Source organism: Coregonus clupeaformis, chromosome 33 (genome assembly GCF_020615455.1).
Source record: "Coregonus clupeaformis isolate EN_2021a chromosome 33, ASM2061545v1, whole genome shotgun sequence".
NCBI lineage: Eukaryota > Metazoa > Chordata > Actinopteri > Salmoniformes > Salmonidae > Coregonus > Coregonus clupeaformis.
In genome coordinates this window covers 31,950,947-32,239,304 of record NC_059224.1, presented here as the reverse complement: position 1 = coordinate 32,239,304, position 288,358 = coordinate 31,950,947, and the positions used below count along the sequence as shown (strand labels likewise).

Below are 288,358 nucleotides of genomic sequence, written 5' to 3'. Positions count from 1 at the left end.
TCCACCATTTTTGGAGGGGTGTCCACATACTTTTGTAAATGAGATATTTCTGTATTTAATTTTCAATACATTTTCAAAATTCACTTTCACTTTGTCATTACGGGTATTGTGTGTAAATGGGTGAGTTTTGAATTCAGGCTGTAACACAAGAAAATGTGGAATAAGTCAAGAGGTAAGAATAATTACTGTAGTCCACTATACCCTGTTCAAAAGTAGTTCACTATAAATGAAATAGGGTGCCATTTGGGACTCGCCCCCTGTCTCTGACCATTGGTTATTCCCTCTGATTTGTTGTTCAGGAGGAACCTCCCGGGGGACCGTCAGAAGGCCCTGGACATTATGCTGCCCCTGGTGGAGTCTGACGACCAGGTGGCCTCAGACATCTACTGCCTGGTGGGACGCATCTACAAGGACATGTTCCTGGAGTCCCACTTCACTGATACCAAGAGCAGGGACAGTGGCACGGCCTGGTGAGAGCCACACACACACACACACACACACACACACACACACACTGGTGAGAGCCTGGCTGCTGATGAGGGTAATTACAAACCTCTCACTCACTCCTCCCCAGCTAGAGAAGTAGAGAAAGAGAAGTCCTCCACCTCTCAACTACAGCTAACGGCCAGCAGTGTCATCTGACTCAGAGCAAAGAGCCTGCAGGTTATTCTGAAAGTAGCTGATTTGAAACAGCAGCACCAGTGATATTCTAAAGATACCTGCAGTCTTCCTGGAATGGTTATGTCTCTCATCAGGCCAATTTTATGGCATCTCGTTAGAATAACTCCCCATTGGGCTGTCCATGTCCTCTGTTCCAACCCAGATGACATCTTTGGAGAGCCTTTTCATGTTATTCACACTCATTCCCTCAGTGGAACAGATTGCTCATTAAGTAAATGAGGTTTTTGTCTGTGAGAGTCAAGCTTTGTGCAATAAATGGTTCCTCTGTGCACCGTGCTCAATAATGCTGTAGTTATTTTGGATGCTTTTTACAAAAGTAGGGAGGAAGTGACAAGACTCTAAAGTTCTCACCAAGGACACATCAGAAATTACTGTAGGAGCATAAAGTTAGATTTAAAAATGAAGCATTGTGTGTGATATTGGTGATTCTAAGTCAGCTTCTCTGTCCTTCCTCTCAGGTTTAAGAAGGGGTTTGAGTCTGAGCCGACACTACACTCTGGCATCAACTACGCTGTTCTACTCCTGGCAGCGGGACACCAGTTTGACGCCTCCTTCGAGCTCCGCAAAGTCGGTAAGTATTGACTAACACTTTATTCTCCTTGATATCTGTTTTGCCTTGAGCTGCCTGATGGTGCATTGGACTTGGCTTGCTATTCTGTTTTTCATTAGAGCTGCTGATGACTAATAATAATGAAGTTACTGATCTGCATTCTCCCTGCACTGCAGTTACCCTCATGTCATAAAGTGTGAGATCAGTATCTACTCATGTGACAGATACTGCTCATTCAAACGAACAGCCTGCTTATGATGAGACAGTCCCATAAAAGGTAGTCTGGGTGTGAACAGAGAGTCTGCTACTCTACTGCGGGGGTTAATATGAAACATCCGATTTTACATAACAATGACGTTTCCATTTATTTATTTTTTGCAAGGGAGTTTTGTGCTGTTTGGCTCCCAATCCTCTGTGTTTGCTGTGAAATCTGAGGCTCAGAAAGTAACTCAGGAATGTGAGAAACAGGACAGACAGGCCTGGGAATCAGCCGTGGGCCCCCTCCCAGTCCCTGCCCCCTTTCCTACCCTCCTCTACTCTGCGCTGCCCCGGGCTACATGAGTAGAACATGTAGTGGCAGCTTCCCTCAGCGAGGCCGAAAACAACCATGTTCCATTATCACTCTGCAATGTAGTAGCAACATGGCAACCAACTACATTGAATGTTAAGACTTATCCACAGAGGGCATTGAGATCCTCCAAGCTACATTTCAGGTGAAATGCCTGACATGAGGGTAGGCTACTAGGCTATACAGTGCCCAGCCCATTCCCAAACCCTTGAAATAACACACGGTATAAAAAAGAACACAAGATATGGCAAATTATGTACCTTGACAAAGACCTTGCACAATAAAACTCTGGGAGCATTCAACAGTGTTCAGTATCTTCCTTTTATATTATTACATTCTGTCCCTGACCTGACCTTGTTCTCCTTTTCCAGGAGTGAAGCTGAGCAGCCTGCTGGGGAAGAAGGGAAGCCTGGACAAGCTGCAGAGCTACTGGGATGTGGGCTTCTTCCTGGGGGCTAGCATCCTGGCCTGTGACAACACCAGGGTCATACAGGCCTCTGAGAAACTCTTCAAACTCAAGGCCCCCGTCTGGTGAGGGAGGGTGCTGTTTTCGTATATATTTTTTTTACATGTAAAGATCAACATATACACTGAGTGTACAAAACATGCTCTTTCCATGACATAGACTGACCAGGTGAATCCAGGTGAAGGCTATGATCCCTTATTGATGTCACTTCTAAATCCATTTCAATCAGCGTAGATAAAGGGGAGGAGACAGGTTAAAGAAGGATTTTTAAGCCTTGAGACAATTGAGACATGGATTGTGTATATGTGCCATTCAGAGGGTGAGTGGGCAAGACAAAAGATTTAAGTGCCTTTAAACGGGGTATGGTAGTAGGTGCCAGGCGCACCGGTTTGTGTCAAGAACTGCAACACTGTTGGGTTTTTCATGCTCAACAGTTTCCCGTGTGTATCAAGAATGGTCCACCACCCAAAGGAGATCCAGCCAACTTGGCACAACTGTGGGTAGCATTGGAGTCAACATGGGCTAGCATCCCTGTGGAACGCTTTCAACATCTTGTAGAGGGGGGGGTGTTTTTAATGTTTTGTACACTCAGTGTAGACAACTTATTTTAACCTATTTTGCACAATTTAAATGTCCTTTCTTTTCTTGTAGTCACAGGAGTTAAAGTTATCCGTCACTGCAATGGATTTCCGTCATATGAATTCTTTTTTGTTGTTGATATTTTAGATTTTTAGATGTATTTCCAATTTTGAAAATGACTGGAATTGATCAAACTCAAAGTTGAATACATTTACAAAATGATCCTCTTTCCCATAAAAGCATGGTCATGACTTTGCCCCGCTGACAATCAATCTGAGATCCTTATGTTTTAGTCATGGGATTGTTTTTTTTGGCTTTAACCCTGTAGTCAGTCAGTGGCCTATTTTCTTTTATGCTCAAGATTTTGACAACATATTCAAACAGATTTTGCTCCGTTTAAGTGCCTTTTCTGTTTCTGCAGTCAATGGCCTTTAAAATGTATTTCAAGCTAATGTTTGTGTTGACTGCACCCCAGGTATCTGAGCTCTCTCGTGGAGACCATCCTGATTTACCAGCACTTCAAAAAGCCCTCTGTGGAGCAGCCGCAGCCCAAGCAGGAACTGGTGGACTTCTGGATGGACTTCCTGGTGGAGGCCACAAAGAAAGATGTCTCATCTGTCCGCTTCCCAGTATGTGTCCCTGGTGTGACTGCCACTGAGCCCCATGCTCACTCTGCCTTCCTTCCTGGCATTCTTCACTGTTCAGACTTGACCTTGACAGTTAGACATATACTGTACATACAGAAACCATAACAATGGCACCAACTGACGCAGTGTTCCTAGACTGTTTATTTCTCTGCTTTATTGTGAAATGTCTCGGTTCGATTGGTTGTCCTCTTTTCCAGGTGTTGATATTGGAACCCACTAAAGTCTATCAACCTTCTTACTTGTCCATAAACAATGATGTGGAGGAGAACACTGTCTCCATCTGGCATGTTGCCCCTGATGACAAGGTCAGTTACTGATCACAGGAAGAGTGTCTGACAACTGCCTTGTGCCTTTTGCTTTGTGATTTTTCTTCCACTGGAAAGTGTCTCAGAAAAGAAGTCTGTCTATGTCTGTCTCTCTCTCTGCACTGACACATTTTGCTAAGTCATCAGAGTTACATTTTGAGGTGTCAGTCATCATTATATTTTCTGAGGTTCATGTTTTTCTGATCTCTAACAGCACAGGGGGGTCCATGAGTGGAACTTCAGCGCTATGTCAGTACGGGGTGTCAGGTTAGTGATCTCACAGCTGTCCTGATCTACACATTCATTGTAATATATGGGCAGTAAGGTCACTGCTCTCGACTCTCCTTCTCTTTCCCTTATGCCAACAACATAACCGATGATAATGTGGCCTCATGGTTCTCAAGGCAATATTAGTCAGAGACGGTCCCCCATGCCTCTCCCTCCTTCATCCTCCCTGCCTCCCCCTCCACAAAATAATTCAATGGCAGACAGACAGGCCGACTGATCTTCCACTCTAGAGGGCCTCTGTGAGATGTTGCTAGGGAACGTATCTTACTTGGTGCCCACTCACCCTCCAGTGCACTAGGAGACAATGGCAGTTCCCTCTGCTGCAGCAGTGTGCCATGGTGGGCTGAATACAACCACTCATTCTCTGCTCTGCTCCACTCTGCTCAGCCCTCGCCTCGGTTAGCTGGCTTAGAATCCCTGTTCGCTCAGCTGAACACTGGTGGAGACTCAACAGTGTGAATGGGTGTGTGGGAAGGAATGCTCTGAGTTATGCTCATTCTGTCCGAGTTACTGTAACTTGTTGTATGTGTTTGAATGAAGAAGAGTGTTTGGTGGTTAGAGACTATTTTGCAGCTCTGGTGAAAATGAAAAGCTTCTGCAGTTACCTACTACTGGAATGATTTCTCAGAGGATGATGGCTACACCCAGACATCCAGTCTATGCCAGTGTCCTATGTCATGTGAATTCCCCCATCTCGTCTCTAACTGTCAACTCCTCTTCCTCAGTATTTCCAAGTTTGACGAGCGCAGTGCCTTCCTGTACGTGCTAAACAACTCAGAGGACTTCCAGATCTATTTCTGCACAGAGATGCACTGCAAAAGGTCTGTCACTCTTCTATCTGTGCCGTGACCACTCCGTCTCACCAGCATGTGAGCCTCTCTCCAAGGAAGTGACTGTACTGTAGAGATTTACACAGAGCATAACCAAAGCACAGCCAGCCAGTCTTGTTAGCTCCACAGTGTGATTCAGTGAGTCAGTGCTGGTGTGATTGGTCTTTCTCTCATTGAGCTTTCACACTGTGAGTGTATGAAAGGGTGCCTGGGCTTAGTGTTCTTTCACAACTGCTCCTGTGACGTATTTGTAAGTGTGGTAAAAGTTATCTGGGGTGCTCTGTGTGTTGCAGGTTCTGTGATCTGGTCAACAGCATCGCAGAAGAAACATGGAAAGGCCCAGATGAGGGGGAATGTGACACTGATGCCCTAGAGGTGAGGGAGAAGAGAGGAATACTCATTTTCTACACAGATTATTTTATTTATATTGTCTCCAACAGGGTTAACCTGATGTACATAATATGTATGAAAGGTGTAGGGTGTAGTCAGCAGCGATTGTCTCTCCGATTGTTTTCCAATTCTATATAAAACCAGATAGAGGCAATGTACAGTGGGAAGATGCTGTTCATTGTATGTTTTGCAATGGAGACCATCAGAGTGTAGAGCAGGAAAAGCACCTGCTCCTCTAGTCACCTGTTCTCCCAGTGGTGCGATGAAAAAAAAAAATTGCCTGTGAATAATTACCCAAAACAATGTCACACCCTCTTCTAGTCAAACACAAGCATGGCCCAGATCAGATACCCCAACTGGTTTTTGAACCCTGTTTGATCTGTGCCACACCTTGTAAAACTCACATTACTCTTTGCTTAGTTAATACCATGCAACAACTCTCACTCTATGGCTCACCTGTTCTAAGATGTACTGTACCCTGTTATAACTCTGCATTGTTATGGCCCTTGAAGTTAACATGCAACAAAATGTCATCTTTAACATTATTTCCTCCTCAGTACGACTATGAGTATGATGAGCACGGGGAGAGGGTGGTTCTGGGAAAAGGCACGTTTGGAGTGGTGTATGCAGGCCGGGACCTTAGCAACCAGGTGCGGCTGGCCATCAAGGAGATACCGGAGAGAGACAGCAGGTAGGTGAACATGTTAAGTGGACTTTCTCCAAAAAGACCCTACCACAAATCCTCAGCTCCTACCATTCTCCCTTACAAGTATTGTCAGATCAGATACACATGAAGTCATTACACAGGCTACTGTAGTTGACATAATAAGCATCCATGACACTTTTACGGTCTTTTACGAGGCCCTTTGCTAATGGAAGGTTGAATAGCAACAGGTCCCTGTGTCGTTATTTAAAGTGAGTGAGTGGTTATTCAGAGCACAACAACCAAAGGGGTTTCCTGAGAGTGATCATTTGATTGGCAGATCGAAGGTGCGCCAAAATGCTTGTTGAAGTCGTGCTCTGTGTTAGCTCTGCGTTCCTGTGGTGTCCTTTCCCTGGCACACCAAAGTGTTATATATACCGTACACCTGATTGAGTGACTGGGCAATGAAAATAATTGTGGGGAAGAGTGTCGCCTAGCAACTAGTGTACCAAGCACTTGCGCTGCCTTCCACAACCATTACTGGTCTGCTCATTTTTCCACCTATTCCGGTCTTATTATGGGACCCCTTCAGAGCACAATCAGCCCAGATGATTCCTCTGTCATACATTGTTCCACTCATCACATCACAAGGCATTAGAGGGCTCTCATGGGATGACTCAAAGGTGTCAAGAATGATTCTGAATCACTTAGAAGCAACTCTGGAGTATCCTCTCGGGGGGGAAAAACATTGAAAAAGTGTCTCACTAGAATAGCCAACCGTGTGATTGAGGGAGAATGTATTTAGTCTTATTTATGGTGTTCAGTTTGAACATTTCTCTCTAGAAGAAGATTGCAGTAGAGTGACATTTCATATGTAGCCAGCTGGTCTGTGTCCTTGTGGTCCTTGTCCTCTGACCATGGTGTACTGGACTGAGACTGAGTCACTCTGACATCTCTCTCTGTGATAGGTTACTGCAAGATACTAAGTGCAACAGTGCAATTTCCTGTCTCATAGTGCCCTGGTCTTTTTTTTTAGAGCGAGAGAGAGGGGAGAGAGACGAGAGAGAGAGGAGACATCATCCTGTCCTTTTTCCTTATTAGATGTATCAGTGGATGTTTAATCTGTTCTGTCCTAGGTACTCTCAGCCCCTCCACGAGGAGATTGCTCTTCACAAACACCTGAAGCACAAGAACATTGTGCAGTACTTGGGCTCCATCAGCGAGAATGGTTTTATCAAGATCTTCATGGAGCAGGTTCCCGGAGGTAAGAGGGCAAATACAAACACATACACTCACCGGACAGTTTATTAGGTACACCCATTTGGTACTGGGTCTGACCCCCTTTGCCTCCAGAACAGCCTGAATTCTTCGGGGCATGGATTTTACAAGTAGGAAACGTTCCACAGGGATGTTGGTCCCTGCAGATTGGACGGCGGTACACTACCGCCACCAGCCTGTACAGTTGACACTAGGCAGGATGGGTCCATGGACTCATGCTGCTAACGCCAAATCCTGACTCTGCCATCAGCATGACGCAACAGGAATCGGGATTCGTCGGACCATGCGGTATTTTTCCATTCCTCAATTGTCCAGTGTTGGTGATCGCGTGCCCACTGGAGCCAGCTCTTCTTGTTTTTAGCTGATAGGAGTAGAAACCAGTGTGGTCGTCTGCTGCAGTAGCCCATCCGTTACAAGGATCGACGAGTTGTGCGTTCCGAGATGCCGTTCTGCACACCACTGTTGTACTGCGTCGTTATTTGTCTCTTTGTGGCCCGCCTGTTAGCTTGCACGATTCTTGCCATTCTCCTTCGACCTCTCTCATCAACGAGCTGTTTTCGCCCACAGGACTGCCGCTGACTGGATGTTTTTTGTTTGTCGCACCATTCTCGGGAAACCCTAGACACTGTCGTGCATGAAAAGCCCAGGAAGGCGGACGTTCTGAGATACTGGATCCGCCGTGCCTGGTACCGTCGATCATACCACGCTCAAAGTCACTTAGGTCAATCGATTTGCCCATTCTAATGTTCAATCGAACAGTAACTGAATGCCTTGATGCCCGTCTGGCTGCTTTATATAGCAAGCCACGGCCACGTGACTCACTGTCTGTAGGCGCTAACCATTTTTGTGAATGGGGTGGTGTACCTAATAAACTGTCAGGTGAGTGTTTATTATCCGAGTTATGTAATGGACTGAATCCACTACTGTCCTGCTGCTAGTGAAGCAGAATGTATTGATATGTATTGTACTTTGGTCTGTGGTTTGTATCCAGGAAGCCTGTCTGCTTTGCTGAGGTCTAAATGGGGCCCTCTGAAGAACAACGAACCCACCATCGGCTTCTACACCAGACAGATCCTGGAGGGGCTCAAATATCTCCATGACAACCAGATCGCTCACAGAGACATCAAGGTGAGCCTTGGCTTTTTCCTCTACCGCTGCTCGATTTCAAAGCCTTTGATTGGCCATTGTACAGTATGCGCCTGGCCAATAGGGAGGCCACATTCATGTCAGGGGTACAGAAATGATTTGATTTGTAAGTGGCGCCTGGCTCTGGTAAAAATACTTCCCCTTATCATCCTACAGGAAGGTTAATGTGACATAACTCAGTCTCAGTCATAATAAAACACACTGAGCACACTCCCATCCCATAATATAAAAAATTGTTTAGGTTAGCATACTCTTCATCCTACACCCAGGACAAGATAGGCCTCTAAATTCTGCCTCATTTAACAATAGTGTCTAATAAAATGACCTCAACGGCCATTCACATCAATGTTAATAATCTTGTTTTGGATTGGAGGTTGTGAATATAGCCCACTGTAACAACTGTTGCTGATTGCCTTCTAGGAAATACGTTAGATTACCAGGCTGTTATCATAGTCATTTGGGTTAAGGTTAAGGAATGGAGATTACTTGGAATGGAGCTCTTTTCTCATCCCATCTGTTCTCTTTACATCCACAGGGTGATAATGTGCTTATAAACACATATAGTGGAGTTCTGAAGATATCTGACTTTGGTACCTCTAAACGACTGGCTGGGATCAACCCCTGCACTGAGACTTTCACTGGTATGTTCTGGTCTGCCTGACTGGGTTTAGAACTACCAACCTTCCCCTCCCTACAATGTAAACATGCCTTGATGGAACAGGATGTTTGAAAATGTGCTGGACCATCAACCCACATAGTGATCTCACTCACTGTTTACAATAACTTTAGTTTTGTCCCAAAGAAACTAGTTGTGTTGTGTGCTTGAGAATTGTTTTTGTAAAAACACCAGCAAATCAGCTCCAAGTGATTTTCATTTGGGAAATCTGTTTCAAAGTATTCGCACGCATAATAGAGAGATATATGTAGCCGTATACAAACATAAGCAAGGTTTGAGATTATTATGTTTTAATCAAATATTATATCTGTTTGGGCTTCTTTGGGTCAATTTGTGGTCTACAAATGATTTATAAATATGTTCCAGCCCCCTGAACATCCGCTCAAGAAAAAATCGGCCCGCGGCTGAATCTAGTTGATGATCCCTGCTGTAAATTATATATCTCAAAATAGCCTGACGTTTCTATTCAGAGTGCTGTTTGGTGAGAGTTTATGGTCAGGGTTCCAGGGTTATGGCAGTGTTGACATTGTGGGAGCCAATGGTAGCACAGCTTGACCTCTTTTGTTAAGATCAGCTGATTGGAGCATAGAGATACGCCTTTTCATCTTCAAACCATTCCAGTACAGTCAGTTTCTCCTGTTTAAATTGTACTCCAATGTGTCTCTCCCAGTTTCACCATAGCACTTAGCTTACCTTTTAAAAGCTCTATAAAAGCTCCTCTGACAGTAGGCTATAATTAGACTCATCCAGGTTACTATAGAGCCAAAGTTCACCCTCCCTAAAACCTGATTTGCTTGTATCAGACCTGATATGCAAATTCTACAAATGCAACTTGTAACTAGCAGCTATGATTTGTATAATTTCCTGTCTGTTTGGTGTGTTGTTGTTTTGCAGGGACACTACAGTACATGGCCCCTGAGATCATAGATAAAGGCCCTCGAGGATACGGCAAGCCTGCTGACATCTGGTCTCTTGGGTGCACCATCATTGAGATGGCCACTGGGAAACCACCCTTCTACGAGCTGGGGGAACCACAGGCCGCCATGTTCAAGGTCAGAGTTCAGAGGTCAACTAATGTTCAGTTTATTGACCTCAGTTCACTTTCCACCGGATGAATGGTGTTTTTCTCTGGCTGGCTAAAATTGTATTAGTAGCACTATCGAAATGATTAGGCTTTGAATGATGAGTCTAACCTCATTCTGTTGTTCTTTGTGATTTATGGTTTTGCTGACCTATTTCTATCAGTAGTGGAGTCAGATACGGAAATAGATAGCTATCTTTACATGCCTCTAGGCACATTTGTACCAACAAGTTGTCAAGTGATTGAATTACAGGTTAGACATAGTACCTAGAAATAGAATTTGTGTGCAGTACCGTCTATCCTTTGTGTGTTTTAAGTGTCCATTCCACTAATGAGCCCTTCTCAAGCTTTTTCCACATGTATTCATCTAAAGTGGAAATTTTAAGTGTTACCCTCATCAGCAATAGCACAAAGGCTATGTCTGGGCATATGTAGTCTATTAAAAACTGAAGCTAATGATCCAACTGGGTGGTCTGTGGAGCGTGATGGAGATCATGTTGAATGCAGGCCAGAAGCATGGACATTTCCATGCATTTTAATTGAATTACAGTAGTAAATTGCTGTGCATTCACACGTCGTAATGTGCATTTTCCAGTGTTTATAAACCACTTTTCCGTACCAGATTGTATAGATCTGTAATGTAACACATGTAACCACCTATTAAACGACATTCAGCAGCTATTCTGTCTGTCTCATCCTGTGTGACTTAAAGTGCAATCTCATCATTGCTCAATGCTTTTACTAACACTGTCATCTTTCTACGCAATGGCTTACATGAGAAACGACCATTTAGAGTAATTTCTCATCTATACTGTTGTACAGATGAGAACATTTGGCAACAATCCTCAAATAAACATTATTTTGGAATGTCTCCACTGGGAGGGGCATTACATTCCTAATCTCAAGCCGACATTCCGGATCAATGTTGGGAATTTCTAGAGTGCCTATTATCAGAAGTGCTACCGCATTCGTCCTTCACTGTTGCATTGACTTCCTGTACTGTGATGGCATGAGCACGCCTGCATAGTGTTACAGTGCCACAGAGCTATGGGTTACAAGAGATCAGTTTACCCACCATTAACTAAAGTCACCTCAATCAACCCAACTCTCCTCTTACTGACTTTCTTCTAAGTGACTGCCCTCTCTGAGGTCCCCTTGGTCCTGTATGCTCTTATCTTTAGCATGACTTGGCTGGGTGATTTGGTTAGGTCACTCAACTTAGCTCTGTGTTTTGAATTCAGGTTAGGCCCTTAGATCTAACATGACTGGGTTTTATCTTGGCTGTAGCTGCAGGTTAGGCCCTTAGATCTAACATGACTGGGTTTTATCTTGCAAGTTTATCTGCAAGTTAGGCCCTTAGATCTAGAATGACTTGGCTAGGTCACTTGACTTAGTGCTGTATCGTGACTTTGCTGCAGCTGCAGGTTCTTACCTCAAGCATGACTGTGCTGTTTTATCTTGGCGACAGGTCGGCATGTTCAAGATCCACCCTGAGATCCCAGATTCCATGTCCATGGAGGCCAAGGCCTTCATCCTGCGCTGCTTTGAGCCCGACCCCGACCAGAGGGCCACCGCCCTGCACCTGCTCACCGATGAGTTCCTCACCGTCACCAGCCGCAAGAAAAGGGGCAAGAGCAGCTTCACAGGTAGCTAGGACAATGCTTCACTGGTCAATCAGTGCAGTAGTTAGTAGAATATAGAGATATCTGAATAGATAGACAATTGCTTCTAGATCCTTTGTTTTAGATACTTTTTATCTCTGTTTTATGTTTCTGCACAATCCATACTTATCATTGAATAAAAAATCTCTGTTTTTCTCCTCAGCTCTGACACCTGCAGTTTCAGGTGAGTCCATTTGAGCATCTGTCCGTGCTTCCTCCTCTTTAGAGTACACTGAGTCTGAGCCCAACGACATTAGGCTAACCATGTTGACTACCCTACCCTGAGATGATACCCTCACAGAAGTAGGACTGTAATGTCATTTCCATCTAGTGTCCCTAACAAGTAGTTTGCTCTGCTTTTCTTTGTGTAACAGTGTTGTAACTGTGCCTGTACCCGTCTCTGTGCCCTCCAGAGTACCTGCGCAGCATCTCCCTGCCAGTGCCTGTGGTGGTGGAGGACACCAGCAGCAGCAGTGAGTACGGCTCCGTCTCCCCTGAGAACGACCTCAACACCAACCCCTTCATCTTTAAGCCCAGCACCAAGTGTTACAGTGATCGGGAGGTCAAAGGAACCCGCTCCCTGTTCCTTAGGTAACACAACATACAGTCAGCACCATATGTATTTGGACAGTGAAGCTAACATTTTAAATGTGGCTCTTTACTCCAGAATTTTGGATTTGAGATCACAAAAACACACTAACACTGCACCTCTACCATCTCAATTAATCTGACAACAAACAGTTCTGGAAAAACACAAATCTGGAGGAAACTTATGGTAAGAGACAAAGACAGACGCTCTGTATATTATCTGGGCATAATGGACAACGTTGGTATGTTGTATACCCGTGGAGTACATTAGTTCCAGATTAAATCATGTTTATACCACGGTTGCCAAAGAATATCCTGTAATATTTGTGAACATTATTATTGTCCAATACAAATATGTTGTCAAAACATTTTCACTGAGGTCTCTCTAATCTAATCTGTGTTCAACCTGTGTTTTCTCTCCGCACCTTAGCACACTCACGCATACACCCACACACCCACACAGATATACACTCATCCACACACACATTCATGCTAAACACACATCACAACTGCTGCTACCAGACTCTTGTTATTATTGCTAAATGCTGGACCATTTTAAATAATAATAATAATAATAATATGCCATTTAGCAGACGCTTTTATCCAAAGCGACTTACAGTCATGTGTGCATACATTTTTTGTGTATGGGTAACACTTGCCCCCCAATCCCCCCTTCCCCAAAACACATGTAAATATTTGACTATAAATTGTGCCTTCCTGCAAGTAAGCATTTCGTTGGACAGTGTATACCAACTTGAACTTTATTATTCTCTTATACAAATATGTTCTAAAACAAATGTCACTGAGGTCTCTAATCTAACCTGTGTTCCCCACCAGTATCCCAGTGGAGAACTTTGAGGACCACAGTGCTCCTCCGTCTCCTGATGAGAAGGACACTGGGTTCTTCATGCTGAGGAAGGACAGCGAGAGGAGGGCCACTCTGCACCGCATCCTCACTGAGGACAGAGACAAGGTGGTGGCCAACCTCGTGGAGGCTCTCAAACAGGTCAGTTAGCATCTAGTCTGGTAGTGGACAGGGAAAGGGTTGGCCTTGGTCCAGTTCTGTTTTGCCCTTGTGTGTCACTTGTCATGACAATGACAGTAGGAGTTGGCAAGACAGCACAAACAGATCTGGGAACAGGTTAGAAGAGGGACTGTCTCAGAGTAAAACAAACCTCTTATCAGCTGCACTCCTCTCTTCTCCTTCACCCTCCTCTCATCGCCCCTTCTCTCCATCCTCCTCTCCTGTGTGTGTGCAGGGTTCTGAGACATCCGACACCAAGTTGAGACATCAGCATATCTCCACCCTGGTGGTCAGTCTGGGGGACTTTGTGCGCATGACGGACAGGAAGATCATAGCCAACACCCTCTCCCAACTCAAACTGGAGCTAGACTTTGACAGCACAGCCATCAGCCAACTACAGGTGGTGCTATTCGGGTTCCAGGACGCAGTAAGTGCTCTTTCTTCACCTATTAGTAGGTCTCTCTATAAGCATTATAAATGGCCTATGATGATTAAAATATCCCATTGTCTATTTATCCACTGTGTATGGCTTGGAATTAAAATAGTCCTTGTATAGACCAAAGGCTCTGGAGACATTGAAGTGTGATTCAAGGGGGATTCTGTGAACTGTTCACAGCTGAATTATGTCGCCATGCTGCCATAGTTTGAACAAACACATCAGACAATTGACTGTGAAACACTTTTGACCTTTAAGAAAAGGTAATAAAAGGGAAATCTGTCCGCTTAATTGCACATCATGTAAAGGGGCTGATTCTGCCCTCTGCCTCACAAATACAATTATGCAAATGGAACTGTTGCCTGTAGCAGCCTGTCAGATTTGCAAGAAGTATTACGTAACGCTCTCTGTCAATAATGAGCTCTGATGCCCCCTAGTGGATACATATGAAACCAGCTCTGGTCTATAGATTTAAAAAAAAAAAAATGTTTTAGTCATTTAGCAGACGCTCTTATCCAGAGCGACTTACATGAGCAATTAGGGTTAAGTGCCTTGCTCAAGGGCACATCGACAGATTTTTCACCTAGTCTGCTCGGAGATTAGAACCAGCGACCTTTCGGTTACTGGCACAACGCTCTTAACCACTAAGCTGTCTGCAACAGATTATTATCAATGCACGAAGCACACTTGTTTTTCACAGTTGGATTTTCCAGAATGCATGGCTTTTTATAAATGTCAGTCTCTCTTTTTTTCTGGGAAATGCTTGTTCCATAGGCTAAATATAGGGGGATATAATCATCTTACAAGGCAGCCACCACACGCAATGTAAGCCTGTTGTCCTTTCCACTAATGTACCATGTAGAGGATGCATAGGTGCAGTATGTGTGTGTGGATCAGCTGTTTATTAATTGTGTGTGTGTATGTGTGTGTGTGTGTGTGTGTGTGTGTGTGTGTGTGTGTGTGTGTGTGTGTGTGTGGCCACTGCGTCTCCAGGTAAACAAAGTACTACGAAACCACAACATCAAGCCCCACTGGATGTTCGCCCTAGACAATATCATCCGTAAAGCGGTGCAGACTGCCATCACCATCCTGGTGCCAGGTAATAGCAGTGACTCCAGCCGCAGAGTTTTAAATGAGTTATTATGCCCCCTAGGGCCCAGGACACTGTTTGTTAATTAAAGATAGGAACTTGACTTTGAACAGAGCCCCAATTTAATCGTAACTTAAGGTTACTTTTGTAACTCTGGTTCTCTGAAAATATGAGTGAGATGTATCACTATGGGGATTCGCCAGGATCACCAACTCTCGGAAGGACCTATCAAAAGCATCTGTTGGAGACAGACAGGTAGTGGCAAATGAGGTGAGCCCCTCACTTCCTTATAAGGAGCCACTCTCCCACCCTCTGGTCATTCTCAAGCATGCTTCTCTTCCTCTGTTTAATGAGATATGTCCCAAAAACAGTGCCCAAAAGGTAACCTCTGTAAGAGAGGGCCCTATGAGCGAAGAGCATAACACCCTTGCCTGAGCTCTCGTTCAATACAAGTAGACGTGCAAACTGGACAACGAAGGGGGCCAATGCCACAGGAAAGACGACAGGCAAGGTGCAACAATTAGAAAATGTCGACCTGGGTCAAAGTATGGCGTTAGGTACATTAACCTGAAAAAACCCTGGGCAGACTGTGGGCGCAAACAGTGGCTGGTAGTGTTGGGGAAGCTACTCTGAAAATATAGTTTACCATTGACTTCACACTGGAAGAAGTTAAGCTGCACTAAAGCTACCCTTAAGAAAAATATAGTTTACTTAACTAAAGTTACTTTTAAAAAGTAGTTCACTACATCCAAACTACTTCGTGAAAAATTATCATATGTAAATCGGAAATGTCATATACTACAATCTACACGAATAGATCACTTTAGGGTCATATGTTAACAGAATGTGTATTTTAGCCTAATAAACACAAAAACTATGTTTCAAGTGAGAATTAGCCAGATCTGATGTTGAAAAAGAAAGGAAATGATTGCCTACAGTGTGGTTCCAGTTAGTTACACCACTACATGGCAAAACAATAATTAACTACTGAATACTACACTCTGGGGGGGAAAAAGGGTTCCAAAAAGGGTTCTTCGGCTGTCCCCATAAGAAAACCCTTTTTGGTTCCAGGTAAAACCCTTTTTGGTTCCATGTAAAAGGTTCCATGAAGAACTATTTTGGGTTCCATGTAGAACCCTCTGTGAAAATGATACCACATGGAACCCAAAAGGGTTCTACCAGGAACCAAAAAAGGTTATTCAAATGGTTCTCCTATGAGGACAGCCGAAGAACCCTTAAAAGTTCAAGATAGCACCTTTTCTTTCAAAGAGTGTAGCTAGATTTGAATTCAGTTCAACTACCACCAAGCTACTGCAAAATGTAGTTAAATTACTAGTTGAACTACATGTAGTTCACTACTTCCCAACACTGCGCTTAGGGATGCCAAGGGCAGTAGTAAAGTGAAAGATGGAGCAATATTACATCTCCACGCTTCTCAGTGGCTAGTAGCTGCTGTGAAAGTATCTTAAGCACAATAGACATGTCCCAGGACTAGCTAAAGGCTTAGAGACGTGCCCCCCCCCCCTAGAAACTACATAACAGTTATGGATTACTGTTGGGGCCTTGGCACACTGATAAAGCGGCTAGAGGACCTTAACAATGACACAAGCACAGGACCATGGAAAGTGTAGGAAGGAACAATCTGTTAAGTCATACCACTTCTCCAAGAAAAACACAACAACCTTAAAAAGAGAGAGTGCATAAGGGGGCTGGCACTCTCTTCCAAGAGTAGGCTATAAACCCTGCATTACGATAGCTGCCAGGACTGGTCGTGAGCCGGGTGTAACTGCTGATGGAAAGTCACAGGTCATCAAGGGGCCCGAAGATGAGGTAGAGGCCCAATTCCCTTGCTCTGTGTTGATGGAAAAGGGAAGGTAGGCAGCATAGTAGGAAAAGCATACGGCATCACCCTATTTTCTAGGGCTGTGACGATACCAGTATCACAATATTTTTTCCATGGCAAAAATGTAAACACGAAGCAGACCAAACTCTTTGGCTCTTTAAAACCCTGCTGTATGTCAAATATTGTTGGGGCGAGATGCAGGAACCAGCAGGCTGCCACAGGGCCCGGGTCTGCGGGGCAGGCAGAAGTTGAAGGCTTCTGCCGCATGAACAACTCATTGGGTGTCACTGGGGCATCCAGGAGGTCCACCTTTACTTTGTCTGTTAAGCTGGATAAGCTCAGCCAAAGTGCCCTTTCTCTCACCACTGCTAGGCTCATGGTACGACCACAGGCTTGAATGGCACTATGGGAGGCACTGAGATTTAGGTCTGTAATCCTACAGATCTCCCAAGCATCTGGCCTTGGGTGTCCTGCTCCAGTTGCTTCCCCACCTCATCCAGTAGCTCAGCCTGATAAACCAACAATAAAGGTCACATTGAGAGCTTCGATTGCTTGGGCCGAGGCCTTGTACGTTTTCTGAAAAATGGAGGCAGTAAAGCGCTCCGTCTTTCTAGGGAGTGAGGTGCTGATGTTGTTAGTAACATGGCGTGAGGGGCTGAGGTGGTAAGCCAGTGACGGCTCCACCGTGGGAGGGTTGCCAAACCCAGATTCCTCCATATTTTGCATGTTGAGCATGTCCAGGCTCGGAGTGCCCCTAGCATAAAATCTTGCTAGTGAGGGTTTTGTCCCACGAGCTCTTAGCTTTCCTGAGGCAAGCTGGGACCGCGGGTAGCAGTTGTTTTACCGGGGCTGTATGAGATGGGAGTCGCTTCCCGTCGTATAGGTCCCTTAACGGTCCCGAGCCGCTACGGGAGACAACCATTTGGGAGACGGCCACCAAACTCCAATGGAGTAGGGGGCGGCTTCACTGCTCTCATGGCCGTCAGACCTGCGGGCCTGAGAGGGCAGGCGAACCGGGTCGTTAGCCCCCATCTCCTTAGCTATCTCAAGGATAGATGTGAGATTAATCTCATTGTCATCCTCGTCACCCCCTAGCTCACTTTCCCTGACACTACATCGTCAGACAGTGAGTGGAGGGAGTCGAGTCTATCCATGATAGCCCCAACTGGGCTCGGTTATGGGGAGCTGAGCCTCAGCTTTCGCTGTTGGCTCTGAAACGAGGGGCTATTGAGATAGATGCTCATTTAAGCCTCCTCCTCTGACCTGCCCTAGTCAGCAGTTTGCAGTGCTCACAGCACTCAGGTTCGTCAAACGCCTCTTGGGTATGTTCCTTTCCCAATCAATTGATGCATTGAGGGTGGGAATCCTTCTTCGCAATCATGGAACCGCAAGCACAAAAACCTGGGGGTTCAAGTGCTAGGCTCTTCCTGGGATGGGATAGCAGTGGCCATTGTGAGGAACAAGGCTTGCTAGGAGGAAAAAGCAACGCCTGTTGAAAGAACAACGAGCAGACGGCTTGGGCTAGTTAGAAGCCTTGCGGCTGGTGGCTAGCAAAAGGTATCTTGTGTAAATGGTGTTAAAAGCTAGCTAGTTAGAAGCCTTGCGGCTAATAACTAGCGATAATGAGCACAGTAGAACGCTATAGCCGTGAAGCTAGTGGGGCCATAGCTAGCTAGCAGCTACCTTGTGGTGAAGGTGTGCCATAGCTAGCTCAGTGCTGGCTGAAGGAAACCATGTGGGGGTAGAGTTAGCCTTCGGGTAGTGTGGTCCCGCGACCGAAGGAGCCGTGAGGCTGAGACGGTCGGTCTAGTTAACACAAATGGGTGAACGTAGGTTAAGCTAGACATCCAGAAGGGAGCTAGCAATGTTACCATGTTGCAGGTAGGGAATGCTAGTGAGGTTAGCTTGCCTCTCAGCGAGCTAGCCAAGTTAGCCTTACAGTGTGGGCTAACTGAGTCTCAACAGAGACTGAGAAGTATAAAAGGAATTTCTACTCAAGCAAAAACCTTTCGGTCCGTACTCAACATCTCAAAAGGGTCTGAAGGCCTATGCTCGGTTTGCTTGTAAGCAGTTAAGCAGGAAAACAGGGATCCAGTCGTGCTGAGGAGAGCTAGAAAGCAATGCTCTTCGCAAGGAAGAGAAGCGAGAATGACCAGTGGGCGGGAAAGTGGCTCCTTATAAGGAAGTGAGAGGCTCACCTTATTTGCCACTCTAGCTGTCTGTCTCCAACAGATGCTTTTGATAGGTCCTTCCAAGACTTGGTGTTCCGGCGAATCCCCATGGTGATACATCAAAACGAGAACAAAGATTTGCATTTAACAAGAATATTGAATGACTGTATCTACTAGTCAGATGCCATTATAACAATTGCATTTGAAATATTATTGTAGTCATAGACTGATCTTTTGAGGCTTGTGATGTTGCTGTCTTTGTTTCATGTTACCCTTTTTCAAAGTGCAGTTTAGCTGTTGCATATGAACTAGTTTTCATGCTATTGCTAGTATTGCTGTAACAGTGTAATGATGTATCATGTGTCCTTACCCAGAGCTGAGGCCCCACTTCAGCCTGGCCTCGGAGAGTGACCCAGCCGACCAGGATAACGTTGACGATGACGTGGAGCCTGAGGATACCTCCGCCCACCAGAGCAGAGCCCCTCCAAACACTGCCCCTGACGACACTGTCGCCACTTCCGGCGTGAGCACACTCAGTTCCACCGTTTCACACGAATCCAATAATGCCCAGCGCTCTGTCACCATGGAACTAGGCAAGATGAAGCTGGAAACCAACAGGTGGGTTGCTGTGCGGTCATAACCATGACAACGACTGTCAGACACAAAAGCAGAGATTTATTCCAAGAAGTCATGAACAACCTTTGCTATTACCACCACATCTGTGATGAATTAGTAACAGATATTGCCTGTAGCTTCACATTGTTTCCTCACCAATGTGAATTCTGTTATGTAGAAAGACCCCAACACAGAGGAGAAAATGTGTTTACTTTCATCATAGCTATCGTTGTGCCTGCAGTAGCCATGTCTAGTAGTATTGTGCTACCTCATTGAATGACCCGATGTCTCCCCCCCCTCCTCTCTCCCTGCTGTGTCGCCCCAGGCTGATGGAGCAGTTGCTGGAGAGGGAGAGAGAGTACCAGGCCATCCTCCAGCAGGTCCTGGACGAGAGGGAAGATGGGATCAAACTACTGAGGATCTGCTCAGAGCACATCTGTGAGCACATCTCAACATACACTACACACCTCCCAACAAACACTACACACCTCCCAACAAACACTACACACCTCCCAACATACACTACACACCTCCCAACATACACTACACACCTCCCAACATACACTACACACCTCCCAACAAACACTACACACCTCCCAACAAACACTACACACCTCCCAACAAACACTACACACCTCCCAACAAACACTACACACCTCCCAACAAACACTACACACCTCCCAACAAACACTACACAAATCCCAACAAACACTACACACCTCCCAACATACACTACGGACAAGAGCATTAAAAAGACTGCTTTTTAAAGAACTAATGGAAATATTTGTACAACAGATGCATCAGGAAATAGACAATGCATATTCTTTGCTATGTCTAATATGATTGGTTATATGGATGATACATGGTTGATGTTAAAGGGGCTATCCGCAGTAGAAACAATAACAAATTGAACTTCCCGCCACTGTTTTGGTTAAAAGGCTGGAGAAATGTATCCACTCTCAAATTCATAGACAGAGCTATGGATGCAAGGACTGACCATCCATGATATAAAAATTATAGTTTAACCATGTTTTGAGGCTATACAGTGTTTGTTTACATTCAATTTGTTTACAAACATTGGAGTAAAACAAGCTTTTATTTTGGGTTATGATGTAGTACGACAGTTGAACTAAGCTTATGAGGCATTTATAAGTTAAGATTAAATGGGTACATATCATAAATATTACATTTGAAATGTATGTAGCAACTGCAGATTGCCCCTTTAATAGTTGGACATGTACTTTTGTGTGTGACAGATATGCCTACATTATCAGTGAGCCAAAGGAGCAAGTCCACTATGAACCATGGGGACCCAGAGCTTATCAAGTGGCTGAAACTCCATGGAGCTGACGATGACGCCATGGATAGGGTAGGTCCTGAGGCAGTTCCCCTCCCCCGGCCACATCTGTTTTAAATGGGTACATTATGTAAACAAACTCACTCCCACGTAATCCTCTCGCACTATACTACAGTGTGCGTTGTTGTAAAGCTGTTAAAACTAATGGCTTGATTTATATTTGATTGATTATTGCATAGTAGGCTATATGCATACTGTATGTGTAAAGCCTTTATAACAGATACACAGTTGAGCACCATCTATTGGCCACGAGCTTAATCTATTTCATGTACCAATGATTTTACCCATGATCCATCTTCCATTTTGTAGATTTTGACCGAGGATTACACGTTGGATGACCTTCTCCACTATGTGACGAGAGATGACCTGAAGAGTTTGAGATTAAGGTATATAACATACAGTATTCTCTCCTACACTGTCAAATACCCAGCCATGTCAATGACCTGATTGAAACCCTGTAATATCGTACGTTGTGATAGTAGTCTGTCTTTATCTTTCTCATGTTTTCCTCCTCAGAGGTGGAATCCTGTGTAAGCTATGGAAGGCCATCACAGACTACAGAGAGAAGCCAGCGTGAGGAGCCTTTGTGTGGCGTTAGCCACTGCTACAGTACAGGAACTTTACCACAACAACAACAACTGAGTATTCTCCTCAACTCTTACCACTGCACTTTAATCTCAGTATTTATTAGACCAAGACTCCAGTGTAGTTGATCATGTATGACACGAGTTGTAGAACTCTCTCTGTGAGTGTGAGAGAGACCTTGTTGGGTTATGGAAATGTTTTTTGGGAATTACTATTTTCAAATGGGTTTACTTTTCCATGTAAAAGTATACTGAACAAAAATATAAACAATTTCAAAGATTTTACTGAGTTACAGTTCATATGAAGAAATAAGTCAATTGAAATAAATTAATTAGGCCCTAATCTATCGCGCTATTTTTGTGCATTCAAATTGCCAATCGATAAAATGCTATTGTGTTTGTTATCCGGAGTTTATGCCTGCCCATACCATAATGCCACCATGGGGCACTCTGTTCACAATGTTGACATCAGCAAACCGCTCGCCCACACGACCGTCATACACATGGTCTGCGGTTGTCAGGCTGCTTGGACGTCCTGCCAAATTATCTAAAACGACGTTGGAGGCGGCTTATGGTAGATAAATGAACATTAAATTATCTGCCAACAGCTCTGGTGGACATTCCTACAGTCAGCATGCCAATTGCACGCTCCCTCAACTTGAGACATCTGTGGCATTGTGTTGTGTGACAAAACTGCACATTTTAGAGAGGCCTTTTATTGTCCCCAGCACAAGGTGCATTTGGGTAATGATCATGCTGTTTAATCAGCTTCCTATTATGCCACAGCTGTCAGGAAAATGGATTATCTTGTCTTGTCAAATTTGTGCACAAAATTTGAGAGAAATAAGCTTTGAGTGCATATTGAAAATTCGGGGATCTTTTATTTCAGCTCTTGAAACATGGGACCCAATACTTTACATGTTGCATTTGTACTTTTGTTCATTGTAAATAAGCACCACTGGTTTTATATTGTTCAACAGTTATGACATGTTTTAAGCTGGTGCTCCAAGATTCACAGGGCAAACAGTGGAACATTACCTATACATATCTGAGAATGTGTTTAATCTTTTAAATGTTATTTGGTTGTAGAATTTTCTCCGTACTATCATTTGTTAACAACACATGCGACTGACCATTTTCTAAACCAAGCCTGAGAGATAAAATACAATGTTAACTGATGTGTTTGAGCTGCTGTACATTATGTTGATAAACAACATTGTTATTGTCAGTGGCTTCTTATCACTACTTTATCTAAATGTGTTTTTATGCATATTGCCTACTCTTAAGGTCGTCACTGCATGCCTGCCCTTTTGTACCGTTTTCTTTAACTGTCTGTGAAGCCTTTGAATCATCAAAACTCTTGACTTCATTTGTTCAAGTAATTATTTAACATAATTTACGTAATTGTAAGATTTTTTGTGTGTGATTTTGGGGGAAATTATGTAAATATACTTAATTACTATTTTTAGTTAAACAATTTACAAAAACATAGATGTCCTATCTAATGTGTAACACAAAGTTGCGTTGGGTAATTTTATAGATATTATGGAACAAAATTATCTAACCTACGCATTATACTTCCACATGTCCGATTTTGTATGATATTTGAAAGGAAAAAACAGATGACCCAATTGATATTTTACTCTATGAAAGATGTATTTTTGTTGTACATTTGCAGAATTATAGAGTTTCAGCCTGCCTTCATTTGTATATTATATGATCTTTAAAGCAGCAATCAGCAGTTGAAACAATAACAAAGTGGTCTCCCTGCCCCTGGCATTTATAAGTTATATTCTTAAAGAATCAATGGATACAGTGGCTTGCGAAAGTATTCACCCCCCTTGACATTTTTCCTATTTTGTTGCCTTACAACCTGGAATTAAAATTGATTTTGGGGGGGTTTGTATCATTTGATTTACACAACATGCCTACCACTTTGAAGATGCAAAATATTTTTTGTGAAACAAACAAGAAATAAGACAAAAAACTGAACTTGAGCGTGCATAACTATCAAATCAAATCTCTGGAAGACTGAAACAGGTTTCCCTCAAGAATTTCCCTGTATTTAGCGCCATCCTTCAATTCTGACCAGTTTCCCAGTCCCTGCCGATGATAAACATCCCACAGCATGATGCTGCCGCAACCATGCTTCACTGTGGGGATGGTGTTCTCGGGGTGATGAGAGGTGTTGGGTTTGACCAGACATAGCGTTTCCTTGATGGCCAAAAAGCTCAATTTCAGTCTCATTTGACCAGAGTACCTTCTTCCATATGTTTGGGGAGTCTCCCACATGCCTTTTGGCGAACACCAAACGTGTTTGCTTATTTTTTCTTTAAGCAATGGCTATTTTCTGGCCACTCTTCTGTAAAGCCCAGCTCTGTGGAGTGTACGGCTTAAAGTGGTCCTATGGACAGATACTCCAATCTCCGCTGTGGAGTTTTGCAGCTCCTTCAGGGTTATCTTTGGTCTCTTTGTTGCCTCTCTGATTAATACCCTCCTGCCTGGTCTGTGAGTTTTGGTGGGCGGCCCTCTCTTGGCAGGTTTGTTGTGGTCCCATATTCTTTCAATTTTTTAATAATGGATTTAGTGGTGCTCCGTGGGATGTTCAAAGTTTCTGATATTTTTTTATAACCCAAACCTGATCTGTACTTCTCCACAACTTTGTCCCTGACCTGCCGTTGCTTGGTGGTGCCCCTTGCTTAGTGGTGTTGCAGACTCTGGGGCCTTTCAGAACAGGTGTGTATATATATACTGAGATCATGTGACCGATCATGTGACACTTAGATTGCACACAGGTGGACTTTATTTTACTAATTACAGTGGGGAAAAAAAGTATTTAGTCAGCCACCAATTGTGCAAGTTCTCCCACTTAAAAAGATGAGAGAGGCCTGTAATTTTCATCATAGGTACACGTCAACTATGACAGACAAATTGAGAAAAGAAAATCCAGAAAATCACATTGTAGGATTTTTTATGAATTTATTTGCAAATTATGGTGGAAAATAAGTATTTGGTCACCTACAAACAAGCAAGAGTTCTGGCTCTCACAGACCTGTAACTTCTTCTTTAAGAGGCTCCTCTGTCCTCCACTCGTTACCTGTATTAATGGCACCTGTTTGAACTTGTTATCAGTATAAAAGACACCTGTCCACAACCTCAAACAGTCACACTCCAAACTCCACTATGGCCAAGACCAAAGAGCTGTCAAAGGACACCAGAAACAAAATTGTAGACCTGCACCAGGCTGGGAAGACTGAATCTGCAATAGGTAAGCAGCTTGGTTTGAAGAAATCAACTGTGGGAGCAATTATTAGGAAATGGAAGACATACAAGACCACTGATAATCTCCCTCGATCTGGGGCTCCACGCAAGATCTCACCCCGTGGGGTCAAAATGATCACAAGAACGGTGAGCAAAAATCCCAGAACCACACGGGGGGGACCTAGTGAATGACCTGCAGAGAGCTGGGACCAAAGTAACAAAGCCTACCATCAGTAACACACTACGCCACCAGGGACTCAAATCCTGCAGTGCTAGACGTGTCCCCCTGCTTAAGCCAGTACATGTCCAGGCCCGTCTGAAGTTTGCTAGAGTGCATCCAGAAGAGGACTGGGAGAATGTCATATGGTCAGATGAAACCAAAATATAACTTTTGGTAAAAACTCAACTCGTCGTGTTTGGAGGACAAAGAATGCTGAGTTGCATCCAAAGAACACCATACCTACTGTGAAGCATGGGAGTGAAAACATCATACTTTGGGGCTGTTTTTTCTGCAAAGGGACCAGGACGGCTGATCCGTGTAAAGGAAAGAATGAATGGGGCCATGTATCGTGAGATTTTGAGTGAAAACCTCCTTCCATCAGCAAGGGCATTGAAGATGAAACGTGGCTGGGTCTTTCAGCATGACAATGATCCCAAACACACCGCCCGGGCAACGAAGGAGTGGCTTCGTAAGAAGCATTTCAAGGTCCTGGAGTCTCCAGATCTCAACCCCATAGAAAATCTTTGGAGGGAGTTGAAAGTCCGTGTTGCCCAGCGACAGCCCCAAAACATCACTGCTCTAGAGGAGATCTGCATGGAGGAATGGGCCAAAATACCAGCAACAGTGTGTGAAAACCTTGTGAAGACTTACAGAAAACGTTTGACCTGTGTCATTGCCAACAAAGGGTATATAACAAAGTATTGAGAAACTTTTGTTATTGACCAAATACTTATTTTCCACCATAATTTGCAAATAAATTAATTAAAAATCCTACAATGTGATTTTCTGGATTTTTTTTCCTCATTTTGTCTGTCATAGTTGACGTGTACCTATGATGAAAATTACAGGCCTCTCTCATCTTTTTAAGTGGGAGAACTTGCACAATTGGTGGCTGACTAAATACTTTTTTTCCCCACTGTATGTGACTTCTGAAGGTAATTGGTTGCACCAGATCTTATTTAGCTGCTTCATAGCAAAGGGGGTGAATAGATATGCATGCACCACTTTTCCGTTATTTATTTTTTAGAATTCTTTTAAACAAGTAGTTTTTTTCATTTCACTTCACCAATTTGGACTATTTTGTGTATGTCCATTACATGAAATCCAAACAGAAATCCATTTAAATTACAGGTTGTAATGCAACAAAATAGGAAAAACGCCAAGAGGGATGAATACTTTTGCAAGGCACTGTACATATCATTCATTCACAACTCCAAAAATGTATATAGCAACTGCAGATTGCCCCTTTAAAAATGCTAATTCTCTAAATAAAAGATATATGTTTGAATGAAAATCGGAACTGAAAACAATATGATCATATTGTTATACCACCAACCTCTTTTATTTAAAATATTTATGTCAGAAATACATAAATGAAGTTTTGCTCAAATATGCCCGTTTTGTTTAATATTCATGATAGATTGATTACATTATTTGTGCAATAACATATTGTTGTGTAACAAAAAATCGTCTTCATCTTAACTGTGAAATAAAGTGTAAACTGAAATAATGTTTATTATGGACATTATATTCACACAACTGAACACAAATAATGTGCCATAGGACTATGATTTCGAAATGCAGGTCTAGTACCCTAATAATATTCAGTAAATCTACAGTTCTTAATCTTGCAGACATACAGTATATCTCTATCAGGGAGTTGCATAAAACCGAAACAGACAGGCGCGCTGCAGAAACGGTCAGTGCTATACGGGATACGTTGGACGTCCATACCCTAAACTCGAACCCTAACTTTATACCCTACCCTAACCATAACCCTTAACTAACCTTAACCATTTTACATTTCAACTTCATTGGGGTAGGGACGTCCCAAGGATTCCGGATAGCACAGATGCTGAAGAGACTGAATATGAAACATCATCCGTGACGTCAATGATTTCAGTGCGCCTCCAATCACTGGCTGGATGTTGATGTCCTGCGATACCTACAGAAGGCCTTTAGCATTGCAAAAAGAAGCAAGCAAAAGTGCTCTCCAGCGACTCGAGATTATTGGATATGAGACAATATTTTTGTTTTTCTTTTGCGTTATAGGTTTCTGGTGTGGAAATAAAGCAGGGCCTCCTCATGCGTCAGAAAATATCCGAGAAGGATGCCGTCTAACTGCGTAAACATAAGGGCTTTGGCTCAGCATCGATGTATTGTGTGTATGCTGCTGTTCTGTGTGATGACTAGCATTCACACCCGGTCCTCTCAAATATCGGATTTAAAATCTAAAATATCGGGGGTGGAGGAGCTCTTAGGAGAATTCCGCAAGCAGCTCCAACAGGACCAGACGTATACCAGGGAGGAGGAGGAGGTGGTTGATGTCTGCCTGGGTTACTTCAACGCCGTAGAGGAACACATCATCCGAGCGAGGGCCTCAATAGAGCAGGGGGCCACCTTTCTCTCGGCTCCTGACCAGGTGTACAGTTGGAAAGACTGTCTCAATGCCTGCTGCGCAGACCCCCACTGCACCGTGGCGGTGGTCCAGGAAGACCTGAGACAGTCGGACGACGGACTCAGCTGCTATTTGGTCAACTGCAGTTATAGAAATAAAAACGTCTGTTCATTCGCAGCACAGGCAGGGTTCAGCACCTACAGCCGGGCACACAATACAACAGGACACCTCACCTCTTCCAGTGGCACTGGAGGTGGGAACAAAATGAGGAGACCTGAGGAAAATCCTAGTGTTGAAGATGGCACGCCAGGTGAGGTTCTGCATCTGCTTTTATTTCTATGGGATTATAAATTATAACATACAATATACATACATGCAAGTGTTTGTGTCTAAACCACAAAAGTATATAATATGTTGCTATTGCTTATGATAAAGCATGCATACATAATAACTGGTTGCTGGTAATTCTGTTCCACAACCTCTAACAATTATCAGACTGGTGTTTAGCTTAGGTTAATCATTTGTTATTTGCCCCCTGCTTCTAAAATTAGATGTAATCTAAGTTAGTGAGTCCAGGTGCGTTTGACAAGTTTCTCACTGAATTTGCAAAAAGTAATCAATGTAAAGGCATTTCATATTTTTTCACCCAACTTTTATACTAAATCCAATGACATGGTGAAATGTTTTGTTGATTTCATGCTGAATACAGGTTAGCTGACAACTCAACTAAATGTAAATGTAAATCAAAACTAGACATTGAACTGACGTCTGTGTCCAGTGGCTTAGCTCTGCTCTGGGTTGTTTTCAGACATGGACGAGCCGCCCCGCAGTGATGCCGGCCAGGATGTGGTCATCCAGCTGCCCACTGACTGGGCCGTAGTGGACGGCCGGGACAGTGTGGACGACCATGGAGTCACTCGTTACGAATGGGCCCTGGTGAAGGGCGACCAAGACATCAACATGAAGGTAACACTGAAACAGGTGTCATTCTTCCGCATTTAAACTTTGTTTTTGCTTTGGTTATTTATTCTGTGAGTAATCTTGAATGTCATAACACTGTAGAAAGGCATTTGGTATAGTAGATCTGGGACTCACAGTTGTCTAGTTGCTATAATGCCATACATAGAATGTGGTATATACTTCAGTTAGAATGGATCCTGTGTTTGCCATAGACAACAGGTCGAATTTCGAGTGCAGACACAGTAAGCATCTTGCCTGATGCATTTGTGTGTAGTGAGTTAAGTCAACATGGTGGTTTGCATGGTGTGGCCAGAGCTCCATAATGCCCTGCTGCACAGACACAGATAAAAGGCTATTATCACCCAACCTGCCCCAAGGACAAGAGCCCTATTGTAGGCTACCCTGTCTCTCCCTGTGACGCCGCTGAGCAGTTGATGTGATATACCAGTAGTGAGTTTTTACAAGAAATCCCTCTTGACTCTTTTAATGAACGTGGCTTTGTTCATGGCATAAAATCTTCAGTACAGTTTTCTTCTGTACTATTTTCTCTCTAAAATGTTATTTGCGCCTGTCTGCAGGTGACCCATCCAGGGTTACTGAAGATCAGTGGTCTACAGGAGGGTGTCTATACCTTCCAGATGACTGTCACCGACACCGCGGGACAGAAGAGCACCGACAATGTCACTGTGACTGTGCTGGCTCCAGAACGCCAAGCTGAAGGTGAAAAACACTTCAATCTCCTCTATCACTGAGAGTTACCAGCCTGATGTTCATCTATCATTCATTAGTGGATCTTGCCTAATTTCTCGCTATTCTGTGACTAACATTAATAGCAATATTGTGTTGTTGTGGTAACATTTCTTTGTGCTTCTCTGTGGTCCTGTTCCTCATATAAGACCATTTCCACTCTAGACAAATGTCTTACATGAATCCATGCTTCCAAGGTTTGAATCCATCGCTTAATGAAACAGAGCCTGGTATTTAGTGCTCTAATCAATTAAGCAGTACTGCCATAGTCAAATGGCTGGCTGCCTGATAGCCATTCAGATGATCAGGCATTTTAATATATTCACTGCATAGAGGGGCCATGGATGAGATATGCCTTAAATCATCCTAGTCTAGCCCCCATCTAGAGTAATAAACAGAGGAAGAGGGTGGGGATTGTTTATGTACCTGGAATATGAAGGTACTTTTCTAAACCTGTAAGTGATGAATATCCTCAAAGACAGATATTACAGCAACATAATGGGTACAATGTACTACTACTATACATTTCTCCTGTCCAATCCTGAATTCCAACAAACATAAAATGAGTGACCAATTACACAGAACAGCAGTTTAACATCCATAGAAAGGCTGTCAAGTATACCTGGGGACTGTCATTGGGTGCTGTGGTGGTGGTGGCCAATAGTAGCACTTCATCACCCATTTGTGAGTGTGTAGATATGGCACTGAACTACATTGTCACCAGAGAGTAAAACAGAGGTGTTTGTGTCTCCTCTTCCCCAGTGTGCACAGGTAGCTGCTCACGCTACCAGTTCATGTGTGACGATGGCTGCTGTATTGACATCACCTACGCCTGCGATGGGAAGCAGCAGTGTCCAGACCGTTCGGACGAGGATTTCTGCCAGAGCTGTAAGTCACTTAGTCTGTCCTCCTCACACTGTCAGCCACGTGGAGGCAGTAGCTCCTGGAAATGGTTGACTTCCCTGTCAAATTAAAGGTGAAATAATTAAAATGTTGATCATATTGTAATATAATAACCTAGAGGGCTGTAGGTTTCCTGTGTGGACTTTATTGTACCAGGATGGTGTGTAGTTTTAGACTTTATTGTACCAGGATGATGTGTAGTTTTAGACTTTATTGTACCAGGATGGTGTGTAGTTTTAGACTTTATTGTACCAGGATGATGTGTAGTTTTAGACTTTATTGTACCAGGATGATGTGTAGTTTTAGACTTTATTGTACCAGGATGGTGTGTAGTTTTAGACTTTATTGTACCAGGATGGTGTGTAGTTTTAGACTTTATTGTACCAGAATGGTGTGTAGTTTTAGACTTTATTGTACAAGGATGGAGTGTAGTTTTAGACTTGATGGTACTATCCAAGGCTTTCGACTCTGTCAATCACCACATTCTTATTGGCAGACTAAATAGCCTTGGTTTCTCAAATGACTGCCTCGCCTGGTTCACCAACTACTTCTCAGATAGAGTTCAATGTGTCAAATCGGAGGGCCTGTTGTCTGGACCTCTGGCAGTCTCTATGGGGGTGCCACAGGGTTCAATTCTCGGGCCGACTCTATTCCCTGTGTATATCAATGATGTCGCTCTTGCTGCTGGTGACTCTCAGATCCACCTCTACGCAGACGACACCATTTTGTATACATCTGGCCCTTCATTGGACACTGTGTTAACAAACCTCCAAACGAGCTTCAATGCCATACAACACTCCTTCCGTAGCCTCCGACTGCTCTTAAACGCTAGTAAAACTAAATGCATGCTCTTCAATCGAATGCTGCTTGCACCCGCCTGCCCGACTAGAATCACTACTCTCGGCGGGTCTGACTTAGAATATCTGGACAACTACAAATACCTAGGTGTCTGGTTAGACTGTAAAGTCTCCTTCCAGACTCACATTAAGCATCTCCAATCCAAAGTTAAATGTAGAATCGGCTTCCTATTTTGCAACAAAGTCTCCTTCACTCATGCTGCCAAACATGCCCTCGTAAAACTGACTATCCTACCGATCCTTGACTTCAGCGATGTCATTAACAAAATAGCCTCCAACACTCTACTCAGCAAATTGGATGTAGTCGATCACAGTGCCATCCGTTTTGTCACCAAAGCCCCATATACTACCACCATTGTGACCTGTACGCGCTCGTTGACTGGCCCTCAATACATATTTGTCGCCAAACCCACTGGCTCCAGGTCATCTATAAATCACTGCTAGGCAAATCCCCGCCTTATCTTAGCTCACTGGTCACCATAGCAACACCCACCCGTAGTCTGCGCTCCAGCAGGTATATCTCACTGGTCATCCCCAAAGCCAACACCTCCTTTGGCCGCCATTCCTTCCAGTTCTCTGCTGCTAAGGACTGGAACAAACTGCATTTATTTTGCTCATTTGCACCCCAGTATCTGTATTTGCACATCTTCTTCTGCACATCTATCACTCCAGTGTTAATACTCAATTGTAATTATTTTGCACTATGGCCTATTTATTGCCTTACCTCCATAACTTACTACATTTGCACACACTGTATATATATTTTCTATTGTGTTATTGACTGTATGTTTTGTTTTATCCCATGTGTAACTCTGTGTTGTTGTTGTTTTTATCTTGGCCAGGTCGCAGTTGTAAATGAGAACTTGTTCTCAACTGGCTTACCTGGTTAAATAAAGGTTAAATAAAAAATAAAAAAATAACTAGGATGGAGTGCAGTTTTATACTTGAGTGTACTAGGATGGAGTTGTATGCATGCAATTCAGTCTGGAATATCAGAGCAAGGAGGGCTGCAGTAAATGAATGATGAGCAGGTGAATGTCTGTTTGCACTGTGTCCGAGAGCCCAGGATGACCCTGCCCTGTCCTCTATGTCCTTTCTACAGTTGATGGGAACAGGAAGTCGGTGACCCACCCTGCAGGTGCCAGCCCACACAGGCATGTGGCCCAGCCAGAGGAGACTGAGGACCACTCCATGGCACAGGGTAGGCCACAGAAGACCATGGAGGAGGCCAGACCCCCACCACCACATGCTCCACAAGCCCCACAGACCCCACTGTCCAATGACAGGAGCAAGGCAGTGCCCCCAGTCCTGCCACAGCCAAGTCACAGTGAACAGGAGAGCCCTGTCAGTCAAGGTACTGTCATTGTGTAACTATTACCTAGCTATGTTAATACCTAGCAATAAACCAGTAGGCAATTTTAATGCACATGAATCAAAACACCATATTAACAGCTTTGGACAAAAACCTGTAATAGTTAAACTATAGATTAAAGGTTTTGGTCAGCTATGAAGGAATTCAATCCATTTGGTATGGCTGCAAATTTTTTCTGGTTGGCCAGAGTTTTGTCTGTGCTAGCAGAGAGCGGAAGGCTTTTGTGTGTTAGCTAGTAAGAGCAGACAGAGACAGATTGAACCCCTGCAGGCAGCCATTGAGCCATAGAGCTGATCTGGAAACTGTGGAGCGAGGCAGAATACAGCCCACAGGGGCACTCTGTGAGACGAGCAGGGCTGGGATTGGAGTGCAGTCCTGGGACGGGAGGGATCCTCACAGGGGCCATTTATACCCATGTCCCCCCTCAGCGCTGGAACAAAGCACTCCTCTGTTCCCTGCCACCTGATCCCTGAGTTAGACTAGCCTGAGATGGATGAGGCAGGGTACTTCCCATGTTACCTTATCACAGACTGAGACCACCTGACCAAATCTCTCCTTCCTTCTCTCTGTCGCACCTGACCAAATCTCTCCCTCGCTCTCTCTCTCTCTCTCTCTGTTGCACCTGACCAAATGTATCCCTCCCTCTCTCTGTTCTCTTTCTGTCCCACCTGACCAAATCTCTCTCTCTCACTCTCTGCTTTCTCTCTGTTCCACCTGACCTAATCTCTCCCTCTCTGTTCTCTCTTTGTCCCAGCAGAGCCCTGTGCAGCGCCGCCTGCTGTGGGGCCATGTAAGGGCATCTTCCCACGCTGGTTCTATGACCCTGTGGCTGAAGAGTGCAAGCACTTCCTCTACGGAGGCTGCAAGGGCAACCATAACAACTTCCTGCAGCAGACAGACTGTGTCAATGAATGTATAGAAATAACAGGTAGGATTTCTCTAGGAGATTACATTTTCTTTGTTTTTCAGAATTATTATCTGGATCCTGATGTGCATTCTCATTACATATTGAATGAGGTGTACATAATGTAGTAATACAATTATGCAAATGAATAATGGGAACAAATAATTCAGGTCCTGCTATCAAGCAAATGACCATGGCACCTCCCCCCACCACCAAACACACAGAGACGGGTAAATTAAATTATTTTAGGATTATTACTCCTGAACATGATCATTAATGAGCTGAGTACAATCTCTCACCTGTTTCAGTCTTAACCAGTGTATTTACATTTACAGCAGAGACCCCTAAAGTGACCATGAAGTGGCCAGAGACCAAACCACTATCAGAGAGTGACATGTTCCCAATATCCAAACCACATTCAGTAGTGGGAGGACACCCAGGGCCTGAGTCAGGTCTGTTCAACATCCTTACCAACTTAGCTACAATAACGCTGTACTATTAGGTTATACATGGAGAATTGAAGATAGTATATGACAGTGCCTGTGACAATGCCTTTACCTCTCTCGTCTCCCCTGCAGGTGCAATCCTGCCATTGGTTCTGGGCCTGATCATCACGGCTCTGTTGCTGCTTATGATTGGCTGTCGTCTGCGGTTGGTCCGTCACAAGCTGAAGAAGGCCCGCCCCCTCACCACAGAGGAGTCTGATTATCTCATCAATGGCATGTACCTGTAGCAGAATAGCAGGCATGTGCACAGATAGGGCTCTACCTGTGCAGAGCACATGCCCTTTGCCCTTCCAGTCTCTAAAGTGCCCTTTTGTAAACAAAACAAACAAAAAGTTTTTGTTTTTTTTCCATACAGTTTTTGTCGCTGTTGTTCTGAATCCACTGCCCGCATGTCATCTTTACATTTACATTAAATATGTGTCATTTAATTAGCCATTAAGATGTGGCCATCTATTGCTTCTATGTAACTAAATCATTAAAGTCATAATTTCTCAATGAGTCTGTGACCGCAGTTGCAGAATCTTCTTTTTTTGGGTGCCCTTTTTTAGTTTGAGCACCTGCCTCCCAAAAGGTCTGTGCATGGCACTTCTATTTCTATTGGATGCATCCTCTGCACTAAAAGACCCTCATGCATAAACACCAAAACTGTCAGTCAACTGTTAGCCAGGAGGAGTCTTCATGATAACAGCCTATCAAATGTTCTATATCATGACAGTGTACACCTTCTTTAGGTGCACTTGATTTATCTAACTCGCCATGCTAGGTAGGCAGAGATCACTCTTTGGAATTGTCCCATTGGATTGGTCCCAAAAGTGCAAGCTCTACCCACCCAGCACAGGGTCATGTTTGAGCTAAATCAAACCCACCTTTTAACAGGGAATACATGTTTTTGCCACTTTTGTATACTCGCTTGATGTGAAAACTGATGCTTGTCTGCTCTTTCATTATTTCTCTTTCACCCTCAAAGTTATTTTTTTATAGTACAACATTTAAATTTAATGGATTATGGATGTATATTTTCGTTGGAGATATATAGTACTTTATCCCTTACGTAATACTTCTGCCACTGAGTGGCACTGTTGTGCTATTTGTGCCATGATGCTGTATATCTGTTAGGCTTGGGCTAGAGTTTTATTTTGTACCAGACTCGTTTGAAATATGGGGATAGCAAACTATGTAACTTATTGTAAATTCCAAAACTACAATCATTACTGAAAATTATTATTTTGTTATAACAGCAAGTAATTCCAGAAACACCCATATCAAGCATTCTAGGCTATCTGATATTGCAATGTGGTATGTTGGTTTTCTGTATCGTCTAGCTATGTAGTTTCAAAATGTTGATGTATAGATGTATCTCAAACGTCTGTATGCATACAGTTTGTGTGAAATAGTCAAGTTAACTCTTGATCAATATATATTTTGTGATTCTGTGCTTAAGTGTTCAGAGTATTTTGAGTGGGAATGCAATCAGAATATACAGTGTGGATTCTTCCTGCTCTTCCAGAGGTTTTTAGAGTGGTAAGGACAAATGGGAGTAGGTGCTGTCTTCAGCAGCATATACAGCTTTTAGGAATAAACGCTCCACAGCACAAAGGGAGACAAAAACATAAGCATCTCTTTATTTTCATTTTTGCCATTCCAGAAATTGTGAAAGCCATGGATCATCCAAAATAAATGTGCTTTTCGACTCCATGTGTAAAAAACAACAGACATTCATTTGCTTTACATTGAGGTTTATTTTGGCAAAGCACCGGTTATTTAATTTAGTGTTGGTCATCAGTAAAGCCTGCACATGATGTTGTCATGGAAACCATGTGTTCACATGTGTATGTGTTCCACTCTTGTTGTAGAGTGTATGAGTAAATCTAGTGTCATGTGCTGCATATCAAACAACTGGATGTGGGATAGAGCGGCCATTTGTGCAGCCTACATGTGCATATGTTTAAATACTGTGGGGGGGGGGTGGCTGATATATGTTAGCAGAGCAGTAAAGATATCTACAGTCAGATCTTCAGGTGCAATCTACAGCAAGTGGGTGAATAATCTCATCAACTCCGGCTTTCCTTATCAGAACAGTCTGGCAACCTCTTTACACTCAGCTTTGATGGAGCTGAAATGCATTATTGTTGAAATAGTTGATTGCAACTCACAGGTGTAACCAAAATTAAAACTAGCTCAAAATCCTGCAGAAAATCAAAAGGAAAATTCACAACCCAAAACAATGCAGACCTGGAAAAAATAATAACCCCAACACTTTCTTCTGTTAAATCTCTAACAGTCTTATTCCCAACATCAGGGGTTATTCCTCAGCATGATAAAGAAAACCAATCACCATGGTTTGTTATGTTTTGAAAAAATTCCAATGGCTGTTGTTGGAAGCCAAAGTAGTCTCCTCCAGCCTCACACTGACATGTGGAATATGGACAGTCTGTCGCTTCAGAGTTCATCCCTGTGAGAAATCATAGGCAAGAGATTATTAGATGGACATTAAGATTAAATATACTATGTCAAATCATATCAACACCCTCTTGTCATGCAACTGAAGGTCAGTTAGACACTCCCATGCACAATCTGCTATAGAAAGCCCCACACCATGTGCAAAATCCAAATATCCCTATGGTTATTGGATTTCTCCATCTCTTCAGATTTAACCAATGAAGAAATAGGATATTATGCAGCCAAATTGATAAGATCAAATTGATAAGATCTCATGCCAGAAGTATCACAGCCAAATGCCAACCATCAAACACTTTAAACATTATTGACATGACATTTCAACTCCAAAGAAAACCATTTATAATACCAAACAGAATCCACACTTGATTGTTTGCTTCACTGCACACTTGCTTAGCTGAACAGCTCTAAAATAGCATACTAGTTTACGGGATTAAAAGTAAGAAAACGTGCAGCCAGTTGACATGGTATGGATGAAGCAATTAATGATGACAAGCAGCAAACACAGCCCCTTGGGATCCATTATCTGCTCCAGGCTACACCATTTCACCTTTGCCCATTGTGTGAAGGAGAGAGGGGGGGAGAGGGAGTAAGAAGTCACTTCCACCTGGACCACTGCTTCTCTTTGTCTGTTAAAGGCACGTAAATCACCCCCATCAGGGGCTTCATCTTGGTGCTGCCGTCCTCCAGCTTGTCGTACTGTTCCAGCATCTGGTTCCCTCCGGCCGGCCCCACGGGCAGAATCAGCCTGCCGCCTGGCTTCAGCTGGTCCAGGAGCTGAGGGAGGAGAGGACAGAAGGAGAGGAGACTCACTGGGTCAGAACCAGATAAACCCCCGGTCCAAACATTCCCAGTTCTCCACCCCATCAGACTAGACTAGTCTTCTAAGACAAGCTGTTCACATTAACAATGCAATGGCTAGCCTAGCAGCAAAATATGCTACAGTGTAGTTACACCTGAATAGACCAGGGTACACAGAGTTAATGTCAGTGCTGGTTTTGATCTCTACTCTGACCACAGCATTCCTAAGAATGATGGTGGATTGAGGCGATGTGACTCCTATTAACTGGGACCCTTTGATGCCTTCATTTGTGTTTTTCTGTGGTTTGGGAACTTACTGCTTGTGGCACGTTGGGTGCTGCCGCGCCCACGTGAATGGCATCGTAAGGCGCCTCCTCTGGATGGCCCATCCGCCCGTCTCCCACTGTAACGTAACAAACAGGCAGCAGCTGTCACTCACACGCTGCCAGCCGCCACGCAGTGCCAGCCTTATACCCGTCAAGCAGGCCACACTGAGGCAGAGTGCCAGGGCACACATCAGAGCTGTGCGATGCCACCTCGACCTCGTCTCTGGCCTCTGACACTGATGTTGGTTGACTGCAGTACAGGCAAAAGAAGGCACTCTCCTTTCAATAATTCAGCAGACAGTGCTGCACCCACGTCAACTGAGCTGCTTTGTGTTCCTATCCCAAGGAGTGACTTTGAGTCAACACATCCATTAGACTACTTTGAAACATTCCTTACTTGACAGTCAGCAACCCTATTTTAAGCTTATATTTTATATTTGAACTGTATATTTTGTACAAGACATTTTCATAACCCAATAATACAAGTCACCAAATTGAACTTTTTTTAAAAATCCATCTTGCTTTGCTGCTTTTCAGACTTACCTATTAGTTTGATTCTACCCAATGTTATCAAGCTGGGGTCATCTTTCTTTACATTGGTTATAGAATCGTCTACCAGTTCCTTGATGTGATCAATTCCTATCACCTTCCCTTTGGGACCTACCTGTTAAAGACAATAAATTAGGAAGGTATACAAGTCTGTGCCATCGAACATTACACAGAACCCAAAATATCCCCAAAACCTGAAATGGAAAATGTACCCCAATCCTACCACCAAAATACAGTACCTATATTATGTGTTTACCCTTCATCATAATATAGCTCACCATTCGTGCAAAGCACGCAGAGAGGATTCCACTGCCAGACCCCACATCCAGAGCTTTGGCCCCATCATACAGCTGATCGTACAGAAGCTCCAATGCATAGGCGTGCTGGGGGAGAGGGCAACATACAACTGCATCACCACCTGTCAGCATTGTACTTGCAAACCTCTGGTATTAGCTCAGTTGGTATACATTATAGGAGCAAGGTGATCAATGTTTGATAGTTATAATAATTGATAAGATATGCAACAATTTAAACAAATATTAAAAGTCCTAGTTAAGCCTACCATGTGTGGCGCACTGATGGTTGCTTGATAGCCTTTGGGGTCAAAGAAAGTGATAGTTAGTTTCTAACATTCATCAATGGCTGGTGTATTGAATTTGCATTACAATACTTTATTGTACTACAATAAATAAGCACACCTATTGCCTGTGGGGAGTCCATGTAGGGGTTGCTTCTGGAGAAATGGCCTCGGTCTGTGGCCAACATGACTTCATAGACCTTGTCTGACTTGATGATCCCATTTTCTGAGGAAGATAGGAGGTGTTTAACGGTACAGTGGATTTGTGGAGAGTAACACACTCACAAACACTGCAGTGTCTTCAGAGTAAAGTAATCCCTCCACAGGAGGCTCCACTGACAGGTGCTGCCAACAGTAGGAAGTGCCAGCGACAGCCAGTTGTTACTCCTCTTATTTCTCCACGAGACCCCAGGCCCCAACAACTATATTGCTGAGTGGTCGCCAGTCTACATTACACCTGCATTCCCAATAGCTTCAAATGGAAAAGTTCAAATGCAGCTATATGCACACAATAGGCTAGTAGGCTATATTTAATGTTTGAAAGACATTGCACTTGAAAGACCAACTCTTAAAGATGCACTATGTAGAAATCGCTCCACCATTTCCTGGTTGCAAAAATTCTAAAAGTTTGCCTAATTTCAGTTTATGTGACAAAACAAGCAAGTATAGTGTAGAGAATCATTGTACCATCTAAACTGCTGTGAAATATATTTTCCATAACCGAAAATATTGTATTGTCAGCTGTTTGAAGCTGGTGTACAAAACCGAAACTTAAGGGAAACCTAGAAATAGCACACATAGAACAGATTTACCACTTGTTAGACTTGCTTTCAATGAGAATGACAGATCTATAACACACATTTCTATGTGAATTTGGTCGGGTTGTCCACAAGTTATATAACTTGATGTTCTGAACCCAGGGTGTGTGATAATAACCTTATAGATCACAGAGAAAGGCCTAAGGAGCATACAAAAAAAAAATTGAAATTCTGGAATTAGCATGCATCCTGAGTTTGACCCGTTTAAATCTGGTTTAGGCTAATTTATGGTTTGCAGTTGGTGAGTAGGCCTAAATGGGTCAGAAAGCACATGACAACGGGGGAGGATGGATGTTGCTAAAATTGACCCAGAACTCAACTTTGGTGGATGAAATATTAATCCACTTCAGCATCACGTTTTACCCCATGTTTTTGTATCCCTGGATGCAGTGTTGTCCCTGCCTGCGCATATTAAAAGCTGGCCATAATCTCGCAGAAGATGTTCTCAACATAAAATAGGCCTATGTCCTTGTAGTGTAGAGTATCACAATGAATAAAGCTATGCGATTTACATTTTAACGTGAACAAGGCACAATCAAGCCCAAAGGGCTTTTGGCAAAACGCTCAGACCCGCCCTAGTACCAAAGTGTCTGCTGCAGTGCTTTGCTGGACACTGACCGTGTAAATATAGCCAACTAGGCCTGCTGGCCAACTCATGTTGGACACTGACATAGGCAAGCCAAAAAGCTGCTCTCTGCCGTCTGCACCAAGTCTTCAGGAGATCTTTCTAGTTTCGTTACAAAAATACACTATATATACACACAGAAGTATGTGGATACCCCTTCAAATTAGAGGATTCGGCTATTTCAGCCACACCAGTTGCTGACAAGTGTATAAAATCGAGCACAGACCCATGCAATCTCCATAGACAAACTTTGGCAGTAGAATGGCCTTACTGAAGAGCTCTGTGACGTTCAATGTAGCACCATCATAGGATGCCACCTTTCCAACAAGTCAGTTTGTCAAATTTCTGCCCTGCTAGAGCTGCCCCGGTCAACTGTAAGTGCTGTTATTGTGAAGTGGAAACGTCTAGGAGCAACAACAGCTCACCCGCGAAGTGTTAGGCCACACAAGCTCACAGAACGGGACAGCCGAGTGCTGAAGCGCGTAACAATCGTCTATCCTTGGTTACAACACTCACTACGAGTTCCAAACTGCCTCTGGAAGCAATGTCAGCAAGCACAAGAACTGTTCGTCGGGAGCTTCCTGAAATGGGTTTCCATGGCCGAGCAGCCGCACACAAGCCTAAGATCACCATGCGCAATGCCAAGCATCGGCTAAAGTGGTGTAAAGCTCACCGCCATTGGACTCAGGAGCAGTGGAAACACGTTCTCTGGAGTGATGAATCACGCTTCACCATCTGGCAGTCCGACGGACTAATCTGGATTTGGCGGATGCCAGAACTCTACCTGCCCGAATGCATAGTGTCAACTGTAACGTTTGGTGGAGGAGGAATAATGGTCTGGGGAGGTTTTTCATGGTTCAGGCTCCTTAGTTCAAGTGAAGGGAAATCTTAACGCTACAGCATACAATGACATTCTAGGCGATTCTGTGCTTCCAACTTTGTGGCAACAGTTTGAGAAAGGCGCTTTCCTGTTTCAGCATGACAATGCCCCCGTGCACAAAGCGAGGTCAATACAAAAATGGTTTGTCAAGATCGGTGTGGAAGAACTTGAATTACCTGCACAAAGCCCTGACCTCAACCCCATTGAAGACCTTTGGGATGAATTGGAACACTGACTGCGAGCCAGGCCTCATCGCCCAACATCAGTGCCTGACCTCACTAATGCTCTTGAATTACCTGCACAGAGCCCTGACCTCAACCCCATTGAAGACCTTTGGGATGAATTGGAACACTGACTGCGAGCCAGGCCTCATCGCCCAACATCAGTGCCTGACCTCACTAATGCTCTTGTGGCTGAATGGAAGCAAGTCCCCGCAGCAATGTTTCAACATCTTCCCAGAAGAGTGGAGGCTTTTATAGCAGCAAGTTTATTAGATTTTCAATGAGCAGGTGTCCACATACTTTTGGTCATGTAGTGTATCTGCCTAGTAAATTGGTGAATTTAAGAGATCTCATCTATTAGATACATCTAAATCATCTAATTCTGGAAGGGAAATGGAGCGAGAAGCTGCCATCTTTCTTTCATCATCTCTCTCATGTCACCTCCCACTTCCTTACTGTATGGCGCCCACACAAAAACAGACACACACACACTGCAAAAACAAATCTTAGCTGTTTCACAGCAAGGTTAACTACCACAGTGGTGTGTCAGGTGTGACTGCAAATTTGATTAAATATTGCTCTACCTATGAGTGTGTGACCAGTAGTAGCCTGTTATAATAACAACAACAAGGTTGGATCATGCCTCTCTCCAAAAGATGGCATTCCCTATCCTACAGTAACGTAGGTACAGTCAGTACAGTGGATCAACATGCAAGGCATGGATACCTCGCCCACAGGTTAGCTTTTTAGCTAACCACATGAGATGGGTGCAATTGCGGCCAGCAATTATTGGCGTTCCTGCATGTGGGCATTCCTGCATCTGCAGGAACCCCTCTTTATACTTTTATACGTTCATGCAGGTGTTATGATACAGATGACGCCATAGACATTGTAGCTAGGCCTAACCTTTTTTCTAACCTTAACCTCAGTCTCCTAAATTCTCCTAACCTGCCACGTTAAATTCCCCTAACCTGCCAATTTAATTAACCTAACCTGCTATATAAACAAACCATCTGAGCCGACAAATCATCTATCACCACACAGGAATACCCCGAATTGACATTACTATCATATAAACTGGCTAGCTAGCAAATTAACTAGCCATGTTTCTTTTGGTTCAACAACATAGCTATGGCTGGTAGCTAGTTAGCTACTGTAGCTAAACGAGGTTGGGGAAAAGCACAATATGACGCACATAAAATATGTAAGGATCCATAAATACGACTGCCTTTGCACTAAATGAAGCCACTACTGCTTCCATGCTATTGTTAACTAGCAAGTTAGCAGTCTATCTGTGCTAGCAGGTGCAGATTTGCAAGCATCAGCCAGATATTAGCGGACGACAGAGGATCACAGCAGTTTGCAATGTCCCAACGGCTAGCTTTAATAGCCTAGCCTGACTGTGGTCACCATGCTTTGGAGAAAGCAGCATTTCTCTATTACGCATTAGATATCTAAACCAAAACGCTTAATTATCCACTTTATATAATGAGTAAACTTACTGCGGAGGTTGTTTACAAGCTCTGCGTGGTTGGCTCCTCCAGATTTCCAGGCCATTATTAAACACACTCTGCGGAGCAGGTAGAGAGCAGCTGTTAGTGCTGCGCCTGCGCCAACTCCTTTGCCTATGAAACTGACAACCTCCAAAACAGATGGAGGGGATACGTCACGCGACATACCTTTACTTCGCAGCTTGCAGCTTTTTCCATACGTTCAGTCTCTGAATAAATTATGGTTGCATATTAGTTAGCTAATCGGAGATTTCATCTTTAATTTGGATTTTTGACCACTCAGATTTGATTGCCAGAGCAAGTATCTATCTTCCGCGTTCACCCACTGGGAGGGGCGCGAGAGTTTAACGCGCTAGTGAATTTGTGACGTTATCACATGGCGTTTGACGTTTAGTTTTGTTGAGTTTGTCCTCATTGGGCCACCGTACGAGAGCTGGTGGGATTCGAGGAAATGCATGTAGAGAGGACCTATTTGTAACTGTACAAATAAATCAAAAGTAAAATGAGTTACCTTTAAGATTAATTTGATAGAGGAAATCAGTGCAAAGTACGTGTCAAAGAAAATCAGCAAAACGAGATGGAGACCGGTCTCATCTTCGTCTTTACAGCAACCAGACATCTTTGCTACTGGGTCTTGAGACAACGAGGTGGGTCTGCTAGTTAGTTAGCTAATTACAGTACCAGTTAAAAGTTTGGACACACCTACTCATATTCGTCGCCAAACCCACTTCCAGGTCATCTATAAATCACTGCTAGGCAAATCCCCGTCTTATCTTAGCTCACTGGTCACCATAGCAACAGCCACCCGTAGTCTGCGCTCCAGCAGGTATATCTCACTGGTCATCCCCAAAGCCAACACCTCCTTTGGCCGCCATTCCTTCCAGTTCTCTGCTGCCAATGACTGGAACGAACTGCAAAAATCTCTGAAGCTGGAGACTCTTATCTCCCTCATTAACTTTAAGCATCAGTTGTCAGAGCAGCTTACCGATCACTGCACCTGTACACAGCCTTTCTGAAATTAGCCCACCCAACTACCTCATCCCCATATTGTTATTTATTTTGCTAATTTGCACCCCAGTATCTCTATTTAAAAATACAATATGATGATATTTGCACATCATCATATTTGCACAAGATGATATTTGCACATCATCTTTTGCACATCTATCATTCCAGTATTATACGAAATTGTAACTATTTTGCACTATGGCCTATTTATTGCCTTACCTCCATAACTTACTACATTCGCACAGACTGTATATATATTTTCTGTTGTATTTTTGACTTTATGTTTTGTTTACCCCATATGTAACTCTGTGTTGTTGTTTTTATCGCACTGCTTTGCTTTATCTTGGCCAGGTCGCAGTTGTAAATGAGAACTTGTTCTCAACTGGCTTACCTGGTTAAATAAAGGTGAGAAAAAAAAGGGGTTTTCTTAATTTGTACTATTTTCTACATTGTAAAATAGTAGTGAAGACAAACTATGAAATAACACATGAAATCATGTAGTAACCAAAACAGTGTTAAACAAATCAAAATATATTTTATATTTGAGATTCTTCAAAATAGCCACCCTTTGCCTTGACAGCTTTGCATTCTCTGAAACCAGCTTCACCTGGAATGCTTTTCCAACAGTCTTGAAGGAGTTCCCACATATGCTGAGCACTTGTTGGCTGCTTTTCCTTCACTCTGGGGTCCAACTCATCCCAAACCATCTCAATTGGGTTGAGGTCGGGTGATTGTGGAGGCCAGGTCATCTGATGCAGCACTCCATCACTTTCCTTCTTGGTCAAATAGCCTTTACACAGCCTGGAGGTGTGTTGGGTCCTTGTCCTGTTGAAAAACAAATGATAGTCCCACTAAGCCCAAACCAGATGGGATGGCGTATCGCTGCAGAATGCTGTGGTAGCCATGCTGGTTAAGTGTGCCTTGAATTCTAAATAAATCACAGACAGTGTCACCAGCAAAGCACCATCACGCCTCCTCCTCCATGCTTCACGGTGGGAACCACACATGCAGAGATCATCCGTTCACCTACTCTGCGTCTCACAAAGACACGGTGGTTGTAACCAAAAGTCTCAAATTTGGACTAATCAGACCAAAATACATATTTCCACCTGTCTAATGTCCATTGCTCATGTTTCTTGGCCCAAGCAAGTCTCTTCTTCTTATTGGTGTCCTTTAGAAGTGGTTTCTTTGCAGCAAATCGACCATGAAGGCCTGATTCACGCAGTCTCCTCGGAACAGTTGATGTTGAGATGTGTCTGTTACTTGAACTCTGTGAAGCATTTATTTGGGCTGCAATCTGAGGTGCAGTTAACTCTAATGAATTTATCCTCTGCAGCAGAGGTAACTCTGGGTCATTCTTTCCTGTGACAGTCCTCATGAGAGCCAGTTTCATCATAGTGCTTGATGGTTTTTGCAACTGCACTTGAAGAAACATTCAAAGTTTGATGGACTGTTGTTTCTTTTTGCTTATTTGAGTTGTTCTTGCCATAATATGGACTTGGTCTTTTACCAAATAGGGCTATCTTCTATATACCACCCCTACCTTGTCACAACACAACTGATTGGCTCAAATGCATTAAGAAGGAAAGAAATTCCACAAATTAACTTTTAACAAGGCACACCTGTTAATTGAAATGCATTCCAGGTGACTACCTCATGAAGGTAGAGAATGCCAAGAGTGTGCAAAGCTGTCATCAAGGCAAAGGGTGGCTATTTGAAGAATCTCAAATATAGAATATAATTTGATTTGTTTAACACTGTTTTGGTTACTACATTATTCCATATGTGTTATTTCATAGTTTTGATGTCTTCACTATTATTCTACAATGTAGAAAATAGAAAAATAAAGAAAAACCATTGAATGAGTTGTTGTGTCCAAACTTTTGACTGGTACTGTACCTAGCTCAAATCAAATCAAATCAAATTTTATTGGCCAAATGCGCTGAATACAACAGGTGCAGACATTACAGTGAAATGCTTACTTACAGCCCTTAACCAACAGTGCATTTATTTTTAATAAAAAAGTAAAATAAAACAACAACAAAAAAGTGTTGAGAAAAAAAGAGCCGAAGTAAAATAAAATAACAGTAGGGAGGCTATATATACAGGGGGGTACCGGTGCAGAGTCAATGTGCGGGGGCACCAGCTAGTTGAGGTAGTTGAAGTAATATGTACATGTGGGTAGAGTTAAAGTGACTATGCATAAATAATTAACAGAGTAGCAGCAGCGTAAAAAGATGGGGTTGGGGGGCAGTGCAAATAGTCTGGGTAGCCATGATTAGCTGTTCAGGAGTCTTATGGCTTGGGGGTAGAAGCTGTTGAGAAGTCTTTTGGACCTAGACTTGGCACTCCGGTACCGCTTGCCATGCGGTAGCAGAGAAAAACAGTCTATGACTAGGGTGGCTGGAGTCTTTGACAATTTTGAGGGCCTTCCTCTGACACCGCCTGGTATAGAGGTCCTGGATGGCAGGAAGCTTGGCCCCAGTGATGTACTGGGCCGTACGCACTACCCTCTGTAGTGCCTTGCGGTCGGAGGCCAAGCAGTTGCCATACCAGGTGGTGATGCAACCAGTCAGGATGCTCTGGATGGTGCAGCTGTAGAATCTTTTGAGGATCTGAGGACCCATGCCAAATCTTTTCAGTCTCCTGAGGGGGAATAGGCTTTGTCGTGGCCTCTTCACGACTGTCTTGGTGTGTTTGGACCATGATAGTTTGTTGGTGATGTGGACACCAAGGAACTTGAAGCTCTCAACCTGTTCCACTACAGCCCCGTCGATGAGTGGGGGCGTGCTCAGTCCTCTTTTTTTTTCCTGTAGTCCACAATCATCTCCTTTGTCTTGGTCACGTTGAGGGAGAGGTTGTTATCCTGGCACCACACGGTCAGGTCTCTGACCTCCTCCCTATAGGCTGTCTCATCGTTGTCGGTGATCAGGCCTACCACTGTTGTGTCGTCGGCAAACTTAATGATGGTGTTGGAGTCGTGCCTGGCCATGCAGTCATGGGTGAACAGGGAGTACAGGAGGGGACTGAGCACGCACCCCCTGAGGGGCCCCCCGTGTTGAGGATCAGTGTGGCAGATGTGTTGTTACCTACCCTTACCACCTGGGGGCGGCCCGTCAGGAAGTCCAGGATCCAGTTGCAGAGGGAGGTGTTTAGTCCCAGGATCCTTAGCTTAGTGATTAGCTTTGAGGGCACTATGGTGTTGAATGCTGAGCTGTAGTCAATGACTAGCATTCTCACGTAGGTGTTCCTCTTGTCCAGGTGGGAAAGGGTAGTGTGGAGTGCAATAGAGATTGCATCATCTGTGGATCTGTTGGGGCGGTATGCAAATTGGAGTGGGTCTAGGGTTTCTGGGATAATGGTGTTGATGTGAGCCATGACCAGCCTTTCAAAGCACTTCATGGCTACAGACGTCAGTGCTACGGGTCAGTAGTCATTTAGGCAGGTTATCTTAGTGTCCTTGGGCACAGGACTATGGTGGTCTGCTTGAAACATGTTGGTATTACAGACTCAGTCAGGGACATGTTGAAAATGTCAGTGAAGACACTTGCCAGTTGGTCAGCACATGCTCGGAGTACACGTCCTGGTAATCCGTCTGGCCCTGCGGCCTTGTGAATGTTGACCTGCTTAAAAGTCTTACTCACATCGGCTACGGAGAGCGTGATCACATAGTCATCCGGAACAGCTGGTGCTCTCGTGCATGCTTCAGTGTTGCTTGCCTCGAAGTGAGCATAGAAGTGGTTTAGCTCGTCTGGTAGGCTTGTGTCACTGGGAAGCTCGCGGCTGTGCTTCCCTTTGTAGTCTGTAATAGTTTTCAAGCCCTGCCACATCCGACGAGCGTCAGAGCCGGTGTAGTACGATTCAATCTTAGTCCTGTATTGACTCTTTGCCTGTTTGATGGTTCGTCGGAGGGCATAGCGGTATTTCTTATAAGTGTCCGGATTAGAGTCTCGCTCCTTGAAAGCGGCAGCTCTACCCTTTAGCTCAGTGCGGATGTTTCCTGTAATCCATGGTTTCTGGTTGGGGTTTGTATGTACGGTTACTGTGGGGACGACATCATCGATGCACTTATTGATGAAGCCAGTGACTGATGTGGTGTACTCCTCAATGCTATCTGAAGAATCCCGGAACATGTTCCAGTCTGTGCAAGCAAAACAGTCCTGTAGCTTAGCATCTGCGTCATCTGACCACTTTTTTATTAACCGAGTCACTGGTGCTTCCTGCTTTAGTTTTTGCTTATAAGCAGGAATCAGGAGGATAGAGTTATGGTCAGATTTGCCAAATGGAGGGCGAGGGAGAGCTTTGTATGCGTCTCTGTGTGTGGAGTAAAGGTGGTCTAGAGTTTTTTTTCCTCTGGTTGCACATAGCTATTGAGTTTGGTGTGTCCAAACTTTTGACTGGTACTGTACCTAGCTATTTACTGTCTGTACTGTCAACGCATAACGTTACTTTGCTTTATTTTCTGCCAATAATAAGAAACCTGTCACTTAACCTAAATTACTGAAGTCCAGTATACTGCCGGCAGGGCAGCTTATGCATAGCCAGCTAGTTTAGTTAACTAACGTTACTAGCTAGCAGTGCTTCATTTGTAAATCGGGAGGTCCCGGAACACATAGTCCATTTAACTCCTGAGAGTCAACTCTTTGCTCAAAGCCATGAGCGGGCACCATGCGCGGGCATGTGGCTGTGATGTTTAGCCTCCTTCTAAGGCTGTTCTGAAAACTCTGGCTGTAGTGTCTATTTCTATTTTATTTTTAGTGTTAACCCGGGTGTCCTCTTTATCCTTGTCTACAAGGCTTGCTGCCACCAAATGTGCCTTGGTTCAGGCATGTTAAAAAAGACTTTTATCAGAGGGCTCTTTGTTTTTTTTATTTTATGTCTGATGCATAGGATGTTAATTTACTTTATATTCCACACACTCTTTTGCTAGTTTAATCCCTCAAGTCATTTCTAGACCCAAGCTCCCTACCCTTTTGCATGTTGTACAGCCCAACTTTGAATTCTGCATGACAAGCCAGGGGTTATACGTTGGCTTGTTCTTGAACTGCAAATTGCACCTGCTCCGAGCACTTCGTAGGTGGATGCACTGCCCCCCTCCCCCCCAGCTCCCCTTTTCTTATCAATTTTCTATTTGGCTTTCCCACGATTCAAATTCAGTAGGGAGACGTCTAGGCTATGTGACATGATTACGTAGGGACCTCTTCACTAGCTGACCACCACTACCAAGACCTGTGTCAAGATCAGTTACTTACCCCACTGGCCCTCCCCATAACCTCTATGTACAAATAAGAGAGCAGGTCTGGAATCAGTGTGACAGGATAGGATGATTACATAGAAGAATCGCCGCGCTTTTACATGATGGTCTTTCATCAAATAGGTGCCGGAACAAATAAAGTCAAATCTAAGAGGTGCTGGATCCTGTTCCGGCAGGATCCGGCACAAATTAAGCACTGCAAGGTAGTGTAATTTACCATCACTCAGCTGTTGAACATTTCTGTCTGATTGCATACCTCTAGCGAAATCTCTTTTTCAGGACAACAACATTTCCATTTGGTCCATCGGAGAGAATGGGGTCTCCAGTATGGACGATGAATTTGAGGGAGACCCTCAATTAGTATGTTTATACAAACATAATGGGGATGTTCTGGACCTTCAAGTAAGTTAATATACTACTAGGTGTAAGATACTATCCTGACGTTAGACAATATTGTACTTGGTCCTGATTTTGTCATAATTGAATGTCAATCTTACACTCCTTTAGTTTCTGGATCTAGACAGAATAGTAACAGCATCATCAACTGGAGCGGTGAATATCTTTCGGCATCACCACAACAGCCAGGTATGGATGTTATTTCACAAGACATAATCATAATGAAGATATACCAACAATCATGGCTACATCAATTACAAATGTCAAGTTAGCTCTTCTCTACAAACATTGTCTGTTTGTCAACTGTGGGAAAGAGCACATCATTATCCCTGCGACAACGCTCCATGTACTGGAGTTGTATGTAACAGCCCTGAGATTGTAGCGGTCGGGGAAGATAGAAGGATCATGCTCTTCAGAGCGGACCAGGAAGGAGTGCTGCACACCATTGGTCTGAGAAGGAAACAATAGGTCCTTATGTGTTAATAAGAGTGTATATAATTGTATGCTCTCCTGGCAATGCTCATTATTTTCTTCAAGGTTGGATTTTGAACTTGCAATGACATAGCCTTCATACCCATTTCCAAAAATCAGCTGGAACTTCAAGTGAAATCCCACCCTTTAGCCAAGATGATACTGACATACTATTTTTCATTCCTGTCAGAAAAGGCTGATAGTAGCACAATCCATGCTGTGACTTTCCTGAGGACTACAGAGATCCTTACCGTCAATTATATTGGCCAGCTCAAACTATGGGACTTTAGGCAACAGGGCAATGAACCATCGCAGATTCTTTCACTGTGGCTAGCAGCCATTATGGAATGGAACATTGCGTTGAACAACAAAGGAGCTGATTGGCTAACACTGCCATTCCAAAATGGCTGCGGTGGCTACTGCTACCTAGCATGAGGACGAAAAGGGCAGTTTCCCGCGAAAACAAGCAGCATTTCAATCTTCTCGATGGAGCAGTGTGGATAAAGGTAAAATTTTTAGTACAGTGGCATGTCCCATCCCTGCATTGAGGTACGTTTTCCGACCCATGTCTCGCGCTGGCTCCACGGTGTCTTAATGTAACCATGATTGCGTTCCGACCTCAGTGCGTAACGGTAGGGTCGTTATCTTCTGGCAATTATTTACCTAAACTGATTGTTGAAATCTTTTCCCAGTATAAGGTCCTGCTCTTGAGGATTAGATAACCTTCATCAGGTGAAAGTATTTTGTAAATTGTATGATTGTGTTTGATAGTCCTGAAGGAGGTTGAAGAAATTGAAAGCATACAGAGATCTTGTATTACCACTGAAATAAAGTTTACACTCTTAATGATGAGTACCGGTTGTACAGGAACTTGTGCTCAAAACCAATCACAGATAAAGCACTTGATTTTTGGGGTAGTCATATTGGTTGTATTCATGTCATTTAACTCCTGTGTTTTGAAATAAAATGTATTTACATAAATATGATATCACTTATTCAATTATGCATAACTTTTCATAACAGACGATATACTCAGTGCATGAAAGAACCATGATATGGACCACATTTAGGTCTAATGAGAATATAGAATATAAACTTTTGACATCCATTTGTTTTCATTTTGTTTGTATATATTGTATTTGTTTTATGTTTATGAGTAAGAATACCTTGAATCACTTGTGAAAGGCCTTTGTTTGGGGTAAAGGTGCTATCGCAGGGGATGATGGGAAAAACACATCCGGGAAAGTTGTCTCTGTCAGACAGGAATATTCAAGCGACAGGTAGGACACGGAGTAGCAGTAAAGTTCGTCACTTTCAAACTTCGACTGTCAGTCGATTAACTCAGTTGATTGCACTTTCTAGTTGATTTGAAGTCTGGAGATTTGATTAGAAGAATAATGCTGCTGATGGTAAATTCATTGACAACAACCTGTTAGCTAGCATGCTAACTTGGCTGGTGGTTGCTTTGCGACGCGGACAGGCCGTGGACAATCCGCAGCAGCGGGCTTTGCTAGGTAGCTAGCTGGTTAGCTATTGAACTGAAGTTGAGCTGCTTGGTAACTAAATACGTAGAATTGTATTCTTCACTACCCTTTAGCTTTGCAGCTGGCCGGATTACATATCTGCTTATTACATAACATCCTACAGTCGGTACTTTTAACCACCATATTTGGTACCTAGCTGACTTAGCTACAAGCACCATTTGTTTTCATGGTCACGTTTGCTAACCAACCTTAAGTTGTATGTTATAGATACTAAACTATTACAGTTATCTAACATAATGAATTGTCTGAATATATTAATTGACAGAAAATCTGTATTTACGTTATTTAGCAGACGCTCTTATCCAGAGCGACTTACAGTTAGTGAGTGTATACATTTTCATACTGGCCCCCCGTGGGAAACGAACCCACAACCCTGGCGTTGCAAGCGCCATGTTCTACCAACTGAGCTACACGGGGCTGTAGGATCATTTCACTGCTCATATCTGAGAGATTGCATTCATTTCTATTTGCTGCACGATGTTCATATGTTCTGTGTTTCATCATCCCCAGGTACTCAGCAGGATGCAGATGTGAAGTAATTAGAGACTTGAAGCTCCTCTTGGCCCCTGATACCCTCACAGTGACGCACTGCTGTGTGCTACCCTGTTGTCCCCTTTGGCTGTCAACCTACATGTTCTTACATGAAGAGAGGGGAGAAACCCGAAGGATATCGACAGATGCGACCAAAGACTTTCCCTGCTAGCAACTACAGTGTTAACAGCCACCAGATGCTGCAGGAAATTCGGGAGAGTCTCCGGAACCTGTCCCGGCCTTCTGACCCCCCTAAGGTGGACATGGGGTGTGCTGGTATAGTGGTGCCTGAAGACCCCAGGCAGCAAGGGCGCTGCAGCAACCCCAGAAACCCCTACCACAAAGCCTTGCAGGAGATTCGCAAGTCCCTGATGCCTTTTGCCAATGAGCCCAGCTCTTCTGGACGGACTGCAGAGGTTAACAAACAGATGTTGCTGGAGCTGCTATCTGCTGGCTTTGAGGAGGTAAGGAGGAATAATGTAAAAGTGGAAACAGTACTTCAGCTAGGGATCTAGCAGGGGTGTGGACTTGAGTCACATGACTTTGACTCTACATTTACACACACTACATTGTCACACCCACACAAAACCCACTCAGATACACTACATTCTCCCACACACACATACCGATACACACTTTTACACTCATCATTTGCTGCTGCTACTCTGTTCTTTATTTTACTCTTATCTATCCTGATGCCTAGTCACTGCCTTCATGTACAGTGCATTCGGAAAGTATTCAGACCCCTCAACTTTTTCTACATTTTGTTACGTGACAACCTTATTCTAAAATGTATTAAATAGTTTTTGTCCCCTCATCAATCTACACACAATACCCCATAATGACAAAGAGAAAACAGGTTTTTAGAAATGTTTACATAAGTATTCAGACCCTTTGCTATTACATTTTAGTCATTTAGCAGACGCTCTTATCCAGAGCGACTTACAGTTAGTGAGTGCATACAATTTCATACTGGCCCCCTGTGGGAATCGAACCCACAACCCTGGCGTTGCAAGCGCCATGCTCTACCAACTGAGCTACACGGGGCCACGTTTTAGACTCGAAATTGAGCTCCGGTGCATCCTGTTTCCATTGATCATCCTTGATGTTTCTACAACTTGATTGGAGTCAATCTGTGGTAAATTCAAGTGATTGAACATGATTTGGAAAGGTGCACACCTGTCTATATAAAGTCCCACAGTTGACAGTGCATGTCAGAGCAAAAACCAAGCCATGAGATTGAAGGAATTGTCCGTAGAGATCCGAGACAGGATTGTCGAGGCACAGATCTGGGGAACGGTACCAAAACATTTCTGCAGCATTGAAGGTCCTCAAGAACAGTGGCCTCTATCATTCTTAAATGGAAGAAGTTTGGAACCACCAAGACACTTCCTAGAGCTGACCGCCTGGCCAAACAGAGCAATCTGGGGAGATGGTCAGGGAGGTGACCAAGAACCCTATGGTCACTCTGACAGAGTTCCTCTGTGGAGATGGGAGAACCATCCAGAAGGACAACCATCTCTGCAGCACTCCACCAATCAGGCCTTTATGGTAGTGGCCAGACATAACAAAATGTGGAAAAAGTCAAAGGTTCTGAACATTTTCCGAATGCACTGTATATATTGAAAAATACAATCGATTGGTTGAAAGAACAGACGACTTTCGGTCTACCAAGATTTTTTTCCATCGGGGACAGCCCTCATTTGTTTTACTTACATTTACATTTAAGTCATTTAGCAGACGCTCTTATCCAGAGCATACATTATTTTTTACATACAGGCCCCCCGTGGGAATCGAACCCACAACCCTGGCGTTGCAAACGCCATGCTCTACCAACTGAGCTACATCCCTGCCGGCCATTCCCTCCCCTACCCTGGACAACGCTGGGCCAATTGTGCGCTGCCCCATGGGTCTCCCGGTCGTGGCCGGCTACAACAGAGCCTGGATTCGAACCAGGATCTCTAGTGGCACAGCCTTAGACCACTGCGCCACTCAGGAGATACTCACTTGAGACTTGAAAAAACTTGGCTTGACTTGCTCTTAGAATGCACAACTTGGACTAGACTCGAGACTCAACCCATTCTACTTGGGACTCGACTCGACACTCAGACCTTGAGACTTGCTTGTGACTCGAATAATAGTGGCTTGGTCCCACCTCTGTTAGCTAGTAGTACTATTGCAGAATGTTTTCCCTTTGTTGGTGGTTGACAGGAGGCTAATGTGAAATATGAAAGCTATGCAATGTGGAATTACCAGCTTTAATGGCGGCATGCTCAGGGTGTCATTTTCTCATGGGCATTTCCATGTAAAAAGTCATAGTTCATAGGAGCGCACAACATTTTGTGTCAAATGAAAGCTAAGCGTCTATATTTTTGAGAAGTTAAGGCATGTACCGGTATACAATTTTCCATCCTAAAAATTAGGAATAAGCAAAGGCTTTGATTTCTGGTCAAACAGATTGAAAAGGGGTCTTAGAAAACATCTAGCAGAAAATAAGTGTTAAACGGTATTAGAAATACATCAAAACACAATGTTGAAGTAAAGACCCTGCCAATGAATGTCAACACTTATATTTAGTTTTTCAGAAATGAATTGCCTTCTGTAAGTTTAATAAATATTGCCTAGTGTCTTGTCATTCTGTTGCCAAAAACCCACATCTTTAAGATATTTTTTTATTTTTTCTCCCTCATCATGAGGGAGGGGAAGGAAAGTTCATAGAAGTAACAAGTAAAGGTAGACCTACCAATTAGTGTTTTTACTGATAGCAATTTGGTTTGAGGTATTAAGTGATTTAAAACGCATCATTCTGTTACCAAATCAGTAACAGAATGACTGCAACTGAATTGGCTACAATGGGAATTCATAGTAGTCACAAACCACAGTTGGGTCACCTGCTACTGGCCTCCCTTCCGCTGGCATATTGTTATGTTCAACTCTTAATAACTGTTTTCTTTCTGTTGCGTGGTGGTCAAAGCAAGATTGTGAACACAGTCTGGACAACCATTTTCTCTCTTTCTCTCTCCAGTTAATGTCACCTCTCCCGGCTCTTACTGACACCTACCCATGAGCCCCCTCCCTTTCCACTTACTGTAACCAGTAGGGATGTGCATCTTTCCCTTTCAAGGCGATTCGATATATATCTAGGTACATGTGCTCCAATACGTTTTAGTTTGAAAAGATTTGGTTTGATTAGACCACATACATTTTCCATTCTAAATTATAATCTACTGCTGATGGAGCTCATGAGCATGGGCCTCTTTGAGCTGGATCTGTCCGAGCTGGGGTGTGTGTGGTTGTTTATGCTATGTAGGCACTTGAGCTGAGCCACAAGGGAGACTAAGCATCTACCACCCCACTAACACTATCAGATTAGGGGGGTGCAATGTAGGATAGACCTATGTTTTTTGTCCCCCCACTTTGGATCTGAAATCACCATCACCCACTAATTAACTTGTGTTTGAGCTAGTAATGTATCAATATTTATCATTATCAAATTAGCTATGACATAGCCAATTAATATATAGCACAACTTCGGATTTCACCCCCATCTCAAAATCAAATGGTTTGGAAGTTTTTAGGGAGTGAACTTCTCTTCTCTTGCTTCAGCCATGCAGTGCATTCGGAAAGTATTCAGACCCCTTGACTTTTTCCACATTTTATGTTACAGCCTTATTCTAAAATTGATTAAATTGATTTTTTTTTCTCATCAAACTACACACAATACCCCATAAAGAGAAAGCAAAATCTGTTATTTTTTGAATTTTTACAAATGTATTAAAAATAAAAAACGGAAATATAACATTTACATAAGTATTCAGACCCTTTGTTGAAGCACCTTAGGCAGCAATTACAACCTCGAGTCTTCTTGGGTATGATGCTACAAGCATGGTACACCTGTATTTGGGGAGTTTCTCCCATTCTTCTATGCAGATCCTCAAGCTCTGTCAGGTTGAATGGGGAATGTTTTAGCACAGCAATTTTCAGGTCTCTCCAGAGATGTTAGATCGGGTTCAAGTCTGGGCTCTGGCTGGGCCACTCAAGGACATTCAGAGACTTGTCCCGAAGCCACTCCTGCATTGTCTTGGCTGTGTGCTTAGGGTCATTGTAATGTTGGAAGGTGAACTTTCACCCCAGTCTGAGGTCCTGAGCGCTCTGGAGCAGGTTTTCATCAAGGATCTCTGTACTTTGCTCCGTTCATCTTTGCCTTCATCCTGACTAGTCTCCCAGTCCCTGCCGCTGAAAAACATCCCCACAGCATGATGCTGCCACCACCATGCTTCACCGTAGGGATGGTGCCAGGTTTCCTCCAGACATGACACATGGCATTCAGGCCAAAGAGTTCAATCTTGGTTTCATCAGACCAGAGAACCTTGTTTCTCATGGTCTGAAAGACTTTAGGTGCCCTTTGGCAAACTCCAAACGGGCTGTCATGTGCTTTTAACTGAGGAGTGGTTTCCGTCTGGCCACTCTGCCATTAAGGCCTGATTGGTGGAGTGCTGCAGAGATGGTTGTCCTTCTGGAAGGTTCTCCCATCTCCACAGAGGAACTCTAAAGCTCTGTCAGTGACCATCGGGTTCTTGGTCACCTCCCTGACCAAGTTCCTTCTCCCCAGATTGCTCAGTTTGGCCGGGCGGCCAGCTCTAGGAAGAGTCTTGGTGGTTCCAAACTACTGTGTTCTTGGGGACCTTCATTGCTGCAGAAATGTTTTGGTACCCTTCCCCAGATCTGTTGCCTCTACACAATCCTTTCTCGCGCTCTACGGACAATTCCTTCGACCTCATGGCTTGGTCTTTGCTCTGACATGCACTGTCAACTGTGGGACGTTATATAGACAGGTGTGTGCCTTTCCAAATCATGTCCAATCAATTGAATTTACCACAGGTGGACTCCAATCAAGTTGTAGAAACATCTCAAGGAAGATCAATGGAAACAGGATGCACCTGAGCTCAATTTCGAGTCTCATAGCAAAGGGTCTGAATACTTGTGTAAATAAAAACCTGTTTTCTCTTTGTCATCATGGGTTATTGTGTGTAGATTGCTGAGGATTTTTATTGAATCCATTTTAGAATAAGGCTGTAACGTAACAAAGTGGAAAAGGTCAAGGGGTCAGGAATACTTTCCGAAGGCACTGTATAAACTGATTGTTTAAAGCAAAACTACTTACTTTTGTTCCGGTAAAGCACAATCTTCAACAGTGCATAGATAACAATAATTTAGCAAATTACATAGGTTGTCACTCAACTAATTAAGCCTAATATCACGCAAGCAATTTTAGCATTTGAATGCTGAATGTGCCGCACAGATGTGCAAGTTCAGGAACAGGCAGCCTACCTCGCGAAGCTGGGCACAGTGTGCAGTTTGACTAGGCTACTGATATTGCCTGGGGAGGTTAGGCATGCAAAATGTATTGTAGATCAATGACTGTCAACACAGTAGCATGCAGTTCGACATTGAAGGAGAGGTACCATCAGATGTCACAAAAGATTAGGTGTTTTCGGAAGGTAGAAAGATTGTAATATGAGCCCCAAAGGATTGCGAACCGGCGATTCGTAACGTCTGAATCTATTTTCTGACCGATGCATGCTACATTTGGATCGGTTTGGGGTCCGCGGACCGATGCGCTTGTAAACATTTGAATCGGGACCTACAGTGCCCTCCACTATTATTGGCACCCCTGTTTAAGATGTGGTCGAGGACTTCCAAAAATTCTCATTTTTTTTAAACAACATAGAACCCAAATGCAAAAAAATAGAAAAATCCAACCTTTTAAGTACATTACTTTGGTGGTTAAAAAAAAAATCGCACATTTAGAAGAAAAAAAAAACTTGAAATCATGTGTCCCACAATTATTGGCACCCCTAACAATTCCGCTGAAAATTTTAATTGATTTTTTTTAAATATATTTTTCTGTAGTTGCTAAAGTTGGTCAGGGTATCTAGGAACTTTTAATTAGTAATTCATGACTTCCTGTTTCCCTGGGGTATAAATATGACGTGACACAGAGGCCTAATTCTCTTACCCATTTGTCAACATGGCAAAGACAAGAGAACACACCATTCAAGTAAGGCAGATTTGTGTCGACCTTCATAAGTCAGGCAATGGCTACAAGAAAATAGCCACTCGCCTTAACTTGCCCGTATCTACAGTCAGAGGAATCATTAAGAAGTTTAAAACAACTGGAACAGTGACAAACAAGGCTGGAAGAGGTCCCAAGTTTATCTTGCCACAACGCACAGTGAGGAGGATGGTAAGAGAAGTAAAAAAAAGTCCTAAGCTCACTGTCACAGAATTGCATCAAAGAGTGGCATCTTGGGGTCACAAAGTCTCCAAAACAACCATCAGACGCTCTCTACATGCCAACAAGCTGTTTGGGAGGCATGCAAGGAAAAAGCCTTTTCTCACTAACACTCACAAACGTAAACGTCTGGAGTTTGCTAAGCGGCACTGGGACTTCAACTGGGATCGTGTGCTTTGGTCAGATGAGACTAAGATTGAGCTTTTTGGCAACAAACACTCTAAATGGGTCTGGCGTAAAACAAAAGATGAGTATGCCGAAAAGCACCTCATGCCCACCGTGATGTATGGTGGAGGATCTGTGATGCTGTGGGCCTGTTTCTCTTCCAAAGGCCCTGGGAAACTTGTTAGGGTGCATGGCATTATGAACGCTTTGAACTACCAGGACATTTTAAATAAAAACCTGATGGCCTCTGCCAGAAAGCTGAAGATGGGTCGTCATTGGGTCTTTCAGCAGGATAATGATCCAAAACATGTGGCAAAATCTACACAAAAATGGTTCAGCAGTCACAAACTCAAGGTCCTCCCATGGCCATCTCAGTCCCCAGACCTCAACCCAATCAAAAACCTGTGGGGCGAGCTAAAGAGGAGAGTGCATAAGAGAGGACCCAGGACACTGGATGATCTAGAAAGATTGTGCAAAGAAGAATGGTCAAAGATCCCTCTCTCTGTGTTCTCCAATCTTGTGAAATGTTATAGGAGGAGATTAAGTGCTGTCTTGTTGGCAAAAGGGGGTTGTACAAAGTATTAACATCAGGGGTGCCAATAATTGTGGGACACATGATTTCAAGTTTTTTTTTTCTAAATGTGTGATTTTTTTTTTTTTTACACCAAAGTAATGTACTTAAATAAAAGGTTGGATTTTTCTCTTTTTTTGCATTTGGGTTCTATGTTGTTTAAAAAAAAAAGGAGCATTTTTGGAAGTCCGTGACCACATTTTAAACAGGGGTGCCAATAATTGTGGAGGGCACTGTATGCTTATCTGTGAATCATTAAATCCCTAGTAACCAGCCATCACCCACTGAGCACCGACCATCACCGGACGTCCATAGATGTTGAAAAGTCAGTCCAAATCAAAACCAATCATAGACGTCTGGTGATGGTATAACGTTAGTACAGTAGTCTATAGGTCAGTACAATACTGTACTGTAGAATTTAGTACAGTATAGTAGAGCACACTAGAGTAGAGTACAGTGTAATTTACTGTACTGTGCGGCGCTCATTAGAATAATTGCCAGTGTAGAATAATACCCAAGCATTCAAAGGAGGAAATTAAATGTTCCTATGTTTGTGTACCTATTCAGCATACATCACCATGAAAAGAATGGCATTCATAGTTAAGCATTTCTGTATAGTTTAAAGTAGTTGTGTGGTTTGTTTAACTTTGCAATCAATGTTTTTTGAGTCTCAGTGATTCTGTTATTGTGGAATTACCCTAATGCTAAAGAGGTTTTCAACTAGTCAGTCACATGACTCCTGTATTCAGCACTGAAGCGGAGTATAAAATATTTTCTATGAAACCATATGTCATTTAAAAAGCTACTGGAATATCTGGCTCTTTAAAAAAAAAAATATATATATATATAATAAACATGTATGAATTACATTGTATTTGACAGTTGTTGAGTAGTTCCTGTTAACTTGATCTGACGTTCGTCTAACAGCACCTCGGACAAACCTTTATTTATTTCAGGTATTAATAGCTAGTAAATGTATTGTGTGCAGGAAATGGTGATCTGTGCTCTGAAGCAGACCAACAGTCGCAGCGTGGAGGCAGCCATAGAGTACATTAGTAAGATGAGCTACCAGGATCCTGTGAGGGAGCAGATGGTGGCTGCCGCCGCCCGCCCCGTTAATGCAGGCATGAAAGCCCCCGGTAGGTGTCTGTCCTCTGGGACCAAACCTCTCCTTTTTCCAGGGTTGTTCACGGGACCCTGGCTACCATTGTTGCAGGATCTAGGGCTATACTATTTGTCGCTGGAGATACAATAGATTGTCGTTGAGGGAACAAGATTCTATTGAACAACTGCTTTGGGGGAAGGGAGTGTGTTTGAATTGAGAATGCTGTACAATGCAAGGGTTTGCTTTCTTTGATATTGCATTAACATCTATTGCAAACATAATGATTGATCTCTATATGGTGCTTTTTAACTGTAGTTTTTCTTCCCATCGTTACAGGTTCATCTAACATCCAGCAGCCTGTGCTGAGGAGGCAGAGCTGGAAGGGTTCCAAGGAGTCCCTTGTTCAGAGACATGGCCACTTGATGGTGGAGGGGATGATGTACCGTTCAGACAGCCCTGGACCCCAGGGTGACCTGGCGGGACGAGGCCCTCCCCCAGCCTTCCCACAGGGCCACCCTGGCAACAACCCACGGGTCAACCCTCCCCTACCCCCTCAAGTGCGCAGTGTCACCCCTCCCCCAAATAGGGGTGGAACCCCGCCTCCACCCTCCTGGGACAGTAACCCCTCCACCAAGCGCTTCTCTGGCAACATGGATTACCTGGTGCCCCGTATTTCTCCTGTTCCTCAAGGAGCCTGGCCCGATGGCTACTCAGCCCCAGCCCCCCATAACCAGAGGGGCATCAGCCCAGTGCCCATGGGCCGTCAGCCCATCATCATGCAGAGCTCTGGGGGGAACAAGTTCAGCTTCCCCTCCGGCTGGTCTCAGAACAGCTCCCCTCAACCAGACTACATGGGACACCAGAGTGGCGGTAGCAGACAACTCCCTCCCCCTTACCCAGTGAACCAGAGCAGTAGACAAAGCCCCACCGCTCAGCAGATGCAGGCCGGAGGTCCTGCCTCCTCCCCATCCTACGTCAACAGTGGTAACCTCCCCCAGTCCATGATGGTGCCTAACCGGAACAGTCACAACCTTGACATGTACAACATGGGCGTGCCGCAGTCCTGGTCCCAAGCACCCCCCGGCCAGCCCCAGTCCTCCCCAGGTAGCAGCAACCAGGACATGTCCCCCTCATGGCAGCCGCACAGCATCCCTGTCCGATCCAGCTCCTTCAACAGCCACCAGATGAGCAACAGGCAGGGCCACCCAGCCAGCTCCCAGCCCTCTGCCACTACAGTGACCGCCATCACCCAGGCCCCCATCCTGCAGCCCGTTAAGAGCATTCGTGTGCAGAAGCCTGAGCTACACACTGCTGTGGCCCCCACACACCCACCCTGGATGCACCAGCCCCCACCCTCTCCATCTCCCACTACCTACCAGGAGCCACTACCAGCTGCACCCATGCCCCACATACCCATTACAGTAGCAGAGGTGCCCAGTTACCAAGGTCCTCCACCCCCATACCCCAAACACCTCCTCCAGCAGCCTGCTGCACTCTGCCCTGCCTATGACCCAGGGCCCAAGCCCAGTTCTGGGAGAGAGGAGGCTGCAGAGGAAGAGGAGTGTAGCAGCAGCTCTAGTGACAGGCCAGAAGGCCCAGACTCTGCTGCTGTGGGAACAGAGAAGGAGAATAAACAGATCACCACGTCTCCGGTGCCTATGCGCCGGAACAATAAAGATGAGGAGCGGCGAGGAGACCCCAGGGTGCCACTCTACTCTCCCCAGGCCTTCAAGTTCTTCATGGAGCAGCACGTTGAGAACGTCTTGAAGAACCACCAGATGAGGATCCATAGGAAGAAGCAGCTGGAGAGTGAGATGCAGAGGGTGAGAGGACACAGTTACAGCTTATAATGTCCCTATGAGTTACATTTGGTCTAAACAATGGTAGAATCTGAATTTGGTCTAATCAATTCAATTCACTGGAATACAGGGTCATTATTTATCAACTGAAAAGCCAACATTTACACCGTAATGGATTTGGCCGATGACAGTCGAATATGTCCTCACGCAGACTTACTTAGTTTTCGGTCTTTGTCTCTTTCTTACTATTTATTTCCTGTTCAAGCTGTATTTTCATTGCTTTTGAATGTTCTATTCTTTCCGTCTGCTTAGCTGTCTCTCTCTCTCTTTCTCTCCTGTTCTCTCCTTGCTGTCACTAACAGCTGATGTAGAAGGTAAAAGTATCTCCTATCAATGCTGTGACCTGAATAGCCCACACAGATCAGTGACCAAGTAAGCCACTGTTGAAAGATGGAACATTTTAATTGAACAGCATGAAGCCCTCTGCTGACTGACAGCATCACACCAACTCCTTAGGGAGAGGCATGCCTTTCCATCCACTTTCCATTTTAGTGCTCCGCTCCAGCATATATTATTAACACCTTCATGCTTGCCAAGAAAACCAGCCTTATTGAGAACGTCTGCTGTACACTATATATACAAAAGTATGTGGTCACCACTTCAAATTAGTGGATTCGGCTATTTCAGCCACACCTGTTGCTGACAGGTGTATAAAATTGAGCACACAGCCATGCAATCTCCATTGACAAACATTGGCAGTAGAATGGCCTTACTGAAGAGCTCAGTGGCTTTCAACGTGATACCGTCATAGGATACCACCTTTCCAACAAGTCAGTTCGTCAAATTTCTGCCCTGCTAGAGCTGCCCTGGTCAACTGTAAGTGCAGTTATTTTGAAATGGAAACGTCTAGGAGCAACAACGGCTCAGCCGGAAGTGGTAGGCCACAAAAGCTCACAGAACGGGACCCCTGAGTGCTGAAGCGCGTAAAAATCATCTGTCCTTGGTTGCAACACTCATTACCTGCCCGAATGCATAGTGCCAACTGTAAAGTTTGGTGGAGGAGGAATAATGGTCTGGGGCTGGTTTTCATGGTTCGGGCTAGGCCCCTTAGTTCCTGGAAGGGAAATCTTAACGCTACAGCGTACAATGACATTCTAGACGATTCCGTGCTTCCAACTGTGGCAGCAGTTTGGGGAAGGCCCTTTTCTGTTTCCGCATTACAATGCCCCCATGCACAAAGCGAGGTCCATACAGAAATGTTTTGTCGAGATCGGTGTGGAAGAACTTGACTGGCCTTGCCAGAGCCCTGACCTCAACCCCATCAAACATCTTTGGGATGAATTGGAACGCCGACTGCGAGCCAGGCCTAATTGCCCAACATCAGTGCCCGACCTCACTAATGCTCTTGTGGCTGAATGGAAGCATGTCCCCGCAGCAATGTTCAAACATCTAATGGAAAGCCTTCCCAGAAGAGTGGAGGCTGTTATAGAAGCAAAGGGGGGACCAACTCTATATCATTGCCCATGATTTTGGAATGAGATGTTCGAGCAGGTGTCCACATACTTTTGGTCATGTAACATATCTCGGTTAGTTTTTTAACCTGCATTTTCCAATGTGTTTTAATGGTTACTATGTTGTTACCTTACCTGTGCCTGCATCCTACCAGGTTGAATGCATTGCTTTGCTAATGGTTGTCTTATTTTATGTGCCTAATGAATGTTCTGTGGTGCTCTCTTAAATAAACAGTTTTTTGGGAGATCTCCGCGACGGGCCTGAATGTAAATTGTCTTCTTTTGCTATTTAGGTTGGGTTGTCAGGGGATGCCCAGGAGCAGATGCGCATGATGCTGTCTCAGAAAGAGTCCAACTACATCCGACTGAAGCGGGCCAAGATGGACAAGTCCATGTTCAAGAGGATCAAGACCCTGGGCATCGGAGCCTTTGGAGAGGTGTGTCTAGCCCGGAAGGAGGACACAGGAGCCCTGTACGCCATGAAGACGCTGCGCAAGAAGGACGTTCTCCTCAGGAACCAGGTGGCCCACGTCAAGGCAGAGAGAGACATCCTGGCTGAGGCTGATAATGAGTGGGTGGTGCGGCTCTACTACTCCTTCCAGGACAAGGACAACCTGTACTTTGTGATGGACTACATCCCCGGAGGAGACATGATGAGTCTGCTGATCAGGCTGGGCATCTTCAAAGAGGACTTGGCTCAGTTCTATATCGCTGAGCTCACCTGCGCCGTGGAGAGTGTGCACAAGATGGGCTTCATCCACCGCGACATCAAGCCAGACAACATCCTTATAGACCGGGACGGACACATCAAGCTCACCGACTTTGGCCTCTGCACCGGCTTCCGTTGGACGCACGACTCTAAGTACTACCAGAGTGGTTAGTATGATCCATGTCTTATGATGCTTGTTGCTGCTTCAATCCAAGAGGATGTTTTGGCCTTTGGGCTAACACTGTTCTCCCCCTTTTCATTGTCTGTAAAGCCAAGCTAATCTTTGTGCCGTTTCTCTCTGTAGGAGACCATGTTCGGCAGGACAGCATGGACTTCAGTAAGGAATGGGAGCAGGACCCAGCTAACTGTCGCTGTGCAGACCGGCTCAAGCCCCTGGAGAGGAGGAAGGCGAGGCAACACCAGCGCTGTCTGGCCCACTCCCTGGTGGGGACACCCAACTACATCGCTCCAGAGGTGCTGCTCAGAACAGGTAAGCCTGTGTAAGAGAAAGTTGAATCTGCAGTGAAGTTGGAAATATAATTGGTGATGTTTGAATTACCAATGCAGGAGTGACATTTTGTGTGTAATGTATGAAAGGTTATTATTTTGCTCTTGTGCACCATGTTATTATCTCTAACATGTGACTGTTACACCACTCTGTTCAAGGATACACCCAACTGTGTGATTGGTGGAGTGTTGGTGTCATTCTGTATGAAATGGTGGTTGGGCAGCCTCCTTTCTTAACAACTACACCCCTGGAAACCCAGCTCAAGGTAAATTAACCAGTTCAAAACTGAGCATATCTCATGTTGGCCTGGTTTGTCAGGTGTTGTTTTCCTCCTCTCTATATTAAACGCTCCGGTTCTGTCTTGTACGCAGGTGATAAACTGGCAGACCACCCTGCACATCCCCCCTCAAGCCAAGCTGAGCCGAGAGGCATCGGACCTCATCATTAAACTATGCCGCGGCCCTGAGGACCGCCTCGGCAAGAACGGTGCCGACGAGATCAAAGTGCAGCCCTTCTTCAAGACCATCGACTTCTCTAATGACCTGCGGCAGATGCAGCCGGCCCCCTACATCCCCACCATCGCTCACTGCACAGACACCTCCAACTTTGACCCAGTGGACCCAGATAAGCTGTGGAGCAGCGACAACGAAGCAGAGGGCAAACACAATGACACCCTCAATGGGTGGTTCAGGAACGGCAAGCACCCCGAGCACGCCTTCTACGAGTTCACCTTCCGCCGCTTCTTTGACGACAACGGCCACCCCTACAGCTGTCCCAAGCCCATTGGCATAGAGTATGAGGAGGGATCTGATGGGGACGAGGCAGACTCTGATGCCCCTGCACAGGAGGAGGGAGACCAGGAAGAGAGCAGCAGGAGGGCACAGGGCCGTGATTTGGTGTATGTGTAGTATCTTCTATGAACATCTTTGTTCTGCTGGACTGTTGGTACATAATAGGTCTGGGAAACAGGTTGCTGGTTTGTCAGAGAGCTGGTCAGGAGTTGGGTATATGACATGCGTGTGTATTCAGCTGCTGCTTCTGTGGGGCGGAACAATTAGGACCAGATATAATTGTACCATACAGAGCAGATACGCAGTACATATAACTACACTACAGTATAGTCTCTCTACACGACAGTCTGCAGGAGGAGAGTTTAGTCTTTCACACTATAGGTGTATTCATGGGGTTGTACAGGGTACGCTTTATAGGCTGTCTGACTGAACAGACAAAAAGGAATTGAAAGCAAGAATATCAGGGTGCTTTTCGAAGACTTACAAACCCTGTTTTAAGCCTTAAATACATTAAGATATTACAAACTGGTGATGCTAGTTGATACTCATAGGTATGGGATTTTTTTTTTTTTTACAACTATTGGCAATTGTCTTAATTTATATTTGAGTAGGTCTATTGCAATGGGGATATATTAGTGATATCACTGGTAGAATTTGCAGGGATAAGTAAATCTTGAATTGTTCATTGCTGTGCCTTTGATCTTCTGCTCTCTTTCACCAAATACTGTATGGGAGGGAATAATCGGTCTGGCATTTTAAACTAGACTTAGTTGATTGAACTAGGGTTTTGTGTATTTTTTAAATGTATACATAAAATCTATTTATAAATTGTTGTACACATTTGTAAATATTTTTTGCTCTATCTATTCGGTTGGTTAGTTGATATTCATTAGGGCAGGCCCTCATTATTCCCCTAATTTCTTTCCTCTGTAATAATTGAGAGCGATCATTCCACTGTCTATTTTGTTTCCTGGTTGCTGAAAGAGGCCAATCTGAAAGGTACCTTTTGCAATAATACTATAAAAAAACAAAAAACAGATGGAATGACTGGGGCCGACAGGCTCCGTTATGCTGTTTACAGTACATTTTCTTCTCTCATTCACTTCCACGGTAGCATCTGCCTTCATCACTTCTGACATTGTATCTCAACCAAAGCACTATGCTGTGTATGTATGAGCCCACTGACATGGCAAACCTGTTCATGAAGGACTGATACTGTACTGAAAAATAGAATGATAAACTGGCACTCTTTAGTAGCCCACAGCTCATAGTGGATAGATGGGTCGCCTCCCCTATCCCATACTTTGCCTTTTATTAGTGACTTGGAAAGATTTGAATGTAGTTATGGAATATGCACTGTTCTTGTTGAGATCATGTAAAGATGACTTAATGTGATTTATGGTGTAAATGTTTTTTCAGGGGTTGGGTGCAGGGAGAAGGGCTGATGAATAAAGAATGTAAAGCACTTCCCCGAATTCCATTTTATTGTCCATTTTGTTGTCCTTTTACACCTGACGCCTTGAACTATCCAACACAGGCTGCTCTATAGTACTCTCCAGGGGTATTCAACTCTTACCCTATGAGGTCCGGAGCCTGCTGGTTTTATGTTCGATCTGATAATTAATTGCCCACACCTGGTGTCCCAGGTCTAAATCTGTCTCTGAACAGTGGTGGAAAAAGTAGCCAATTGTCATACTTGAGTAAAAGTAAAGATACCTTAATAGAAAATGAAAGTGAAAGTCACCCAGTAAAATACTACTTGAGTAAAAGTCAAAGTATTTGGTTTTAAAAACACTTAAATATCAAAAGTAAATGTAATTGCTAAAATATACTTAAGTATCAAAGTAAAATTATAAATCATTTCAAATTCCTTATATTAAGCAAACCAGATGGCACAATTTTCTTGTTTTTTAAATAACATAGCCTTGGCACACTCCAACACTCAGACATAATTTACAAACCAAGCATTTGTGTTTAGTGAGTCCACCAGATCAGATGCAGTAGGGATGACCAGGGATTTTCTCTTGATAAGTGTGTGAATTGGACAATTTTTCTGTCCTGCTAAACATTCAAAATGTAACAAGTATTTTTGTGTGTCAGGGAAAATGTATGGAGTAAAGAGTACATTATTTTATTTTAGGAATGTAGTGAAGTAAAAGTAAAATATGTCAAAAATATTAATAGTAAAGTGCAGATACCCTAAAAATCTAACTAAGTAGTACTTCAAATATTTTTACTTAAGTACTTTACACCACTGTCCCTGATTAGTTGGGAACAATGAAAAAACGCAGTGGAACTGGCTTCGTGGTCCAGAGTTGAGTTTGAGGGTACTATTCAAATCAAATGAGCCAGCATCTGTTCACCCAAATGTGTAGTCTGTTGAAGACGGTCAAAGCCACAGGCCCATGAAGTACAAATTACAGCCATATTAGTATTTTAACGTGTTAAAATAATGCTGCTGTTACTACTGCCGTTCTATTATGAATTCAGTTCAGGATATGACGCCTGAGTTGACGGCTTCAAACATTAATAGGCGGGTGTGTTGTGTATTATCGAACTTTGGTGTGGTTTTAGCTATCTTGACAGACGTGGCTACCGATGTAATTGTATATTTTTGTCATTTTTTAAACGCTTGTATCGATTTTGTTTTAGTTCCTGGGTGCGGTTCTACACTTTATGTACCGTCAATGCAACAGGTGGGTGTAGCTAGCAAACTAGCATGCTAAAGAAGTTGGGAGTTAGTTTGCAGTTGCTAATTTTACATGAAATGTTTTATGTGAAATGTTTTATGTGCTAGTAACGTTATGTAACAAATGCTTTTGCTAGTTTTATTGCTGGTATTTTCTAAATTGTGGTGTTTGCTCATTCATCTGAAACGTGTTAGTTAACTCACTAGCTGAGTTAGTTAGCAAGCTAGCCAAGTTATGCTAAGCTAACAGTCAGATATCATACAACTCCCTGTCAGCTGGCATCTTCATGTCCATCTTGTGCCCTTGATGCTTTGTTTTACAGGATCTCTGTTGTCATGCCTTCTGGAGGGAACTGCATTTTAACATCACAAAAAAACATCACTATAACCTCAAACTTTATCTAATCAAATGTTAATCTCTCTAGAATGAGTCTGCATGAGATCAATGAAAACGTGAAACTTGCTCGAGAGTACGCCTTGCTTGGGAACTACAGTTCTGCTATTGTTTGCTATCGGGGAGTACTTGAACAAATCAAGAAATACATTTTCACAGTACGGGACAGTAGCTTCCAACAAAGATGGCAACAGGTAAAATCTATGACATTTGTCATTTTAAAACCTAAGTTTGTTTGATTGGAACCATTGGAACAGAGTTTTGGTCAGCAAATGTCACTTCCTAATGTTGCTCTTGACATCTCTTTACAGGTATGGCAGGAGATAAACGAAGAAAACAATCAGGTTCAAGAAATAATGACAACTCTAGAAAGTTTTCAACTGGAGACCACCCCATCCAAACCACCAAGTAATCAAGAAGGCATTCATGACATATGGCCCGTACAAGTAGAGCGCAGGTACAGCATGGACTACTTTCACACAATGTTCTATTCTAGTGTATATATTTAGAGGCCCCGTCATTAATTTACTGGGGAAATATATTCGAGTTGTTTTCATGTCATTGCATTAGTATCTGATGGAGTGTGCACTTTGGTTAGTAAGAGGGGAGAATAAGCCGTTTGTCTGAAGAAAATAACTTAATGATGCAGTCATATGAGTGAGATTAGTGCTCAGAGTGCCTGGTAGTGGCCTGCTCTTTCTTTCAGCACTCACAAAGGTATAGACCCACTTGAGGTCCAAATGTGATATTTTAAGATCCAAAATAGCTGAACCTAAAAGTATTATTTGGAGTGCTTAAGCTGATTGATGTACTATTCCCTTCTTTCCTTAAAGATCCTCTCCTCTTCCGGTTAGGAGGCCCCCGGTTCCCTACAAAGACAGTAAACCACACAACAACCGCCTGAGTGTGGCTGGTGTGCGGGCTCAGCATCGCCAGTCACCACGTGGGGCCAATGGGGACCGAGCCAAACCTTTGAAGGGCAAGGAAAAGAAAGAGGCCCCAGCCAAATCAAAAGACGACAAGGTAAACGACAACGTACCATCATGTGCTCAAATATGGACTGAAAGGTTATTTGTTACACCCTTACATAATACACACATAATCCTGCTTGCTGTAGAAGTGCTCTGTCTTTTCATTGTAAGCTCACGAAAATATTAAGGTTAACTTTATAAATTATATCACTGTCCCAGGATCTGGCACAGGGTAAAAAAGCTTAATGCTTTGCCTGGCATTACCCAACCTTAACTTAAACTATTTGCACTGTTGACCAAACATTGTTCACTCTGTGTGTTTACCTGAAATCATCACCACCTTGTCAGTGTGGTTCCTGGCTTAGAGAGAACCTCTGCCACACAATATCATTGAGCCCCCTCAGGGCTGACAAATAATCCTCCTGAATGTTTGCCTTGCAGAACAAAGCTGAAGTCTCAGAGAAAGAGGTGAAGAGGTTTGACGGGCAAGGATATGACAAAGACCTTATTGAGGCCCTGGAGAGAGACATCATATCACAGAACCCCAATGTCAAATGGTGTGTTTGACTGGCTATCAATTAACCTCCCTAAATGGCTATCATTAACCTCCTGAACAGGATTATCCTAAATATATAACATATGTTTCTCGTTGTAAGGGTTGTCTAACAGGAAATACTTCTTTTTTTCCAATGCCTATAGGGATGATATTGCAGACTTGGAAGAAGCAAAAAAGCTTTTGAAAGAAGCTGTTGTGCTACCCATGTGGATGCCAGAGTTTTTCAAAGGAATACGAAGACCATGGAAGGTATACATCGAAGCCCAAGGCCCTCTTGATTAATAGATTATTTTGATTGGAAGAGCTGATATACCTTGCTAACATGGGGTGTATCCATGTGCAATATTTTCTTAGGGTGTGCTTATGGTGGGTCCTCCAGGCACAGGAAAGACTCTTCTGGCCAAAGCCGTCGCCACAGAGTGCAGAACCACATTCTTTAACGTCTCGTCCTCTACTCTCACTTCCAAGTACAGAGGAGAGTCTGAAAAACTGGTCCGCCTTCTATTTGAAATGGTAAGATTCTCCCTCATCAGCGCCTCTGCCCGTGCAGAAAATTAGTCTTCCTGAAAGAAAAAACTGGCAGCATCATATTACATGAGATGTGAAAATTATGATGTTTTTGAGGTGTTGTGGCTCTAGTTGGTGTTTCTTTTCTCCTCTGGACAGGCCCGGTTCTATGCCCCCACCACCATATTCATTGATGAGATTGACTCCATGTGCAGCCGCAGAGGAACGTCAGAGGAACATGAGGCTAGCCGGCGGGTGAAGGCAGAGCTGCTGGTCCAGATGGATGGTACAGTAACAGCAGCCACTCTGCTTAATTGGAAGGCCCAATTAATTACATGCGCGATTCATATCTCTACACCAATGTTTCTTGCCCAATAAATTATTGTTACCTAAATACATAGCAGTGATAATATCGATGTGATTGTTAATGAGATGTTATGCTGTTTAGGTGTGGGAGGGGCATCAGATAATGAGGATCCCTCTAAGATGGTGATGGTGCTGGCAGCCACTAACTTCCCCTGGGACATCGATGAGGCTCTGAGGCGACGTCTGGAGAAGAGAATCTACATCCCTCTGCCTTCAGGTCAACAATCACTGGAACACTGTTTTCCTGAAATATATACAGTTCAAAACCTAAAATATATTTGTATTCACAATGGTGTGTGTGATTATGGCTTGTTTTCTCTGCAGCTAAGGGCAGAGTGGAGCTGCTGAGGATCAACCTAAAGGAGCTGGAGCTGGCCAATGATGTGGACATGGCAAAGATAGCAGAGCAGATGGAGGGCTACTCAGGAGCAGACATCACCAATGTGTGCAGGTAAGGCCTTTATTTTTCAGGTTTATGTTCATTTTATTATAATAATATTTATTTTCTAAGCCCTTTTTCTCCCCAATTTCGTGATTACGATCTTGTTTCATCACTGCAACTCCCCAACGGGCTCCGGAGAGGCGAAGGTCAAGTCATGCGTCCTCCGAAACATGACCCGCCAAGCCGCACTTCTTAACACCCACTCGCTTAACACGGAAGCCAGCTGCACCAATGTGTCGGAGGAAACACCGTTCAACTGTTGACCAAAGTCAGTCTGCAGGCGCCTGGCCCGCCACAAGGAGTCGCTAGAGTGCGATGAGCCAAGTAAAGCCCCACCGGCCAAACCCTCCCCTAACCTGGGCGACGCTGGGCCAATTGTGCGCTGCCCTATGGAACTACCGGTTACGGCCAGTTATGACACAGTCTGGGATCGAATCCCAGTCTGTAGTGACGCTGTAACACTGCGATGCAGTGCCTTAGAACGCTGGGCCACTCGGGAGGCCGCTAGTTATTTTTATTTTAAACAAACAAAAACCAATCGCAAGTAAACACTGAATAGATTAGTCAAGTGTATTTGTTCCAATACAGTTATTCAGCTGAGACTATCACTGATTTGAAAACGAGATGCCACTTCAATGAAGAAAAAATGGTGGAAAGAACCACTTAACCTTTTGTGATATGAGTAATGTTGTGTTCCACTGCTTTTAGTGAACCCTGTCTCCATTACGTCTGTAGGGACGCCTCTCTAATGGCCATGCGGCGAAGGATCGAGGGGCTGACGCCAGAGGAGATCCGTAACATCTCCAGAGCAGAGATGCACATGCCCACCACCATGGAGGATTTTGAGTCTTCTTTGAAGAAAGTGTCCAAGTCTGTATCAGCTTCCGATCTAGAGAAGTATGAGAAGTGGATCGAAGAGTTTGGCTCCTGCTGAGAGTTAATCAGGAAGCATGCAGCGCCTCAAATCTGCAGGGGAATTTGTGGGAGGCTCAGTTGATATTCTGGGAACAATAATTTACCACTGTCATGGCTTCCCTTTCTTTGTAAATTATTTATATTTTAGGCTCGGTGATGCGACATGCCTTTAAAGTAGGGTAACCATATGCACCTAAGTAATCTGTTCTATAATGGCCCAGGAGTGATGAAACCAAATTATTCTCTGATTCGTGTGTTATTATAGCTCTATTTACACTAGTAGATTGGCTGTTTAGATAGTTCATTCGTTTGCACTACCAGGTCTCATGACAGCAAATCCTATGGTCCTTTCTATTTGCCTTGAACACCTTTGCTACCAAAGTATCCACTGTCTTTGGGTTTTATCTGATGATGTGCTATTGGTATCAGTTAATTGAAGTTACACTACCTGAAAACATTTGTTTTATGCACTTGATTTATTTTCTAAATGTGTATTTAGGGACCAACTGGTTCTACCCACATTCTGTGGATGTGAATTTATATACCAATCAGAACACTAACAATGTCTTAATAAAGCTATAAAAGTAAAATATGACTTGCATTGACAAGGCTTCCATGTGCTTTCTTTACATGGAACCTGGCTGTATTGTGTAGCGTGAATGTCAAGAACATTACAGAAACACTTATTTATTGAGCAAGATTTGGGAATTCAATGTACTGTTTGATTTGAATGAAAGTACATTATGCACACAAGTCATGCTCCAGTACAACACACAAGACTGAACTGGAATTGAGGCACCATAGAAGCAACAAAAAGGAAGGTAAAATAACTTAAGTTCTTCACCCACTCACTGAAGTTCAAATCAGCATGCAGTTTCAAACTATGAAGCTGTTTCTGTGACAGCCAACTGCATTCACTACTAGGGCTTCTCCTGCAAGTTCTGCTGAGGCAGAAAGTCAATGTGCCAAGGCCCCATTCAATGCCATGCGTACGTCAACCAGGAGCCTAGTCTTGAGAATCACATTGATACAATTCTATTTTGGTCATGCCTAGCCTGCTTTGAGGCAAACCAGCCAATACGCTACTGGGAGAAGAGTAGGTTTGACAATAACTATATTCTGAGACAATAAAATGCGCTTTATAAAAAAGTTGGTCCTATAAGTGTAGCCATTTTCATTAATTCACATTGCAAAGAACATCCATTAACTATATTCATACATTTCAGTTAAGTTCAAACGCATACAAACAGGCATTTATTAAAGCAGCAGGGGCTTATTCAGTGAGTGCAATGTTTCCCATGTGAACAGAAATTGAATGTAAAGACTGGACATGATTCTCTACTTCAGTTCATGTCCATTCTATACTTTCTAGGTCTATCTGTATCTTCTGTGATAGAGAGCCAAGTAAATATGCCCCAGAGAGCACTCCGCTATAGGAACTAACAGTGCCTTCTCTATCAATTGAAATGGTTAGAATGAGATTTCATATTTGATCATTCTTTATTCTGCACTGCACTCATGATGGGTGCAAGACTAGGCCCTCCTATCCCATTTCATGAACTTAAAACGCAGCCCAGAGTCAAGTTCAGTCAAAATCCAATAGCAACATTACATTTTTTGTTTTTATAATTTTACAACGAATGCATAGGTGAGGCCTTGACATAATAATATGCACTGGCTCTAAAACAGTAAATAAAAGCTGTTTGTCTTATGATTTAAAGTTGCATGCAGACAAACACCAAATCCTCAATTGAATCCTCCAGTCAGAATGATAAAATATTATGAAATGAGCACTAAAAAATAAACCAATAAGAAATCAGTATTAATGTATGGTATATTCACATTTTAGTCATTTAGCAGACGCTCTTATCCAGAGAGACTTACTGGAGCAATTAGGGTTAAGTGCCTTGCTCAAGGGCATGTCGACAGATTGTTCAATTAGTCAGCTCGGGGATTCAAACCAGCGACCTTTCGGTTACTGGCCCAATACTCTTAACCACTAGGCTACCTGCCACCTCGGTATATCCAAACTTCATAACACAAAGTAAAATTGTAACAGTCACTGAGGTAACACAATCATAATATGAAAAGTAACAGTGTGCAGGCCCCGTGTAGCTCAGTTGGTAGAGCATGGAGCTTGCAACGCCAGGGTTGTGGGTTCGTTTCCCACGGGGGGCCAGTTTGAAAAAATGTATGCACTCACTAACTAAGTCGCTCTGGATAAGAGCGTCTGCTAAATGACTAAAATGTAAAATGCAGTAGGTAGCTAGGTCCATAAGTATGATCTGCTTGCAGTATTAACATTGCACATTCATGTTTTGAGTAGAGGGTATGTTTGAAAAATAAAGTTAAAAATGTGTATGCAATGCATGTGTAATAAGTGCTACAAAAATATTGTTTCTCTAACCACATAATGCCTTGTGTTGTCAACGGCTGCAATCAGACTCACTCCACTTCATCAGTTTTCAGTCTTCAGTCTTCATTTAAGGCTTTTTATCTGCCTCTATTTCAATGTTCTCTAGCAGGGTGTGTTTCTCATCTTCCGGCATCAGAGTCGCTGGATTTAAATGGAAAATTCCCCTAGAGGAAAAAGTACAATATGAATTTTCCTAATAAGAACCACACTTAAAGGGGCAATCAGCAGTTGCTACTTCCATTTCTGAACATTAATCATTAATAATATGTACCCATTGATTCTTGAAAAATATAACTTATGAATGCCTCATGAGCTCCAATGTTTGTAAACAAAGTAAACATGGTTCAAACTATAATTTTGATAGCATAGATGTTCAGTCCTTGCATCCATACCTCTGTCTGAATTTGAGATTGGTTACATTTCTCCAGCCCCATCCCTCAGCATTTTACCAAAACAGGTGCGGGGAAGACACTTTGTTATTGTTTCTACTGCTGATTGCCGCTTTAAGAAAAGATGAGAGAACTGATGTGCATCATTAAATGGTCTTGGCAGTAATGTGTGGTCAATGACAAATCCTGCACACTGACCTGGCTATGTTTCATTTAATTCTACAACAATCATGTAAGCAGGCTCAACAGGACCTGTGTGAAAACATACTTGTGTTCACATGTTGGGAAAAGCATGTCCAGGATCTTGACAATGACCGCTGACCCAACCACACCAATCACCACCACCCACATGACCAAGAAGAACAGGGGCAACGACTCAGACCAGAAGCGTCGCAGGCGGTCCCTCACCTCCTCTACCCATCGACACATTGCCTGCAAACAGATTCAAACTTCAAAGCACATTCCGAACACATTCGGAAACATTAATTGTGTGGATTCTATTTGGATCTGATGTCCAATTTACTTACACTGTAAGAGGAAATTGATTCTTTGAGCGGTGCCTCTGTCTGCATTTGATTCGACAGCCCTCCCAAGTCATCATCTTTATTATTGTTATCATACAGCAGGTCTGGGTCCATGCGGAGGGGAGTCTCTGGGAGCTTGCCTGGGGCAGCAATCTCCTCCTGGGTGGTATCAGCATGCTTCAGAGGGTAATGATTGGTGGTCTGGGACATCACTTGGTCTTCAGCTGAGAGAGAAGGAAGTGGATCATTATCATTTACAAACTAATTAAGGAACATTATTTTAGTAATGGAATTTAGTTAACCTGTCCTTTCATGTAAAAGTACAAGAAGAGAATGAAAACAGTTATTCTTGCAGACCATTTTTAGGATTTGTTGGATCTGTGATGACCACATCATTTTCCCTTGGGATCCTGAAAATCTCACTGTGTCCAATGGGGTAGGTGTTGGTATACTGAGCAAGCTTCTGGAAATTGGTGCTCATCAGTATCTTCACTTCGCACATTTCTGGCTGCTGGACCTAAATGATAGAAAAGGATACAAAGCCATAAGATCACAGATTTTCCATCATTGTACCACCCACCATGGTGAAATATGCTCCTTTAGCTGTTACAGAAATATCCTAACACCATTCTTTTATTTTCCTTTTCTCCATCAAGCAATCTTACTTTTTTCCCCTCCATCTCAATGACCTCGCTGAACACCTGAAGAGCCACCACCTCTTCTAAATCACTCCACAGGCGATTCTGGCTCACCATCACCCGGGTGACAGTGGACACATAGTCACCAGATTCAAATTCACTGGTACCATTGATGGTATCCACTGAAAACAGAGTAGAAAGCTGTGTTAATCAGGTGCATAATGCAGTTCTGTAAATAAGTTATAAGCAGCAGAAACATTTTCACTACTCACACAGCAAGGCTTGGCAGTTCAACCTAGTCACCCCTGACAACTCCACAGGGATGTCATTGATGAGCACTTGCTCTTCATCCACTGAAATATTTAGGTTGATCTGAAAATGTACATGTATTGAGTTATATACAGTGGGGGAAAAAAGTATTTAGTCAGCCACCAATTGTGCAAGTTCTCCCACTTAAAAAGATGAGAGAAGCCTGTAATTTTCATCATAGGTACACGTCAACTATGACAGACAAAATGAGAAAGAAAATCCAGAAAATCACATTATAGGATTTTTAATGAATTTATTTGCATATTATGGTGGAAAATTAGTATTTGGTCAATAACAAAAGTTTCTCAATACTTTGTTATATACCCTTTGTTGGCAATGACACGGGTCAAACGTTTTCTATAAGTCTTCACAAGGTTTTCACACACTGTTGCTGGTATTTTGGCTCATTCCTCCATGCAGATCTCCTCTAGAGCAGTGATGTTTTGGGGCTGTCGCTGGGCAACACGGACTTTCAACTCCCTCCAAAGATTTTCTATGGGGTTGAGATCTGGAGACTGGCTAGGCCACTCCAGGACCTTGAATTGCTTCTTACGAAGCCACTCTTTCGTTGCCCGGGCGGTGTGTTTGGGATCATTGTCATGCTGAAAGACCCAGCTACGTTTCATCTTCAATGCCCTTGCTGATGGAAGGAGGTTTTCACTCAAAATCTCACGATACATGGCCCCATTCATTCTTTCCTTTACACGGATCAGTCGTCCTGGCCCCTTTGCAGAAAAACAGCCCCAAAGCATGATGTTTCCACCCCCATGCTTCACAGTAGGTATGGTGTTCTTTGGATGCAACTCAGCATTCTTTGTCCTCCAAACACGACGAGTTGAGTTTTTACCAAAAAGTTATATTTTGGTTTCATCTGACCATATGACATTCTCCCAATCCTCTTCTGGATCATCCAAATGCACTCTAGCAAACTTCAGACGGGCCTGGACATGTACTGTCTTAAGCAGGGGGACACGTCTGGCACTGCAGGATTTGAGTCCCTGGCGGCGTAGTGTGTTACTGATGGTAGGCTTTGTTACTTTGGTCCCAGCTCTCTGCAGGTCATTCACTAGGTCCCCCCGTTTCGTTCTGGGATTTTTGCTCACTTGTGATCATTTTGACCCCACGGGGTGAGATCTTGCGTGGAGCCCCAGATCGAGGGAGATTATCAGTGGTCTTGTACGTCTTCCATTTCCTAATAATTGCTCCCACAGTTGATTTCTTCAAACCAAGCTGCTTACCTATTGCAGATTCAGTCTTCCCAGCCTGGTGCAGGTCTACAATTTTGTTTCTGGTGTCCTTTGACAGCTCTTTGGTCTTGGCCATAGTGGAGTTTGGAGTGTGACTGTTTGAGGTTGTGGACAGGTGTCTTTTATACTGATAACAAGTTCAAACAGGTGCCATTAATACAGGTAACGAGTGGAGGACAGAGGAGCCTCTTAAAGAAGAAGTTACAGGTCTGTGAGAGCCAGAAATCTTGCTTGTTTGTAGGTGACCAAATACTTATTTTCCACCATAATTTGCAAATAAATTCATTAAAAAATCCTACAATGTGATTTTCTGGATTTTTCTCTATTTGTCTGTCATAGTTGACGTGTACCTATGATGAAAATTACAGGCCTCTCTCATCTTTTTAAGTGGGAGAACTTGCACAATTGGTGGCTGACTAAATACTTTTTTCCCCCACTGTATTATGTTATTATTCAATAACATTCTGACAGGCTTACTAATAGACCACTTCAGAATATTATAGCTTACCTGCAAGTTGTTGGACTCCTGCACCTGTGTGTCATCCAATGTACCTGCTGTCACATTGATCAGAATGCTTTCCTGTGTGAGAATCATGAATGGGAAAGAGGAACATGATGATCATGACATACACATTAGCTAGCTAGGTAAATAACATTATTCACCAAAATATCAGGACCATTGAGTGACATACTTCAGGGCATTCTACCTTGCTAGTATTGTGACCATGCTACCTGGCTAAAAACAAACATTAGCTAGTTAGCTAGCTGCAGTGAGTCAGATAGCAACAAAGGTAACGTTAGCATCCATTAGCCAGCTAGTTACCTACCAATATTAGCTTACTAGCTAGTTAGCTGCATTCAGCACAGCAGGTAAACATAGCTACGACTAGCTTGTTGATTGGCTAGCTAACAGTTGACGTTAGCTATCTAGACTAGTGCCGTGATAAAGTCGTCTCCTACCGTGTTCAACTGTCGAGGTGCAGACTCAGTTAAAATAAATGACATAAACAGTAAAATTAGAGCATAACTTGATGTTCGTTTCATCGCCATCTTCTAGCTGTTGTTTACAAAGATTTTGCAGGAAACTTATTTTCAGTGGGGGGAAAGGAAACAACAACAACACAGTCGTCACTAGTTACCACGGCACAAAGTCATAAACCCCGCCTATTTCTAAGATGTATATTCTTAAAATGTGATTTTAAACCTAATCCTAAACTTAACCATAACCTTAACCACGCAGCTAACCTTATACCTAACCCTAACCTTAAAATAAGACAACAAAAATATTTTTGTTTTCATACATTTTCACGATACAGCCGTTTAGATTTTGTGGCGGTGGTAACTAGTGGATACCTACAACACCCCCAAGTGACACCGGAATCAAACAAGAGCGCGTGCGCAGCTGCGCAGTCACTCCGAAAACATGGCGGTTCTTCTTGAAACAACATTGGGTGATATCGTCATTGATTTATTTACAGAAGAAAGGCCTAAAAGTAAGAACATATGCACCAACACATCAAAAGGCTAATATTTGGTAACACACAGCATACATTTCATAATAATTAAAGCTTCTCAGGAAGTCAAATCTCGCCTTTTAAGTTGCTGCTAGCAAGTGCTAGCTAGCTAACAGGTAACAAGATAGCCAACCATTCATTTACCGAGCGATAGCAAATGCTGACTGTTGCTAATTTGGTAATAGGATATTTCGGCTAGCTAACAAACATTTTTAAAAATAGGATTGCTTTGGGGACACTTCATCTGATCGTTCACGCTGTGTTGATGTGGTGCAATCAATGAAACTCAGGGAAAGGAAATCCTAATGTCTTATAAATGTGATGTGTTGCTAACATAATGATGATCAGCTCCTTTTTTTTTCAGCATCCCTGAATTTCCTGAAGTTATGCAAAATCAAATTCTACAATTACTGCCTCATCCACAATGTCCAGAGAGATTTTATTGTGCAGACTGGAGATCCCACTGGGACTGGCCGTGGTGGAGAATCTGTCTATGGGTCAGTCGTCTTCCTCAGCATAAACAGCATTGTCCAAAATCATCATCACAGCTGTTGTTTATATCTTACAGGAATGTTGATAATTTATTTTCTATACCCTCAGTAAACTATATGGAGACCAGGCCCGCTTCTATGATGCAGAGAAAAACCCACGGATCAAACACAGAAAGAAGGGGATGGTGTCCATGGTGAACAATGGCAGTGACCAACATGGTTCTCAGGTTGGTAAAACTGCCATCCACCTCCTCAGTATTTAACTGCTATCAGTTTGAAAGCCACAATGTTAGCCTACTGATTCAAGTAGGACAGATGGCAAGCATCTGAAATCTTTTATTTGTGCTGTAACAATCTCCTTGCTCCCCAGTTCCTGATCACCACTGGTGAAAATCTGGACTACCTGGATGGGGTCCACACTGTGTTCGGAGAGGTGTCAGAGGGTATGGACGTCTTGGCCAAGATCAATGAGACCTTCGTTGACAAGGACTTCATCCCTTTTCAGGATATCAGGTCAGCAGATTTAATATCCTTTAATCATATTTCAATATAGCCATTTTAGAGGGAGATTAGAATATAATTTTATTTTAAAAAAATATTCACTCACTGTTCCAGGAATACCTAGAGTGCAGGGTTTCCGTTAGCCGGTAACAGCCGGCTTTTGGCCGATTTAACAAATAAATAGAAAAGCCGATAAATAAAATTGGCGCCGGCCAGATTAACCTATAGACCAATAAGCATGACCAGACAAATGTATTTACATCGACTGGTATTTCAATTAATTAATAGGCTAAAAAGCATTATTTTGCAACAGGATTTTTTCCTAGATAAAAATAATGCTTTTTAGCCTATTCATTGATGGAAATACATTTGACTGGTCATTCTTATCGGTCTATAGGTTAATTTGCATAATTTAGTGAAATTAAATTGGCGTGTGGGTACAATATATTTGTTATGCATCGTATTTATCACACGCGTACAGTATACAGATACAGAGCCTTTGAGTGGAAAATCTGTCAGACAGCGCGAGAGCTGCTGCTACAGCATTTCAAACAGCATGCATAGGCAACAGAAAGCAGGCTTCATCAGCGTGTCACACACCACTTTGCAATGAGCTGGAGGCAGTATGCATTTTGAAAACATATACTTAACTGTTTGAAAACTGAATGTTTTACTACACATTATGAGGCATGTCTTACCTTGCTTCAAAGTAGCCTATCCAAAATCAACCCATATCCGTGGAGGCAATTATTTTATATCAACTTTCTTTCATTGTCCAATAGCCAAAGGCACAATCCTAGTCCTAATATTACCAACCCATGCTAGTTGTTGCATATTAGATCTTCCCTCTTTCTAAATTTCAAACAGATATTTTAATCTCTGTCACATGAAACCACACGCATGTGCGGTGCACTTTGACAACGGTGTTTTCCCACTAATTGCATTATGGAAAGAAAATGTGTGTGTAGACTACTGCCTTGTGCGCACTGCTGCACTTATAATGTGAATAAATAATAATTTATCAACATTTAAGCTAAAGGTTCTGATCTGTTGCGTCAGACTCATTGCTTTTGAATGTTTTTTTAATGATGCCTAGTTGTATGAATTTGGGATCTATTGTCCCGCAACTGTCCCAGAGTCTGTTTGGAATAGGCTATTTCTTTCCTCGACAAGCTGACCAATAGAATAGGTCAACTTTTCTACTATGGGTGATAATATACTGAACAAAAATATAAACGCAACATGTAAAGTGTTGGTCCCATGTTTCATGAGCTAAAATAAAAGATCCCAGACATTTCTCACATGCACAAATTTGTTTACATCCCTGTTAGTGAGCTCCTTTGCCAAGATAATCCATCCACCTGACAGGTGTGGCATATCAAGAAGCTGATTAAACAGCATGATCATTACACAGGTGCACCTTGTGCTGGGAACAATAAAAGGTCACTCTAAAATGTGCAGTTTTGTCACACAACACAATGCCACAGATATCTCAAGTTTTGAGGGAGTTTTCAATTGGCATGCTGACTGCAGGACTGTCCACCAAGGCTTTTGCCAGATAATTGAATGTTCATTTCTCTACCATAAGCCGCCTGCAACGTCGTTTTAGAGAAATTGTCGTTTTAGAGAACAGTACGTCCAACCGGCCTCACAACCGCAGACCATGTGTAACCACGCCAGCCCAGGACCTCCACATCTGGCCTCTTCACCTGCAGGATCGTCTGAGACCAGCCACCCGGACAGCTGATGAAACTGTGGGTTTGCAAAACCGAAGAATTTCTGCACAAACTGTCAGAAACCGTTTCAGGGAAGCTTGTCTGCGTGCTCGTCGTCCTCACCAGGATCTTGACCTGACTGCAGTTTGGCGTCGTAACCGACTTCATTGGGCAAGTACTCACCTTCGATGGCCACTGGCACGCTTGAGAAGTGTGCTCTTCACGGATGAATCCCGGTTTCAACTGTACCGGGCAGATGGCAGACAGTGTGAATGGTGTCGTGTGGGCGAGCGGTTTGCTGACGTCAACGTTGTGAACAGAGTGCCCCATGGTGGGGTTATGGTATGGGCAGGCATAAGCTACGAACAACAAACACAATTGCATTTTATCGATGGCAATTTTCCATTCATCCGCTGCCATCACCTCATGTTTCAGCATGATAATGCACAGCCCCATGTCGCAAGTATTTGTACACAATTCCTGGAAGCTGAAAATGGCATGCATACTCACCTGACATGTCACCCATTGAGCATGTTTGGGATGTTCTGGATTGACGTGTACGACAGCGTGTTCCAGTTCCTGTCAATATCCAGCAACTTCACACAGACATTGAAGAGGAGTGGGACAATATTCCACAGGTCACAATCAACAGCCTGATCAACTTTATGCAAAGGAGATGTCGCGCTGCATGAGGCAAATGGTCCATACCAGATACTGACTGGTTTTCTGATCCACATACATCCCTTTTTTTTTTTTTTTTCAAGGTCTCTGTGACCAACAGATGCATATCTGGATTCCCAGTCATGTGAAAGCCATACATTATGGCCTAATGAATTTATTTCAATTGACTGATTTCGTTATATGAACTGTAACTGTAAATCTTTGAAATTGTTGTATGTTGTGTTTATTTTTGTTCAGTGTAGATTGACATAGGCTAGAGATTTTGCTGTTCATTACTCATCTTGTTGGCTGAGGAAAAGGCTGAGGGCCTCCTGTAGCTCAGTTGGTAGAGCATGGCGCTTGCAACGCCAGGGTTGTGGGTTCGATTCCCATGGGGGGCCAGCATGAAAAATGTATGCACTCACTAACTGTAAGTCGCTCTGGATAAGAGTGTCTGCTAAATGACTAAAATATCAAATGAAAAGTAACATCTTCAAAGTGCGCATCAGAATTCGGCTCGCACATCGTTGCATCCTCGACTTGCATTTTCAGTTAATATGAATTATCGTAATCTAAATGGGATTTCTGTCTTGCTGACCACTGTGGGTGGACACCCTAATCAGGTTACGCACCCAATGCGTATGGGTCTGGTACATTTCTCAAATGTCTGGTAAATGAAGGGTGCAATATGCAGAAATCGCTCCGCCATTTCCTGTTTGCTAAAATTCTAATAGTTCGCCTAATTTCAGTTTATGTGACAAAACAAGCAAGAATAGTGTAGAGAATCATTGTACCATCTAAACCGCTGTGAAATATATTTTCCATAGCCAAAAATATTGTATTTTCAGCTGTTTGAAGCTGGTGTACAAAACCAAAAGTAAAAGACGCTAAAACGAAACTTAAGAACGGGAAGCATAAAAATAGCACACAGAACAGATCTACCACTTCTTAGACTTGCTTTCAATGACAATGACAGATCTATAACTCCCATTTATATGTGAATTTGGTCGGGTCGCCCAAAAAGTTGCATATTGTAGCTTTAAAATGTCCGGCGGCACATTTTCCTAACGTAAACCCTGCTAGAGTGGTGTCAATACAATGACTCAGACATCCCAGTATAAGGTGGAGAGAAAAGGGGTATGATACTTGTTTTGTCATTACAGAATAAACCACACTGTGATCTTGGAAGACCCTTTCGATGACCCTGCTGACCTGCCCGTGCCTGACCGCTCCCCTGAGCCTACCAAGGAACAGCTGGATGTGTGTGACTGGACACTTTCTGTACCATTTTAATTAAAAGCAATGCATATCTCCCTTTCAGAGCAAAAGTATTGGAAACAATATTACTTTCATATAAAGTAATAAGGTTTCAGTTATAGTTCATTATGGTCTTCAATACCAGAAAACAAGTAACTGTGATGCAACTTTTGACGTTTTGATGTTATGTACTGGGCGGCGCACAATTGGTCCAGCGTCGTCCAAGGTAGGGGAGGGTTTGGTCGGCAGGGATGTGGGTTCGTTTCCCACGGGGGGCCAGTATGGAAGAAAAAAATATATAAATAAAAATAAAATGTATGCATTCACTAACTGTAAGTCGCTCTGGATAAGAGCTTCTGCTAAATGACTTAAATGTAAAATGTACTGTACCCCATTAATTTGCAAAGTCTAACCTTACTGTCCCCGCTTTGGTGTGCAGAGTGGTCGTATTGGAGCTGATGAAGTGATCAACGACACAGATGGGAAGAAGGCTGAGGAGCTGGATGAGCTGTTGAAGGAGAAGGAGGCCAAGACCCAGGCCATCCTGCTGGAGATGGTGAGAGGGGGGGTCTTGTGGTTAGGTCTACCTAGCCTTGTAGAGGATGTCCATACTTTCAGGAGTAATGGCAGAATACATTTTGTAACACTCAACATGACCACGTATTTGTACAGATTGCTGTTGAAGAACCCAACAGTACTTCTACTGTCGTAGTTAATTAGCTAGTGAACATATTAGTGTTGTAAACAGTATATGGTGGTTTTAGAAGAGTTTTGTGGTTTCAGAGACATTGTGTATGTGCATATGTGCTTGTGTAGGTGGGTGATCTCCCTGATGCGGAAGTGAAACCTCCTGAGAATGTGCTGTTCGTGTGTAAGCTGAACCCTGTAACCACAGATGAGGACCTGGAGATCATCTTCTCCCGCTTCGGACTTATTAAGTGGTAAAATAGACCCTGTCTATTTCAATATACTGGCCTCCATTACACTACGATACATATTTAATTCTAAATAGACCAAGTCCTAACCATTTTAAATATTGATTCTTGGTGAAATGTCCCTTATTAACATGTTCTTATTTTGCTACAGCTGTGAGATCATCAGAGACTGGAAGTCAGGAGAGTCCCTGTGCTATGCTTTCATTGAGTTTGAAAAGGTGTGTATTGGTTTGGTTTTCACAAGATTTCTTTATGTATCATGAGTTATCATAAAATAATTTTTGCCCTATTTTGATTATGCATGGAAATAAATGTTGAGCATTGCTCCACTCAGATTCATAAGTACACTGAACAAAAATATAAACGCAACATGTAAAGTGTTGGTCCCATGTTTCATGAGCTGAAATAAAAAATCCCAGAAATGTTCCATACGCACAAAAAGCTTATTTCTCTCAAATGTTGTACACAAATTTGTTTACATCCCTGTTAGTGAGCATTTCTCCTTTGCCAAGATAATCCATCCACCTGACAGGTGTGGCATATCAAGAAGCTGATTAAACAGCATGATCATTACACAGGTGCACCTTGTGCTGGGGACAATAAAAGGCCACTCTAAAATGTGCAGTTTTGTCACACAACACAATACCACAGATGTCACAAGTTTTGAAGGAATGTGCAATTGGCATGCTGACTGCAGGACTGTCCATCAGAGCTGTTAGCAGATAATTTAATGTTAATTTCTCTACCATAAGCCAGCTCCAATGACATTTTAGAGAATTGTACGTCCAACCGGCCTCAACTACAGACCACGTGTAATCACGCCAGCCCAGGACCTCCACATCCAGCTTCTTCACCTGCTGGATCGTCTGAGACCAGCCACCCAGGCAGCTGATGAAACTGACGAGTATTTCTGTCTGTAATAAAGTCCTTTTGTGGGGAAAAACTCATTTTGATTGGCTGGGTCTGGCTCCCAAGTGGGTGGGCCTATGCCCTCACATACCCACCCATGGCTGCGCTCCTGCCCAGTCGTAAAATCCAAAGATTAGGACCTAATGATTTTATTTCAATTAACTGATTTCCTTATATGAACTGTAACTTTGAAATTGATGCATGTTGCATTTATATTTTAGTTCAGTATACAAATCAAGACAGAGAAATGTAAAGATTGAGATTAATTTTTTAACAGTTCAAGTGCCGTTATGCATAATATCAATAGATGGCGCCGGTTAGTCAGAATTGAGGGTACAAATTCATTCACTTGAAAGGGTCATGGTTTTGTTTACTGAAATTGATTTCCTTGTTCACTAGACACATAAGGGCTCACATGACCCTCTTTAAGATGTAATTGATGTCCTTTCTGTGCACAGGAGGAGGACTGTGAAAAGGCCTTCTTTAAGATGGACAACGTGCTCATAGATGACAGACGCATACACGTGGACTTCAGCCAGTCTGTCTCAAAGATCAAATGGAAAGGCAAAGGTAAACACTTATTTAAAACAAATCACTTGGACTTTTATTTAAAGGTTTTGTGTGTTCCATAAAGTATGCATTATGTATACTTTCAGAGACTCAACTAAGCCCTAATTAGGCACTTGAGCTAAAGGATTTGCCATTCACCTTCTCTGAGAAGTAGAGAACTTAACAAGGTCTTATTTTGTTTTCTAGGTGGAAAGTATACCAAGGATGACTTCAAGGCCTATGAAAAAGACGTGGGATCCAAATTAGCTCTTAAGGATAAAGTCAAACCTAAGCAAGAGTATCCTTAAATGTGTTTATATTTGCTATTCGATATGTACACAAAAAAATGTATGCACGCACGACTGTAAGTCGCTTTGGATAAAAGCGTCTGCTAAATGGCATATTATTATTTATTATTATGTAGAGGAGAATAGGCGTTAAAGTGTAAAATACTTCAACTCAACTGTGCACCATTTCACATAGCTATCAGGTTAGAGAGAGGTCAACTATTGTTGGAGGATATTAAATGTCTCTGAAAGACTTGGAATTACACACTTTACTTCCTAAAATGTTCCTAAACGTTCTCAAAAGCTCCAAGTACGACCTGCTTTTAGAGGAAGAGGAAGAAGGAACGAGCCATCGGCATGCTGAGAAGAAACACAAAGATAAGAAACACAATCACTCCGATGACGAGGAAACCAGGAAATCCAAAAAATCCAAGGTTGATCTAATTGTTTTCCTTGTGGTAGGCGGGGGAAGGAGCCATGTATTTTTTTTTTCACACTAGTGTTCAGTAAGGGCATTAGAGTAAGAATCAGAGTAAGCATGACTCATGTCATTTGGGAATGGTTTATCATTTTAACAGTTGTGACACCAGTCACTCAAGCTATACTGAGTCAAAGATGTGTCTTTAACCTTTTTCAAACCTCATTCTCTCCCTATGTTACACCTACAGTGGAACAGTGAGGAGGCCAGGCCGGAGAAAAAGACAGACCGGCAGCATTCTCGCTCCAGGGAAAGAGACAGAGACAGCCACAACAAGCACAGCAAGTCCCGTGAAAAGCACCGGCCGGAGAGGAGCCGCAGTCGCTCACCCAAGAAGTCTAAAGACAAGGAGAGGAGCAGACACCGATGATGAGAGAGGGAAAGGAACAGGGTTGAGGCCAATTCCATTTCAACTCCCCATCAATATACTGAATTGGAAAATCTTCTTTGAAAATAAATGTCAGTTCCTTTCATGAATTGACTGAATTGAAATGGAATTGGACCGCCCTGATACCTGCCACTGTGGCCCCTACTACCCCACCACCCCCCATGTTTGGGAGAGTAGCACCAGGGACTCAGCCCTCATGTTACATGGAAAATATTTACCCTGGGATGTTTACCCTAATTACCTGGAAATAACACAGTGTTACATAACCTGAGAACACTGCTCATCGTGTGAGAACACTGCATGAATAATACAATTATTTTTCAGGCTGAACTGCTGGATTTCTATAGGGCAACATTCTGTATTTAGGTCTACACAGCATTTTCCGAATCAGTCTACATACACACATAACTAAATCAGTAAGGTTGTATAAGTAAATTTGTGTTTTGGTTTGACTTGTACCCCACCCCCCTTTCTCTGTTTATCAATGGGCAGGTGAATGATTTCTCCCCCCCATGTTTGACCTTTGGACTGTAGTTGTTTTTTTTTTACTGCTTTTGTACAGTAAATAAATGTACCAAGCTAACAAACGTTCCCACAACTTTAACCCTCAGACACATTAATGTTCTTAAAACGCATCTAGAACATAGTATATTCTGAGAATATTGTAACCACGTTCTAAATAAGTAATTTTTTACTTTAAGGGAATGTTCTCAGCTTTAACACCAACACATGATAAAAACATTATAAGAAGGTTTTTGCTAACATTGATAGAATGTTCCCCCAACTAAAGGAAAACTGGACACTCAAACATTAGGGTAACATTACAAAACCTTTCTCTCTACCTAGAATTGTTAGCTGGGTAGAGGGCAGGGAAAGCATTAGTTGTCTGCACTGCAGAATCCCTTTGTCATCCTCCCCACGAGTTTGAGCAGTATGTCACCTGAAATAGCATGATACCCACTGTTATAGTCAGGACGGAGTCCTGATTTTCATGACTTATGACTTGAGTTGGATTCGACCATTGGTGACTCGGACTCGCCTTCTCGTGACTTGTATTTGCACTTGGATTAGATAGGGTACTATGATAAGGAGAATATTAGCAGCACTGGGTGCGCAGAACAGCAAGGGTTCTGTTATCTAGCAGTGGAAAGGACACGCCACACCCAGCACATAGCCTACATCAGCTGGTGAGCTGCAAGGGAGCAAGCGATGATTGTGGACAGACAGGCAGGCTCTGCTCCGCCAATCATAGGCTACACATCGCACAAGCGACTCTCTTGCTTCCCCATAACCACCAGTCACCAGCCTACTATTTAGTTTTGCCTGGGTAAGAAACACAAACTGCTTTAAGAAATTGAAAACAATACTAGTATTGAGTTTAATGGTAAAACAACAGTCTAGCTATTTGTCTCCCTCCCCTTGTGTATAGACAAATAGGCTGTCTTTGAATTTGTCATCTAGCCCTACCCACCTCCCACTTTCCCCCGTGCATCCCATAGCCAGGTTCTGACAAGTCTACCTTTAGTTTTCACTCTGCAATAAAAAACCTACAGAAATATCAGTGGGCGATTACAAAGAAGTATCTGAGAGCCTGACTTATCATTCATATATGTAGTAAGTAAGTAGTTAAACACAGGTATTGAGTAGAACCTGTGAGGTAGTGATAACTAGTAAATTAGTTGTTTTCTCATGAGGGAGTGGCGATATACTGCCATCTGGTGGCGACTAGAAACAATTGTATAATAAGATCTTATTATAAATTGATGGACATAACCATTGGTGACTTGGATTCGACTCGGACTTCAGCCATAGGGTATCATGACTCGACTCTGACTTGAGCACAGGGGACTTGACTCGGGCTCAAGGCTTAGTGACTCGACTACAACACTGATAATAACTCACCTTCCACCTCCCTGAGTGATATGAAAAGAAGTGGGAGGCAGCCATGCAGGCTGAAAGTTTTGTGAGCCACATTCATAAATGAGGTATCCTCTTTTGGCTACAGTTTTAAATGTTTTTGGTCAGTATATTGGCAGTACTGTCAGAGAGGGTATTAATTAGCCCAACGTAAATCATGTGTTGAAGTTTATTAGGTGCATGTGTGGGGAAAACCAAAGGAGAGCTAGATATAATTCGAGAAAGCCTTGACCCAAAGTGTTCAGAAAAATGTTTTAAGCCTTAGCCGACATAGAAGAATAGCACAGTGAGGGGTGCATGTGCAGCTAGCTAACAGTCGTTAAGTTTTACACAGGGCCTCTCCTTGTACAACGCTGTGGTTCACCACTTCTAGCCCCCTCGGAGTTCCCGGAATTAAAGTACGAGAGACCCCGGCCAACATTCACCATAATTAGTCTTTTGACATTTCACAAATCATTTCATATTTGGTTGTTTCTCAGAATGAGATGCCATTTTGAAGCTCCCTATAATGGGTTGTTTTTAACTTGTACTGAGCGAGAGAGTATGCAAGTATTGTTCTCTTTTGTTTTCGTAACGGGTCGCCCAAACGACCTATGGGAACTCCTTCACGCTATGTGATTGAGATGCTTAATATCAAAGATCTTTACAGTCACGCCACACCCTTAATGTACCCATGTGACCTGTCACTATAAAAGACGGTGTGGCGTGACATACTGTCTATTCTTCACTCACATGTGTTTTACATTACAAGATTGCTATTAATCCCCTTCGGATTACTTTCTTACGCAATTACGATTTTTCAACGACTCGAGGAGGTGCCGTGAGTAGTTGATTTTTATCAAATCTACTCCCCCTCTAACTTGTTATTGTGCCTGCTCATACTAGCTCACTTTTATTGCTTTTTGTCGGGCATTTCCATCCTTGTGTGTTAGCTAGCTAGTTAGCTTTGGGTCAATCCTGTACCTTGGAAGTTACAGTGCCTTGCAAAAGTATTCATCCCCCTTGGCGTTTTTACTATTTTGTTGCATTACAACCTGTCATTTAAATGGATTTTTATTTGGATTCCATGTAATGGACATACACAAAATAGTCCAAATCGGTGAAGTGAAATGAAAAAAATAACTTGTTCTACAAAATAAATAACGGAAAAGTGGTGCGTGCATATGTATTCACCCGCTTTGCTATGAAGCCCCTAAATAAGATCTGGTGCAACCAATTACCTTCAGAAGTCACATAATTATTTAAATGAAATCCACCTGTGTGAAATCTAAGTGTCACATGATCTGTCACATGATATCAGTATATGTACACCTGTTCTGAAAGGCCCCAGAGTCTGCAACATCACTTAGTAAGGGGCACCACCAAGCAAGCAACACCATGAAGACCAAGGAGCTCTCCAAACAGGTCAGGGACAAAGTTGTGGAGAAGTACAGATCAGGGTTGGGTTATAAAAAATATATATCTGAAACTTTGAACATCTCATGGAGCACCATCAAATCCAGTTTTTTTTTGCCTGGAAGAATGGCCAAAAATCCAAGTGGCTAGATGTGCCAAGCTTATAGAGACATACCCCAAGAGACTTGCAGCTGTAATTGCTGCAAAAGTATTGTCTTTGGGGGGAGTGAATAGTTATGCACGCTCAAGTTCTGTTTTTTTGTCTTATTTCTTGTTTGTTTCACAATAAATGTTTTCAAAGTGGTAGGCATGTTGTTTAAATCAAATGATACAAACCCCCAAAAAATCCATTTTAATTACAGGTTGTAAGGTCAACCAAATAGGAAAAATGCCAAGGGGGGTGAATACTTTGGCAAGCCACTGTAGCTCGTAGCTAGCTAGCTAAATTAGCCACATATACAGTGAGCTCCAAAAGTATTGGCACAATGACACATTTCTTGTTGTTTTGGCTCTATACTCCAGCACTTTGGATTTGAAATGATACTGTCATGGGGTCTGCACCCAAGTTTGATGAATTCAGTTCTTCAAAGACTAAGACATGCATCCCTTTGTTCAAAGACTTGTGCGTGAGCTCCAATGCACTTGGAGTATGCCAAATGACAGAACCCCTGCCATGCAAAGCATATGCACTCGCTTAGCTACAGTTCATGGAACAGATGAGAATGGTTTTGGCTATTTCCCTCATATGGACAAATAATTTGCATCACCACTTCTGCCTGCTTCTCATCACAATTCAGACCAATAGCTGCCTAACAAACGATGCAGGACATTTAAAAAGGACACATGAAAGCACTGCTTCAGCCACTAGGCTTAGCAATTCAGCAGCGATACTGGCCTTGTAGGAGCTGCAGGAACCCCTCCACAAACAAAGACGCTGAGACCATGAAAGAACTGGCTACAGTTAGACCTGATCATCCAATGCCTTCAGGGCAATGCTCAGATGGTTGGGAAATCTTTGGCAACAGTGTCGGTTGCACAACGCCACCTATGGTTAGCGCAGTCCAAGCTCCCTGACAAAGAGAAGGTTCCACTCCTAGGTGTACCCATATCACCTGGCCGGACATTGGGCAGCAGCGGCCCACATCCTCCAAGTGTTTAAGGAGGACAGAGAAACACAGATGGCGCTTCAGCGCCTCATTTCAAAGCCTAGAATGCATCAGCCAGCAAACCATTACTCCAGTCCCAGGGCCCCAACTGGGTTGGCAAGAAACCAGGCTCAGACTCACGCTGCACCTGCTCAGGAGTGGAGGAACAGACACACTCAGCCCTACCGAAGAGGTGGAGCGCGGCATCGCCCAAGAGGCAGAGGCACACCATATGCAGGCTGCGTCCCCTCTGCACCACAGCACGCAGAGCCTCGGTCCTGATGGGACCGACTCTCTAGAGCAACACCGTTTGCTCGAGCGCCACCTTTCCAGCTGGAAAAGGTCAACAGCCAACAAATGGGTGTTACGAACTGTAACACAAGGCTACGCACCACAATTTTGTCAGCGACCCCCACACTTCAGGGGTGTCTTGAAAACAACAGCTCGCAACCCTGCTCAAAAGCAAACACTCTGCTTAGAAATCTTCTTGCTGTGGCCTCCCGAGGGGCGCAGCCGTATAAAGCACTGCATCGCAGTGCTAAAGGCGTCACTACAGACCCAGGTTCGATCCCTGGTTGTGTCACAACCGGCCGTAATCGGGAGTCCCATAGGGCGGCACACAATTGGCCCAGCATCGTCCAGGTTAGGGGAGGGTTTGGCCGGGGGGGCTTTAGTTGGCTCGTTGCACTTTAGCGACTCCTTGTGACAGGCCAGGCGCCTGCAGGCTGACCTCGGTCATCAGTCTCCTCCGAAGCATTGGTGTGGCTGGCTTCCAGGTTAAGCGGGCGGGTGTTAAGAAGCATGGTTTGGCGGGTCATGTTTAGGAGGACGCATGACTCAACCTTCGCCTCCCGAGCCCTTTGGGGAGTTGCAGCGACGAGACAAGATTGAAATTGGGGAGAAAAATATAATAATAATAATCATCATCATCATCTCCTTGCTTGCAATCGAAGAGGTAGAACCAGTGCAACAAAACTGTGGGTTCTACTCAATCTATCTTCTGGTGCCTCCGTCTGATCCTGGACCTAAGGTGCCTGAATCATCATCTTTCAGCACTTCCCTTCAAAATGCTGACAATCAAAACCATCCGTCAAGTCAGTACAACCAGGTGATTGATTCACCACAGTGAACCTGAAAGATGCATATTTTCATATCCCCATTCTACCAGCACACAGAAAATACCTGACGTTTGCCCTAAAAAAACAATACTTTTTTTGTTCTGCTTACTACCCTTCGGCCTTTTGCTTGCCCCTCGCACTTTCACAAAGTGCATAAGCTCAGCGCCAACCCCCCTTCGCAGAGCAGGAGTCAAGGTCCTGAACTACTTAGATTGGTGCAGGATCATAAAGCTAAACATTGGCACACACATCCATGGTCTCACAACACCTCTCCGAGTTGGGACTAACAATTACCTTGGAAAATAGTTACCTGGTCCCCACTCAGTGTGTGCACTTCCTGGGCTTGACACTGGACACTCAAATCATGGAAATAACACTCTCCAGAAAGAGTGGTATCTTTGACAAATTGTCTTTCAATATTAAAACTGAGAAAACAGGTGACCGCGCTAGAGAGCCTCCTAGCTGCTGCAATTCATGTTGTACCGTTGGACTTGCTCCACATGCACCTAATACAGTGCTGGTACAACAGACACAATCTATGTCCCAGATTGGAAAAACACAAAAAGCTGTCAATTTCAATGAGTTGCTGGAGAGCAATACAATGGTGGCGCCTAGCACTTCAAACTCCCAGTGGAGTTCTCCTAGGCGCAGTTTACAACCGGGTGACTTTGACCACAGACTCCTCCCAACATGGATGGGGAGCAGTCTTGAACCAACCAGGGGTCCATGGTGTATGGTCAGCACCATGGACTAGAGGTCTTCACGGATCCCCATGTAGAGGGCGAGAGAGACATTTTCTAATTTATGCTGCTGCTCTTGCTTTTCACAAGAGTGGAGTGTGGCGCGTGTAGCTTATTGTTGGCCAATCATAAGTTATCAAAGCAAAAATAGGCTACAGTCATAGAGCCTCGCTCTGTGTGTGGCAAAAGTTAGGAGATATCTAATCAATGGAAGATGGAATTAAAATGACGGAATTACAAGTTAAAGGAGGAGGATAGGCTACAATGACCAAGAGCCAACAGGTAGGCAGGCTGCCACTTAATATTCTGTATGGAGTTGTTGTTATTTGTAACTGTAGGGCGAGAAAGCGCATGCACTGCAGCCTCAGTTAGCCTAGCTAGCTAGCTTAACTAGCTTCTCCCAGTTTGATGCAGTCCAAGACGGGTATTACGTAATCAATTTCATGATAAATAACCTAGCTATGGTAGCTATTAGTCTACTAGGTTGGTTGCTGTCTCTTGTGTCCCCCTCCCTCCTCCCTGCTCCCCATGTCACTTGCTCACAGTATGGCCCCTCCCTTGCCTCTCGCACTTTATCAGCTCCGGTTAATAAAGTAACCTAAAAAATTACTTTTCTGCTGCTTCCCTCACACGAATCGGACCGGGTCTGGATCCGACCAGGTCTATTCGGAACGGGTCTCGTTGTCCTCCGATCCGTTCGGAATGGGTCTCCTATATTTAAATTTTTTTATTTAAGCATATCAGGTCTGGGTGGGAAACCCCCAGGTCCATTTCGGTGCAGGTCCAACTTTTTGGACCAGTGAAAGCCTCTACCATGGACAACGGCTCACATTTAAGTCATTTAGCAGACGCTCTTATCCAGAGCGACTTACAGGTAGTGAATACATGTTGTTTTTCTCTTTTTTTTTTTTTATACTGGCCCCCCATGGGAAACGAACCCACATCCCTGCCGGCCAAACCCTCCCCTACCTTGGACAACGCTGGACCAATTGTGCGCCATCCATGTGTCTCCCGGTCTCGGCCGGCTGCGACAGAGCCTGGACTCGAACCAGGATCTCTAGTGGCACAGCTAGCACTGCGATGCAGTGCCTTAGACCACTGCGCCACTCAGGAGTTACATCAACGTACTGGAGCTCAATGTGGTTCACCTTGCACTTCGGCACTTTCTCCCAGTACTGAGAGGACAGCATGTACTGATACGGACAGACAACACAACCGTGCTTGCACACATCAACTGCCAGGGCAGACTGAGGTCAATGGCACTGCACCAGGCAGCAAGGGAGTTACTGCTTTGGGCAAGCAGACACCTCCATCCCTCAGAGCAATATACCTGCCGGGAGTCAGACAGCAGTCCTTCTCTCCAGAGGAGGCCTTCTTCATTCAAACTGGATACATCCCACAGTAGTGAAGATGATCTGGGCGCGATTCGGAAGGGCCATCGCCGATCTGTTCGCATCACAAGACAACCGATTGTCCTATGTGGTTCTCCATAAAGGGTCCAGCAGGCCCACACGGGGTCAATGCCCTATCACACAGATGGCCAAAGGGGCTGTTGTATGCGTTTCCACCAATTCCCTTGCTCCCTTAGGTCTCCAGGAAAGCGTATCAGTTCTACTTGTTGCTCGACATTGGCCACAGCATCACTGGTTTTCAGACTTTGTACAGCTGACAACCTCCTAACCATGGGAACTCCCTCTTCAAGTGGACCTCCTGTCACAAGTAAACGGCAAGCTTTGGCACCCCAAACCCAGCATACTGAAGTTGTGGATGTGGCCCCTGAACGTCACCACCTTGTAGCTGCAGGGTTTCCCTCCTTGGTAATTGATACAGTTCAGGCAGCCAGGACATCCTCTACACAAACCCTGTATTCCTACAAGTGGAACATGTTCAGGAAGTGGTATGTTGACCATGCAGAATCACCATCTGCCTACCCAATTTTTGTCATTTTGACTTTCCTCCAGGAGCTTATGGCTGCAGGGAAGTCCCCATCTACATTGAAAGTGTACTGTATATGGCAGCCATCTCTATGGGTCATGACCAGATTGCAGGTATATCACCAGGGCCCCACCCTCTTGTATCGGAATTCATGAAAGGTGCCCACAGCTTACGGCCCCACCAAGACTCCTTTTAGTACCCTTATGGAGTTAGATGTCCTACAATCAATTATGAGCCCACCATTTGAGTCCCTGCCTTCATTTGAGCTATCTGAGCTCTGTCAAGACTGCCTTTCTATTGGCTATTGTTTCAGCCATGCATGTTGGAGAATTACATGCGCTTTCTACCCATCCTTCATGCCTCACTTTAGCAGAATATTTAAGGCAGTGCTTTTACCAAATCCATCATTCGTACCTAAGGTGCTTTCATCATCACATGCTAACCAGCCCTTCATCATAGCGGCATTTCACCCGCCTCCCCACTTCTCACAGGAGAGTCATGTGTTGCATACACTTTGCCCGGTTAGGGTATTGAGTGCCTATCTTGCTGCAACAATAACTGTTAGTCAAACAGAACAGCTTTTTGTGTGTTGGGGTGAGAACACCAAATGGTGCGCTGTCTCGAAGCAGAGACTGGCACATTGGATTACCAATGCAGTGTCAAAATCATACGCTGCAGCAGGTAGACCAACTCCAGATGACATGGTAGTACACCACCAGTTCTGGACATGGCACGCTCTCTCAAACAAGATAATAAGTGAGCGTACCTTGAACATGAGATGGATGTTCTATACAGAGGCCTTCCACTCTTCGTGCTGTTGCACCCAATTGAAGCCTCATGATGTAAGTTCTAGCTTTCAGTTTGCTTGTGTATATGGTTGTATACCACAGTTGAAATTCTGTGCAACCCTGTTGGGTAATTAAATTCTGTTACATCCTGTGGTGGATACAAGGACGTCCCAGGGACTCATCTGGACTAAATTAAATGGTGAGTTATCCCAATCGGTTGTCCGAATGACCACTTCGGTACATCCTCTCCCATAGGTCGTTTGGCGACCCCGTTACGAAAACGAAAGAGAACGTTGGGTTACGGATGTAACCTTAGTTCTCTGAGTAGAGTCACGAGTCGCCAAGCTTTCATGTCGTTCCTCCACCTCATTGGGGTTCGAGTGAAGTAATACAGTATGTCTCGCTGTAAACATCTTTGATATTAAGCATCTCAATCACATCGTGTGAAGGGGAAGGAGTTCCCATAGGTGGTTTGGCGACCCGTAACTCTACTCAGAGAACCAAGGTTACATCCGTAACCCAACATTTACCACCCCATGTCTAACCACTGTCAGAGACTTCCCACTGGGCACAGACATCAGTTCAACATCAAATTTTTATTTGGTTGTCAACTAACATGAATTCAATTTGAAATTAACAACAAATATCACCATGTCATTGGAATTAGGTTAAAAGTTGGGTAAAAAAAATATGAAATGCCCTTAACGTTGATGACTTCACAAGTCCAATCAGTTTTTCACATTGATTCAACATAATCACATTGATTTGTTTGGTTGAAATTATGTGGAAACAACATTGACTCAACCAGTTTTTGCCCACTGGGTTCCCAACAGCCCACAGTATCAGACTGAGAGCAAACTGCACTTGACAAAATAAGTGAATATAATGGCCCTGGAGAAATGTAAACCATGAGCAGACAGTTGTAAGATCCCACTGTCAGAAGCTGATTCCCATCATTGATCAGAATGAGGAAGGAATTGGGACAAATGGAAGTGTACAGTCCTTTGACAGTCATAGTAATCCTGTTTGTTCTATAGAGAGACAGGTGTAAAAAGTGAAATATCTAAGTTGAAAGAGCTATGAATGTGTTTCTGCAGTTGTAATCTCTTAAGCCTTTTGAATAGTAGTTAATTAAACATAAAACTAGACTAACTTATTCAGTCAACAATACAAAGCTGCTCAAATGTTTGAAAAACTTCACACCCACTTTCAAGTAAAGTTCTTCTACTTTTTTATACAATACAAACTGTCAGTTGTAGAATAAATTGCCTGATGTCCATTGTTTACTAAGTGCGTGGCTGATCATGAATTTGGTGATTTGGTGATAGGATGTTTGCCAATGTTGATACAGTATCTACTGCCAGATAAAAAGAGCACGGTTTGTCAGTTCCAGGAATTCTATCTGATTCAGAATCATTTGAAAGGACCCTCCTCTTACTTTATTCCCCAACTATCAAATAAATATAAAATGTCTCAGTGGACGAGACGAGGGTAGAAGTGGCGATACCTCCTGTGGCATAGGGCCAGTGGGTGAGGAGGAGTAGAGCTCACATTTGCTTTGCCTCCACAACTGTCAAGTGATATTTTAATGTCTTGGGGTTCTCCCTGATGTTTTTTTTGGAATACAGTGTCGGTGTGGTACCAGGAAACTCTTTCGTAAGCCTACAGCTCAATGTGCCAAGGTAGCCCGTATGAGAGTAGCGATGATCATGTTTGTGGTATCACACATCACAATCAAATATATATATATATATTTTTAAGACCAAACAGTTGCCACTGTGCACTAAATAGCAGTTAGTCATTCCATCAAATAAAATACAAATTCTACTTGTTTTGTTAAATGAACCCTCCACTGATTCTGACTACCGTTCATGCAGGCAAATGGAATGTAAAATGCAAGACACTTTCCCAGGAATCTCTACCAGTTGCTGGAACTGCTGTATTTGGGAACTGTTCCTGCGAAAACAGCTGTCATGCATGTCCAATGAGGTTGCCTCACCTCAACCGGAAATCCATTCATCATTTATTTAAACATTCACAAAAATATTCTGTAAATGTATCATGCATGCATCGAATGTCTTATTTTGTTATTGTTCATTGTATAACAAGTGTTGTATGATTATTCTGCGCCTCACGCATGCACATTGAGGGGTTAAAATATCTAACTAACCTACTGTATTGTCACCACACAATTTGAATCTGCCGGATAAAGTTTACAGTACCATTGTGCATTATGCTGTCTGCATTCACTGCCGGATAAAGTTTACAGTACCATTGTGCATTATGCTGTATGCATTCATGCAAAATATTTGAACTGTGGCTTGCGTGACTATCCTCATCTGTTGTTCAGCCAACTTCTTTGTAACATGATACTGTATTTTTCCAAATACATGTATTCAATATTTGACATTTATTTCCTGACAAATGTTTTTAATCTCATGCAAATATGTAGCCTGGGTGTATTTGTACTGAATAAATATGTATCATGTCCTGGATTCGAAACCTGTATGGCCAAAACACTTCCTTTAACCCCCTATAAAATTAATGGAAGTATACACTTCAGTTTATTAGGTACATCCATCTAGTATCGGGTCAGACCTCCTCCCTTCCTTTGCCTCCAGAACAGCCTGAATTCTTCGGTCATGGATTCTACAAGTCGGAAATGTTCCACAGGGATGTTTGTCCATGCTGACGCGATGGCATCATTCAGTTGCTGCAGATTGGACGGCACTAGCCTGTACCGTTGACACCAGGCAGGATGAGTCCATGGACTCATGCTGCTTATGCCAAATCCTGACAATGCCATCAGCATGACTGAACAGGAACCGAGACTTGTCGGACCAGGCAATGTTTTTCTACTCCTCAATTGTCCAGTGTTGGTGATCACGTGCCCACTGGAGCAGCTCTTCTTGTTTTTAGCTGATTGGAGTGGAACCCGGTGTGGTAGTCTACTGCAATAGCCCATCCGTGACAAAGATCGATGAGTTGTGCATTCCGAGATGCCGTTCTGGACACCATTGTTGTACTGCGCCATTATGTTTCTGTTTGTGGCCCGCCTGTTAGATTGCACAATTCTTGCCATTCTCCTTTGATCATTCACACAACAGAGGACAAAACAGAAGGGAAAAAAAGTCTGATAAAACTGCAGTTCCTCACAATAAAATGACAGCTCTTAAGATTGTTTAAAAAGAAAGAAGACCAGCTCAATTCGACATTAACACTAATCGTTTTGAGCTGATAGGAACTCTGCTGACTGAATATTTTTTGTTTGTCGCACCATTCTCGGTAAACCATAGACACTGTCTTGCGTGAAAAGCCCAGGAGGACAGCTATTTCTGAGATACTGGATCACACAATGTTCAGCAAATATACAGTACCAGTCAAAAGTTTGGACACACCTACTCATTCAAGGGTTTTTCTTTATTTTAACTATTTTCTACATTGGAGAATAATAGTGAAGACATCAACTATGAAATAACACATATGGAATCATGTAGTGACCAAAAAAGTGTTAAACAAATCAAATTATATTTTATATTTGAGGTTCTTCAAAGATGCCACACTTTGCCTTGATGACAGCTTTGCACACTCTTGGCATTCTCTCAACTAACTTCACGTGGTCCTCTGTAGCTCAGCTGGTAGAGCACGGCGCTTGTAACGCCAAGGTAGTGGGTTCGATCCCCGGGACCACCCATACACCAAAATGTATGCACGCACGACTGTAAGTCGCTTTGGATAAAAGCGTCTGCTAAATGGCATATTATGAGGTAGTCACCTGGAATGTATTTCAATTAACAGGTGTGCCTTCTTAAAAAGTTAATTTGTGGAATTTCTTTCCTTCTTAATGCATTTGAGCCAATCAGTTGTATTGTGACAAGGTAGGGGGGTATGCAGAAGATAGCCCTATTTGGTAAAAGACCAAGTCCATATTATGGCAAAAACAGCTAAAATAAGCAAAGAGAAACGACAGTCCATCATTACTTTAAGACATGAAGGTCAGTCGATCCGGAACATTTCAAGACATTTTAGAGTTTCTTCAAGTGCAGTCGCAAAAACCATCAAGCGCTATGATGAAACTGGCTCTCATGAGCACAGCCACAGGAATGGAAGACCCAGAGTTGCCTCTGCTGCAGAGGATAAGTTCATTAGAGTTACCAGCCTCAGAAATTGCAGCCCAAATAAATGCTTCACGGAGTTCAAGTAACAGACACATCTCAACATCAACTGTTCAGAGGAGACTGTGTGAATCAGGCCTTCATGGTCGAATTGCTGCAAAGAAACCAATACTAAAGGACACCAATAAGAAGAAGAGACTTGCTTAGGCCAAGAAACAAATTGGAGATTTTTGATTCCAACCGCCGTGTCTTTGTGAGACGCGGTGTGTGTGAACGGATGATCTCTGCATGTGTATTTCCCACCGTAAAGCATGGAGGAGGAGGTGTGATGGTGTGGGGGTGCTTTGCTGGTGACACTTTCTATGATTTATTTAGAATTCAAGGCACACTTAACCAGCATGGCTACCACAGCATTCTGCAGCGATACGCCATCCCATCTGGTTTGCGCTTAGTGGGACTATCATTTGTTTTTCAACAGGACAATGATCCAACACACCTCCAGGCTGTGTAAGGGCTGTTTGACCAAGATGGAGAGCGATGGAGTGCTGCATCAGATGACCTGATCTCCACAATCAGCCGACCTCAACCCAATTGAGATGGTTTGAGATGAGTCGGACCGCAGAGTGAAGGAAAAGCAGCCAACAAGTTCTCAGCATATGTGGGAACTCCTTCAAGACTGTTGGAAAAGCATTCCAGGTGAAGCTAGTTGAGAGAATGCCAAGAGTGTGCAAAGCTGTCATCAAGGCAAAGGGTGGCTATTTGTTTAACACTTTTCTGGTTACTACATGATTCCATATGTGATATTTCATAGTTTTGATGTCTTCACTATTATTCTACAATGTAGAAAATAGTAATAATAAAGAACCATTGAGAGAGTAGGTGTTCTAAAACTTTTGACTGGTTATTTATTTATTTATATATACAGTTAAAGTCGGAAGTTTACATACACTTAGGTTGGAGTCATTAAACCACTAACCACTCCACAAATGTCTTGTTAACAAACTATAGTTTTGGCAAGTCGGTTAGGACATCTACTTTGTGCATGACACAAGTAATGTTTCCAACAATTGTTTACAGACAGATTATTTCACTTATAATTCACTGTATCACAATTCCAGTGGGTCAGAAGTTTACATACACTAAGTTGACTGAGCCTTTAAACAGCTTGGAAAATTACAGAAAATGACGTCATGGCTTTAGAAGCTTCTGATAGGCTAATTGACATCATTTGAGTCAATTGTAGGTGTACCTGTGGATGTATTTCAAGGCCTACCTTCAAACTCAGTGCCTCTTTGCTTGACATCATGGAAAAATCTAAATAAATCTTTCAATCTGTAGACCTCCACAAGGCTGGTTCATCCTTGGGAGCAATTTCCAAACGCCTGAAGGTACCACGTTCATCTGTACAAACAATAGTACGCAAGTATAAACAACATGGGACCACGCAGTCATTATACCGCTCAGGAAGGAGACGCGTTCTGTCTCCTAGAGATGAACATACTTTGGTGCGAAAAGTGCAAATCAACCCAGAACAACAGCAAAGGACCTTGTGAAGATGCTGGAGGAAACCGGTACAAAATATCTATATCCACAGTAAAATTAGTCCTATATCGACATAACCTGAAAGGCCGGAGGAAGAAGCCACTGCTCCAAAACCGCCATAAAAAAGCCAGACTACGGTTTGCAACTGCACATGGGGACAAAGATCGTACTTTTTGGAGAAATGTCCTCTGGTCTGATGAAACAAAAATAGAACTGTTTGGCCATAATGACCATCGTTATGTTTGGAGGAAAAAGGGGGACGCTTGCAAGCTGAAGAACACCATCCCAACCGTGAAGCACGGGGGTGGCAGCATCATGCTGTGGGGGTGCTTTGCTTCAGGAGGGACTGGTGCACATCACAAAATAGATGGCATCATGAGGAAGGAAAATTATGTGGATATATATTGAAGCAACATCTCAAGACATCAGTCAGGAAGTTAAAGCTTGGTCGCAAATGGGTCTTCCAAATGGACAATGACCCCAAGCATACTTCCAAAGTTGTGCCAAAATGGCTTAAGGACAACAAAGTCAAGGTATTGGAGTGGCCATCACAAAGCCCTGACCTCAATCCTATAGAAAATGTGTGGGCAGAACTGAAAAAGTGTGTGCGAGCAAGGAGGCCTACAAACCTGACTGTTACACCAGCTCTGTCAGGAGGAATGGGCCAAAATTCACCTAACTTATTGTGGGAAGCTTGTGGAATGCTACCCGAAACGTTTGACCCAAGTTAAACAATTTAAAGGCAGTGTTACCAAATACTAATTGAGTGTATGTAAACTTCTGACCCACTGGGAATGTGATGAAAGAAATAAAAGCTGAAATAAATCATTCTCTGTACTATTATTCTGACATTTCACATTCTTAAAATAAAGTGGTGATCCTAACTGACCTAAGACAGGGAATTTTTACTAGGATTAAATGTCAGGAATTGTGAAATTTTAAATGTCAGGAATTGTGAAATTTGTTATACCTAAAGGGGTCCTAAAATTCAAACTCAAATAGCTAAATGGTCCTTAATATGACCATTAAAAAATAAGAATAACAATCCATATATATTTGTTATACATAAAGGGGTCCTAAAATTCCAAATCAAATAGCTAAATGGTCCTTGATATGACCATTCATTTTTTTTTTTATAATCCATATATGTTTGTTATACCTAAAGGAGTCCTAAAATTCAAAATCAAATAGCTAAATGGTCCTAGAAATGACCATAACATTTTTTTTTTTTTATCCATACGCTAGCTTAAGGATTCCTTTAAGAGCAACTTTACTCCCTGGGGAAAGTTTATAGGTTTAGCTGTTGTCAATCTCCTCTGTCAGTTGAGGTGCCTCCATGACTCAGAGAGCAGGTGAGTTCATCGTAGGAGGACATGGTGTCTTGCATTCCAGAGGGGAATAAATAGAACCCGTGTGTGTGTGTGTGCTTTATCACAAGATTGCTCAACTGAAAGCTTTATTGTTATTTTAACTGACGCACATCGTGTTATGCAAATGAAATGTCTCTATCACTGTGACTGAAAGCTATTCGTCTTCAAACTGATGGATGTGGTAGTGTGTGTGTATGGAATAAATTATTACTGCTGGTCATATTTCAAGAACTGACATCATATTCAATAGAACTTCACCTACTGAACACTATGTAACAGTACAAAGTAAGAACAATGCCAGGTAACTGGGTAGGTACAGTAGGGGAGAGTGGGGTACGTTGAGCCACCCCTTGTTTCTATGATACCATACACAAAATTAATAATGGGACCAAATATCTAGGAAGAGGTCATTTCATTTTTCATTTCTGTAAATGGAAAAAGTGATAATCAAGTAAAATAAATGAATTGTGTTTATAGGTTTTGTGATGTTTGTATCTAGACCAAAGTAGATTGTTTTAAGATTGTTTTATACATCAGTTTGGGTCTCTATAAACTACAATATGAGGTCCTAAACCTAGCATGAAAGCTCATCCTCGATTTGTGATAGAATCACACATTACTTCCCAAGCAAAGTACATTTTTGATCTCCTCGGCTATAAAAGGTTGTAGCGCAGCCTCTGTAGGTCATAGACAAACCAAAGATATCCCATATGCATCGAAGTCACGTCTTTCCCCTGGCATTTTACAGCTTGTTTCTAGTATAAAGCATTGCGGACTAAAGCGTAATTATACACTGAGTGTATAAAACATTAGGAACACCTTCCTAATATTGAGTTGCACCCCCTTTTGCCCTCAGAACAGCCTCCAATTTGTCGGGGCATGGACTTGACAAGGTGTCCAGTGTTCCATAGGGATGCTGGTCCATGTTGACCAATGCTTCCCACAGTTGTCAAGTTGGCTGGATGTCCTTTGGGTGGTGGACCATTCTTGATACACACGGGAAACTGTTGAGCATGAAAAAACCAGCAGGGTTGTAGTTCTTGACACACTCAAACCGGTGCACCTGGCACCTACTACCATACCCAGTTCAAAGGTATTTTTTTTGTCACCCTCTGAATGGCACACACACACACAATCTATGTCTCAAGGCTTAAAAATCCTTCTTTAACCTGTCTCCTCCCCTTCATCTACACTGATTTGAAGTGAATTTAACAAGTAACATCAATAAGGGATCATAGCTTTCACCTGGATTCACCTGGTCAGTCTATGTCAAAAAATTGGAACGGAAATGGCGCGCCACCAAAATGGAAGTCTTCCTACTAGCTTGGAAAGAAAGTACAGAGCAATATCGAAGAGCCCTCACTGCTGCTCGATCATCCTATTTTTCCAACCTAATTGAGGAGAATAAGAACAATCCTACAAACGTACAAAATCAGCAGGGGATCAAATACTTTTTTCCCTCACTGTATATATATATATAAAAACATGTGGGATTGGAAGTGATGCAGACAATTCCATTGATGGAAGTTACAATCTATCTGCAATATTAAGATGATCTACCCCCCAAAAAATAAAAATAAAGATTAAATAAATAAATAAATTACGGACTCCTCTTTGAATCTGCGTATTTCTCCAAAGCTCAGCTGTCCTGAGTCTGCACAAAACTGTCAGGACCTAGGATCAATGGAGACACTCAAGTTTTTTAATCCTATATCTCTTGACACATTCATGAAAATAGTCATGGCCTCTAAACAAGCTGCATACTGGACCCTATTCCAATAAACTACTGAAAGAGCTACTTCCTGTGCTTGGCCCTCCTATGTTGAACATAATAAATGGCTCCCTATCCACTGGATGTGTACCAAACTCACTAAAAGTGGCAGTAATAAAGCCTCTTTTGAAAAAGCCAAACCTTGACCCAGAAAATGTTTTTTTAAACTATCGGCCTATATCGAATCTCCCATTCCTCTCAAGAATGTTAGAAAAAGCTGTTGTGCAGCAACTCACTGCCTTCCTGAAGACAAAAAATTTATACGAAACGCTTCAGTCTGGTTTTAGACCCCATCATAGCACTGAGACCGCACTCGTGAAGGTGGTAAATGACCTTGTAATGGCGTCAGACCAAGGCTCTGTATCTGTCCTCGTGCTCCTAGACCTTAGTGCTGCTTTTGACACCATCGAACACCACATTCTTTTGGAGAGATTGGAAACCTTAATTGGTCTACACGGACATGTTCTTGCCTGGTTTAGAATTGTCGGAAAGATATCAGTTCGTCTCTGTGGCTGGTTTGTCCTCTGACAAATCAGTTGTAAGTTTCGGTGTTCCTCAAGGTTCCGTTTTAGGACCACTATTGTTTTCACTATATATTTTACCTCTTGGTGATGTCATTCGGAAACACAATGTTAACTTTCATTGCTATGCAGACGACACACAGCTCTACATTTCGATGAAACATGGTGAAGCCCCAAAATTGCCTACCCTGGAAGCATGTGTTTCAGACAAGTGGATGGCGGCACATTTTTTACTTTTAAACTCGGACAAAACAGATGCTAGTTCTAGGTCCCAAGAAACAAAGAGATCTTCTGTTGGATCTTACAATGAATCTTGATGGTTATACATTAATCAAAAAAAAAAAAAACTGAAGGACCTCTGCATTACTCTGGACCCTGATCTCTCTTTTGACGAACATATCAATAATATTTCAAGGACAGCTTTTTTCCATCTTCGTAACATTGCAAAAATCAGACACTTGTTGTCCAAAAATGATGCAGAAAAGCTAATCCATGCTTTTGTCACTTCTAGATTAGACTACTGCAATGCTATACTCTCCGGCTACCCGGATAAAGCACTAAATAAACTTCAGTTCGTGCTAAACACGGCTGCTAGAATCTTGACTAGAACCAAAAAATTTGATCATATTACTCCAGTGCTAGCCTCTCTACACTGGCTTCCTGTTAAGGCTAGGGCTGATTTCAAGGTTTTACTGCTAACCTACAAAGCATTACATGGGCTTGCTCCTATCTATCTCTCTGATTTGGTCTTGCCGTACATACCTACACGTACGCTACAGTCACAAGATGCAGGCTTCCTTATTGTCCCTAGAATTTCTAAGCAAACAGCTGGAGGCAGGGCTTTCTCCTATAGAGCTCATTTTTTATGGAATGGTCTGCCTATCCATGTGAGAGACGCAGACTCGTTCTCAACCTTTAAGTCTTTACTGAAGTGTAGTCTGGCCCAGGGGTGGGAAGGTGAACGGAAAGGAACTGGAGCGACAAACCGCCCTTGCTGTCGCTGCCTGGCCTGTTCATGTGTCTCCATTGGGATTCTCTGCCTCTGACCCTATTATGGGGGCTGAGTCACTGGCTTACTGGTGCTTTCCATGCCGTCCCTAGGAGGGGTGCATCACTTGAGTGGGTTGAGTCACTGACATGATCTTCCTGTCCGGTTTGTCGCTCCCTCGGGCTCGTGCAGTGGAGGAGATCTTTGTGGGCTATACTCAGCCTTGGTGGTCTGTTGATATCCCTCTGGTGGTGTGGGGGCTGTGCTTTGGCAAAGTGGGTGGGGTTATATCCTGCCTGGTTGGCCCTGTCTGGGGGTATCGTCAGACGGGGCCACAGTGTCTCCCGACGGGGCCACAGTGTGCTACCTTGTCCCAGACTTGCTGTTTTCAACTCTCTCTCTCTACCGCACCTGCTATTTCAACCTCTAAATGCCCGGCTATAAAAAGCCAAGTGACATTTACTCCTGATGTACTGACCTGTTGCAACCTCTACAACCACTGTGATTATTATTTGACCCTGCTGGTCATCTATGAACATTTGAACATCTTGGAGAAAAATCTGGCCTTAATGGCCATGTACTGTTATAATCTCCACCAGGCACAGCCAGAAGGGGACTGGCCACCCCTCAGAGCCTGGTTCCTCTCTAGGTTTTTTCCTAGGTTTCTGCCTTTCTAGGGAGTTTTTCCTAGCCACCGTGCTTCTACATCTGCATTGATGGCTGTTTGGGGTTTTAGGCTGGGTTTCTGTATAGCACTTTGTGACATCCGCTGATGTAAAAAGGGCTTTATAAATACAATTTGATTGATTGATGGAAAAAGCAGGTGTTCCTAATGTTTTGTACACAGTGTAGATCAATTTATATAATCAGGTCCATAATATATATATTTTTTTAAATCTTAAGCTAACAAGGGGTAGGCCTATGCCAATTTCTTTAACAAAAGCCACATTACCCTCACATACCCCTTCAATTCGAACCCTGGTTTTAACTTAACACACCAAGCCCTTCACTGACACCAATATATTTAATTAGTACATGGTGACTGAAGGAATTGGCTGACAAAATCTATAGATAGTACACTATAATTTTGTCTGTCAAACAGGTACCTCATTTGTTGAATAGGAATAAATAGGCTCAAATACAAAGCCCCCTTGTTGTTAGTAGCCTAATGTCAAATTAAAATGAAGACTTCAAATAAATTAGGCCTTCTCGAATTAGCCTACTTTCAGCACCCATGCGCTGTCCATCTTCGTGGCTGCCACTTCATAGTAATGTAAGTTATGTAAATTACTCAAATTTGGCTTATTGTGAGGTCAATAACTCTGATAAATAGCTTCATTATGGGCAACAAAATATTGTTTTGATTAAAATCAATTATAGCAGTAGCAAGCTTACCTCCGATCCTCCTTCTCATCTTCACCCTCTCCCTCTCAAATGAACAGGACATCAGTAGGCTTAGTCTGCGCACACAGATAGTTTTATTTTATTATTTTTTATAAAAATATATTTTGGTAAGAAGCCTTTGATTTGCCTCCTGAAGTGCCAGTGTCCACAGCACAGCCATTGGTTAGGCAGCACAAAAGGGTTTACATCAGCAAGAGCAGGGCAGGCCAGGGCTCATGATTGGGATAGCCTATCCATTGCAGTGGGTAATGCAGTGTAGCCTAGTTTTACATACACCATTCCAGCAGGGCAAACACTCGGGAAGGATGTAAATGTTTTTATGAATATAACTTTTTTTCCTGTGCTTCTCCAAGCATGCTCTTCGTATAGCCTAGGCCTATAGCCTATAGTATAGGCTATGGATCATTTAATTGAGACCACACTAGGCGCACTTGATATTGCGCGCCAGGCAGAGAATCAGGGATGAGGGGCAGCGTCGGGAACACATTGAAATATAATATGCAATTAATTCTCAAACACTGAGCAATATGACATTTAATCCATTACAAATTACATGACCCTCCCCTGGACTAAATTAAACCATACTAAACCCTCCCCCTGACTGAAATTGAAAAAGCATGACCCTCCCACATTTTCCTCCAGGTAACAATTGTGTACATTTCGACCGCTCCATTATAGGACTTATTACACCCGTTACTGAGATGGTTGTTCCAGTTTAGATGATTGAGGTACTCTCAGTATTCAATCTTCCCTACCCTGGAAGTCATTCTGATTGCAGGTTGCGAGTGATAAAAAAAGCCACTTATCCTAACTCTGTCTGGATTCAAACTGGAATTACACATCACTTTGCAAGCCAGCATAATGTGACTTGCAGGCCTGATGTGGCCTGTAAACCAGGAGTTTCCTAACACCACTGAAGAAAGGCTTTACTATACAGTATATGTAATTACTGTCCTAAAGAATGTAATTTTAAATGCTAATAAGGCTGGTGGAACCGTTCATAGACGGTTCTAGGAATAACCCTCCAAAAGTTAAATGGTTCTCGGTAGAACCCTTCATAGAGGGTTCTTGCAAGAACCTTTAGAAGATAAAATGGTTCTTGGTAGAACCCTACATAGAGGGTTCTAAGTAGAACCCTTTGCACCAAAAAGGGTTCCCTTATGGGGACAAACTGAAGAACCCTATATGGTTCTATTTAGCACCTTTTTTTCTAAGCGTGTAGTGATGCTGGATGTAAAAAATGGCTCAATTTACCCCACTCTCCCCTATTAAGTCTCAGGCAGACCCACTGTGATGAAACGCCACACCAGGAAGAACAAAGAAGGGGGGAAAACCCCTCACATACAACAAGCATTCTGACCAAAACTCTGCATGGGGCTACGATGAGGAAGTGAAATTACTGCATTCGTCTTTTGCTTCCTTGCTGGCAATGGTCTGAGTAAAGTCTCAGACTTCCTCATATGAATAAAAACAGTACACACAGGTTCTGTCTCTCAACGTGACTGATGTGGCTCTCTCACTCACACTGCAACAGGCTCTCTACCAGACAAGCAGGCTGATGCTCCTTTTAACCACCACTCACTGGAACTGTAAGTAGAGAGAGAGCCGAATTAGCACACAATCCACCTAATATCCAAATCTTGTTCAGCTGCAAGGGTTTACCGTAGGTAAATGCTTGTAACTTCTTAGAGCTGATGTAATTTTTTTGTTCGTTTTTGTTTCTGTGATAGTTCATTTGGGATTATGCGTCTTCCTGATATACATTATATTTGTGTGCTTAAAAGAGACTACCCACTGGACACAGTCATCAACCAGTACTGTTTTCATCTAATTTCAACCAGCGTTGTAAACATTGAAATGAGGGTAAAACTTCAACACATTTACTTAACCTTACTAATAGGTTGTTACATCAATCTAATTTCAGCATAAGCATCAGAACTATGTGCTGTGTATGTTGAAATTGCGTTGAAATTGTTGAATATCATATGATAATAATATGCCATTTTGCAGACTCTTTTATCCAAAGCGACTTACAGTCATGTGCATACATTTTTACGTATGGGTGGTCCCGGGGATCGAACCCACTACCCCGGCGTTACAAGCGCCATGCTCTACCAATTGAGCTAGAAATATGTTATTTGACCTTGTTTCAATGTTGATAGTAAAATGGTATGTTTGAATCAAAGTAATTGTTTCAACGTCATGTAATCAATCTAAATAAAGAGGTATATTATATATGAAAATGTATGCACTCACTAACTGTAAGTCGCTCTGGATAAGAGCGTCTGCTAAATGACGAAAATTTAAAAATTTAAAATGTATATTGAAACAAAACACAAAGCCACAGTCAAACGATTCCTGCCTGAATAGTGACTCCTACTGGTGTATGAGGCATAATGCACTTAATTGAGAAAAGGTCTACCATTCAGATACCTAGCTCTACGTATCCTGGATAGCTTTAGAAACAAGCTGTGTTTGATTCAGCTGAGCAATCATGTCAACACATTTAGATGTTGATCAGCTTCCATACTCATGTGTGTAGACTACCTAAATAACATTGAATAGTTGAAAGTAACTCCTCTAACTTTTCTTACACATGCTGTATGTGAAAGTAAATTTGGGGTGAGGTTGGGTTTATGTAGGCTACATTGACATCTGATCCAAAGTGTAATTAATAACTTCACCATGCTCAAAAGGGATATTCAATGTCTACTTTTTTATTTATATATATATATACTACCGTTCAAAAGTTTGGGGTCACTTAGAAATGTCCTTGTTTTCCATGAAAACATACATGAAATATAGCAATATGCATAGAAAATGGAGTCATTGACAAGGTTAGAAATAATGATTTTTAATAGAAATAATAATTGTGTCCTTCAAACTAGCTTTCGTCAAAGAATCCTCCATTTGCAGCAATTACAGCCTTGCAGACCTTTGGCATTCTAGTTGTCAATTTGTTGAGGTAATCTGAAGAGATTTCACCCCATCCTTCCTGAAGCACCTCCCACAAGTTGGATTGGCTTGATGGGCACTTCTTACGTACCATATGGTCAAGGTGCTCCCACAACAGCTCAATAGGATTGAGATCCGGTGACTGTGCTGGCCACTCCATTATAGACAGAATACCAGCTGACTGCTTCTTCCCTAAATAGTTCTTGCATAGTTTGGAGCTGTGCTTTGGGTCATTGTCCTGTTGTAGGAGGAAATTGGCTCCAATCATGCGCCGTCCACAGTGTATGGCATGGCGTTGCAAAAGGGAGTGATAGCCTTCCTTCTTCAAGATCCCTTTTACCCTGTACAAATCTCCCACTTTACCACCACCAATGCACCCACAGACCATCACATTGCCTCCACCATGCTTGACAGATGGCATCAAGCACTCCTCCAGCATCTTTTAATTTGGTCTGCATCTCACAAATGTTCTTCTTTGTGATCTGAACACCTCAAACTTCGATTTGTCTGTCCATAACATTTTTTTCAAATCTTCCTCTGTCCAGTTTCTGTGTTCTTTTGCCCATCTTAATCTTTTCTTTTTATTGGCCAGTCTGAGATATGGCTTTTTCTTTGCATCCCGGAGTTGCCTCTTCACTGTTGACGTTGAGACTGGTGTTTTGCGGGTACTATTTAATGAAGCTGCCAGTTAAGGACCTGTGAGGCGTCTGTTTCTCAAACTAGACACTCTAATGTATTTGTCCTCTTCCTCAGTTGTGCACCGGGGCCTCCCACTCCTCTTTCTATTCTGGTTAGAGCCAATTTGCGCTGTTCTGTGAAGGGAGTAGTACACAGCGTTGTACGAGATCTTCAGTTTCTTGGCAATTTCTCGCATGGAATAGCCTTCATTTCTCAAAACAAGAATAGACTGACGAGTTTCAGAAGAAAGTTATTTGTTTCTGGCCAGTTTGATTCTGTAATCGAACCCACAATTGCTGATGCTCCAGATACTCAACCAGTCTCAAGAAGGCCAGTTTTATTGCTTCTTTAATCAGCACAATAGTTGTCAGCTGTGCTAACATAATTGCAAAAGGGTTTTCTAATGATCAATTAGCCTTTTTAAAATGATAAACTTGGATTAGCAAACACAATGTGCCATTGGAACACAAGACTGATGGTTGCTGATAATGGACCTCTGTACGTCTATGTAGATATTCCATAAAAAATCTGCTGTTTCCAGCTACAATAGCCATTTACAACATTAACAATGTCTACACTGTATTTCTGATCAATTTGATGTTATTTTAATGGACAAAAAAATAGCTTTTCTTTCGAAAACAAGGACATTTCTAAGTGACCCCAAACTTTTGAACGGTAGTGTAACTAAGCTTTTAAGTGTGTATTTTTCTGTTTTTATATGAATAATATTTAATTTGTAGAGCGCATTTCCCACGCTTAATGCACATGTGAAGCTTGTTGGTGCTTGCTTCTGTGCGCAAATCATTTGACCACTGCCATTTGAGATGATTTATTCCCTTTTTTAATTTCACCTTTATTTAACCAGGTAAGCCAGTTGAGAACAAGTTCTCATTTACAACTGCGACCTGGCCAAGATAAAGCAAAGCAGTGCGATAAAAACAACAACAGATTTACATATGGGGTAAACAAAACAAAGTCAAAAATACAACAGAAAATATATATACAGTGTGTGCGAATGTAGTAAATTATGGAGGTAAGGCAATAAATAGGCCATAGTGCAAAATAGTTACAATTTCGTATTAACACTGGAATGATAGATGTGCAAAAGATGATGTGCAAATAGAGATACTGGGGTGCAAATTAGCAAAATAAATAACAATATGAAAAGAAGATGATACTGGCCTTTATTATTTACGATTTATTTCTGATATTTTAGATTAAGTAAATGGATTTATATTATGGTGTTTCTATACCAACAAAAACTCAAATACATTTTACAGTAGCCTATGTATTGCCTACCTAAAACATCCATTAATACATTTTTAGTCCTTCAAAATAGAAACTACATACAGTGCCTAGCAAAAGTATTCATCCCCCTTGGTGTTTTTCCTATTTTGTTGCATTACAACCTGTAATTAAAATGGATTTTGGGGGGGGTTTGTATCATTTGATTTACACAACATGCCTACCACTTTGAAGATGCAAAATATTTGTCATTGTGAAACAAACAAGAAATAAGACAAAAAAAACAGAACTTGAGCGTGCATAAGTATTCACCCCCCCCAAAGTCAATACTTTTTGTAGAGCCACCTTTTGCAGCAATTACAGCTGCAAGTCTCTTGGGATATGTCTCTATAAGCTTGGCACATCTAGCCACTGGGATTTTTGCCCATTCTTCAAGGCAAAACTGCTCCAGCTCCTTCCGCTGGTGTACAGCAATCTTTAAGTCATACCACAGATTCTCAATTGGATTGAGGACTGGGCTTTGACTAGTCCATTCCAAGACATTTAAATGTTTCCCCTTAAACCACTCAAGTGTTGCTTTAGCAGTATGCTTAGGGTCATTGTCCTGCTGGAAGGTGAACCTCTGTCCCAGTCTCAAATCTCTGGAAGACTGAAACAGGTTTCCCTCAAGAATTTCCCTGTACTTAGCGCCATCCATCATTCCTTCAATTCTGACCAGTTTCCCAGTCCCTGCCGATGGTGTTCTCAGGGTGATGAGAGGTTTGCGCAAGACATAGTGTTTTCCTTGATGGCCAAAAAGCTCAATTTTAGTCTCATCTGACCAGAGTACCTTCTTCCATATGTTTGGGGAGTCTCCCACATGCCTTTTGGCAAACACCAAACGTGTTTGCTTATTTTTTTCTGCCAACTCTTCCGTAAAGCCCAGCTCTGTGGAGTGTACGGCTTAAAATGGTCCTATGGACAGATACTCCAATCTCCGCTGTGGAGCTTTGCAGCTCCTTCAGGGTTATCTTTGGTCTCTTTGTTGCCTTTCTGATTAATGCCCTCCTTGCCTGGTCCGTGAGTTTTGGTGGGCGGCCCTCTCTTGGTAGGTTTGTTGTGGTGCCATATTCTTTCAATTTTTTTTAATGGATTTGATGGTGCTCAGTGGGATGTTACATTTTTTTTTAGAACCCAACCCTGATCTGTACTTCTCCACAACTTTGTTCCTGACCTGTTTGGAGAGCTCCTTGGTCTTCATGGTGCCGCTTGCTTGGTGGTGCCCCTTGCTTAGTGGTGTTGCAGACTCTGGGGCCTTTCAGAACAGGTGTGTATATATATACTGAGATCATGTGACACTTAGATTGCACACAGGTGGACTCTATTTAACTAGTTATGTGACTTCTGGAGGTAATTGGTTGCACCAGATCTTATTTAGGGACTTCATAGCAAAGGGGGTGAATACATATGCACGCACCACTTTTCCGTAATTTATTTTTTATAATTATTTTGAAACAAGTAATTTTTTTCATTTCACTTCACCAATTTTGACTATTTTGTGTATGTCCATTACATGAAATCCAAATAAAAATCAATTTAAATTACAGGTTATAATGCAACAAAATAGGAAAAACGCCAAGGGGGATGAATACTTTTGCAAGGCACTGTAAGTATCTGATAATCTACCATTTTTATAGGAGTGGTTAAAACATGTTAATAACGGTCCTCTGAGTACATCAACAAAGGTTTGGTATACCGCAACTGGTATGCCATCCAGCCCTGGAGTTTTCCTGGACTTAAAGGCTGTAATAGCATCCAGAAGTTCCTCCTCTGTAATTTGGCCTTCACATGAGTCTTTCTGTACAGCTGTTCATTTTACATTATTAATAGAAAAAAAGACATACAATTCACTTCAGGTTGTGGAGAATGAAACGAAAACATATGCTTAAAGTACTTTGCTTCCTCTTTCAAAATATTGTTTAGTGAATCATGAGTGACTGTCATTTGTAACAAGTTTCAGTAAATTATTTTTGGTAGCATTTCTATGTTGAAGATAAAAAAGGAATTTGGGCCATTTTTCCCCATATTCCATCCAGTTCGCTTTATTTTTATAATATATTACATTTGATCTTTCTTGAATAAGTTCCTCCATTTCTTTTTGTTTTTCCTCTAACTTATTCTGTGCCTATATGGTACATTTTTTTATTGCTATTTATCTGTACTGTTAGTCCTTCTATTTCCTTTGTTAATATGGACTCTTTTGACCTAAATTGCTTTTGTTTTAGAGATGAGTGATGAATTGCATGGCCTCTAAAGGCACATTTAAAAGTGTCCCATACAATAAGGGGATCTGCTGTACCTATGTTATGTTGGAAAAAGTCAGTTATAAATTATTCTGTCCTAGTTAAAAACAAGTTATCATCCAATAGGCTTTAATTACATTTCCAATATCCTCGTCCACGTGGAAATTCTGTAAGAGTAATATATATGCCAATTATTTGATGGTCCGACCGCATTCAGTACCCTATCAAAACTATAAAAACTTTTGGTGCCAGTGAGAATGACATAAGAACGCAGTCAAGACGACTAGCTTGATTGAGCCTCTGCCATGTACTGTATATCTCACTAGGTCAGGATGCTTAAGCCTCCATATATCCACTAGTTCCAATATATCCCTGATATTCGTGATTTCCTTAAGTGCATGAGGGTGATAGTTTGTAGTGTGATTTCCTTTACGGTCCATTGAGGTATTTAAAACCGTATTATAGTCTCCCACCATAATAGTAGTGTCTTGTATTGCTTGTAGGTTTGATAAATTATTATGTATACTTTCAAAGAAGCGTGGATCATCATTATTTGGACCGTATGGATTAATGAGCCAAATCTGTTTATGGTCCAATAAAATATTTAAAATAATCCATCTACCTTGCGGATCTGTTTGGACAATTTACGTTGACAAATTATGTTGAAACAACGTTGATTCAACGAGTGTGTGTGCCCCCAGTGGGTAGTTTATTATAGTTTGGCAAGTGTTCATTTCAACTACTACACTGATAGCAGCCAGTGTTCAGTAAGATACAAAGTGTGTGATTGTTGTAAAACAGGGATTGGAAGCCTCATACCCTCTGCATTCAGGACAAGTCGGTATGTGTCTAGTCTTGTAGAAGTGGTGCAGAATGAGTGTTCTGGTTGGAGTGGTGTGAGGGGATGTGGTTAGATGTAGATTGTTCAAGCTGTGCAGAAGTATAAGATCATCAACACTGTTCTCACTTTTCTCATGTGCAAATTAACATGGGGGTGTAGGGTACCTTCATGTAAATTCATCTTTAACTTGTAATGTCAAGGGTTGTGCATGTAGATGACTAACTGGCATGGTATGCTTCTCTGTTAGAATTGACATTAAAACATGGAAATGTTTGTCTGACATTTTCTTCCTCTTTATCCAAGAGGCAATAAACAAGTATCTTATCAAACTGTAAACACCACTGCCTTTCAAAGTTGAATGCAATCAGGATGAAAGGATGCTATGAAGGATCAAATGATGGGGGTGGATGGTATTTCACATAAGGCCAAACAATTGTATGTGTGCATAGAAGCGTAACTTCACATGCTAAAATAGAGATAAGGAGTTTCACTGAGTGCTTGTTCATTGTTCACTGTCTACGATCTGTGTAAAATACATTACTAAAGCCTTTTACACATTATCTTAATATTTTGGAGAACTTCTTGCTATTCTTAGAGTTAAGCTCATTCCATACTCAGAATAGAAGGTAAAGGGTGGAGTGAACAGTACGGTATGTATGTATGTCACTTTTCACCCTCCCGGTCATTAGTACAGTCACTTTGTAAAATAATGATTGGGGTTTTCCAGACTCTTATTAGAAGATGTGTCTGACTGGGTTGGTATTTTTTGTTGTTGAGACGAACATCCTCATTGATTCCAGTGGTGTGTATTTGTTATGACAACAGACACCACTGGTATCAGACACCAAATTAAAGCGTTAGAGCAGAGCTTTATTTAAGTTGGCCTCAGACTACAGGGGCTTTCTCGACCTGTTATGACGTGCGTGTGCGATCATGAGGCTGTGGCGGCGCAAGCAGCCAATACTGTCACTGACAATCTAACCACATTGAAAGTGTCTAAAAGTCCCTGTGACTTCACCATTCTACTTCCTGTGTTTACAGTACCAGAGGATGCCTCGCCTCTTCTGCACCTGTCAGATCTTCCAAAACTGACACTGTTGCTGTGGAAACAGTGATGAAGTGATAGAAAAGGGAGGCGAGGAGGATTCCCCAACAGACAGAGCCCTGCCAGGAGCCTGGAAGGAGGACACCTAGACTACTTAGAGACACTGACAGAACTGAGGCAGGAAGCCACACTGAGCTAAGGACCAGCAGTATGGACCAGCAGCATGGAAAAGTGGAGCGCTTCCTCAAGCTGGGCTACTCCCACAGTGACATTGTGCGCGTGCTGGAGAGCCTGCACCATGACGCCCAGACCAACGACATACTGGAGGAGCTCATCAAGACCTGCCATACCACCACTACCACCAACCCATCCACATCAGCCAGCCGCTCAGCCTACTCCAGGATACAGCTGATCCCCAGAGGCTGCAGCTCTCCCCAGCCCAGCCAGCCCCTGCGGCCCAGCTCAGCTCCAGACAGGGATCCCACTGGGGGATTCAGAACGGTGGTCATTGATGGGAGCAATGTGGCCATGAGGTGAGTGTACTGATCCTTCATTTAGGACTATAGGAATTGTAGCATTAGATGGATAAAGACAGAGTACTGGATGAAATGCTGGCACTAATGAAGGTAATGCAGGTACTAATGAAAAAAACACAACAGCACATAGGGATTTATCTGGTCACGGATAGTACCTGTGTTGTCACGGTACATTGCCCCCATTGTCTACTGTAAACACAACAGGTGGCTCAACTCATAGAGAGCATATGAAGTAGTACATCAATTTTCCTATCATTTTTACTTTATGCGGCTACCTGACTTGTCCCATTCTTGGCAGATGCTACCCACTGAGGTATAAAGAACGGTGTTACCATTGCGTGCCAGTAACTGAATGCTATATCCACTCCAGTTTCACTTCACAGACCAAATCATCTCACGCTTCCTCATTAATAGAGAGGGAAGTGAGAGTGGGCGATGCTTTATCTCTGTGGTGAATTTCAGAAGAATCTGTGGTGGCTGGCAGGTGACCAGAGGTGTATGAGGGGATGACCCTTGCCTTCAACATGAATAACTCATATTCAGATGCAATTGCAATTGGCAATCGATCAATAGCAACAGATATGCTATAACAATAGTGAAAAAGAACAAGCTAAAAAATACTCTGAAATAATCAACAGGTGATGGAGGGGGGGGATGAAACTATAGCAGAAACTTCTCATAAATCTGATAATTGTTTCCGACACAGATCACGTGTCTCGAATTAGAGCTGCTTTTTGGGGGGACTGTTGCTGAAATTTGAAGGTTTCTACTTCTCAGGCACAGTCACTCCTCTCATACTCAACTCTTTGCCAGAAAACTCAGTGACTGTGCAGTTTGCTTACAAAGCAACCTTTTGATTACTCAAGTCCTGAATTTCCTTGTCCCTAAAGGTCTCTGTCTGACTGGAAAAATTGTTTTAACCCAAAACACTGCCTCAACTTTCTAAGTAAAGGACATCTTTCTACTAATCATTGTGTATTTTCTATAACTTCATTGTTGTGCTATTGTCGTTGGTGAGTTTGGTGCCCCATTGGTTTTAAAAGGCAATGAGGTAATTTGTTTGGTGCAAAGCTGCTTACCACTTCCTGATAGTTGAGTGCTCTATTTACTGCTGCCTGTAGGCAAATTATCCACACCCAGTGAGTGAGCTGCTGTCAGTCAGGCCCTGTGAGGCCTCCGCACAACAGATCTTAGACCTATCTAATGTTCTGATGGAGACATCACGCTACTACTATACAGGATGCTCCAGCTCACATCTGTCATACAAGGTTAAATAAGTGTAACATATCTTCTCCAAGCTTTTCTATCAGTAAACAAGAGATCCGAAGAGTAGTGTTGTTGAAGCAGCACACAGAGATTCTGAGACTTCCTGTTATTCCAGTTTATAGTCATTTGGGGAGAGGTTTTCCCTTAAGACTGGTTTCTGGGGTTAAAGGACGCACAACAGTCTCTTTGCTGTGGTTCTGCAAATAAGTTCACATGAATTGGAGTAGTTGAGGCACACGGCTAACAGGCTTTCTGAAAAGGGAAAAGAGATGTGACAGCTGTTTAGAAGTGAAAAAAGGAAGCTAATTTTCATATTGTGGCCCCTGTCTTTGCAGCCATGGCAACAAGCAAGTGTTTTCATGCCGGGGGCTGCTGTTGGCAGTCAGGTGGTTTCTGGAGAGGGGTCTTCGTGACATCACCGTGTTCGTGCCCCTGTGGAGGAAGGAGCAACCCAGTCCCGAGGCACCCATGACAGGTAGGACACACACCTGTTATACTGTCTGGCCAGAGCTAGATGGCACTGTGGAGCTACAGGTCACCAACACACTGAGATCCTACAATCCCTTACAAAAAATATTGCAGTTTTGAAACTGCAGTAAAAGTGCAGTTACTGCAGTCGACTGTGGTATTTTGCAGAATAACTGCAGTTGAACTGCAGTTATACTGCACTGTAGCTGCAGTTACACTGCAAAATTACTGCAGTACAAAAAAAAGTGTTATTTTGGATGCTGTATTTGCAGCATATTGCTGTCATACCGCACTCTGACTGCAATCTGTTTTCGTAAGAGACATATTAATGGTCCAGGTTTCATTCTTCTTTATGGTCTTTTATAACTGAGAATTGTTGTTTACACCATGTCTTCGTACCAAATGGCACCCTTTTCCCTTTGTTGTTCACTACTTTTGACCAGGGCCCATAGCGCTTTGGTCAAAAGGCTCTGGTCAAAAGTAGTGCACTATATAGGGGAAAAGGTGTCATTTGGGACACCGACCATGTCTTGTTAATGGTTGACATATGATTAATCAACTCTGTAGAACCCTAACCTCTCGTCATGTGGCCCTGCAGATCAGCACATCCTCCATGAGCTGGAGAAGAGGACGATCCTGGTGTACACCCCGTCACGCTGCGTCAACGGGAAGAGAGTGGTGTGCTATGACGACCGCTACATCATCAAACTGGCCTACGAGTCCGATGGCATCGTTGTGTCCAATGACAACTACAGAGACCTGCAGATAGAGAAGCCAGAGTGGAAGAAGTTCATAGAGGAAAGGCTGTTGATGTACAGCTTTGCAAATGACAAGTAAGTCTCAACACTGAATCTCTCAGCAAAGATCTATGAGGGTACCTGATGCAGGGCCTATAAGGAGGATATAAATCGTTTTTAATTGGGGTTGGGGACAGGGATACAGTATGAGAGATGGTACTGTATATCACCAGTTCCACCACCTACAAAATCACCCCTGCTTGTAAACATATAATACATCTTTAATAAAGGCATGACTTCAAGAGTTTTGAGCATCATGCTTACATCATATTTATATTACTTTATATTCAAGGTTCATGCCTCCAGATGATCCTCTGGGAAGGAATGGCCCAACGATTGACAACTTTCTGAGGAAAAAGCAGTGGACCCCAGAAAACAAGCAGCAGCATTGCCCATATGGTTGGTAGATATTTTACAATACACACTTTTATTTTCAGTTTCCTTCCTCATTTATCTGGTGGTTTTGACTGTAACACATCCAATGTGAGCCAGCTGAGCAGGATTTGATTTGCAGTTTGTGATTAGCAGTTGGGTCAGTTGGGATTTCATTTGGTTGCCTGTCAGTTGGCTGTTGGCAATGAGAGAGCAGCTCCACTCCAAGGCCACAGCACACACCCAGCACCACTCACAAACAAAAGGCCTTTTTATCAACACCCAGGATAATTGCTTTAGAGCAAACGGCAGGCCTGGGATTATTCCTGTCAGAGGAGTACAAAGGGCCCTCATAGCACTCCACCGTTTACCTAGGGGAACAAAAATAGGCTGGAGACTAGACCTTATTTTTGTTTGCCTTGCTAAGTGTGTTTAGAGTACTGAAGAAGGGGGGAGAGGGCTTTACAGTGCACTCAGACACACATCCTTGTTGACAGTCTTTTTAAAGAGATACATGGTACATCTGCGAGCCATGTTTTGAAAGCCCATAAATATTCCTTATTTGTTTCTTTCCAGGAAAGAAGTGTACTTACGGAGTGAAGTGCAAGTTCTACCACCCAGAGCGCTCCAACCAATCACAACTGTCTGTGGCAGACGAGCTGAGAGCCAAGAGAAAACCTACTGCTCAAACAGACAGGGAGCAGTCATTTCTCCCCTCAGGCCCCAGTCCTGCTCTGATCCAGGGAGTCAGCCAGGAGGCCCACCCTTACACATCCCCTTATGAGCCGGATCTAACTACTACTCATCTATACAGATATCTATCCACACCGCCTCCCCTTATAAAAGAGGACCATTCCCATAGGGCTTCGCCTAGCGATCAGTTCACCAGCCAGAGAGAAACAGGCAGCCCAGCTCTACACCACAAGTCCAGCCTCCGCCTCTGCCCCAGCCCAGACACTGACGAGGCCTTCAGCTCCCTGGAAGCCTCCCTGTCCAGACTCTATAACCAGGACCAGACCAACAACACCAAGGGGCTGGTGGTGTCCTACACCTACAGCAGTGGGGTGGCCAGCTGCAGCCAGGGCAGTGGAGACTTCTACCCTTCCAGCACTTCCAGCAGCCACAGCCACGCCAGCAACCAACAGAGGCTCAGCCACAATGCCCCCCAAAAACTGCCACTGTGTGGCTGTGACGACTCACAAAGCTGTGAGTGTAGCCAGTGCATGTACAGCCACCAGCATCTCCAGCCACAGCGAGGAGAGTGCTCCTATGCTGTTCACAGTAACCATATCCATTTCACAGAGCAGCAGTATTTCCAGAGTCCTCCTCCACAAAGGCAGAGTCACAGCCTCCCAGAACACAGCCTGGAACAGGGCCTCTCTGGTGAGAGAGTGGGGATGACCAGGTCCAATGGAGGTAAAGCTCCAGATAGTGAGCAGAGGAAGAGTGTGAAGAACCAGCTCAGCACCCTCTTCCCCCCCAGCATAGTAGACTATGTGATGAGTCTGTACCCATACACCCTCAACATGTCAGAGCTAGTGCCTCTGATTCAGAGGTTCAGAATCAGCCACATTCCCTTCTAACATGCAAGACCTGTGATCCTTTCTCTGTAAGCATTAAACAAAGTAGTCCATCAGCAGACTAGAGGAGAAAAGCTTGAAATGTAGCAATCTGAGCTGAATTTGTTATGTATGCACAAGTCAAGTGCAATGCACTGCTGTCTCCTGAATGATGCTAGTTCATTTTGAATCTAGCATTGACTTAAATATAATTAAAGCAGCATGTGTTGTTTTATTATGTAGCCTCAAACTGAGGGAAGCTATAAGACAAAATGGATGTTGACCTGTATGGTATGCAGAATAATAGTGTCCTTGTCATGTTTCTTATCCATATTAAACATAAGTCATTGGCAATTGTCTGATTATCCTTCTCATTTACACTGCCAAGCTGCCTGCACTTTATCATATCAACTATTTTAGGTCTCTACTGCCATCTATTGGAGTGAGGAGAAATTACCCAAGACAATTGTCATCACATCACCGCAAGCCAACAACCAATGGAATGGAATCAACAGGTGGAATATCCAGTAAGAAATCCAGAATTTCAGAATAGATTTATTTTTATTTTTTACAAATAACTTATCTGTTACAAAGACAGTTTTCCCAGCTAAAATCAAAAACACTTTAGATATCCAAATTAGTTTTATTTATTTATTAATAAAACATGTATGAACTGACTCTTCACACCAAGCTTTGCAGAGAACGCTGAAAACTGGGTTTCTTTGGGGTGTTTACAGGAAAAAATATGACATAAGTGCTTAAGAGAGACAACAAAGAATTTAGCTTCTACCTAATCGTTTTTTAACAATATACTAAGCTTTGGTTTAAAAAAAAAATAATCATCTTGATTTGTGACTGCATAGATAATCAATGCAAATGCCATTCTAAGGCATTAATGTAAGGCAACGTGAAAAACTTCACAAAGAATAATAAACTATTCCACAATTAAGGTAAAATCATTACAATGGTAAACTTTTAAACCATCCTCATCAAACAAAAGCTTCACAGGACAAATTAAACCAAATAAAAACAAGCTACAAAGAGGACAGTCACCATTTTGTCTCACTTTATTAGAAATATAAAGATGGCACTGTCCTTGTCTTTTTTTTGGAGGATATATTCTAATCTTCTGGCCAGGAGGAGATATGGTGAGGCACATACCTATATAAATATCTGCTGATTTGAAACTGGAATACTTTAAAACATATTAATCCTGATCTTTGGAACACTCTAGAAAACCCCATTTATACTGCATAGCAAAATACTCTGATTCTGAAAGCCCTCAGGAAACAGTCACCTTCCACCAAGCTGTACATGGACAACACCTTAATACAATTGCCAAAGTATTTTCTTCCATCTGACTCGAAAGCTTCTATTTTGATGCAAGTTTTAGGATGAACTGAAAAATTCATGGGCCTCTTGACGCTGAGGTGTAAAAGTCCCCAAATATTAAACCTACATTCCAGTTGTTAGATAAGATGGCATTCTGCTTTTGAGCTTTTTTCACCAGTCCAAGAGCTCAGGCATCCTAGAAAACTTGTCCATCTTTTGATTTTGCTGCATCTGCAGATCGTACACGGAAATTGTGCATTTACACAAGCGATGAACAGACTGAGTGGACGAAGCTTCATGACTGCATAGTTTTCATACAACTGCTCCCCTTTTTACGCAATACTTAAATTCTCACACAAATCAAGTAAAGAGCTTAAAAGGGACACCGTGCTTATTGGTTTGAAAGAAAATGGAAACAAAAGACAAAACAAAGTTAATAAAGTCTATAACGCTATACTTACAGGAAATACAAGTGTTTCATAGTGTGAGGAAGAAGGCATTTAAGGCACATATTATTATTCTAAAATTATGTACAGTAAAAAGCTCAAGGGTATTTCCTCCCTCCATGTACTGTACACATAAAGCATGCAATTTATTTTCCGTTATTTGTACTGTAGATTGAAGAGATTGATAAGGGACACTACAGGGGAGAACAAGAGGCACGTTTTGGTGGCAGTATTAACACTGCTAGTTTCCCCCAGTCATCCTATAGAAAGAGCAACCAAACAAATAGTCCACAAGTAGTCTTGTTAGTTTTCCCTTCAGGTGTGAGGTGACGGCTGAACAAAGTTCCCATTCCTGATTAGGCCGTCGCAGAAGAAGAAATAAATCAGCAAAGGCAAATTGGCACCCATGTTGGTTTTCGTGTGTGTGTGTGCCCCCACACTGCAGGACACTGATAATACTGTATAAGGAAGCAGTGAGGCATCCCCAGGGGTAAAGTTGCCCGTGGAGCGTTGAGCAGGAGGAGGGAGGGGGGGGGTGACCCCACGCATGCAGAGACTCCAAGGTGAGGTATCATCCAACTCTGCTGGCTAAGTAAAGTAACACAACCTGTAAACACTATCCAGTCAAGCCTTCAGTGGACAGCATTCTACTAACCTCAGAGGAGGGGGGAAAAGAAACAGGACCAAAATGGAAAAAAAACTACAAACCCTGTCCGTTCATTTTCTTACTACTAGCAAAAGAAAGAAACAACTTTTCTAATCTAGTTTCTTTGACTCTCATAGAAAAGTGGAGCGAGGTGTTGGGTATTGTCGGCGTCTTTGTGGCTCAGAAGTGCCGTGGAAACTCGCACTGTTCACAGCGGTTGAGGGCGGGGTGGTTGAGGAAGGTGCAGGCCGTGCAGCTCCACTGCGTCCCCTCGTCTTCCTCCTGGTCTGCTACAGTCTTTACGCTCTTACTGCTCGACTCTGGATGGAGGGAGGGAAGGAAAGAGGGAGAGAGAGAGGAGTTAGTCACCCAACAGACTACAGAGATAAACAGACACACAGGCAGCTGCAGGCAATGAACATCAATCAATGTGGGGTCAGACTGTCAGCGGCGAATCAATGTGTCAGTCAATGTGCTGGTTTGTTTTCTGCAATAAAACTGGAATTTTTTCACTGCACCACTGATGGATTGAGTTGGCAGTTGTTGGTAGTTGCTGAATCACTGTGGTTCTTTCACCCTCCAGGATGTGTATTGCACAAGAAAATGATTGTTCAGTAAAAAGCTGAGGGATGGGCCTGGAGAAATACACCCACTCTCAAATTCATAGACAGAGCTATGGATGCAAGGACTGACCATTGATGACATCAAAATGATTGTTTTAACCATGTTTTGAGGCTATAGTGTTTGTTTACATGTACTTTGTTTACATTGGAGTAAAACAAGCTTATTTTTGGGTTCTGATGGGGTACGACAGTTGAACTAAGCTCCTGAGGCATTTATAAGTTATATTCTTCAATAATCAATGGGTACATATCATTAGTTTATAAGTCAAAAAATGGATGTAGCAACTGCAGATTGCCCTTTTAGTGCTAAGAAAGTATCAGAGTGCATAGAGAATCCTGACACATGTTCAAATAACAACAACAGGCAAACCTCTCATCAACAAATGTGCTGAAGGGATGACTCAAGTTATTTTCTAGGGGTCAATGGTGCTTTCTAAGTATGAAATGGCAAAACGTTATCTAAAGGTCCTCTGTTGTAAGATCGTTATGGTGTGCAGGGTGGGAGGACAGAACTGACCCAGTATGAAGGAGGGAAGGGGAGAGACAGAGGGACAGACGGACAAACAGACAGAGCTACAGGTACCAACCCAGGGGGAGAGCAGCAGGGGGAGGAGGGGCAGAGGAGGGCTCCATGGTTAGCGTGGAGGTGACATGAAATGTTCTTCTGTCTGTCCCCTGACCCTCTGGCTCTGACAGGTCCCAAGCACAGGATGGAGGGAAGGAATGAAGCAAGAGATGGAGGAGAGGAATGGCATGAAAACAAAGATGATATATGCAGAGGTGAAAACACCAACAATGGCAGGTTTTACAGATACAGAATGAAAACACTTAGGATGAAGGTAGCATATGTGAGGAGAACCATTTAATCAATGCAGACTTTACCCAGATAGACAGAAATAAACACCTGATAGAAATACAGATCTAAAGCCCCATTACCAATAGATATTCATAGTTGACAAAGTTTAACACCAAGAAATTAGAGAGGGGAAGTGGAAGCAGAAGAGGGTCAGGTTGTCCAGAGGTGACCATGCAACCTTTCCTAAACTTACCAACACATAAAGTACCTTTGGGTTTGGGTGGGACAGGACCTAGGAATCCAATGTTGTCATAGAAGTTATGAATGGCACTGGGATTAAAGTGTGGTCCTACGACAAACAGGACAGAGACATCATAAGCAAAACTGAAATAGTGAGCATAAGTATGCATAGCATACGAACATACACGCAACAGTCACACATACAGCAACAACTGAGTATGAGTCACAGACCAATAAAGCAAGGGACTGCAGTCTAACACACAAAGACAAATAAAGAACTCAGAAAACAAAGCCATAACGCTTTACTCTTCACAAATCCGTCTATTGAATAGAAGCCATATTCAATTCTGAGCCACCTTTCTTTCTCCATTCCCCTGTGTGACTGTGCTAGCTGGTGTATGAATCCTGTCAGCCGTGGAGAGCAGCCAGGGGGGCTATAAATCCCTTGTTACCAACCAGCAACAGGATGCAATTCAGGAAACAACTGGTAGTTAACATTACAATGGCAGCACCTTGACTGCGTGTGCCGAGGGGATGTGACCAGACCAGGCCTGGCAGAGGCAGACAGACCTACTACTGTACAGCTGTACTGGACACAGGTCATGTTCCCCACTCTGTTATATTCCACATTAGTTTCCCCTCTCTGACTCTCTCTCTCTCTACAGAGCTACCCATCATAACATATAGAAAATCGACTAAACATGAAACATGAGGACCGGGCTATCCGAAGTAGGCGATCTAAAAGCATCACAAAGACTGCATGTTAAAACACCACGAACACACTGGACGTACAGCACACGTATACACACCACACAGGCAGCTGGTGTCACATTCATCACAACACTGACAAGCACGTTGACAAAGCACACCCTCAAAACCAACCGAGCCTCCTACCTCTTGTTTGAAGGAGATCGATTTCTTTGGTTAAAAGGTCAATGTCGATCTGCAGTATCCTGTTTTTGCATCGCAACTGCTGCATTTCCTCAATCTGATAAGAGAGAAGGAAACAGGGTCATAAAAACTGCCAGTGACAGACAGACAGACAGACAGGCAGGCAGGCAGACAGACAGACAGACAGACAGACAGGCAGCAGCATGGTCTGCTGAAGAGACACAGTGGAGGAGTAGAGAGACTGAGAGCCTCGGCACATGCTGTACTGTACTGACACAAAACACAAGCCTGTAATAAGTCAATGGAGGTGCATGGAGCCAAGTGGGTTAACAGTGTCAGGGGGAGAGTTATCTCCAGATCTCCCTGGCCTAGTGAATACACAGAATACACGACACAAGAGCTACTGAGTTCAACTCCAGGCTTTTAACTTCCACGTCCTCTTTTTCCTGCCCTGACTAACACACAGTGATAGTTGACAAAAACAGCTGATTCAACAGAAAACTCAGAGCACCACTTGATTTGCGGTCTGATGTAGTTCAACAAACTCACAGCTGCATGCTTAACATAAACCTGACATTGGGTGAAAAAACGAGGAGGAAGTGTGTGTGTTTTATGAATTGCCCCAAAGAATCATGGTTTCCTTAGAAAATACACCATGGGACTCAGGAGCGAATTGTCAAGTCAAATTGCCATGGACCTTTACTAAGACTGACCAATGTGTAAAACATGACAAACCCATTTATGAAGATAATATGTAGTAAACAAAAACGAAATGCGTGAATACAGTTACTGCACAAGGAACGGAACATTGATGTTCTAGTCGTTGTAGTATCCGTCTGTGGGAGAGTAGTGTCTGTGGGGACTTACCGAGGGAATTTGGGACTGGGAGTTGGATCGTTCTAGCCGTCTCCTGGTCAGGTCGTTCTCCATCTCGTTGACCTCCTCTTTTAGCTTCTCCAGCTTCTTCTTCTTCAAGTCCAGCTCATGCCACAGCCGGTCCATACGGGCCTTCTGGTGAACCAACAGGGCTGCAAGATACATAGTACACATTAACACTGTGACAATGTGACATGGGGACAGACTGATGGCTTCTCTCTGACAGCTGAAGTAGACGCTTACAGTACAGGCTTATGGTGTGTTTGAAGAACCACAAGAGCAAGATACATTTCCCTTCAGGAAATAATGCTACGTGCGGTGGGCTGAGTAAGAATCATACAGTAGCATAATCATTCTTCATTTCATGGCCTACTTTAGAAAGGGCTTTTGGGGGAGTGAACAATGATCCTGGGAAAAACCTTGCTTAAAACGCTTCATAGGAAGCGTTACATTGTCTTATAACGCATTGATAACATACTATATGCTATGCGGAAATGTATTCATTCCCTACACAGAAAGACCAAAGTAAACAACAAACACAATACCCCCCAACACTCAGAAGTAGGCTTTGTGTTTTTCCAGGCAGCAGCACCCCCCAAGGCCAAGCAGAGCTGGGAGTGGCATTCGAGCAAGAGAGGAATGCATGGAGAGGGCTGCAGTGAAAGATAGGGGACAGAAGTCTCAGGCTCAGGTCCGGGGAGAGAGAGAAGAAGCCCCACGGTAGTCGCAGCAGCGAGTGAGCGTCTATCAAAGGCCACAGGCACTGACTCACACGTAATCCAGTCAAAAGTCCAAAAAAGGAAACGCTGCGCTCCAACACATTTGACTCACATTGCCCGCAGTCAAAGGGCAGTCTGCGCAAACCCAGCATTATTGCAGCTGACTCATGCTCCAATCACACCCCTCCCTATGCGAGTCACCTTTAACAATTAATCTACTCCCTCAAATCAGGCTTAGATGAAGCAGGGTTTTAAGACCAAGAGGATTTTAATGAGACAAACGTCTACACAATTTGGCTTAAAAAATGCATTAGTGTCAATATTATGGAAATCCGAGTTAAAACCAGGCATAAACGATACGCTAGAGTCAAATTACTTTCTTGGCAGAACGCAGTGGAAAAAGCATTTACTACTGGTGGACAAAAATGCATACTATTCCTTATTGTTGTGAGGGAAAGTTACTCTGAAAAGTTCCTGCAGGCTCTTTCAACCATTGTACTGTGTAAGTGGATGTTATGTCTCTTTGGGCACTTGACTTTTGTTGCACAACTTATTTGTCATGTGATTGAGGGATACCATAGTTCAACCTAACAATTGCACAACGAACTGTATCCGGATGTGTGTTTGTGGGTGAGTGTCTATACTTCCTAATGATAGACTGTGACCGTCGACAAAGCAAAGCAGCTAACAGATAACCCTGATCCGGTCTCACCTTGTGTGTATGCTGCGTCGTCTGAACCCATGCTGAGACTGCATGGCTCGCTGGGCCTCTCCCTGTGTGCAGACAGCGGGTCTGAGAGATGATGGGGCTCCGGCTCCACAAAATGGTGGTCCGAGGGGAGGCTAAGAAGATTAGTGGCCTCAAAGGTAGGGGAAACAACGCCAGGGGACACTGCAGGGGGCTTGTTGGGGGACACTGTGATTTTGAAAGTGTACTTGGTGTTGGGCTGGGTGACCACCACTCGGGGCGAGGTGGCCGCGCCTCCCCCTCCCATAGACGCACGGGACTTGGGTGGGTGGTGGTGGATGTAGGCGGGGCCCATGCTCACCTGGCCCCCCATATTCCGGGCCCCCTGGGACCCGTGCGGAGGAGGCTGAGCAGAGATGTAGACGGTTGGGGGGTTTCTGCCTCCACCATCATCGTTATTAGCAGTAATGTAAAACTTGGGTTGGGAGCGAGAGCCGGATGGGGCCATGACGGCCTCGTCAGAGGGGGTTGTAGTAGCAGAGGTGGGCGGGCTGGCAGAGATGTAAACAGTGGGCTGGCTGCGGCTCAGGCCCGGGCCTCCGATGGACAGGGGGGTAGTGGTGGGGCCAGGGGCTGCCCCGACAGAGGAGGAGGATGACGGGCAGGAGGAGGAGGTGGAGGAGTTGGAGCGGGGGCTGCTGCTGGTGCGCAGCATGGCCGTGGTCGTGGTGGAGTTGCTCCTCTGAGGAGATTCAAGTTTGATCTCTATCTGGTTCTTGCGCGGTCCGGTGGAGATGTTCTGGATGTTGTACTGGCTGAAGGAGGACATGCCGGAGGGCATAACCGAGGACGAGGCACCAGAGGAGGAGGTCTGACCTCCAGAGGGGGCCTGGAAGATGGAGGAGGGGGCCTGTGGGTTGGTGGGGGAGCTGATGGGCATGTAGACATGGGAGGTCTGGTGGCCCTGTGACTGGTGCTGTGAGGTATGTGAGGAGCCGTGTTGGTGCTGCTGGGAGGAAGGGCCTGTCCAGGAGCCAGGCAGTGAGGAGGGATGGGAGATCTGGTAGATCTGCTGCTGGGCCTGGGAGGTGGGGCTGTACTGGGCCCTACCCGCCTGCTGCTGCTGGCTCTGCCGGGTCGTACCGCCGGGCTGGGTCACGTAAGGCCTGATGTAGATAGAGTTACCCTGTGGACTGCTCAGGCCGGACTGTGTATGGGGCCCGCCGTGTATGTGCAAAGAGGTGGGGGTGTTGCGACCCGTCTGGATGTTGGGGGCCAGGGTGACGGTGATGGGGTTGAAGCGGGGCGTCTGCTGGCCATGCTGGCCCATGGACTGTCCTTTGCCCCCCAGCTGGTAGAGTCCCAGGTGCTGGGGCGGCTGGGGCTTGCGCGTGGGCTCCATCACGCCAAACACATTGAGGCTGGAGGGTACCTGCACGGGGGCTGACTGGGGCTCCTGCTGGAAGAAGTCACTGTTGGGGGGCTGTCCTGTCTGGAGGGGCCCGTCGCTCAGGCTGTGGGACAGAGTCCTGCTGCCGTTCATCCTCAGGCTGTCCTGTCCCGGGGCCGCATGCACATTCTGAAACTGAGACTGCAGGCCCAGGTTCAGCTGGGTCATGTGATTGCGGAGCCTGATGAAGCTGGGGTCGTCGGTGTTGTTGAGGTTGCCTCCTTCGCTGTACAAGTAGCCCGGGCTCACCTGAGACAAGTACTCACAACAGGCGTCCAAATTGTTGTTGTTCTGAAGAAAAGAGAAGCTTCAAATCAGTCATTTGTGATATATCAGAACAATATATTGTTTTGTAAAACCTATGGATTGGAAAGAAGGATACCCCAGACTCACCTGCAGAACACACTGGGACACAACACCCTCTGGAACTTCAGGGAACTTCTGCCGCAGGTCGTGCAAAACCTGAATGTCAATTTGGTGGCTTCCCTGGGCCATTCGTGTACTGCCAGGTCAGGACTGCTCTGCTCGCTCCGTTCAGCACACTGACGATGCCTCAGTGGTGGCAGCACCTCAGCCACAGCTTGAGCATCTTCTGGAAAACAGATGCTTAGGTTAGTACCCACAGTTGTAACCGAACACACACACACACATAGCAGTTTCTGGTTTCCCGCTATTCCATACTCATACACACCCTCTCTTGGTCTACACAGAGTAAAGAGACAGTGTGTACTGTATTGGTACCAGTCTGTGTTTTGAAAGGATGTTAATGACAAGGTAGGACTATGCGTGATGCAGTGACAAGGAAGGAGGGAGCACAAACTTCATACTGGTGAAAAACACCAGGCAGACATTTTGAGGTTGCCTTTTTCATCATGGTGGGGAGCTTTCAAAACAATATTTCAGAAATCCTTTTAATATAGGAAAGGCATTCATTTCACAGCCCTTCCCCTCCCCAAAAGCCTCTTAATAAAAGAGTAGGAAACCACCTCGGACTATTGAGGAAGCAAAGCCTTTCCAACCAATCTTAACGTCAACATTCTCTTATTAAGGACAGAGCAGACCCAAACAGTAGCTCCCAGTAATGCAGCAATCTGCACATAATCATCAGTTAAGCCCCAAAGTCAATGCCAGCGCTACAGAGGAGCTTTGAGGCAAGCAAAAACACTGCTTTACTTCTGATAGACCAGCATAGAGCACTGAGCAGTAGGGCCACACAGTGTGAATGATGCTGACCCAAGAGCACGGAATTGGGGGTCATTTTACCCTGGTGAATATTTTAGCCTAGATATACAGAACCAAGGAGAATAGTGGATTTTCATGAGATTAGCACGGTGTATCTTGGTAAATGGCCTATTTCTAACCACACTCATTCAAAACTTCCTCTAGTGGGAGGCTCAGAATATGCCATTCAAAACATTGCGACAGTAGCACACCCTTCTCTATTCTGCTTCTAAACCTGCGCTGTAGGCCCTGAAAAACTTGCAGAGATCAATCCAGTGTGGGTGGAGGATGAGCATCCTGGATTCTCTCAAAGTTATAGGTCCCTTGATGGTAATCCAATCCATCAGATTGGATGTCAGGCCAAATGAAATCCAGAAGCGTCTTAAGGAATATTACACACAAAGTATGATCCTCTGATAAGAGGAGTGAGACATTGCAGCTTCTGAGCACATTACTCCTCTTGTGCCAAGGAGATTACATAGCAAGTAGAAGTGCTGTCTTATCTGAGCTGTGAGCATGTGTAATGTCATAACTGAGGAGATGTAAATCTGGATGACAAAACATCCCACCAGAGCTGTTGATAACAGTGGGAGGAGCTACAGGGCTACTGTCAGAAGAGGGAGCCAGCAGCAACAGGCCTCTAGTCCTAACAGGAACGGCCTGAGACTGAGATACCATCTGAAAACTGGCAGGATATTGAATTGGATGATACAATGAAACAACTAGTCTGATCGTGACACACTATTGCAATGTGTCCTCACATGAGAAAAACGTATAAATCATGTTTCAGACAGAGTGAGACACAGAATAACAGAGGCTGGGTACATCATTTTCTTTCTGCCCAGGCACTCAAACAGTCATTCAATGCCTTCTTTTGTCCTTTGCAATACAATGAAATTGAAAGTTTTGCAATCATACCACCAAACTGAATAATTAATTTCAGTGCATCAAGAGAGGAGCAAGCAGCATGGAGAGGCTCTCTCTGTAAATGCAAACCAGAGGAAAACAGTTTGCCATATCTCAGATTACAAGTTTAGAGCAAATGTAACCGCCTCCAGTGAAGGGGTCTTGCTCCGAGAGTAGCAGATGAAGCTAATAAGGTCTATGGAAAACAAGGCTTTGTTGTTTCAATCCCCTGAGCCAAAGCTGGGGCTCCTCAACACTACTAACACAAATATACCTGTGTGATGTAGAAACAGGAGCATAGGTCAGCCCAAAGGGCATAGTGGTGAACTATTATGATCCACCATTCAGGCTCCTCTCGTAGACTGGGCTGCAGGACTAGTCTGTCTGTGGGAAAGGAAATTCACTACTTGGCAACTGACCCAACTACAGCTCAACATTGTGGTTAGAGTTTTTTTTTACCTGCCTTCAAAAACAAAAGGTCCACACTGCACATAAATACAGGCCAAAAATAAAGGCCCTGGTTTGGCTCAGCCTCACAGTCACTCCTGGGCCTGTGGAAGGAGGGAGGGAGCAAAGAGGGGGCCGGTTCCTTCTGAGGGGGTGGTCATAGGTCCTGAGAGGAGAACTGTGGAACCCGGGGAGATAAATAAACAAAGCTCCCATTGCAGAGCTGTTATTCCCAGTGCCAGAGCACTGACCCGCAGCGGCAGGCTAATTTCTGGAGGTAACAGCCCCTGCCACGCTCTGTCAATGGACTCATTTACTCAGTAGGAGTGGGTGCACCATAAAAATGTCCACTTCAATTAGAGAAAAAATGTAATGTGTATTAACGATCCTTCGGTGGAGAGATTGTAACTGGACACAGTGCTGTTGCAGCATCCCTGACATTAAAAAGCCAAGTCAACTAAAATGTATGTTATGCACACTTATTCTAAACAAACAAGTTGTAGCCTACTTCATCTATGTCATTTATGTTCATTTGGAGATGATGAATGCAACTTTGTTACAACCTGCAGTGTGTTACTTTCCTGATCTAGTGTGTAGCTGCAGTAGGTAAAGTTCACGGCTTCTATAAATGAGAACCTGGAGGGTTGTAGGTCCAATGTAACCCTATTTGTAGGGATCAGATATCATTATATATGGCCAGCACATTTGAATCTGATTGATAGAAAATAGAGGCCCACTACACAGCCAGCCAGCCAGCCTTTTCCTCATTCGGTCCCAGTGCCTAACATACCTCTCAACACGGCTAGTCCCCTGGGTTAAACCAGCTGGTAGATCTTCTGGCTATGCCATCGATACACCAGGGCCATTACCACAGTGAAAAACCCTATAAATCCCAGTCTTCAATCAGAGCAGTCCTCTGCAGCGTCAGACACCAGGCAGCAACACAGCTTGGAATGTCTAACTACCTCGCAGTCCGGCGAAATTTAAACAAATAAAGGGTCTAATTGGCAGTGGACGCTCTGAGGCCTGCTGGCAGGCACCCCAGTACTCCAGTGTGGCCGCCTTGTACACACACACACAGATATACACACACAAACAGTCACACACACGCACGCTACTGTGCAAACACACATCTGCTGTGGGTCAAGGTACGACGATCCAATCATTCACTTCAATATTTGGGGCCAAGCACAATTGTGAACAAAAGAGTGTTGTCAAATCCTCAAAAGCATCAGTGCTACAAATGAGAGCTTCAAGGCCTCATTCAACAACCCAACATTTCTAACTATCCAAGGGATATTTGAACAGGGGAGAACAAGAAATCCCATTCAAAATACACTGAGTGTACAAAACATCAGGAACTCTTTCCAGGACATAGACTGACCAGGTGAATCCAGGTGAAAGCTATGATCCCTTATTGATGTCACTTGTTAAATCCACTTCAATCACTGTAGATGAAGGGGAGGAGACTGGTTAAATAAGGATTTTTAAGCCTTGTGACAGTTGAGACATGGATTGTGCATGAGTGCCATTCAGAGGGTGAATGGGCAAGACAAAATATTTAAGTCCCTTTGAATGGGGTATGGTAGTAGATACCTGGCACACTGGTTTGAGTGTGTCAAGAACTGCAAAGCTGCTGGGTTTTTCACACTCAACAGTTTCCCATGTGTATCAAGAATGGTACACCACCCAAAGGACATCCAGCCAACTTGACACAACTGTGGGAAGCATTGGAGTCAACATGGGCCAGCATCCCTGTGGAATGCTTGACACCTTGTAGTCCATGCCCCAACTAATTGAGGCTGTTCTGAGGGAAAAGGGGGTGCAACTCAATATTAGGAAGGTGTTCCTAAAGTTTTGTACACTCAGTGTATATAAGTCAAATTAAGCAGCAGATCATCTGAGAAATATTTGTTCATGTTTAAAATATTTACAAATGAGTCTAATTTTGATGGACCACTTTCAACAGCTTGTCTTAAAGGGTAGGAAGCATGAGTTTTTACTCACCAAAGTAACAACACAGTGTGGTCAAAGACTTAGTAACTTAGTTGTAGTCACGATCTGGTTACCTATAACTACAAACATAGTTATGTTTTTTTTACATATTTGTTAACTTATTTACGGATATCTTCTAAACTACCCACAATTAGTGTCGTCACGATAACAGAATTTTAACTTCGATACCGATACCAAGTTTAGTATCACGATACTCTATACCATCACGATACTCGATACCAAAACGATACCACCAAAAAAAAGAAGACCCAGTCACAGAATGGCACTTGATCTAGACAGATAATCTTGATCAGACTCAGCTACTGCTCCATTCAATTGTTGGGCATCTTTAGAGTTCAATATCATTACATTACAAAAATTGTATGTCCATTTTTTTGAGACAGCCATGTATGCATTCATTAATAAATTATACAATCAATTTGACTTTGTTTTTACCAATCTAACTACAAAATAACATAATGGTAATCATTTATTTGAATGGTAAATCTCTATTGATGTCACGCCCTGACGTATGGAACTCTTGTTTGTGGAGTAAGGGTGTGTGAATCTATGTTTACTATGTTTAGGATCTAGAGTTGTGTTTCTATGTTTGGCCGGGTGTGATTCCCAATCAGAGACAGCTGTCGCTCGTTGTCTCTGATTGGGGATCATATTTAGGTAGCCCAGTTGCCTACTATGTTTGTGGGATCTTGTTCTGTGTATAGCCTTGGACTTCACGTTACGTTGTTTTGTTTTGTGTTTAGTATTAAATAAACATGTTTGCATACCACGCTGCACCTTGGTCTGACCCGTCTCTCAACGATTGTGACAATTGATAAACTGGGTAAATCAAGATGTAGCTTAGGTATTTTCACAATACAGGTGAATGCATATTATTCAATAGGAATGTGTGCATGCATTGAGTTATTGAGCTTGTTTTAGCTGATTTCATGGGGCTACAGATGACAAACAATCTTTTCAATTTATTTTATTGGCAACTGCTTGGAGAACATTTTTATTTTATTGTACTGATCAACAACATTTGCATAGAAGAAGCAATCTCTTATTTTATAAAAGTGTGCGCTGTCTCTTTAAGAAAGTAATGACATAGTTTGAGGCAGGATGAGGCTGTGGAATCTGACTTTGTGGCTATGGAATCTAGTGGAAACCAGACGGAAGGCGAGGGAGACGAAGAAGTTAATGCGCTTTGGTGGCGAGGGAGACTAAATGAATTAATAAAGTTTTCGGTGACAAAAATGATCACAAAGTACTAGGTTAGTGAATTCAGCTGTAAGCTAGCAAAGAAAGTTAGCCTACAATTAATGCTGGAAGCTACTGGTATTGTTTTGCTTTGTAAAAGTGTTCTAGCCTTTATGGACATTGTTTCAACATTTCTACATGTTGTGTTGCATTATTTAAGTATGTTAACATCTGTGCAGCATGAGTGGGGAGCTAACAGCAGCCCAGACAGCTCTAGCAATGAATGAGTAAGTGGAGCAGGCACTTTCTTTGCGTTGCGTTAATACAGACTTGATCCTCTCAATCACGAGACACATTTGAACAGAAGTACCGAACGTAACAAAAATTCTAGTACCTAATGTTTTGTACACTCAATGTATATAAGTCAATTTAAGCAGCAGATCAGCTGAGAAATATTTGTTCATCATTAAAATATTTACAAACGAGTCTCATTTTATTGTACTATGGTTCAGACCACCTTAAACAGCTGGTGTACCTCAGATTACAGCCATGATGGAAACAGCTCCTCTTAAAGGGTAGGAAGCATGAGTTTACTCACCAGCTTTTACTCATGCAGTGCTAACGTAATGTTAGCATGTTGGTAGGGCTAACGTTAGCAGGCTAGTTGGTTAGAAACCTTGCAAGCTGATTTGTAACAAATTCATAAAGTATTTGCTTGTAAGTTGGCTGAAAATGGAATTGAAACCAGTAGTCATGAGTGCAAACGATTGGTTTAATTTGAAGTTATACATTTAAAGTTATTTCTGTTGGAGTTAACATTATAGAGAATAGGCTGGTTTGCCAGGTCCTCCATATTACGTCACACCCCGCAAAAACATTTTCCGGCGTGACTTCCGGCATGACACGAAGTGTAACTTTGCATTGGGACTTGATGCGTATACTAATGCAAATCCATATGTTACATGTGGTTACATTTATGCTACCTACCCTTTAAAGCATGGCGTACCTCAGATTACAGCCATGATGGCAACAAACTGAAGCCAGGCACACAGAGGGGACTAACTCTCCTTCTCTCTAACACACACATGTTCATATTCACCCACACACACACACTCGCTCACACACACACACAAACACACGTCGTCTTCTGGAAGCATGGAACTTGATCCATTCTTTCACATAAATATCGTTTTTATTCAATGACACTGTGGAACTTTTACCTTCCACTAAGGATTTTGAAAGCATAAGCCTGAATGGAAACTTCATTGAGGTGCCTGGTCTTAACAGATAAGTATTTATACAGCACAGACATCGCACAGCCTCCCCTCTCGAATATAAAAGTGGTTTACCACTACATTAATGTCATATTGTTAAACAGAATGAACATCTAGACTTTAAGAGAGAACACACCGCACCGAATGTTGATCTGCCGATCATCTGACGTTCGTTCGCTTGCTGACTGCGTGGTGTGTTTTGGGGGCCACCTGCAGATAGCGTCTGACTGACGACATTTGCTAGCGTTTCTACATGTACAATCGGTTTCCCTGCCGGTAATTTGTTTGTACTTTGAGCCAATCAGAGAGCACGAGTGGGGAGCGGAAAGGATGGCCAACAATAAGAAAAAAATAGGCTACTTTCCCGGTGACATCATCCACCCCCTTGCAGCTTCCTAAATGAGCCAGTCACACTTCATATGCAATGTAGGCTATGGGATAGTAGCTAGCTAAGTGCACAGGCACAATGCACACAACACTAAATACTTACTCCAAGCTAGCTAGCTGGCCACTGTAGCTACAGGTAACTGCCAAAATAATGGAAACACTTGAGTAAATGAGGGATACAAAGTATATTGAAAGCAGGTGCTTCCACACAGGTGTGGTTCCTGAGTTAATTAAGCAAATAACATCATGCTTAGGGTCATGTATAAAAATGCTGGGCAGGCCATTATTTTGGCTACCATTGCTATGCCCCCATAAGATGACAATGCCCCCATCCACAGGGCACAAGTGGTCACGAATGGTTTGATGAGAATGAAAACAATGTAAACCATATGCCATGACCATTTCAGTCACCAGATTTCGAACACTTATGGGAGATTCTGGAGTGGCACCTGAGACAGCCTTTTCCACCACCATCAACAAAACACAAAATGATGGAGTTCCAGACACAGTGGAATCTATGCGAAGGTGCACTGAAGCTGTTCTGGCTCATGGTGGCCCAACGCCCTATTAAGACACTTTATGTTGGTGTTTCCTTTATTTTAGCAGTTACCTGTAGTTTTGACATTATAATTAAATCACAATGGATTAGTTTCCATGAAGCAGCTGCCTGTGTTAACTGCCAAGAGTTAGTGCAGTGTCTTTGGCTAGCTAGCTATGTTGTGCTAGCTAGCGAATGACATGCTAACCGTTTAGCTACCAAAAAATGTAGCTATGGGCTGGCATTGGCAGTATGGGATTATGTAGAGGGAATTAAGTTGTTTCTTTGTCATCTTGCTAGTAAGTTATCTAGCTGTGGCCATCTGGCTAGTATCAACAAGGGGTTTCTACAACAATAGCAACATTCGCGCAGCAAGCTAGTTAGCTAACATTGGCTACCTACAAAGCAACACATACAGGGAAATTAAGCTTAAGAATGCAACGCTACTGCCACCTTCTGGTTTGGAGCATTTTAACAAGGCTGTCGGCTTCAAGGTCTGTGCTATGTGAACACAAACTGATTGACTGCCGACACTCTGTTTGGAGGTGCTAAGTACTCTTGGCAATCCTACTGGTGTGTCTCAGCCCTAATAGAAAGTACGATCACACTACATTTTAAACTGAAAACTTAAACCAGACTGTCTCATCTAGAATTTGTCTACACAACAGTATGATTCTGCTGGTTTTTTCATATATGTATATTGTCACTTTAAAAATTTTATTTTGTTATATATATTTTTTTGTAGTACTTTTTAACCCTTTTTTGTGATATCCAATTGGTAGTTACAGTCTTGTCCCATCGCTGCAACTCCCGTACGGAGTCGGGAGAGGCGAAGATCGAGAGCCATGCGTCCTCCGAAACACAACCCCACCAAGCCGCACTGCTCACTTAACCCGGAAGCCAGCCACACCAATATGTTGGAGGAAACACTGTACAGCTGACGACCGAAGTCAGCGTGCATGCGCCCGGCCGCCACAAGGAGTTGCTAGAGCGCAATGGGACAAGGACATCCCAGCCGATCAAACCCTCCCCTAACCCGCTAGGCCAATTGTGCGCCGCCTCATAGGTCTCCCGGGCGCGGCCGGCTGCGACACAGCCCGAGATCGAACCCGGGTCTGTAGTAACGCCTCTAGCACTGCGATGCAGTGCCTTAGAACGCTGCGCCACTCGGGAGGCGTTACTTTAAATTGAAGCTTTTTTAGCACACATGCACAGTGCACAAATGCATATTGTTTTAAATCTCTGTCAGTAGGGATAAAAAAACGATCTACTGTATAACCCAACAAATTGATTAACAACATATAAGCGTACATGTTCCCATTTCACATACATGTGAGTAACGGGCGGCAGGTAGCTTAGTGGTTAAGAGCGTTGTGCCAGTAACCGAAAGGTCGCTGGTTCTAATCACCGAGCCGACTAGGTGAAAAATCTGTCGATGTGCCCTTGAGCAAGGCACTTAACCCTAATTGCTCTGGATAAGAGTGTCTGGTAAATGTAACTGAAGAGCTTTTGTTCCCAGCAAGGTCTTCGAAACAGAAACAAACCATACTCAACTGTGCCATAAAGCTGGGCCTCACGCTGCACATAGCACTGTTGGATCAGCTCGGCTAGGCACTTCAGTTGGAAGACAGGCTGATCTTTTAGTTGCCCACAAACAGAGATAGACAGCCCTGTGTGTGTGTATACTGTGTGTGTGTGTGTACTGTGTGTGTGTGTGTGTGTGTGTGTGTGTAGTGAGGGGGGGTTGACAGGAAATAAAACATTATTCAGCACCACAGCCTGCAGCTGGTGGTTGATTGGAAGCAGGCAAGGGCACCAGCTCCCCAGGTTGACCAACCCCTCCCTCTCAGGGCAATGTGGGAAACTGGGTCTCACAAACACAGATGAACCTAAACCTCCACTACACTTCTTGTCTTAGTGAGCATTCAAAGGGGTTGTAAATTTTCTCTGTTTGTTTTCCTGTGTAAACAATGTAAATAACATGGAAAAGTTGCCTGGTAGGTTGTGTCTGTCCTGACCATATAAGGAATTAGCAGGAGGGGAAGGGGGGATTTAGAAGCGGTAAGTTGGTGAAGCTCTCTTCCAGGCGCTTGCTGCAGCTTGCTTTTCAGTGTGTGTGTGTGTGTGTCTCTCCTACACAACAGGCTTAATCACTGGTTCACTCCCTCCTTCCCCTTACTCTGCTCCTCCCCCACCTCTTTAACACAACATTTCTGTGGGCAACAAAATGCTGAGTTCACCTAGCAGCCACTTGAAAGTGGAAATGCTGTTGCATTCCATCAATGAGTATGACAACTGGGTTTAACCTGCAGTTATCTTGATACAAGGGGTAACTGGGGTCTGAGCAGGGCTTTAACATTGTATAAGCTACAATATTGATCCCTATGACCAATAAACACAACAATACTATACCAGAGCATAATAATGTTAAGACATATTATGAAAAGACGTTATTGGAAAACTAGAAACTGGTCTTAACTAGATATTTTTGTCCTCTCTTTGCTCAGCCCATTAGGCAGGGCTCCAGACTGCGACCATTTAGTCACATTTTGCAACCCTTTGACTTGGCTGTGCGAGTTACATTTTTAATTGGTCGCATCGGTGCGAGCTGCACATTCTACATGGTCACCTCACAAAACCATGCCAGGCGGAAACTCTGAGGACCCAGAATATTTTATACCATGTTGCAAGTTTGCTAGCACAAGCTTCTGGCTGGACCCAAGTTAATAGTTGATACAATGTTTCAAGTTCCTTGCAGACAGAAAATGCGTAGTCAATGTGATTTATAGGATATTTATTTTTATCTGGATATTTTCTACCAATATATTTTGGGGTCGGGGCCAGCCCTAGATTTTACATGTACTTGTTAGCATCGTTAACCTTCGGACTACAGAGGCTCAGTGGGGTTTGAAAATAGCGCACCTTGTGTTCAGTGCTGGTATTACCGAAAATCCCAGGATGGCACAAGGTCGGTATGAAAATCTGGATTGCGCCCAAGCCTACAGTAAAGTACATTATCCTCAAGTACATTATCATCAGGGGTCTGCTTCTGTGTCGAATGAGCCACTCTCTTTCTCTCTCCTTTCCCAAGAAAAAAATGCTCCGGGAGAAAAAAAAGTGTTCTGATTCTATAACATTTTAAAATCCAAATGCTGACAAAACTAATGTTGTCACAGTTGAAGAGAGGATGTTCTCAGCTTTCTGTAGGTATAGTTTTTTTTCAACAAAATGTTGTGCTCAATAGCAACTATTTTACAACCGAGATACTTGATATGGCTTTGAGATACAGAGCGCATGAAATGATTATGCGCATTGGCCATGGCGATTGCAACGTTTTTTGGGGGGCATTACATTTACTGTTAGATTAATACATGGCTACCAGCAGTAGATATTGTATTTAGAGTTAGTGATTTAGCTAATGTATTTAGAGTTTCCACTTACTCAGCTGCTGAATAAGCCCCAAATAAATTAGCATACGATATTAGTGCACATAAAGATTCAGGCAAATTCATCTCTATTGAACGAAGGAAAATCTGAAAATGTTGGAGCCCTATTTTAACAGTAAAATATAAATACAATAGCCTAATTGTCAACCCAAAATGCATGACAATCACTGGATTAGGTTGCACATAAAAATATTTTTTATCACAACATGAAATTACTTACTTATTGAATACCATCTCAGAAGTTTATTACACTTTTTAATGAATGACTTTATAAGATTATTTTTAAAGATCATACTGAGTGACGCCGCGGAAAAAATTGGTGCGACCAAATCATGGTCTGGTGCCACCAACTGAAAATCTTAGTGGCACCACTGCCACCAGGGGAAAATGTTAGTCTGGAGCCCTGCCATTAGGTGATTGTAGATGTGCAGGTCAGGGGGTTCACTCTACAGCTAGGCATGATTATGTCGGTCTACAGGCACAGTTTATGCAATAACAATAGTTCCCCCGGCCTGGCCTGTGGCTTTAATCTCACTGCTCAACCCAGCCAGGCTGGGAAACAGTTTGGTTCAGGTCAAATGGAGACAACCTAGATGAGTATTACCTAGATGGCTCTGATTACTTCATGACTTTAGGCTTGTATTGCTACTCTCTTGCAGGCCTTGTGGTCAATAAACCACTGATGAACATGCTGGGTATTCCTTGAGGCATAGGCCTAAATAAAACCAATAGGAAGAAAACGATAGAATAAACAAAGGACAGGGCTCAGTAAAATGAAGCAAGCATCTATCAAAAACTATTACAATAATAGAGGATTCAACTCATTCAGCCAAACCCAGTCTTTTCGTTTACATGAGACACTTCTCTTGGCCTACAAGTGATGCATCTCAAGTCAACATACTAGCACTCTCACTGGACTCTACCCACACACTCAGACATACTTACATTTACACTCCAACACACACACACACACACATGCATATTGACGTCACACACACACACTTTCACACTCTCCACATACGCTACTGCTACTCTGTTTATTACAGTTGAAGTCGGAAGTTTACATACACCTTAGCCAAATACATTTAAACTCAGTTTTTCACAATTCCTGACATTTAATCCTAGTAAAAATGCCCTGTCTTAGGTCAGTTAGGATTACCACTTTATTTTAAGAATGTGAAATGTCAGAATAATAGTAGAGAGAATGATTTATTTCATCACATTCCCAGTGGGTCAGAAGTTTACATACACTCAATTAGTATTTGGTAACACTGCCTTTAAATTGTTTAACTTGGGTCAAACTTTTCGGGTAGCCTTCCACAAGCTTCCCACAATAGGTTGGGTGATTTTGGCCCATTCCTCCTGACAGAGCTGGTGTAACTGAGTCAGGTTTGTAGGCCTCCTTCCTCGCACATGCTTTTTCAGTTCTGCCCACACATTTTTTTTTACGATTGAGGTCAGGGCTTTGTGATGGTCACTCCAATACCTTGACTTTGTTGTCCTTAAGCCATTTTGCCACAACTTTGGAAGTATGCTTGGGGTCATTGTCCATTTGGAAGACCCATTTGCGACCAAGCTTTAACTTCCTGACTGATGTCTTGAGACGTTGCTTCCTCATGATGCCATCTATTTTGTGAAGTGCACCAGTCCCTCCTGCAGCAAAGCACCCCCCACAGCATGATGCTGCCACCCCGTGCTTCACGGTTGGGATGGTGTTCTTCGGATTGCAAGCCCGCTCCTTTTTCCTCCAAACATAACCATGGTCATTATGGCCAAACAGTTCTATTTTTGTTTCATTAGACCAGAGGACATTTCTCCAAAAAGTATGATTTTTGTCCCCATGTGCAGTTGCAAACCGTAGTCTGGCTTTTATGGCGGTTTTGGAGCAGTGGCTTCTTCCTTGCTGAGCGGCCTTTCAGGTTATGTTGATATAGGACTCGTTTTACTGTGGATATAGATACTTTTGTACCTTGTTTCCTCCAGCATCTTCACAAGGTCCTTTGCTGTTGTTCTGGGATTGATTTGCACTTTTCGCACCAAAGTACGTTCATCTCTAGGAGACAGAACGCGTCTCCTTCCTGAGTGGTATGATGGCTGCGTGGTCCCATGGTGTTTATACTTGCGTACTATTGTTTGCACAGATGAACGTGGTACCTTCAGGTGTTTGGAAATTGCTCCCAAGGATGAACCAGACTTCTACCATTTTTTAAAATGAGTTCTTGGCTGATTTCTTTTGATTTTCCCATGATGTCAAGCAAAGAGGCACTGAGTTTGAAGGTACGCCTTGAAATACTGTCACGCCCTGGCTCTGGGGACTCTTAAATGTTGAGCCAGGGTGTGGATTTTCTATGTTTAGTTTTCTTTGTTTTTGGTTCTAGATCGTTTAGATCTATGTTGGCCAGGGTGGTTCCCAATCAGAGACAGCTGTAGCTCGTTGTCTCTGATTGGGGAACCATACTTAGGCAGCCTGTTTGGCACTAGTATTTTGTGGGATTTGTTCCGTTAAGGTTTGTGTTGTATAACCTAGGACTTCACGTTTCGTTTGATGTTTTGTTCGTGTTGAGTACTGAATAAAGTATGTACGCTTATCACGCTGTGCCTTGGTCTGCTTCATCAGTCAGCAATCGTGACAAATACATCCACAGGTACACCTCCAATTGACTCAAATGATGTCAATTAGCCTATCAGAAGCTTCTAAAGCCATGACATCATTTTCTGGAATTTTCCAAGCTGTTTAAAGGCACAGTCAACTTAGTGTATGTAATTTTCTGACCCACTGGAATTGTGATACAGTGAATTATAAGTGAAATAATCTGTCTGTAAACAATTGTTGGAAAAATTGCTTGTGTCATGCACAAAGTAGATGTCCTAACCAACTTGCCCAAACTATAGTTTGTTAACAAGAAATTTGTGGAGAGGTTGAAAAACAAGTTTTAATAACTCCAACCTAAGTGTATGTAAACTTCCGACTTCAACTGTATCTATCCTGATTGCCTAGTCACTTTTACCCCTATCTACAAGTACATATTACCTCAACTACCTCGTACCCCTGCACACTGACTTGGTTGTATATAGCCTCGTTATTGTTATTTATTGTTTTACTATTTTATTTGCTAATTTAATTCACTTTTTAACTCTACATTGTTGGGAAAGGGCTCGTAAGTAAGCATTTCACAGTAAAGTCTACACCTGTTGTATTCGGCGCATGTGACAAATTAAATTGTATTTGATTGTCTCGCCCTGACTCAGGGTGTGGATTTTCTATGTTGTGTATAGCTATGTGTATGATCTAGTATGTATAGATCTATGTTGGCCGGTGTGGTTCCCAATCAGAGGCAGCTGTCGCTCGTTGTCTCTGATTGGGGATCATACTTAGGCAGCCTATTGGCACTGTTTAGTTGTCGGATCTTGTTCCGTGTTTAGGCTTGTTTTGTGTTAGCCTTTGGACTTCACGTGTCGTTGGTTTGTTGATTTGTCGTGTGTTTAGCATTTAATAAACATGTATGCATATCACGCTGCGCCTTGGTCTGACCCGTCTTTCAACGAACGTGACAGAAGATCCCACCAAACACGGACCAAGCAGCGTGCCCAGGAGGACTGAACACCCTGGACACAGGTGGGGAAGATTTGGTCATGGGAGGAGATATTTGCGGGAAAAGGACCCTGGGCGAAGAAGGAAGCCCAGGCAGGAGAGGAGCAACGGCAACACGGAAGCCGGCTGAGGAGGAAGCCCGAGAAGCAGCCCCAAGAAAACATTTTTGGGGGGCTAAAGGGGTGGTCGGGGAGCGAGAGAGAAGAGCCCCGACCACTGCACCCGGTTGGTTTCCAGATTGGGTCCCTACGACCATGGGAAGAGGAGTGGGAACAGTATTATACTGAGGAGTCGGAGGATGACAACGACGATGAGTTTCTGTTCCCTCGCACCAAGCCAGTGGTGCGCGTCGCCAGTCCGGTCCGGCCTGTTCCTGCTCCTCGCACCAAGCCAGTGGTGCGCAGTCGCCAGTCCGTCCCGGCCCGTTCCTTGCTCCTGGCACCAAGCCAGTGGTGCGTGTTCCCAGTCCGGCCCGGCCTAATCCTGCTCCTCGCACCAAGCCAGTGGTGCGCGTCACCAGTCCGGCCCGTTCCTGCTCCTCGCACCAAGACAGTGGTGCGTGTTCCCAGTCCGGCCCGGCCTGTTCCTGCTCCTCGCACCAAGCCAGTGGTGCGTGTCGCCAGTCCGGCCCGGCCTGTTCCTGCTCCTCGCACCAAGCCAGCGGTGCGCGTCGCCAGTCCGGCCCGGCCCGTTCCTGCTCCTCGCACCAAGCCAGTGGTGTGTGTCGCCAGTCCGGCCTGGCTCGTTCCTGCTCCTCGCACCAAGCCAGCGGTGCGTGTTCCCAGTCCGGCCCGGCCTGTTCCTGCTCCGCGCACCAAGCCAGCGGTGCGTGTTCCCAGTCCGGCCCGGCCTGTTCCAGCTCCGCGCACCAAGCCAGTGGTGCGTGTCGCCAGTCCGGCCCGGCCCGTTCCTGCTTCTCGCACCAAGCCAGTGGTGCGTGTTCCCAGTCCGGCCCGGCCTGTTCCTGCTCCTCGCACCAAGCCAGTGGTGCGTGTTCCCAGTCCGGCCCGGCCTGTTCCTGCTCCTCGCACCAAGCCAGTGGTGCGCGTCGCCAGTCCGGTCCGGACTGTTCCTGCTCCTCGCACCAGACCAGTGGTGCGTGTGTCCAGTCCGGCACGGCCCGTGCCCGTCCCACCGGTGCCTGGTCCGGCACCGGTCAGCTGCTCCACTCTGGAGGAGAGCAGTCCGCTCCACCGGTGCCTGATCCAGCTCCGGTCAGCTGCTCCACTCCGGAGCCAGAGCAGTCCGTTCCACCGGTGCTGAGTCCAGCTCCGGTCTACGGCGCCAGTCCGGAGCCAGAGCAGTCCGCTCCACCAGGGCCCAGTCCAGCTCTGGTCAGCTGCTCCACTCCGGAGCCAGAGCAGTCCGCTCCACCGGTGCCCGGTCCAGCGCCGGTCAGCGGTTCCAGTCCAGACCTAGACGTCAGCCCCTCTCTAGGTTCGGGGTCTCCCACACTAGGGACCAGACAGGGCTTGGAGTTTCGTGGGAGGAAGGAGAGGGGAAGCAGCGCGCCGAGGTCCAGACCAGACCAGGGGCGCAACAGGGAGGCGGAGAGTATGTGGTCGTCATGCCCGGAGCCGGATCCGCCTCCAAGGCGGAATGCCCACCCGGCCCCTACCCTGTTAAGTAAAGTTTGTGCGGTCGGAGTCCGCACCTTTGGGGGGTACTGTCACGCCCTGACTCAGGGGACTCTTGTATGTTGAGTCAGGGTGTGGATTTTCTATGTTGTGTATAGCTATGTGTATGATCTAGTATGTATAGATCTATGTTGGCCGGTGTGGTTCCCAATCAGAGGCAGCTGTCGCTCGTTGTCTCTGATTGGGGATCATACTTAGGCAGCCTATTGGCACTGTTTAGTTGTGGGATCTTGTTCCGTGTTTAGGCTTGTTTTGTGTTAGCCTTTGGACTTCACGTGTCGTTGGTTTGTTGTTTTGTCATGTGTTTAGCATTTAATAAACATGTATGCATATCACGCTGCGCCTTGGTCTGACCCGTCCTTCAACGAACGTGACATTGATTTCATATGCAAACAGATGACAAATCAACTATCGATAAATACAGAAAGAGCACCCCTAGAGAGCTGTTGTATCTCCCTAGTAAAATATGTAAATGTATTTCTGAGTAAATAAATAAACTCAAGTAAATGTAAAAATTCAGTACACATCTGGTCTACATTACTGGAATTACTGACAGAAAAATGAAATTAACATTTAACACCACTGGCGTAATTTCCAATCATCTTTGCCAGAGAGGTCGTAAATAAGGCATTGCTCTGCATCATCGGGTGGTTTAGACTCTGCATGAGTACCATGGCTGTGGCAAGGAACCCGAGAGGTGAAAATGTTCTGCATTACTTCTGAATTAAAGAGAACACAGCGCATACTGGATTTATATGCACACCAATCAGGGTAAGGCACAATCACTACTACACTGACTGGTGTAAGCAATTTTCATGGATGTTTTTTAAGCCAACAGCCATAGAAATCCCAAGACATGGAAAAACTACCTAGACTAAATCTAGGTTAATTGTCCTTTAGAAAATACAATATTCATCCTCCTGCCAGTGCCATCACAGGAATAAAGCCAAAATGTTGACAAACATACAATGAAGCTTTTTATGCACTGATCACCAGTAAAAACTACAGTAGTCAGCGTGCCACCAAACAACCAGCCTTGCCAAATTGAATTTATATACATAATTATACAGGGGACATTCAATTTATATTTTTGCTTCAGCAATAAAAATGTATGAGTCAGTGCTTCAGACTGCTTTGTTTAATTCCATCCCTTCTTAGTAGAGAAAGTCATAATCCCATAAAGAAAGCCTCCAATAAAGGGCTATCTAGGATCTATTTTAGGGACAAAAATACTCACAAATGCTCTGTTTGAAAGTAGAAACCATTGCTATATGATAACTTCAGTAAAAACAAGAATGGTTTATTCTCGGAAGACATTTTTTTCGAAGGCATGGAATGGATAAAGAACTAGAAGCAGGCCTAATCTGGGACGGAGACATATATGGGAGGAATTCAGGAGACACAAAAGCAAGAAAAAAGACTGACATTTGTAATTCTACCACCCATGTCATTATCCTTCCAAAGTCCCACCAGCTGCTGTCAAACAGTAACACAGTTCAAACGTCTCCCTAATTGAATCAACACTGGAAGTTAACTTAAGACTGACAGATATCGCTTGTGTATTTCAGAGAGGACCATGGCAATCAGACAACAGCTAGGACTGGGCACACGCATCAGAGGATTCCCCATATCCATACAAATATCTGTTCAATATACTGTAGACTGTATCCATGTTTTTTCCTGTCCAACAGCGCCACCAGGCAGCCAAACTGAACCATACTTTACAGGTTAGCTAGATTTATATCCCTGAGCATGTGTACCAAATTTAATCACAAACAGATCAAGCGATATAAACATGTGCCTGTTATATCGCCACTGTGTGGTCGATCTGAATGTGCTTGCATATGTTGAGTCTTGACATGTGTAGTAAGTTTTGCTACAGTACAAATATCTGTGTCTGATTTATATGCATTTATGTGCCAGACGTGAATGTTTATTGGTCAGTATGTTGTTTGACATACTAATCAAATCAAATCAAATTGTATTTGTCACATGCGCCGAATACAACAGGTGTAGACCTTACCGTGAAATGCTTACTTACAAGCCCTTAACCAACAATGCAGTTTTAAGAAAAATAAGGGTTAAAAAAAGATTTACTAAAGTAAAATTAAGTAACACCGGTACCGAGTCAATGTGCGGGGGTCTGTCGTAGCCGACCAGGAGACCCATGGGGCGGCGCACAATTGGCCCAGCGTCGTCCAGGGTAGGGGAGGGAATGGCCAGAAGGGATGTAGCCAGCAGGGATGTAGGTAGAGCATGACGTTTGCAACGCCAGGGTTGTGGGTTCGATTCCCACGGGGGGGGCAGTATGAAAAATAAATAAAAATAATGTATGCACTCACTAACTGTAAGTCGCTCTGGATAAGAGCGTCTGCTAAATGACTTAAATGTAAAATGTACAGGTTAGTTGAGGTAATATGTACATGTACTGTAGGTAGGGGTAAAGTTACTATGCATAGATAATAAACAGAGAGTATCAGCAGCATAAGAAAAGGTGGGAGGGTCTTATGGCTTGGGGGTAGAAGCTGTTGAGAAGTCTTTTGGACCTAGACTTGGCACTCCGGTACCGGTTGCCGTGCGGTAGCAGAGAGAACAGTCTATGACTTGGGTGGCTGGAGTCTTTGACAATTTTTAGGGCATTCCTCTGACACCGCCTGGTATAGAGGTCCTGGATGGCAGGAAGCTTGGCCCCAGTGATGTACTGGGCCATACGCACTACCCTCTGTAGCGCCTTGTGGTAGGATGCCGAGCAGTTGATGCAACCAGTCAGGATGCTCTCAATGGTGCAGCTGTAGAAACTTTTGAGGATCTGAGGACCCATGCCAAATCTTTTCAGTCTCATGACGGGGAATAGGCGTTGCCGTGCCCTCTTCACGACTGTCTTGGTGTGTTTGGACCGTGATAGTTTGTTGGTGATGTGGACACCAAGGAACTTGAAGCTCTCGACCTGCTCCACTACAGCCCCGTCGATGAGAATGGGGGTGTGCTCAGCCCTCCTTTTCCTGTTGTCCACGATCATCTCCTTTGTCTTGATCACGTTGAGGGAGAGGCTGTTGTCCTGGCACCACACTGCCAGGTCTCCGACCTCCTCCCTATAAGCTGTCTGGAAAGTTGTGAGACCTTGGTCCATAGATGCCATATATCAAGTTTGGTGCAAATCTGTCATTCGGTGCTAGAGGAGTAGTAGCGTTTTTAGTGTTTTTCCCCAAATTCAAAATGGCTGCAAATCCATCATGGCGGACCTTTTGGGTCCTTGAGGCAAATTTGTTCCTTCTGAGTAGATGGACCTATGTAGCGAATTTCACAACGCTACGTTACACGGGGTGAGGGCATGAGCTTCAAAGTTTGCATTTTCTATCGCTTGTTATAGTGCCACCAAGTGGCCAATTGGCATGGCATTGCATGAGAGGGTGTGGCTCTTGGCCCTTTACCATCATGCCAAGATGCACCCTCCTAGGCCATACCATCTCAATAGGGTTTCAACCCAACCCAAATACAATAGGGTTTCAACCCAACTTCGCTGCTTGAACCCCTAATAATTCCCTTCAAAAATAAACTATTGTACCGCTATTACATTTTAGTAATTTAGCAGACGCTCTTATCCAGAGCGACTTACAGTTAGTGAGTACATACATTTTTCATACTCGCCCCCCGTCGGAATCGAACTCACAACCCTGGCGTTGCAAGCGCCATGCTCTACCAACTGAGCTACATGGGGCCATTGTTACTAAGGCCGGGATTATACCAGAATCGTGGCAAAAAAAAAAAAAAAGATTTACCTTCTTTAGGAAAACAGCCCTAATGTTGGAAACAAACATCATTATGTTGTTATCCAGAGTCACATTTATTTTGCAAGCTATAGAACACAATATGTTACATACAGCAGGTATTTTCAAGGACCAAAGAGTTTGGTCTGCTTTGTGTTTTCATTATTGCCATGGAAAGAATATTGCAATACAGGTACCATCACAGCCCTAACCATTATGCCGATTTCCATATCGTTGGATTTCAGCATTCCACAATACTTACATGTAGGCTAAATGCTGTCCTTTCATCAAGCCTTAAAAACATGGGGAAGTGTAGTGTGCACCAGAGTACAGAGCTCTGGTAAGAGATTGTGCAACCCATCCTCCACCTCTGCAGCTGTGTGGCCTGAATGCTCCTTATTCCTGAAGACCCCCTCCTCCTACTCTTAAAAGGCATTATTATGTCAAGACCACAGCCTAAGCTTAAAATATAAACTTCAGAAACACAAAAATCTTTATCCTAAACCACTAATCTCTTTGTTTTGTTTCTGCCAAGAAGTTAAGTACATTTGAATTAAGAAAAGAGGGTGTGACTAATCTTCGGAGTAAAACTGAATACGTGAAAATATAGTCTAGCAACAACATTAATTGTCAGCTGACAAGACTCAACACAGACTCTCATTTAGCAGGTATAATGTATAGCCTAAGTTTACAAACTAAGACTCGAGAAAGATACATGTTGTAGGCAGACTAGGTTTCAAGAGTTAAAACTATAAAGCATTTGGGCATTGAGAGCAAGCAGCTACTTTCACACCTTATTAGGATAGTAGCCTATACTTACAATGATGGTTGGAGCCAGAGCTTAAGAAATAGTTGGCAATCAATTGATGACAATGCCCCCCAAAAATGTGATATGGATACGTCTTAAAAATGGTACAGTATTTCTGCAGAACTTGGTGTGGAATTCAATTCACTGAACCAATCCAAGCAAATGTTTTGTAAAGTGCAAAAACAAACCCTCAAAGTTGAATTACACATCCTAAACTACACTGCATAGTCCTATACATCAACCAGTTTGATGCCTGGTTGCTTTATGTCACAGTATAGCACACAGTCAGCAAGAGGATCTTAACCTTTTGAAAAAACGCTGGATAGCTTCTTTTAGCGAACCACTTTCTGCTCCATATATTGTTATTTATGATACCCATCACGGCAAGTCGATGCAGATCTGGTTATATTTGGACAGTGTCTCAGACCAAGGGCGGTTTTATCATGAGAAAATCCTATTTGGTCCCATTCCAAACATTTTAGTGCATCAAGGGCAGAACAATAGGAGTTGAACAACACAGACAGTCTGAGACAGTGAGCTCTGAGCTAGGAGATGGGCCTAGTTGGAGTCTTGGTGAGCTTCAGGAAGGACGCCAGACGGATAGGAGTGTTTTCCGCTGGCTTCTAGACAGGGCCCAGTGATGCAGCTGGAGACAGAGGTCTTTCCCCCCAATCCTCCAACCCCCTCTGGAGACATGCCTGGCCTGAGAGACCCATACAGAGGTGCTCTAACCCACTGGCCCACACCCTCAGGGAGAGCTTACAAAAAGCGGGCGGGGGATACACAACAGCCAGTGTAGTAAGTGCAGTGTAGTAAACTTATGGCTATGAAATACAATGAAGAAGAGTTATGTGGTAGGCTAGCAGACAGTCAGTGCTACTATGCCTCAAAGTACACAGGACTGTAATGTAATGTAACAAATTGGTTATTAAGTGGTAAGTGGTACAGTATATTATACAGTAGCCTTTGGCGTAATACTCAAAACCATTGTATAAAGCATAATTGAACTTTGATTCTGGAGAGAATACCCACAAAACGGCTACAGGAATGTGTGAACACAATGCGACTGCCTGTCATGTCACAAAGAAAGACAGTGGTGAATTGAAGAAAGAACACAAGTATGTGAAAACCGATCTGTGATAGCTGTGAGGTTTAGGAGGATAGGGGTGGGAGGGAGAGGGAGAGAAGGGGGGGGCTAAAAAAAGGTTCAGAAACTGTTGGTTCAGATAGATTTTCTGACAGAAGTTTCAAAGGCTGCTCAGTTTCACTGGCCCTCTGCCTAGCAACAGATTCCTCCACTACATTATTTTTTATTTATTTTATTTTATTTTATTTCACCTTTATTTAACCAGGTAAGCCAGTTGAGAACAAGTTCTCATTTACAACTGTGACCTGGCCAAGATAAAGCAAAGCAGTGCAATAAAAACAACAACAGATTTACATATGGGGTAAACAAAACATAAAGTCAAAAATACAACAGAAAATATATATACAGTGTGTGCGAATGTAGTAAATTATGGAGGTAAGGCAATAAATAGGCCATAGTGCAAAATAGTTACAATTTCGTATTAACACTGGAATGATAGATGTGCAAAAGATGATGTGCAAACAGATATACTAGGGTGCAAATTACCAAAATAAATAACAATATGGGGATGAGGTAGTTGGATGGGCTAATTACAGATGGGCTGTGTACAGGTGCAGTGATCGGTAAGCTGCTCTGACAACTGACGCCTAAAGTTAGTGAGGGAGATAAGAGATTTTTGCAGTTCGTTCCAGTCATTGGCAGCAGAGAACTGGAAGGAATGGCGGCCAAAGGAGGTGTTGGCTTTGGGGATGACCAGTGAGATATACCTGCTGGAGCGGAGACTACGGGTGGGTGTTGCTATGGTGACCAGTGAGCTAAGATAAGACAGGGATTTGCCTAGCAGTGATTTATAGATGACCTGGAGCCAGTGGGTTTGGCAACGAATATGTAGTGAGGGCCAGCCAACAAGAGCGTACAGGTCACAATGGTGGGTAGTATATGGGGCTTTGGTGACAAAACGGATGGCACTGTGATAGACTACATCCAATTTGCTGAGTAGAGTGTTGGAGGCTATTTTGTAAATGACATCGTCGAAGTCAAGGATCGGTAGGATAGTCCGTTTTACGAGGGCATGTTTGGCAGCATGAGTGAAGGAGGCTTTGTTGCGAAATAGGAAGCCGATTCTAGATCTAACTTTTGATTGGAGGTGCTTAATGTGAGTCTGGAAGGAGAGTTTACAGTCTAACCAGACACCTAGGTATTTGTAGTTGTCCACATACTCTAGGTCAGACCCGCCGAGAGTAGTGATTCTAGTCGGGTGGGCGGGTGCAAGCAGCGTTCGGTTGAAGAGCATGCATTTAGTTTTACTAGTGTTTAAGAGCAGTTGGAGGCTACGGAAGGAGTGTTGTATAGCGTTGAAGCACGTTTGGAGGTTTGTTAACACAGTGTCCAATGAAGGGCCAGATGTATACAAAATGGTGTCGTCCGCATAGAGGTGGATCTGAGCGTCACCAGCAGCAAGAGCAACATCATTGATATACACAGAGAATAGAGTCGGCCCAAGAATTGAACCCTGTGGCACCCCCATAGAGACTGCCAGAGGTCCAGACAACAGGCCCTCTGATTTGACACATTGAACTCTATCTGAGAAGTAGTTGGTGAACCAGGCGAGGCAGTCATTTGAGAAACCAAGGCTATTTAGTCTGCCAATAAGAATGCGGTGGTTGACAGAGTCGAAAGCCTTGGCCAGGTCGATGAAGACGGCTGCGCAGTACTGTCTTTTATCGATCGCGGTTATAATATAATTTAGGACCTTGAGTGTGGCTGAGGTGCACCCATGACCAGCTCGGAAACCGGATTGCATAGCGGAGAAGGTACGGTGGGATTCGAAATGGTCGGTGATCTGTTTGTTAACTTTCAAAAGGCAGGGCAGGATGGATATAGGTCTGTAACAGTTTGGATCTAGATTGTCACTCCCTTTGAAGAGGGGGATGACCGCGGCAGCTTTCCAATCTCTGGGGATCTCAGACGTTACGAAAGAGAGGTTGAACAGGCTAGTAATAGGGGTTGCGACAATTTTGAAGAAAGGGTCCAGATTGTCTAGCCCAGCTGATTTGAAGGGGTCCAGATTTTTCAGCTCTTTCAGAACATCAGCTGTCTGAATTTGTGTAAAGGAGAAGCGGGGGAGGGCATGGGCAAGTTGCAGCGGAGGGTGCAGAGCTGGTGGCCGGGGTAGTGGTAGCCAGGTGAAAATGCTTGTTGAAATTCTCGATTATTGTAGATTTATCGGTGGTGACAGTGTTTCCTAGCCTCAGTGCAGTGGGCAGTTGGGAGGAAGTGCTCTTTTTCTCCATGGACTTTACAGTGTCCCAAAACTTTTTGGAGTTAGTGCTACAGGATGCAAATTTCTGTTTGAAAAAGCTAGCCTTTGCTTTCCTAACTGATTGTGTATATTGGTTCCTGACTTCCCTGAAAAGTTGCATATCGCGGGGGCTGTTCAATGCTAATGCAGTACACCACATGATGTTTTTTGTGCTGGTCAAGGGCAGTCAAGTCTGAGGAGAACCAGGGGCTATATCTGTTCTTAGTTCTGAATTTTTTGAATGGGGCATGCTTATTTAAGATTGAGAGGAAAGCACTTTTAAAGAACAACCAGGCATCCTCTACTGACGGAATGAGGTCAATATCCATCCAGGATACCCGGGCCAGGTCAATTAGAAAGGTCTGCTCGCTAAAGTGTTTTAGGGAGCGTTTGACAGTGATGAGGGGTGGTCGTTTGACCGAGGACCCATTACGGACGCAGGCAATAAGGCAGTGATCGCTGAGATCCTGGTTGAAGACAGCGGAGGTGTATTTAGAGGGTAAATTTGTCAGGATGATATCTATGAAGGGCCCATGTTTACAGATTTTGGGTTGTACCTGGTAGGTTCGTTGATAATTTGTGTGAGATTGAGGGCATGTAGTTTAGATTGTAGGTTGGCCGGGGTGTTAAGCATATCCCAGTTTAGGTCACCAAGCAGTATGAACTCTGAGGATAGATGGGGGGCAATCAGTTCACGTATGGTGTCCAGGGCACAGCTCGGGGCTGAGGGGGGTCTGTAGCAAGCGGCAACAGTGAGACTTATTTCTGTAAAGGTGGATTTTTAGAAGTAGAAGCTCAAACTGTTTGGGCACAGACCTGGATAGTATGATAGAGCTCTGCAGGCTATCTCTACAGTAGATTGCAACCCCACCCACTTTGGCAGTTCTATCGAGACGGAAATGTTGTAGTTGGGGATGGACATTTCTGAATTTTTGGTGGCCTTCCTGAGCCAGGATTCAGACACTGCTAGAACATCAGGGTTGGCGGAGTGTGCTAACGCAGTGAATAACTCAAACTTAGGGAGGAGGCTTCGGATGTTAACGTGCAAGAAACCAAGGCTTTTACGGTTACAGAAGTCAACAAATGATAACGCCTGGGGAGTAGGAGTGATACTGGGGGCTACAGGCCTGGGTTAACCTCTACATCACCAGAGGAACAGAGGAGGAGTATAATAAGGATACAGCTAAAGGCTTTAAGAACTGGTCTTCTAGTGCGTTGGGTACAGAGAAAAAAAGGGACAGACTTCCGGGCGTTGTAGAATAGATTCAGGGCATTATGTACAGACAAGGATATGGAAGGATATGAGTACAGTGGAGGTAAACCTAAGCGTTGGATAACGATGAAAGAGATAGCATTACTGGAGGCACCGATTGAGTCGGTCTCAGCGTGTATGGGGGGAGGGACAAAGGAGCTGTCTAAGGCAGGTTGAGCTGAGCTGGGCTGGGGGCTCTACAGTGAAATAGTACAATAAGAAATAACCGAAACAGCAATAAGCAAGGCATATTGACATGGCAGAGAGGCATAAAGCAATCACAGGTGTTATTCGAGAGAGCTAAGACAACAGCTGGTAATGGCGACACAGTTTGGGCTGAGGCTAAACATAAACAGGATGCGGTACTGTATAAAGTAACAGTCCAGCAGGCATCAGCTGTATAGCTGAGTTATCATAAGGTCCGGTGAACAGTAATAGGAGAGTTCGGAGGTAGTTCGGGGGCTGCTACAGCACTGGCGAGCAAGATGCCCGGCTTGCGTGTGCTAGCGGGCCGGGGCTAGCAGATGGATCTTCGTGGTCGACGTCGTAACGGGAAGCCTCTTGAAACCACATCAGACGATTACGTCGGCAAACTAGTCGTGTTGGATCGGCGGGGCTCCGTGTCAACACTAGGAGGTCCCGTCCGGTTGACAGAGAGGTAGATAGCCGGGAGATGGGCCTGGTTCGAGGCTAGCTCAAGGCTAACTGGTGCTTGCTAAGGGGCAATGGTAATTAGCCAACGACAACAGCCATTTGGTTGCAGCTAGCTGGTTGCGATGATCCGGCGCTAGGGTCCAGTGATTCCGGCAGAAAATCCGATATGCTCTGGGTCGATAACACGCTGTGCAGACTGGCCGACAAATTGTCCAGGCTAGAGCTAGAGCTGGCTGGTGGGTAGTGCAGGCCACGGACAATGGTGAAGACGCTAACGGTGGCTAATAGCAAGTAGCCATTCGGTTGCAGCTAGACTAGTTTCAGCTTAAGATTCTTAATAAAAGTTATAAAGAAATAATAGAATCCTTTCCACGTTGGGTGAGGCAGGTTGTAGGAAAGTATATTTAGTTAAAGAATTAAAAGTAAAATTGAGAAATATATACAAAATAGACAACAACAAAAAAAATGGCTATTTACACAAGGACACAGAAAAAAACAAGACCGCATTGCTACGCCATCTTGGTATGATTCACAATTACAGATTATTTTCTGGCTTGAGAGCCATGGAGATGACCCTCTGTTACTAAGAGGGGCGGACCTAGTGATTTGGAGGCCCCAGGCAGAGGCAAGACCTAATTTACCTGTAAAAACATTTTAATTACATATTTAAAATGACCTTTTAATGTGCCATGAACACAACCAGTCATGATGTTTTCATCTGATTGTCAAACAAATGACTTCAAAAAGTAGGTTACCTTCGCACGTTCATCGAAAATAATTCCATCATCTGAACAATGCACTGTGCACCCGCTAACTTTCCTTCAGTTCTCAAGTGGCTGAAACTATCTCACCGGAGAAAGCATCCGAGTGAGCGAAACAGCGCCCCTCTGTCTTACTATATGTAGCCCAGCCCAGGGCGGCAGGTAGCTTAGTGGTTAAAAGCGTTGTGCCAGTATCCGAAAGGTTGCTGGTTCTGATTCCCGAGCCGACTAGGTGAAAAATCTGTCGATGTGCCCTTGAGCAAGGCACTTAACCCTAATTGCTCATGTAAGTCGCTCTGGATAAGAGAGTCTGCAAAATGTAAATGTGTAAAATGTAAATGTCCCTGATGCTATCTGGCCAAAAAAGAGTATGACATGCCATACTCTTTTTGGCCAGACAGCATCAGATACATGGGCTACACATACTGCGCATGTCCTCTGCCTCAATGACGATGGCAGTGTTATCAGCAGCACCTGTCTTATTACTAAAGAAATGTTTATTGTATCCACCTAGAGCAGGGTTTCCCAAACTCGGTCCTCGGGACCCCAAGGGGTGCACGTTTTGTTTATTGCCCTAGCACTACACAGCTGATTCAAATAATCATCTAATCATCAAGCTTTGATCAGCTGTGTAGTGTTCGGGCAAAAGCCAACCCTTGGGGTCCTGAGGACCGAGTTTGGGAAGCGCTGACCTACAGCCTAAGGGCCCGAGGTTGGGTTTCTACTAAGCTAGAACCTTGTCGAGAACCAGGCTTCCCTAATAGTGGTAAAGTTCATGGCAAAAAACATAGCCTTAAAGGGACGGAGATCAGGGTTTCCGTTAGCTGGTAATAGCCGGCTTTTGGTCGATACATTTTTTAAAAAGTTGATAAATAAAATTGCCACCGGCCAATTGTCCAGGAGAAGAAGAACAAATCCCATAGCAAAATAATACTTTTTAGCCTATTCATTGATGGAAATACCAGTCGATGGAACTACATTTGACTGGTTATGCTTATTGGGCTATAGGTTAACACACATAATTTAGTGGAATTAAATTGGCACGTGTGTACAGTATATTCGTTATGTATCTTATTTATCACACGCGTACAGCATACAGATACAGAGTCTTTGAGCGAAAAATCTGTCAGACAGTGCGAGACCTGCTGCTACAGCATCTCAAACAGCAAATGCATAGGCAACGGAAGACAGGCTTCATCAGCGCGTCACACACCACTTTGCAATGGAGGCCATATGCATTTTGAAAATATACTTAACCTGAACGTTTTACTACACATTATGAGGCATGTCTTACCTTGCTTCAAAATAGCCTACCCAAAATCAAACCATATTCGTGGAGGCAATTATTTTATATAAACTTTCTTTCATTGTCCAGTAGCCAAAGGCACAATCCTAGTCCTAATATTACCAACCCATGCTAGTTGTTGCATATTAGATCTCTCCGCTTTTCAAAATTTCTAACGGATATTTTCATTTCTGTCACATGAAACCACACGCATGTGCGGTGCACTTTGACAACGGTGTTTTCCCACTAATTGCATTATGGAAAGAACATGTGTGTGTAGCCTACTGCCTTGTGCGCACTGCTGCACTTATAATGTGAATAAATAATAATTTATCAACATTTTAAGCTAAACTTTTGCATCAGACTCATTGCTTTTAACGTTTTTTTTATGTAGCCTAGGCCTACTGGTTGTTTGAATTTGGGATCTATCGTCCCACAACTGTCCAAGAGTCTGTTTGGAATAGGCTATTTCTCGACAAGCTGACCAACAGAATAGGTCAACTTTTCTACTATGGGGGATAGTAGATTGACATAGGCTATTGATTTTGCTGTTCGTCACTCGTGTTGTTGGCTGAGGAAAAGTAAATGTGGACAGTTATATCTTTAAAGTGCGCATCAGAATTAGGTAAGAATCGTTGCATCCTCGACTTGCATGTTCTGTTAATATGAATTACCATAATTGTATGTGATTTCTGTCATTCTGAGCACCGTGGGTGGACGCCCTAATCAGGTTACGCACCCGATGCAATAGGGTCCTGTACATTTTCTCAAATGTCCAGTAAATTCAAATGCTGCGACACATTTTCATAATGAAAACCCTGGTGGAGACCAGATGTAAATCAGTGATGCTTCGCTACACGGCAAACCAATCAAATGCCTTGCCTGGGCGGGCCTTCAATAGTGCTCACTAGATTAGTGTCATAGGTGCAACAGTGCGTGACAAAATATTTTTACAGTTTATGGTGAGGATGGCCGGGAAATCGCCGATTTAAAACCTCATCAAAATATGTTGATGTACTGTATGTCGATTTTGTGTATAGAGCACACTTCTGGCAATACAGAATTATGTTTTCCTGCAGGTTTTCTTCAATTTTCTGCAATGTTACAAACTAGCAACTCCGTGCAAAATGTATCCTTCCCAGTCTGAAAACAGTGACAAACATAACATGTAGTGCCAACGGGCATGTGGGGGGAGGGTTCTTGAAATGTAACATCCAATCAAAATCTTGCCACTGGGAGCCAGCGGACCATTCAAACTGTTTTTGCAATACAAAATTCCAGACCTCCAAGGGATGCGTGAGAGTGACGTGATTTTGGAGGTAAAGCAACGCAAGACTACTACTAAGCTAACATATGTAATTGTTTTAAATGGTAATATCAAGGATTATTTAGCTATTTGAATTATAATTTTAGAACCCCTCTAGGTATAAAAAATATATATATAAAAACATTATTTGATGAAACATTGAATTTGGCCTTACTGCTATTAGCCCATAGAAACGCATTGAATAACAGATTTATACATGGAAAAACAGATAGTCAAACATTTTGTCAAAAGGAAGTATGTTTTGAAGTGTCTGTCCAATATCTGAGAGATACAGTATAAGAAAGCTCATAATTTTTTCAGTTGAATTACCTGTATAACTTTGACGTGGAAATGCCCTATTCACTTCCATTACTTTTTTGGCCCGGTACTGGGTTACATTCAGACAAGTCCTGTGACACTTGTGGGGGTCGTAGAGGAAAACGGAGAACACCATTGTGTTCGTCTTTCCATAGAGGGGTCATATCAAACCGTTTGGACACTACTGACGTTTTCGTGAGAAGACCGATTTTCGAGATGTCTACTGGTCTGACAAACACCGCTGTAGTTCTGCCACCTTCCACCGCAGATGCTGAAGGCCGACATCGGCGGATGCGGTGGATTGAACAGCCCATGCAAAAAAACGTATCTTAAAAAATAGATTTAGATGTTGTTTTTTTGTTTTTGTTTTTGCCTCGAGCGGAGCCTCAAGAAGATCAATTATGTTCTTAAAAAAAAAAAAACGTAATGCCCAGCTCATGAGGCCCCTTGATAATGTGAGGCCTGAGACAATTGCCTCTTCTGCCTAATGGTAAGTCCGCCAGTGGGTACTACTTCCAGGTCTTAAGAGGGAGCCTTCTCTCCCCCTGACCGATTCATTAGGGATCACACTGCAGTCAGCCCTAAGCTTCAAGCTTGGGGACTCAGTGGTGTAGCCTTAGCTTAGCATCAAGGCGCTCCAGCAAAGGGCATGCTATTACTACTGGAAGGAAGCTTATGAGAACCATGTCCCTCTTGGCAATATAATAAACTGACAGTCAAATATCACTGAGTTACATCTTCATGACTGTTATACACATGCCATAGAGCTGGAAAAAGGCTGAGGGCAGTATCTCAAAGCGAACTGTGCCCTGTCCTTGGGAATACAATGCAACATGCAGAAAAAGCCATAAATACCAGACATAACCTCCATGTCAATCTCATACCACAGCCACACCTTCAAAATGAAGTTACACACCTCTTTGAATGGCACAACAATGCAGGCACGCACAGAAAGCGAGCAATCGCTCTAACAAGATCACATCCTATATTTCCTACTAAATACAAGCAACCTTTTGTATTGCAGAGCATAGGTTTGTTATTGTTAGGTTAGGTTTGAACAATTGCAAAAGACCTGAACGTCCCACTGGGTTGAAAACTGTCATACAGTGGTCATCTTGTCCCATGCAGTGTTATTGTAATTGAACAATGAAGCTGCTTGATGCAGGACGTTCACCACTGATATGCAAGGTATGCATGGGCAAACCTTCACTCTTTACTGCCTTAGGAAATATGGCGTGTCATCACGCTCTTTAGAGCAGCACATAGCCAGCAGGTTATTAGTACCATCTCTCCCTGTGGCTTTGGCCCATTATATCACCTTACTCCACCACGCTGGGGTGTAAATAGGCCCTCGCACACTGAGAGAGAATCTCTCTGTCTAGCCGGTGGATCTCTCCAGTTCATATTACCACGGCAGCACTTCAGTGTTTTGCGGCAGGCAGGACAAACCTCCATGTGTTCCGCTAAGGAAAAAACCCTCCGCCGGAAATGCTTTCCGCAGCTGCTAGGAGTATTATTCCCCACCTTGAGGCCAACCAAAAGACAAATGGCAGCCAAGTCACATGACTCGCCCGAAGTGAGATGCCATTGGTGGAAAGACGTTCTATTCCATCCCTCTCTACACATTCTAGTCATACTTGTCTCACTGTGCTACTTTTTTCACCCCATCACTGTAAATGAGTTGGGATGTAACCTGGTAGCTAGCTACAGTATAAATGTCATGCCTATTATGCTACATTGAAAACAGGCCAGTCATGACTGACAGGAATGCTTATCTATGACTAATTACACAACAGTAAGTCACCCCTGTTGACAGTATGAACTTATGCCATAAGTGGCTCCGCTCCCCCAAGTGTACTATAACAGTGTGTCCATTAAGTCTGACCCAAAGGACCTCAGTGACACTGGATGTTGTGTGGAGGTTTTTAAAATCATGAAATGTGAATTTGTCAGCCTCCTTTCCCACCACAGCCCTGTGCTGGGCAGGCTGTGTTGTGTGTGGAGGGGTGTGGACTGGAAGTTCTACTGAGTGGCTCTTCTGGTGCCCACAGAGGACGGGAGGGACAGACTGGCACTGACAGGTGTGCCTGAGAGGGTGCCAGCGGCAGCCAGGCCTGATCCACAGCGCAGACAGCAGCCAAACCAAACCAAACACCAGGACCTAGGGCCCATGGCAGTGCATTCCTCCGAGGAATAACCAAGCAGAGCCACAGCCACGCTGTTATGACATCTTCAACCTAGAGCAAGGACGGGGTATTAAGCGGTGGGCCATAGAGGCCAGAGAGAAATAATAATAATTTGGTGGGTGCTTATATTTGTCCTATTTCACACTAGTGTTGCACGGTATACCGAAACTTTGGTACTTTTCCGATACAAATCATCAAAAAACGGTTCGGTACTAGAATCTTTGTTACTTTCGGTACTTCTGTCAAATGTGTCTCATGGATCAAGTCTGTCTGTCTATCAGCACAGCCAATGTCCCCCTTATCGCGCGAATGCACTGTGCCTGCTCCACTTTGCCTGCACTGGGAGTCTGGGCTGCATCATATTAGCTCAGCACTCATGCTGCACAGAAGTTAACACACTTGAATAGAAGGGTTAGCTGGCGTCATCACGAAAACAATGCACGCGCTTCAATAGGGCAGAAGGCCATGTGTTGTTGCGATTCTGGATGGCAGATAGCTAGTAACAATGACAAGAATCTGCCATGCGGGGAATCGTAGGTGGCTCCTTTCAGCTAGTTTTATCTTGTTCTTGATACCATGTCTTGTTTTCAGTAGTGATTGGCGGAAAAATCAATACAGTTACATATGGGTATATCATTTTTTATGATATATCGTATAGTTTTGACAATATCGCAATATATTGAAGAATATTAAAGGGGATGGTTGTGTGTGTTTTTTTGCGTTGTTTGTAACCTTTTTTGTATATAAGGTTTCTGCCACCGTCTCTTATGACCGAAAAGAGCTCCTGGACATCAGAACAGCGATTACTCACCTCGGACTGGACAAAGATTTTTTCTTTAACAAATCTGAGGCGAAAGATTTGCAGCTCCTCCCGGACCATGCCCAAAACATTTTACATTTACATTTTAGTCATTTAGCAGACGCTCTTATCCAGAGCGACTTACAGTTAGTGAGTGCATACATTATTTTTTTTCTTTATTCATACTGGCCCCCTGTGGGAATCGAACCCACAACCCTGCTATTGCAAACGCCATGCTCTACCAACTGAGCTACATCCCTGCCGGCCATTCCCTCCCCTACACTGGACGACTTGTGCGCCGCCCCATGGGTCTCCCGGTCGCGGCCGGCTACGACAGAGCCTGGATTCGAACCAGGATCTCTAGTGGCATTAGACCACTGCGCCACTCGGGAGGACCATCATTCTCATGAAAATGAGACGCAGATACAGGGGCCGCAGATCCGGGTGCTTGGTGAGAATTCGTCGATGAGTGGATAATCCTCCATTACCATCCGTCCTACTGGCAAACATGCAATCACTGGAGTATAAACTGGATGAGCGCCGTTCGAGACTATCCTACAAACGGGACATTAAAAACTGTAATATCTTATGTTTCACCGAGTCATGGCTGAACGAGGACATGGATAATATACAGTTGGCTGGGTTTTCCGTGCATTGGCAAGACAGAACAGCAACCTCCGGTAAGACGAGGGGTGGTGGTCTGTGTCTATTTGTCAATAACAGCTGCCGCTAATATTAAGGAAGTCTTGAGGTTTTGCTCGCCTGAGATAGAGTACCTCATGATAAGCTGTAGACCACACTATTTACCAAGAGAGATTTTATCTATATTTTTCATAGCTGTCTATTTACCACCACAAACTGATGCAGGCACTAAGACTGCACTCAACGAGCTGTATAAGGCCATAAGCAAACAAGCGAATGCTCACCCAGAAGCGGCGCTCCTAGTGGCCGGGTACTTTAATGCAGAAAACGTAAATCCATTTTACCTCATTTCTACTAGCATGTCACATGTGCAACCAGATGGAATAAGAAATAACAAATCCCGCTATGCCTTCCGACGAACCATCAAACAGGCAAAGCGTCAATACAGGACTAAAATTGAATCCTACTACACCGGCTCTGACGCTTGTCGGATGTGGCAGAGCTTGCAAACTATTACAGATTACAAAGGGAAACCCAGCTGTGAGCTGCCCAGTGACACAAGCCTACCAGACGAGCTAAATGCCTTCTATGCTCGCTTCGAGGCAAGCAACATTGAACCATGCATGAGAGCACCAGCTGTTCCGGACGACTGTGTGATCACGCTCTCCGTAGCCGATGTGAGTAAGACCTTTAAACAGGTCAACATTCGCAGACGGATAACCAGGTCGCATGCTCAGAGCATGCGCTGACCAACTGGCAAGTGTCTTCACTGACCGAGTCTGTAATACCTACGTTTCAGGCAGACCACCATAGTCCCTGTGCCCAAGAACACTAAAGTAACCCGCCTAAATGACTACCGCCCCGTAGCACTTACGTCTGTAGCCATGAAGTGCTTTGAAAGGCTGGTCATGGCTCACATCAACACCATCATCCCAGAACCCTACATGGCCTAATTTACTTATTTAAATTGATTGATTTCCTTCTATGAACTGTAACTCAGTGAAATCTTTTACATTTTTGCATGTTGCGTTTACATTTTTGTTCAGTGTAGTTTACATGTTGTCAACAATCTAAGCTAACCCCGTCTGTTTTACCCCATTGTTGCGCATTATAGACAAACCCATCTATAATGCGAAACGGCATGTAGAAATGTTGAAACTGTTCATTACTGTTCGCAAAACAATGTCAATACAGGCTAGAACACTTTACAATGCAAGAAGATACCGGTAGCTTCCAGTGTTAGGGGACAAAATTAAACGTTGGTTCTGGTGTTATACTTTGGATTCCATGTTGTAGAGACGCTTATCAGGAACACAGTACACTTTATTTCATGAGGATAGGACATACCATTGCTGAGATATCGTATTATCATGTTATCGGAAAAGGTTATGGACAGGTCAATGTTAATCCCTAGTCAATAATGGCACCAAATCACCTGTCTGGTAGATAGGGGTGGTCATATTATTAACAAATGTTCATGCTTTATGCAAAATTGAGAGTTTGTAACACTTTATGAAATTAGAACACAACTTTTTACACTATTATATGCAAATTATATACTTAATATGCAAATGTGTCTGTACGGAATTGAAAAAATACAGCATGATAAGCACCTTAATTTAATCCAAGGTGATCATATTGTTAACATTCACCACATGACAAAAGTATGTGGACACCTGCTCGTCTAACATCTCATTCCAAAATCATGGGCATTAACATGGAGTTGGTCCCCCCTTTGCTGCTATTACAGCCTCTACTCTTCTGGGAAGGCTTTCCACTAGATGTTGGAACATTGGTGGGGGACTTGCTTCCATTCAGCCACATGAGCATTAGTGAGGTCGGGCACTGATGTTGGGCGATTAGGCCCGCAGATGGCGTTCGAATTCATCCCAAAGCTGTTCGATGGAGTTGAGGTCAGGGCTCTGTGCAGGCCAGTCAAGTTCTTCCACACCAATCTCGACAAACCATTTCTGTATGGACCTCGCTTTGTGCACGGGGGCATTGTCATGCTGAAACAAGAAAGCGCCTTCCCCAAACTGTTGCCACAAAGTTGGAAGCACAGAATCATCTAGAATGTCATTGTATGCTGTAGTGTTAAGATTTCCCTTCACTGGAACTAAGGGGTCTAGCCCGAACCATGAAAAACAGCCCCAGACCATTATTCCTCCTCCAACAAACTTTACAGTTGGCACTATGCATTCGGGCAAGTAGCGTTCTCCTGGCATCCGCAAAACCCAGATTTGTCCGTCGGACTGCCAGATGGTGAAGTGTGATTCATCACTCCAGAGAACACGTTTCCACTGCTCCAGAGTCCAAAGGCAGCGAGCTTTACACCACTCCAGCCGACGCTTGGCATTGCGCATGGTGATCTTAGGCTTGTGTGCGGCTGCTCGGCCATATAAACCCATTTCATGAAGCTCCAGACAAACAGTTATTGTGCTGACATTGCTTCCAGATGCAGTTTGGAACTCGGTAGTGAGTGTTGCAACGGAGGACAGACGATTTTTATGCGCTACACGCTTCTGCACTCGGCGGTCCCGTTCTGTGAGCTTGTGTGGCCTACCACTTCGCGGCTGAGCCGTTGTCGCTCCTAGACGTTTCCACTTCACAATAACAGCACTTACAATTGACCGGGGCAGCTCTAGCAGGGCAGAAATTTGACGAATTGATTTGGTGGAAAGATGGCATCCTATGACGTTGAAAGTCACTGAGCTCTTCAGTAAGGCCATTCTACTGCCAATGTTTATCTATGGAGACTGCATGGCTGTGTGCTCGATTTTATACACCTGTCAGCAACGGGTGTGGCTGAAATAGCCTAATCCACTAATTTGAAGGGGTGTCCACATACTTTTGTATATATAGTGTATATTGATGAATAAGTATCCACCCATCTGTGTGCCAGTGGAGGCTCTTCAGAGGAGTGAGGGGAGGACCATCCTCCTCAGTGAATTTCATAAAAATGTAAATAATAAAACATTACAAAAGTTATCCTTTTTAGATAAAATGATACTAAATATAATCATGTCACCAAATAACTGATTAAAACACACTATTTTGCAAAGAAGGTCTACAGTAGCCTCAACAGCACTTTGTAGGGTAGCACCATGGTGTAGGTGTAGCCAGAGGACAGCTAGCTTCCGTCCTCCTCTGGGTACATTGACTTCAATACAAAACCTAGGAGGCTCATGGTTCTCACCCCCTTCCATAGACTTACACAGTAATTATGACAACTTCCGGAGGACGTCCTCCAGCCTATCATACTCCCGAGTGGCGCAGTGGTCTAAGGCACTGCGATGCAGTGCTAGCTGTGCCACTAGAGATCCTGGTTCGAATCCAGGCTCTGTCGTAGCCGGCCGCAACCGGGAGACCCATGGGGCGGCGCACAATTCGTGTAGGGGAGGGAGTTGGTAGAGCATGGTGTTTGCAATGCCAGGGTTGTGGGTTCGATTCCCACGGGGGGCCAGTATGAGAAATAACTCACTCACTAACTGTAAGTCGCTCTGGATAAGAGCGTCTGCTAAATGACTGAAATGTAAAATGTATCAGAGCCCTTGCAGCATGAACTGACATGTTGTCCACCCAATCAAAGGATCAGATAATTAATCTAGTACTGAAAGCATAAGCTACAGCTAGCTAGCACTGCAGTGTATAAAATGTGGTGAGTAGTTGACTCAAAGAGAGAGAAAGACAATAGTTGAACAGTTTTTAATAAATTAATTTCTTCCAAAATGAAGGAGAAGCAAGAGAGAGAGATTCAGAGAAAAAAAAATCAGTTTCAGTTTCACTTACTTAGCTAGCAGCTAGCTAGTTTAGCCTACTGAAACACCCTGCTCAAACAGAGGGATGCTATGTTAGCTAGCTGGCTATGACTTTCCAACATAACACTGGAACTCTTCCAAGTCATGGTAAGCTTTTGGTATTATTAATTTATTTCCACCAGGGCCCGCCGGTGTAACTACTTACTGACTGTACACTAATGTTACTGTAGTCGGTTTACTAACACGTTAGTTACATTAGCTATGCTGACCATGACGTTACATTAGCTAATATGGTGCCAACGATGTAGGCTGTGTGTAGCGGTTTGGTTTGGAAAGGTTTTTTGCCTGGTCACATACAGCTGATGTGTTGTGCATTGAAGTCCACAAGCGAAGGGAAGACGTGAGAGGAGGAGAGCGCATAGATGCGAGAAGGAATACAACGTGGCTGCTATGAAAGTGAACTGTGTTTACGCGTGATCAGGGGTGTATTCATTCCACCGATTCTGTTGAAAAACGTTTCTTAAACGGATGCAAACGGAACAAAACGGGGATAAACATACCTGAATTTCTCCAATAGAAACTCTCGTTTGCAATTGTTGGACTCTAGACCTGTGTGCACCTACATTGTAAACTTTAATTCATAGGCTAGGTTGTAGCAACCTCATGATGGGTATAAGGAACATTTGAGTATCATGTAGTAGCCTAAACCTATCGCTGTTACATTGAACTGGGTGAATGGAATATGAATGAGAGTCATCCAATATGCTGTAATAGAAATAAGACCATGCTCATTAAAAATAAATTGTCCTCCATCATCTTAAACAGCACTGACCGCCACTGGTGTGTGCTTATACACACACACAAACACACACACCAGGGGTGGTAACAGAGTACATATAATTGGGATTACATAATACTGATCTATGGATTTCACATGCCTGTGAATACTGATATGCATTTGTTGGTCACAGACACCTTTAAAAAAATGGGCCTCACAATGGGCCTCAGGATCTGGTCACGGTATTTTGGTGCATTCAAATTGCCATCGATAAAATGCAATTGTGTTTGTTGTCCGTAGCTTATGCCTGCCCATACCATAACTCCACCGCCACCATGGGGCATTCTGTTCACAACGTTGACATCAGCAAACCGCTCACCCACATGACGCCATACACGTGGTCTGCGGTTGTGAGGCCGGTTGGATGTACTGCCAAATTCTCTAAAACAACGTTTGAGGTGGCTTATGGTAGTGAAATGAACATTAAATTATCTGGCAACAGCTTTGGTGGACATTCCTGCAGTCAGCATGACAATTGCACGCTCCCTCAAAACTTGAGACATCTCTGGCATTGTGTTGTGTGACAAATGATCATGCTGTTTAATCATCTTCTTGATATGCCACACCTTTCAGGTGGATGGACTATCTTGGCAAAGGAGAAATGCTCACTAACAGGGATGTAAACAAATTTGTGCACAAAATTAGAGAGAAATAAGCTTTTTGTGCATATGGAAAATTTCTGGGATCTTGTATTTCAGCTCATGAAACATAACACCAACACTTTACATGTTGCGTTTATATTTTTGTTCAGTGTATATATATATATATATATACGCACAAAACAATTTAGGCAACAGGGATCTTGATCCAGCAGGGGATTGAATGTCTCTGCTCTAACCAAGAAGTCTGATCTTGACATCTAGCCACTTAGCTAGCATGTTAGCAAACCAAATGCATAGCTGGAGCCCTGAGCCCTGAGCTGGATATCATTTATTTGACACATCTTAGATTTCTTATAATTATACTTAACATATAGTTATAAGCAGTGGCGTAGCACACACCCCAACCCCCGAATACGGTATTGAAAATCATACCGTCTGTATTTCGAAATACCCCGGTATACGTATAAACGGTATATCACCCAAGCCTATTCGATAGCCCAACTGATTAGGCCTAGAGTGCCAAATAATATACCCAACCCTGTGCCCGTGCCACCTGCATACACACACACACACACACCACACAGCCACACACACAGCATCCCCACACACTCATACAGAACCCCCACCAACACACACACATACAGTTGAAGTCGGAAGTTTACATACACTTAGGTTGGAGTCATTAAAACTCATTTTTCAACCACTCCACACATTTCTTGTTAACAAACGATAGTTTTGGCAAGTCGGTTAGGACATCTACTTTGTGCATGACACAAGTAATTTTTCCAACAACTGTTTACAGACAGATTATTTCACTTATAATTCACTGTATCACAATTCCAGTGGGTCAGAAGTTTACAAACACTAAATTGACTGTGCCTTTAAACAGCTTGGAAAATTCCAAAAAATGATACCATGGCTTTAGAAGCTTCTGATAGGCTAATTGACATAATTTGAGTCAATTGGAGGTGTACCTGTGGATGTATTTCAAGGCCTACCTTCAAACTCAGTGCCTCTTTGCTTGACATCATGGGAAAATCAAAAGAAATCAGCCAACATTTACATTTTGCAGACGTTCTTATCCAGAGTGACTTACAGTTAGTGAGTGCATACATTTTTCATACTGGCCCCCCGTGGGAGACGAACCCACAACCCTGGCGTTGCAAGCGCCATGCTCTACCAACTGAGCTACAGGGGACTACACAGACCTCCAAAAAAAATGTGTAGACCTCCACAAGTCTGGTTCATCCTTGGGAGCAATTTCCAAACGCCTGAAGGTACCACATTCATCTGTACAAACAATAGGGCATTTTTCCTAGGATTGAATGTCAGGAATTGTGAAAAACAAAGTTTAAATGTATACACCTGAGTTGGGTTACATTGTAATGTTATTTTTGGTGTTGATTAGTTACTCTGGTGATGGGAGGATAAACTGCACTGTTTCCAGAAAAGAATTAGCATAGGCTCAGAAGAGACAGAGTGAGCTGCCTGCTAGCCAGCTGCACAGAAAGATAAATGGGACACATTTTCAAATCACTGGTATTTAGCTATGCTTATATCGATTGTAGGGCTGTAGCCACTGAATTCTTGTAGTTTTTACTTGAAAGAATAAAACCATCAATCACAAAATTCACAGCTGGCACAACACAGCCAATGCCGCGCAGCGCTGCCTCAACCGGTAGCAACATTTAAGCAGAAGCGCGAGCAATTGACCCGTGATCATTTTCACGCTGTGAGGATTTTTACGACATGTGTTATAAGCATGAAAAAGCTCACAGTCAATCATAACCATCAGTTGTGAGCTATTTCACACTGTGAGCTTTTTTACATGACACCTCTCGCCCGCCTCGTTGCCTCAGCGAACGGCGTCAGGCACTCCCAATCACCTAGCAAGCTAGCACTCGTCATGGAAATGGGGGTGGTGACACATACATTTGGACCAATCCATGACAACCCATACATCAAAATGTAGCTACTACGAAGCTTTACTTTGTAACCTGCTATGTTTTTTTGTGTCTCTGAAAACATCTGCATGACAGCAGCGAAGGAAAAACGTTTTACCTTATATTTCAGTCAAAAGACGTCTGATGACCGTGAAACACCCTCAGGACTTTCCCATACTTCTTGGCAATACAATATCACATCGATATTACAACTGATAGGTTGAGGAATACTAATCGCAAAGAGCAAATATGAACACACGCAGGTTTCACAAAAAGGGCTGTCCCACAGATTTGAATGTTCTTAGCACGGCACTTGCTTTACATTTTGGCTCATTTCGCGTAAATATCATAACGTACAGTATTGGGTTTAAAGACATGGATAACAACTGCCTAATTAATGTTTTGAAATAATGTATTATGTATTTTGACGACCACATTATTGACATTTAGTGAAAACAGATTTGTTTACTGTGTTTTTCTGTAGAATTCTGGCAAAGTGTCCATTGTTTGTCACGTCAACCTAACACCCTATTTGTAGGCAAAATTGTCTTGCTAGCTTACAGCTGAAGCTAACATCAATTCATTACCCTAGTACTTTGTTAGTGACCATAAACCATAATGCAAAATATGCTGATTTCAAACCTGATTGCCATCAAAACTTTATTTATTCACTTAATTGGTGTCTCTCCCAAGGATTATATATTGTGAACTGTCTGTGAATTGGGCTACTACAGGCCAACCCCTGTTGCCTCAAGAATGACGTCATTACGGGTTAAAAAGACAGCGCACACTTTTATAAAATAAGCTAATGTACTTCTATGCAAATGTTGTTGATCAGTACAATAAAATAAGTCCCAAATTGAAAAGAAACAGAAATCAGCCAAAACAAGCACAATAACTCAATGCATGCACCCACTCCAATTGACTATGCATTCACGCCTAGGCTACATCTTGATTTACCCAGTTTATCAACACAGATTTCCATTCAAATTAATTATTACTATTATGTTGTTATATTTGTAAAATCTCGGCGAGTGCGGTCAACGGCGACCCTGGAGCAATTAGGGATAAGTGTCTTGATCAAGGTCACATCGACAGATGTTTCACATTGTCGGCTCAGGGATTCTAACTAGCAACCTTTCGGTTACTGGCCCAACGCTCTAACCACTAGGCCACCTGCACCTCGCTAGGCTATCTGCCACCTAGGTAGGTAGTGGTGTAGAGGGGGGTGGTAGGTTGCACTTAGTTACCCAGGGTAGGGTTAGGTACTCCCTCCCCCCAGCTCTGCTGCCCTCCTCTCTAGTCACCAGCTTCAAAGTCAAGAGAAGTTTCCATGGATCAGCGACAAGGAACAAGGAAATGGACAAAAACTACCCAAACAGAGGAGGCTCAGGGCAGCTGGGAAAAACTTAAAAGGGCACTCTTGCTCAATAGCAGCACCGTGGCCCGCTTCCACCTTTACAAGCCTGCACTCAGCATGCTCCTCTCTAAACTAGCTCTGTAGGCACTTATGGAAACTTTTTTTCCTAAGCATTGAATAAAGTAATTCAGATCTTTATGCAAAAACCAAGGGAGTGGGGGGAGGTTGTGTGTACGTTTGCAGCACTATTGTGCAATCTGTGTGTTGAAAAAAAAAAACACAGTCTCCAAGCTCAATGGGAAGTATGGCTTGTTTTCTTCCCCGGGGCTCAGGAGGTTGCGTTCGAGATGCAAGTGTGGCAAAACATCGCCAAATGTCATTTAATGGACCGCTCCTGCTGCTAGAATGACAGAGAGAGAGAAAGACCCTCACAGCCAGTTGCCCCTGGCAAAGCCATACTCAACCACAACAAACAAAAGCATTTCACTGTCCACCACACCCTGACAATATGTTTTACGAGAGGAAGAGAGAGAGCACTCCGGGGGAGAATAGAGCGAGATAGAGAGAGAGAGAGAGAGAGACAGCAGAGTGATCGTGAGAGAGAGAGAGAGAGAGCGTTGGAGGGTGAGAGCCCAAGGCCCACACTCTGCTGATAGGGCTACAGGACACCAGATCAAAGCCCTTTCACATCATTAGTGAGTAAAAACCTGAGAGAAAAGACAAGAGATGAAAGACCATCTGCAGACTGTGGGAGCAATGATGAAGGACAGAGCAGAGAATAACACAACTGGAACAGCAGTGGTCTGTCTGCAGCCAGGGGAAGTCTGCATGGACACAGGGCAGAAATCTGCCCACAGGATAAGCAGAGCAGTGATAAGACAACTGACTGTCGTGTGATATCTAGACCTCTCAAAACAAGCAACAAGCAGGTTAACACAATATGCTGACTCATTACGTGAACACAGAAATGTTACTCTTGTATTGTAGCACTAAGCAAAAAAGACTTGTTTCTTACACAATATTTCCTATAAACTCAATAGTGTAATCTGGGTAGGTAAAAACATGTAGTTAGTAATTACTGCATCAGCTTGTTTCAGTGTCAAATTGCAGTGCTAGGGGAGATAACTGTTGCAGCAACAATGTTTTTTCTTTCCATTTTCACTCCTTGTCTCCAGGGTTTCGCATTCTTCTGTGGATTTGGATGGCCGCCAGCACCAATTAACAGAGAAAAATATTAGTAAATAAGGGCTGATGTCCCATCTGAGAACCAGTAGCTTGCAAGGGGGTGCAGACCTACATGATTTGACTGATTTCATTCACACTCACAGTCGACAAGACTGAATTATTCAGAATGCACAGTTCAGACAATAATAAAAAAAAACCTGAAGGTGTGTGTGTAAGTACATGGAGAAGGGGGGAGAGGGCGGCTCCCACCTGAAACGTGTGCAGTCAGCTGTCTGCAGAGGCAGCCATCATCCGTGTCCGCTATCAGGCGGTTGCTACACTCCTCTAAACCATTCACTGTTACATCAGATAGATAGGCTGGTGCTGGCAGAGTTGTCTATCTTGGTCGGCACTATCTGGCTCACTTCCCCTCATGGCTTTCCTGGCCTCCTCTCCTCTAAATAAATACAAGCTCAACGCCCCATTTCCTCTGAATCCGCCACCGCCATGTTGTCTTGAGTGGCGTTGTGGGGCTTTAATTTTAGTAGGGCTGCCTAAGGCCGCAGGAGAGCATGTCACAGAGTAGTAGCCAGTAGCCACAGTGAGGGAGGCACAACAGCTCCAGGCACCACCTCACAACCACTAATGGTGCAGGATGAGAGACCCCACTCAGACTGCTGTCAGGCCCCAATATTACACACCTGAGAGGAGACTCAGGAGAGGGGTGCACAGCCTCCTTGAGCTGCATGGGGGAGGCATGGAATTAACTGTACAGACGGACTGATGTTACTATGATAAACTGGAACCAGAATTAATGAAAAACAAATCTCTTTCAGTTTATGAGGAAAAGCAAGCTACCAGTTAGCATCTTCTATGATGCTATTATTCCTTTGGCATTCCTTCTGCATTGAAGATGAGGCGTGTCTGTCTTATTCAATGTAAATAAATATTGAGGTGGGGTGGTTATCAGAAATGTCCCTAACAAGAGGAAGTGTTTGATAGTCACACACACATATGCTGCCACAGTGTCTGGCTGCAGTCACCTCAATCCCATGGTGTGCAATGTTATGATCACTGCTGCTCTGTCTTCCTGTGTGTGCACCATGTCATTCAAACCCTCAGATAGCAGATGGCAACAGAATGACTCCGGATACAGCATACAACACAGCCCCCCCCCCTTTCTCCTAGACTCGGGGGACTACTGTTCCAAGTCCATTGACCTACTGCTTACTCATAAATGGAAACAGGAAAATCCTTACTTAAGTGCACAATACAGCATTTCTCTAACAATGCTAAATAAATGTGACTCAAGAGTTGCACTGCCGTCTTTCCAAATATCCCTGTTTAACACACAAGGCTGCTCTGTTTTTAATTAGTTTACTTTCTACATCCCAAAAAACCCAGCTGAGGCGCTCTCCTATATTCCTTTAATTAATGGTTGTGCTACTATCCTATTTCATAGCATATTTCCCAGTGGGTTGTGTCCCAAATTGCACCCTATACCCTATATAGGGCCCATAGAGCTCTGGTAAAAAGTAGTGCACTATGTAGGGAAGAAGGGTGCCATTTGGGAAGCACCGGCAGCAAGGGAAGGGATGCTTGAAAAGCACTTCATTAGCAGGAAAAGCATTGTAGAAACATCTCAAGGATGAACAATGCACCTGAGCTCAATTTCGAGTCTCATAGCAAAGGGTCTGAATACTTATGTAAATAAGGTATTTCTGTTTTTTATTTGTAATACATTTGCAAAAACTTCTAAAAACCTGTTTCACTTTGTCATTATGGGGTATTGTGTGTAGATTGATGAGGGGAAAAAATAATTTAATCAATTTTAGAATAAGGCTGTAACGTAACAAAATGTGGAAAAGGGGAATGGGTCTGAATACTTTCCAAATGCACTGTAAATTCTGATTTGAATACGACATGTTAAATTAGGGTCTCAGCTGACTGAATACAAACTGAAGGGCGGGTGTGCTGATTTCAGTTGAGGTCATAGTAGGCTAATTTGAAAAAGAGAAGATGCTTTGATTTGAGTAATGACACTGATTTTAGGGTAAAACACACTGTAGTGATTTGAGGAGGAGAATACAGACTGATTTAAGTAGTGGAAAATACTTCCCAAGGTCAAGGGGGAAGGGGGGTGACAGAGTGCACAGAGTCTCGCTATAGGATATACAGTGGGTATAGAAAGTCACCACCCCCTTTCAAAATGTTCACCTTTTGTTGCCTTACAGCCTGAAATGAAAACACATCAAATCTGACTTTTTCCGGCTTTATTTACACACAGTAACCCACAATTTCCAAGTGGAAAAAAACAATTCTGAAAGAATCTGAAAATGAATAACATGTAAAACACCCTATTTGGATACAGTGGAGAAAAAAAGTATTTAGTCAGCCACCAATTGTGCAAGTTCTCCCACTTAAAAAGATGAGAGAGGCCTGTAATTTTCATCATAGGTACACGTCAACTATGACAGACAAAATGAGAAAAAAAAATCCAGAAAATCACATTGTAGGATTTTTAATGAATTTATTTGCAAATTATGGTGCAAATAAAACTTTTTAAGTGGGAGAACTTGCACAATTGGTGGCTGACTAAATAAAAATTTTCCCCACTGTAAGTGAACACCCCCCTGAGTTAATACTTGGTGGAACCACCTTTTGCTTGAATTACAGCCATGAGTCTCTTTGAATACGTCTACTAACTTTGCACACCTAGATTGTGCAATATTTGCCCATTGTTCTTTGCAGAATTGTTCAAGCTCAGTCAAATTGCATGGCGACCGCTCATGGACTGCACTCTTCAAGTCATTACACAGATTCTCGATGGGATTTAGGTCGGGGCTCTGACTAGGCCACTCAAGGACATTTCCCTTCTTGTCCTTCAGCCACTGTATGGTTGCTTTGGCGGCGTGCTTTGGGTCATTGTCATGTTGAAACGTGAACCATCTTCCCATTTTCAACTTCCTGGCAGAGGGCTGCAGGTTCTCCTCAAGAATCTGTCGGTATTTTGCACTGTCCATTTTCCCTTCTATCCTGACAAGTGTTCCAGTCCTTGCTGAAGAGAAACACCCCCACAACAGGATGCTGCCACCGCCGTGCTTTACTGTAGGCACAGTGTTCTTTGGGTGGAAAGATGTATTGGGTTTTCTCCAGACAAATCGTTTTGCGATCAGGCCAAAAAGTTCAATTTTGGTCTCATCTGACCACAGCACCTTTTGCCACTTGGCCTCGGAATCTACAGTGTGCTTTTTGGCAAAGCTCAAACGAGACTTGATGTTGCCTTTTCTGAGGAGTGGTTTTTTTCTTGCCACCCTCCCTTTGTGGAGCGCTTGTGATATTGTGGTCACATGCACACATTGACCATTCTTTTGCCATAAAGGCCTGAAGCTCCTTCAAAGTTGCCATTGGCTTCTTGGTAGCCTCTCTGATCAGTCTCCTCCTTGCCCGGTCATCCAGTTTGGAGGGACGGCCTGATCTATGCAGGATCTGGGTGGTTCCATATGCCTTCCACTTCTTAATAACAGTCTTAACTGTACTCCGAGGGATAGACAAAGCCTTTGAAATCTTTTTATAGCCATCCCCTGACTTGTGCCTTTAAACAACTTTATCTCGTAGATCTTTTGAAAGTACCTTTCCGCCCATAGTGGATTCTTTGCTTTGAAATGCACTACTAAGCAGTGGAGTCCTCTATGAACAACTGCTTTTATTCTGAATAATCAAAGTCACTACAATTGATCACAGATGGAAGCCAATTAGCTTGATTTTTGATCTGGAAGGTGGTTGGTTATACTTCAACAAGTTTGCAATTGCAATTCTAAGGGGGGTTCACTAATTTTCAGTTTGTTTGATTTTTTTCCCCACTTGGATATTATGGGTTACTGTGTGTAAATAAAGCAAGAAAATGTCAGATGTTATGTTTTTTTCATTTCAGGCTGTAAGGCAACAAAAAGAACATTTTGAAAGGGGGTGGTGACTTTCTATACCCACTGTACTTCTCCAATTTCCTGAAGCAACAGACACTAAAAAGGTAGCTAGGCTATAATAATACCTTTGACTGCACTCACAGCATGTTGAGCACTCAGAGGCATGAAAACCAAACCAACAAAGTGGAACCGAATCTCTCACAGCATTTACAATAGCAAAGTGATTGGGGGCAGAACAATGGTTAATTGTCAAGTTTCTACCTGATCATGGCATAGAAAAATGAATGTATTTTCTAGGCTTGAGAGGTTCTGTCTGATCTAGGCAATAAATCCTGACCCAAGGTTAGGCCTACTTCCTACCTGTCAATAAGCAAAAAGCCAATACCCACTCACTCTCATCAAAACGCCATGCTCTACCAACTGAGCTGCACGGGGCCCCACACATATCACACATCATTATGCACCAAATACATCCACAGAGAGGTGGAGCAAGTTCACTTACAAAAACACATCTAAATCTTTGGGAAATATACCTAAAGTCCCAACTCAAGCTATAACTAGTCCTTGAAAGTCAGATCATCACTTTAATATGACACATTTAATAAACAAGTGTGTTCCCTGCGTCAGAGCTCAGAGATAAATATGTGATATTCACATCAAACAGATCCCAGAACTGACAGTAATTGAGAAGAGAGTGAGACAGTGGCCCTGTGCTCCTGTCAACACCCTATTCCCTACATAGTGCACTACTTTTGATCAGAACCCTACTTTTGACCAGAGCCATTTGGGACACATCCAGAGACAGAGGCTCTGTGGTCCTGTCAGTGTGTTCTGGTAGAACAGCCTGGAGACGTCATCCATGTGCCCAGTCACAGAAACGGAGCTGGCCCATTACTAATGATGACAGAAGCCTTCCTTCGTCTCCAATTCAAGCAAATGAAGGAGAGAAAATATTATGCTCTATAAATGTTTTGATTTTGCCAAGTCAGAGAGTAAACTAGATTACATGCTTTAAATGGCATTGTTGTTATTAACTATTTCCACTGCCACTATGAGGATTGTTTAGTCACAACCTCTTGTGTTACTGGGTCTTTCTATAAATAATGGGGCCAATGTGTGACATTGGGATAAACATTTCAAAATGGTTTGAAACAAAACTAAAAAGGATTTTCATGCAGTTCCACATGTGTACTTAGCGGAATAAAAGTGAATAAATGCAAATTGGCCCATAACTCCTATACAACAACATAGGCCTAGGACTATACATCATTTTTTAAGCAGGGTTCATACAGACATTGGCAAGTCCAATTCAAGGATTTCAGGGACTTTTTCAAGCACTTCATTGAACTTTAAGGGCCTCAATGTTATAAATTCTATCATTTATATAATTGTACATATAAGGCCCTATATAGAACCCCCCACCCCTCAGCTCAAAAAGCATGCATAAACTATTTTAAAAATCTAAAAGTAAGCCATTACCACTAAGAATAATGCATTTCTTAGGCCTTGCCAATACATTGATATTCAAATTATTATTACATAAAAAAATATGTGAGAATTACGTGGACATTGCCTGACTAAATAGATTGGATGCATTAATGGCGATTTTTCTGTAGCCAATGTTGCAGACAGAGACACATAATAATGCCATGAATAGCGGTAGCATTAATCTCACCCTTTGAATCTCACCATCACTGTTTTTATAATGAGTAGTGAATAGGGAATAGGGTGCGATTTGGGACGTAGCTGCAGCAAGGGAAGGGATGCTTGAAAAGCACTTCATTAGCAGGAAAAGCATGCTCTGTAAATTATTCTGCTGTTTTCTATGCTGATTTACTGCTGGTGTTGCTGAGGAGGGCTATTTTGGGGCTTGGCTGACTGAATACAAACTGAAGGGAGGGTGTGCTGATTTAATTTGAGGTCATAGTAGGCTAATTCGAAAAATAGAAAATGCTTTGATTTGAGTAATGACACTGATTTTAGGGGAAAACACACTGTAGTGATTTGAGGAGGAGAATACAGACTGATTTAAGTAGTGGAAAATACTACCCAATGTCGGGGGGGGGACAGAGTGCACAGAGTCTTGCTGTAGACACTAAAAAGGTAGCTAGGCTATAATAATACGCATGTTGAGCGTAACAAATGAGAGACACCCAAATATTCTGGACATTCCTCGCAAACACCTTTTTTACAGCACTTGGGCTGTTGCTACATCGCATGCGCTATCACAACAGCTGTTCGTCACTTAACTGTCATTCTGAAAATTCCTTCCTGGATCAGATGATGATGTGTGAAAATATCATGGCGTAACTAATCAGCTGGACACCAAATGCGCATCCAACAACTATTATGCATAATTATTGAAGAACCTCGTTAATGACGGTATTGATTTAGGTTTTAAGTATCAAGGTTAGAAGCATTTCATTTTGCAATCGCATATATAATTTTGGATTTGTGTGCCCATTAAAACTGTTTTCACCTCATAACATAAGGAGATGGTTAAACGTAAGGGCAAAAAATTGGTTTTAAATCAACTTGTGAATTTGATTGAATATAGCTATGTTCCCCCCTTAATGTAATGACATGAACAAAATTGGCAGATTATTATCAATGACATCAACATCTGTAACAAGTTGTCCAGTGTAGGAAATCCTCACTGTTACCCTAGTTTATAGAAAGACCCTACTCCCCAATTCCATGACTTAGTTAATTAACCCCACTTCTTATGGATTCACTCTTTAGCAATAGCTAGGTTTCCATCCAATTGGCGACAGATTTTCATGAGAATATTCTAAAATCTGCATAAAAATTTGCATTTTCCCACCAGAGACGTGTTTCCATCAAATTGACTTGTTGTGGATAAAAGTCTGTGCGTGATGACGTAGTGCACAGAAAAATAACATTTTGCCGTTAAAATGTACCGAATAAAAAATACAAGTGAAATGGGTTTCCATCGCATTTTCAACTCTACTGATGGTTTTGTCACAAGAAATGTTGCGTTATATTGCAAATGTGCCCACTCTGGTATTAGCACGTGCACTCTAGCCAACAGCTCGAATATACAGTGCGGGTATAGCCATGATGAAATTATTATGGACAAAATCTTATTTTTATTTGTCAAACGGCAGCCAAGCATCGATCATCATGTCACCAGAATAGGACCCTCGATATTTATTGGAAAGGAGCATCAAGATCACTGTGCACTTTCACCACCCTGTGAAGTTCATCATAACTTATTTCATCTGTAGCCCAATAAACTGCATGATTTCCCGAGTCGTAGTGGGGACAACACACTTGGATATGATGGTTATTATATAAATATTTGCGCATAAATGTTTCCACCGCCATTTCTCACATAATTAATTTTACAGACACTAAAAGATCCCACCTTCTCTAGCGTTTTTTGTTTTGTCGACATTTGGAAAGTTTACTGACAAATTTGCTGCTCCACAGGCCTGTCGTGACATTTTTTGTACTCGCATAAAAAGGTTGTACGGAAACCTGGTTATAGTCCTTCTCTTATCAAGTAACATTTTTACAAGTGTGGTGGTTCTACTGGTTTATGTCAAGTTACAATTTTGTGTTTAACATTTTGTTGTTAGTAAAAAAATTAAACTCTACCATCACTCCACCTCAAGTGGTTGGAATCCGTTGAACTGAGAGATTACATGCAGCGGACCCTGCAAAATCTACCACAGTGGTATTCCAACAATGTGTCAATAACCTTAACAACATATAATGATTCAGTAATGCAAAGTGTCTCTTACAACTAGGCTCTAATGGTGGTGGATTCAACATATCATTTGCAGGGTCATACTCAGTCGATGCATGCAATTTAACCCCTGAACTGGAAAGTCCACCATGTGAAATGAAGGATTGCATTGAAAGCTAAGGAGTTAAAGCAGAGCTGCTTTACCAAGGGGGCGGGGTTCAACTGAGTCTCTCTTCCTGACAGCCACACACAGGCCACGGTGGGGGAGGGTAGAATCCAGAGGCTCTTTCTCTTCCTGAGACAGACCTGCTGCACTGGGCATAATGTAATGTATCCTTATAGTTTACTTACTACTTTCATAGAGATAAGGCCACATGACTATAACAAACTATATGAAACCAATCAATAAAAGTTGAGTGTCCACCTGGTAGGGTATTTGTGATGCAATATTTCACCTACTTTCAGCTACTTTACAGTGTAGGTATTACTGTGCGAACTATGAACAGGAAGAAAAACCCTCCGGTGGTAACATTAAGAAAATGTGGTGACTGACAGAGAGGAAGGTAAGCCAACATGACTTCCTAGGTTAAATTGCCTCCAAACAACAAGCACTTGTACTCAAGCCTAGTGTTGCACGGTATACTGAAACTTCGGTACTTTTTCGATACTAGAACATGAAAAGCTGTTTGGTACTAGATTTTTTTTTACTATCGGTACTTCTGTCAAAAATGTCTCACGTCGTCTACTGATTGAGAGAGGAACCAAGTCTGTCTATCAGCGCAGCCGATGTCCCCTTATAGCGCAAGAGAACCGTGCCTGCTCCGTGTCTGCTCCACTTACTCATTGCTAGCTCTAGCCTGTCCTGAGGAACCACTGCACTCACTGGGAGTCTGGGCTGCATCACCACTCATGCTGCACAGAAGTTAAAGGGATACTTTGGGATTTTGGCAATGAAGCCCCTTTATCTACTTCCCCAGAGTCAGATGAACTCATGGATACCATTTTTATGTCTCTGCATCCAGTATGAAGGTTAGAGGTAGTATCTGGAAGTTTATGGTATCTACCAGCATGCTAGCAGTTACCATTGACTTACAGTCATTGTGCTAACGCTAGTTAGCAATTGCAATACAGCTAGTTAGCAACTTCCTTCAAACTGCACGCAGAGACATAAAAATGGTATCCACGAGTTCATCTGACTCTGGGGAAGTTCATTGCCAAAATCCTGAAGTATCCCTTTGACACACTTGAATAATGCAACACGGCATGTAGAAATGTTGAAACTGTTAATTACTGTTCGCAAAACAATGTCCATTACGCTAGAACACTTTACAATGCAAGAAGATACCTGTAGCTTCCAGCTTTGTAGGCTAGCTTTCCTTGCGAGCTTACAGCTGAAGCTAACAGAAATTGACTACCTTTTTATGATAATATGCAAACCATAACACAAAATATTGCTGATTTCAAAGCTGATTGTCACCAAAAACTTTATTAATTCACTTCTTCTCCCCCGCCTCACGTCTCTCCCAGTCAAGGGCAGCGGTCCAATCGTGTTATTTTTACCCCCTCAGCCCTCGCGCAAGCCACTTTCCCTCGGGGGAATCCCTGTTGAAACCGGATACAGAGAGATTGCAATCTTAAGTGGCAGTCCAATTCACAAAAGTTGCCCCCTTGGCCCTTGATTTAATTTAAGATAGCAAGTGAACTACTTTGATAACTTGCAGGGTTGATATGACCCACAATTCAATGCAAACTGTAGTCTCATGTCAAACTCTGGTGGCCGCGAAGTGTCAAATTTAATCAACGCGCAGCATTTTTCGGCATTTGATACAAAATTACGACACTAGCTTGCTAGGTGGGTAACAAAAAAAATATATATAGATGACATTGATTTTAGCAGTGGCAAATGGGAATATGACGCTCAAAGTGGCAGACTCATAGTGAGGAGCCTATAAACCGTAGCTTGCTAGCTTCATAAACATATTTTTGGGAATTCTGAAATGTTATTGGAAATAAATGACCAAACTATAAAACTAACTAGCCAGCTATGGGTAACTGTAGCTAGCTACCCGACAGGAGTGCTAGTAGCTTGCTAGGTATGTTACAACAAATGCTTCAGGTTGATTGTGTTCAGGCTCAACTCCAAGATTTCCACCAAGGACGTTGCCTCTCCGATCATCACTGTCCCTCGTTTGGGAAAGGGACATTTAAGGTTCACTCGGATGTGACGATGTAAAACGTAATTAATGGGCTGAGGGTTTAGGGCCGAGGGCTGTCTACTTCGTGTTTGGACCGCTGTCAAGATCTACTTTGCTCGAGCCTCGAACTGTCTGTGTGTGAATGATGTCATGGGTCTTAAAGAGACAGTGCACACTTTTATAAAATAAGCGATTGCTTCTTCTATGCAAATGTTGTTGATCAGTACAATAAAATAAGTCCCAAATGGACAGGAAACAGATTGTTTTTCATATGTAGCCCAATAACTCAATGCATGTACTCCTATTGAATATGCATTCACCTGTATTGTGAATAGGCCTAGGCTACATCTTGATTTACCCAGTCAAGTTCAAGTGTTTGTTCACAAAAGTTTTATTTTAAAATATTTCAAAAATATATGCACACATAAAAAAATCTAAAATGTCAAAATGTAATGAACTCAAAAGATCTGTCTGGATCAAGTGCCATTCTGTGACTTCTGGCTAATACGCCTTCTTTTTTTGCCGCGGTATCGTTTTGGTATCGAGTATCGTGATGGTATCGAGTATCATGATACTAAACAAAGTCAAAATTCTGGTATCATGACAACACGACTCAAGCCAATACACTCATACAGTTATCCTTCCCCCTGCCTAGTGAAAAAAAGTGCCTCTCGCTGACTGGTAAGTGGTTGTTGTGCAAATGATAAACCTCAAAACAGGTTTTTCAGGAGAGAGGATTCATGTCTTGGCAATAATTAACCATAACATTTTGAAACACCCTGCCATCAGCCTTAAAGACGAAACAGCAACAGGTCGGAACTGACTATTAGTGCATGAAATAAAAAAGCACACTAATGTATATTCTTTGTTTTTCAGCTTTGGTTCACTAACATCTACCTTCAGATGTAGGATCTTCATTTGATCACCCTGATGTTGCAGGAAATGTCCTGCATAGCAGGAAATGCAAACTTGTAGTGTATTTGAGGTTTAAAAAAAGCTTCTAAATTTGTAATTTTCACTTAAAAAATATCAGACTTGATTTGCCCTAACTAAAAATGTATCAACCCCTACAATAATGTCCATTAATTATAATTTACACAATAATTCACATTTCCTCTTGCTGCAAGATAATTTACCTTGTCCAATGTCTGTGTTTGCAAACAGAACATTTGTAAACCACAACTAAGCAGGGAGACAATACTTTGACTGCAAGCTTGCAAACAATATCAAACAAGTCACTTCATTCTATTTCTCTAACGCAACACTCTATAGCCTAAATGTTTCCTCTCCTTTCATTCACACTCACAAAACACAAAGCAGTGGAGAACGGCTCATAATAATGGAGCAAATGGAATGGCATCATGTATTTGTATCAGCTCCAGCCCCATTCCCACGAGCCCATCCTCCCAAATTAAGGTGCCACCAACCTCCTGTGACAGTCATTGAAGAAATACTGTCCTCCCTGACTTACAAAATAAATGACAAACAGAATGTATAACTTTATAATCCTTGATGAAGACCTACACAGCACATCTATCCACTCCAGTCATCATCCTGTCCGAACTTGTGATTTATCTGTGGATTAGTACCCTCACCCCCACTCACCAAAGAGTGGCAAATCAGCAGGTCTTTCCCAGCAAGCAACATATTTGCCCAGCTAAAGGCACACATGGTTTTAGTTAGGGGTCTGCACCTAAAAACAGTTGGCCATGGCAGCTTATGGTCAGGAAGTGCAATGTTGACTACAAGTCAAGACAGGCACAAGCTGCTAATGAATGATACTCTAACCCCAACACCATCAGCAACACCAACATAATCATTGAAGACCAACAGAGAAGTGATTCTAGAAAACCTAGTAGTCCTTTAAATGGACTGCACTAGGCCCTTTACAACCAGGCTATTGACAAATCACTGTTGTTGAAAGTTAAATATTTGAACTTTGTAGTAACAGGAATACCACAAACGAACATTCACACATTGAGTTTTAATACATGGAATATCCGGAATATCACCAAATTATTTGGAATAGAGTTAAAGCTGCAATATGTAACTTTTTGGGCGACCCAACCAAATTCACATAGAAATCTGAGTTATAGATCTGTAATTCTCATTGAAAGCATGTCTAAGGTTGTGTCTACACTTGACACTTACATGTGACTTCTGCTATCAGAATACGAAGCTCGCATTGAAAAGACTGATTGTGTTCAGATCTGTCTGACCACTTCAGGAGGTGGTCAGGGATGCATTGTGTGCGGATTTCTCCTCAGTCTGGACACAATAAGGCTACCGAAAGCGCATACAGTGGGCGACGTCATCAGCACTCCTCCCACAAGTCTCCAGAAAACATGTGTTTTGGGACAGAGAGGCACCTTTTCATTATAACGTTGGAGGAAATATGTTCCTAGCGTGTGGGGAACATGTTTGCTGGCCTCATAAATGCTAGCCAGCTAGCTAATATTTGGCTAGAGTTATGCTAACTCGTTTGCAATCCCTTTAGCGTTGCTTGCTAGCTTGCAGGCTAGCTACAGCGGTTAGCTGGCTACTTAGCTACAGTAGTTTGCTACTGCCATCAGTTGTTGTTGTGTTATCATATTTTGCCTATTCCACCGTTTGTAGAATGCATACTGCCATTTGAATATAGCGCGGGAACGGACTCAATGTGGACCTGGTGGGCACATTTAAATGTAAATGTAGAAGCAGGAATTCCATGATAAGAACTCCATTATCAGAATACAAAAGCTGCATGAACTGTCAAGTCTAGACACGGTCTAAAAAGCGGTAGATCTGTTCTGTGTGCCATTTCTATACTTCCCATTCTTAAGTTTCATTTTTGCGTCTTTTACTTTTACTTTTGTACACCAGCTTCAAACAGCTGAAAATCCAATATTTTGGGGTTATTGAAAATATATTTCACAGTGGTTTAGATGGCGCTGTAGGACTATTTTCCAGCGTTTGTGTTATTTGTTAACATCTGGCTGGCACCTCGTAGTCTGGCTCTCCCCCTCACGTGAGAGATCCCTATAACCTCCAGCTCGTGGCTTCAGCCATTCAGACTGTCCCCATGCACCCCACTGATCACGTACCTGTGATTGGTCAGATGCTCCTAGCTAGCCCAGCACTGGCAAGTCAGGTCCGTTGCATGCTCTCTCAAGCGTATAAGTATTGCCCGGGCCTGAATGGTTTTATTCCAGTCCGTGAGCGTGGGTGGACATAATGTGCATGGGATGCGTGACTACAAAGTAAGTTGTTGTTGTTTCGCTTGCCTTTGTATACAGTATCTCTATGTAGCTATTGCTATGTTATATGCTGACGTTGTTATTAGTATTGGCTATTATTTCCTCTAGTGTAATTTCTATGTGTAACATCTCATTCCAAAATCATGGGCATTAATATGGAATTGGTCCCCCCTTTGCTGCTATAATAGCCTCCACTCTTCTGGGAAGGCTTTCCCCTAGATGTTGGAACATTGCTGTGGGGACATGCTTCCATTCAGCCACAAGCATTAGTGAGGTCGGGCACTGATGTTGGGCAATTATAATAATAATAATAATATGCCATTTAGCAGACGCTTTTATCCAAAGCGACTTACAGTCATGCGTGCATACATTTTTTTTTGTGTATGGGTGGTCCCGGGGATCGAACCCACTACCTTGGCGTTACAAGCGCCGTGCTCTACCAGCTGAGCTACAGAGGACCGCCTGGCTCACAGTCGTTGTTCGAATTCATCCCAAAGGTGTTCGATGGGGTTGAGGTCAGGGCTCTGTGCAGACCAGTCAAGTTCTTCCACACCGATCTCAACAAACCATTTCTGTACAGACCTCACTTTGTGCATGGGGGCATTGTCATGCTGAAACAGGAAAGGGCCTTCCCCAAACTGTTGCAACAAAGTTGGAAGCACAGAATCGTCTAGAATCTCATTGTATGCTGTAGCGTTAAGATTTCCCCTCACTGGAACTAAGGGGCCTAGCCCGAACCATGAAAAACAGCCCCTGACCATTATTCCTCCTCCACCAAACTTTACAGTTGGCACTATGCATTGGGGTTGGTAGCTTTCTCCTGGCCTCCGCCAAACCCAGATTCATCCGTCGGACTGCCAGATGGTGAAGCATGATTCATCACTCCAGCCAACGCTTGGCATTGCACATGGTGATCTTTGGCTTGTGTGCGGCTGTTCGGCCATGGAAACCCATTTCAGGAAGCTCCAGACGAACAGTTATTGTGCTGACATTGCTTCCAGATGCAGTTTGGAACTCGGTAGTGAGTGTTGCAACGGAGGACAGACGATTTTTACTCCCCAATTTCGTGACATCCAATTGGTAGTTACAGTCCTGTCCCATCGCTGCAACTCCCCTACGGCCTCGGGAGAGGCGAAGGTCGAGAGCCATGCGTACTCCGAAACACAACCATGCCAAGCCGCACTGCTTCTTGACACACTGCTCGCTTAACCGGAAGCCAGTCGCACCAATGTGTCGGAGGAAACACCGTCCAACTGGCGACCGAAGTCAGCTTGCAGGCGCCCGGCCCGCCATAAGGAGTCACTAGAGCGCGATGGGACAAGGAAATCCCGGCCGGCCAAACCCTCCCCTAACCCGGATGATGCTGGGCCAATTGTGCGCCACCTCATGGTCTCCCGTTCACGGCAGGCAGTGACACAGCCTGGGATCGAACCCTCTGTAGTGCCTTGCGGTCGGAGGCCAAGCAGTTGCCATACCAGGCAGTGATGCAACCATTCAGAATGCTCTTGATGGTGCAGCTGTAGAACATTTTGAGGATCTGAGGACCCATGCCAAATATTTTCAGTCTCCTGAGGGGGAATAGGCTTTGTCGTGCCCTCTTCACGACAGTCTTGGTGTGTTTGGACCATGATAGTTTGTTGGTGATGTGGACACCAAGGAACTTGAAGCTCTCAACCTGCTCCACTACAGCCCCGTCGATGAGAATGGGGGCCACAATCATCTCCTTTGTCTTGATCACGTTGAGGGAGAGGTTGTTATCCTGGCACCACACGGCCAGGTCTCTGACCTCCTCCCTATAGGCTGTCTCATTGTTGTCGGTGATCAGGCCTACCACTGTTGTGTCGTCGGCAAACTTAATGATGGTGTTGGAGTCGTGCCATGGGTGAACAGGGAGTACAGGAGGGGACTGAGCACGCACCCCTGAGGGACCCCTGTGTTGAGGATCAGCGTGGCTGTGTTGTTACCTACCCTTACCACCTGGGGGCGGCCCGTCAGGAAGTCCAGGATCCAATTGCAGAGGGAGGTGTTTAATCCCAGGGTCCTTAGCTTAGTGATGAGCTTTGAGGGCACTATGGTGTTGAACGCTGAGCTGTAGTCAATTAATAGCATTCTCACGTAGGTCTTCCTTTTGTCCAGGTGGGAAAGGGCAGTGTGGAGTGCAATAGAGATTGCGTAATCTGTGGATCTGTTGGGGCGGTATGCAAATTGGAGTGGGTCTAGGGTTTCTGGGATAATGGTGTTGATGTGAGCCATGACCCGCCATTCATGTTCATTGAATATTAGGGATATCGACATACCATTCACATGTGTTTTAATGCAAACCAGGCTTAATAGGAGCATACTGGGTTTAATTGGAACAATAGTGATTTGTGGTGAAAAAGACAGAACAGCAAAGTCTACCCATAAAATATTTGGAAACCAACGATTTGGGGTATAAATATACACTATAGACTACAATATTATGCCAAGTTAGTTTTGATCATTTTGAACAATATTGCTTTATTGTCATTTACATTCTGTATAGAGGGAGTGCTTTTTGTGCTACAGTACCCTTCAAGCCCACCTGAGATAAATGTAAAATTTACAAAAATGGCATCCATGTATAACAATGCAAGGTTCATTTAACAGTAAAATAAGACAAAATGCATTTAAAAATGTATGTTGTGAATGCATGAAATCTATTATCTTCTTGTAGTTCACCAAGTAATGTTGCTACTGTGAGACTGTGACATGCAGGCACGACGCTAGCATGAAAAACTCATATTTTCAATTGGCAAGAAATAGTAATGAATGCTCATGAAATACAGTATGCTATCATGTGCATAAATCAGCACATTAATCTCTTACTTTTAGATCAAGTATGATCACTTATCTGAGAAGGTACTAAAAATATCTGGAAAATGTGTTCATCTTAGGGTCACCTCAACACCAACATTTTTTTGCAGTTTTGAAATTGGCCACTAGTGGGAATTTACACATAATTGTAAATAACTTAATATTAAAACATCTGATTGGCTTAGAATAAAATAAGTTATGGATATAACAACCAGATGAATTAGTTGAACATTAAACAGCAGAAAATGTAAGTTTTTTAAATTTGAATCCAAAGATGGAAGTGGGCTTAGTTGGTACATGTGCTTAATATGTACAGGTAGAGATAGGTCACTATTTTTCACCTATAATGTCAATTTCTGTGTATAATATGGGTCATATCATTAAAAGTACTAGAGAGACCACTCTGGAAATGTGGTGTGTTTGAAGTAGGGCTGTCAAACGATTAAAATAATTAATCACGATTAATCGCATTAATTTCTGTAATTAATCATGATTAAATACATTTTTGAATTTGCTCAAATTTGGCCCTAAAGAAAGATTTTTCATTTAAAAAGCAGTGAATTGAGTTACAGGCATACTATAATTTGATTGTAAGGCACAGAAACACAAAATAATCTGTATAAGAAACAAAATGATCTCAATGTTTACGTAGGCCTACGCTCTCTTATCAATGTTCTTGAAGTGTAACATTTGCCCGCAAGCACACACACACACACACGTACTGTTAAAGCTTCATTCAGCCAGGCATTCTAAATAAGTGTTCTCCCAATTTCTGATTGGAGGGTTGAGTAAAGGAAAAAATAACTGTCTCTATGGATACAAAGAGCATTTAAAGTGGAACTGACAGTGTTTTAACTACTTTGCAGATATTAAACAAACAGACAATCATAATATCAGTCAAAAATATCAAATTCCCAGTTTATGCTACAAAACCAACTTTATAAGAGATTTAAAAATAGGTTTTATTTGACTGAACATTCTATGACGTACACTAAAGCATTGTTGGCGTAATAGACGGATGCAGTTCAATGCATGATTAATATTATTCACCAATACATTTCTTGGTAGTCCAAAAAATATTTGCTATCAGGTTGTAAATCACAGCTGGCCAGGTACATTGTTTGCTGCCTCCATTCGGGATGCACTGTTTCAGATTCAATGACTCAATATTTTGGACAAAAACAGATGAATGTAACTAAGGCTGGGAATGTCAAAACAATCACACTAGCAAGGGCAATGATCACAAGTCAGTCATAACATGGCTAATAGGCTAGCGTATCTACAGTGCATTCGGAAAGTATTCAGACACCTTGACTTTTCCCACATTTTGTTACGTTACAGCCTTATTCTAAAATGGATTAAATAAAACCTTTTCCTCATCAATCTACAGACAATATCCCATAATGATAAAGCGAAAACTGGTTTTTAGAAGTTTTTGCAAATGTATTAAAAATAAAAAACAGATACCTTATTTACATAAGTCTTCAGACCCTTTGCTATGAGACTCGAAATTGAGCTCAGGTGCATCCTGTTTCCATTGATCATCCTTGAGATTTTTCTACAACTTGACTGGAGTCCACCTGTGGTAAATTCAATGGATTGGACATGATTTGGAAAGGCACACACCTGTCTATATAAGGTCCCACAGTTGACAGTGCATGTCAGAGCAAAAACCAAGCCATGAGGTCGAAGGAATTGTCCGTAGAGCTCTGAGACAGGATTGTGTCGAGGCACAGATCTGGGGAAGGGTACCAAAACATTTCTGTAGAATTTAAGGTCCCCAAGAACACAGTGGCCTCCATCATTCTTAAATGGAAGAAGTTTGGAACCACCACAGCTCTTCCTAGAACTGGCCATCCGGCCAAACTGAGCAATCGGTGGAGAAGGACCTTGGTCAGGGAGGTGACCAAGAACCCGATGGTCACTCTGACAGAGCTCCAGAGTTCCGCTGTGGAGATGAGATTACCTTCCAGAAGGACAACCATCTCTGCAGCACTCCACCAATCAGGCCTTAATGGTAGAGTGGCCAGACGGAAGCCACTCCTCAGTAAAAGGCATATGACAGCCCGCTTGGAGTTTGCCAAAGGGCACCTAAAGACTCTCAGATCATGAGAAACAAGATTGAACTCTTTGGCCTGAATGCCAAGCGTCACGTCTGGAGGAAATCTGGCACCATCCCTACAGTGAAGCATGGTGGTGGCAGCATCATGCTGTGGGGATGTTTTTCAGCAGCAGGGAGACTAGTCAGGATCGAGGGAAAGATGAACGGAGCAAAGTACAGAGAGATCCTTAATGAAAACCTGCTCCAGAGCGCCCAGGACCTCAGACTGGGGTGAAGATGTACCTTTCAACAGGACAACAAGTCTCTGAATGTCTTTGAGTGGCCCAGCCAGAGCCTGGACTTGAACCCGATTGAACATCTCTGGAGAGACCTGAAAATAGCTGTGCAGCGACGCTCCCCATCCAACCTGACAGAGCTTGAGAGGATCTGCAGAGAAGAATGTGAGAAACTCCCCAAATACAGGTGTGCCAAGCTTGTAGTGTCAGACCCAAGAACAAAGTACTGAGTAAAGGGTCTGAATATTTATGTAAATGTGATATTTCAGTTTTGTATTTTTAATACATTTGCAAAAAAATCTACTGTTTTTGCTTTGTTATTATGGGGTATTGTGTGTAGATTGATGAGGGCGGAAAAAACTATTTTAATCAATTTTAGAATGAGGCTGTAACATAACAAAGTGGGAAAAGTCAAGGGGTCTGAATACTTTCCGAATGCACTATATTTCTGTAGTAAGCTAAAAACACAGAACCTAACATTAGCTAGATAGCTAGCTAGCCGCTAGGAGGATGTCATGTCATGTCATGTCATTGGAGGAGTGGGTGAGTGATTGACTGACTTTTTCCCCTCATATTGTTTTTCGGTGGCTATACACAGCTAGAGATGCTGGTGTCATTTGGTTTGCTAGCAAGAACTTGAACAACTGTTATTCATTTAGCATATAATAATAATAATATAATATGCCATTTAGCAGACGCTTTTATCCAAAGCGACTTACAGTCATGCGTGCATAAAATTTTTTGTGTATGGGTGGTCCCGGGGATCGAACCCACTACCTTGGCGTTACAAGCGCCGTGCTCTACCAGCTGAGCTACAGAGGACCACATCTCTTGCGTTCGCAAATTCCCTCTGGCTATCTACTCCGATTTCAGAGCACTCGTCTGAGTGTGCCAGAGCGCAGAATAACTGATTAATTTTGCAACACCCGCTGAATATGACCGGTGACAGTAAAAGTAGGCAAAACAATAGTTAGTCACGAACGCTCTAGATAATATGTAAACAGCCTAGCTAATCAGCTCTGCTAGGGCGAGTAAAATGGTCAGAGTGAGGTGCTCTCTCATTTGTGTGTGGAAGTAGCTAGCTAGCAAGCTACAATTCCCCATCGTTTATCAGTGCAATTTTGACGGCCAACTACAAGCTGAAAATGTTTGAGAGGGTTTATCTAGCGTTCCTTCGTTATATTTTAGCTCATCTTGCGCTGGCTAGAATTAATTATTGATCTTGTTGATGTACATAAATGAGGGAGACACAGCCTACCCTTTCATGGTTGTTTGATCAATAGTTCCCAAATGTAAGAGGACTCCTGTGGTATTGACATATTTTCAGAAATCCATTCAGGTGTATTTTCTGGCTTTTGGCGAATGTGTTCTAATGATCTAAAGTCGCACTGTTGCAACTGCCTGTAAACACACAGTCCAGTTCAAAGTAGGCCTGATTACCAACAATGACGAGACAGCCTACAGGGAGGAGGTGAGGTCCCTGGCGGAGTGGTGCCAGGAAAATAACCTCTCCCTCAACGTCAATTAAACGAAGGAGCTGATCGTGGACTTCAGGAAACAGCAGATGGAGCACGCCCCTATCCACATCGACGGGATGGCAGTGGAGAAGGTAAAAAGCTTCAAGTTCCTTGGCGTACACATCACTGACAATCTGAAAAGGTCCACCCACACAGACAGTGTGGTGAAGAAGGCCTCAGGAGGCTGAAGAAATTTGGCCTGGCCCCTAAGACCCTCACAAACTTTTACAGATGCACAATTGAGAGCATCCTGTCAGGCTGTATCACCGCCTGGTACAGTAACTGCACCGCCCGCAACCGCAGGGCTCTCCAGAGGGTGGTGTGGTCTGCCCAATGCATCACCGGGGGCACACTGCCTGCCCTCCAGGGCACCTACAGCACCCGATGTCACAGGAAGGCCAAAAAGATCCTCAAGGACATCAACCACGGCCTGTTCACCCCGCTACCATCCAGAAGGCGAGGTCAGTAAAGATGCATCAAAGCTGGGACCGAGAGACTAAAAAACAGCTTCTACTCAAGGCCATCAGACTGTTAAATAGCCGGCTACCACCCGGTTACTCAACCCTGCACCTTAGAGGCTGCTGCCCTATATACATAGACATGGAATCACTGGTCACTTTAATAATGGAACACTAGTCACTTTAATAATGTTTACATACTGCTTTACTCATTTCATATGTATATACTGTATTCTATTCTACTGTAATTTAGTCAATGCCACTCCGACATTGCTCGTCCTAATATTTATATATTTCTTAATTCTATTATTTTACTTTTAGATTTGTGTGTATTGTTGTGAATTGTTAGATACTACTGCACTGTTGGAGCTAGGAACACAAGCATTTCACTACACCTGCAATAACATCTGCTAAATATGTGTATGTGACCAATACATTTGATTTGAAAGTGAATAATGGCAAGCCTATGTGGCAATGGCTTGTTTGCATAAAGGCCTACTGTAGCTCTGATTGGCTATGGTGCACCGGTCTGCGCAGACTCCGGTCCTGGACAAGACATATGTTTTTATTACGTTTTATTTACTACAGTGTATATTACTTGACCAAACGCACGGCCGCGTTTCCACTCCATATTGCTATATGTAATTCCCAAACATTCTAAGAATTTATGAAAACGTGAAAATGACCATATCTAAGTGATCGCTTGTCAGATTTTTTTTTTTTAAGTGTCATATTCTTCCTGGGGGTGTATATGATCAGATTTTAATAAGATTTAATTTTGCTAAAATGCTGTCATTTCCACTTTAAACCTGTCCAACAATGTTATGAATTCCACAGAAGACAATAACAATTGGTCAGCCAGGTCTGAGTTAATGTAGGCTAATACTGCTATTAAATCATGCTGCTACTACTTTAACATGAACTAGACACAAGCTGCTACAACTAGAATTGGGATAATTTGCTTAAATCTTTTGACCTGAGAACTAGAACAAAAACAGTAGCTAAATGGAAAGGATGTCCTGTTCTGATTAAAATCATTGTGGGAAGTTAGAGTTATATCAAGAGGCATTCAGCCATGGCATTGTAAACATTCTTTTGTTTAGCTAGCTAGCTAGCTAACTACTTCTGTACAAATTATGTCTTTGCTGTTATCTAAAGAAAAGCCTGGGAAAGTGTTTATAGTTTAACTTTCTGTACATTTTCCTTCAGAATTGTTGCTTAAAGCTGCACGCATTGGGGAGTTTTGAGACAGACAGAGCTACATAAAAGCAGCTGTCACCGGGTCGTCACTAGTTACCACAGCCACAAAGTCAAAAACCCCGCCTATTTCTACAATTTATCTTCTTGCAATCTGATTTTAAACCTAACCATAACCTTAAACACACTGCTAATCTTATGCCTAACACTTAAATTATGACCAAAAAAAGCATATTGTTGTTTTCACGAATTTTTACGATATAGCCAATTTTGACTTAGTGGCTGTGGTAACTAACACGTCAAAATACTGTATAAATAAGTTAAATCAAAAAGGGTACTTTGAGATATTCATATTTAATATTTTTTGGGTTGAATAAATTAATTATATTTCAGAATCTAGACATACTCCATATTTGAGAGAACACTATAAGGAGTATAATGACACCAAGATGTTGTCTGTATCATGTAGGGTCCACTGATTATAGGGTCTTACATGAGGTATGTATAGGTCTATAAAGCGCCTAAAATGGCCACTTTCATCATGATTTTCTCAAATTATTTGTGATAGAAATGCAAAATGCATGCAAAACATGCTTCCTCCCAATGAAGATTATATGTGAGAATTGCCAGAACAATCTGAGATACCAAAAATATTTTCAAGCTGTCTTGGCGTGGAATCACCCTATAATTGTATCAAAATTAATGAACAATGTTAGTAATGTGTCAAACCCACCCCTACACATGCTCCCCTGCACCTATACATATGAGAGCTGTCAAACCTCTCATCTGAAATTCTCCTGAAGGGACATTTAAATATATAGCTAGGTCAAGTCTGCTCAGATGATCAAACTAACTAATATTCACTATGACTGAGAAATTGATCTGTATCACATAAGTAAGCAAACAAATAAATATAAACCCAATAGAACAACATACACATTAACATATAGCCGACTTGAGAGTGTGTAAAAACATATTTCATATACGTTCTATAGAAGGAAAGGTGAGAGTACAGGACAGCCTACTTTTAGTTTTATTGCGTTCGACTCATCAAGGTATTTGATTCGTTCATCAATACAATTCATACAATGTAGGCTAGTCTACAGGAGACTTTCGATTAGCTTACTTATTATAGGTTGGGCCTGTGCTATGCCATTCGGAACTCCTAGTTAATACGTATCTTGGCAATATTTGGTAGAGGCCCATCAATGCAGCGGAAAGGATAGACAGGCCATCATAATTGCAAAGCAATGTTTTATGTGTAACACGTTTAGATGCTGGCAACAATTGTAACACAAATTGTTACTTTTTCGAAGCAGCGAACGTCACGGTAAATGACCAGCGAAACTATCGCGACTTGCGAGCTGCTATGTTAGTTACCAAGCTAACTAACTTTTTGACAAGCGTAAAACTATTTCAAGGTTATTTGAAGTCACAACACTTGATATAATCATATTGGCATGGTAAAGGCTGTGCTACAACTAAGTTGTGCACTCGGAACACCATGGATGACGAGGTTTTTCAAGAAACCTCAATGGAAAAATGTAGCTACAGCGTAGCCTATAAGCTACAAAACATGCACGTCAGCTTTAAAATGTACGGTGGAACTATAAATGCAATGTACACAGCCAAATGGTATTACAAATGTGTAATAACATATTCATGCTGGACACAACAAATCGCACATAGACGAAATAGCTCGCGAGATTGCCTACACCAGTTGCAGTCAAACACTTTTTCACACTTGAAAAGCCGACAGCAGAACGTTTTTTCTTCGTTTTCTTTTTGCCAGAGGGATGTGGAGTCGCACACATATTTCGACAATGTTAGTAGGGAAAGTTCGACCGAATTTTCATCTACAGTGACTAAACTACAACTTCAAAGCACTTCTGGGCCTATTCTGAGGCATTCGCTTACCGTCTCCGCCGCCGCTCCCCGGGCCACCTTCAACACCCGAGACACAGCCACCGAATCTCCACAGGGCAGTGGTGCTGAAAGAAAAGCGGAGGGGGGGACTTCGTAAACGGAGTTTCTACGGCACCCAGGCCTTCTCTGTTTTGACTCGAGTGGGGGGTTACTACAGCCCCCCGCTGTTTCAGAGACACGGGAATTATTTTGACAGCTCTTCTTCTTTACCCCCTCTACTCCCCCCTTATTTTCTCTTTTCTTTTCTTACATCCAACAGATACAAATCAAAATACTGTCACAGAATATGGCGGCTGCATAAGCGAGCGCCTATCGCGAGACTATTTTTTATCCTAGGGGAAAGTTTTGTTAAGGGAGAGGAAGTATGATTGCTAAATACTCTGTAGAAGCAGACGCAGACAGAGAATGAAATGTTAGTGGTCACCTCAAAAATTATTGGCACCGTTGATAAAGATGAGCAAAAAAAGAGTGTATAAAATAATATTATTTGAAAGGAAACTATCAACAGACGGTTGGAAGAAATACAGGTGGAGTGGGTGTAGAGGGTGCTTGTTAGGTCTATGTCTGATAGTCTCAACTACAGAGAAAGTTAGATTACAATAGTTACAGTCACCTACAAAATTATTTGCACCATTGATAAAGGTAAGAAAAAATACTGTAAAATAAATAATACAAATACTGAGCTATATTGTATGCAAAAAAAGGAACATTATGTTATTTTATACTAATAGAATTGCTCAGAGAAATAGATTTTGTTTAACAAGTAATATTTTTTTCCTTCAAAAAGATATGTGTCAAAGTTTTTGGCACTATTATGGAATAGGTTAGGTAGTTTAGACAGCACACTACAGCTCACTACCACTTCCACACTCCATTCCCCCAGGGGGCCGCAGCAACCTTGTCCAGGTGCTGAGCCTGGTTGATAAACACATCAGGTGCTGCCAACTAGGTGTTTGTCAGTCAGTGCCCCCGCTTGCTAGCCGTGAGGCTGCTGGTTGATTTGGTAGCCATGAGGCCATTTGTTTGATTTTGAATCTTGGGAGGCAGGTAGCCTAGCGATTAGAGAGGCAAGCCGGAGGGTTGCCAGTTTGAATCCCGGGTCCGACGGGAAAAATATGTCAGGAAGTGGGCTGGCAACTGGGGGGTTTGCTGGTATCAAATCGTAGATGCCTGCCGTTGTGCCCTTTAGCAAGGCACTTAACCCCCCCCCCCACCAACAACAGCTCCCAGTGTGGCAGCCCCATGCACCTCAATATAACAATATTAGCAGGCTAGTTAATCGGTTTCGTAGCAGCACCCCTAAAGATTCTTATAAATAAAATAAAACAACAAAAGGCCGCATGGCCACCAAACCAATGTGCATTAACATTCTACTTTTTTAAAGTTAATCTTGAGTTAATCTTTTTGTCAAAGCAACAAAAATAACTATGGCTTTACTAAACTTTGAGAGATGTTGGGGTTAAGTGGGTTAAAATCGACAGAAGTCACAGAGACTGCACAGAGGAACATGTAAAAATTCAGAATTTTGGCACTTTAGCAAGTCTTTATTCATATTAAAAATCAGATGTATTGAATTGTCCATGAGTTCTATATTAAAGGGCACTTCATTTAATATAACAGGCTTTTAAAATCCAATGTTGGTGCACAATTTCTACATAAAATATCAAAGGGACACAAAAGGGACTCGTTGAATGACCCACCTACTGTAAAATATGGTGGTGGATATTTGACGTTATGGGGTTGTTTTGCTTCCACTGATCCTAGGGCCCTTGTTAAGGTCAACGGCATCATGAACTATACCAAGTACCAAGTCTTTTTAGCCTAAAACATGGTTGCCTCTGCCAGGAGGATGAAACTTGGCCACAAATGCATCTTCCAGCAAGACAATGAGACCAAGCACAAAATCAACATTTTGCAATAGCCATCTCAGTCTCCGGACTTGAAACCCATTGAAAACCTGTGGTTCGAATTGAAGAGGGCAGTCCATAAGAGCAGACTGGAGGATCTGGAAAGATTATGTATGAAGGAATGGTCTAAGATCCATCCCAATGTGTTCTCCAATCTCATAAAACATTATAGAAAAATGCTCAATGTCGTTATCCTTGCAAGGGAAGGGTGCATAAAGTATTGAAAACGGGTGCCAATCATTTTGGGAGAAAAAATTATTACTTGATAAACAAAATGTATTAGTATAAAATAATATAATTTTCTCCATTTTTTGGAGCATACAATATAGCTCAGTATTGATACTATTTATTTTATACACTCTTTTTTTGCTCATCTTTATCAACGGTGCCAATAATTTTTGAGGTGACTACACTCTTAGAAAAAAAGGTTCCAAAAGGGTTATTTGCGTAGGGATAGGGTTCTACCAAGAACCGTTTTCATCTGAATAACATTTTTTGGAAAACGAAGGTTCTTTGTAAGGCAAAGTGTTCTAAGAACCATTTTGGAAGATACATTTAAAAAGATAGGTGTGAGAATGTTTTAAACTACCTATTTTATGGGAATATTTGTGCATGTATCTGTATTCCCTTAATCATTTTACATATACAGTACTGACATAGTTGATTTATTTGCCATGATTTCTGACTTTCAAATGAGTATTTTATGTGATTTTATTGAGCAGAGAGTAGGAGAATAGAAGGGAATGAGTGAACCAGCAGTGTATTGTGTGGTACACAGCAAATTGGCCAGTTTGACTTCGTTGTAACATGTCTAGTGTTGATTCAGGAGTTAAAGTGGAACTGACAGTGTTTAAACTACTTTGCAGATATGAAACAAACAGACAATCATAATATCAGTAAAAAAAAAAAAAAATCCCAGACAATTTTTTTTTCCCAGACAAAAAAAATATATGACGTAGAGTAAGGCATTGTTGGCAGAATAGATGGATGCAGTTCAATGCAATATTTAATATAATCTTTGTAGTTCAACAAATATTGCTATCAGGTTGTAAATCACAGCTGGCCTGGTACATTGTTTGCTTTCTCCAGCCATTCAGTATGCACTGTTTCAGTTTCAATGACTCAATATTTTGGACAAAAACGTATATTCTAGCTTATCTATTTATGTAGCTATTTATTTAGCAAGCTAAAAACACGGAGCCTAATGTTAGCTTGCTAGCCAGCTGCTGGGAGGTTGTTATATAGTGGAGGCTGTTGAGAGGAGGACGGCTCATAATAATGTCTGGAACAGAGCTAATTGAATGGCATCAAACACATGGAAACCATGTGCTTTATGTATTTGATACCATTCCACTATTCCGCTCCAGCCATTACCCTGAGCCCGTCCTCCCAATTAAGGTGCCACCAACCTCCTGTGATGTTATGTCATTGGAGGAGTGGGTGAGTGGCTGACTTCCCCCCATATCGTTTTTCTGTGGCTACAGCTAGAGATGCAGGTATCATTTGGTTAGCTAACAAGAAACGTGAATCACTTTGCTAGCTAGCTATGCTCAACTTGAACGACTGTTAACCACAGTTAGCATATCTCTTAGTTGTCAATCAAATGTATTTGGCATCGATCAAATGGGCTGGCAGGAAAGTTCCCATTCAGTTGTCAAAACGTGGGTTGGACAAGCATGCATTGGCAAGCAAGCTGCAGAAGGGGGCGAAGAAGCTACTATCGTTAGTCAGTGCAATTCTGAACACAACTGCAAGCTGAAAAAGTTTGAGAGGGTTTATCTACTGTTCCCTCATTAGATTTTAGCTCATCTCGCTCTGGCTATCATTGTTGATCTTGTGGTTGTTGATGTGCATAGGCAACTGAGGGAGAGAGACTACCTTTTCATGGTTGTTTGATCAAGTTCCCAAATGTAAGAAGACTCCTGTGGTATTAATTTAGCCATTTATGAATGTGTTATTCAATGTGTTTCTCTGGGCTATAATAGTAAAAGCCAAATTCAATATTTTATCAAATCATTGTAAAACCTTTTTTTAATATATACCTAAAGGGGTCCTAAAATTCATAATTAAATAGCTAAATAATCCATAGTATGGACCATCTTAAAACAATTTCATATGTCAGCTTAGAACCCCCCTTTATGAAGAACCCTACATAGAGAGATCTAGGTAGAAGGCACCAAAAAGGGTTCCCATATGGGGACAAACCTTAGAACCCTATATGGTTCTACTTAGCACCTTTTTTGTAAGAATGTATGTGCTGCTATAGTAACAATTCTATAGCCATCCTTGCTATATGAGCCATGTTACAATTCCCACCAAATGGGTTAACCATATTGGCGCCTTTCATGCCAGCGACCCTAGTTCACTTCCATGCCCCGCTGTTCGCTACATCGGTGGCAGAAGTGGGATGGTGGCCGTGAGGCCATCGGAAAGCATGGCCCGGACGTGTGAGGGTGTTGAGTAGTCTAAGCACGTGGACGTGCCTTCCTGTTTGGAGTGGTAAGTGTAGCGATCCTCGCATTATGAGACATATTACAATTCCCACCAAGTAGGTTAGTTCTATTGGCGTAATGCGTAGGGTGTTTGCCTTTCACGCCAGCGACCCTTGTTCGCTTCCCTGCTACGCTGCTCGCTACAATACTGTCAATTGGGAAGTACACACCCTCAATAATATCTTATCCTTAATAATAATAATACACACACATAATATGAACAAAAAAAAGGTCTATAACAGCATGTCCATAATAACACAGCTGGTAGACTGCTATCCTAGAGCTGGGAGCCAGTGGGAGGTCAGTATGGTCATGTGGGTGGTCACTGTGTGTGTTTGCCACGAAGAGAGCAGTTCTGGGGGAGCGAGACCTACAGTAGAGCAAGAGAGAAAACAACTAGTTTCTAGCGTCACTGTGTTCGGTGTAGGGTTTAGTGGTTATTGATATAGTACTAAAAATAACTTAGACAGAAACGTCTAACTCTACTGTAAGTCTGTATTCTTTCTGTAGGTATTTGTGTGAATTTCTATACTTATTGATCTCCATCCCATTCCTCATCAGTCTTACCACCATCACATTATATTATGGAGTGAGAGCATTCCCACTTCAGAGATGGAACAAAACTATTCAGTGTTAACAACTTTAATGACATGCCAACTCTCCCCCAATTGAACTGGGAAGTGGAAGTGAGGATTTAACATTCCTGGTACATGTCATGGTTAATTAGGACATGTCAGAGTGAGGAGGAGGTTAATAGGGTTGTGTGGCTCATTCATTAGGGGTCACTCTGGGCAATTAACAAACAACCGGTCTTTGTAGGGAAGTGTCTAGAGGGCATCATTCACACATTGGGCTTGTTCGACTTCAACTGATTTGATTTACAAATCACTATGCATCATAAATAACTACTCACGATGCATCACAGATGTCATGCTCTCGAACACGTCCGCTCTCGAACACGTCCACTCACTCCATTGGGGATCATGGATGGCCAGCTATGACAGGACTGGGAGTTACACCTAATACATAATCATACACTGTGTCACTAGGGTCACCCTCCTCCATTAACAGGAGATTGTAAACACACTTGTACAGGACAGGTCCTCCTGGGTGAAACTACTGTTTCCACTTACTGGGTGCTCTGTATGTGCTGTTCTTTGTAATTTAGTCAGCCCTCACTGTTAAATTGGATGGTTGAATGTGTCTGTGAGGACATCATAAACAGGTGTCCCATTTAAGTTGTTTTATTGATGTGGACCGAGTCTCTTGCTCAGTTGCATTAACCCACACATGGGGTAAGTGAAATAACAGATGTTTTGTCGTGAAAAAGGACGGCGCATTTGTTCATCAGTGGACTGGGTGGAAACATATGGCGTCTCGTGTGTGTGCGTAATGCAGTGACTCACACACACTCACTCAGTCTTACACAGACACACACGCACACACACAAACACAGACTGTGGCCCCTGCTATCTGCACAGAATGTGACCTGCTTGATATACACATGGGGAGTGAGGACTCAGAGATGTGTGTATGTCAAAGGGGAGGGGCAGTCAGTGAGTCATCAAAATATATCTATTTTCTAAACTTCCCCAAAATGTCCAATAAATTAACCCTATGTTGGATGGGAATGCGTAAATGTTTTACATTTCTTTACCAGTTTATGAAGTAGCTTTGTCTCATTCTGTAAGTGCCATGTGTGGGATGGAGGTAGACACTGGATAGGGTGCATTGGCACCTCCCAGTCAAAGATCAAGAGGGAATGGGGTGGCCCTGGTCGTCCTCCCTGGCTGTCGCCCTGCCTTGCGTCAAGGTGAAGAATGTTTCACAGAATGTTATAAGGAGCTTTACGGTGTTACCTAATCCCTGCCTTCTCATGCACATGCTGTACAGGTCTTCGAGCACATAGATTATCACAGTGACAACTTGATAGGGGGACGGAGGGGAGGAAAAGTGCAGCTCATGCCAAAAAATAAGACTGTTTGCAGTCAAAAACAAAGTGCTGCAGCGCGCTCCTCAGATAGGCTTCTTGGGAAACGAGGCCGGCCACCCACATTCCTGGCATGGAAAGAGGCGCTTTTCTCACGGTCTGAGGACAGCCTGCCTGTCTGGGGTCAACAGTGGGGATTTAGCTTGCAGCGGCTGGGGGTCTCCACTCATTGTTCTGCCCCGAGCAAACTTTAGGCGCCCAATGTGCCTATCCAGTGTCCACTGACCTTGCAGCAGGTATAGTTGTTCTCCTACTAACAAGTGTGAAACAAGGCTTGTGGAGGATGGTGCTTAGGCGGCAGGAGGGGTTGTGAGTGTGTGTATCTTAGGGGGAGGTGAGGACAGGAATGTTACTCAATCCTCTTCAGTGATCAGCAGCATGAGGGGATGTTGGATGGGACATTGTAAGCACAGAGAAACTGACACCCTTGCAGCTTGCTCAGAATTCTCCCTTATGAGTTTTACAGAGCACTAACAGTAATTATAGGTACAGGGAGAATTCGCACTCCATATCAGTTTTCCATTTCTAACCAAGCAATTATATGCTTACTAGTAAGTGTTGATATAACAATATAACAAGTTATATCATGGCATTGTTGAATACTTGTTTCTAATTAGCTTGAAAGGCATTCTAGAGCGTGCATTATTTAAGTGATAATACCCGAGAGCTGGTGTTTTGAGGATATATTGGCACGGGTGTTGTTAGGCCCGAGACGAAGTCGGCAACTACTGTACTGTAGCTATCTAGTTAACCTGCTAGCTACTTCAGTGGATGTTGAACACATTTGTATCGGCGAATGAACACATTTCTAATGTGCTAAATTATAGCCATGGTATAAAAGGGATAATCAACTTGGGGCTCTATGTGTTCTCCGTAAAGTAATGCAACTCTGTGGAAGGTCAGTTCCACTCCACTAGCGCGTTGTGGAACACACCTTCCAAGTCGTTCATTGTTTTCCATAGAACGCATAGACCAGGGTTCTTCAATTCCAGTCCTGGAGGGCCGAAACACCTCTGTTTTTCATCCTCTCCTTCTAATCAGGGGCTAATTCAGACCTGGGACACCAGGTGAGTGCAATTAACTACCAGGTAGAAATAAAAAACAGAAGTGTTTCGGCCCTCCAGGACCGGAATTGAAGAACCCTGGCATAGACCCTCGTTGATAATCCCTTACATATTACCAAATATCTAGGCAAATCCAATTTTATGAATTTGGGTTTTAATTCAACAGTTTTGAACTGGTTTCTAAAATCTTTGTTCATATGCCAGTTTTAACCAATAAATTAATTGTAAGACTTTGCAGCTTAAATGGGTGTTATAACGTTTCTGTTGTCAAACATAGGCCTACCCACCAAGCAGTGCTTCTTTAAACAGTGGAGTTGAGTGGCTTAAGGGCAGAGATCCAGACCTAGATCTGCTGCTCCCCCTCCCCCCCCTCCCAACACGGTCAGCCTGACCCTCTGTAGAGGAGTCCAGCATTCCTCCTTCCCAACCTGATGGGGCTGAGGGAACACACTCACAACCACCACTGACTACTTCTGGAGAGGACACACAACCAGGAACCATTATAATCTCTCCCCTGGGATGTTCCCTGATGTTAGGCCCCTAGCTAGGCCCCATAGGGCTAGCATGATCTTCCCCCAAACGAGGAGGATGGAAACTTAGTCTCTCTAGGTGACCTTGCCCTTTAGATGATTCCTTAGTGGCACTTCAAGCAGTGGACTCCACATCCATAACTGATGCCCATGTGACTCCCTTAGAGCTTTCACTAATGCAGTAGCCTCTCCACTGGGGCTGAAAACACAGGTGTTTTACTGTGTCTGCCTAATATGGACCACTGAGCCTCTATAACAGGGTCATGAGACAGTGAATAGGAGGAATTTGACCCATGTGTCCAGGGAATCAGTGTTTGGCTGCTGTATAGGGAGTCACTGCTGTGCTACTCAGACATTTTCAGTCTCACTGGACTGAGAATCTGTAAAAAGACATTAGGCAAGCAGGGCTGTGTGTGTGTGTGTGTGTGTGTGTGTATGATGGGAAGGTGTGGCACAATAACTCACTCTGGGAGGGGGACACATTTTTACATTTTAGTCATTTAGCAGACGCTCTTACCAGAGCAACTTACAGTTAGTGCATACATTATTATTATATATTTTTTTTCATACTGGCCCACCGTGGGAATTGAACCCACAACCATGGCGTTGCAAGCGCCATGCTCTACCAACTGAGCTACACGGGACCACCACAAATGGGATCACATCTGTGTTAATACATTCTGCGGAGATCCCTCCGGCTCATACATTTCTCTAAGTGGTAGGACGAGTAATACGTCAGGGGCCTGGGAGTTCACTCGGGTGCTGTCCCAAATGGCACACAATTCCCTATTTTAATGCACCACTTTTGATCCGAGCCCTGGACAAAAGTAGTGCACTATAAAGGGAATAGGGTGCCATTTGGGACACATTCTCGGTCCGTTCCCCATGGCTGCATGATTGATGTCAGTGCTCAGCTTGCCCTGCCTGCACCAGTCTCACTGTCCAGTCTCCAGTGGCCTCCAGCCAATAAAATGACCTTGAAAGTGGCTCCCATTTGACACATCTCATGGAATCCTGTGCAGATACATAACACAGTGTAGACAGTGAATGTGACAGGGCTTGATTTTAAATATAGATTTTAAAATATTTAACTATATAAAGTCTCAAGAAGTTTCAAGAATAAAATGTATTTGAAACCAGTCACGCTTACCATATCTTCCCCTTTCTTTCTCCAGGTGCTTGAAAAGTTACTGTGGGCTGGTTACAGGTAGAGAAATTGAAGCTGGTGAAATGTAGGGGAAAACACTGTGTATTGTTGCATTTGCACTTGCTTAGATAATAGTTTGTTCATGCATGGCTTAAGATAAGATGTCTCAAAACACGGTCCAGTCAGACTATTAAAAAAGACCCCATCATGCCACCTTCCTGGATTGCTGCTGGAAAATCATGCAGCCCACTTATGACACCCTGTGGCCAAGCAAGAGAACACCACTTAAATTATCCAAGTTAACATTATTTGGCTCAGAACAGCTCAAAACAAGACTTAAGCTAGATATAAATTGCTATGCCACAAGCCCTGTGGAAAGGATCCAAAGACACAAAGATATCAGACAGTGTGGCACAGGCACATCTCTCATACTAGAAAGTCACACACATCTGTTTACACTCACACTCAGGACATTGGATTAAACCAGAAACTTGCATCTGAAGCAAAATATATTTTATTACAATAGAGGATATACAGTGCCTTCGGAAAGTATTCAGACCCCTTGACTTTTTCCACATTTTGTTACATTACAGCCTTATTCTAAAATTGATTAAATTAAGGATTTACCTCATCAATCTACACACAATACCCCATAATGACAAAGCGAAAACGTTTTTAGAAATGTTTGCAAATGTATTAAAAATAAAAACGTATTTACATAAGTATTCAGACCCTTTGCTATGAGACTCGAAATTGAGATCAGGTACATCCTGTTTCCATTGATCATCCTTGAGATGTTTCTACAACTTGGAGTCCACCTGTGGTAAATTCAACTGATTGGACATGATTTGGAAAAGCACACCTGTCTATATAAGGTCCCACAGTTGACCGTGCATGTCAGAGCAAAAACCAAGCCATGAGGTTGAAGGAATTGTTCGTAGAGCTCCGAGACAGGATTGTGCCGAGGCACAGATCTGGGGAAGGGTACTCAAAAATGTATGCAGCATTGAAGGTCCCCAAGAACACAGTGGCCAGTTTGTAACCACCAAGACTCTTCCTAGAGCTGGCCTCCCAGGCCAAACTGAGCAATTAGGGGAGAAGGACCTTGGTCAGGGAGGTGACCAAGATCCCGATGGTCACTCTGATAGAGCTCCAGAGTTCCTCTGTGGAGATGGGAGAACCTTCCAGAAGGACAACCATCTCTGCAGCATTCCACCAATCAGGCCTTTATGGTAGAGTGGCCAGACGGAAGCCACTCCTCAGTAAAAGGCACATGACAGCCCGCTTGGAGTTTGCCAAAAGGCACCTAAAGACTCTCAGACCATGAGAAAATAGATGTTCTGGTCTGATGAAACCAAGATTGAACTCTTTGGCCTGAATGCGAAGCATCACACCTTGAGGAAATGTGGAACCATCCTACGGTGAAGCATGGTGGTGGCAGCATCATGCTGTGGGGATGTTTTTCAGAAGCAGGGACTGGGAGACTAGTCAGGATCGATGGTAAGATGAACAGAGCAAAGTACAGAGAGATCCTTGATGAAAACCTGCTCCAGAGCACTCAGGACCTCAGACTGGGGCGAAGGTTCACCTTCCAACAGGACAACGACCTTAAGCACACAGCCAAGACAGCGCAGATGTGGCTTTGAGACCTGAAAATAGCTGTGCAGCGACGCTCTCCATCCAACCTGACAGAGCTTGAGAGGATCTGCAGAGAAGAATGGGAGAAACTTCCCAAATGCAGGTGTGCCAAGCATCATACCCAAGAAGACTTGAGGCTGTAATCGCAGAAAAGGTGCTTCAACAAAGTACTGAGTAAAGTGTCTGAATACTTATATAAATGTAATATTGCATTTAATTCTTTATAAATTAGCAAACATTTCTAAAAACCTGTTTTTGCTTTGTCATTATGGGGTGTGTGTAGATTGATGAGGGGAAGAAAATAATTTAATCAATTTTAGAAGAAGGCTGTAACCTAACAAAATGTGGAAAAAGTCAAGGGGTCTAAATACTTTCCCAAGGCACTGTACACTGAGTGTACAAAACATTAAGAACACCTTCCTAATATTATTCTCTAACCGGTCTCCTCCCCTTCATCTACACTGATTGAAGTGGATTTAACAAGTCACATCAATAAGGGATCATATTTTTCACTTGGATTCACCTGGTCAGTCAATGTCAAGGAATGAGTGTAAAATAAATGTGACTTTTTTCTCATTTAAGAGTCATTTGTACAGTGAAATTAGGACAACATAGCTAAAACCAGCTGAATAAATGTGTTATTTTTATTTTCTGCACTGTGCTAATGCCTTACTTCTGAAAGCTATGGAAACAAAATACATTTAGGCCATGTGTGTATTTTCAACGTCGTCTGTGTGGCCACACGCACATTTACACAGACAGAAAATGCTTTAGAGTTGACAGACACCCAGACCTGCAAAGCACGGTTGTCTCATGCCATGGAGCCAAAAGAGGATGTGGACCACAACATGGTGGTGCACTTCATGTCTTAATACAACTTAGCAGTGTCCCAAATTGCACCCTATTTGCTATGTAGTGCACTACGTAGTAAATATGGTGCCATTTGGGATGCAAGCTTAGAGATGAGTGCTCCTTGACATAAATACGCACAAACAATTATGTTGCTTTTTTTCTTTCTGTGAGACTTTTATTGCATGCTCTGGTTAAATGGGTAAATTGGTTTCATATTGGAGGACAGAGAGCACCACGCTACATGCTCAAGAGTCCTAAACATCTTCTCAGAAGGCATTTTGATGTATCGCAGGAGCACTTTGCAAATGGAGTGTCTGCCTTTCTGTACAGTGTTGAGAGGGGGATGATAAGTGCTTAAATTCTGGATTGGAAAAGCGAGGTACATGCAACACTAGTAAAGGGGGAACGTGAAGAGGTACAGGCCTAGGAGGTGCACTCATTCATATGTGTATTCATTACTGCTGTGTATTTTCAGATGTCCACACAAAGGTAAGCTCCTAAAAATAGCTTTGTCTGGCATATAACTTTTATACAACTTCCATATCTTTAGTATCTAAACAAGACATAAAAAAAAAAAAACAACATTCAATACTTTTCATTTACCACTAAATATTTCAGTAATAACAGTGCATTAAAAGAAAATTATAATATCAATATGTGTTCTTATGTACAGCATTTTAGCATTTCCGGACAATATTCATTAGAACAGAAAATGCAAAATCATCCTACGTTGTATTTTTTGCAGTCATTAAATTCGAGATGGGACACATTGAACTCTAATTTGATATTTAACTGCTTGCTGTCATTTTGAAAATAACAGACACTACATTCAGATGACAACAAAACAACAAATACAGAAACAAACTCAAATGTAACTCAAAAGTACTATAACAGATCAGAAGGCATAGGACAAGGAGAAATAAACATAATCCTGAACATCCCATCATGTGATGGCAACTTCAAACATAAACACTCAAACTAAAAAGGCACTGTCCACACATTAAAATATGCATTGTTTCAGTCCTGTAAAACTGAGGAGGTGGTGCTGATGTGAGAGAAAGTCCCTGGACTCTATAGACTGAATGTTGTGTCACACAGTATCCAACTAGATATTATTATTTCATATGTTTTTATAGAGAATAATTTACTTTGGAAAAACTAGGTGCTATCAAGTTGACAAGCAGGTTCATAGTAGATTGATCATTTTAGTGATTCAGGCTCTGTTGGACAGAGATGCCTGTCTATATCTAGCTACTGTATGTGTCATTAAGGCAGGAAGAGGAAAGATCTAAAACATGGGTATTATTCATATATACTGCATATACAGTGCCTTCAGAAAGTATTCATACCCCTTGACTTTTTCCACATTTTGTTGTGTTACAGGCTGAATTTAAATGGATTAAATTGATATTTATTGTCACTGGCCTAAACACAACACCCCATAATGTGGAATTATGTTTTTCAAAATAAAAAGCTAAAATGTCTTGAGTCAATAAGTATTCAACCCCTTTGTTATGACGAGCCAAAAATAAGTTCAGGAGTACAAATGTGCTTAACAAGTCACGTAATAAGTTGCATGGACTCACTCTGTGTGCAATAAGTGTTTAGCATGAATTTTGAATTACTACGTCATCGCAGTACACAATACATACAACTATCTGTAAGGTCCCTCAGTTGAGCAGTGAATTTCAAACACAGATTCAACCACAAAGACCAGTGAGGTTTTCCAACGCCTCACAAAGAAGGGCACCTATTGGTAGATAAATCAATTACAAAAAGAAACAGACATTGAATATCCCTTTGAACATGGTGAAGTTATTATTTACACTTTGGATGGTGTATCAATGCAGTGAGGGAAAAAAGTATTTGATCCCCTGCTGATTTTGTAAGTTTGCCCACTGACAAAGACATGATCAGTCTATAATTTTAATGGTAGGTTTATTTGAACAGTGAGAGACAGAATAACAACAAAAAAATCCAGAAAAACGCATGTCAGAAATGTTATCAATTGATTTGCATTTTAATGAGGGAAATAAGTATTTGACCCCTCTGCAAAACATGACTTAGTACTTGGTGGCAAAACCCTTGTTGGCAATCACAGAGGTCAGATGTTTCTTGTAGTTGGCCACCAGGTTTGCACACATCTCAGGAGGGATTTTGTCCCACTCCTCTTTGCAGATCTTCTCCAAGTCATTATGGTTTCGAGTCTGACGTTTGGCAACTCAAACCTTCAGCTCCCTCCACAGATGGCTAGGCCACTCCAGGACCTTAATGTGCTTCTTCTTGAGCCACTACTTTGTTGCCTTGGCCATGTGTTTTGGGTCATTGTCATGCTGGAATACCCATCCACGACCCATTTTCAATGCCCTGGCTGAGGGAAGGAGGTTCTCACCCAAGATTTGACAGTACATGGCCCCGTCCATCGTCCCTTTGATGCGGTGAAGTTGACCTGTCCCCTTAGCAGAAAAACACCCCCAAAGCATAATGTTTCCACCTCCATGTTTGACGGAGGGGATGGTGTTCTTGGGGTCATAGGCAGCATTCCTCCTCAAGTTGAGTTGATGCCAAAGAGCTCGATTTTGGTCTCATCTGACCACAACACTTTCACCCAGTTCTCCTCTGAATGATTCAGATGTTCAGACGGCCCTGTATATGTGCTTTCTTGAGCAGGGGGACCTTGCAGGCGCAGCAGGATTTCAGTCCTTCACGGCGTAGTGTGTTACCAATTGTTTTCTTGGTGACTATGGTCCCAGCTGCCTTGAGATCATTGACAAGATCCTCCCGTGTAGTTCTGGGCTGATTCCTCACCGTTCTCATGATCATTGCAACTCCACGAGGTGAGATCTTGCATGGAGCCCCAGGCCGAGGGAGATTGACAGCTATTTTGTGTTTCTTCCATTTGCAAATAATCGCACCAACTGTTGTCACCTTCTCACCAAGCTGCTTGGTGATGGTCTTGTAGCCCATTCCAGCCTTGTGTAGGTCTACAATCTTGTTGTTATTCTGTCTCTCACTGTTCAAATAAACCTACCATTAAAATTATAGACTGATCATTTCTTTGTCAGTGGGCAAACATACAAAATCAGCAGGGGATCAAATACTTTTTTTTCCTCACTATATACCCAGTCACTACAAAGATACAGGTGTCCTTCCTAACTCAAGGAAACAGCTCAGGGATTTCACCATGAGGCCAATGGTGACTTTAAAACAGTTAGAGTTTAATGGCTGTGATAGGAGAAAACTGAGGATGGATCAACAACATTGTAGTTACTCCACAATACTAACCTAATTGACAGAGTGAAAAGAAGGAAGACTGTACAGAAAATAAATATCCCAAAACATGCATCCTGCTTGCAACAAGGCACTAAAGTAATAATACTGCAAAAAATGTAGCAAAGCAATTCACTTTTTGTCCTGAATACAAAGTGTTATGTTTGGGGAAAATCCAATACAACACATTACTGAATACCACTCTCCTTAGTATAGTGGTGGCTGCATCATGTTATGGGTATGATTGTAATCGTTAAGGACTGGGGCGTTTTTCAGGATAAAAAAATTACGGAATGGAGCTAAGCACAGGCAAAATACTAGAGGAACACCTGGTTGTCTGCTTTCCACCAGACACTGGGAGACTAATTCACCTTTCAGCAGGACAACAACCTAAAACACAAGGCTGAATCTACCCTGGAGTTGCTTACCAAGAAGACAGTGAATGTTCCTGAGTGGCCAAGTTACAGTTTTGACTTAAATCTACTTGAAAATCTATGGGAAGACCTGAAAATGGTTGTATAGCAATGATCAACAACCAATTTGACAGAGCTTGAAGAATTTAGAAAATGATACCAATTTGTAAGTCGCTCTGGATAAGAGCGTCTGCTAAATGATGTAAATGTAATAATGGGCAAATATTGTACAATCCAGGTGTGCAAAGCTTTTAGAGACTTACCCAGAAAGACTCACAGCTGTAATCGCTGCCAAAGGTGCTTCTACAAAGTATTGACTCAGGTGTGAATACATATGTAAATGTTTTCAATACATTTGTTAACATTTCTAAAAACATGTTTAAACTTTGGCATTATGGGTTATTGTGTGTAGATGGGTGAGAGAAAAAAAATCTATTTCAGCCATTTTGAATTCAGGTTGTAACACAACAAAATGTGGAATAAGTCCACAGTATGAATACTTTCTGAAGGCACTGTATATGGAAATAATAAATATGATTGTATAATTTATACTAACCATATTTATGCATTTTTTTCTCTTTACAATATTTAATTTAGAGTACAATTAACAATGCTGTAAGAAACAAGTGAATGCCTTCTTCAATTACGATATTCAACATTAGATTTACAATAAGGAATGGATATCCCAATCATTTTCAAAACCGTAAGATAACTGAACTGCATGCTTTCATAGTAAAACTGAAGCATTGTGCAAGTGAAAGCTTTTCTCTTTTGATTTTGCATAGGAACTGTTTGACAGTTATTTACCCCACTATCACCTGTTGGAGCCGCACAATGAATAATACTTTTCATACCTCGTTTGTGTAGAGATGAAAATTGAGAAACAGTATCTAATGTATTCTTAATGCTCTTCAACTATACTTCAAATACATGCCATAGAAAAAAAGAGAAAATACCTTTGAATAGCTGCTGGTTTTGTTCCCGAGAAAAAAAACACTGTTCTGGGAAGGCGGTTGTTAATCCACTGGGCCTGTGTGCCTGCCAGACTATAGGGAAAATAGAAAATAGAAACTCAAACCCAAACCAATACAGTGACATTGTATCAACATCAAATAGAGAGCCAATCCAACATGCAAAACATTCTGGGCGACTATTAGGAGGGAGCAGTCCTTTTTGCTCATCTGGTGTTTTGGCATTCAACTCAAAACATATAAGACATACTGTAACTGGGATTCAGTAAGCTGGGAGTGCTGAGAAAGACATCTGATATGTGTGAAGAGAGAGAGGAGGAGAGAGACAGCCAGAAGGTGGTCAACAGCAAATCTCTCATTACGAGGGGCTATCTAAACCTGTTTGACTGAGCCGAAGATAATAGACCAATCCATCACTGAAGAACTGTGCAGTATCACTGTCAGAAGCAAACAGCTTCACAGAGAGCAGTCTATCAGTTGTGAAATACATGGTAGTACCTTGTATTGTGGCTGTGAATATTTTTACTATAGAAAACAGAATAAGTCTCTCTCTCCTTCGGCCACAAAAGGACAGCGTTGATCATCATCATAATCAATACATACCAGTTGAACATGGCTGATGATTTTTGAACATCACAAAAGGCAGTTAAAATCATCTTGTAAGTCTGCTAAATGATGAAAATGTAAATGTAAATCTTAAAGACATTTTCACCAATGCCGCAAGAGGTCCAGTTCTCTCAATGGCCAGTAGATGTCAGTGTTTCTACATCCCTTCACTAGTCACAGAACAAGCTGAAGTGGCTGCCTTATTCCATGTCCATCTATCTCTGTGTGTTTGGGCACACATGCACAGTACAGCTCCAGTCAACTAGTTTTCACAGGATAAATACTATAAGAAACCACTTCTCTGCCTTGGTTTATACTCAGTGTGCAACCAGCGGTGTGGAGTAGAAGAGGCTGGGGCATAATACTTCACCCCAAATTTGTTCCAGCTCTTTGCAGATCTGTTCAGCAGTGCAGTCCTTTGACTGAATAAGAGGAAAGACAAACTGAAACTGTAAAGGGCAATAATGAGAGACTAAAAGCTAGAACATTACATAAAAAAAGAAAATAATTATCAGGCAGTAACAGTCTCTGGAATATACACCTCTTTGGCTTCCCAGTATGATGATGGACACCTTCAGTGACGTCCGTGTCCATTGTAAGATCTGTCAAGCCAAGGAGTCCACAAAGAGGCACCTCACACACTTAAACACCTATGGCCAGAAATGAGATCGTTCAGATTCACCAACAAATGTTTCCTTGATGGATACGACTCATAAAGAGTAGCGTGGTAGTTGTAACCGGTCAGACGACATGCGGTACCTAGAGCTGTTGGAGACAATTTGAGATTACATCACTTGCTGCAGACTGTAGAAAAATGTCCTTCCAAATCAGACATTCAGACTACAAATCTAGACAAACAAAAGGCCTAAAAGTAGAAAAACATAAATGTTCATATAACAAGATTCAAATAAATGGTGTATTTCATAGTTCCCTGCAATGACATCAGCTAAAGAGCTGACTTTCTCTTATAGAAATGTGATTCCAAGCCAAGGGGAGAATAGAAGATTCTGTCTTGTTTTCTCATCGGGAAAAGTGTTGGCTCATTTTCTTCCTTTTGCTTTGATTGTTATCTGTATATAATAGATATCCAGGGTAAATACATGTACAGTGAAGGAAAGTGATGACAGTAAAGGGTTATTTTCCTGTTTCATCCCATCTTTTTCAATATCGAAACAACATTTACAAAAACACCAACGATCAAAGTAAACTTAAACTCTACAGAGCAAACAAGCAAAAAAAGTATCTTGTTAAATGAATAGAAAAAGGTGCTATATAGTATTTATATATATTTATATATGAACAGAGCTGCAATTCTTCCTCTTGAAGAACATGTTTTCTGTAAGTGCCATGGTTCGTAGTCTTTGTGTAGTAGGCGTGTGTATTCAAAGTTGCACCTGATGTGTTTCCTTCTTATAATCTAGTATCAACCAATTGTCACTTGATAATAATAAAAAATAGGAGGAGGCAGGGTTTGTTTTTGGTTTCTATGTTTGCCTTCATATTGCAGTGCCCTCCGGTAAGTGTGAGGGCATTGGGTGGAAGTGAGGCCAGGGTCACTCGGTGTAGTAGGGCTGACATGAAGGAGGAGAAGAAATGACTGTTAGCGTTGTTGAAATGATCTGACACACGATGAGGTCTGATCAGGGCGAGGGAGATGAGAGGTTATGCTAAGGTTTGTTTGAGGTCGAGGGTTGGTTTGGGAGAGGCCCCTGCTGTTGATTTGGAGAGCAGTTATTGGGGCCTCAGTAGCGGTGTGATTGGTGGGAGTACTGTGAGCTCTGCTGGGACGACGACGAGTATCCCTGGGACTGAGTGGAACCTTGGATGTTGCTTTGGTATCCAAGGCGGGAGTTGGAGTGCTGGAGAGGAGAGAAGAGAAGAGAATGGAGAGGAAATAGTAAACCTTTGATGGCTAGAGACCCCTGTCATTCATTATTTATCACTCAGCACCACTGGAAAATACCAGCTTATTTCAACCTTGCATGGGGTTTGAGAATAAATAATTAAATAACTGTACCTTAGGAGACCTTGAGGGAGGGAAATGTACCATATCAATTGTAAAGCTGGCTGAATCATTTATAGATCAAGAATGAGTCCAATAGAAAAGCATGAGGCATAGCCACAGATCTGTAGTGTTTATCAACATACTGCCATGGCTTTCCACTGTTGTTTACTTGGTATCCAAAGATGTGGACTACTTTCTCATGGATTTCTAACAGAATTAGCAAGAGACTACCGACCCAATTCAGAGCAATTTACAGTGCCATGACAATTCTATATCCTAAACACTATACTGTATATCAAGTGACTGAGTAAAACGTGCAGTGGCTGATGCCAAAAACCTGCTGCATGTTTTATTTTTTATGACGTAAAAACAGGACCTTTTGTGTATTTGCTCCATACTTTATTCAATGGTTCCTATGATTGCTTTTGTTGGTCTGAATAAATACATGATCTGGGTGACTGAGCAACCACATCATTAGACATCAAAAGAAGGGCTAACTAACCACCTTATACTACAGCTATAAAGAAAGCTGGCTCTGTATCAGGTGACTGATTACTGACCGTGACTCACTCTAACCAGCTCAGACTGGGCCTAAGGCCAAATGTCCTAAAAAGGCAAAAAAAAAAGGCAGAAGTCACTGGCCTTCAGATGAGAAACCCTTCTTCTGAGCCACCAGAGTGGCCCTGAGGACCTGCTGCTGGACTGGGACCCAGGGGGCTTGGATGGAGGGTGGAGGGGATAGGAGAAGAACGTGGCTGAAACTCCTGAAGTATGGAGACCTCTGCCAAACTACTCTCATTCATCTCTGACTACAACCCACACGTCGCCGCCTGCCTAGCAGTCTATCTATCTACACTCACAGAGAGAGAGAGGGGGAGCGAGTGGTGCACATTGGGATACTATGGCCTCGGGGAGAGTGATCAATGAGGAGAAAAGTAGGGCGTGGAATGTGACGCCACAGCAAGCTAGCTCTCTGTTCCACTCTGTCTGCCCATCCAGAAAGCAAGGGGATATTTATACATCTGTTCTGGTGAGGCTTGACTTTGAAGAGCCCAGCAGCTGTCCACATGAAGCCTCAGCCCCCCTGCTAACTATAGCCTAGTCAGTCAGTCAGTCAGTCCAGCAGCACCCCACACGGCCCGGGCCTAGCCAGGAGGAGACACCTCTGAACAGACCACAGTTGAGGTCCAGACAAGGTCAGGGAGATCACCTTTATCTCACCTTCCTCATCCATAATACACTCTCTCTTCCTCTCTACCATGTTCTCCACTCTGTCACCTTTATCAGTCACTACTCCAGTCACCCGAGCCACGGACTGTTCACTCTGTTACCATCTGGCAAGCGGTATCAGAGTATCGGGTATCCAAGACAGCTTCTTCCACCAGGCCATCAGACTGCTGAAAAGTTAAACCTAGCTGTCTCCCTGCACAGACCTGTACCTCAGAGACTATCTGCACCTTAGAGATTATTTGCACTGACTATAAAAACACACACAAGCACACACAGTCAACGCTGCTGTTCTAATACGTACTATTGATTCCACTACCCACTTTATACACTGAGTGTACAAAACATTAAGGACACCTTCTCTTTCCATGACATAGGCTGACCAGGTGAAACCTTCAACCTTGTGGAATGCTTTCGACACCTTGTAGAGTCCATGCTCCGACGAGGCTGTTCTGAGGGCAAAAGGGGGGTATAACTCAATATTAGGAAGGTGTTCCTAATGTTTGGTACACTCAGTGTATTTGTAAATCCATTCTTACTATGCATACTACGTCTTCTATTACTTTCTCTTATTGACTTGACTCTTATTGTTATTATTGATTAAATGTACTGCATTGTTGAGGGAGCTAGCGTCTCTCACACACACACACACACACTCACACAGTTAAAGTCGGAAGTTTACATACACCTTAGCCAAATACATTCAAACTCAGTTTTTCACAATTCCTGACATTTAATCCTAGTAGAAATTCCCTGTTTTAGGTCAGTTAGGATCACCACTTTATTTTAAGAATGTGAAATGTCAGAATAATAGTAGAGAGAATGATTTATTTCAGCTTTTATTTCTTTCATCACATTCCCAGTGGGTCAGAAGATTACATACACTCAATTAGTATTTGGCAGCATTGCCTTTAAATTGTTTAACTTGGGTCAAACGTTTCGGGTAGCCTTCCACAAGCTTCCCACAATAAGTTGGGTGAATTTTGGCCCATTCCTCCTGACAGAGCTGGTGTAACGGAGACAGGTTTGTAGGCCTCCTTGCTCGCACACGCTTTTTCAGTTCTGCCCACAAATGTTCTATAGGATTGAGGTCAGGGCTTTGTGATGGCCACTCCATACCTTGACTTTGTTGTCCTTAAGCTATAGCTTTGGAAGTATGCTTGGGGTCATTGTCCATTTGGAAGACCCATTTGCGACCAAGCTTTAACTTCCTGACTGATGTCTTGAGATGTTGCTTCAATATATCCACATAATTTTCCTTCCTCATGACGCCATTATTATCTATTTTGTGAAGTGCACCAGTCCCTCCTGCAGCAAAGCACCCCCACAGCATGATGCTGCCACCCCTGTGTTTCACGGTTCGGATGGTGTTCTTCAGCTTGCAAGCAACCCACTTTTTCCTCCAAACATAACGATGGTCAATATGGCCAAACAGTTCTGTTTTTGTTTCATCAGACCAGAGGACATTTTCCAAAAAGTACAATCTTTGTCCCCATGTGCAGTTGCAAACCGTAGTCTGGCTTTTTTATGGTAGTTTTGGAGCAGTGGCTTCTTCTTGCTGAGCGGCCTTTCAGGTTATGTCAATATAGGACTCGTTTTACTGTGGATATAGATACTTTTGTACCGGTTTCCTCCAGCATCTTCACAAGGTCCTTTGCTGTTGTTCTGGGATTGATTTGCACTTTTTACACCAAAATGCGTTAATCTCTAGGAGACAGAACCCGTCTCCTTCCTGAGCGGTATGATGGCTGTGTGATCCCATGGTGTTTATACTTGAGTACTATTGTTTGTACAGATGAACATGATACCTTCAGGCGTTTGGAAATTGCTCCCAAGGATGAACTTGACTTGTGGAGGTCAACATTTTTTTTTCTGAGGTCTTGGCTGATTTCTTTTGATTTTACCATGATGTCAAGCAAAGAGGCACTGAGTTTGAAGGTACGCCTTGAAATACATCCACAGGTACACCTCCAATTGACTCAAATGATGTCAATTAGCCTATCAGAAGCTTCTAAAGCCATGATATCATTTTCTGGGATTTTCCAAGCTGTTTAAAGGCAGAGTCAACTTAGTGTATGTAAACTTCTGACCCACTGGAATTGTGATACAGTGAATTATAAGTGAAATAATCTGGTCTGTAAACAATTGTTGGAAAAATTACTTGTGTCATGCACAAAGTAGATCCTGAATCCAATTGAGCACATCTGGGACATCATGTCTCGCTCCATCCACCAACGCCACGTTGCACCACAGACTGTCCAGGAGTTGGCGGATGCTTTAGTCCAGGTCTGGGAGGAGATCCCTCAGGAGACCATCCGCCACCTCATCAGGAGCATGCCCAGGCGTTGTAGGGAGGTCATACAGTCACGTGGAGGCCACACACACTACTGAGCCTCATTTTGACTTGTTTTAAGGACATTACATCAAAGTTGGATCAGCCTGTAGTGTGGTTTTCCACTTTAATTTTGAGGGTGACTCCAAATCCAGACCTCCATGGGTTGATACATTTGATTTCCATTGATCATTTTTGTGTGATTTTGTTGTCAGCACATTCAACTATGTAAAGTAAAAAGTATTTAATAAGATTATTTCATTCATTCAGATCTAGGATGTGTTATTTTAGTGTTCCCTTTATTTTTTTGAGCAGTGTATATATATATATATATATATATATATATATATATATATATATATATATGATAGGGGCAGAGCCAAAGATAGAGCAGGCGCCAAGAGGGGGAACAACAGTGAGAGGGCAGCACAATGTTTTGCTGACACCTTTATCAGCAGGCTAGTGTGAACTAGAGGAAGGACATTTTCATCCTGATATAACATGACCTGTATTCCTACTAGCTAGCACAATGTTCTGCTCTGGTCTGAGTTGAGGCTGTTGTGTCTGTTCACTGACCATACACAACAAGTGTTGCATGTCCCTGACATACCCTGCTGTATGTGTCTGTACGCATCTTTGCTCTCTTGTCAAATTAATCATCAATAAATGAACACTAGTTCCTTCAGGTCCCCCAAGGGTCTATATTGACATTTTGGATGAAGTAATATGTTGACATTTTGAATCAATTACATTTGGTGACATTTGGATTAAGCAAATTTAAATATCTCATCTCTAGATAATAAACTTAGGCATGCTCCTCAAAAGACAACAACCACAAGCGATCAACCATTGGTGACTGAAGCGATGTCATCGCCTTTCATCTCCTTTCAATGAAAATGGACAGTAACACTATGGATAAGTGTAAAGCTGTAAAAACTCTAACCTGGTACTCTGACTGGTGGACCCCAGTGCCTGAGGAGGCCCCAGAGGGCCCGATCCGAGGTTTCTTGTTTGGGGGCCCCTGGTCCTGGCCGTGCTGGAGGCCTCCACCCGTGTTGGCTCCCGTAGCACCTGTGTTACCGTTGGTCTGGGCAGAGCTCTGTTGAGTGGAGGCTTGCTGGGTGCCGCTCTGCTGCTGGGCCTGGGTCTGAGCTGTCGTCTGCTGGTGCTGTTGGGCCTGGTTCTGATGAAGGACAAACACACACAAGTGTTCAGTTAGAGAGATACAGAGTAACAGTGACTGTAATAACCTCCCGTTGTGCACCAACACCCTGACAGGTTCCTTGGAGTAACAGTGTAGTCAGACATTCATACACAATGCATTGCATACACAATGTACATAAGGTCACTATGGAAAATGCTCACTCACAAAATGGTATCAAGACAACATTACTGTTCAACAACAGCCAAATGAACAATGTCGCACTGATCTATCAGTCCCCCTCCCCAACAGTTGGGAACTGGTTAGTCCATTATGTACCCAATATTGTGGTCAGGGGTTTGTTTGGTCCTGAAAAACAGTGCGCTGAGATGTTTACAGGAATTACGCTCAGCGCCCTCAGCCCAGCATACCACTTCTCAACCACAGGAGGTTGGTGGCACCTGGCTGGAGCGGAATGAGTGGAATGGTATCAAATACATCAAACACATTGTTTCCATGTGTTTGATGCCATTCCATTTGCTCCATTCCAGCCATTATGAGCAGTCCTCCCCACAGCAGCCTCCTGTGTTCTCAACATATCCACGACCACAAGGCTGAGACATGTGAACCTTAGGGTCAGCGAAAACAATGAGTTCCTCTCATACCCTCTGGGCCCAGGTTGGCAGAAAGGTACAGCAGCCTTCCTGACGGCTGCTCTGAGGCAACACTTGTATCAGGTGTTGCCTACTTGACAACAGCTGCTAATGTGATGCAGGGCTGGGGAATGGCAGAAACTGCTCTGTGGGGAGGGGACTGGTATCTTTCTGGCTGTAGTACACTCATACGCTCGGTGTCATACAAGCACCTGCTTTCTGTATGGTCTGGTATATTCACAACATGGTGTTTGATACTCATGATATGGAACCAGCCAGCCTACATTATCAGTAACAGTATGGTCCAAATAAAGCCTCCTGTAGCCTATCTGCTATCAGGGGAAAGGCTCAACATTAGTGAACTTTACCTTAAGTGAGATATGCATCTAGAGCTTAGTGAGATATGCAGGGACGCAACTTTGGTTTTAGAAGTGGGGGGGACATATTATTGTTTTATATATATATTTTTAATCCAGCCGGATAAACACTCCAAAACAGCCTACCCGATCACTCGGAGGCGTCCGCATGGTCCTAAAGCACACCGTTGCCTCGTTTTGTATCACATTCCAATGATAAAACTGGGGGGGGGGGGGCATGTCCCCCCCCGTCCCCAGTGAAAGTTGCACCCCTGAAGATATGCATCGAGAGTGTATGACAGAGAAGGCCTGGGATTTCCTCTGTGAACTAAAGACCAACACCTGACGAACTTCAGTTTGACCTTCTTTCTCTTCTTATCTTTGTTTAGCACGTGCTATCAGGGGGCAGGCTAACTGGAGAGCCTTTACCTCCAGAGGTCATTGGACCTCCCCTCTTCTGGAGTGCTGGGTGCAGCTGCTGCTGTTTGTGCAGCTTGTCCTTATTATCCCATGGCATGCCTTTCCCTCACCTAAAACACTGACTCCTTTATTGCATAGGACACAAGTAGAGATGAAAGTTGACCAGATGTGAACTCATGCTGCAGCGGTATATGTGATCCTGAGGCTCATGCTGCAGCGGTATATGTGATCCTGAGGCAGTGTTTTAGGCCAGTGGTTCCCAAACTTTTTCACTTGGGACCCCCTTCCAGCATTTTGCCATGTCTTATGTGTGTTCATGTGATATCTGAGTGACTCAAACATTACAACAAAATCAATGGGCTAAAAAACCTAGCTAAAAAACTGACATGGGCTAGTTGATTTGGAGTTATAAATAGCTAAGGTATGCAATGTGTCACGCCCTGGCTCTGGGGACAATGTTATGTTGAGCCAGGGTGTGTATTCTATGTTTGATTTTCTATGTTGGGCTGAGTGACTCCCAATCAGAGGCAACGAGTGACAGCTGGTTGTCTCTGATTGGGAGCCATATTTAACTATCTGTCTTTTCACTTTGTGTTGTGGTTTCTTGTTCCTTTTGGTTTGTGTGTATCGAAGGACTTCACGTTTCGTTCGTTGTTTTGATCATGTGATCTGTTTAATAAATAATATGTACGCATTCAACGCTGCGCATTGGTCCTCCTCCTTAAGCGATCGTGACAGAAGAAACCACCATAACATTGTCCCCAGAGCCAGGGCGTGACAGTACCCCCCCCTAAAGGCGCGGACTCCGACCGCGCCAACTAAATCCCACAGGGGAGGGACCGGGTGGGAACTCCGCCTTGGCGGCGGATCCGGCTCCGGGCCTGATCCCCACTCCCTCTCCAACCCCCCAAAGTACCCCTGGTCCGGTCTGGCCCCGCTGGCCGGAGCCGGACTGACGATACGCACCCCCTGGCTTGGTGCGTGGGCAGGAATGGACCGGACTGGGCTGGCGACGCGCACCACAGACTTGGTGCGGAGAGCAGGACCGGGCCGGACAGGGCTGACGAAAGCGCACCACAGACTTGGTGCGGAGAGCAGGCACGGGCCGTGCCGGACTGATGACGCACACCACTGGCTTGGTGCGGGGAGCTTGGATGGGCCGGACTGGGCTGGCGACGCACCCCGTAGGCTTGGTGCGTGGAGCAGGGACTGGCCGGGCTGGGCTGGCGACGCACACCGTAGGCTTGGTGCGGAGAGCAGGAACGGGCCGGACAGGGCTGACGAAACGCACCACAGACTTGGTGCGTCGCCAGCCCAGTCCGGCCCATCCAAGCTCCCCGCACCAAGCCAGTGGTGTGCGTCATCAGTCCGGCATGGCCCGTGCCTGCTCTCCGCACCAAGTCTGTGGTGCGTTTGGTCAGCCCTGTCCGGCCCGTTCCTGCTCTCCGCACCAAGCCTACGGTGTGCGTCGCCAGCCCAGCCCGGCCAGTCCCTGCTCCACGCACTCAAGCCTACGGGGTGCGTCGCCAGCCCAGTCCGGCCCATCCAAGCTCCCCGCACCAAGCCAGTGGTGTGCGTCATCAGTCCGGCACGGCCCGTGCCTGCTCTCCGCACCAAGTCTGTGGTGCGTTTCGTCAGCCCTGTCCGGCCCGGTCCTGCTCTCCGCACCAAGTCTGTGGTGCGCGTCGCCAGCCCAGTCCGGTCCATTCCTGCTCCACGCACCAAGCCAGGGGTGCGTATCGTCAGTCCGGCTCCGGCCAGCGGGGCCAGACCGGACCAGGGGTACTTTGGGGGGTTGGAGAGGGAGTGGGGATCAGGCCCGGAGCCGGATCCGCCGCCAAGGCGGAGTGCCCACCCGGTCCCTCCCTGTGGGATTTAGTTGGCGCGGTCGGAGTCCGCGCCTTTAGGGGGGGGTACTGTCACGCCCTGGCTCTGGGGACAATGTTATGTTGAGCCAGGGTGTGTATTCTATGTTTGATTTTCTATGTTGGGCTGAGTGACTCCCAATCAGAGGCAACGAGTGACAGCTGGTTGTCTCTGATTGGGAGCCATATTTAACTATCTGTCTTTTCACTTTGTGTTGTGGTTTCTTGTTCCTTTTGGTTTGTGTGTATCGAAGGACTTCACGTTTCGTTCGTTGTTTTGATCGTGTGATCTGTTTAATAAATAATATGTACGCATTCAACGCTGCGCATTGGTCCTCCTCCTTAAGCGATCGTGACACAATGACTGACATGACGAGAGGAAAACTGCTGATGCACTACTTAATTTCGAAATTGCACCTTGTGTATTATACTATTACTTTCAAGAGTAAGTTGAAAGCCCGACTGAGTTCCTTAAAAAACAAATAATTATTTAAAAAAGAGGGACTTACAGTGAGGGAAAAAAGTTTTTGATCCCCTGCTGATTTTGTACGTTTGCCCACTGACAAAGAAATGATCAGTCTATAATTTTAATGGTAGGTTTATTTGAACAGTGAGAGACAGAATAACAACAACAAAATCCAGAAAACGCATGTCAAAAATGTTATAAATTGATTTGCATTTTAATTAGGGAAATAGTATTTGACCCCCTCTCAATCAGAAAGATTTCGGGCTCCCAGGTGTCTTTTATACAGGTAACGAGCTGAGATTAGGAGCACACTCTTAAAGGGAGTGCTCCTAATCTCAGTTTGTTACCTGTATAAAAGACACCTGTCCACAGAAGCAATCAATCAATCAGATTCCAAACTCTCCACCATGGCCAAAGAACTCTCCAAGGATGTCAGGGACAAGATTGTAGACTTACACAAGGCTGGAATGGGCCTCGCCAAGCAGCTTGGTGAGAAGGTGACAACAGTTGGTGCGATTATTGGCAAATGGAAGAAACACAAAATAGCTGTCAATCTCCCTCGGCCTGGGGCTCCATGCAAGATCTCACCTCGTGGAGTTGCAATGATCATGAGAACAGTGAGGAATCAGCCCAGAACTACACGGGAGGATCTTGTCAATGATCTCAAGGCAGCTGGGACCATAGTCACCAAGAAAACAATTGGTAACACACTACGCCGTGAAGGACTGAAATCCTGCAGCGCCCGCAAGGTCCCCCTGCTCAAGAAAGCACATATACAGGTCCGTCTGAAGTTTGCCAATGAACATCTGAATGATTCAGAGGAGAACTGGGTGAAAGTGTTGTGGTCAGATGAGACCAAAATCGAGCTCTTTGGCATCAACTCAACTCGCCGTGTTTGGAGGAGGAGGAATGCTGCCTATGACCCCAAGAACACCTTCCCCACCGTCAAACATGGAGGTGGAAACATTATGCTTTGGGGGGCTTTTTCTGCTAAGGGGACAGGACAACTTCACCGCATCAAAGGGACGATGGACGGGGCCATGTACCGTCAAATCTTGGGTGAGAACCTCCTTCCCTCAGCCAGGGCATTGAAAATGGGTCGTGGATGGGTATTCCAGCATGACAATGACCCAAAACACACGGCCAAGGCAACAAAGGAGTGGCTCAAGAAGAAGCAAATTAAGGTCCTGGAGTGGCCTAGCCAGTCTCCAGACCTTAATCCCATAGAAAATCTGTGGAGGGAGCTGAAGGTTTGAGTTGCCAAACGTCAGCCTCGAAACCTTAATGACTTGGAGAAGATCTGCAAAGAGGAGTGGGACAAAATCCCTCCTGAGATGTGTGCAAACCTGGTGGCCAACTACAAGAAACATCTGACCTCTGTGATTGCCAACAAGGGTTTTGCCACCAAGTACTAAGTCATGTTTTGCAGAGGGGTCAAATACTTATTTCCCTCATTAAAATGCAAATCAATTTATAACATTTTTTACATGTGTTTTATGGATTTTTTTGTTGTTATTCTGTCTCTCACTGTTCAAATAAACCTACCATTAAAATTATAGACTGATCATGTCTTTGTCAGTGGGCAAACGTACAAAATCAGCAGGGGATCAAATACTTTTTCCCCTCACTGTATATATTGAGGCGTAACTTAGCTAGCCATGTTGGCAATAGAACACACTTTCAAATGATGCCGACATGACCAGATTGTGATTTATAATGGAACGTTTTTGGAACGTGTAAACAACAACAGGAAATGTGTAAAGGCGGGGATGCAGGGCTGTGTTCCAAATGAAACAACTACAAGTCTGCTTGCTCTAGTTCCTCAACGGCATAGCTATGAGAGCTCAAAATAGAACCTTATAGTTGAAGACTCTTCATTGAGTCATAAAAATGCATTACGTAGGACCTGTGCACACTTTGGAGAGGTGTGTGGCCACTTTGAGACACCAGTTAGACCTCTCACTCAAACCCTTGTCATTTTTTTGTCTTATGTTGCACCTACCCAAATTTTCTATGAATATTTATATCATGTTACTGAATGTATCATGAGTATTTTCATATTTCGTTATCAACAAATGTGGCGAAAAGTACAGTAAATGTAAAATGCACATAAAATCCACAGTGTAATGTTTGGATTCAGTCTTGTGTCAGTTTAACTGTTTTGTCCTCACCTTTAGTCTAATAATTTTCCAATAATCTCCAAACTGTTCCCTTTTAATTGCTACCATGGTTATGCATATGCTTTCCATATTCCTTCTGTAAGACACATTTCAATTGATCCCTATCCATATAGGCCAATTCCCACGAGTGTAAAGGGTTAAGGTGTTTTGGTTCTCTCTAGACAGCATGATGACAATTGTTAATAACAGCATATTTATTTTTATTTTTTATTTCACCTTTATTTAACCAGGTAAGCCAGTTGAGAACAAGTTCTCATTTCCAACTGCGACCTGGCCAAGATAAAGCAAAGCAGTGCGATAAAAACAACAACACAGAGTTACATATGGGGTAAAACAAAACATAAAGTCAAAAATACAACAGAAAATATATATACGGTGTGTGCGAATGTTATGGAGGTAAGGCAATAACTAGGCCATAGTGTAAAATAGTTACAATTTCGTATTAACACTGGAATGATACATGTGCAAAAGATGATGTGCAAATAGAGATACTGGGGTGCAAATTAGCAAAATAAATAACAATATGGGGATGAGGTGGGCTAATTTCAGAAAGGCTGTGTACAGGTGCAGTGATCGGTAAGCTGCTCTGACAACTGACGCTTAAAGTTAGTGAGGGAGATTGTGAGGGGTTCTCGATGCATATCCTAGTATTTCACCTTTAGTCTATAGCCCAAACCATTTCAACAAAACTATTTACCTTCTCTGTTTTATCTTCTGGCTCGTCTTCGTTTAGAAACTCTCGTTTCGGGTAAGGTATCTGACATCCGGCAAACACACTACAGGAGAGAATGAGACGAGGGATACACACAATCAGTTGTTTGTGAAATAACTGAGTAGCTGGGTGTGGTGCGTACAAATATATATATATATATATATATATATATTATTTTTTAAAATCTATGTCAAGAAACCAAATCATAACCAGACTGACCAAGATAAAAACAGGAAACTAGAAATTCAAAAAATACCAGACTACGAAAGGAATGATTTGGAAGTGGTCTGTTTTAAGTTCACTGAATCAACGACCTCCATTGTTAGTTTATCAAACAGACTTCTCATGGTGAAGATGTGAACGTGTTTATGTGTGGAGAGAGTGGCTATGATCATGACTGAGTTTGGAAAATAAAGTTTAGTAGGTCTCACTCGGAGGTTGGCAAGGGGTCCTCCAGGAAATAGGGGTCCTGCAGTGCCTGTTCAGAAGTAATCCTTTTGGTGGGGTCCATTGTGAGGAGTTTCTGGAGCTGAAAAGTGGTGGATGAACACTAGGCCAGTGGTACCAAGCAAACCCAATCAGCCAGCTAGGCCTATTGGTTTTACAGCTCTTATATCTAGATTGGTCCTTATCCTATACTCTCCAGTGTAAATCAAGGTAGCAGTAGCATGCCCTCCATAAACTGGCAATAAAGTTCAAGCATCTAATGGTTACTAGAAGGTGTGCTTACCAACAGGAAAACCTTGCTGTCAGGTTTGACTTTATGCTTCTCCATGTATTTGATTAGGCTGCTATTTGCATACCTGTGAATGGGTGAAGCACAGCACAGGTAAAACAGACATCTTAACGCAAGTGAATAGTCACAGAAGGCTGTCAGCCTGAGAGAAAGGTTCAAATGTGATGTTAGATGTGTGTGAAAGGTTCAGGTATCTTTTGACAGCCGAGAAAGCCCAGGTATTGTCAGAATGTCAAGCCTTCTCCACTCACGTCATTCTCCTGAAGTCTTTCTGAAGGGTGGGGTACTCAGGCATCTTCCTGATGTCTTCCCAATCTTTATCTGACCAATTCAAACAGACAAAAAAACTTCAGTCACTTTAAACCAATTCTTATACTTGCTGCCTTCAGAGGATAATGTAATCTACTGTACATATTGTATGACAACAAGTACATGAGAAGGACAAGGTTGATGATGACTTTACCAAATACTATACATCATGACTTTCATGACCGTGAGAATCTAACTGGGTTTTTACTGCATGTTTTACATGGTCTTATCAGGTGTGTGTGTGTGCTGGTCAGACCTGCTGGGAAGCCCATGACACTGAATATCCTGTCCAGCTGGTCGTGGTGGAATGGGTTACTGGTCTTAATGTCCTCCTGGCGACAGTGGAAGATGGGCTCCGACGTCAGCAGCTCCGCAAAGATGCAGCCGATCGCCCAAATGTCTGCATCAGATAGACAAGCAGTTAGCAATTAGACTGAGTGGTCTGAGCCTATACCTTAGCAGGGACGGACACAAAATAAACTCCTCTAAACTTGAAGGTGTATCCGAATCTCTCTCACACTAATGAGACTGGACAGTCACAGGAGTTTCCTCTTAAGAATTCTGCTTAAGAATTTGACTGTACCCTGTAATTACATCTGCGACCCTGTGCATGTGGCTAATAGACCCATCTAATCTAATTGTGATGGCTGTAGTGGATGCCTAAGGCTTTTAAGTGTGTTGATGTTCGAAGTTAGCGCTGTTCTGCCACGGAGCAGCGCCACGGAGTTCTATTGAGCAATGACCACTTTTTGATCATGCCTGTGATGACATTCCATTCAATCTAAACATGCTACATTCTCAGAGTAAATCGTCCGTAACGTTTGAACCATATATGGTAGAGCCATCGGGTTGGGACTATTGTTTTTCTGACTGAATTCTCTATTGAATGGACATATTTGTATAAACCTTGAATGAATGAATCCTTTTATGGGTGAACTTTTGCCTTCAAAAGTATTCAGACCCCTTGGATTTCTTGTGTTATAAAGTGGGATTAAAATGAATTTAATTGATTTTTTTTGTCAACAATATACACAAAATACTATGTAATGTCAAAGTGAAATAATATTTTTTAAAAGTATTAATAAAAAATGCAATAACTAAAATATAGTATAAGTATTCAGCTCCTTTGTTTAGGCAAGCCTAACTTTGTTCAGGAGTAAAAGTTGGCTTAACAAATCACATAAAAAGTTACATGGACTCACTCTGTGGGAAATAATAGGGGTTGACATAACCCTTCCTCTGTCCCCATACATACAACATCTGTAAAGGTCCCTCAGTCAAGTATTGAATTTCAAGCACAGATTCAACTAGGGGCGGCAGGTAGCTTAGTGGTTAAGAGCGTTGTGCCAGTAACCGAAAGGTCGCTGGTTCTAATCCCCGAGCCTACTAGGTGAAAAATCTGTCGGTGCCCTTGAGCAAGGCACTTAACCCTAATTGCTCCTGTAAGTCGCTCTGGATAAGAGCAATATAAATACAAATTAATTTTAACTACAAAGACCAGGGAGCTTTTTGAAAGCCTCGTAAAAACGGCAGTGATTTGTAGATGGTTAACAATAACAAATCTGACATTGAATATCTATTTAAATATGGTCTAGTTAATAATTATGTTGTCCATTATGTACAGTACCAGTCAAAAGTTCGGACACACCTATTCATTCAAGGGTTTTTCTTTATTTTGTACATTGTAGAATAATAGTGAAGACATCAAAACTATGAAATAACATATTTGGAATCTTGTAGTAACCAAAAAAGTGTTAACAAATCAAAATATATTTTAGATTTTTCAAAGTAGCCACCCTTTGCCTTGACAGCTTTGCACACTCTTGGCATTCTCTCAACCAGCTTCATGAGGAATGCTTTTCCAACAGTCTTGAAGGAGTTCCCACATATGCTGAGCACTTGTTGGCTGCTTTTTATTCACTCTGCGGTCCAACTCATCCCAAACCATCTCAATTGGGTTGAGGTCAGTGATTGTGGAGGCCAGGTCATCTGATTCAGCACTCCATCACGCTCCTTCTTGGTCAAATTGCCCTTACACAGCCTGGAGGTGTGTTTTGGGTCATTGTCCTGTTGAAAAACAAATGATAGTCCCACTAAGCGCAAACCAGATGGGATGGAGTATCACTGCAGAATGCTGTGGTAGCCATGCTGGTTAAGTGTGCCTTGAATTCTAAAGAAATTACAAACAGTGTCACCAGCAACGCACCCCCACACCATCATACCTCCTCCTCCATGCTTCACGGTGGGAACCACACATGCGGAGATCATCCGTTCACCTACTCTGCGTCTCACAAAGACACGGCGGTTGGAACCAAAAATCTCAAATTTGGACTCATCAGACCAAAGTATAGATTTCCACCAGTCTAATGTCCATTGCTCGTGTTTCTTGGCCCAAGCAAGTCTCTTCTTATTATTGGTGTCCTTTAGTAGTGGTTTCTTTGCAGCAATTCGACCATGAAGGCATTATTCACACAGTCTCCTTTGAACAGTTGATGTTGAGATGTGTCTGTTACTTGAACTCGGTGAAGCATTTATTTGGGCTGCAATCTGAGGCTGGTAACACTAATGAACTTATCCTCTGCAGCAGAGGTAATTCTGGGTCTTCCTTTCCTGTGGCGGTCCTCATGAGAGCCAGTTTCATCATAGCGCTTGATGGTTTTTGCGACTGGACTTGAAGAAACTTTCAAAGGTCTTGAAATTTTCCGGGTTGACTGACCTTCATGTCTTAAAGTAATATTGGACTGTCGTTTCTCTTTGCTTATTTGAGCTGTTCATAATATGGACTTGGTCTTTTACCAAATAGGGCTATCTTCTATATACCACCCCTACCTTGTCACAACACAACTGATTGGCTCAAACGCATTAAGAAGGAAATAAATTCCACAAATTAACTTTTAAGAAGGCACACCTGTTAATTGAAATGCATTCTAGGTGACTACCTCATGAAGCTGGTTGAGATAATGCCAAGAGTGTGCATGGTGATGGTAGAGAACTGAGGATGGATCAACAACATTGTAGTGACTCCACAATAATGACCTAAATGACAGAGTGAAAAGAAGAACACAAATATACAAATATTCCAAAACATGCATCTTGTATGCAACAAGGTACTAAAGTAATACTTTTTGGCCTAAATGCAAAGCCCTATTTGGGGCAAATCCAACACAACACATCACTGAGTAACTTCTTATTTTCAAGCATGGTGTTGGCTGCATCATGTTGTGGGTATACTTGACATCAGCACATACTGGGGAGTTTTTCAGGATAAAAAGAAACGGGATAGTGCTAAGCACAGGCAAAATCCTAGAGCAAAACCTGCTTCAGTCTGCTTTACACCAGACACTGGGAGAGGAATTCACAAAAAACGCCCCAACTCCGCCCCTTCTCAATTTTTTTACAGAAATAGAGTGTGCCTTTGGTGGTTCGTCAATGTGTCATTCTGGTCATGCGCGCCGCGACCGACGTAGCTAGTTCGTTAGCTAAGCTAACAACTTTAGCTAGCCAGTAACTCCTCCAGTATGTGTTGACATAATTTCACAGAATTTGTTTTTGGACGAAAGCCGTAGAGATCGGTAAGAAATGGCACTTCTGTAGCCAAATATCTTTTTGTTTTTAAGCATTAAAATGACCTGGTATGATGGTGCATTTACCAGTTATACAGTTATAAAGCCTTTATTTTAGCATTTTGCCCAAAGTCGACCTTTAACAATGCAACATTTTCTCTACACCCCATGGCAAAATGTGTAGAATGGCAGGAAATGTACTTTAACACTGCAAAAATTATCCACTGCCAAGAGGGGCACTAAAATGTTTTGCCCGTGAGGTGGGGGGACCTGACCAAATCTCACTTAGGGTAAACAATCAAAGAGCAAAGTCCTACTGGTCTGTCTGTGCTGGTCGATTTTCAATTCATTTCCATCTAATCTCTGTGCTTTGGTTACAAAATGGGAAGCATGTGTTAGGTATGAATATAATTTAGGTTATACAATAACTTCTCTGGAATGTATGTTGATGTACACTCCCTTATTAATTTATTTGGACAGTGAAGCTAAAATGATTAATTTGGCTCTATACTCCAGCATTTTGGATTTGAGATCAAATGTTTTATATGAGGCGACAGTACAGAATGTCACCATTTATTTTAGGGTATTTTCATACATATCTGTTTTACTGTTTAGAAATGAAAGCACTTTATGTATCTGGTTACTCCATTTAAAGGTGTCATAAGTATTTGGACAAATTCACTTATAGTGTATTAAATTAAGTAAAAACACACAATGACTACATCAAGCTTGTGGGATGCATTTGCAGTTTGTTTTGGTTGTGTTTCAGATTATGTTGTGCCCAATAAAAATTAATGGTAAATAATGCATTGTGTCATTTTGGAGTCACTTTTATTGTAAATAAGAATATAATATGTTTCTAAACACTTCTACATTAATGTGGATGCTACCATGATTACAGATAAACATGAATGAATCGTGAATACTCGTGAGTGAGCAAGTTATGCTTACGTATCTTTGTCAAGCAAAACGTTTTGTGGAAGGTACTACGATGCGTCCAGTATGCAATAAGCTATCCTACACAATTGTGCACAGTAGCCTAGACTCATTGTCCAATCCGTCGCACAGAAACATATGAAAACATTAACTCATTACCTTGATGCTTTCTCGGTTAAATCTTCTAGACCCTGCTGCAAATCAAGCAGACAACAGCAGATAATCAAGTAAGTCTATTAGCCTATGCATAGCCTATTGAAGAACCACGCAAGTTAGAAGCATTCGATTTTGCAATCACATACAGTGAGGGAAAAAAGTATTTGATCCCCTGCTGATTTTGTACGTTTGCCCGCTGACAAAGAAATTATCAGTCTATAATTTTAATGGTAGGTTTATTTGAACAGTGAGAGACAGAATAACAACAACAAAATCCAGAAAAATGCATGTCAAAAATTTTATAAATTGATTTGCATTTTAATGAGGGAAATAAGTATTTGACCCCCTCTCAATCAGAAAGATTTCTGGCTCCCAGGTGTCTTTTATACAGGTAACGAGCTGAGATCAGGAGCACACTCTTAAAGGGAGTGCTCCTAATCTCAGCTTGTTACCTGTATAAAGACACCTGTCCACAGAAGCAATCAATCAATCAGATTCCAAACTCTCCACCATGGCCAAGACCAAAGAGCTCTCCAAGGATGTCAGGGACAAGATTGTAGACCTACACAAGGCTGGAATGGGCTACAAGACCATCGCCAAGCAGCTTGGTGAGAAGGTGACAACAGTTGGTGCGATTATTTGCAAATGGAAGAAACACAAAATAACTGTCAATCTCCCTCGGCCTGGGGCTCCATGCAAGATCTCACCTCATGGAGTTGCAATGATCATGAGAACGGTGAGGAATCAACCGAGAACTACACGGGAGGATCTTGTCAATGATCTCAAGGCAGCTGGGACCATAGTCACCAAAAAAACAATTGGTAACACACTACGCCGTGAAGGACTGAAATCCTGCAGCGCCCGCAAGGTCCCCCTGCTCAAGAAAGCACATATACATGCCCGTCTGAAGTTTGCCAATGAACATCTGAATGATTCAGAGGAGAACTGGGTGAAAGTGTTGTGGTCAGATGAGACCAAAATGGAGCTCTTTGGCATCAACTCAACTCGCCATGTTTGGAGGAGGATGAATGCTGCCTATGACCCCAAGAACACCATCCCCACCGTCAAACATGGAGGTGGAAACATTATGCTTTGTGGGTGTTTTTCTGATAAGGGGACAGGACAACTTCATCGCATCAAAGGAACGATGGACGGGGCCATGTACCGTCAAATCTTGGGTGAGAACCTCCAGGGCATTGAAAATGGGTCGTGGATGGGTATTCCAGCATGACAATGACCCCAAACACACGGCCAAGGCAACAAAGGAGTGGCTCAAGAAGAAGCACATTAAGGTCATGGAGTGGCCTAGCCAGTCTCCAGACCTTAATCCCATAGAAAATATGTGGAGGGAGCTGAAGGTTCGAGTTGCCAAACGTCAGCCTCGAAACCTTAATGACTTGGAGAAGATCTGCAAAGAGGAGTGGAACAAAATCCCTCCTGAGATGTGTGCAAACCTGGTGGCCAATTACAAGAAACGTCTGACCTCTGTGATTGCCAACAAGGGTTCTAAGTCATGTTTTGCAGAGGGGTCAAATAATTATTTCCCTCATTAAAATGAAAATCAATTTATAACATTTTTTACATGCGTTTTTCTGGATTTTTTTGTTATTATTCTGTCTCTCACTGTTCAAATAAACCTACCATTAAAATTATAGACTGATCATGTCTTTGTCAGTGGGCAAACGTACAAAATCAGCAGGGGATCAAATACTTTTTTCCCTCACTGTACATCATTTTGGATTTGTGTGCCCAAGAAAACTGTTTTCACATGCGAAGCCTAAAATATCAATATGAACATTTGATAAAGCGGTGCTGCCGTTAATAGCGTACCATCTCATAGACTCGACAATACTTTTGTTCCGCTGATGGCCCAAAAGTGGTCGATGGGTTTCGTATTCAGATGACTAAGCTTTCAGAACATTCATACCTAGCCTACTGGTCAATCAGCTCACAGTCGTCTGGACACTTTCCTATGCGCAGTTCAGTCATATTTCCTTCTCCTTTTCATATCCCAAAAATGCTACTAGTAGCCTATTGATACAGACTTTACATAGGCTATTGGTGCCGATCACTATAGCCTAATACTCCTCCAATCGATGGAAAGACTGCCGACAATCAGCGGTGCTGAACCTCTAATAATTAGCCTATCCTAAAAAACTCCATGTGCGGAAATGAATGAATCTGCACAGCCCTTGCTAAAGTCAATTATGATGTTTGAGTAGCTAGGCCTATTTAAGGAAATATCATAGGCCTAGTTTTATTATATTGATAATTAGATTATATAGAGCAAATTGAAAGGAAATGAATTATTACAAGGTTGAAATACCATTTATTTGTGTATATGTGCAAATTTTTTTATTGATTCATGAATGTATTAGTAGGCTTATGGATTACATTTTTCAAGTTATTTTCCCAACCCTGTTTTATTTGTTCTATACTGTCTAAAAGGAAGGCAACAAATGCAGCACATTTTTATTTATTTATTTTATACAATATTCTGCCCATTTCAAAAAATGTATATAAAATATTATGCCCATATGAACAAATGTATATACAATATTGCAGCCTTCGCTGTAAAATATAACACGTTGCAGCGGTGCTTTGATAAGTTACAGAGGCATAAATATCATACATATATCATATTTGGGGGCATGAACTTTGTGCATCTGTAACTTTCTCACGATTCATTACTCACGATTCATTAATGATTATCCATAATCATGGTAGCATCCACATTAATGTAGAAGTGTTCAGAAACAGATTCTATGTACCTCTCATGTTAAGGCAAATGACTCACCGATTGCTTTGGTGTAATGTCGGGCCCCTAGCAGCAGCTCAGGGGCCCTATACCAGAACGTCACCACGACGGGGTCAAGGTCCGCCAGGGGTTTGAGAGGAGAGTTGAAGAGTCTGGCAAAGCCCATGTCAGCTAAAACGTGAATAAGATAGAGTGGGGGAAACACAACATAGTATCAACGTGAATTAATGACAATGAAAAACAGGGCGGCCTCAACTCAAGGCTACTCTACTCTCCATGTCTTAAGCCAGGAGAGCCCTATCAGAAGAGACTTGATAGTGACTAGCAGCACAAGCATTCCAAGCAGCCTTTGACCTGGTATTTCAGTGAAGGAGGTAGTGTTTGGTTTCAGGGATGATCCCTGGCTCTGTTGAGCAAGCTATATTGTTGGCAATGTATAGCTTGTCAAAGCCACCACGCTTGAATTCCACAGCCTTTTCTCTCTCACAAGAGCAGGCTAATCAAATCAAATGTATATATATTTGGATTGAAGTCCAATCAAAATATACTGTGTGGCTGGTGTTTATGTCAATGCTGTCAGTAAGTCATCTTATGGGCCAGGTCTGCACAGAACCTGGAGTCTATGTCAGGGTCTGTGATCTTATGGGAAGGTCTTATTTCTGTAGTCTTATGGGAAGGTCATTCTCTATTATGGGTAAGTCTTCTGTGTCTGTGCAAGACCCGAAGTGAAGTCTGGTGTGGTGTGATGGGTGTCACCAGGGGGGTCCTGTGACTCTAAAACAATAACTTAGCACGAACACTAGACTCTCAGGGTTAGGGTATAAATAGAGTCCAGCCGGACTGCAGACCTGTGACATCATCCCAAAATAGTGCCATGCTGGGGAGTGGGTTATGTAATAGTGTGATCAGTGTCATGTGGCCATTTTAAGCCCCTCTGCCTGCCCATGTGTCTCTGTGTTCAGAAACCCTCTCAGAGTCTGGCTGAAGGTTAAACGATGTAGCCATTGTACGCTCAGTCAAGTCAACAAACTCATTTATCTATGGTCACATCATTCAGCTGTTTTGCTCACATTTAATTTACATTAAAATGTGAATACAAATAATATAAGTACACATACATTATCTCTGTCAACCTACTGACAGTTTTAAGCCTTTAATCACTGAATCAGCAGCCCGCTCCATCAATCATCTACAGTGTATTGACTTCAGTACATTTAGCCCATCTTACCGATTTTCACCCATCCTCGTTCTGGGCCCTCCCCCATTACCAGAATGTTGGCTGGTTTCTAGAGGAGAGAGAGACAAATAGTCAACTATCTTCTGTATGTGCTTCAGCCTTCAGGGAAGCCTCAGAGGCTCCAAGTCCAACTAAGAAAACACAACATAGAAATAAGGTTACATTCACTTTACAGGTGTGAAGGAAAATGTTATGTTTGTGCTTTTCTAATAACCAGTTCGACTGGGTTCATGCAAGTGACTGATTGATCGTGCCCGGGAGGAATCCTCACTATCAGTATAAGTAATTTGGCAGTACGCCCAGAACATTGCTTTGAGAACCGAAATGAGGTATCTCAGTTTCTAGGTCTCAGCTTGGAGAGAGGAAGCTTCGTGAGGTCTTGGTCGGTTACATGAATGAACCAAACGTTAATGATGAATTAATTATGAATAATGAATAATGTAAATCATGCAAATATAACTTGTCTGTGTAAGCAGTATATAAGAGAACTAACGGGACTACCCCGGGGGAGCTCCCGACTGACGTGTACTATGGTGCATTGAGTTTGTTGGAACCTCTCCAGCTTGCTGAAAATAAAGAATGATTAATTTATTATTGACATCAGGCGTCCCTGGTGGTAATTTCCACGACACAGGTTTATAACATAATAGACAAAAATGCCATGCATGTCCAATGACTTTTAGAAGGGAGGTTTGGGCAATACCAGTGTAACATACAAATAACAGAGGCAGAGCATGCCAAATGGAAAGTAAGTTACGCTACTGACCTCCACACTGCCAAAGACAAAAAAAGAGGTCAAACTATTACGGTGAAAGATTGCTCCATCAATGATTCTACTGATCGTTGATATCAAGGTCTAACATGGTGTTGAAGCATGCCTGTGCCTTTGGGACATTGCTTCCAACAACACAATAATGTTCTCTGTCTGAGTCTGTGTTTTGGGGCTTTGGGGAGGCATGATATTATGGTGCCCTGTATAGCTCTGTGGTTTACTTGCATGACACCAGAACCACCTAGCCAATTTAATCCCGGACACATTGAGAAACATGGAAAAATATGAATCTAGGCCAGACAGTTTGTGTACCAACAATTCAAATTGCAGAGTATATATTTACATTATATGTACACCTACACTACCGGTCAAACGTTTTAGAACACCTACTCATTCAAGGGTTTTTCTTTATTTTTACATTGTAGAATAATAGTGAAGACATCAAAACTATGAAATAACACATATGGAATCATGTAGTAACCAAAAAAGTGTTAAATAAATCAAAATATATTTGAGATTTGAGATTCTTCAAATAGCCACCCTTTGCCTTGATGACAGCTTTGCACACTCTTGGCATTCTCTCAACCAGCTTCACCTGGAATGCTGATTAGGGCCTCATTTATTTATTTAAATTGACTGATTTCCTTTATTTTTATTTTTTTTGTCATTTAGCAGACGCTCTTATCCAGAGCGACTTACAGGAGCAATTAGGGTTAAGTGCCTTGCTTAAGGGCACATCGACAGATTTTTCACCTAGTCGGCTCGGGGATTAGAACCAGCAACCTTTCGGTTACTGGCACAACGCTCTTACGCACTAAGCTACCTGCCGCTCCGTTATATGAACTGTAACTCAGTAAAATCATTGAAATTGTTGCATGTTGCGTTTATATTTTTGTTCAGTATACATTAGCCATACTGCACATTCATGTCATCTGAGTGTAAAAGGTACACAGCACATCCAAAACTCATCGTCAATTGAGTGTGTCATTCTGTTCCAATGACTATGCTCACACAGTAGGCTACCTGCCCATTGTTTATTTAATCATGTATCCATCAATCGTCTGTCAGTCCCCTGAGTCTGTGTGTGAATCTTAAACTCATAGGATTCAGTCTCCTCAATAAACAGGGGCTGTTGCTATAGGAACCCCACTAATAATGAGCTCTATTATTCAAACACACAACAAAACACCGCCATCGGCAAACACAATGACGACTCCCTCGAGGAGGGTCTCTTTTCATTCCCAAATGACTGGCACTGGCTCCTCTTTCAAATTCTAAATAACTGGGCTAATAATTTACATTCAGGCCAAAGACATTCCTTTTCACTGACCCTACGTTTAAAGAGATCATATTTCCATACAGGTGAACAATAATTATCAAAAAGCTCACATAAAAACAGAGATTGGATGAATGGGCAATGAAAAAGTAAACTGATTACTGAATTGAGGTTGTAATATTGCTGTCTGATATTGTTTTTCTACAAAAGTTTGGATTTTATAGACTCTAACATGTGCTTAGCTTCCCAGAAATGTAAGGAGGTTTCGTGAGAGTGGGACCGGAAAACAAATATCCCTAAGCCCACCGTGGGACTGAAAATTCAATCCCTAAGGAGGTGCCTGTCTTTCACAAAAAACATACCCCCCCCGTTGAGTCAAAAATAGCCCTGTTTTAGGCAAGCAAGTCTATCTTTACATGTACTGGGAACCATACAGCAGTGCTATTATTAATTCAGTGTCTTTGACCTTGCTTTCGCTGTAGTAGTATTTTTTCTTCTTCCTACATGTCTTATGATTAAGTAACGACCCGTTTTTTCTCGGCACACAAGCATTAACCATTCTACTATCAGAACCACATTCCTTACTGCACCATGAGTTATAGCAGCGCAGGCCTGCCACAGCCCACTCCACACAGGATATAGACCTAGGGAGGGAACACACAGTACATATTCAGACAAAGGACAGTTGGTGTGGATGCTGTTTTTCCTAGACATTTCCTAGTGGCACATGTAGCACGTGACTACGGGGAGCCAGGGATTACTCCAGCTATGAACAATATTCCATTACATCAGCGGGCACGTCCTTTATTAGTCATGAAAACGAGCCATCATAGGCAGGTGAGAGAGAGAGAGAGAGAGAGAGAGAGAGCAGCCTAGCACATATATTTGCTGCAGCTGAAACCTGACTTTACTCTCAGTGTAACGTGGATACAGGATGTACATATTGACTTTCTTTAAGGCATTTTCAACCTCAAACATTTGTTTCTGGCAGAGATAGGAATTATTGCAGTATTCAGGTAAAGATCTAGGCTTGGAGTACAGCTGCAGTCAGCATGGTGGGGGAGGGATCCAACTGCTCTGGCTGGTGTGGGTTACATAACTTAGGCAGGAGCAGGGGGCGGGGCTGCTTGGCTTGCTGGAGAGGAGGGGTAGGGTAGACTGGTTTCTCTGCAGCGCAGCACAAGGTTGAGTGTTGCATAACAGGCAAAGTGAGTGGTGGAGGGAGCAATGAAAGACATGCAGTTACTCGTATCTACCCCTGTGGCTGTTGATAAAAGACTGAGTCGCTTGAATAACTATTCCCCCAGGAGATTAGGAATGCTGCCCGCGGTACTCCCTCCTCTAGCCTAACTCTAACACACCTCCCCCAACATTACTGGGGAGTAAAAATGGATAGAAAACCGCCCCATATCCAGGCGGGGTGGAATGTGGCAGTTTTCAATGAACAGCAAAATCCGAGGTATACGTCTAGAAAGTGGTAGAGAAAGGGACTTGACTCTTTCATATTCAGGACAATTTCACAATGAAAAGGCCAACAAACTTCTTGTGCAAAACAGATACTCACATATGCCAATTCCCAACACCAGCAGCTTGAGAGTGGAATTTGCATAGGCCTTTATCCACAATAGCAGGAAGTGCTAGCTTTGAGAAAGCACATTAAACTGCAATACATCAACCTTTATCTGGAATCAAATACAGAGAAAGTGACAACTGAGAAATTCATCTTGTGGCTAAGAAAATAGTTAAGGGCCGGAAGAGTTGATGTTCAGGTTACGGAGAGTTTGACCTCCAATGAAATGAGCAAAACAGCACTAGCTACTATGGGAGTGTGTTTTAATTCCAGCAGTAGCTATAGCTAGATGCTGACCATGTACAGTACACTCATAGAAAAAAGGGTTCCAAAAGGGTTATTCGGCTGTCCCCATAGGAGCACCCTTTTTGGTTCCAGGTAAAACCCTTTTGGGTTCCATGTAGAACCCAAAAAGGGTTCTTCAAATGGTTCTCCTATGGGGACAGCCGAGGAACCCTTTTAGGTTCTAGATAGCACCTTTTTTTTTTCAAAGAGTGTAGTACTGACAAAAGCCCTGGCCTCTGCTTAGATAAAGGCTTGCTTGTGCAACAGGCAGGCAGCTAGGGCAGGACTAACCCTAAGCCTGTTAGTGTTCGAGGTCAGACACATTAAATCAAACACACAAGACCATTTCCATTCTGTCCATTCTGTTGTATCCTGGATGATTCATTAACCACATATATTGACCAGGCATTAAATACCTGCTTATGCTATGGAATCTCTAAGCAGAACTATAGCAATCCGCTATTACCATGTCATAAACTGCTTAGCAATACCCATCATCAACAGCGTGGTCCACTATCTTCTGAATGTTATCAATCAGATTTCAACTCCAAAAGAACCCCACCAATAACAGTAAGCCTACAGGCCATTAATAACAGTATGACTACAATACATACATGCTCTGTAAACTGCATCTCTGCATTTCTCCACTCAGACTGATGTGGTAGGCCCAGTGACTGAGGCAGAGGCCCTGATTGATAGATCCCACTGTATTTAGCACCACGCTGCCATCTGGGAGAGCTGAGAGAGATTACATAAGAAGGGAAGGCCTGATGGAGGCCTTATAAGATTCCTGTAGCTATGGGATTTGCAGATTCACTCTCTGATTTGCTCTGCCTCTCCAGTGACGGAGTGAATCGGAAGTCACGTCAATTGACTGACTCAATTAGTGTGCAGGGAGTGAACATCAAACAGCTAGCATCAATGAGTTAGAATAGATAAGATGATCTACTACCCGTTCATCCATCCACGTACATGATGCGTTTTCTTATCAGGAACATATCTTTGCAACAGTCCACTACTACTCATTGCAATTATCCTGTGTTCACTGCTATCAATATAATGACACAGCCGGTGCCGCTAATAGCAACTCACACTGGCTGGCATTACACAAACTATTGGCTTTCCATAAGCAAGTTGGCGTGTGTTATGCTTTTGTTTTATGGTGTTATACAGTGTTATACAGTGTTATAACAATGTAATATAGCCTAGCCCTTATCATAGAATGTCCAAGTTGCACCATAATATGTTGGGTTTAAGCCAATCAGATGATCAAAAAAATATTCTCAAGCTACAAAAAAAAAACGTCTTAATAAGGAGCTGCAGAGAGAGATGAGAGAGAGCTCCTGTGTTGCAAGAACCTGATGAGGTTTCCACAGCCAGATAAGAGAATGTGAGCAAGAGAACAACCCTGTGACCTTGCTGTAGCTGGGCCCAGGACTAACTCTGACCTTCCGGTACAATGAGCCCAGCAGAGGTAGGTGAACAGCCTGGCCTTCCAGGAAAACACTCTGCAGCGGTGCATGAGTAAAATCACTGAGGAAGCCAAGCCAGGAAGAAAAAGGCATATTACAACCTGTTGTGATAATTGCGCTGTTTGCTCTATAACCTGTTAGTAAGTCGCTCTGGATAAGAGCGTCTGCTAAACGACTAAAATGTAAATGTAAATATACCTTGCCACCGTGATATATAGGCCTAAGGACAAGACAATAAGAAGACACAGTGGCAGAATATATTCAACCACACCTCTGTTTCATCACAAAACCAGAGAGCAACATCTGCCCACAAACAAACAGTTACATGACCTACTACAGCATGGTCAAGCAAGTTAATGTTTTCAACATTTTCGGACTACTAAACAACTATTGATTTAGAACCACAGAGAGTTACCGCAAGTCACAAAGAAAACAGGAGCTGCCTCCACTATTCCAGCACCATTTCAACTTCAATATTTCATCATCCTCAAATCACCTATGTTTAGTCTATTACAGTGACAACTAAGATACCAAGAACAATTTAGTCCAATCAATGAAAGTGAAATATGATATGGCTGTCCATGGTACTTATTTCTGTGTGTGTGCGTGCGTGCAAGTAGAAAAAAACATGTTGACTCACCCAGAAACACCAATGCTATCCTCCTCTCTTTCATGACTCTGTCATACACAACACGCTTTCGTTTTTGTTGTTCTAGCCTACCTGGCTAAAATGCTTGCTCGCTAGCTTAACTTCCTTTCATGGGCAACAATGTGCCAGGCCAGCTAGTTAACATTAGCCTACTACAATCTAGCTACACATTGAACTTCCATCCTCTCAGGCCAGGGTCCCAATGTATGAATTTATGGTTAAATCAGAATCGTCGTTATAATCATTGGCCAGGACAGATAATTACGTAAAACCAAAGTCCAAATCCCCATCTCCATCCATGGCTAATTTAGGAAAGGGACAATTTTTGCTAGCTAGCTAGCCACCGGAGGACAACGCCACAAAGAGATGCAAAAATTAAAAACAATTCTGTAAATAATGTTTGGCTTGTGATTGGTGTGAAGCCAAATCCAAACTGGCTTCCCTTTAAACTTTTTAAACTTTTTTTTGGTGCACCGGGACCATTCACAGTTGAGCTCACTCAGTTTAGGTCAACGTTGATTGGGTATGATTTTATAATTTTTTTATCAAGGGAAGCAAAATGCTCGCTGGCTTCTCTTGCATTCAATGCTATGGGTGGCAACAATGTCATACCCTTTTTGACCAGACAGCATCATATAGATGGCCTACATATACTGAGACAGAGGGGTGCTGTTTCGCTCGCTCGCAAGGTTTCTCCGGTGAGATAAATTCAGCCTCTTGCGAAATGAAGGACAATTATGAAACACAGACAGACGAAAGACACATTTTTCTTTTCTTTTTTTCTTGGTCAATTCTTTGGGGAAGCCTGGCTTCCCTTGGCATCCATGAATACACGCCACTGAAAACACTGTGGGAAAACTGTGGGGGAGAAAATCTCACATGGGTGCTAGAGTACAGGCTGGGTGGTGGTGGTTGGTGAGGGTAGGGGAGCAGAATTGACAACATTAACCAGCCGAGACACTTTGTTCCACAGCCAAAGGCTTTGAAATCCTAATAATAAACTGTACAATGATTTAACAGCACCTTTGCCAGAACATAACAGGATTCAGTTAGCTGGCGAGAGGGTTTCTTTTAGGATCGTTTTTGCAGTGACACCACTCATTGCTGCTCCTAGATATGCAAGCAAACAAGTGACTTATTTGCATGCATCCTATTGGTTAAAAGCAGCCTGTATCAAAGTTCAGATCAATGACCAATAGGAAAAGGACAGATCAGTAAAGACTGATCAGTGGATGAGGTGTCAGTGAGCAGGTGTAGCAACACTGTAAAGGGACACTGGTACTACACACTACTCACCAGATCCCTGTGAAGCACCCAGTTGGCATGAAGGTAATGGATCCCGTCCAGAATCTGATACAGGAGAGACTTGACCATCCCTCTCGGCAGCTGCATGGGCTTCTTATTGGCCTTGGAGGCTCGATGGAACTTGATGATGTGCTGAAAGGAGACCAGAGGGAGTGGCGTAGAGAAATTGATCAAGCAAGGGACTCAAACACCTAGGTTCCACAACATGCATACATACTGGTACATCATGTACCGTACACTGCCCTTTACAGACAGGAAAACGTCAAGAACAAAGATGAAACAACAGACAGAGCAGGTTGATGAAACATCCAAACAAAGAACAAAGACTGGTCGTCAGACTGGTGGTCATGATGAATCACTTACCCAGAGGTCATGCTCGGCATAGTCGAAAAGGAGCCACACCTTTCTGTCACTGTGAGACAAGAACACTTTCTGCAGGCCAATCACGTTGGGGTGTTTCAGCTCTCGTAGCAGCTGCAACACACAGTAAGAGCTTACATGAATATTCAATAGCAAAAAACAGCTATTTCAATGCACCTTTATTAACCCACTGGGCACACACTGGTTGAAACCACGTTGTTTCCACATAATTTCAATGAAATTAACGTGGAATAGATGTTGAATTGACGTCTGTGCCCAGTGGGAACACATTGTGAATTATTGCACTGACAAGAGTCATTCATGTCATTCAGGGTTTACACTAATCGGATGCAACAAGTATAACAGGTTTTCTGCATGCTGTAAGCTATTGTATATGCCTGATTTAAGCTCTTATGTCCTAGCTCACAGGAACACCTAACCGATAAAGACACAAACCATGGACTTTAATTCATTCAACTGACAAAGGGAAATTACACACAAAGGAAGAGTGAAATTCATGAGGGATTTCCACACCACTTTAATCAGATAAGGGAACACATGTTGTTGCTGTTGTGAACTCTCCATCCCACTCCAACCATCAGACTATGCAGCCAGCCCAGCCCAGAGCTGTGTGTCCATGGATTCATTCCATAAAAGGGATGGCCCCGCATGCGTTAACTGCTCTAGTCTCTCCACTGAACACTGTGTGCCATACTAATGGGTCCAAAGCACCCCTCCAGTCTGTCTTCACTATACAGTCCTAACATAAAGAAATTATACTCCTACACACTAAGGACACTGTATTACTGCCCTAAGATAATGACATTACACTCCTACAAACTCAGCTGTTTCTCTTCATATTCATCCCTCCCAGCTTCTTTCGTCAGCGGAGGCACTCTCGGACAAACAACTGAATCCATAATCAATCGAGCCCTTTAGATAGACTACGATGTCGATGGGGGAGGGGGTTGTGTGTGTGCGCGCGTGTGGTAGAGAAAGACCTGAAACGGTCCGTAATCCAGCTATCCAGCGAATGAATTATTCACCCCTAGGGCTAATGTGATTACTCTGTGTCACCTGACCTGAAATCTCATGGAAAAATACTTCAGTGTGAGTGTCCCTCCGTGCGATCCTGACGATACCTTACACTAAACATGCAGCAAGGGCGTTGGCTCGAGCTAGGGCATGGTTGGTCTGACTAATCAAGCTGCAATGCACAATGAATGAGTATATACAGCTTGAGACATTTGTGTGCAAAATGGTGTAAATAAAATTACATTTAAACTTGCTCTACCGGTTGTCTGTGTGGTTTGTCCTTCTGCTGCTCAAAAATTTAGAGTAGTGTTATTAACCTGACTTTCAGTACGCTGGTCTGTACTTCCGGTTTTATTTTCAATACTGATGCAATTCGCACGTGCAAACACTTGCACAATATGGCCGAGCCTAACCGAATCACAGACCGAATGGCAAACACTTCCCGCTGATTGCGAGGAAACGTGCTTCGGTCGACTACATTCGGTTACATTCGGCTATTGTTTACATATTGTGCATCACGTGGAATGAGTCAAGAGAAAATATAAGCGACAGAACCTACCAGCGCCACAAAAAGTCAGGTAAACAACACTTTCCTGTGGATACCCTATCTCCACCTCCTACTGCTAAAAGGACCAACGGCACGAACAACAGGTAAAGTCACCTCAAACATCATTTTATTCAACATTCTGGCTTGTAGAGACTATCACGTCTTTTTTCCAGTGACTTCTTTCAGACTGATATCCATGGAGTAACCATGGTAACAGTCTGATGTTTAGGCAAGGGCACGGTCGGCTGTAATTTCAGAGTGTCCGCCGATACGGATAGAGAGGGTTATAGCGGGGGGGTGGCTCTCTGCATTGACAGTGTACTATATATCATGCACACACGAAAGCACACGCACAAGCACACACACACACACACACACACACACACACACAGTCTCCCCCCTCGGTTCTACCCGCAAGGCGGGCTAGTACTGTAGTAGTAAGCTTAAAAGGTGAGGGGTGGAATGAACAGTGAACACAGAGCAGGGGGAATAATGCTGTGATTGTATGCAGCATGTTTGATTTGGCATTTGGATGGGGGAAATGAGGAGGGTTATTGAGGTTAGTGTTTAATCACAGCCTAATCCCTGGGTTATCACATGGCATTGTGCTAATGAGCCCTGGCCTTAGAGGCAGACTCCCGGCTCTGTGACGCTGGCCACACTGACCGGACTCAAAGAGCCACAAGGACTAGCTGCCCCACAAGACCAATTCTGGTTTGTAGGGCTGGCACAATTATTGTATAACCATGTAACCGACGGTTATGGATGAAGACCATAATGAAAATAAAATAACCAGCCGGGCATTCATGCTGAAACTAGCCAGGTGTTGTAGCAAACAAGTCTTCAGTTGCCTAGGCAACGCCCCCCTCCCTGCAGCAGCAGCACACATAGAAATATAATGAATAGAACATGCTTGGAACCTCTAAACCTGGCAATTTAACTGGTAAACTCATAGGTACACTCACAATGGCTGCCTGGTATTGTGATGCAATCATTTCCATGGTAATGTTGAATGTTAATTCAGATGATGTGAACTGATGTGGTTCATGAAATTGAATGTATTTTTTGTAATGTCAGTTAGATTTAATCAACAAACCACAGCACATACTGATGGGTACACTTCCTGCTTTTAGTCCCTGGGGAAACCTGTTCTATTCATTCTATTTTTATGGCAGCACACGCAGTCAGGAGCGGAGCGGAGCAGAGGAGACATTTTTATTTTGCTATTCAAAGGTTATTACACCACATGACTAAAAGTATGTGGACACCTGCTCGTCGAACATCTCATTCCAAAATCATGGGCATTAATATGGAGTTGGTCCACCCCTTTGCTGCTATAACAGCCTTCATTCTTCTGGGAAGGCTTTCCACTAGATGTTGGAACATTGCTGCAGGGACTTGCTTCCATTCAGCCACAAGAGCATTAGTGAGGTCGGGCACTGATGTTGAGTGATTAGGCCTGGCTCACAGTCAGCGTTCCAATTAATCCCAAAGATGTTCGAAAGGGTTGAGGTCAGGGCTCTGTGCAGGCCAGTCAAGTTCTTCCACAACGATCTCGACAAACCATTTCTGTATGGACCTCGCTTTGTGCACAGGGGCATTGTCATGCTGAAACTGGAAAGGGCCTTCCCCAAACTGTTGCCACAAAGTTGGAAGCACAGAATCTTCTAGAATGTCATTGTATGCTGTAGCGTTAAGATTTCCCTTCACTGGAACTAAGGGGCCTAGCCCGAACCATGAAAAACAGCCATAGACCATTATTCCTCCTCCACCAAACTTTACAGTTGGCACCATAGTAGCGTTCTCCTGGCATCCGCCAAACCCAGATTCGTCCGTCGGACTGCCAGATGGTGAAGTGTGATTCATCACTCCAGAGAACGCGTTTCCACTGCTCCAGTGTCCAATGGCGGCGAGCTTTACACCACTCCAGCCGATGCTTGACATTGCGCATGGTGATCTTACACCTCAGTCACACCGACAGCGTCCTTGCATTTTGGTACACCAGAAGTGTATTCATTTCCAATGGAACGCTGCATTTGTCTTGCAGCATTGCATTGCAGAGGCAGTTGCAGTGCGTTCTGTGTGGTGCATTCGTTGGATTTATCAAACATATGCATCAAACTGTATGCATAGACGGCTTGACAGAAATGGTAGCAGAAGGTGAATGTTGAACTTTTGTTGTATACATATCCAGATGATGCTGCGTACCATTTTGCGCAATGACGCTGTCGGTGTGATCGAGGCGTTAGGCTTGTGTGCGGCTGCTTGGCCATGGAAACCCATTTCATGAACCTCCCGACTAAAAGTTATTGTGCTGACGTTGCTTCCAGAGGCAGTTTGGAACTCGGTAGTGAGGGTTACAACCGAAGATATTTACGCGCTACGTGCTTCAGCAATCGGCGGTCCCGTTCTGTGAGCTTGTGTGGCCTACCACTTCGCGGCTGAGCCGTTGTTGTTCCTAGACGTTTCCACTTCACAATAACAGCACTTACAGTTGACCGGGCCAGCTCTAGCAGGGCAGAAATTTGACGAACTGACTTGTTGGAAAGGTGGTATCCTATGACGGTGCCACGTTGAAAGTCACTGGGCTCTTCAGTAAGGCCATTCTACTGCCAATGTTTATCTATGGAGACTGCATGGCTGTGTGCTGGATTTTATACACCTGTCAGCAACGGGTGTGGCTGAAATAGCCTAATCCACTAATTTGAAGGGGTGTCCACATACTTTTGTATATATAGTGTATGGTGACCGCTTCATTTGGCTGGCCAATAACTGTCATTCAGAATTCTATGGCCGTCACACAGCTGGTTTCTCATAGTACTCATAGTACAGTGTTCAACAGTATGCACTGTTTAGAATCAGCTAAACTAATAAACAGGGATCCTGTGCAGTCACATGACTACGAAATGTCTAGAGGTAATTTTGTTATAATAAAGAGCAAACAGTATCTGGTATATCAACACATTGTATTTATCCTAGGGAAGTCCAGGCTATGCATACAGTACAGTACTATAACAGTGCTGGTTTTTCATCTTAACATTTTAGTATAATACTCAATCTACTTTGACACAGACTCAATAAGCTTATTGCAGTGAGTCCATCACAGGGGAGTGGACCTTTGTAGAATCACTCCAATCTGAAGTGAATTTGAGAGCACAGAACAAGAGTAAAGCCAGGGTAGTGCAACAACAACGTACTGTAACCAGGAGGACAGCCTCTGTCAATGTTCATGTTCCTTTACAGGGGGCATCACCTTAGTCAAACCTCACTGCCGTAATCAGATGCCCGTAATCCACTCTCTCTCTCTCTGGGCCACAGGAAGCAAAATGGCAGCTGTCCCAGGGGACATTTTACTGCGCTGAGTAAAGAAAACTCTTACTCAGCCTATTTATGGGGTCAAGATGAGGTCCTACCTACAGTGGGGTTCAAAATTGACACCCTTGATAAAGATGAGCAATATTTAATGACTGTATAAAATAAATAATTCAAATACTGAGCTATATTGTACACAAAAAAATGAAATTGTATTATTTTATACTAATACAATTGCTCAGAGAAAGAGATTTTGTTTAGCAAGTAATACATTTTTTTCTCAAAAAGGTAGGGGTCCAAATTAGACACCCCTAAAAGATTCTTATAAATAAAGTAGTCAAAAGTTTAGTATTTGGTCCCATATTCCTAGCACACAATGACATTTACAAACTTGTTGGATGCATTTGCAGTTCGTTTTGGTTGTGCCCAATATGGTAAATAATGTATTGTGTCATTTTGGAGTCACTTTTATTGTAAATAAGAATAGAATATGTTTCTAAACACTTCTACATTAATGTGGAGGCTACCATGATTACCTGAATTAATTGTGAATAATGATGAATGAGATAGTTAAAGGGTCAAAGATCATACCCACATGTCTTGGGGGTATGATATTTGACCCTCTAACTTTCTCACTCATCATTATTCAAGATTCATTCAGGATTATCCGTAATCATGGTAGCATCAACATTACTGTAGAAGTGTTTAGAAACATATGATATTCTAATTTATAATAAAAGTGACTCCAAAATGACAATACATTATATAACACAAATTTATATTTGGAACGAAATAATCTGAAACACAACCAAAACTAACTGCAAATGCATCCAACAAGTTTGTAGAGTCACAAGCTTGATGTAGTTATTGCGTGCTAGGAATATGGGACCAAATACGAAACTTTTGACTACTTTATTTATACAAATCTTTAGGGGTGTCAATAATTTTGACCCCTATATTTTTTTGGGAAAAAAGTATTCCTTGTTAAACAAAATCTCTTTCTATGAGCATTTGTATAAGTATAAAATAATATAATTTCCCTTTTGTTTTTGCATACATTATAGCTCAGCATTTGAATTATTTATTTTATACAGTCATTATTGCTCATTTTTATCAAGGGTGTCAATAATTTCGGACCCCACTGTAGATGGAGGGGGGTCATTAAAGGGATACTTCAGGATTTTGGCAATGCTAGACATACCCATAGACTTCCAGTCATTGCGCTAATGCTAGTTAGCATTGGCTTACGAAACTACCTCTCACTTCCTTCGTACTGGACACAGAGACATAAAAATGGTATCCACATGTTAATCGGACTCTGGCGAAGTAGATAAAGCGCCTTTCCGAAGTATCCATTTAAGGTAGTATCTCAACCTGCTCAGGTCCAGAAGGCAGTCGGGGCACTCTGGAATTCCACCAATTGAGCTGTCTCGTGGTCCGTGTCGTTGCCATCTTTGTTTGGATTTGTGTCACTGATTCTGGTTTTCTGCTCCACATAGTGTCAATTAACGACCGTGGCAATTACCGTCAAAAGGTCACGATTTATGAACTATAAAATAGAGAAGTCTTGTGTAATCAATATTTTGTGAACGTGCTATACATCCCAATACTGTATACATTTCCTGTTTCAAAACCTACCTATCAAACCTTTCCTGTTTGTCTGTCAAAATCAGTAACAATAACAAGAAAGAAAATACGAATTGCCTAAAAGAAAAAACACATTCAAATAATGTAGCCTAACCATTGCACAGAACCCTCATTAGGAATGTGTGGAAAGAATATAAGAACAGGCCTGTCCCTGGCCTGTTCTGGGAAAAATTAGTCAATGTTTTCAACAGATTCACAGGGAAAGCGCTGGCTGGATTTGGGCCAAACGTTAGCATAGCCTCTGTGGCCAGGACAGCCAATACACCTTTAAAGATGGCACATAGGACCTGGATCCATGAGGTCTCGGCTTTCAAGCCACTAACCACCCCTGACTCTTATATACTGTATATAACCCCACATAACATTTGGACAGTTAAATAGCTAGCAATTCATTCTATTTCTGGGGGCATTTAAGCCTTGGCAGTCATTACCACATTATATATTGTCACATTTACAAGGGTTTTAGACCAATGTGGGTTTTGTATTACACTCAATGATCAAGAGTCAAAACAAGTCACAAATGTGACTTGGCGCAAAGAAGGGGGATAAGAGAGTGAGAGGAACCAAAAGAAAACAGCGTCTCTGTCACGACTTCCGCCGAGGCTGCCTCCCCTCCTTGTTCGGGCAGGCTTCGGCGTTCGTCGTCACCGGCTTACTAACCACTGCCGCCCCAATTATCATCATCACATTTGTCTTGTCTTGTCAATCACACACACCTGGTTCTAATCCCCTCATTAGTCCGTGTATAAGTGTTCCCTCTGCCCCCTTGTCCTTGTGGGTGATTGTTTGACTGTGAGAGTAGTGTTGCTCGGTGGAGCTACTCGTACCATTTTGTTGGTGGAGCTACTTGTAATATTTCCCCTGTGCCTATGTATTGTATGGAGATACCGTTACAGTGTATGGCCAGGGTAGATAGTTTCCCCTGTGCCTGTTTTGTTGGTCGTTATTCCAGCGTATTTTGTGTAACGAAGGAATAAACTCTGTATTCGGTGATTACCCTCCTGCGCCTGACTCCTTCCATCACACTCATCACAGTCTCCCTGAGTTGGGCCTGGAGAGGGCTGAGTCCCAAATGACACCCTATACAATGCACTCATTTTTAACCAGAGCCATATGGGCCCTGGTAAAAAGAAGCCCACTACATAAGAGATAGGGTGCTATTTGGGACGCAGCCGAGGACTGACTAACCAGCTGGCTTCCCTCATGCGGCTACAGTGCACTGGGTGGATAAATCCAGAGAAGGCATGCTGCTGCTGTGTGTTTGGGACCGAGAAACACTACGCCAAGCTTTTCCCTGAGACTGAACAAAGTGAAGGCAAGGCAAGTATTCCGCTCTCTCTGCTCTGCCGCCGCCACCATTTGCTCTTGTTATTCCGTGTCGTCCAGAACCTGCGGACTCTGCTGTGTCGTTGAGTAACCACGGTCTCTGTGGCTCTGGTGAAGATTAGTGTAGCTACTAATGGCATATTCTCCAACAGAATGGATAGCCACATGCAGGTCTTCTTAGGTATGTAATATAATTCCCCTGAAGAACCCATCTCATGGTTAATGTGTGCAATAAACTGAAGCATAGAGCAATTCAATTTAAAATAGCCATTGCTTTTTATATCATCATTAAGCTAGCTTCTCCCTCTATTTTCCTTTATTAACTTCTTATGAAACAAAATTCCAATTATAAAACCATCTCCCCTATCTAGCTACAGTACTAAAGATCCTTCCTCGGCATGGACACACTGTCACTGACGCTCATTTCATCCATGGAAACCAAGTGAGAGAGCCTGTCAACCCACTGCCTATGCAAACACAGCCAAAACATTGTCATGTTTGCACAGTTATTAGAATGGTGGGAGAGAATAGCTGACATCGGCTGGCTGACGGAGTGAAAAGCAGAACTACTCGGAGATCGAGCCGAGGCAGGTCCCAGAGGGAATCCACGACCATAGGATTCACAGAAATATTCTGTATCAGGTGTCTCAGTGTACTGAGGTACCCATTTTCCCTGTCCCCTAGTAAACCTGATTGCCAATGTTTCCATTGGTGTGGTTTCACATGGTGTAGTGTTAAGACATAATGTGTAGCCTAGCCAATGTGTAGCCCTTCCCAATGTGGTCTTATCTGATGAATGATCCCGAGAGTGTCGTTTTAAAGACTTTTTTTACAACATAAAGAAGATGGCTTTGTAACCGCTTCATCTTCCATTCATCACTCAATCAATTCCCTCTGACCTTCCCTCTTCTTTTCGTGGAACAAAGTAAATATTTGTGCAAATCACTGTTGTCATTGTTTTGTCTGAAGGACATTTACCACGGTTCCCTTTATTGTATTAAAACAAAAGCAATTTGCTGATAATAAACTAAGGGGAAAACGGGACTTGCTTCAAGGGAAACACTGCATTTTCAAACAATGTTTCAACCCTTGAGGAGGGTCAATCTAAACTGGACCAACAACAGGCCCACACCTGTTAGTTTAGAAATAGACCCTCAAATTAGAATGGGTGAAATGGATGCCAGAATTGCACAATAACAGGGTTGTTATTGGTGTTGCAGTGCCAATATGCTGCTCAGATTTTCTGCATGAGTCACAGACCTAAAAAGCCTTTGGACAACCAGTGAGAAGTACGGCAGACCTCAGGCCACACCATAGCAGTAATAGCCAACTTATGAGAAGTACGCTTATCACCAAACAACGAGGTCTATTGACCACTGACTGAGTTTGAGAGAGAACAGAGAATGACACATCTAAAGATATGTTTAATACAATGCTACTGCTGTATCTAGTAACAGTTGACAGAGAAAACGTGATTGAGAAACCCCATCAACCACATAGACATGGATAAACCCACTGACTGACCTGAGTGAAAGCAAGCATGATTCTTTCTATAGGAAGGCTCACAACACTCGGAGGCCTTTATTTAGTACAGGCCTCCACAGGTCAGTTAACTTCCTGAGGACTTACCCAGTATTATCTAAACATGGTCTCCTGTGTCACATGGGTTTAAGGGGTGAGAGAGGTTCAACTTTAATCCTCCCTGACTGGTCTAGGATACATTACGCAACCAGCTGCTTTATGCTCTGTTTCAACAACCAGCTCAGTGGCAGTGCACAGTGCAGTGGTTACATGTGGATCCTTTGATGCAGATGAGTTACAAGACCTTGCTTAATTCAATACAATTAATAGGCCTACACATCAACATACACTGAGTGTACAAAACATGAGCTCTTTCCATGACATAGACTGACCAGGTGAAGCTATGATCCCCTATTGATGTAACCTGTTAAATCTACTTCAATCAGTGTAGATGAAGGGGGAGGAGACAGGTTAAAGAAGGATTTATAAGCCTTGAGACAATTGAGACATGGATTGTGTATGTGTGCCATTCAGAGGGTGAATGGGAAAAACATAAGACTTAAGTGCCTTTGAACGGGGTATGGTAGCAGATGCCAGGCACTCTGGTTTGAGAGTGTCAAGAACTGCAACGCTGCTGGGTTTTTCACGCTCAACTGTTTCCCGTGTGTATCAAGAATGGTCCACCACCCAAAGGACATCCAGCCATCTTGACACAACTGTGGGAAGCATTGGAGTCAACATGGGCCAGCATCCCTGTGGAACGCTTTCGACACCTTGTAGAGTCCATGCCCCGAAGAATTTAGGCTGTTCTGAGGGGAAAAGGGGGGTGCAACTCCATATTAGGAAGGTGTTCCTAATGTTTTGTACACTCAGTATATATGCTATTACATGTCATCTGGTTTCATGAGGAAACATTACCCATTACATTATGCAAAAGCCTGAATAAATGAATCCCAATGACTGCTCAATTTCAAAGGTACTGTACATTCGGTTCTGAAAATGTATTACTCGTAATGATTTTTCCACAACTTCTGAAGGGACATACGAACATGGAAAAAGCAAAAAAGATCCTCAAGCCATTTGAATGCACAAAACCAATAACACATGGCAGCAAAACCTCCCTCAGTCAGTTGTGAGTGTGGCATGCCAAACGTTAAACTCTAGCACAGTTTGCACAACAGAATGGGGGGGTTGGGGTGGTGGTGACACAAAGAGCACATTGTTCTGTTTAAACTAAGTTGGTCTGAGAGACTGAGCAAAATCCATTTCTGGTGGCTCTTAACTTCAGCAGGCACCCCTCGTGTTATGATGTGATGATGGGAGCCTGCTGTTGTACTGCTCATCTAATAATAATAATAATAATAATAATAATAATAATAATAATAATAATTTGCTTTAATCACAACAACAAAAAAGTGCATTAACATTTTATAACTGATTAACTCTCACTGCCCTAATTTGAACATAGTGCATTTTTAAATACAAATAAACGCTCCCATGCATTTGAACCCAGGTCTGTTTGGTATTTGAAATAATGTATTTGGAATACTTTCAAATAGGCCTACTTCCAAGAGAAGCAGTTGATTCGGGCCACATTATTTGAAAAAACTTGACTACAAAGAAAGAAAGTATTTAATGAAAATACGTTTTTAAATAACAAATAATCAAAAATGCATGTATTTGAACCCAGGTCTGCAGCTTTCCTCCATTCCCCTGTGGCTGATGGTGTCCACAGGGTCTGGGTCAATCCCATAGCAATGCCAAAAATAAAAGGTAAGAGATTGAAATTCATGAATTGAACTAACTATGGGCAATTTTCCAGGGACGTGTTTGCATTTCAACAGCATTACAAGTTATAGTAGTCATGAGGGGAAGCCAGCCAGTGATGACACAGGGCTGACTAATCCATCAGTTTAGTACAATGAATAAGCATCAGAGATCACATGAAGGAAAAATTGCCCGCTGTGCAATCTGACAATTCAGTCTCCTGTAGCACAAACTAGAGGATGGCGCCAGGAGAGAGAGCAGCAGAGCAGTAGTAGAGTGAGAGCAGTAACCTGCCACCGGCTAACAGTGTGCGCTACACACGGTCATAGCCCAGAATGATAGGATCCACTGTGGAGAGAAACCGGGAGAGGTGTGCTGTGCAAACAGAACAGGCTAGACACACTAGCTAGACACCCGATACTGGGTCAGATCACCAACACAACACACCAATATTTATTTTCATTCAGAACTATTTGGTAACATTCCTTGCCAGGATTTCCATCTGATGGTTCGAAAAACAAAGCAATCCTGCCATAGTAGAATTTGACCTGAGACTTTTTTTTTTATGAAAGCATCATGTTCTGTTACATCATAATTACCATAGAGATCCTATTAAATTACTTATTTAATTACTATTCTAATTCCTAATTCTATGATCATTACCCTGTATAGCTACTTCTGAAAGCAGAGTGGGTGAACCATAGAATTAGTAATTAGAATACTAGAATGGACATGAACCTTCTTATGATGAAAGGTCAGCCATTTTGTTCAGGGAGTTGGTCAACCATGGTTTGCCAGTGCTGTGATAAGATTATGTGTAAAATAATGAATTTGAAGAATGTACCTGCACTGTATGTTTGTTAGCAAGCCAGACAGCTTTAGAAATGATTCCATTAATTTCTCAAATGAATTGCCAATATGCCAACATTCCATTCATATCACATGCCTTACTCTTATGTTCCTGCATAAGTAAAATCCGGATTAAGCCTCTACTGCCATTCATTCCAATTAGACTGGTTTAGATTTCTTCCTGACCAATATGGCTGCCATTTTCACCCCATTCTGAAACGTTGAGGGTTTATGATCTAGCCGCTATAGTAATTAAACAGGATCTCTATGGGTTGAAAACTATGTGGGGCTAAAGTGTTGAGGGTCACCTGGAGAGGATACTATAGGTGTCCCCACTCCTGGAATGGGAATGAAAATAAACACACACACACAACAACCCATAACCACCCATAAACATACACACACACACACAGAGTCAACGCAGCTGCTCTAGTATATACTATTTATTAAACTGCGCGACCAACAAACTACACTACCCACTGGGCACACACTGGTTGAATCAACGTTGTTTCCACTTCATTTCAATGAAATTACATTGAACCAACGTGGAATTGATGTTGAATTGACCTCTGTGCCCAGTGGGTACCCACTATATTTGTAAATACAGCACATTCATTATCTATCATCTTATTGTGTACATATCAGGCTAATACTATGCATACTACCTCTTCTATTACAAAAATTGTATATTTGATTTTACTCTTATTATTGATATTGATTATTGTACTGCAATGTTGAGGGAACTAGCACACAAGCATTTCGCTGCACCTTTTATACCTGCTGTAAACTGTGTACGGGTCGAATAAATGTTGATTTGAATTAAGACTCCTTATTTACTATACTGTACCTCCAGGAGCTGTGCAAATTTGTAGATAGCTTTGAAATTCACTATTCCGTTGACAGTCTATCGACCGCTAACGTGTGCAAGTCACCACAACAAGTAGTGTAACCACCATACAACATTCTGATATTGTGTGGATCATATAGCACATACCTAGAGAGGTTGGTATGTGGAACTTACATAACATTACATTACCCAGTCAGCTCCCCTAGTCTCATACGAACCATCCTGATCTCACGAGCTTACATTCTATTTCACTACACAGATACATCAAATCCATGTATACGTGTAGCGAAACAGAATGTAGGGAAAGGGGGATACCTCGTCAGTTGTACAACTGAATGCATTCAACTGAAATGTGTCTTCCGCATTTAACTAAATCCCTCTGAATCAAAGAGGTGCGGTGGGCTGCCTTAATCGACAAGCTCGTGAAATCAAGATGGTGAAATCAAGATGGTTGGTACGAGGCTACAGCTCCCCTGTCACAAGGACCACATTCTGATTATCTGCTGTTCCTCACAGAGATCTAGACGATATGGCTTCAACTGACACACACCACCCAGCACAAATAGCCTAATCACACTCACCTATTCTGTGTTGTGTTAGCGATAATCCCTATGAACACAACACTTAAAGAGTATTAGCCTTGCTGTTTTCAGATAAGGCTACACAAGCGCTGACACTAAACCAGTGTAGTATGTGTTCTTGAACTGCTTCTGCTTAGCACTGAGTTAGGAATAACCTGCAGAGTAAGTGACAAATGCAAAGTGACTGCTGAGTGTAAGCAAAGAGGAGCAGGGTGTGTACATGTATCTCTTTGCACCAAAGGCAAATATTGTATTGTTTATAACACATTGGAGGCCTGAACACTATACAGTAGATGTGTGGGTGCCATAAAATGTGCAGACCTTTATTGTTCTCCTACAGTGTGTATCTTGCCAAGCACTTGAGTACTGGCATATATCATGTTTACATGGTGATGTATCTATTCTTTATGCCATTAGGAACATTGTGCAACTCTGGGGCTATTACAATCCTAGAAGCACATCAGTACAGGAATACACTCTACAGTCAAAGTAGAACAGTTCTTAGGTTTCTACTCCTTAATATAGCACCAGCTAAGGGTTAAAGTCAAGAAAATGGCATGGTGCAGCAACTACACATAAGATCTTATTGTAGGAGAAAGCACAGGAGAAAGGAAAATAATATAGTAGGAGAAAGGGCAAAACGGCACCTTTAAGCAATATCTTAACTTACAGCAATTTCCCTGCAAGCAGACATCGATATTCCAGTGCCTTCAATTTGCTTCAGCGCATACTCTTTCTCATCTTTCCTGCAGAGAAACAGACAAAAGGAAGAAAAAAAAACAGGACATCACAAACCAGCTTTAATTCTTTGGCAATGTAACACAGGGACAAATCCCTTGTTCTTGAGCATAGATAGATTAATACAATACCATATCAGGTATTGAAGGTTGTGTGTTTATGAGAGTCAGAAAGGACAGGGGATATGAAAATTATGGAGATGGACTGCTCGATGTGTTCTTATGGAATCCCTGCCAATAGCAATATCCTCTGGCTGAAGACAGCTATTCATTTGCCACAGGTGTGCTCTGTTGTTGTTGAGTGCAGCCTCTCATTACCATCTATCTGCATTTCACCCTCTAATGCAAACACACGCTCTGGCTTCAACCATTGCCTACATACCGAGCTCATAGCACACACAGTGCAGAATCAGAATGATCAAAGATAAATAGGATTTTATTTAATAAATGCAGTGTCAGGAAAAATCAGAGGGATTTTATCTTGACATTGTATTCTGAGGGTATTCCTGTGCCCTTGTAAAAACCTGCTGGTGGTGGGAAAAATGCATTGAAGAGATGTGCCTGCCAATGAAGAAAACACACCTATCTATATAAGGTCCCACAGTTGACAGTGCATGTCAGAGCATAAACCAAGCCATGAGGTCGAAGGAATTGTCCGTAGAGCGCCGAGACAGGATTGTGTTGAGGCACAGATCTGGGGAAGGGTACCAAAACATTTCTGCAGCATTGAAGTTCCCCAAGAACACAGTGGCCTCCATCATTCTTAAATGGAAGAAGTTTGGAACCACCAAGACTCTTCCTAGAGCTGGCTGCCCGGCCAAACTGAGCAATCGGGGGAGAAGGGCTTTGGTCAGGGAGATGACCAAGAACCTGATGGTCACTCTGACAGAGCTCCAGAGTTCCTCTGTTTAGATGGAAGAACCTTCCAGAAGGACAACCATCTCTGCAGAACTCCACCAATCAGGCCTTCATGGTAGAGTGGCCAGACGGAAGGCACTCCTCAGTAAAAGGCAGCCCGCTTGAAGTTTGCCAAAAGGCACCTAAAAGACTCTCAGACCATGAGAAACAAGATTGAACTCTTTGGCCTGAATGCCAAGAGTCATGTCTGGAGGAAACCTGGCACCATCCCTACGGTGAAGCATGGTGGTGGCAGCATCATGATGTGGGGATGTTTTTCAGCGGCAGGGACTGGGAGACTAGTCAGGATCGAGGGAAAGATGAACTGTTTTTCAAGCGAAGGTCTTTTAAGGGAGTATGCGAGCACACTCATTTGGTTAGCTAGTCGCCAGCCGAACTGAAGCATGCTGACGCCTTAAGGCTGTCGCACACAGTCCACAGGCTGCCTTTTGTGCCTCACAAAAAGCCTGCATGGCCACTACACTCATCTGGCCATAATCCTGACTCACATTCCTAAATTCACATACATGTGGATAGAGACACTCCCTCTTCTGTTTACAGAGAGAAAGCACACCTCATCAAAGTGCTACTTCTGCAATTTATTGCTAACTGCTGACTGTTGGAAGACCTTACTGAAAAACCAACAGAAGACTAAAAAGTCTCAATATGTTCCACTGACAATTACCAAGTTTTATAAGACAAAAACGAAATAAATATACTAGGCCAAACTTTGCATGAAAAGTGTTTCATATTTCTGACCAGCAAGGATGGATCAAGAAAATGTGCCTTTATTACAATACATGAGGTGCCATCACAAAATACATTGACTGGTTGCTGGCCATTAGTTTTCTTAAACATGTGGTTCAAATACTCTGTATTAAGGGCAAGCATTAGCAACTAAAAGGCTAGGCCATAGACTGTAAAAATATGGACGAAGCCATCGATGACATCACCCCATTGTTTCCTATGAGAATGAACAGTGGTGCATTTGATGATCAGGAGGTGTCATTTCAGCAAGTAGGAAGTGAGGTTGCAGGCTAGCTCAGTGCTGCCCCCTGTCATGGAGTATCTCAAATTGAAGGCCGACCGAGGTACTGCAGGCTGCCATTAGCAACTAAATTATCCTTATAACTTTGTCTGTGTGTGATTTTAAAGTCATCGGTTCAAGGACAAACATCTGGTGAAATAGAAGCAATTATTGGAACCAAAATTGTGTTCCAAAATTATTATTTTTTATCCACGAATATTTTTATTTATTTATTTTTTTTTTTTTTTTTATTTCACCTTTATTTAACCAGGTAAACCAGTTGAGAACAAGTTCTCATTTACAACTGCGACCTGGCCAAGATAAAGCATAGCAGTGCGATAAAAACAACAACACAGAGTTACATATGGGGTAAAACAAAACAAAAATCAAAAAAATACAACAGAAATACAATTAATATACAGTGTGCAAATTTAGCAAGTTATGGAGGTAAGGCAATAAAATAGGCTATAGTGCAAAATAATTACAATTTAGTATTAACACTGGAATGATGTGCAAGAGATGATGTGCAAATAGAGATACTGGGGTACAGATGAGCAAAATAAATAACAATATAGGGATGAGGTAGTTGGGCGGGCTAATTTCAGATGGGCTGTGTACAGGTGCAGTGATCGGTAAGGTGCTCTGACAACTGATGCCTAAAGTTAGTGAGGGAGATAAGCGTCTCCAGCTTCAGAGATTTTTGCAGTTTGTTCCAGTCATTGGCAGCAGAGAACTGGAAGGAATTGCGCCAAAGGAGGTGTTGGCTTTGGGGATGACCAGTGAGATATACCCGCTGGAGCGCAGACTACGGGTGGGTGTTGCTATGGTGACCAATGAGCTAAGATAAGGCGGGGATTTGCCTAGCAGTGATTTATAGATGGCCTGGAGCCAGTGGGTTTGGCGACGAATATGTAGTGAGGACCAGCCAACAAGAGCGTACAGGTCACAGTGGTGGGTATTATATGGGGCTTTGGAGACAAAACGGATGGCACTGTGATAGACAACATCCAATTTGCTGAGTAGAGTGTTGGAGGCTATTTTGTAAATGACATCGCCGAAGTCAAGGATCGGTAGGATAGTCAGTTTTACAAGGGCATGTTTGGCAGCATGAGTGAAGGAGGCTTTGTTGCGAAATAGGAAACCGATTCTAGATTTAACTTTGGATTGGAGATTCTTAATGTGAGTCTGGAAGGAGAGTTTACAGTCTAACCAGACACCTAGATATTTGTAGTTGTCCACGTACTCTAGGTCAGACCCGTCTAGAGTAGTGATTCTAGTCGGGTGGGCGGGTGCAAGCAGCGTTCGGTTGAAGAGCATGCATTTTGTTTTACTAGTGTTTAAGAGCAGTTGGAGGCTACTGAAGGAGTGTTGTATGGAATTGAAGCTCGTTTGGAGGTTTGTTAACACAGTGTCCAATGAAGGGCCAGATGTATACAAAATGGTGTCGTCTGCGTAGAGGTGGATCTGAGAGTCACCAGCAGCAAGAGCGACGTCATTGATATACACAGAGAAAAGAGTTGGCCCAAGAATTGAACCCTGTGGCACCCCCATAGAGACTGCCATAGGTCCAGACAACAGGCCCTCCGATTTGACACATTGAACTCTATCTGAGAAGTAGTTGGTGAACCAGGCGAGGCAGTCATTAGAGAAACCAAGGCTATTTAGTCTGCCAATAAGAATGCGGTGGTTGACAGAGTCGAAAGCCTTGGCCAGGTCAATGAAAACGGCTGCACAGTACTGTCTATTATCGATCGCGGTTATAATATCATTTAGGACCTTGAGCGTGGCTGAAGTGCACCCATGACCAGCTCGGAAACCGGATTGCATAGCAGAGAAGGTACGGTGGGATTCGAAATGGTTGGTGATCTGTTTGTTGACTTGGCTTTCAAAAACTTTTGAAAGGCAGGGCAGGATGGATATGGGTCTGTAACAGTTTGGATCTAGAGTGTCACCCCCTTTGAAGAGGGGGATGACCGCGGCAGCTTTCCAATCTCTGGGGATCTCAGACGTTACGAAAGAGAGGTTGAACAGGCTAGTAATAGGGGTTGCGACAATTTCGGCGGCTAGTTTTAGAAAGAAAGGGTCCAGATTGTCTAGTCCAGATGATTTGTAGGGGTCCAGATTTTGCAGCTCTTTTAGAACATCAGCTGTCTGGATTTGTGTGAAGGAGAAGCGGGGGGCATGGGCAAGTTGCAGCGGAGGGTGCAGAGCTGGTGGCCGGGGTAGTGGTAGCCAGGTGGAAAGCATGGCCAGCCGTAGCAAAATGCTTGTTGAAATTCTCGATTATTGTAGATTTATCGGTGGTGATAGTGTTTCCTAGCCTCAGTGCAGTGGGCAGCTGGGAGGAAGTGCTCTTATTTTCCATGGACTTTACAGTGTCCCAAAACTTTTTGGAGTTAGTGCTACAGGATGCAAATTTCTGTTTGAAAAAGTTAGCCTTTGCTTTCCTAACTGCTTGTGTATATTGGTTCCTAACTTCCCTGAAAAGTTGCATATCACGGGGGCTATTTGATGCTAATGCAGTACGCCACAGGATGTTTTTGTGCTGGTCAAGGGCAGTCAAGTCTGAGGAGAACCAGGGGCTGTATCTGTTCTTAGTTCTGTATTTTTTGAATGGGGCATGTCTATTTAAGATTGAGAGGAAATTACTTTTAAAGAACAACCAGGCATCCTCTACTGACGGAATGAGATCTATATCCATCCAGGATACCTGGGCCAGGTCAATTAGGAAGGCCTGCTCGCTGAAGTGTTTTTGGGAGCGTTTGACAGTGATGAGGGGTGGTCGTTTGACCGCGGACCCGTTACGGACGCAGGCAATAAGGCAGTGATCGCTGAGATCCTGGTTGAAGACAGCGGAGGTGTATTTAGAGGGTAAGTTAGTCAGGATGATATCTATGAGGGTACCCATGTTTACGGATTTAGGGTTGTACCTGGTAGGTTCGTTGATAATTTGCGTGAGGTTGAGGGCATCTAGCTTGGATTGTAGGATGGCTGGGGTATTAAGCATATCCCAATTTAGGTCACCAAGCAGTACGAACTCTGAGGATAGATGGGGGGCAATCAGTTCACATATGGTGTCCAGGGCACAGCTGGGGGCTGAGGGGGGTCTGTAGCAAGCGGCAACAGTGAGAGATTTATTTCTGGAAAGGTGGATTTTAGAACTAAAAGCTCAAACTGTTTGGGCACAGACCTGGATAGTATGATGGAGCTCTGCAGGCTATCTCTACAGTAGATTGCAACTCCACCCCCTTTGGCAGTTCTATCTAGACGGAAAATGTTATAGTTGGGGATGGAAATTTCAGAATTTTTGGTGGCCTTCCTAAGCCAGGATTCAGACACTGCTAGAACATCAGGGTTGGCGGAGTGTGCTAACGCAGTGAATAACTCAAACTTAGGAAGGAGGCTTCTGATATTTATGTGCAGAAAACCAAGACTTTTACGGTTACAGAAGTCAATAAATGATAGCTCCTGGGGAGTAGGAGTGATACTGGGGGCTGCAGGGCCTGGGTTAGCCTCTACATCACCAGAGGAACAGAGGAGGAGTAGAATAAGGATACGACTAAAGGCTTTAAGAACTGGTCTTCTAGTGCGTTGGGTACATAGAATAAAGGGGGCAGTTCTCCGGGCGTTGTAGAAAAGATTCAGGGCATTATGTACAGAAAAGGATATGGAAGGATATGAGTACAGTTCAGGTAATCCTAAGTGTTGGGTAACAATGAAAGAGATAGCATCATTGGAGGCATCGATTGAGCCGGTCTCGGCGTGTATGGGGGAACAAAGGAACTATATGAGACAGTTTGAGAGGGACTAGGGGTTCTACATTGAAATTGTATAATAAGAACTAACCCAAACAGCAATAGGCAAGGCATAATTGACATAGGAGAGAGGCATAAAGCAGTCACGTGTTATTAGAGAGAGCTAAGACACAACTGGAAATAGCGATAACGTTTGGGCTAAGACTAAACAGAAAAAACAGGACAGAGTACCGTGTAAAGGAACAGTCCAGCAGGCATCAGCTGTGCAGCTGAGTGATCATAAGGTCCAGTGAACAGCAATATGTGAGTCCGAGAGCAGTTCAAATTGGTGCTTCAGCACAGCTAGCAGGGAGCTAGCAGGCTAGCTCAAGGCTAACTGGTGCTTGCTATATGGCAATGGTATCAGCCAGCAACAGGTTGCAGCTAGCTAGCTGGTTGTGATGATCCGGCGCTAGGGTCCAGTGATTCCGGCAGAAAGTCCAATAAGCTATGGGTCGATAGCACGCTGGGTCGATAGCACGCTGTGCAGACTGGCCGACGAATTGTCCAGGCTAGCTAGAGCTGGCTGGTGGATAGTGTAGGCCACGGACAGTGGTGGAGACGCTAACGGTAACTAATAGCAGGTAGCCAATTCAGATTGCGGCTACACACGTTTCAGCTTACGGTTCTTGATGAAAGTTATAAAGAAATAATAGAATCCTTTCCACGTTGGGTGAGGCGGGTTGCAGGAGAGTATATTTAGTTAAAGAGTGAAAGTAAAAAATTTAGAAATATAGACAAAAAAAACAAGAAACGGGATATTTACACAGGACGAAAAATAAAAGCGACCGTACTGCTACGCCATCTTGGACATGAATGACATGAATATTGACCACGAAGATAGCCATTTCCCTATTCATTATAATGGGGGATCCTGTTTTCTGGAAACAATGCCTGCAGTACCGCGGTCGGCCTTCAACCTGATATTCTCAATGCGAGGGGGCAGTCGTTCTCCCCTGAGCTAGGCCTAATAGTTTGGCTAACACCTAACTTTAAGTCCTTCTGACATTAGTGTGTCACAGCTCTCCATCGCCGTGAGTCACGTAAATTGCGTCAGCCAGGCCTCCTGCACCACCCCTGAAAGCATGCATCACTGAACAATCAGCAACAACAATGACACTATGTCTCAGTTTCTCTAAATATTGGCTAGGTCAACGATAAGGATTGTAGGGCCTAGTTGAGCAGTAGGCTATCTTCATGTTGACAGAGACACTATCCAGAATATTGATTAACTAAATAGAGAAGTCCCTTTATCTATTAATATTAGTAAGCCTACAATTGTGTAGGCCTACAAATTACATAAATGAATGCGCAAATTGTCAAAAAATATCAGGTGTTTTGTCAGGCTACTCGAACGACAGGTGACGCTACCTGCAAGAAAAAGCAGGCGGGGGTTTTCGCAGTAAATGAGAGGAACGCAACACTAGCATGCGCCCTGAGCAACAGAATTAGATTACAGTGCATTTCCACATAACATGATAATTCGGATAGCCACGCTAACTTCGCCCTCATGTGGGTGCTAGCAAGCAGGCTAGGTAGTGCTAGGTATCAACAGCCAATCCAGTAGGGGCTGGAAGCAAAAATTAGCTTCAATTGGTCAATAGCGTTTGCTATATCGCAGATTATTTGCATAAAGTTCAGCTTTCCAATTTTGGTCCTGCCCTGTTTACGCTCCCTCGCCCACATTCCGTGAAAATACGACTTTCGTGCCAAAAGGCCCAATGCCAAATCACCAGTTGGCGGTAAATGGAGAAAAAAAACCTCCCTCAACTGTGCATTGCCATTGAAATTGTCAACTTGTTTATTACAGATAGGATATATTCTGCTACTATGGCCAAAAGATCCATATTACACTGACTTCCCTAAACGAGGGATCGTTTTATAATCATTAGCCTATAATAGGCTATTAAGCCTATTAGCCCAATCAGATAGGCATTTAGGACATAGGAACTCATCTGCACTGATCAATCAATACTGGAGGTGATATACTGTATTACCTCCAGTATTGATTGATCAGTGCAGATGAGTTCCTATGTCTTATATACCTATCTGATTGGGCTAATAGGCTTAATGGCCCATTATAGGCTAATGATAGTGTGATATAGTGATCTACCCCCCCCCTCAAAACCGAAATAGCATAGAGTACATTTCCACTTTCCCTCCAATCTGGGGAGAAGTCTATGTCCAGGCATATCATGAGATTGGTGCACAAATGAGAATCAAACACAGCAAAATCACTTGCTTGTGCAGGAAAATACTTTAAAATATATTTTAAATGATCCCACAGAAATGTTGGTGACTTTGCAAAGTAAGTGGTCAATTAGGAACAGGAACTGCACAAATGACAAAAATAGTCATTGTTTGAAGTTTGATATGAGTCTTTTATCCATATTAGAAAACCGTAATAATAAATTATTAGCCAAACATGTATATTCTATTCATTGCTGTGCCACTTTTTTTTATTTGCATTCAAGCACCAAAAGGAGTTAAGCATTGCATCGAGTTCGACTGTTTGAGTACTCTTGAGAGATCTTGGCAATAATATGATATTATTATTTTAAGCAGCAATGACTTAGCCAAGTTGACCAAGATCAAAGCCTACACGTTTCTACTAGCGATATTAGGCTTATATAAATAACTAATGTTGAAAGTAGTGTGTCAAATAATAAACATCATCGCTGTGTTGTTTTGGGGGAGGACCGTTGCGAGTGAGTGAGTGCGTACATGAAAACAAAAACACAGACACTGGCAGCGCTCAGGGTGGTTCAAATGTAGTCTGTCCATTTTACATTTTAGCATTCTGCAATCAGTTTGAGTAAACAATACCGTTTTCAGAATCTTACCCGTCTTTGCGCTTAGCTTTATAAACGTGCCCGTAGGTGCCTCGACCCACTTTGCAACCTTCATATTCGAACAGATCTTCTACCTTTTCTCGTTCGGCCGCGAGCTTTGTTTTGAAGTCGTAATCCATTTTAAACCATAAATATTTGTTAAATTACAATAAAATAAAATATTAATTATTACATCCATTAATTAAATAATCTGGTCGTTTTATTCCCCCACCATTTCCTTGTTTGGGATTTTGGTCTGCTCCGTTTAATGTTCACTGGCTCGTTGACGTTTCTAATTGGCACGCACGGCTTTCTGGGTAAGGTAGTTGACAAAAACGTCAATTTTAGTTATCAACATGGAAGTAAAAGGTCCGTGAAACTACAGTCCGCATTTCACGTTGCAGTTACTGCACCTGCGTACTCATGAACGCTAAAAAAAAAATGGGTGTGGGGGGGGTCAGTTGTAACGTTTCATGTTTGTGGGCGGCAGGTAGCTTAGTGGGTAAGAGCGTTGTGCCAGTAACCGAAAGGTCGCTGGTTCTAATCCCCGAGCCGACTAGGTGAAAAATCTGTCGATGTGCCCTTGAGCAAGGCACTTAACCCTAATTGCTCTTGTAAGTCGCTCTGGATAAGAGCGTCTGCTAAATGACTAAAAATGTAAAAATGTTTTATATATTACTGAAATTAACAAACGTGTCACCCTTTTGTAGTTTGACCCAACATGTGCAGGTCTCCAATATGTTTTCGAATAGAAATAATCAAGTGAGGTATTTCTTAATTAGCCTAAACTAGAGGAATAGTCTGCTATATCATCCCCCATTTGACATCTATAGCCTTGAGCTGTTACATGAGATAGGTGCATGTAGCAAATCGGCATAACCATCATTTTGTAATCTGTTTGGAAATTGGCAATGTACAGGCTTTCATCATGCTGACAGTTTCCTCAGCCAATCGCCACTTAATGGCAAGAACCCGCCAATGTGATTCGACTAACTTGAGGGTGACGTGTTAGGCTAGGTGAATAAAGTCACTGTGCAGCGCTCATTCTGCGCTCTACACAGTATGGCCGGCGATATTAGCTAGCAGTCGCTCTACAGTATTCTCTGTAAAAGGGAAGACGGTAAAACCAAGAAATTACACCCGGATTGCTAAAGGACTGTACTTAATAAATTATAACGATCAAGCAAGGACTAGCTAACTAAGTTGAGAACGTAACCGACGTTTAATTTCTGTTATTGGTGTCTGTTGTGCCACGATGGAAGAGAACGGTGCACACTTCTTCGAGGGAACCGAGAAGCTGTTGGAGGTGTGGTTTTCCCGGCAAGATGAGACCAAAGGAACAGGGGACCTCCGTACCATCCCAAGGTTTGTGAAGTGAAGATTTGATTAATACATGCTGGTGGTCTGTACTTGACTTGGCTTGGTAGCTAGCTAAGCTGCTAGCCTGTGGCACTTCATGGACTCAAGCAATCCGTCATCTGAAGAAGACTGGATGGAGATCCAACCTTCAACACGCGCTAAAAACATTGTAACCAGGCTTTCTTTCTCTTGCTAGCTAGTCTGTTTAATGGCAAGGAACTCAGTTATCTTGTAGACCACCATAGCATCTTTCACTGACATGTCATGGGGTGGCCGAATGAATTACCATCCCCCCACATTCGACCGCTAGCTAGCTATAGTAGCTTGGCGCTTGCTAACGCGCTAGCTAGCTAGCTGAGTCATTCATTCAATCAGTGTTAGTTAGCGAACTGAATATCAACTGTTTGTTGGATGGCTCGCTAGCTGTTGGCTAGTCTAGCTACAATTCACCCAACTGTCATTCATTGTATGTCCAGTAAAAATCATTGTACATTAACATGTTCAGAAATGTATCTAAATATGGCTTGGTGCAATGTAAGGCATCCGGCTAGTTACCTATTTGCAATCTAGCAAGTTGTTTTGCCAAGAAAAAGGGTCTGATCGGGTTAAGTTTGACTGCGCGGGTTTTTCGCATACTGCGCATGCATTTGGCGTTCGACCGATGTACACATGCATCTTTATGCAGTAATGTATCTTATGTAAATAACTAGTTAGGTCGCTAAATCTACAACTCAACTTCTGAAGTTATGTCATTGTGTAACTAGGTTTAGTAATTTTCCATTTCAGTTGTTCTCCTGCGTCACGCATGTGGGCCCTAGCATCATGCTAAGCATGTGGCAGTGCCTTGTGGCCAATTTCTTTTAATTTTATTGGCTGTCTTTTTCTCTAATATTTACATCTGCAATGCAGAATTAACTAAAACCGTAATCAGTAGGTAATGGATAATGATCAGTTTGAGAGTTGATTGCCAACCAGTTATCTGAGAGAAACTAATCTTCTCGTGTGACTTACTCAATACTGTAGAACATGGCGCTTGCAGCGCCAGGGTTGTGGGTTCGTTTCCCACGGGGGCCAGTATGAAAATGTATGCACTCACTAACTGTAAGTCGCTCCGGATAAGAGCGTCTGCTAAATAACTAAAATGTAAAAAAAAAAAATGAATGACCAGCAGTAGTTAATGACACTAACATTACCTGGAACTCCAACCTAAAGGCCTTAAAAAAAAAATATAAAAAAATACAATGTATTGCCCTAATATCTGTTAAAGGACGTGTCACTATCAACCATACTAAAATTATTTAAATGCTCTTGTTTTGGAGTATGTTTGTTGGAGTTCCAGCAAACTGCTGTTATGTATAAGTCAGACAATAGCGCAGGGGTTCCCACATTGTTTTTGCATGTGACCAACCACATTTGGAGAGAATTTTGCAACCCCACCATGTAAAAAAATGATTTAATAGGCCAATGTTTGCTTTATTTGGGGCTATGATAGCCTATTACAAATGAGTGGGTATACTTTTGACAGTTTCAATCTAAAGGAAGTATGGTTTGAAGTGACTGAAATGCATCAAAGGTATTGGATAGTTCAGAAGACCAATCATCAGACAACTTTGTATGGTCTGTGTAGATAAGAAAATCATAATTAATATATTTTTCCCCCCAGTCTAAGTGCCTGGTCTAGGCCTGGGCTGTACCAGGATATTTAGAAATAGTCATGGTATGGTTTTTCAATACTGCTAACAATTTAAGTGTTTTTCAATAAATAAATATTTGTAGCAACATTTTAAGTAAATCCCTGCAGTCAACTTGTGTAATAAGTTAGGAGATAAAGCAGATGGTGTTCATTTCACCTGTCACATTATGAAGCTTATGGTAGTTCCCCAGAACAGTTGAGCCGATCAAGTGTTTGTAAATGGCACAACAGGAGAGAGCAGTAGAGTCCAGCTGTGTATTGACAGGGGTCACGTTGTGTATATATATTTTTTCAATAGTGATAATTGTCATCAGATGACAACAGAAGTGCAAAACTTTGGCAGGCAGCCACACAAGTAAAAAAAAGATTTATCCTTGCGTTTTTTTTCTCCTCTCAGTTCTGGGCCCGTCTATCTTCTCCAAGTAGAGCAGGCAGGCCCGTTGCACTAGCGACTCCCAGACTCCATACAGACAGTGTGTACAAAGTACTGTTCTTCCTTCAGACAAGCATGCGTCTGAACTTTGTTCATTTGCACACTTTTCGTTCACGTTTGCTTGTAAATGTAAAAATCCACCAAAAACCTACACTACATGACCAAAAGTAAAAAGTATGTGGACACCTGCTCGTCGATCATCTCATTCAAAAATCATGGGCATTAATATGAAGTTGGTCCCCCCCTTGCTGCTTTTAACAGCCTCTACTCTTCTGGGAAGGCTTTCCACTAGATGTTGGAACATTGGTGGGGGACTTGCTTCCATTCAGCCACATGAGCATTAGTGAGGTCGGGCACTGATGTTGGGCGACTAGGCCCGCAGATGGCGTTCGAATTCATCCCAAAGCTGTTAGATGGAGTTGAGGTCAGGGCTCTGTGCAGGCCAGTCAAGTTCTTCCACACCAATCTCGACAAACCATTTCTGTATGGACCTCGCTTTGTGCACGGGGAAACAAGAAAGCGCCTTCCCCAAACAGTTGCCACAAAGTTGGAAGCACAGAATCGTCTAGAATGTCATTGTATGCTGTAGTGTTAAGATTTCCCTTCACTGGAACTAAGGGGTCTAGCCCGAACCATGAAAAACAGCCCCAGACCATTATTCCTCCTCCAACAAACTTTACAGTTGGCACTATGCATTCGGGCAGGTTTTCTAATGGCGCATGGCGGAGTCAAAATAAAGATGTATGCCTACTTTGTCCTTTTTTTGCAAATATAGAAAATATGTATCCAACGCACAACAATTCACACGAACTCATTTTCCAGTGGCATTGGCATGTGGTCTTCAGATAGGACGCCGTAATGAGAAATCATCTAGCCTAAACTACTGAACATAGGCCTTTAAATCATTACAGGAGTGTTTGATTCTTATTAAAGAGATGGAGTCCGCACTGGCTACTTCAGGACACTTTATGAATGGACATCTAGGCCTATAGAGACAATCGGAGACCCCCCCAAACGTAAAAGGACCTTCAATCAAAGCCACCAGCAAATGTCAGACACGAGCAAATATTTATCCTTTCCTTATAAAGAAAAAAAAACTGGGCCTACCTTCGGTGTTCTGGAAGTAGGCTATAAGATAATGAATTGACAAGGAAAGTATGAAGGTGAGCGCTATGCGATAGTATGAAATTGACAATCATTAAAATGGAAACTAATACCCACATGTCTATAGTCGATCAGCATTGATTGGACTAAATTAAGAAAATATTCAGTATCAAATTATACCATGCCAGGTTTGAGAGTATTGGTGCATTGTCCATTTGACACATTGGCGCATTATAGGCCTCGGAGCCAGAAAAACCTTTTAATAATATAATGAACATTTTACTTATTTACTAGCAAGCAATGAAAACGTGCATTGTATAAAAGATGGTCCACACATCAAGTGCCATTGCCAATAGGCTTGCGCTTCTACACCACCGCGCATGACTGCCTTACTCATTCACTCTTTAACCTCTACAGGATCGATGTCCCGTATATGGGACGGTTGAGCTAACATGCGCTAATGTGATTAGCATGACTGTTGTAAGTAACAGCAAACTTTCCAGGACATAGACATGTCTTTACATGGGCGGAAAGCTTAAATTCTTAATCTAACTGCACTGTCCAATTTACAGTAGCTATTCCAGTGAAAAAAAGATCATGCTATTGTTTGAGGAGAGTGCACAACAACAACTTATTACGGCAACTGGTTTGATACATTCACCTCTGAAGGTAAATAATGTTATCTTGCTCTGATTTGTTATCCTGAGGGTCCCAGAGATAAAATGTTGCATAATTTTGTTTGATTAAATACATTTTTATATTCAAATGTAGGAACTGGGTTCTACATTTTGAACCCCTGCTCTCTCTGGCTCCACACTCACCCGCCATCTAGATGTGTGAAAGTTAGTGTATAAGCTAATGATCCATCATGTATGACATTCCTGGGAGTGTGTAAACCTACAAAAATGATATGGTAATACAGAATGTATGTTCTCTATAGTTATGTACTTAAATGTGTCAATTGACCAATTCTGCACATTTGGGCAGACTTTATACGAAATAGTCCAGTATTGCAATGCTTCACTGGATCAAACTTTGCACACTACTGCCATCTAGTGGCCAAAATCTAAATTGTGCCTAAACTGCAATATATATTGTGGCCTTTTCTCTTGCATTTCAAAGAGGATAAAAAAATAAAAGTATATAGAGAATGCATGGCTTTATTTTATTTATTATCTTTTACCAGACCTAATGTGTTTTATATTCTCCTACATTCATTTCACATTTCCACAAACTTCAAAGTGTTTCCTTTCAAATGGTATCAAGAATATGCATATCCTTGCTACAGGTAGTTAGATTTAGGTATGTCATTTTAGGGGCAAATTGAAAAAGGGTCAGATCCTTAAGAGGTTAAACAAAGTTGTTCTTGCTGGTGTTGGAATGGCAATTGCATAGATGGATAGGTTAGACTTGGTACTTCAATACATTTTTATTTTAAATGAATGAGAACTGTCAAATAGTTCTCTCTTCACCCTTTATGTGGCAAGGTTCATGGCTACTCTTGCCAACCTAGGGGAAAGCCTGAGTTTTCTGTTAGAACATGATCATCAGATCTGGGTTAGGAAAGTGTCTGGCTTACGGAATGAATGACAGTGGGTATTAATTTACAGCCAGGGAAGATTAACTGCTCAGACGCAGTTAGTGGATCAGGGGTGCTGGATGCCTGCCAATGTCCAAATAAGTCCACAAGGGCAACTGATTCACAAATCTGTACCTCACACCCACCTGTGCCGCTGACTTTCTCTCTGGGCTAAGTAGCTGCTTAAACTCTGCTGATTGTCCTCCTCATAAATTGTGGGCTGTTGATCATATTTCTTGGGGTATAATCCACCTGAGGAATGTTGACCAGCACACCTGACACCCTACTGGGAAAGTTCACCTATTCATTTGACCTACATTAAGGGTGTTGCAAATTTGAGAATAGTTCCCCAGATGAGTTTGAGAGGTGCCTATTATCATTTATTTGGCTGTATTTATCCTGGGTTTCACTTTCCCTCAAGCCATTCTTGCCTGTGAAATTTGAGTCTCTTCGTAACCAGGAGTAGCTATAGTGCCCATGTCACACTATGTGAGCTGATAAAGTGCTCCATTGACAGCCACTCGATCGGTACTGGGATGTGTTTACAAGACGTTTCTAGTAGGAGTGTGGCCCAGGAAACTTGATGACCCCTGAAATGAGTCCTGGTCCTGTAAAGGATCTTGACGTCAATGTCTTGTTGCCAGGGTTATATTTGGCCAAGTCTTTCACAATAGGGCAGAATGGTAACTTGTCAACCATGGAAAGTGACATGGTGGATGGATGAGCTAAATATATAACTTCTATTGCCATCTATTACTTATTAAAGGACAATTACGCCACATAACCAGTTATTATTCTGTTATATATATATGCACTACTTTTAAGATTTGATACATTTTTGTTATCGTTTTTGTTAGTCATACTGCGTGATTCCTTGTTTTTTGTCATTTTTAAGCTTTTGTATTGCCCTCGTCTACAGCATACTAAGATTCCCAGGGTGCATTTTGTCTATCAAGCACAGACTAAGCTTTAATATTAATAATAATATGCCATTTAGCAGACGCTTTTATCCAAAACGACTTAGTCATGCGTGCATACATATTTTTTTTTTTGTGTATGGGTGGTCCCGGGGATCGAACCCACTACCTTGGCGTTACAAGCGCCGTGCTCTACCAGCTGAGCTACAGAGGACCACGTCTAAATATAAGCTTAGTCTAAATATATTGCTTATGTCAAGTTATGAGTGCATTTTACTTTTGGATTGTAAATATATTATGCTTGCATGAATGTCATGCTGAATATACATTGAGTATACAAAACATTTAAGAATATATAACTGACCAGGTGAAAGCTATGCTCCCTTATTGATTTCACTTGTTAAATCCACTTCAATCAGTGTGATGAACGATTTTTAAGCTTTGAGACATGGATTGTGTATGTGTGCCATTCAGAGGGTGAATGGGCAAGATAAAATATTTAAGTCCCTTTTTAAACTGGTTATGGTAATAGGTGCCAGGTGCACCGGTTTGAGTGTGTCCAGAACTGCAACACTGCTGGGTTTGCTCAACAGTTTCCCCTGTGTATCAAGAATGGTCCACCACCCAAAGGACATCCAGCCAATTTGAGACAACTTTGGAAGCATTGGAGTCAACATGGGCCAGCATTCCTGTGGAACGCTTTAGACACCTTGTGGAGTCCATGCCCTGACACAAATAATTCCAATTTAGATCTTAACTAGTTATGCTAACCATAACAGTTACTGTATCTAACTTAGTTAGCATGCTAGCTAGCCCGACTGCTACATCCCCCAAAAATAAATACTTGTTTGCAACAGTTTCATCGTAACGACTGTCTTAAACAGTCCAAACATGTAGGCCTGTTTAGAAGAACACACTTATGAAATTTATAGGCAAATCATTACGGAATCCTAGTCTCTCAGCCTATATATTTGGTGCTAATGTTAGCAATGCTAGCTAAGTAGCTAAACCTGCATCTAGTGTTTTCAACAAGACAATCGTCCAACAACACTGGAGGCCTATTGGAGCTAATATGAAGTTTACAAGTAAATAAATATGAAAATATAGGCTTTTGCAAAGGCCACAATGGCTGCCGGAGCAGCAACTTCGGTCCTTGATGGTGGTAGCGGTTTCGCCGAATAGAATCATGGGAGTTTGAGCGTTGAACAAAAGAAAAATATTGGAGTAAGCTGGCTATAAATATCATTAGGTATTCAAGAGTCTATTTTAAAATATTTCCAAATGTTATTAGACCAAGTCAACCAGAGGAACATTTTATTTAAAATTTTTTGTCATTTAGCAGACGCTCTTATCCAGAGCGACTTACAGGATATAGCCGGAAGGTCAAATATGATCAGAAAACTACAGATGGTTATATTTATCGCTGAAAATGACTGTCCATAATTTGTATTAGTCATCTCAGGGATTCTACTTGAAAATGTCACGAAGGAATTTCCGGTTTTACTCGGCTCTAAACAGTCAATAGACGTAAAATCATAAAATTACACACTCTGTAGGACGTCAGTAAACACTTCCTAATAATAACCCAAATGTTAAGTGTTGTAGTTGTCCTTTTTAAGGAACACTCCTCCTGATTTTAATTAACTGTTTGGACGTTCAATCTTTTGTGGCTCACTATAGTCAAATTGGCCTAATTCCTATACGCATTACATATTTCTTAAACACACCGACAGTCAACGTTTTCAACACTTATTTCCATGACTGCTCAACTCATTTTCTCATATTTCATCTCTCTGCAGCAGACATTTAGTGAGCAATATGTTTGGAACATCTAATGGCAAAATTGACTCCCAATACCTATAGAATTGTCACAAATCTCAACACATGTCATATTGGCACAAAAGTATCATAAGATCCCTAGTTGAGACATCTGTGCCCTGGGGGTGAGGACTGAATGTTAGACACAGCTGGAGGCTCAAAGCCAAGGGTTTTCTATACTGGTCTGAGTAAATCTTCCTGTTCAAAGGTCAAAGCTTTTTGAAGTGTGACCACTAAAGGGGCAGTCAATTCATTCATGTGGGTCCTGCTGGGTTGCGCAACGCACCTAGCAAATTCCCCATTGAAGGCCATGCTCTTCAGTCACTACCAGACTGCTCTTTATGTTTTGCTGCGCGCGCACTCACTGCAGCAGTCCCTTCTCTGTAGTGGGACTGGGACGCTGCCCCGACACTGCAGCTGTCCTTGAGCGTTGAATGCAGGAGGGGAAGAGGGCAGGCAGCTGCTCGACAGTAGCAGTCTGCACTGCAAGGGAATGCCAGGGCTCTGGACCCAGCTCAAAATCAAAAAACGAGTATAGTACTGGAGATTTGTCAGTTTTCTTTGTGAAGATGATGAATAAAGTGATTTGGTCAATTTTTTTAAAGTGCGAGTCGACTTGTCATACAGCTCTGATGGTTTCAGGTGGCACTCCACTTTCACTGTCCATTTATTTATTAGTCGGACCAATTAGGCTAATAGATAATGCTAAATTGATTTAGATTAGGGAAGGCGATAATCCACATTTGTTTTTGCGCAATATTCCAAATGCCTGTATTGTAAGAATTAAGTTGTTTTTTTTATGAGCGTTTATGTCAGCTTGTTCTCGTATTTTTGGTCTCGTCTTTTTTGCACCTGTGTGCGCCTTCCAGAGTATGTGAGCGGAGCGAGGAGTGGAGCATGCCCAATTTGACTGGAGCGAGATTTTTTTGGGTCTACCTATAAAAAAAAAATCTCTGCCCAGCCTGTCGAGTGGCCAAAAGGGGGTTCAGCATCCCCAGTGGCTCTGGAGGGGTGGCGAGGATAGTCACAGCCTATGCGCAATTTAGTACAAAGAAATGTTTAAATGTTGAGTGCTTTGTCCCTACCAGCCTATTGTGCCGCAAATGCTTTACAATGTATTTCTTTGTAGGCTATTGCCTTGAAATAATATAGGCTAAATCATTTGTTCCTGTTAATTTCAAATGAGCTACATGTCAAATTATGTTCGCTTCTTACATTCACCATTTCATGTTTTATTCAAATATTTTTCTTTCAAATCCGTTTGGTTTCAATACTTAAAACCAATTGGTAGATCCAGGTAGCCACAAAAATAGATGGGTGTTGGTTAAATTGTGATTTTTAATGAACGGAGCGAATTTGGAGCTGCAGCTTTTTTCCCTGTGAGGGTAGAGTGGTTGTTAGCGGCGCGGTAGGAAAGCGCATGGAGCGGTGTGCAAGCACAGCTTGACGAGCGGGATTTCCAACCGCTCAACTCGCATGCTCTGGCACCTTCCCATTTACACCAGAGATCTGTCTATGGGAGTCTTCCCAAAGGCGGGAAGGCAGGTGACAAGCTTAGCTCCAAAATGAGGCCATAGAAACTCATTGGCCTTATTTTGGACAGATTTTAACGAGCGTTTAAACTCTAGCTTCGCTGAACTTGATCTATAAAGATTAGCTGGCTAATCACTAGCACGTGGCCTTGAGTGTTGAGACCTGTTAATTTTCTATAGCCTAATGCCTGCTACGAGAAGTTAGTCATTATTAGTGAATGTGCATTTGTAACAAAGGGCAATTTCATAGATCAACTTGAAAGCCAGATCAGGGCTTATTGCACTCAAAAGCAGGTAACTATTTGATAAAATAATTAAATAATTAGTGGGTCTTGTTTGTGGAAGGCTTATTTAGCGTAGGTATAACTTCACAAGCCCTGAATTAGATTATTGCTAACTGTTTTTAAATGCAGTGTATTTGACCTTAAAAAAAAAAAAAGGTGATTTATTTTTAGGCCCTTTCGCCCAGCCCTAGCCTAGATGTTAAATGTTTTAATTTAGTCTGCTAGCAATAGAACTACAGTCAAGGCTCTGATGGTTTTATTTTGAGAAGAGAATGTTGAATTAAAAAAACAACACCTTGAACAAATGATTTGTCTTTCAGGTTTGAGTGGGACAAACTTCTGGAGAATGTGCACTGTTTGATCATAAGTGTGACAAAGACCGACAAGCAGGAAGCTTATATACTCAGGTGAGTAGCGACCGGATCCCTGTTCTGTTTACCACTGTCACCGTGGCACATCCCTTTTTCCTTTTCCAGATTAGCGGGAAGGAAATTAGATTTGGGTCATCTGTAATCTTGTCATTGTGAATGGCTGTATGGCTGGCTGCATGGTAACTGGCTTCTCCCCTGGGGTGACGGGCATCTCTGGCTCTATTCTGGAGGGCCTAATGACGTGGTTTTTATCTGAGCCCAGATGGACTGGTGAAAGCCAGCTAAATGAGGACCTTGGCAGCCCACACTAGCACATCAGGCACAAGTTGCTGCTTTAGGTTTCTAGGAATCAACCTCTGATCCTGAAACCTCCCCATTGCGTGACAGCTGATGTCCTCCCACTGGGCCACCTACTCTTTACTGGAAATGCGGTAAAGGCCTGACTAGGGCATGGGTTCTCAAACTTTGTGTCTGGGGACCCATTTTATGATAGCAAAGTCATCAGGAACCCCCTCAATCAGACCACAAGTCGTGAGAGATAGATTATATATATAATCTATCTCTCTCATACAAGGAGTTCTACTGACTTTGGCATTGCATGGCTGGACAAACCAAGTCTCGGGCCCTGGGAAGGAACAGGTCCATCTCTTGACATCAGCGAGAAAATGTTGCAGTTTTCAAACAAATGTTCTTCAATTATACACATTCTGTCATGGGGCAGAGATGTTGTTGCGGCTTTAAAGCAGGGTTTCAGTTAACTGGTAAGTGCCAGCTTTTGGCCCGAAGAAAGAAAGCCGCTAAATAAAAGCTGGCACCGGCCAATTGTCCGGGAGAGATCCCATCGCAAAACAATGCTTTTTAGCCATTGATGGAAATGAATGCTTATCGGTCTATAGGTTAATTTGCATTATTTGGGGGAGTAAATGTGCGTGTTTTCTTTTTAGTTATGATTCTTATCACACCGCATACAGATACAAAGCTTCGTTGGAGGGGGAATCTGTCAGCCAGTGCGAGAGCTGCTGCTACAGCGCTTATTGCTGTGGGAGTGAAACGTGCTTTTATATGCCCAATCATTGCGCAACCATTCTAAATGCAATTGCATGTTGACGGTTGATGGCCACGACTAAAAATGGCTACAATATTTTTTTCTTAACTGGTAATTGAAGCGCACTTCCCATTCGACATTCAAGTGCTAGCCGAGCCAAAATCAGTTTCTATAAACATGGAGGCAATTATTTTATAAAGACTTCCATATGCCATTGAAACAAGTAGCTTATTTCTGTCATGTTCTATTTGTTTTCAAATCAACTTTCATTTTCCAGTATCCAAAGGTACAATCATAGTCATATTAGTGACCCATGCTAGTTGTTGGAGCTTTAGATCTCGCATCTACATTTCTACTGGATATCGGTCACATGCCATCGCTCACATGTGCAGTGTACTGCGCTTTTGACAACTGTTTTCCTTCTAAAATTTGAGTTGAATAGTCATGAAATGTATTTGAGCTCTGGCTGCGGCAGATCCCACTTAGAGAACCCATGGACTAGGGAGAAGTTGTTGTGAAGGCAGGAGAGGTCTCCACTCCTTCTGCCGGTTAGGTCCCACCTACAAGCCTCTGAGAGGGCGCGCAGATCAGAAGGGAGGTGGTAGATGCAGCAACCTTGATAGGATCAGTGCTAGCTGCGTAGTGAAGCGGCAGCTGTCCTGATGTTTGTTGATATGGGAACGGCATAGTGCCGATTCAGGAAAGGACTACTTGTGATGGCTCGAATGCAAGTAGACAAAACATGGCCGTTGTAGATCTAAATCTCTTACCTTCTCACTGGCTATGCTATAGTCAACTGACTGTTCCTTTTATAAAACATCACCCTGCATACCTCCCTAGGACTAGTCTGTGACCTAAAGCCTTGTTCTCCCTGGCAGTTGGAAGTGAACCGCAGAGGCACATGATGACTAACTCGGCTATGTTTCATTAAGGAGTTTAATATGTGGGCCTGCATGCCAGACAGGCCTGCCACTGTAAACAATGCCAGGCCCATGACAACAGTAATGCACTAAGGCCCATTGGTTTGGTTTGGAATCCGGGCTCAAAGCAGACTAGGTTAATCTGTTTATAGCATCTGCTGATTTAAGTCTACCCTCAAACTCAACTCTGCACCTCGAAGCCAGTGCCACTGCTTTTTTTTTAGCTGGAAGGCTTAGAATCTCAAACCTGGGAAACTAGTTGCGCTCATGTCACAAATGTAGGCTTATGGCTATAATTTAACTGGTAGATGTGTAGCTTGTGTGTTGAGTAACGTGCAAAACTAATCTTGCTGTTCTCCTTCTGTCCCTTCCTCTTTTCAGTGAGAGTAGCATGTTTGTCTCCAAGAGACGTTTCATTTTGAAGACCTGTGGAACCACCCTCTTACTGCAAGCACTGATGCCTCTGCTGGAACTCGCCAGAGAGTACTGTGGCTTTGATGCCATCGAAGTCAGTGTGATACACACCATATGGCCTACATGTTCTTAAAACCAATCATACACTTTTTTTATAAACCATGTTATGCTTCAAGACATTTTGTGAGGCTCATGTAATCTTTGTACTGTCTTTTTGTTTGTGGTGATGTTCTCGTGGACAGGATAGGTCAGAAGTTCTAACCCCATCTCCTCACTACCTACAGAATTTCTTCTATTCGCGCAAGAACTTCATGAAGCCCACCCATCAGGAGTTCCCTCATCGGAACTTCCAGGAGGAAGTGGAATTTCTCAGCCAGATTTTCCCAAGTAAGTACTAATGACCCCATGCTCTAAATTCCATTCTCGAACTCTAATTACGTTACCGTGGGAGTGACTGGTAAATTAATGGCTGGGGTGAGTCAGCGACGCTATACAGGCTGTGCTTGTCATATGCTGTCCTCTCTAATCAGGAGGTGTATATGAGACACGGGCACATAAAGGAATGACATGACGTTCTTTCTTTTCCAGACGGAGCGGCGTACTGTATGGGACGTTTGAACTCTGATTGCTGGTAAGGTCATATCAACACTTGATACTCTAGGAATATCTTCAAGATACTGTTCCATTAATGACAATGAATAATGCAGTGGACATTGCCGTTAAACTTGAACTACGCTGTCCAGCGCTGCTGAATGGGCTCATGTTTTCCTGTACGCCCTTGTTTGTTTCCCTGCAGGTACCTGTTTACTCTGGATTTGCCAGAGTTCTGGGAGAACGAGCATGCGGATCAGACCCTGGAAGTTCTGATGAGTGACCTTGATCCAGCAATTATGGACCAGTTCTTCATGAAAGACGGTGTTTCTGCAAATGATGTCACTCGTGTAAGGCCCACTAACTAGCAACGTTCTATATTTGTTCTTGATTCCTTCAAGAGGGGTCACTCAGTAGGGCACTGTTGAGTGGGACCTGTCTTTATCATGACATTAATCCACTGTGGTTCTGTGTCTGTAATGATCTTCCCTAGTGATGGCCACTGATATGGAAAATATCAGTAGATTTTTTCCGATACGATATCGGCTTTATGAAAATACATTGCAGCTGTGTGAATGTTCACATCCACCCGTCTGTGAAGTCGAGACAGCTGCTTGTTGATTGCCTGTTCGGCCAGATGTGAATGTTCTGGGGTCCTAACTTACTGAACCAGTTGGTATACAATAGGAAGCTCATCAACTGTTGATGGCCAATCAGCAGGCAATTAAGTATGATATGTTGACTGCCTGTGTGGTCTGTGAAAGGGGTTTTGTGCATGAAGAAACAGCAGTGTATTATTATTATTATTTTACATAATCGTGTAGGTAAATGGGAAGAATAAACCAATATCGCGATATGCCTTGTTCATATCGATATCAAATTATCGCTATTGGTGCCCAGTAGTAATATTCCCCTTAATGTATAGATGAACACATCATAAAGCTGACTGTTCACCTGTCAATTAGTAGTTGCTGTTTTGTAGTGCACATTAGTCTGCTTTTCTTTTTTCAGATGAGTGGAATTCGTGACCTGATACCAGGTTCTGTGATTGACGCCACAATGTTCAACCCTTGTGGATACTCAATGAATGGAATGAAGACTGACGTAAGTGGATCTTGTCAATGGTCTTGTCTTCTCGACAAATACACCTTGGTAGTTTATCTAAAACCACTGTCTCTTTGTCTTACAGGGAACTTACTGGACGATCCACATCACTCCAGAGCCAGAGTTCTCCTATGTCAGCTTCGAAACCAACCTCTCCCAGACGTCCTACGATGATTTGGTCAGGAAAGTTGTGGACGTGTTTAAGCCAGGAAAATTTGTGACTACACTATTTGTTAACCAGGTATGTTCTCGTTCAAAATGGTTCCGTTGTTGCGTGTGGATGTTTCTCTCTGTTTTTCAGAAAATTGCTTTAAGTGACTTTCATCGTCTTCACTTGGCACTTTCACTGTTAACAAATTATTTTTGTTTTTCTTTCTTTTCACCAGAGCTCCAAATGTCGCAGTGTCTTTTCTTCCGCCCAGAAACTCGAGGGGTACAAGCGCCTCGACCGCCAGTTGGCCCAATTCAACGATTACAATTTTGTCTTTACTAGTTACTCTAAGAGCCGCCAGCAGAACCAGCAAAGTTGAGGTTTAGGAATGAAAAAGAAGCGTAAAAAGAAAGGCGGCTGCGTAGCAGGGCTCGCCCCCCGCGGCGGCTGTCTATCTGCCCTAGCAGAGAGGCCCACTCCACTCTGTTGCCATTGTTGTTCAGGATTTCTCGGCATCGACGAGGCCACAGGCCCTAATAGTTTAAACTCCAGTTTGAATTGTATGCATTGTTGTACCTATAACTTAGATATCTTGCATGAAAGCTATTTTCTCTGTTTAGATAGTCTAGCGCACTCTTGCTGTGATCTTGAAGTGCATGTAGAGGAATTAAACGTGCTCTGTTTGAGGCTGTCCAGCCTTGCCCCGTGTGCCCAGTGCAACGGCTCCTTCCTGCAGGTCTCCCCCCTCATTCCCCACAGACAGGGCTTCCGCGCCCACTAGTCCAGGGCCCTGACATGCTCAGATGGGTCCACCTCTATTATGTGCTTACCGATGTATTATTTTAAAGTTGAAATGCAATTCCCTTCCTTCCCCCCCCTTCACTGATTTGCTGCTTATTTGATCTGTTGCAAGTTTGCGTCCTTTTAGATTTTGACCTTTGAGTGCACTTTAAGAACACGCTGTTTTCAGCTCGAGCAGGACTCCTCAGTACCAAAACATAAAACGCCAACCCTTTTTTGGCTTGTCGAATGTTCGTGACTTTGGTCTTTGTTGATTGATTAGAAGCATGTGAACTTTGGGCCATAACATAATTTGTCATGACGCATCAACCTATTTAATGAATTCCTTAAATCAAAATGTCATACTTTGTTAGTGTTTCACTACCAGAGGATTGGATAGAGGCTGACTGCTGGGTCAACGTGATCTAGTTGCTCTTGGCTGTAAACCGCACTGCTAGAATTGGGTCAAACGCCCCCGTTCAGCCAGCCATGCTTCTCTCCACCTCGACAATCAATTTAGCTGTTGAATGTGTCCACAAATAGACAGGCATTCAACTTGTCCCAGGCAACAGTATGTGTTAGAGTAAATAATTTAAGACGTCCAGTTGGGTGCTTCAAGGTATGGGATGTGTAATACATTTATACTAAGGCTCCTTCTACATTTATAAACTGGGTGGTTGGAGACCTCAATGCTAATTGGCTGTAAGCCGTGGTATATCAGACCGTATACCACACCCCCTCGTGCCTTATTGCTTAAGTATACTGTACCAACAGGAAGCGTCTGGTTCTTAGAATTCTCAGTCGTTTTAAATACTTAATTTATGCATTAATGAACATTTGAAGAAAAAAAAAAATTGTCCAAACTTGACTGTAGATCAGTCATGTAAGAACGAAGGCTGTGCCAACTATGAATTGAGGGCCTTGTTTAGACTAGAGGAGCTCGTTATATCTGAATGTAAATGACTCAAGGAGACCCAGTAGTCCCCTTGTACCTGTGGTGTGGGCCAGAACAATGCCGTCCAGCATGGTCAGCCATTGTCCCCCGGCCCAGCGGGTCTCTTCCCCCCCCCATAGCACACAGTGAGACTGTCAGCTGGCCCCAGAACCATGCTTGACAGTGGTGCTCCTGGCTGCACCGTGTGGCCCTGAATGGAAATAATGACTCAGACTCTTTGCTTAGTGCAGCGGTTGCCCAGCAAAGCATTTCTTTCTTTTTCTAAACAATGTACATCCTTTCTCTCTCTCCCCCCCCTCCCCCTCCATACAGGAATCGGTAAGCGCACAATAGAGGTCCACCAATCTGAGCATGCCAGGGTGATCCCGGATCATTCCACACAACTGTTGCATAAACCATTTTATTAATTTTATTGTGCGCAGACGTTTTGCAGTGAATTGGCCCCAAATGTGACTCCACTGCAGTTTTTTGGAGTACAATCAATGCCCTTTGTTCAGTGAGGGAAAAATCCTGTGACACTGGTGCATGTGACTACTAGTGCTGTATTGCTTGACAGTGTAGTGTGCTGTGGTCTGTTCCTCATGTGTAAGTAGAGCAATGTGCTTCACCTTCCTGTTTTATCAGCTCATGTAGATGGGACTGAGGCATCCTGATAATGTTTTATTGAACAGGTGGGTTGGGGTTAACTATTTTTTTTAATACATACACACTTTGCCACCTTACAGTGCTGAAGGCAGGCCCTCCTCTATATGGTTACTATACAGACATTGAGAGGTTTGTAATTTTGAGAGCGGTTTTTGATAGGATGTTGAGGATTGTCTTCTCCATTGGCTGGTCAGTAATATTCATGATGCTTCCCCTGCCAGTGAATGCAGATTGATTTGAATTGGATGACAGAGCTGGGATGGATAGGAAACATTTTTTAAGACTGCAGTCTCTGGCCTGCCTTTAGCACTTCTGAGGGTTATAACATGCTGCTTTGCCCCACTATGTTGGGAACTGTAAGATCAAGCTAGTTCAGGAAGCTCTTAGAACACCAGAGAATGTGGCGCATACACTATATTTACAAAAGTATGTGGACATCCCTTCAAATTAGTGGATTCAGCCACATCTGTTGCTGATGTGTATAAAATCGAGCATACATCATGCAATCTCCATAGACAAACTTTGGCAGTAGAATGGCCTTACTGAAGAGCTCTGTGATGTTCAATGTGGCACCATCATAGGATGCCACCTTTCCAACAAGTCAGTTTGTCAAATTTCTGCCCTGCTAGAGCTGCCCCGGTCAACTGTAAGTGCTGTTAGTGTGAAGTGGAAACGTCTAGGAGCAACAACGGCTCAGCCGCGAAGTGGTAGGCCACACAAGCTCAAAGAACGGGACTGCCGAGTGCTGAAGCGGGTAAAAATGTGTCTGTCCTTCGTTGCAACACTCACTACCGAGTTACTTCCAGAGGCAGTTTGGAGCGTCCGCACAATAACTGTTCGTCGGGAGCTTCATGAAATGGGTTTTCATGGCTGAGCAGCCACACACAAGCCTAAAATCACCATGCAAAATGCCAAGCGTCGGCTGGAGTGTTGTAAAGCTTGCCGCCATTGGACTCAGGAGCAGTGGAAACGCGTTCTCTGGAGTGATGAATCACGCTTCACCATCTGGCAGTCCGACGGACTAATCTGGATTTGGCGGATGCCAGGAGAACGCTACCTGCCCAATGCATAGTGTCAACTGTAAAGTTTGGTGCAGGAGGAATAATGGCCAGAGGCTGTTTCTCATGTTTCAGGCTAGGCCCCATAGTTCCAGTGACGGGAAATCTTAACTCCACAGCATACAATGACATTCTAGATTATTTGCTTCCAACTTTGTGGCAACAGTTTGGGGAAGGCCCTTACCTGTTTCAGCATGGCAATGCCCCCGTGCACAAAGCGAGGTCCACGCAGAAATGGTTTGTCGAGATCGGTCTAGAAGAACTTGACTGGCCTGCACAGAGCCCTGACGTCAACCCCATCGAACACCTTTGGGATGAATTGGAACGCCGACTGCGAGCCAGGCCTAATTGCCCAACATCAGTGCCTGACCTCACTAATGCTCTTGTGGCTGAATGGAAGCAAGTCCCTGCAGCAATGTTCCAACATCTAGTGGAAAGCCTTCCCAGAAGAGTGAAGGCTGTTAAAAAGCAGCATAGGGGGGACCAACTCTATATTAATGCCCATGATTTTGGAATGAGATCTTTGAGCATGTGTCCCCATACTTTTGGTCATGTAGTGTATGATGGTGTACTGTAGATAACAGAAAATTGGGCTTCCTGGAGAGGAAAAAAAACATGTGACCGACGTTACAAGTGGACCACTAGAAATAGTTGTGCAGTTCATGTAAGGACCTGGGAAAAGTTGACAATCGGAATGGCTTCCCTCCAGTACGTCTGTGGCTTTTGGAATGGTTTCAAAAATTTTTTATCTGAGGACCAACCTTTGCCAAGTGTCCTTACCTGAAATGTTATAATTCTTATGCCTGTACTGACCAGCCTCCTTGTTCTAAGAGGTTTAGGGAATAGTCACCAGCACTGTTCAAAAAAGGTTACTGTTTTTAGATGAAGTCATATTTAGACTTGATCTGAGTATTGGGTAGTTCTGTTGGTTTGGAACACAACACTACTTTTTTTTTTTGGGGGTCTTTAAAAAAAATACAAATAATCTCAAATGCATTTTTTGCAGTATAATGGTAATACGATTTAACAAATATTGTAAGGAATGTGTTTTTGCCTACGGACCAATCATATTGTTTCTTTGTCCAACCTTTTTTGTTGTAAAACCAGTGAAGCTAATTGGATCATGTATTTTTCTTGCCTTACCTTTTGAATCCCATGCTGGGTTTCCTGGGGAAGGGGAAAGTTAAACACCTCCCCTGACGTGAGGGTGAACTTACAGGATGTACTGAAGGGAAAACTTTGCTGTTCTAATTATTTTGCTATTCTTTGGATGGTCAAGATGTGCTAAATATATCTGTACTATGAGCTTGATGCTTTAATAAAGAAAGAAAGATTGCTCTTTCTCCTGTGTGACTTTGTTTATCAGCGTTGGGCATATGCTAAGAAGTCCAGTCCACCTTGTGTTTGACTGAAACTGTAGCATATCCAGCACATAAATACATGGCATTAATAACGCAAGTGTTAGGATCAGGTATGATGCCTGACCTTCCAAATCTGAGCATTTACAAGTTATTCATGTTTGAAGAATGGGTCTTGCAGCTGTGAAATCCATAAAATGTTGGAGAATGACTGCTCATGATTCAAGATGTCACAAGTTGTATTAATTGATAAACATTTTAAGTTGCAAGGTTCACATTCCATTTCAATGTCATTCCATGTAGGAGACGGGTGTCTTTGTTCTACAGTAGCAGTACTCTCACCTACCCTTCCACAGTACTGATTACCCCCAGGACTATATATATTACACAACCATTAATGTGTAGGTTAGATGAGGGTGTGAATTCTGATTGATAGCAGAAGGAAGTAATTTTTTTTTAAAACCGGTTTGGGGCCCAAGCGCACATTTATATTGTTTGC

At 43.0% G+C, this 288,358-nt stretch overlaps 11 protein-coding genes across 26 annotated transcripts in view; 7 read left to right on the top strand and 4 right to left on the bottom strand.

Moving 5' to 3' along the window:
• The window catches only part of LOC121548986 (mitogen-activated protein kinase kinase kinase 5-like), a 61,898-nt gene extending 40,314 nt beyond the window's left edge, over positions 1 to 21,584 (top strand). Inside the window, exons 7-30 of the mRNA XM_041860736.2 lie at positions 300 to 470; positions 1,140 to 1,252; positions 2,171 to 2,330; positions 3,320 to 3,473; positions 3,689 to 3,796; positions 4,011 to 4,063; positions 4,810 to 4,905; positions 5,208 to 5,289; positions 5,862 to 5,995; positions 7,084 to 7,211; positions 8,217 to 8,353; positions 8,907 to 9,012; positions 9,942 to 10,099; positions 11,597 to 11,774; positions 11,953 to 11,973; positions 12,203 to 12,380; positions 13,215 to 13,383; positions 13,637 to 13,828; positions 14,831 to 14,936; positions 19,316 to 19,559; positions 19,882 to 19,994; positions 20,813 to 20,925; positions 21,223 to 21,299; positions 21,430 to 21,584. Coding sequence (XP_041716670.2) covers positions 300 to 470; positions 1,140 to 1,252; positions 2,171 to 2,330; positions 3,320 to 3,473; positions 3,689 to 3,796; positions 4,011 to 4,063; positions 4,810 to 4,905; positions 5,208 to 5,289; positions 5,862 to 5,995; positions 7,084 to 7,211; positions 8,217 to 8,353; positions 8,907 to 9,012; positions 9,942 to 10,099; positions 11,597 to 11,774; positions 11,953 to 11,973; positions 12,203 to 12,380; positions 13,215 to 13,383; positions 13,637 to 13,828; positions 14,831 to 14,936; positions 19,316 to 19,559; positions 19,882 to 19,994; positions 20,813 to 20,925; positions 21,223 to 21,299; positions 21,430 to 21,490 — 3,052 coding nt within the window. The 3' untranslated portion in view covers positions 21,491 to 21,584. The remainder of the gene's footprint in view (positions 1 to 299; positions 471 to 1,139; positions 1,253 to 2,170; positions 2,331 to 3,319; positions 3,474 to 3,688; positions 3,797 to 4,010; positions 4,064 to 4,809; positions 4,906 to 5,207; positions 5,290 to 5,861; positions 5,996 to 7,083; positions 7,212 to 8,216; positions 8,354 to 8,906; positions 9,013 to 9,941; positions 10,100 to 11,596; positions 11,775 to 11,952; positions 11,974 to 12,202; positions 12,381 to 13,214; positions 13,384 to 13,636; positions 13,829 to 14,830; positions 14,937 to 19,315; positions 19,560 to 19,881; positions 19,995 to 20,812; positions 20,926 to 21,222; positions 21,300 to 21,429) is intronic.
• Positions 21,585 to 26,858: 5,274 nt separating this feature from the next.
• Positions 26,859 to 35,128, top strand: LOC121548988 (low-density lipoprotein receptor-related protein 11). The gene is made up of 9 exons (XM_041860742.2): positions 26,859 to 27,686; positions 28,185 to 28,342; positions 28,915 to 29,056; positions 29,846 to 29,971; positions 31,946 to 32,197; positions 32,973 to 33,143; positions 33,290 to 33,349; positions 33,455 to 33,571; positions 33,698 to 35,128. The coding sequence occupies exons 1-9, from the start codon at positions 27,089 to 27,091 to the stop codon at positions 33,850 to 33,852; spliced, it is 1,779 nt and encodes a 592-aa protein (XP_041716676.1). The 5' UTR covers positions 26,859 to 27,088; the 3' UTR covers positions 33,853 to 35,128.
• Positions 35,129 to 35,225: 97 nt separating this feature from the next.
• LOC121548990 (protein-L-isoaspartate(D-aspartate) O-methyltransferase) lies at positions 35,226 to 42,682 on the bottom strand. Of its 2 annotated transcripts, XM_041860746.2 has the most exons (9): positions 42,559 to 42,682; positions 42,382 to 42,449; positions 38,457 to 38,561; positions 38,321 to 38,352; positions 38,037 to 38,141; positions 37,753 to 37,873; positions 37,201 to 37,286; positions 36,690 to 36,859; positions 35,226 to 36,077 (listed from the first exon to the last, which is right to left on the bottom strand). In XM_041860746.2, exons 2-9 carry the CDS (start codon positions 42,434 to 42,436, stop codon positions 36,065 to 36,067), a joined length of 687 nt encoding a protein of 228 aa, XP_041716680.1. In that variant the 5' UTR covers positions 42,437 to 42,449; positions 42,559 to 42,682; the 3' UTR covers positions 35,226 to 36,064. The 2 variants fall into 2 exon arrangements, with proteins under 2 accessions (XP_041716680.1, XP_041716681.1); XM_041860747.2 differs by lacking the exon at positions 42,559 to 42,682 and having other exon boundaries at positions 36,633 to 36,859; positions 42,382 to 42,520.
• Positions 42,683 to 42,781: 99 nt separating this feature from the next.
• LOC121548987 (serine/threonine-protein kinase LATS1) lies at positions 42,782 to 66,523 on the top strand. 3 transcript variants are annotated; one of them, XM_041860737.1, is made up of 10 exons: positions 42,782 to 43,037; positions 48,932 to 49,054; positions 49,160 to 49,237; positions 51,574 to 52,058; positions 59,614 to 59,764; positions 60,067 to 61,553; positions 63,334 to 63,916; positions 64,054 to 64,239; positions 64,416 to 64,522; positions 64,629 to 66,523. In XM_041860737.1, the coding sequence occupies exons 4-10, from the start codon at positions 51,705 to 51,707 to the stop codon at positions 65,163 to 65,165; spliced, it is 3,405 nt and encodes a 1,134-aa protein (XP_041716671.1). In that variant the 5' UTR covers positions 42,782 to 43,037; positions 48,932 to 49,054; positions 49,160 to 49,237; positions 51,574 to 51,704; the 3' UTR covers positions 65,166 to 66,523. The 3 variants fall into 3 exon arrangements, with proteins under 3 accessions (XP_041716671.1, XP_041716672.1, XP_041716675.1); XM_041860738.1 differs by lacking the exons at positions 42,782 to 43,037; positions 48,932 to 49,054; positions 49,160 to 49,237 and adding an exon at positions 50,746 to 50,799; XM_041860741.2 differs by lacking the exons at positions 42,782 to 43,037; positions 48,932 to 49,054; positions 49,160 to 49,237 and adding an exon at positions 50,746 to 50,928.
• An 897-nt stretch (positions 66,524 to 67,420) lies between these two features.
• On the top strand, positions 67,421 to 72,485 carry LOC121548989 (katanin p60 ATPase-containing subunit A1). Of its 3 annotated transcripts, none has more exons than XM_041860744.2 (12): positions 67,421 to 67,585; positions 67,701 to 67,744; positions 68,163 to 68,325; positions 68,443 to 68,588; positions 68,986 to 69,154; positions 69,544 to 69,659; positions 69,802 to 69,907; positions 70,013 to 70,171; positions 70,325 to 70,451; positions 70,614 to 70,748; positions 70,856 to 70,982; positions 71,709 to 72,485. In XM_041860744.2, exons 1-12 carry the CDS (start codon positions 67,529 to 67,531, stop codon positions 71,905 to 71,907), a joined length of 1,548 nt encoding a protein of 515 aa, XP_041716678.1. In that variant the 5' UTR covers positions 67,421 to 67,528; the 3' UTR covers positions 71,908 to 72,485. The 3 variants fall into 3 exon arrangements, with proteins under 3 accessions (XP_041716678.1, XP_041716677.1, XP_041716679.1); XM_041860743.2 differs by having other exon boundaries at positions 67,422 to 67,585; positions 68,965 to 69,154; XM_041860745.2 differs by having other exon boundaries at positions 67,422 to 67,744; positions 68,965 to 69,154.
• A 1,584-nt stretch (positions 72,486 to 74,069) lies between these two features.
• On the bottom strand, positions 74,070 to 78,588 carry LOC121548991 (glycoprotein integral membrane protein 1). The gene is made up of 8 exons (XM_041860748.2): positions 78,372 to 78,588; positions 77,920 to 77,991; positions 76,128 to 76,227; positions 75,883 to 76,037; positions 75,575 to 75,734; positions 75,221 to 75,441; positions 74,962 to 75,125; positions 74,070 to 74,468 (listed from the first exon to the last, which is right to left on the bottom strand). The coding sequence occupies exons 1-8, from the start codon at positions 78,459 to 78,461 to the stop codon at positions 74,372 to 74,374; spliced, it is 1,059 nt and encodes a 352-aa protein (XP_041716682.2). The 5' UTR covers positions 78,462 to 78,588; the 3' UTR covers positions 74,070 to 74,371.
• Positions 78,589 to 78,793: 205 nt separating this feature from the next.
• On the top strand, positions 78,794 to 88,674 carry LOC121548995 (peptidyl-prolyl cis-trans isomerase-like 4). The gene is made up of 12 exons (XM_041860749.1): positions 78,794 to 78,904; positions 79,290 to 79,422; positions 79,526 to 79,643; positions 79,787 to 79,929; positions 83,456 to 83,552; positions 83,989 to 84,105; positions 84,366 to 84,490; positions 84,636 to 84,702; positions 85,852 to 85,963; positions 86,150 to 86,240; positions 86,534 to 86,663; positions 86,898 to 88,674. The coding sequence occupies exons 1-12, from the start codon at positions 78,835 to 78,837 to the stop codon at positions 87,075 to 87,077; spliced, it is 1,383 nt and encodes a 460-aa protein (XP_041716683.1). The 5' UTR covers positions 78,794 to 78,834; the 3' UTR covers positions 87,078 to 88,674.
• A 20,602-nt stretch (positions 88,675 to 109,276) lies between these two features.
• On the top strand, positions 109,277 to 122,242 carry LOC121549297 (probable ribonuclease ZC3H12D). Its single transcript, XM_041861159.1, has 6 exons — positions 109,277 to 109,433; positions 116,887 to 117,423; positions 119,028 to 119,167; positions 119,759 to 119,993; positions 120,250 to 120,356; positions 120,906 to 122,242. Exons 2-6 carry the CDS (start codon positions 117,101 to 117,103, stop codon positions 121,910 to 121,912), a joined length of 1,812 nt encoding a protein of 603 aa, XP_041717093.1. The 5' UTR covers positions 109,277 to 109,433; positions 116,887 to 117,100; the 3' UTR covers positions 121,913 to 122,242.
• A 188-nt stretch (positions 122,243 to 122,430) lies between these two features.
• LOC121548996 (TGF-beta-activated kinase 1 and MAP3K7-binding protein 2) lies at positions 122,431 to 197,775 on the bottom strand. Of its 6 annotated transcripts, none has more exons than XM_041860750.2 (8): positions 197,401 to 197,775; positions 130,989 to 131,187; positions 129,170 to 130,886; positions 127,730 to 127,890; positions 126,866 to 126,959; positions 125,985 to 126,080; positions 125,523 to 125,624; positions 122,431 to 124,632 (listed from the first exon to the last, which is right to left on the bottom strand). In XM_041860750.2, the coding sequence occupies exons 2-8, from the start codon at positions 131,088 to 131,090 to the stop codon at positions 124,493 to 124,495; spliced, it is 2,412 nt and encodes an 803-aa protein (XP_041716684.1). In that variant the 5' UTR covers positions 131,091 to 131,187; positions 197,401 to 197,775; the 3' UTR covers positions 122,431 to 124,492. The 6 variants fall into 6 exon arrangements, with proteins under 6 accessions (XP_041716684.1, XP_041716685.1, XP_041716686.1 ...); XM_041860751.2 differs by having other exon boundaries at positions 130,989 to 131,184; XM_041860752.2 differs by having other exon boundaries at positions 126,000 to 126,080; positions 197,401 to 197,774.
• Positions 197,776 to 205,979: 8,204 nt separating this feature from the next.
• On the bottom strand, positions 205,980 to 268,012 carry LOC121548997 (cyclin-dependent kinase 19). 5 transcript variants are annotated; one of them, XR_006657736.1, is made up of 15 exons: positions 267,761 to 268,012; positions 259,133 to 259,208; positions 245,034 to 245,144; positions 244,662 to 244,802; positions 237,333 to 237,390; positions 236,144 to 236,275; positions 228,948 to 229,091; positions 228,634 to 228,703; positions 228,377 to 228,449; positions 228,078 to 228,175; positions 227,632 to 227,710; positions 220,797 to 221,036; positions 213,669 to 216,148; positions 206,543 to 206,614; positions 205,980 to 206,406 (listed from the first exon to the last, which is right to left on the bottom strand). XR_006657736.1 is itself a non-coding variant. In XM_041860757.2 (13 exons), the coding sequence occupies exons 1-13, from the start codon at positions 267,886 to 267,888 to the stop codon at positions 216,032 to 216,034; spliced, it is 1,467 nt and encodes a 488-aa protein (XP_041716691.1). In that variant the 5' UTR covers positions 267,889 to 268,012; the 3' UTR covers positions 213,178 to 216,031. The 5 variants fall into 5 exon arrangements, 1 of the variants encoding a protein (XP_041716691.1); XR_005996722.2 differs by lacking the exons at positions 205,980 to 206,406; positions 206,543 to 206,614 and having other exon boundaries at positions 213,178 to 213,758; positions 214,660 to 214,711; positions 214,831 to 216,148; XR_005996721.2 differs by lacking the exons at positions 205,980 to 206,406; positions 206,543 to 206,614 and having other exon boundaries at positions 213,178 to 213,758; positions 214,660 to 216,148.
• Positions 268,013 to 268,793: 781 nt separating this feature from the next.
• Positions 268,794 to 283,945, top strand: LOC121548998 (S-adenosylmethionine decarboxylase proenzyme-like). 2 transcript variants are annotated; one of them, XM_041860758.1, is made up of 9 exons: positions 268,794 to 269,113; positions 278,788 to 278,874; positions 281,185 to 281,311; positions 281,460 to 281,604; positions 281,806 to 281,848; positions 282,014 to 282,158; positions 282,820 to 282,912; positions 282,998 to 283,153; positions 283,299 to 283,945. In XM_041860758.1, exons 1-9 carry the CDS (start codon positions 269,004 to 269,006, stop codon positions 283,440 to 283,442), a joined length of 1,050 nt encoding a protein of 349 aa, XP_041716692.1. In that variant the 5' UTR covers positions 268,794 to 269,003; the 3' UTR covers positions 283,443 to 283,945. The 2 variants fall into 2 exon arrangements, with proteins under 2 accessions (XP_041716692.1, XP_041716694.1); XM_041860760.2 differs by having other exon boundaries at positions 268,796 to 269,113; positions 281,502 to 281,604.
• The last annotated feature ends 4,413 nt before the right edge of the window (positions 283,946 to 288,358 follow it).

What these genes read in the sequence shown, in the direction of transcription:
- LOC121548996 (XM_041860750.2), bottom strand. Translation starts at nt 131,090, where the DNA reads ATGGCCCAGGGAAGCCACCAAATTGACATTCAGGTTTTGCACGACCTG. An exon ending in CCCAGTCCCAAATTCCCTCG is followed by an intron (nt 126,960 to 127,729) that starts GTAAGTCCCCAC and finishes CTCTCTTATCAG; the next exon opens with ATTGAGGAAATGCAGCAGTT. An exon ending in CAAAGGTACTTTATGTGTTG is followed by an intron (nt 125,625 to 125,984) that starts GTAAGTTTAGGA and finishes GGGACCTGTCAG; the next exon opens with AGCCAGAGGGTCAGGGGACA.
- LOC121548988 (XM_041860742.2), top strand. Translation starts at nt 27,089, where the DNA reads ATGCCGTCTAACTGCGTAAACATAAGGGCTTTGGCTCAGCATCGATGT. An exon ending in TGTTGAAGATGGCACGCCAG is followed by an intron (nt 27,687 to 28,184) that starts GTGAGGTTCTGC and finishes GGTTGTTTTCAG; the next exon opens with ACATGGACGAGCCGCCCCGC. An exon ending in ACACCCAGGGCCTGAGTCAG is followed by an intron (nt 33,572 to 33,697) that starts GTCTGTTCAACA and finishes TCTCCCCTGCAG; the next exon opens with GTGCAATCCTGCCATTGGTT.
- LOC121548997 (XM_041860757.2), bottom strand. Translation starts at nt 267,888, where the DNA reads ATGGATTACGACTTCAAAACAAAGCTCGCGGCCGAACGAGAAAAGGTA. An exon ending in ACAGCAAGGTTTTCCTGTTG is followed by an intron (nt 228,176 to 228,376) that starts GTAAGCACACCT and finishes ACCACTTTTCAG; the next exon opens with CTCCAGAAACTCCTCACAAT. An exon ending in TCCACCAGTCAGAGTACCAG is followed by an intron (nt 216,149 to 220,796) that starts GTTAGAGTTTTT and finishes TCTCCTCTCCAG; the next exon opens with CACTCCAACTCCCGCCTTGG.
- LOC121548998 (XM_041860758.1), top strand. Translation starts at nt 269,004, where the DNA reads ATGGAAGAGAACGGTGCACACTTCTTCGAGGGAACCGAGAAGCTGTTG. An exon ending in CGTTTGAACTCTGATTGCTG is followed by an intron (nt 281,849 to 282,013) that starts GTAAGGTCATAT and finishes GTTTCCCTGCAG; the next exon opens with GTACCTGTTTACTCTGGATT. An exon ending in TGAATGGAATGAAGACTGAC is followed by an intron (nt 282,913 to 282,997) that starts GTAAGTGGATCT and finishes TTTGTCTTACAG; the next exon opens with GGAACTTACTGGACGATCCA.
- LOC121548990 (XM_041860746.2), bottom strand. Translation starts at nt 42,436, where the DNA reads ATGGCCTGGAAATCTGGAGGAGCCAACCACGCAGAGCTTGTAAACAAC. An exon ending in GGGTAGAATCAAACTAATAG is followed by an intron (nt 37,287 to 37,752) that starts GTAAGTCTGAAA and finishes GTTACGTTACAG; the next exon opens with TGGGAGACGGGCGGATGGGC. An exon ending in CACCCAACGTGCCACAAGCA is followed by an intron (nt 36,860 to 37,200) that starts GTAAGTTCCCAA and finishes CTCCTCCCTCAG; the next exon opens with CTCCTGGACCAGCTGAAGCC.
- LOC121548991 (XM_041860748.2), bottom strand. Translation starts at nt 78,461, where the DNA reads ATGGCGATGAAACGAACATCAAGTTATGCTCTAATTTTACTGTTTATG. An exon ending in CACCTCGACAGTTGAACACG is followed by an intron (nt 77,992 to 78,371) that starts GTAGGAGACGAC and finishes ATTCTCACACAG; the next exon opens with GAAAGCATTCTGATCAATGT. An exon ending in AGGAGTCCAACAACTTGCAG is followed by an intron (nt 76,228 to 77,919) that starts GTAAGCTATAAT and finishes GTACATTTTCAG; the next exon opens with ATCAACCTAAATATTTCAGT.
- LOC121548987 (XM_041860737.1), top strand. Translation starts at nt 51,705, where the DNA reads ATGAAGAGAGGGGAGAAACCCGAAGGATATCGACAGATGCGACCAAAG. An exon ending in TATCTGCTGGCTTTGAGGAG is followed by an intron (nt 52,059 to 59,613) that starts GTAAGGAGGAAT and finishes TATTGTGTGCAG; the next exon opens with GAAATGGTGATCTGTGCTCT. An exon ending in TGGAGAGTGAGATGCAGAGG is followed by an intron (nt 61,554 to 63,333) that starts GTGAGAGGACAC and finishes TTTGCTATTTAG; the next exon opens with GTTGGGTTGTCAGGGGATGC.
- LOC121549297 (XM_041861159.1), top strand. Translation starts at nt 117,101, where the DNA reads ATGGACCAGCAGCATGGAAAAGTGGAGCGCTTCCTCAAGCTGGGCTAC. An exon ending in GGGAGCAATGTGGCCATGAG is followed by an intron (nt 117,424 to 119,027) that starts GTGAGTGTACTG and finishes CTGTCTTTGCAG; the next exon opens with CCATGGCAACAAGCAAGTGT. An exon ending in TACAGCTTTGCAAATGACAA is followed by an intron (nt 119,994 to 120,249) that starts GTAAGTCTCAAC and finishes TTTATATTCAAG; the next exon opens with GTTCATGCCTCCAGATGATC.
- LOC121548995 (XM_041860749.1), top strand. Translation starts at nt 78,835, where the DNA reads ATGGCGGTTCTTCTTGAAACAACATTGGGTGATATCGTCATTGATTTA. An exon ending in CGCTTCGGACTTATTAAGTG is followed by an intron (nt 84,491 to 84,635) that starts GTAAAATAGACC and finishes ATTTTGCTACAG; the next exon opens with CTGTGAGATCATCAGAGACT. An exon ending in CTTTCATTGAGTTTGAAAAG is followed by an intron (nt 84,703 to 85,851) that starts GTGTGTATTGGT and finishes TTCTGTGCACAG; the next exon opens with GAGGAGGACTGTGAAAAGGC.
- LOC121548989 (XM_041860743.2), top strand. Translation starts at nt 67,529, where the DNA reads ATGAATTCAGTTCAGGATATGACGCCTGAGTTGACGGCTTCAAACATT. An exon ending in TCCAACAAAGATGGCAACAG is followed by an intron (nt 68,326 to 68,442) that starts GTAAAATCTATG and finishes ATCTCTTTACAG; the next exon opens with GTATGGCAGGAGATAAACGA. An exon ending in CTACATCCCTCTGCCTTCAG is followed by an intron (nt 70,749 to 70,855) that starts GTCAACAATCAC and finishes TTTTCTCTGCAG; the next exon opens with CTAAGGGCAGAGTGGAGCTG.